The sequence below is a fragment of the Ictalurus furcatus genome, chromosome 7, assembly GCF_023375685.1.
Source record: "Ictalurus furcatus strain D&B chromosome 7, Billie_1.0, whole genome shotgun sequence".
NCBI classification, from domain to species: domain Eukaryota; kingdom Metazoa; phylum Chordata; class Actinopteri; order Siluriformes; family Ictaluridae; genus Ictalurus; species Ictalurus furcatus.
The window spans coordinates 24,745,888-25,034,245 of NC_071261.1; the positions used below are offsets into that span (position 1 = coordinate 24,745,888).

General features: G+C 39.9%; 3 protein-coding genes across 3 annotated transcripts; 2 read left to right on the top strand and 1 right to left on the bottom strand.

Annotated features, from left to right (window-relative positions):
* Window positions 1–89,892: 89,892 nt before the first annotated feature.
* On the top strand, window positions 89,893–217,847 carry htr2cl1 (5-hydroxytryptamine (serotonin) receptor 2C, G protein-coupled-like 1). Its single transcript, XM_053629408.1, has 5 exons — window positions 89,893–90,860; window positions 123,959–124,126; window positions 197,874–198,483; window positions 210,570–210,770; window positions 215,400–217,847. The coding sequence occupies exons 3-5, from the start codon at window positions 198,096–198,098 to the stop codon at window positions 216,323–216,325; spliced, it is 1,515 nt and encodes a 504-aa protein (XP_053485383.1). The 5' UTR covers window positions 89,893–90,860; window positions 123,959–124,126; window positions 197,874–198,095; the 3' UTR covers window positions 216,326–217,847.
* Window positions 217,848–233,082: 15,235 nt separating this feature from the next.
* zgc:109889 (uncharacterized protein LOC553542 homolog) lies at window positions 233,083–250,199 on the top strand. Its single transcript, XM_053629409.1, has 10 exons — window positions 233,083–233,995; window positions 237,081–237,222; window positions 239,841–239,975; window positions 244,057–244,210; window positions 246,008–246,125; window positions 247,274–247,357; window positions 247,667–247,845; window positions 248,204–248,482; window positions 248,623–248,972; window positions 249,401–250,199. Exons 2-10 carry the CDS (start codon window positions 237,090–237,092, stop codon window positions 249,556–249,558), a joined length of 1,590 nt encoding a protein of 529 aa, XP_053485384.1. The 5' UTR covers window positions 233,083–233,995; window positions 237,081–237,089; the 3' UTR covers window positions 249,559–250,199.
* A 17,173-nt stretch (window positions 250,200–267,372) lies between these two features.
* Window positions 267,373–269,458, bottom strand: gpr185b (G protein-coupled receptor 185 b). The gene is made up of 2 exons (XM_053629410.1): window positions 269,212–269,458; window positions 267,373–268,451 (listed from the first exon to the last, which is right to left on the bottom strand). Exon 2 carries the CDS (start codon window positions 268,447–268,449, stop codon window positions 267,451–267,453), a length of 999 nt encoding a protein of 332 aa, XP_053485385.1. The 5' UTR covers window positions 268,450–268,451; window positions 269,212–269,458; the 3' UTR covers window positions 267,373–267,450.
* Window positions 269,459–288,358: the final 18,900 nt, after the last annotated feature.

A 288,358-nucleotide genomic window follows, 5' to 3' on the forward strand; every position in this document is an offset into this window, starting at 1 on the left:
TAGACCTTCAGCATGGAGTCTACTTTTGGAAAATTATACCCTGATTCGGGATGAAATTTTGTGGGGCTCAAGAGTGAGGCCTCATCAAGCTGCTTTATGAGAATGACAGCCGGGGTCTGTAAAGGCATAGTGCCTGATAGACCAATCTGATCTCATTTTCCATCAACTGGTAAAAAGTACTACTCACTCGTGTGCGTGTGTGTGTGTGTGTGTGTGTGTTCTTTGTGGTGTGTGCTCCAGGGGAAGCTGTTGAATCATTAGTATGTCTGAGGATTCAATATTAATTCAGGGATAAATCTATAGTGTATAGTTTCTCTCTCTCTCTCTCTCTCTCTCTCTCTCTCTCTCTGGGAAACCCTCATCCTTTTCCTATAGTCCTGTTCCCTTTGTTTAGACCACTTCCTCTACTCCCTTTTTTTTTTTCCAGGCATGAATTCTTTTTCCTATTGACTCAGTTCACTTTTATCTTTTATTTCCTTCTTCTCCCTCTGAGAAATGGCATCACCATGCCAGGTTTCTGACTCGAACACACACACACACACACACACACACACACACACACACACACACACACAGAGCCTGACCTCTCCCCAGACTAATGCCATGCTCTGAAGCTGAGAAACGCAGCTGATGTCAGAGGCTACAGCAAGAGATTTCGGTGATATATCTGGCAGCCTGCGCAGTGTGAGAGAGTTAACCTGTTAGGAGGTTGTGTGTGTGTGTGTGTGTGTGTGTGTGTGTGTGTGTGCATGCTGTGCTGGGTGTTTCAGTAATACCTGAACAGTGGGGATGAATATAATGACAGCCTCAGCATGCAGCTGTCCCCCAGTGGCTCTCAAAACCATTTCTAACATAGTCTCAAAACCGAGCCCTCAGCACTCCTGGTGTTCTCCTGGAGCCATGCTGCGTGCAAATGGAGGCCAGCTCATAACAATGACAAGCCAATTTCTCTGTCTGTATTGCTCTCTCCCTCTCATTCTCGTGGTGTGACTCATCTGTACGACTGCTAGCTCACCTGGGAAATCACAAAATTGGGCAAAAGGAGTTGAAGGACATGAAAAATATATTCTTATGATATTCACAGCCTGTCTGACTGGCAGTTATGGCTGACTCGATTTCATGGAGCCCGTTGCTTTGCATATCTCGCATAAGCTGAAACACACCGGAGTCATAGGCATTTTTTGGCCCACCTCATCTGAGCCCTGAGCATTCTAGATTAGAAATGTATTTTATGAAATTGAGGTTTGTGTGCATTTTGAGTCATTAGTGTAATAGAATAAAAACAAATTGCACATCTCCTAACCTCAAAATCGACTTGAGAGTAAGTTGTTCATACTTTCTTCAGCGATAATAATAAAAAAAAAAAATCAATTTTGGAGATTAGAGCACGAATAGGAATAACAACACAAACTGCTGTGTGGTCTCTTGTGGTGTCTTGTTGATGTTCTTTCTGAAAAAAAAAAGACATGATGATTTGAATCTGATTCACATAAACACAGACTACACTGCTGTCTGATGCTTTCAGACAACCTTTGGTTCTGAATTTGTTAAATACAATTTGAAATTGTTCAGAGAGCAACCACTGAATTCCTCTGTTATCCATCCATCCATCCATTTTCTTATCCTACACGGGGTTGTGGGGTAGCCTGGAGACTATCCCAGGAGAAAGTAGGAGTACCGGAGGAAACCCCCAAAGTACGGGGAGAACATGCAAACTAAGTACACACCGAATGGAGGCAGGATTCGAACCATGGAGGTGCGAGGCAAACATGCTAACCACTAGTCCACCTTGCCCCCCTTCCTTCTTTATTTAATATATAATTATTTATTTAGCATATTTATTTTCTTTAAAATGGTTATTTGTATTACATTTATTTAAAAAAACAAACAAACAACAACTTCCATTTGTATCAGTGAAAATGTGAAGAAACTAAATTTGTGGGAAACATTCAAATGTTAATTATTGATTTTGTGCACTGAAATTGACAATAAAATATTAAATTATTATATATATGTATACTTTTTGGATGAAAGGAATTCCTTTTTTGGACAAAATTTACCTTAGATCCACAAATACACTTCATACACTATGAAGTGTACTGTCTTTACTACTCTCTCTAGTCACTTAGTGCTACAATATGCTCATTTTATCTGCGCAGCGTATTTACTGTTTAGAAAATGAATTTTGTGACTGACAAGAACTTGGTGCTTTGTGATGGACATAATGCATTGCATGACGCAAAATTCATGTTGCGACTCACAAAACTTATTTTGTGAGTAAATGCATTAGACAGACAAAATGAGCACGTAGTAGCACCAAATGACATTATGTGTTATTTGTGGACCTAAAACTGTCACAAAATGAGTTTCATGCATCCACAAAAGGAAAAATTACAAAATGAAAGGTATGGTAAAAAAAAATTAATAATGTTCTTTTGTGCACTAAATGATATTTGCGGTTTATATTTTGTGGTCTAATATATTCCGTAACCTAACTAAGTTGCTGCTGGCAAACTGCAGATGAGCATTATCTGCTGTTGTCATTAAAATAATGCATTTTGTGGCAGCCAGTGGAACCCTATAATAATAATAATGTAATTAATGACACATAATGTCATGCGTTCTTTGTTGTTAAGCAATGCCTGGATCCCTGAAGGGATGAACTGACTGACTGAAAGACAAAACAAAACGATGCAATAATCATAAAAATTCTAACTGAAATTTGATTTTATGTATACAGTGCTTTTAACAGTAGACATTGCTACGAAGAAGCTTTACAGAAATCTGGATGTGGATTTAGCTCCTTAATGAGCAAGCCAGAGGTGACAGTGGCAAGAAGAACTCCCCTAAGGGAGAAACCTTGAGAGGAATCAGACTCAAAGGGAACCCATCCTCTTCTGGCTGAGACCTGATAGTGGGATTATAAATCATTACAGTATACAGGTGTCAAAGAGTCAAAGCAGACAGCACTGTAGTTGTGTTGAAAGGATGTTCAGTATGAGCATACAGAGCTATATGTTTGTACTGAGGATTTAATACTAACAATGTGTACATTGGTATCCAGACCTCAGACATAAATATGGACTTAAGTGGTATTCAGGCAGTTGCATGAGATTCACATAAGCAGAGACAACTCTAATGCTGCTTGTAACTTGGAATTTCTGAACCTCTGACTAGGAAAAAAAACAAGAGGAAAATGGCACTTCAACTGGGAATTCCTCCTCAGGAAGTCAAGAAGGTCTCCTTAACCCAGAGTTCAGCACATGATGTCATGTCAACATGGATGCTCGCTTATCATGTCACTACTTTAAATGTATTTAACACTTTTAGTTGGATAAATCTAGAACATTGACCAGAGTTTGTGTTTGGGTTTTGGGAAATGAAATACATCATAACTTCATGATCACTAATGTGAGCTGGATAGATTATTGCTAACAAAACACATGGTTTCATGGAGATATCTATGTTTGGTCCCCAGTTTGTTGCTTCAATGCAACATCCGTTACGTATGATTCTGGCCTTGGACTTAAGCCCACAAAACTATAGAATTCCATTCAAGTGCAATTTACATGACACTATTAATTAATGAATGATATTGTCCTTTTGTTTGTTTGTTTTTCCCATTTTCTCACAAATTTGGTTATCTGCCAATTCCCACCTACCAGTCAGCTCTCCATTATCACACGTCAACATCCCACTATCACATGCGGAGTGCTTAGAATCCTGTCTCTGGCCTAATTGTGCCAAGTTTGCGTGTTCTCCCCATGCTTCAGGGGTTTCCTCCAGGTACTCCAGTTTCCTCCCCCAGTCCAAAGACATGCATTGTAGCCTGATTTGCATTTCCAAATTATCCATAATGTGTGAATGTGTGAGTGAATGTATGTGCGATTGTGCCTTGCAGTGGGTTGGCTTCCCCCAAGTCCCCTATGCCCCACGACCCTGTGTAGTAATATGGATGGATGGACATACTTCCTCTGAGTCACATTAAGACTACTACTAAAGGAAAAGCTACTAATACTACATCACAGGTTGACATATATATATATATATATATATATATATATATATATATATATATATATATATATATATACACACACACACACAACATTGACACAACCAATGTGGTTCATGGAATGACCACAGGAATGCCTTTAGAAGGTACAAGTTTACAGTATCTAGACAAGGGTCCACTGAAATAAGAGTGGTATAAACCTTTTTGGGATTTGCAACTCTTTGGGTATTCATGTGGGACCATCCAGTGCAGCAGAAGATGAGTCACAGTTTCATTATTATGATGAAACTGTTTTGAAAGCACTCTGTGACTTCTGACAAAGATTAAAATGAAGTAAATGGGAAAACATAGGAAGTGGGCAAAATTGAAGAAGCACTGATATTAACTGAGAGGAGACACACATGCACAAATACACAGAGAATGCGAAGAGATGTTCATATAGAAGGTGGAAAAGTGGTCACTTGTACATATGGATACACAAAAAGGAGAGTTGTCCACACACACACAGATGTTAGACATTTGATGTGATGGTAGGCTGAAAGGACTGTCCATTTGCTCATCGGCATGAGGAGATTTTTGTGTGCCTAAAATGAACAAACATGACAGGAGGGAGTGTGTGTGTGTGTGTGTGTGTGTGTGTGTGTGTATGATTAGAAGAGATGATAACAGAACTTTGAGATCTTGTCTCATTTCTCCAAGCAGGAAACAGCACACGTGCTAAATGTTGCCACTTTATTTATTACATATGAATATTTATTACATATTCAAAATGTTTTTCTATTTTCTATCATGCAATATTAATAAAGACCTGCTTCAGAAAGAGTTATTTTATCCTGAATTTACAGAGCATCTATCTACACCAAAAAAATCATGAGTAGATTCCAGTCATTGTCCTGCGATGGACTGGCACCCTGTCCAGGGTGTACCCCACCTTGTGCCCGATGCTCCCTGGGATAGGCTCCAGGTTTCCCCGTGACCCTGAAAAGGATTAAGTGGGATAGTAGATGGATGGATGGATGGAGATTCCAGTCATAGGTGAAACGGAGTCAGATGTTGGGAATCAAAGCATGGGTGAAGGCAGCAAGATCCTGTATAAAGCAATATCGGCTCCTTTGGCCTCAATATATCACAGCTGACCCATCAACTTTGCACTTCTTTCTCTCTCTCGCTCTTTTTTCTCTCTCTCTCACGCTGTCTCACAAACCCAAAGATGAAGGAAGCACTCTAAGTGACCTGATTAGCTCTAAATTCCTGCTCTCCCAAGTTTCATCAGTTATGCATGAATTTGATCCTTCTGTAGAAGTGTGAATTTTAGGATCTTTCACCCTGAACAAGAGGATAGAATCTCCTACACCTAAGGGGATGTTTACATGACAACATTTCCAACTAAAAACGGAAAACGTTTTATACATTTTGGCTGTTCGTTTACACGACAATGGCGTTTTGGAGCCTGAAAACGCAAACCGTTATCGTCTCCGTGTACACATATAAATTCACAAATTTGTGAATACAATGACGTCATGCGCACATGTATTACTTGTTCGATCTATAGGCATGTACGTGAGTACTTCAGCTGAGATGCATTTGTTACATACAGCAAATTATCAAACACACATCTACGCCGACGAAGGCTATTCAAAAGGTGCGTTTGGGTAAGACCTGGGAGGACAAGCAGTTGTGGGAAAACCTTATCAGTGGCGTTGTTGACGAACGTGAATGGGAGGAAAACTTCTGCATGTCAATAGCCTCAGTGCCCTCAGTGAAGAACTTTGTCCTTACAACCAGGGTGAACAGACCAACATGAGATCACCAGTTGGAGTCCTTAAAAAGGTGGTGTGAGGGGAAATGTAAATAATTAAACTAAATAAACTAATTGGAAACCCATATTGTTCAATCAGGAATGTATAAATGATCCAACTGTTGTATAAATGGCAGTAATGACCAAACTTACTTGAAGAAGATTTATTTGGGACATGACAGTCGCTGGCAGTGGCATTGCACTCTAGACAGCCGTGTCATCATTGGAACTTTGTGAATCAAAGGAAACAGAAGCATCCGAAGCCAGAGTTGAATACCGAGTGCTCGAGGCCAGGGAGTCTTCAGCACTGATATCGGCTGTTTCAATGCTGGATTCTATAGCGAGTGTTGTGAGCCACCCAGCCAACTCATAGAACATGAATACAGCCCGTCTGTGGCCACTCCGCCGTCCAGAGTCCACCACCTGTCTATATTTCCCCCGGATGGCTTTCAGCTTAGATGTTGTGTGAGCCGACTCTTTCTTTTGAAGGAAATCCTGTATTTTCCTGTCCCGTATATTCACTTGTTGGATAGTGGGTTAAATATGCCTCCAAGAATATTTTCCTGACATTTTGCTGCTTTATAGTCCAGGGTAGTAAAAAAACAACCTCATCGTCCATCCAAACAAAGTTGCTCAATGCTTTCGCCATCTTGTTTGTTTGTATTTACCGCTCTGTGGAAGAATGCTTATGTGTGCAGGCATGTAGTGTTTCTTTAAAAAGTGACATCACCCACTACTGTCCCGGCATGAATAATACAGCGTTTTTAGTTGTTTTCACAACTAAAAAATCCCTAGTGTTGAGTTAACACCCAGAGTGCTCATTTGTGTCCAATGGACTTAATATATACACTGTAGGGTGTAAATTCAACACTCTGGGTGTTAAATTAACACTGGTGATTTTGCTGTGTAATGGGGATCATTTTGACAACGTTGTAATCTGTACGCGAAACTTTTCAAAAACACAAAGGAAACACTTTTCCATTTTTAGTACATCATTGTCGTGTAAACATAAGACCTAAAACAGAAATAACACTCCATTAAAAATTCGAAACAAGACTGATGGTTAACACATCAATGTGTAACATGTCTGTGACAGTAGAGCCACTATAGTCAACTTCAATGCAATGCAATTATTAGATCACACTATGGTCAGGTTATCATGGTGTGCTCTTCAGCCAACAATAAAGATCTTTAAATTGGCACATTTTTTTTTACTTTTTAAAAAGTTTTCACTTTTGATGCAACATTTTCCTTCTGTTTTTTAATCATTAATCGTGACAAATGGAAGAAAATGAATATTTCACTCAACTATTTCATTTGGTGTGTGTTCTTCCAACTGTTCAAACTTGCTTTGGAATTGAATTTAGACAGGTGCTGGAGCAAGTCAGACCAGACAGAAAAGGCCATATTCATTATTCAAATCCATCCAACCTACGTTTAAATATTCAAATATTCACCCAAGAACAGCTCTGGCAGGACTGTCACGGAGCTCAACACAAATTTACATGCTTGCCCTTTCACACTGCTGTAAGACCAACTAGCTTATCTACATATTACCCGTTAATCCATAATCAGGATTTGTAGAGCCTCAGTGTCATAGTTTATTCTTTATGATTCTTTATGGAAGCATGTTTTAGTGCCTCATTTACCAAGACCGGTTATATGAGTGCTTAACTGTAATGTTTAACAGCAATAAAACTCAACAAACCAAGGTATTATTGTCTCTTGCAACATGGAGGGTGATGAGAGCTGAGCCTGTAAATCATTGGAAGGAGGATGGAGCGTAAAGAGAGAAGTGAAGTGAAGAACTTTATCATTTTAAGATTCTAAATACAGAGTACTAATTTGCATGTATAATTGTACGCACAGTTAGTGTGCGTTCTGTGGGTAATATACAGTACAAAGGAGAACTGGGTGAGTGACATGATTTGCAAAGAGAAAGGAACCCATACATGAATGAGTTATTATTATTTTATTTTTTTGCATGTGCTAAATGTTCTAAACAGGCACAGTGTGTTTGGATGGAGTGGCACAGTGATGCAGCATGTAGTAGTTTAACCCTGTGCTTGGGTTATTATTTGTGTGTCAGTGTGGGTTTTCTCTGGCTTCTCAGCTTTCTTCCCAATAACATGAAATTTGGTGGATAGACTCTAAATTGCCCCTAGGTGTGTGTGTGTGTGTGTGTGTGTGTGTGTGTGTGTGTGTTTTCGCATAGTTTCCTGCGATGGACTGGTGTCTCATCCATGGTGTATTCCCTCCTCACGCCCAGTGTTCCTGGGTTAGGCTCCGGATCCACTCTGACCCTGTCCATAAAAAAACACTTGCTGAAGATAAATGAATCAATGAAAAAAATTCTGTATGTAGTTAGGGACCTGTTGTGGGTTATTTACAAACCAGAAATGGGTGCATGACATTGTGTGCAGAAGGAAACAATATGTAAATGAGCTTTTTGTTTTGTTTCATTTTGTATGTGCTAAATGTTCTCAATAACTACAGTCTCAAAAAGCCTCTGGGGAAAGTAAACGAAAAATGAAGTATAACACATGTTAAAGATGATGAGATGTGCTGACAAACTGTTCAAAATATGATATGACATGTCTAAACATGAGTCTGCTTTATGTTAATAACTTTTTCAAAGATTCGGTTGTCATATCCCAGTGCAGCCACGACTCAGTTTCCCAAGAAGCAACACACACCTCCCACACACGCATGCGCTCACCTTCCCCGGAGTTCTAATCACACACACACCTGTCACCAATCTCACACACACACTCACACCACAGCATATAGAGACTCTTTCACCACAATGACTTTCCGAAGTAAACGTTCAGTAGACTTGTTCGCTGTCGTTTCCAAGTCGTTGTTTTGTAGTGTTTGATTGACCTTAGCTTCCGTTTCCGACTACGAATTCTGCCTTGCCCTCTATTGTTTTGTTCGCCGATCACCTGACCTCTGCCTGCCTTACGACCACGAACTTTGATCACCCCTTTGCCTACGCATTGATCCTGCCGCCTGCTTCTGCTTCCGTGCTCCCTACGGTACGTGACAGAATACTTCGCCTTCCTATGGAAGCAGCGGGTGATCCGCGTTGGCAGCAAGCCATCGACGGCCACGGCCGGCTTATCAGCGACCATGACCAAAGACTAGCCAACCTGACCGAGCAGGTAGCTAGGCTAAATTAAGCCACGCCGTTCGCTACAGCAGTGACTACGCGTTTACCCCCCACCCCGGCGCCGGAGATATACCACGGGGATCCGGCACACTGCCGGGTTTTCTACTAAAATGCTCCCTGTTCTTTTCTACCTACCCAGACATGACGGAGAGTCGGAAGATCATCCACTTTATGGAACTTTTGACCGGGAGAACTCTGCTCTGGGCCACAGCGGAGTAGGTGCAGGGAGATAGCACCATAACCACGTATGATGAAGCTGACAGAGCGATTCCGGGCCGTCTTTGATCACTCTCCAGACAACAGGGAGACTGGGGAGGAATTGTTAACCCTGAACCAAGGATCAAGCTGCATGGCGGATTATGCTCTCGAGCTTCGCACTGTAGCAGCGAGGAGCGGATGGAACCAACCTGCCCTCAAAACTATGTTTCGCCAGGGATTAAATCCTGACATCGTGACCAAACTGGCGTGTCCAGATGACTAACACTTGACTCGCTAATTAGCCTGGCGATTCGCCTGGACCGTCTGCTGCAAAGCCGCCGCCCCGTACGCCGCGAGGTGGAGGTGGCAGTGCAAGGTCCTCCCGTTGAACCTATGCAGCTGGGTCGGACACGGGTTAGCGTTGAGGAGAGAAAACAACGACGCCGCGTACGTCGCTGTTTCTACTGCGGCGAAAAAAGGCACTTTGTTCAACAATGCCCTTTTAAGCAACGCCATGCCCCAGGAGAGAGCAACCGCTAAGCAGCATCAGCCAGGGGTGAGTTTGGGTTTAGCAGCCCAGAGCTCGTTTCAATCTGCATTTGTTATGCCGGTCATATTAGAGTACTCAGGGTTGTCTTGTGTTTTAGAAGCGCTGATTGACTCGGGAGCGGCGGGGAATTTCATTGACCAAACCACCATACAGCAGCACAACATCCCCGTCCGTCCACTAATCACACCATGCCGGATTCAAGCTATCGATGGAGCCCCCATTGGAAGGGGGTTCATTACACACTGCACTGAACCAGTCAACCTCCGCACCAGCGCCCTCCGTCAAGAGAGTATGATTTTCCATGTCACTGTGTCTGCCCGACATCCAGTGGTCCTAGGCCTTCCTTGGCTAGAACACCATAGCCTGAGAATTTCTTGGACTCAAAAGGAGATAATACACTGGTCCCCTCATTGCATCAAACATTGTGTCCAGACACCTGTGATCATGTTAGCAACCATGTCCATAGAGAGCCCTAACAATACGACCACCGTCCATATTCCCATTGAATACCAGGACCTCAGCGAAGCGTTTAGTAAAGAAAAGGCTAGTGGATTACCACCTCATCGGCCCTACGACTGTGCCATCGATCTGCTTCCAGGCATGACATCACCCCGAGGAAGAGTTTACCCACTAACGCAGACTGAGCAGAAAGCTATGGAAGAATACATTCAAGAAACATTATGCCAGGGTTACATACGACCCTCTACACCCCCAGCATCTGCCGGATTTTTCTTTGTGGAGAAAAAAGGAGGAGGGTTACGACCATGCATAGGCTATCGGGGCTTAAACCAATGCTGCGTCAAGTATCGCTACCCACTACTGTTAGTACCCGTCGCTCTAGAACAGCTGCGCACTGCTACCATTTTCACCAAGTTGGATCTACGCAGCGCTTACAACTTAATCCGGATCAGAGAGGTGGACGAGTGGAAAATGGGGTTTAGCACCACATCCGGGCACTACGAATATTTGGTCATGCCCTATGGGCTTTCTAACGCTCCCTCAGTCTTCCAATGTCTCCTCAACGACGTCTTAAGGGACATGCTGGGATGTCATGTAAACACGTACATTAATGACATCTTGATCTACACTAATTCCAAGGAAGAACACATTCACCATGTCCGTTAGGTTCTGCAATGATTACTCCAACACCAGTTGTATGTCAAAGCTGAAAAGTGTGAATTTCATAAGGACACTATTTCATTTCTAGGATACATCATTAGCCCTGAAGGGGTTACCATGGATCACGAAAAAGTCAAAGCAGTGGTTAACTGGCCTACACCCACAACGGTGAAGGAGTTACAGAGGTTTCTGGGTTTTGCAAATTTTTACAGACGATTCATCTGGAATTTTAGTGCCATAGCCAATCCTTTGACGTCCTTGCTAAAAGGGAACCCAGCTGCCCAAGCCGCACTTGATCAGCTCAAGAAGGCCTTTACAACCGCCCCCATTATCAAACACCCAGACCCATCTAGACCATTCGTAGTGGAGGTCGACGCATTGGAGACAGGTGTAGGAGCGGTTCTCTCGCAACAGTTCGGAGAAAGGCTAAAACTCCATCCTGTGGCTTTTTCACGTAAGCTCTCACCCGCCGAAAGAAACTATGAACCGACCAGGATCCAAGAACACAAAAGCCGATGCCCTGTCACGTCTGGACCACACAGAGGTTGTGAATAACCACGAAGAGTACATCATTCCCCCCTTCATGTATCATCAGTGCCCTCGAGTGGGAACTTGATCAAGAATTAGAGAACGTTCCCCAGTCACAAGTTCCCGAAACATGTCCATCAGGAAGACCATTCGTGCCCGAACATTACCGACAGGAACTTGTTATCTGGGCCCACACGGTAGTCGGTACAGGTCACCCAGGGGCACAACGCACATACCATCTGCTACGGGGAAAGTACTGGTGGCCTAATATGGAAAGGGAAGTACACAGAGTGGTGGCATCCTGTTCCTCGTATGCAACAAGTAAGGTACCACGGACACTTCCTGCTGGCAAACTCAAGCCCTTACCCTTACCAGAACGCCCATGGTCACACATATCTGTGGCTTTTGTAACCGATCTACCCAAATCCCAGGGAAACACAACCATTCTTGTCACGGTGGACCGATTCTCAAAGTCAGTACACTTCATTCCACTACACGCCCTGCCCACCGCCTTTGACAGCTGTGCTACTATTTCAATATGTTTTCAGGTATTTCGGCATTCCGGAGGAGGTAGTCTGCGACAGGGGCCCTCAATTCACCTCCAGGGTATGGTCCAGCTTTATGGAAAAGATGGGAATCACCGTAAATCTCACATCAGGTTATCATCCACAAGCTAATGGCCAAGTGGAATGGGTCAACCACGAATTAGGCCGATTCCTCCGAACTTTCTGTGCCTCTAACCCCGAAGATTGGAGCAAGTTTCTGCCATGGGCCGAGTATGCCCAAAACTCTCTAACACTGCCACCAATCTCACCCCATTTCAGTGTGTACTTGGATACCAACCTCCACTATTTCCCTGGAATGCGACTCCCACAGAATCACCTGCAGTAGACCATTGGTTCCAGCGTAGTGAGCAAGTCTGGGCCGACACACACCAGCGCCTGAGACGGATCACACACATACAAGCGCAAAGCTGATCGCCACCGCAGTAAGCATCCATGTTACCGACCGGGCGATGTATGGTTATCCACCAAGGACTTAAGACAACCACATAGCTGTAAGAAACTCACCCCGAGATACTCTGGGCCCTTCAAGATCCTCAAACAAGTGAATGAGGTTACCTATCGTCTGGAACTACCACGACACAGCCACATCGCCCCCTCCTTCCACGCATCACGTCTCAAGCCAGTTGCCACCGGACCTCTAGCCACGGAAGTGCCCTCCGAAACCCCTCCGATTCCACTGGAGATCGATGGACAACCAGCTTACTTAATCAAGAATATCATCAACTCTAGGCACAGGAGGGGCAGGCTTGAATGTTTAGTTGAGTGGGAGGGTTATGGACCGGAGGAACAGTGCTGGATTCCAAAGCAGGACATATTGGATCCACAACTCATTAAGGACTTCCACGCAACTCATCCTGATCTTCCGGGTCCATGACCCCGGGGGAGACCCAGAAAGAACTTTGCTCCCGGAGTGAGCTCTTTGGGGTGGGGGTTCTGTCATATCCCAGTCCAGCCACGACTCAGTTTCCCAAGAAGCAACACACACCTCCCACACACGCATGCGCTCACCTTCCCCAGAGTTCTAATCACACACACTTGTCACCAATCTCACACACACTCACACCACAGCATATAGAGACTCTTTCACCACAATGACTTTGCGAAGTAAATGTTCAGTAGACTTGTTCTCAGTCGTTTCCAAGCCGTTGTTTTCTAGTGTTTGTTCACTTAGTTTCATTGACCTTAGCTTCCGTTTCCGACTACGAATTCTGCCTTGCCCTCTATTGTCTTGTTCGCCGATCGCCTGACCTCTGCCTGCCTTATGACCACGAACTTTGATCACCCCTTTGCCTACACATTGATCCTGCCGCCTGCTTCTGCTTCCGTGCTCCCTACGGTACGTGACATCGGTGAATTAAAAGTACAGTGAATATCTATGAAACCAATCTTACCCCAGTAATAACAAGTAAGCATCTTGAGAAACTCTCCGATTATATTACTAAGATTTAATTTCCATAAACCTTCTCATTATTAAGGCCACAGATCTCTTGAATTCTCAAATTTGATTAATCGGGAGGAATTAATTAATTTTATATAACAGAAGCAGTAGTTCTTGAAGTAGCCTAGTTCAGCTACAAGGCAAAGCACACATTCATATTAAGGCTCTCGTTCTAATACACAATCATTTCTATAGTAATCACTCATTCCCAGGGATTTGCTTGGCAGATGTTCCACATAAGCTAAGCCTAATAATAAACTGATTAAGAATGTGCTGGTATTTAACTTCGAGAGAGAGCGAGAGAGGCTGGCAAATGACCAATTGTTTATAGTTGTATAAAAATAAGTGATAACAGCACATATTGAGGTGTTTTATTCTTTACAAGGTAAAGCTGGTTTTATTTTGTCTTCAAGAAATGAAAACATCCTTCCACAAATTTAACACCTGCCCTCTGGTTGTACTAATTTGTGCATGATATTACCATTGACTTAGAAAATTGCTTTGTTCAGAGTTCAGAATTAATCAATTTGCACCGACTCTGCCATGCATGTATTCGGAGCCTTCAGGTCGAAACGAGGATATTTAAACCAAACATACAATACTGAAATGTGTTGTTTTGCTTATTTGCCCTGTTTGTGAATTGCTTGCATGTGTTTTTTTTTTTTTTTTGTCTGTGTTATCTTTAGCTTTACAGGTATTATTACACACACACGCAATTAGTAAATCAGGACCAATATGTGTGTGTACTCCATATCCTGTGTGTGTGTGTGTGTGTGTGTGTGTGTGTGTGTGTTCATTCATAGGTGATCATAAATTTCTGTACTGAAAACATGTTTGCTTGTTCCCTTATCTGAATATGGCTGACTAACAGCATCCTTCCAACTCCTTCACCAAAGTGCAAAATAACTACTATAAACAGAAGCCATATCAAATTATCCTCTGAATCATATTTAGAGCATTGCATTACCAAGGTTGCGTGTGAATGTCACAGCCACAGCAAAGCTATTTGTGCTGGAGCGTTTGTGTTCATTACGGTGGGATATTTGCACTGTCATGGTTAATAAGAGACTCTCTTATTCTCAGTTAACTACTCTCCACCGCCATTAATTCAAGTGGCTTTGGCTTTAGTGGGGAAACTCACTGAAGCAGTATGCTCTCTGCTAAGAATCTCTCAACCACGGATGAACTCTTGCTGTTGGTGACTCTAGTATTACTCCCTTACATCTTTAATAACCCTCCATCTCTTTCCATTTGCCCCTGTACTGCATCCTCCCATTTCGCTGCTGTCAGCATGCATCTGCAGGCTGCTTCTTAAAGTTTCATCTAACAGTAGCCCTAGTAATGGAAAAGTTACAGTGGCACCCTCGAGCAAAAATAATTCTTTCAAATTGTCCATTCAAACTATAGATGAAACTTGTCCTTGAAGTCGCAAAAATAATTCAGATTAGAACTACTTTAAAACAAAATTGTATTTTCTCTCAAGCGTATGTGCCAAAATTTAGGGCCGTTACTAATGATTATTTTCATAATCAATTAGTTGGCCGATTATTTTTTCGATTAATAAATTAATCAGATGGGGCGGGGCAAGCTTTCAGTACCATTTTTTTGTGTTTATTTAAAATAAAATCCACAAACTGAGTGTTACAAATATAAACTTCAGACTGTCCAAAACAGAAAAGTAAAGGTGTGCTATCTGATGAGAGCAGGTGTGCCGTGTAAAAATCCTTCAAACATTTCTAAAATGCTAAAATGTGTATAAAACATTTCATATATATGGTAAATATCTGATGTCTGAAATAACAACACAGACATGCATAACAATAATAATCAAATTTATATATATATAATTCCCTCCCCCTTGACCCCCCCTCGCTGACCTGTCAGCAGCACGTCAACATCAGTATAAGTAACGCATGCGTGTGTTTTATCCTAATAATTAGCGTATGATGATTCGTGTGTAGCGCAAAAGAATATGGACAGATTTCTTAAAAGAAAAGCTCCAGATGCTTCTGGACCGTCAACTTCATCCTCATGTAGTTAAAGCCTTGTTTATACTTCCGCCTGGGTCCGCAGCGCGAGACTCCACTGACTGTGCGCGCACCTCCGCCACACGGTCGAGGATTTTGTACTTGACGCGCTCGCGGTTGTAATATTCTTTGAAACGAAAGGGGGCGACTCTGAGTAATCGTCCTATAAACCAACAGGAAGTAGCTGACAGAAGAAGTAGTTTGTCGGAACAACCATAGCACGCTTACAAACATGGCGTTTTGCGTGGAGTTGCTGAATGCTGAGGAGGAATTGTTGTGTTTGTTGTTGACGATGTTTGTTTTCAGTAAACTTCACTAAAACCCACAGTATGAAAAAAAGAGCAAAGAATCATAGAAAAATCATATAAAACCGAGTAAACCTTGAGATTATCACTTGTCACATTACAACAAAATATAGGCCTAGCTATAAATATCAGAGCATTTATAAAATTAAATTGAACAACCTCGATTTATTTATTTATTTTTACATTTCATTCATTTCATTAAGATTTTTATTAAACATGGACTTATTATTTATTGTAGGCTCATTTTGTAAATGTTAGCAATTATTGTAGACATAAGAAAAACGTGGGAGCTTCCTGCAAATGTCATTTCTCACATTTGCAATATCAGGTGATTATGTTCATCCATCAATGTAAATGTCTCTTTATGTATAGAGACAAAATATAGATATTACAGAATGATCACTCTATGTTCACCCATCAATGTAAACGTCTCTATATAAAGACAAAAGAATGAGGTGTAATCACCGTCTGAAGGTTTAGTGCAGTTACTGTGTTTATTTGTGAAGATACTGATGAATGAAAACATGGTGCACCCCCAAAAAACTTTCAGCTTGGGCTTTATTCTTTCAACAGTATGTGCAAAGCAAATGGAAATCACTATTTTTAAAAAACCTTTCCATGAATTTTGTGCCATCTGGCTATTGCTATGGTCCCACATGGATGGATCATCTCTATCTCTATGGTCCCACATGGATGGATCATCTCTATCTCTATGGTCCAGCATGGATGGATCATAGAGATGCCTGTACAATCAGACCTTCCGGCAAGAGTCGCCTCGAAGTAATTCATTTCCGGATCCGGCGTGGTGCGGCAAGTTACAGAAAATGTCATGCACACCACCATGAGAAACGAGGCCTCGCACACACAACGCGCTCAACTGCCCACTTTGTGATGACGTAATTTTTGCGGCCCGCTCCCTCGTGCTATTGCGGATCCGTCGAGTATAAACCAGGCTTAACGCTGTCTGACACAGCATTTCCAAACCTTTTTTCAGTTACAACACCCTTAGAAAATTTAAAATAATTTGTGGCACCCTACACAAACACTAATGCTAGATGAGCAGGCATGCCTCTCATAGTGTGCAAAGCACACACAGAAGAGCTAATATTATCAACCGGGCTTGCCAGGTTAGACATAGATATTTAAAAAAATACAGTTATATATTTAAGAAATAACTGTGGGGCACAATTGTGCAGCATCATGGAAGGTGAGCAAGTAAATAAAACATCAACTTATATTTGTCAAATCACAGCAATTAAAAAAATATCATTGGTCACACTAAAGAGACACTTAGTATTTCAACTGAATTTCAAATGTATGGAGTTGTGAATTATATTTCCCCAATGTACAGTTTGCTCTCCTATTGCCACATCTATGGTATCTATGACTAGAGAGCAGATATGTTCCAGTAGTTCATTTCAATTTCTCTTTCTCCTTATATGCAAGTTTTATTATGGGTTCTGTTCAGAGTTCTGTTGACAGTCAGTGAGTCTTGTTACCTTTTATGTTGCTGGCATCCATGTAGGCTGCTATTATTACCTTAAAGAGACTAGACATTTTAGTCCAGAGAAAGGTCAAATCTATACTGTGGTATACAACATAAAGCTATGATGGATTTATGTTTAGTGCAATAATCTCTATAGTCTAAAATACACATTTACAGTAGATTTTACATATAAGCACATTTTACAAATAATATAATTTCTTCTTCTTATTGTTGTTGTTGTTAAAATTTACATTTATTTATTTCAATTTCTATTATTAAATTATTATTTTCTAAATGTTATTGGTGTGCTTTTCAGCATCCATTATATTCACAAATAATCAGATGTTAGCACAAAACATAAAGAAAAGCTTGGTCAGTGGTCAGTATATTGCATGGTAATATGTTGTGGGTTTCTGTGATTATTCTTTGTCTGTAAAGAGCCTGAGAGACAAAGATAACCTTTGCCTTAATAACTGTGGCCATTGAAAATATATCAGAAACATTTGCTCGTTGCTGTTTGGCAGTCTAAGTCAGCTACACAAAATGTAACCAAATGTAACTATGTCAGCCCAGTGTACAAATCTCGACAAATGTGGTATAAACATGTTCCGTTTATGAAAAACATGGCCTGTTGGCTTCAGGATGTAATTTTTCCAGATGTATTAATCCAAGCTAAATTGTCCTTGAATGAGTAATAAATCAAGATGATGGTTGTGCAACCCACCATGTGGCTCTTTTTGTCTGGTGTATTTTTATACTTTACTTTTTTTTGGTCTGTTTCTTCTTCCAGTACACCATTTGTCATTCATGGCCTAAGGACGTAGCTCAATACCTTGGTACAATGCTCATGATTTGGTTCCTGAAAGCAAGTAGAAGTTTGTAGATGTGAACGTTTTTTGTTGAAATGATGCAAGCTGGGTGAGATTGGATATTCATAGTCTTTTATAGAGAGACTCGTGATTTGAAAAAAGGAAGAGTGTAAGGATGAGTGTGTGTCCTAATCTTAGTACCACATCTGTGTAAGCAGATGGACTAAACAGAATGATGAGATTCTATTAAATTAACTTCTAATCCTGTCTCTTAGTCTGTAATCCTTATGATCCATATGAAACTATGAATCATTCAAGGAAGAATCTGGAAAAGAACTGACTAAACCCTGAAATAGCATTATTTTCTCAGACCTGCAGTGAGGATGGGTTTTTAAAAATAATCATAGAGATGCATAAGCCTCAAACACAGCTCTAAAAGAAGAATTTCTCAAGTTTAGATTAAGAAACACAGTACCTTGAGATTGTTATTCAGCTAATCTAAGTATGACAAATTTGTTCTCACTTGTTCTCACACCTCCATGGTTGGGGGTTCGACTGTGAGTTCGAGTGCCCTGTGTGTGTGGAGTTTGCATGTTCTCCCTGTACTGCGGTGGTTTCCTCCCCCAGTTCAAACACATCCATGGTAGGCTGATTGGCATGTCCAAATTGTCCGTAGTGTATGAATGGGTGTGTGAATGTGTGTGTGATTGTGCCCTGCAATGGCTTGGCACCCTGTCCAGGGTGTACCCCGCCTTGTCCCCGATGCTCCCTGGGATTGGCTCCAGGTTCCCCGTGACCCTGAAGGATAAGCAGTATAGAAAATGGATGGATGGATGGAAACCTTGTTCAGTGTTAGCATTTCCAGTTGAAACGTCTCGTTAAGCAGGAAGAAGGAATCCGCTTCTTCAAAGTGGTCCACAAGTGCACACTTTATTTAGGTATCAAATTATTTCCATCTTTAATGTTCTTTGATCCCAAAGGTAAATTTTCAGTAACACTTTATTTAAGCACTGGGCCTTCATAACATATTCACAAGCATTGAATAATTATTTTACAGTGCTGGGGAATTTATCAAAGGTACTAAAGTGGTAACAGTTATGAAGCACCAGGTAACCCTATTTTTTCATTACATTGTCACTGTTAATAAACAAACAAACAAACAAACAAAAAAAAACCCAAATTAATTATGAGATCAGAAAAAAATTAGCAGTAATAACGTTGATCGGTCTGCTCATGATGATAACTGAGGGTTGTTTTTGTTTGTTTATTTGATGTAGACAAAGACAAGGTTATTTGACAGGTTTTGTCACCTCACACAAGTTTTGAGCCTTTCATTAATTCTCTAGCATTGCTTTATAAATGATTTATGCAGTGCTTAGGAATGTGTTGTAAAGAACCAAGGTACACTATCTAACCAAAAGTTTGTGGACACCCAACCATCACACTCATATGTGCTTGTTGAATATCCCATTACAGATTTAATCCCACCTTTGCTGTTATAATAACCTCCACTCTTCTGGGAAGGCTTTCTACTAGATTTTGGCGTGTGTCTGTGCGGATTTGTGCTCATTCAGACACAAGAGCATTAATGAGATCAGGCACTGATGTTGGGTGAGGAGGCCTGGGGTGCAGTTGGCTTTCCAGTTCCTCCTAAAGGTGTTCAGTGGGGTTGAGGTCAAAGCTCTGGGCAGGACACTTGAGTTCTTCCACTCCTACCTTTTAGCAAATCATTTCTTCATGGAGCTCGCTTTGTGCACAGGAGCATTGTGATGCTGGAACAGGTTTGGGCCTCTTAGTTCCAGTGAAGGGAATCTGTAATGGTACAACATCCAAAGACATTCTATACAATTGTATGTTTTCAACTTTATAGAAGTATATAGATGATTTTGTCAGGTGTCCACAATCGTTTGGCCATATAATTTATCTACCTTTCAAATAACGTTCTGCCAAATAATGATACTCTATTAACTAATTAGATGACTCGAGTACTTGCTAATGGACAGAAATTCAGTCCAAAAATGTGCCATTATCTCACAGTTTATGGGAAAGTTCACTGGCACTGATTTTCACCCTGCTCCGTTAACAGAATTACAGTTGTCACATTTTTTCTCCAGTGGTATGAAGCTGATTGCTTTACTGCAGTGTTGGATAGTTTGTCTTGTTTGAAGTTTGTCAAGAGCACTTAGGACTTCTGAGCAGATACTTTTGGTCGTCCATCGAGCAAAACTGAAAAGTAGGGGTGACAGTGCTTTTAAAGTTGCAGCCCCAAAACTTTGGAATAATTTGCTTTTACATGTTAGGCAATCCCAGACACTTTCTGCTTTTAAATCTAGTCTTAAAACTCATTTTTACTCCTTGGCGTTTAACTCAGTATGAGAGCTGTTTTTATGATTTTGTTCTTGTTTTATGTTTTGTTGTATGTGTTTACTGTTTTATTCTGATTATGTTTGTACAGCACTTTGGTAAACACTAGTAGTTTTTAAAAGTGCTCATTAAATAAAATTTGACTTGACTTTGAGGCTAATTTCCCAACTTCATGTCTTGATTGTGCAGCTGAACGCACTTATTGAAACTTGCTACTGTAGCAGCTATGGTAGGGAAAAGGTAAAAAGGAAACCCTTACAAAATTGGCGTTAATAGTTTAGTCTAAACCCTAGTTTAGTCTTGGCAATTCTCACCCATTAGATAATTCTCACCTATCATACAACATGGGGAGGGTAGGACAAGCACATGCTACTTTAAGCACTGTTGTAGGAAAATTATCACTGACAGGGTAGCGTGATGAAGTCTGATGCAAAGCAGAGTTACTGTTGCCACATCAAAGTTGATTATTTTCCAATAAGAGCATGTCCAGGAGTGTTTTATTCCTCTTATACCACAGCAATGATACCATTTTTTAAATTATTAATTAAGAAATAATTTCATACTTTTCATCCACTTATAGCTTTTTGTCTAATAGACTTTTAATGTTTTGGAATGTCTGTGAAACAGGTAAATTGTAATATGATTACAAAATACGTTTGTAATATGATTCTGTCACAAGGAATTGCATAGTTAGAAAGGTTATTGTGTATTTTTTAAATGTATGATTCCACAATGCTTTGCAGACGTCTACCAGACTTTCTCTAGGCTTTATACTGCAACTAAAACACAATATTTATAGTAGTTATGTCAGTCTGTTAGGCATATATTAAACAGTGCCATTGAGAAAGTCACCAATAAAATGCACTGCTTTTAATTCTACAGGTCCACTGGGGACAAAACTTAATTGATAGCCTCATAGATCTATGGAGTCTGTTAACAACCAGCGGCAGCAGGTGGACAGGATCTGATTTCTGATCCGCGCTTACACTCTCGTTCATTCTCTCTAGATGTAGCCTGTGGTTGAAAAAAAAATGGAATTATGGGTGAAAAATTTAATGTGACACCGACTCATTTGGCTGCGTAAAGAAGCTCAGCTGTGTGTGTTCTGTAATGACATGAGTCTACCATACATTCTCCAAGGGGTATGGTGGCAGGCATCTCTTTCTCTTTTACTTGTACTTGTACACACACACACACACACACAGTGTCTACACCAGCTGTCCTCACAGACACGGGCACTAAAGGCATTAAAAATAGCATTAGAGCTGAAAATACTGTCCCTCATCTCATTTAGAGGGTGTCTGTGTATCAAGAGGAGCGAGCATGCAGGTCACGCACTGTGCGACACTCATGTTGCCCTATAGGGATGGCTTTAACCACAACAACCTCCAGCAAACCTTCAGTTAGTCACCTAGTGCTCTGCACGACAGGAAAGGAAAATAACCTGACAAAAGCACACAGACTGAAATCCAATATAGAAGCCATTAATAACTTTACCATGTGAATCCCTATGACTCATGCTGCGTAAAGCATGTTCTCTGATTTTTGCTTTTGTCTAGCACGGAGTCTGGACTAAATATAGATATTATATACACCTTGTCCTGTATTTTGAGCTAGTCTGTGAGTCATATCTGACAGAGGTGACTGTACATGAGGAAGATAGGAAAGGCTTATGAACTGTGACATGGAATATCAGGTTCTTATTATCTCCTTGACTCACTGTTCCACAGTATGACAGGGAGGTTTGGGAAAGGTGTGATTGTGGTCTTGTGGGGGGTGGTGGTGGTGGTGGGGGGCGGGGGGGGGGTTCTAAAAGGGCAAATTAATGAAAAAGAACAGTGATGGATTGATTGACCAGCCACTTTAGTTTAATTTATTACCCTTTCTAAAGTCAATAAAATTTTATTTGTATAGTGCTTCTAACAGGAGACATTATCACAAAGCAGCTTTACAAAAATTAGATTCAGATTGCTAATAAGAAAATCAGAGGTGAAAGTGGCAAGGACAAATTCCTTGAGATGGCTCGATTAAACTACAAAATCGTGCCATCTCAAGGAGTGCATGAACACATTGTACTTATTCATATGATTGTATAGATCAAAAGCTGCTTTTGGGAAGTAGAAATTTTTTTATGGTATTTATATGGGACCATCCATAGCAGCAGATGATGAGTGAGAAGTACAGATAGATCCAAGCTTTTTGTTGGATTCGATCATTTGTGTGCCTAAGAAAATGAGGACAAATGACATCTTGGTTATAATATCTTACAAACATGGTGTTCGATCCAATAACGGGTTTTCTCCTTCTTCCCCATGTCCTGCTTTTGTCAGTCTGTCCTTGAGCTGCTGTGATTCCAGAGAGATTTCTGTATTTGTCTAATGGAAAGTGCTCATCAGAAAGCACAGCATTCTCCACAAGTCAACACAAAGTCTCTCTAATATGAAAGGATCGGTAATGCAGGATGAAATGGTTGATGCAAGTGCAGAGAACAAACACAGTCCAAATAACTGATGAATAGAAGGACGATGCAGGTCATATACGATAGTCCACAGTGAAAACAATCAACCAAACACAGTCCAGAGAGAGTAAACCAGGCAACCAGAATGTGAAATAACTTATCTGAAATAATATCACCTTTCCATTCCTGCATTGGCTAAGTGCTCATACAGCACCTCACTACAGATGATCTAAACAAAACTACATTTTCAAGAATCTAAGAATTTCTTGAGAACCAGTAACCACCCCCATAACCCAATCTTAAACATCCATACCTTTTCATACTAGTTGGCCTAATGAGGTTGGTCCCAATGATCCGTCCTGCCTTCCTTATTCGTTTGTTCAGTCTGTTAGTATCTCCTGCTTTAATGCCACTGCTCCAGCATACCGTTACATAAAAGATGACACTCGCCACAAACAACTGATAGAACCTAGCATCCTGGTGCATAAATTGAAGGACATGAGCTTTCTTAAAAAGTAGTCTGTTCTAGCCTTTCTTGGAGACATGAAAGACCATGTATGGCCATCTAATGGTCATGTTTTTCTGTATTTACAATGGTGCGATCATGTTGTCACAACCAGCAAACTATCCCCATTGCCTTTTTAAAAACAATCCCATTTGAGCAACATCATTTTCCATTTGAACCTCACCCCCATTATCCTTTGATATATGTGTAGAATGTGGAACTAATGTCTGATTTGAGAAGGTCCACATACATGATGAATTCAGGAGAGCTGATCCAAGATTCATTAATGTGAGTAAAACATGTTCAAAGAGAAGCTACAGCTCCATTAACGATATTGATTAAACCCCATGTCCTCCAGAGACAATTTAGAGTAGCCAGTACACCTTCCAGCATGTTTTTGGGAGGTGCGAGGAAACAGGGAAGACACATGAAGAACATACAATTCCACACAGATAGTAACTGGAGCTCAGGAATGAATCTGGATGGTGGAGAGTTCTTGATTGGTTTATTGATTGATTGATTGATCGATCGATTGATTTGTTGATTCATTCATTCTCAGATCTCCAGATGCTACCAAACCAGCTGTGGGATATAATCTCTCTTGCATGTCCTGGGTATGGACTCGGTTTCCAACCAGTGGGGTATGTATGATACAGCTCTAGTGGAACCTGACCAGGGGACTATCTTATAAATGGCCCCTCCCACTGCTACTGGCTCCTTATGATTCAGAGTGGCTTTACTCCAAGGCTCTTCTGGATTGTCAATCCAGAAACCATTCACCCTGTCATGGAGAACCCAGCAACCCTATGGAAGAACCTCATTTCCTCTGCCTATATCTTATTCAGTTGTTTCTCCATCTTTGAACATATATATGCCATAAGCAACAAATCTGCAAACACAAAATCTGTAGGAATTTGGAAATTAAAGTGTTTATTTTTAATTTTTTATTTTACATTATAAAGTGGTATAAATGTTATGACCACACTCCCTACCCCATTGTTCCCATTTTATAGCAGTTTATAGCAGTTTGCTTGAGTTAATTTCTTTAATACAGTAAATTTGCAGTCCTGACACCATGGTGATGTAGAAGGGTGTATTAAATTGACCTGATCTTATTCTTTTGTTCACCTCTGTATTTGCATATTTATATGCTTTGTTTTGTTGTTTTGGATGATACCTCTAATCCCTGGCCAAGTATTTTTTATTGTAACCGCTTACATCCTGCCAAGATGAACTGAAGGCCAAATGCAGTCTCTGATTCAGTCTCTCTTTTTTGCATTGTATTTTTAACATAATGAAATGTGTGTGGGAGAATTAAAAATTGTCTAGGCTCAGAAATAAGGCAGTCAGGCAATCAGCTATATATAGAAACATTAAAGTCGCCCCTTAACAAGCCTAGTTTGAGAAATAAACCCTTAGACATTGAAGAATTGAAACAGAAGCCTGGCATGAAAACATGATATTGTGTCAATCTAAGAATATTAAAGTAACCCTTGCCTCTACACTGATGTCTAGTCCATACAAATGAGCTCATTGGCACTTAAACTGTGTTTGTATTATTTTTTTCCATAATTTCCCCAGATATTACTTTTGCGATGAAATCCATTGCGAATAACAGATAGAATACAGATAGGTTTCACTGATCTTATGTTAAGTGAAGTTAGGACCTGAGCTTTTTTAATCATTCATCTTCAGTAACTGCTTTATCCTAGTCAGGCATGCAGTGGATCCAGAGGCTATCCCGGAAATACTATGCGCAAGACAGGGACACACCATGGGTGGGACACTAGAGTAGCCAATCCACCTACAGGCATATTTTTTGAAGGAGGTGGGAGGAAACCCGAGAACACAGAAGAAACCCACACAGATATGGGGAGAATATGCACAGGGGTAGTATCCCAAGCTCGGGATCAAACCAGGGACCATGGAGGTGTGAGGAGACAGTGCAACCCCTGTTGCTGTGCCACCATACAGCTTTTGCTTAATCCATTAAGAAAAATCATAAACAAACCATGTTTAACCTGTATCAGCAATTTTTCATATACGTCCTATAACTAACTGTGGACTAGGTTGACTGACTACACTAAATATATTCCCACCTCGTGTCCAGTGTTCTTGTGTTCAGCACCAGAGTCAACACAACCCTGACTAGGATAAAGCAGTTATTGAAGATGGGTGCATGAATGAATGAGTCATTGAATGGATGTTACTGCCCTGAAATACATATTATGAATAAACTGAATCGAGATATGACACAGACTTTCAGTTGGCACTTTTGCTTGGATTGGGTTTGAAGGTTATTGAAATAAAAGCAGAAGGTCGTCCTTTCTGTGTTTCTCCCACATCAACTCAATTCACTCTTCAGTGCCACCAAGCACGTTGTACTTTTCAAATGTTTGACTTGTTTTTATAATTTTATTCATTTCAAGGAATAACTTCAAGTTAAGGGGCTAGCTGCATCTCGTTCTGCCAAATCCAATATGTAGTTTCTTGAATTAAAGGCATTCCTCTGCAAAAACATAAAATCACATTTCCTTACTGCTTCAATTATATATATATATATATATATATATATATATATATATATATATATATATGTGACGCCCACACTTTTTCTCTGTGTTCACTGTCTGTAAGAGATAAGAAGCTTTTTGGCTAACCGTGTGAGTAAAGATCTTTACACTGACAGCCAAAGACTGATGACCTCTACTTCACTGCTATTATAACATGGGAACTCTTGCCATTTCTCTTTCACCCTCTCAGAATTGATTTCAGCCGAAACCATTTTGTTGCCATCACTGTGTTGTGATGGCAAACTCTCACCAATTTGTTGTATAGATTTTAGTTGTTAATGAATAAAGTGAACAGATTCTAGAGCAAACACAATCCAAGGAATGCTAAGGTTAATTTCAGTTTCATCTTTAAGATTTCTTATTTATTAGAGTGATCAAGCTGATGCTCACTTGTTGGCTTTGTGCTACCAAATTTTGCAAGATATACAGTATATTGGGCAATGAGCCTTAAAATGGAGATAGAGAAGTTGAAATTCAGCTGGGTTTTCTTTAGAGAATTGGAATCTTTTTCCCTCAGGGGGACATAAACAGCAAAAAGGCCAAGCTTTGATAAGAGTCCCTAACAGACAATGCACATCATGCATTTGTTATGAACAGATAAGACAAATGTAAACCCACGTCACAGTGTATGAGAAGTAAGAACGGAAAAAGACAGAATGTCTATCATCTTATTTGTAAAATATGGTGGCAGTAATATGCCTAGTCATGCATGACAGCCTGTATTACAGACTTAGTCATTTTTATTAATGAACAAATTAAAGACGAAGGTCATTCTTAGAGAGAATTTCTCTCTTTATTACCAAACACTTTTGGAGGGCACAGAATAACACCAATGAGAATCTAATCAGAAACTCTAGATATGTGACAGTGTGTGCCCATGATGGTGAGGACCTCAAAAATCCTTAGAGATAAATCAACAGTGTTGCTCCTCAATGAAGGAAAGGAGTTTGTGAAGCAGACGATATGCTGCGTGTGTGGAATACCAACAAGTGTTTTGCTGTCTGATGGAGTCACCTCTCTTTCTCAGTGTAAAACATCAAAAACACATAATAGCTGATGAGAATCAATCAAGAGTGTCGTGTTAAATTTTAGTTATGCAGTTGAACCACAAAAAATAGTTTTGTTCTTAAAAGAAAAAGTCAGCAAACAAGGAACAAGTAATGTGATTATACGGCCTCCAAATTCATATGCACACAGGTTTCATAAAAAATGCTTTGTTATGAGATTCTAGAACGACATTTCTAGAGCCTAAGTTGTGTATAAATGTAATATAAAATGGATTTAAGTCATAACTATTACCCATAGGGTGTCTACTCTATAAGCACCATACAACTGTAAGTTATTGGATTTTATTCCTCACAATATATAAGAATGAGCTCTATATCCAAGGGCAATGGCCAGTGTTTCCTGCCATGCTGATTAAGCCATACCATGAGAATCCTTTAATAATACTGTAGCTCTCCTGACTGTTACTATAATTCTAAACGTCCTTTCAACCATTAATATCCACATGGGCCCAGAAACGCAGCCACTACTGTTTTTAATTAGCTTTGTTAAATTCTGATGATCAACATTAGAGTAATAATTAATGTTAACCAGTTAGCTTGTTGCTACTTGCTATTGTCCGCTGACTAGCTTGTTGCTAAGCCACTCGCTATTGTCCACTGTTATTGCTGTACTGTAATTTCAGTCCAAAATTTAGAACCGTACAAGTAGCCACTCAGGCTGTAACTGTAAAAGTGCGGTTAAAGTAGCTTTTGGTGAGCGTTACATGCTCTGACAGAGCAAAAAACACACATTCATGAAGGTGTACATTTAGTAAGATCTCAGACAAGGTCCTGAGACCATTGAGGGGCTGGAATGACAGGACAGTAGTTTTGAATTTTATATATCCATCCATTTTCTATACAGTTTATACTACAGGGTTATGGGGAATGTGGATCCTATCCCAGGGAGCATCGGGCACAAGGCGGGGTACACTCTGGACAGGGTGCCAATCCATCACAGGGCACAATCACATACACATTCACACACCCATTCATACACTACGGACACTTTGAACATGCCAATCAGCCTACCATGCATGTCTTTGGACTGGGGGAAAAACCGGAGTACCCGGAGGAAACCCCTGCAGCACGGAGAGAACATGCAAACTCCGCACACACATGGCTGCGGCAGGAATCGAACCCCCAACCCTGGAGGTGTAAGGCGAATGTGGCAATGCGGCAAGTGCTGCTTCTTGTCAGTTTTCTATGTGCATTTGTTATGGTTTGGTTTCATTTCACTGGTTTTTGTTCAGTCTATTATCTATGTTCCCTGTGTCTTTTTATTACTTATTCATAGTGTTTCTAGTTGATGATCTTGCTCATTACATGATATCTCTTGTCTCTTGTTTTATGTTTCTTGGTTCATTTTTTTTTAATTAATTTTTTTGTTTGTTTGTTTGTTTGCTTTTTTTTATACCATGTTTACCATGTTTGATATTTAGAGGAAACAAAACACCAATCCAGTAGAGCATTATAGCCTTAAACCTGGAAATCTTGAATGCAACTGCATATCTGTCTTTAACCATGTCTTATTGATAGATATTAGATTTAGCCTTCCATCTAATATCACAATATACCCGTTCTCTTTTGTTGATTTTCCATCTCAGGTGATGGGAGAAGCTGTGTTATGTGGACAACAAGAGCGGCCCTAGAGCTGACCTTTGTGGAACTCCTGTGGTCAGACTATGAGGCAATGAATCTGAAACTCTGCGGGCTATTGTGTTGAATTGATCCTAGATATGATGAAAACCAGGTCAGAGTGTATTTTCTCGTACCTACATTAGAAAGAGAGAAGATAAGTACCTAGTGATTCACAGTTCTTATTTTACAACTCTAGCCAAAGTGTGAAAAACATGTTAATGGAGAAAAGAAAAATAAATCCTTTATGAGTCCAGAGCTCCGTGTTCTAGCTGTCCCTTTCCTGATTTCTTGCTAGCTTTTATTTGTCTCCTCGTGTTGAGTCATTGCTTTGGAAAGCCAGCTGGAGAAGATGCAGCAAATAGATTTCTCTCTTGTCTATGTCTCTATTCTTTCTTCTTTTCTACTTCTCTTGTTCCATCTTTTCTGGGTTTTTCTCTCTCTTTCTTTTTCAAGAATGACTTGATACTGTCTTCTTTGTTGCATAAATATTAATGTTTGAAAAGACATCCCATTAATCACTTTTGCAGGCACGAATAAGGCTCGGTTTGATTAGTGTGTGAATCTTCTCCGAGAAGCAGCACGTCTAAGGTTACTGAGGTTGTATGTATCAAAGCAGTCAGAAAACGAATGCTGAGCTAGAACTGGATTTTACCTCTTATATCACAGTGAGTGATCATATACCAGCCCTCATCTCAGAGAAAAAAATGTTCACATACAACTTATTTGCAGCACCTTCATTGTGTATCAGGGTTTCATCATGTTGTGTAAAGGTCTATTTCATCCAACTGTAAAGAAGAAAATGAAGAAATGTAAAGGAAAAAAACTCCCTTACTGCATTACCACGTGACCTGCAAGCTCAATTATCAACTATTGCTGAGAAGAGGAGAAATTAGGCTTTCTAAGCAGGGGTGGACTTAGCACCAGGCAAAGGTAGGCAGCCACCTAGGAAGCCAAGGGCCCCCAAAAAATGCAAATTATATATATTTTTAATTACTAATGCTAAAAATATATGCTGAAAATCTAAATATTGGTGTTAAAACACTGAAATGATTAATATCACTGTTATTTCAGCCGCGTCAATGCAAGCCCCCACCCCCAACCCCAATTGAATAGGGCCCCATTCCTATATTTTGCCTAAGGCCCTCAAATCACCAAATCCATACCTGCTTCCAAGTCTAATCAAATGTCATTAACATCATTACATTACACATGAAGTGGGCTAGGGTCAGCTCCCTGCTCCCCCTCACACCTCAAGTTTTAATATTTTCCCTTCCCATTGATAATTCCCCTAACTCATTTAACATGAAGTCAGAATCGAGCTTTTGGCCAACCTGGAATAGAGATTTTTTTCCCTGGTGTGTCTTAATCTTAGGTTGTTAGTCTTCTCAGACACATGGAGGTTTCATTCTATGTCAGGACCTGACCTTTGCTCCATTTCTAATACACGAGTGCCCTTGGGCTTCAGGCTATATTGAATGTGCTTTGTCCACCAGTCCTCGTTTCTTGTTTCTTGGATGCATTGTTGGATTTGGAGAGAGCTGTGACCGCCTGTTGGGTATTGATATTCTGCCCCTGCCACAGAGGCACAACCGGGTCAATGCTTCTCAACTGCACCCCTTAACCTTTCAGCACTAAGCATGTTGCCTGGAGATGAGGTGGTGTCATCTCTTCTCTTCTCTTCTCTTAATTTATTTCCAATTCATACTACACTATGGATTAGTATGCTAAAGCCTCTGTTAACCCTTACAACCTGATGAACACAATTACATTTACAAGTATTTCTTTTAAACTATTTGAAAGCTCTTGGTTTCACAATTCAGGAACTATGTATTGCTCAGAAATAAACACACACACATCATTAGAAACAGATACACTTAGCCTTTCCAAACATCATACTTGTAGTATCAGCAGACAATCCAGTTTTGAAAATACTGAAAAGTACAGCATTATGTTCAAAACACACGCCTTACATTTCATATGTCTCTGTTTTTATTCACAGTAGAGAGGAAATAAAGTTTTTGTCTGTCAGAGCCATGGGCCAGCCCTTATTTCAATGATTTATGTCTGAGTATATCGACACTGTCAGTGTCACAGATTCAACGCAGGATCTGGGGAAAAACAGGGTTTTGTTGGATTACCTTCCAGTGTTTCTAAAAGTACATTGTGAAAATGTCAAATCGGACGTGTCTCACAGAACAAACTCAGATGATGAGGCATAGCTTTACAAGCTTTATAGTGCATAAAGATGCAGGAGACTTCAGTTATTCACCTGTAGGATGAAAAAAAATAACAGGAGTATATAAAATTTTCATAGTTATTTCTTATGTACTTAAATTATGCCACCAAGAAAGATATTTGTTCACACCTAAGCTAAATAATACTTTACTTATTATTTTTTTTACCTCATATGATTTCAAGTATTGTAGTTAATTCCCATCAGCAATCCCTATAAAAACAAGGGGAGACATAAAAATATTTCTGTCTCACACTAATTATATATTCTTTCACATTAATAAGTATTTCTTCACTAAAATCACAAGTTTGTGACATACACTATATGGCCAAAAGTTTGTGGACATCTGACCATCACACCGATATGTGCTTGTTGACAATCCCAAAACAACTGGTCATATAGTGCAAAAATACAGGCAAAAAACATGCTTGTATCAAAAATCTATTAGTGTCTACATATCAAATAATGATATAGGATATAAGATATAGCAGATATGAGATATAGACCAAGGTTCTAAGGGTTACCTGCTTACTTGGACGAAAGACCAAAGCTGCTGCTTCTGCAACATTCTGATAATCTGTAATCATATAAAATGCACCTGTCCAAGATCTTCAGGAGACTTTGATTGAACTACAGCACAAAAGAGAATTGTGATATGACACAGACCTACACTGACCTCTACAATGTTCTAGATGGTTTTCTGATTCTGCTTGCCCTCCAGGTCAATTGATTACTATATTCAGCTCTGAGCACATTTTTTGCTATCTGTCTTCTAATGCTGCTGATCGTCAGGACTGTGTGGTGCAAAGTGTCGCTAAAGCCCAAAGCAAAAATAAAAACTCAGTGCAGCTTTTTATAGCATATAGCAGATGATTTATTGAGATTGAGAAGTTTCTCCTTTGGGATTTATTGATTCTAAGCTGGCTTAATTCTCCAGGCTGTGCTAGCTTGATCTGCTATCATCTGAGAGCGGAACAGATTAAGGCAACCAATAAATGGATCGGTGTGAAACATGGCCTTCATCTAACCTTTCAGTTAGAATATTAGTGTGGCTCCCACGCTTCCCATCTGCTGCCAGCTAGTATGGCTTATTCTTGGCTCTGATGAGCAAATCTGTCTTAATTGTTTTGGATGTTAGATTGAAGACAAATATTAAGTAAGGGAATTTGAAAAGTGGTGCTATACAGTGCTCTCTAGAGTGCTATCTAACTACTAACTTCCTTCAAGTCTTTTTTTATTCCTTCCCCTTTCTTTCTCAACCCTGCCCTCATTCTTCTTTTTCTTTACCCCAGCTGCTTACACTACAAGTCTGTTTCGATTCTACTCCAATTTATTGCTTTGCTATTTTCCCCTCAACGACCCACATTCGGTTGCCAGCAAAATAAATATACGAATGAGTCAGCTTCTTCTCACCTTAATTAGACAAGTAAACTTCCTTGCAAAGCGTGTCCTCTTTCACAGCAATTACAGCTGTACAACATAAAGGTGGACTTCAGTTCAGGGAGAAGTCAAACATTTTTCACAATTACAAGCGCTGTGCGGCTGCTGTGTCCTGTTTCACCTTTCGGCACCTGCCTTGAGGTGCACCCTTGAGGGATTAGAGTTGCATTTCCATTGGAATCCTAGCCATGATTTACTAACCTAATAGCTCCCTTGATGGAGCTCAGAATTCAGCTCATGCCTTCCGGTACTGCTTTAATCTGATATTTTAAATGTAGAGATACCATGAGTTGAATGTGGAGAAGTGGCAGTGAATAAGCTTATATCTGTGTTTGTCACATGGATCAGAAGGATTTTAATTGAATCCTACTGGAATGAAGAACATGCTAATTGTTGATAGCGTGATACGTTTATAAGGCATGACATTGGCTTCATATGCAAGGACAAGGATTAATGAAAGTCTGATGTCTTTCATGACATTTTCTGCGTCTCTCTTTAATACTTCTCTTAATATCAAATTCTTTGAAGATGATCTACAGACTGTATGCCGGCCTGAACAATCCAAGACATTTTTCCTTAAAGTGGTTTATTTTCCCTTTATTATTTGATCTTACCAACCATATGATACATCTTCATTACAAGTAAAATGTTCTGTTAACAATTCATGAATCATGTACCAAAAAAGTTCCACTCTCTCCACTGTGGTCCTGTTGATCTTTAAGGGTGTTAGCTCCTCTCCTACTTCGTGCTGAAGTCCACTATCAACTGCTTTGTTTTGCTGATGTTGAGGAACAGGTTGTTCACCAGTTCTCCAGGCTTTTAATATCCTGCAGGTAGGCCTTCTCATAGTTATGATAAATTAGGCCCACCACAACAATGTCATGAGCAAACTTGACAATGGTGGTACAGTAATGAGTACAGTAGGGGGCTCAGGACACAACCCTGGGGGGCTCCAGTGCTAAGGGGGAGGCAGGGTAAGACAGGACATCAGTGTGGGTGCGTTTGTGTCCTTTATTTAGGGCTAACCAAGAATCGTTCGCCATAGTGGGACTCGGAATACATGTAGGCATTTTTTATGTTACATGCAGACATGTACTTTGAGAATCCCATAATGCTCCTATTATGATAATCAATATTCAGCAATATTCAGATTTAAACAGAGAAAGGGCAAAATCAATACAATGAAAATGGGACTCAACAGGGTATACATAGACAACCGAATCATATATAATGGTATATGCATTGTATATTGCCTATCTTGGCCAGGACACTACTGTAAAAGAGATCCAGGATCCCCGCAGCCATGTGTAGGATAAGCGGTACAGAAAAAGGATGGCTGGATGGATGGATGGTTGTATATTCCCAATATTCGCAATACTGTCATAGACCTAGTCACAGTACTGATAGAGACACAATCTTAATATGTTAATTTTTACTCAAAGAAGAAGTAATAAAAATTGCAATGAGAAGTGTAATCATTTTGAACTCATAATAATTTTTTTTTACAAAGATTTTTTATGGATACTATACATTATATGCTATACTTTTTATGCTATACATTCTATAGTATAAAATCTATGCTTCTATTCTGTTTCCTCAAAATGTTGCTGCTGAAATTCGTTTTTGTTAACTAATTACCATAACTTTCTGGAAATTATTTCTTATTTGGTTTCCGAGTCTGACAACATGACTCGTAATAATCACAATCGTTACTTCAAGTCGTGTAATCCTGTTCACACAGAATGAAGTTAGGAAGAAGTTTTAGAAGAGAAACATCCCATAACTTATATTACACTTCATCTTGTCCTTCTTCATCTTATTACTTGCTTTGATCTCTGAAGAGTTACTCACACACCAGGCAATGTCTTGGACCTGATCCAGGATCAGTCTATTTTCAGCACTGCTGGACAGCCAGACTGTGGCCAGCTCTACTTAATTAACTAAAAAGTAGGGGCTAATACTTGATTTGATGGTTTCACTGATCATCACAGCATTTCCTGCTTATTCTGCTTTCACAAACTCAACAATGGTTTTTAGAAAACAGGAAATGTCCCCTAAAACCATTGTTCCCCAGGGGTCAGAATATCAGCCAATTCATCAAAGATATTTATGAATAAATTACATCACATCCTAAATCAATCTAAACTCAACAATTTACTCTTCCAGAAAGACTGTTTTTTATATCCTGCACGATCTGGAAAAAAAATTATAGGGGTTTTTACAGCTATCTCAATGTCCCCACATGTCTTTAAATAGCTGTTTCTAAATAACCAGGCTGTGGCTCCATTTAAGTGGAGTGCAGATTAAATCTCACCCGAGTGTGAGGCTTGACAAGCCAGTGCTAATGCTGATCCAATCCGTCAGTGCTCCTTCAGCCATGTCATCCAGCAAGCCAAAAGCCAAAGCAGCCCATGCCAGCAGACAGCACACTGGCTGCATATTTACTGCAAAACTCAGTTCTCCATTTCACAAACGCTGATGCAGATATAATCATTTGGTCTTCATAACCTGATAGAATATTAAAATGCACACTTATTTCTCCTATTCAATCTGCGAACCGGGGAATAGCTCTCAAATTGTGGATTGAACATGTCACCTTTTGTAGAAAGGCATATATCCTTCTCCTATATACAGTATCCTGTATGCCTGATGAGCTGACATGCAATTACATTACAGTCTAGTCTTTCAAGTGCAATAAGAGATTGCACCTGAGAAAGGAAGTAAGAAAACTACTCCTATAAAACTTGGCAACATACCTTATTTAAGACTGGTATTGACGGATAATCCTGTGGTGTAAAAATGCAGATAGTGAAGAGTTTGTCTTAATTAAAATAAAGAGTGGAACAAAATAACACAGGGGACAGAGATAATGCTGTTGCAGTAAGATCCTATGATCAATAATCAGTGTTTATTTATATATTTTGCTTTGAGCTCTTCTAGCATCCTGTCAGTGTACAAAGGGCAGCTGAGGTAGAGCCCAGATTAAGTGATGTTTATGATACACTCAGCTATTCTGTCATCCCATTACAAAAGTCTTAAAGCTTGGTGTCACACTTTGGCATGCACAGCAGTGTTCTACAGATACTGTATGATAGTCAGCACCTTGTCTATAAACCCTCTCTGCTCTATTTCTCTATAGCAGGAGCATTCAACTAAACTTTGTAAAGGTCCAGTCACATAAACGTCTTTGCTTATAAATGTCCAGATATCTATCATGACTGAATGGTGGCAAGAGTTACCTTTTTATGCTTATTAATGCTTCATTTATGGTTATAAATAATATAGTTAGAAGTAGAATGTTTTATTTTGCGTGTTACCACTTTTTACTAGCGTCATGGACACTGATTTTGAATTTGGAGTGGGGAGAATAAACGCATTCAGTCCATTTGTCTTTCAACTTTTCTTATTTATTTTAACAAACCATGTCCACCCATGCATTTTCCACACCACTTATCCTACATACCTGGGACCCTGAACCTTACCCAAGGAACTCAAGGCACATGCGGGGGACACCCTGGACGAGGTGCCAACCCATTGCACACATATTCACACACCCATTCACAATATGGACAATTTGGAAACACCAATCAGCATACGACACATTTCTATGGACTGGTGGGGAGCTGAATCAGCTGGTTCATGTGTAGAGCCACGAAGCAATGGCCATTGTTAAAAATATGTTTATCAACTGTGCTGCAGTATTTTTTGAAGTTCCATTCATGGAAATGCTATGTTCTCATCATGAGCAAAAAAATAAATAAAAAAATGCATGGCAACTAACACCTACTTGATTGCTCACCTACTAATATCAAAGTTTGAGATGTAATCTCACAAATATTGACTTGAGACATATAGTCTTTTTTCATGAAAGTAAAAAAAAAACCAACCCAATTCAGATAATTTCTCAGATGCATGATTTGCTCATCTTCTTCTTATTATTATTAAAAACAGTAATCCTGCACACTAATATGCATGTGAATTACAGGAAGTCAGTGAATGAAATGCATCTTCAGTTTTTATATCACTCTGACACAAAAAACTCCACATGTAATTTGTTATAATGATCTCCCTAGGAATGAGATGTGTTATTATATTTTATTATATTACACTGATAATGGCCTTAATATTTGCAGTTGTCTTGTGCCCTGTGAAGCTGAGCTGAGTTTGCTGTGTGCTCAGATAAAACGAAATGTTTCCAATATGTTGGATCTGGACAATTAAATTATGGTCAATGATGAGCTGGGCAGTATTCCATGAAGTGAGTTTATTTTAACAAGACTGGCTTATTTCTGTCAATCTTAATCCCCACTCAGTTATTATTCTAACATATGCTTTTGGAGAAACCTGCTTAGCTTTGCTTGCTTAATTCTATTGGACAAGCTCCAAGACATCTTGGTTCCATTGAATTAAACTAGATATATAAAACAATAGATACTCAGGAATGTTCTACTATGGCAACATTTAATAAATTGTACATACAATACACTGACCAGCCATTTTAACAGAAACTCCTATTAGCCTACACAGAAAACAAATGTCCCAAATGATCCAAATTGCTCTCCCTAAATGTGCTTCTTCACCAGTGGTGCATTTCTCGAATAGTATGACAATATATGATGTGAAAGGCACTCAAGCATGTTCAACTTCTTCTATTTCTTATTCTTCTTCTTCTTCCTTCTCCTCCTCCACCTCCTATTATTATTATTATTATTATTATTATTATTATTATTATTATTTAGAATTACCCTTGACCTGCTGGCATGTCCGTTTCTTTACTCATATTGCTCCTAAATGCAGACTTTCAAAAGAACAACCGATGAACACCGATGAAACAACCGATGAAAGAGTGCCTCCTTGAATTATTTGGTTTAATTATAAATAATTTCCTTTGTTCTTGGCTTAATCATAGGCTATGCAATAATGTAGTGTGTAAGTATATATATAAGTGTTTTAAATAGCCTAATGTTTTCTAATGCATTGTGTGAGCTATTTTCCTGCCAGGCTATGACTTAATTATTACTCCTTTTTTTTGTAATTATGCGTTGTAGAATTTAATAAACAATTTCTGCTTGACAAGGGAGAAAAAAATCTTTCCTTGTGAATTTAGATTTCAAATAAGCTTGGATTTTACGAGCTTGCTTTGTGGAATAACCCCCTGGGTGTTTAGTCACTAAGGAAATAAGTCTCTGATTCTGTTTATGAACAAATGAATGGGATGGCTTTGATAATTTTTCCAAAATGTGTTCTGAACACATTTTTTTAATCCACTCAGTTTTACCCCTTTTTCTGTCATCCTCTTGCCCATTTCACTTTCTCTGTGGCTTGAAGTCAATCAAAAGACATTAATTTACATTCTTTCATTACCTTAATAATTCTGATCTCAGGTGATGTTGAATTGACTGAATTCTATTACTTTCCTTTCTCTCCATTTCTAAAACATTGTTTTCACATTATCTGAATGTATCCGATTAATAATAATGCAATTTGTGAAACAGTTGTATGTCAGATGTATTCTAGATTGTGGTTTTATTTAGTCACTTGAAATAGTATAACTAATTGTCACTTACAGATGTCATGTTGTTAAAAAAAAAAACCAACTCCATCCTGAATGACTTGAATATTAATCTTTATCATGTGATCATTATTCAATTCATTTATTTTGGAATGAAATTCTTGAGTTGACTTTTTTTGGTTTAAACTTAATTCACTGACATGTTGGTCTATTGTCATTTCAGTTAATAGTTTCCTACTTTACCCACAATGCCGTTCAACTACCAAGTGATATTGGTGCCAGTGGGATTTAACCCTCACTTCATCTCTACCTAAAGAGATTGATGCAGCTGCATTTTAGTCCAGCTCTCTCACTTCCGCACTTGTACTTTGTTCAAACAGAACAGTTTCCAAAACTCCAACTTTCATGCCAATAATACCATTACCAGCACTGTGCTTGTCATCTCATAGATTGTTAGCTGAGTCTCCGTACCTCAGCATAAATGCATCGTATAGCTGCAATATGCATTCTCAAACTTTGAGTCCAACATTTGCTATATGCACTAATTCTACATTGAATTTCTCCTTAATAAAACACTGAACCTTGCTAATAAAACCTGATAATGAAAATACAGCACCAACAAACACATTAGCACCAGAATCACTAAACACAACCAAAATATTTTAATATAAACATATTTAATGTGTTTCAGGGTGGAGTTTTCCCTTAAGTCTGTTGACTATGTGACTCATTCAGTTGCCTCCTCCACATGGCTCTCAATCTGCTGATTTGAATATGGATATTTGTATTGATTTAAAACACTCATGCTTCCGGGGCAATTAAGCATGACAGAAAAGAAGGATCTCTCAAGCAATGACATCTGTTTTATGTAGCAGCCCATAGGCTGAAAAGCTTTACATTGGGGAGATTCTCCCATTAAAAGATTTATGAATCTGCAAGGGGGTTAGCTCTTTCCAGCATTACTGCTCCACACAGACACATCTGATGTTCTCTAGACCCAAGTTGTTGTTGGGTTGTGCATTATTTAGCATGTTAAATATTCCAATTATCTAGTCATTGAAGGAAAGAGCATTTTCTACTAATGTTTTCAGACCTATAATTGGCTGTGGACAGCTTTTCAAGATCCCACTTACATGAATGTCTATGAAGTTAAGTTGCTGGAAGAGGTCACTCCATCAATGAAAAATAAGAGAACGAGAAATTCGAGAAAATAAAATAAAAGAACTTAGAAATATTTCTTCAGGGTACAATATAATTCCGTTCAAAGCACTGAAATGGAGTATGGTTTACTCAAATGAATATGGTTAACATGTTTTTTGTGTGCTATTATCATACCAATTTGCCATTATAGCATTCCTGATTATAATAATTAAGCTAGTGTTGACATTTCAAATGTTTGGTGTTTCACTGTGTCTCTATGGATAGCAGGCATATTTTATATCCAATTCATTACTAAAAGCAGAAGCCTCATATTTTCAAACGTGGATATAGATTTCAACTAATAACAGCAGGAACCGTTTGCATTGCAGACATAACTGTTTGGATACACAACATATTCTACTGCTGAAGTCTCAAATGCATTTTTTCCCCACAACTATAAAGACGTTACACTGTATAACTTGCAATTCAAGTGCAATTCTTTTTGCTAAACTCCTCACACAGCTCACAGGCACATTTCCTATTGTGAAATACACCTGACCCATTTTTATGCATATTTGAGAATCAAATCTCAAAGTGCTAATGAATGAAAACATGTTATATGTAAACATAAATTCATCATCATTATCCACTCAGATCTTCTTACTGTTTTAATTATTTAATGTCACATATCAGCTAAGGAACAAAAACAAAACAGAAAAAAAAATCACTTAAGACACATGGAGCCATCATTCTAGACACTATTTATGCTGCCTGGCAGGAAATACACTGGTTGAGATGTATGTAGGTGAAATTTTGAGGCCAGATTTACTGTATGAAATTCAAAAAATAACACAGTTCATTGTTGCAGACTGACACACATTTCCAGATGATTGTGATATTAGATGAGAAGGATGAAATCTAATATGTATTAGTAGCTTGACAAAAAACTTATTATTATTGGGGCAGATAGAAACATGCATTTGTGATTTTAAAAAAAGTGCTTCAAGTCTGTAATGTCGGACTGGCTTCATGCCGTGTTTCCTTTTTTATACCAAACATTGTAAACAGAAAAGTTGTAAATCTTCCATTGATATCGAAAACACTTAACAAAAAGAAATGTATTATTCTGTTGTCTGTCCTTTTGTATGATTTGTACTTTGACTGAAAAATATGTATCTAGTTTATCTACCTTAGTGTTTCAGATGTATCACAGTAAAGCAGGCTTAAAAATATTAGCCACAGTGCACATGAAATCTAGAAGGTATTTCACTTCATGGTAGGCTGCAGTCTGGCCTAGAAAGACCTGAGCCCCATCCTCTCTTCTTCATAGAATTCTGTGTATATTTCATATGACCATTGGTGGTGCATTTGTACTTGGTACCTCAAAAGTTTATTTATTTATTTATTTTTAAATTTATTTATTAAAAGTAGGCATTTAATACTTTAAGGTATTTAATACCAACAAATACTGGTATACTATATTGATGTAGTATACCAGTATACTAGAATACTATATTTATATTGATCTTTTTATCTTTGAAGAAGATAAAAGCCCATTTATACCAGGTTTCCCTGCTTGTTTCTCAGCTATCTTTTGCCTGGGCAGTCACCACATTTTCCAGGAGTTCACTTTTTATGATTTCTTACATATTGTTATTGCACACTGGAACATTTCATAAGAACTATATCTCAGTAAATAATACGGTAAATTAATAATAGGTGCCACTGGTGAAGCTGGTTTGATACTGAGCTTGGATTACTGTCTATGTGACGTTTTTCATGGTCAGTTCTGAAGCATGCACAGTGCTGAAATTTGCTTAGTTTTGTGGATGATCAATACAGTATGATTTTAGAATATAAATATTATGCAGTGTTGTGTGAATTTTGACCAACATGCATTATGATTTGTGACATGCTTCAGTGGTGTAACATTCCAACTGGACTATTCCAGTTGATGGAACACACTATAAAAGGTGTGTGTATGTGTTGCATGGTTTTTAGCAAACACATAAATTTTTCCCAATAGGTTTAAGCTTGTGGAATAGGAAACATGATAATGGAAATATTTTTAAAATGTTTTAAGAAATATTATAAATGTTTGTTGGGAAATACATTGAAAAATTAAATTGGGAAAAGCTGTATATATGTTTCAGTACACATAATGGCCCGCCATGGATGATAACTATCATATCACAAGGACTTCAATTCCCAGAATACATCACAGCCTAAAAATATGGCCACCATGGACTACAACTCCCAACCCAACACACAGGCACATTCATAAGTTAGGAAAGTTATAACTATGGATCTGTGAGACCTAAGGATGACCATAACTATGGTCTAAATAGGATGATAACCTTCATTCGGCCCTCTCTCAAGACCTTATGTAAATAAAGTCATGCCCATGACCCTGGAAGCAGAACATAAGACACTTAAAAAAGCGGGTTAAACGTCTAGCTCATTCTCTTACCTTCAATGCCCCAGTGTTCAGAGCGACAAGGATAGTGATGGTCATCCTACTGTCTCATAGCTCCATAGTTATATTCATAACTTAAGATCTGTTTTGACCTCACTCTGATCATCACTACGGTCTAAATAGGATGACTCATGTCAACAGGATTGTGAGGAACTATAGAATCCGAACTATTCCCACCTCGCTGGGCAACAGACCTTAAAACTGCAGTGCTGACATGTGTTGCAATAGTTACGTCAACTCTGTAAAATTTTGCAAACATACATGGTGTAGACCTGGTGCACAAATTTCCCTCACAGGAACTCCTTTTAGGGCAGCCCATGAAGTAGCTACACTTCTGGTTAAGTGGGCCCATATTTCCATTAGAACTGGCAACCCTCTTTCCATATAAGCATAGGAAATAACATCAACCAACAAACCAATGTGATGAACATTGCTTAGAAAGTGACAATCCTAGTCTGGCCTTTCCATAGCAAACAAAAAGCCGAGAATGAGACTTCCCCAAAGTTTGATTAAAATTTACATAGGTGCGTAATTCCCTTACTGGACATATGGTGAACAAACTCTGCTGTTCTGCCTGTGAAGAAGAAGGGGGTTCAAATTGAGCTACCTCCAGAACTTGATTTCTGGACTTAGGATTAAGTACTTTTGGTAAAAAGGCAGGGTTGGGCCAGGGTTGGGCCAGGGTGTCACCCTTGTGCCATCTGGCCTCCAACGTAAACAATCATCACTAATGGATAGAGAACACAATTCTCCTACCCTTTTAGCAGATAAAGCACATAGCCAAGAGAAAAGCTGTCTTGAGAATCAAAGCTTTTAAGTCTGCATCAGCCATAGGCTCATATGCGGGCTTAATGAGAGAGTCTGGTATGAAAGGCAAAACTCAATTTTTTACCCGCAAAGTGCGATTTGGACACAATTCACTAGTTCCCTTCAAAAACTGACATACCAAGGGATGTTGGACTATTGACTGGCCATCAACTCCCCCATGAGATGCTGAAATAAAGCGTAAACCTTGATTGTACTGGATGCTTTGCCCTGATCCAGTTGAGACTGCAGGAATCTAAGGACAAGTGGCACAGAGCAGGTTCTTGGATCCACATTCATGCCTAAACAGCATTATGAAAAAATTCTCCACTTTATGGAATAATTAACATGAGTAGATGCGGCTTTGGCATTATCCAATGTCTCACGTACAGTTTCATCTAGCTTTTGAGGGACTTTTGAGGGACAGGTCTTCCTCTGGAAGACCTGTGAAATCAGAGGAAAGGGGGGGAAAGCATATAATAAGCCTGTCTGCCACTCCTGTGACATCCAGGCCTAAGCTGCCTTCTTGTACTGTAAGGGAGTACCATCCCAGGCAATGGATCATCTCCCTGGAGGCAAAAATATCTCCCTGAGCTGTCCCGTATAGGGCTCAAATTTGGGCTACTACCCATGTGTGTAACAAAATGTCGGCTGCTCTGTTTGTCACCCCCAGGATGTGGATTGCTCTCAGTGAGGACAGCTGTGGCCATGTCCATGTCGGCAGATCCGTTGCCACCTGGAGACAGCTTAGTGATTTCGTCCCACCCTGGTAATTTATGTGGTAAACTGCCAAGGTACTTTCTGTTCTCACAGCCTGTCAGTGATCTGTTATTGTCACTGATCTTCTGTGAAGAAGATTGGCTAGTGGGGTTCCCCTGTGGAGGAAATCCTTTTCCCTCCAATGGAGTAAGGTCTGTATGCAGCATGCAGGCCTATTAGGATGAAGATGAAAAGGATTTAACCATCTCTGTATCGGGCGTGTCCTCAGCAGGCCTAAGGGAATCACCACTGACGCTGCCGCCATCAGTTCTACCAGTTTCTGAACCCTGTGAGCTGTCACAAGCTTCCCCTTCTGGAAGTGACTTAATGCCTTCTCTAGGCTGTCTATTCTCTGGGGAATGAGACATGCTTCAATTGTTATGGAATTGAAATATAACACCATTAATTTAACCTGCTGTTGCAGCTGGAGACTGCTCTTCTTCCAGTTTACCATGAACCCCAGGAACAGAATATGAGCTAGTACCTCCTACATGTTCCTGATAACCTGCTCTACAGAAAGACCACAAATGAACCAGTCATCCAGATATGCAGGATTTTGATACCCTGCAACTGAAGGGGAGCTAAGGCAGCTGAGATCATCCGAATAAAAACTCTCTATGCCAAAGACAGGCCAAATGGTAGAATCCAATACTGAAAAGCATGGCCTTGAAAAGCAAAGTGGAGAAAAGGCCTATGTTATGGACAAATTGGAATGTGGAAATATGTGTCTTTTAAGTCCAGGGATGTGAACCATTCTCCTTCCCATATGGAATGCATTGCCATCTTTGCATGAATCATTTTGAATGGAAGAATTTTTAAGTACTGGTTGAGGAACCTGAGATCAAGAATGGGACGATGGCCATCATCTTTTTTTTTTTGGAACTATGAAATAGGTTTAATAAGGTTTTATAGAATGCTATCCATTGAAGGGCACCTTTGTGTTTGCTCCTTTTTTGTAAAAGAGCTTCACCTCTTCCATCTATAATGTCTCAAACAGTGGGTCCTTGACAATAGTCATTTCATTAGTTTGCTTCTTATGGCCACTGGCAAAGAGATTTGTGCCAGCCATATCTGACTACGACATAAAACAGCCGAAGACATAGCCTCCCTCACATCGCATGTCAATTGTGTGTGAACTGCCAGAACAAAAACAACAAGATTCTTAGAATCCTGGTCATCCACACCTACTATTTTCCTTAGAGCTGCTAAGAGGATAGCCAAAGTATTGCCTGTTTGAGCTAAAATGATAAATGGCGCACTTATATAGCGCTTTTATCCAAAGTGCTTTACACTGCGTCTCATTCACCCATTCACACACACACACTCATACACCAATGGTAGCAGAGCTGCCATGCAAGGCACTAACTTGCCATCAGGAGCAGCTTGGGGTTCAGTGTCTTGCCCAAGGACACTTCAGCATGTGCAGACATGCGGGCCAGGCATCGAACTACGATTAGTAAAGAACCCACTCAACCAACTGAGCCACAGCCGCCCCCACCCCGCACATGCAGCAGCATTAAAAGATTGTGAGATCAGATGGTCAGTTTTTGCACACTCCTTCCTGGGACAGCGAGGGTTAGCAGATGCACAGGCAAGTCCCAGAGCAGTCCATGATGCTATGGCTTGTTCTACTGGTGGCATGTCCCTCAGTTTCTGTTGGGAAACGGGCATTGGCCATCCGTGTACAGCCTGCATTGAATTGAGGCTTCTGAGATGGTTTCTACAATGCTGTATTATTATCTGTATTATATCTTTGCTGCATTAATACTCGAATAACAAGAGTATTCACTGGAAAATCCTCCTTCACTGCCGATTCCTCATCCACTTCAGCGGAATCCGAATGGGGTTCCTCCCATTGGGTCCCTCCTTTTGACAGGTGTGTATTATCGAACAGAGAGTGGGGAGCAAGAAGAGATAATACATCAACATCTTCTGCCCAGGTGGAGGAATGCATTCCTGACCAGGAAGTAGTGATGTTGAGAATGAATGAAGCGCTTCAACTCTGTCCATCCTCTGCAATAAACCGTGAATAGCTGCCAGGATCTCTAGTTGAGTGTCTGTGATGCCACCGTTTGCTGGTGGAGCAGAAGTTGTGTATTTAGGTACTTTAACCACCCTCTCACGGCTGGATCTGTGCGTGGCATCATGACGATCATGTGAGCGCTTGTGAGAACGTTTCTTGTGAGAATGTCCATAGCTGATTGACAAAATCTGCAGCACTGAGAGGCCATGATACCCTGTCACACCAGGTAAGGCCCACACAATCCCACTGACTGCGGACAGCAGTGAAGTTTAATCAAGCCCACACAAAGCAATAGGCCCGCACCAGTACACAAATGTACCTAGCAGGCCTCTATCAAACCCCAATGGCTGCGAACAGTGATATGGAGCACAAAAAGGGCAACAATACTCATGAAGATTTTGCAATGAAGTATATTCACTAGGTTTAACTGATGGATACTCTGAAAGAAGGCTGAAATGAACCATAATATTGCATGGCTAGTATGTTACAAACTAGCCTCAGAATATCAGAATAATGCAATAAAACTCATCACAATTTACAGGCACATACAGCATGAATTGAGTGAGGTACCGAATAATAATACGAAAAATATGCAAGAAAAGACCACAATTCATAGGGACACAAGGCACCTGCACTACCTGGATGATGAATTGAATGGTGACTAAACAATATTGATTCAGTTCCTACCTGTACCAGGTCTCTGAGGTGAGAACGGTAAAGAGAACAAAGTGTACTTTAACCCTCTTTTATAAGTGTGTGATGTTCCGCTTCATGGCATGACTTTGTTTACATAAGGTCTCAAGAGAAGGCGGAACAAAGGTTATCATCCTATTTAGACCATAGTGACGGTCAGAGTGAGGTCGAAACAGATCAAATCTTTGGAGTTCTAATCACACACACCTGTTGCCTATTACACACACACACACACACACACACACACACATACACACACACACACACACTCTCCACCCGTTTTTAAGAGACTTTTCATATACAAATGCTCAGTAGTTTTTGTCTTTGTCGTTATCAAGCCATTGTCTGTTATTGCTTCTTTGGTTTTTGATTCTGTGTGTTCTTGATTCCGATTTTCTGCCAATCGTTTTTTAATCTGTTTGTTGATCGCCTGACCCTTGCCTGATTACTGTTTACGATTTTGCTCTATGATTTGGCTTTTTGAAGTTTCATTAAAGCTGCCTTACCTGCAATTGCTTCACTCTGATCCTCCATTACATGACAATAACCCATTGGGAATGTCCATTACTAAACCTTCTCCAAGATGGAGATAGAGTTTGCTACCTTATAAAACCACAGCAATTTCATCGATCTCAACACTACAGCAAGTTGAAATTTTCAAGCTACTCCTCTGTAATTAGATGAATACATGGATGGATAGATGGATGGATGGATGAATGGATGGATGCAAATTTTGCCACTATAATAGACACAAAATATTAAACACAGAAAATAAAGACACCTAATCATGTTTGCACAGTGCAGAGGCATCAATATACAGGTAAGACAAATTGCAAAATATTTGTAGGATGTAAAGTTATGGGTTTAGTGTGAAGGTAGATTCATATTTGTACAAAAACCTAAATGGGTGCAAGAATTAGACAAAAATTAAGCAAGTTGGTAATTAGTTCATGATGACATTTTCCCCACACATTACGACAGCCTTGGGGCACGGGTGGCCCAGTGGTAAAGGCTCTGGGCTACTGCTCTGAAGGTAATGAGTTCAAGCCCTGGCACTGCCAAGATTCCTCTATCAGGCTCTTGAGCAAGGTTCTTGACATGCTTTGCTCCATGGGAGCTTAATCATGGATGACCTTATATTCTGACCCCAGCTTCCTAACAAGCTCTATGCAAAGCAAAGAATTTCACTCTGCTGTACTTGTTTATGTGAGATTACAGGCTATTTTCCTGCTATCTTCTTCATTGTTTGGTCTGAAAAACAGGAGCAGGATATGAGGCATTCCTATACTGCTTGGAGAAAGCATTCTGAAGTATGCAGAAATTATCCCCAATGCTTCCTTAAACACCTTGGTGCAATGGGCAGAAATTTTCAGAATTGACTACCTTCCTCTTCTCTGTTCCTGCCTTCACTGAGTTTAGACTCAGTCCTGTGATGTGCTAGCCTTCCTGACAAGTTTATTAAAGCACTTGCCATCCCCTGCAGTGATGCTGCCCCTTCAACTGACCACAGAATAGAAAAAGATGCTTGCCACAATAGACTGACAAAATTGCCCCAGTAGGTGCTTCACACACTGAACTGAGCCTCCTTGGAAATAAAAGCTTGGGCTTGCCTTCCTTGTACAGTGCTAATTAATCATTTGAAGTGTGGAAAGATGTTCTTGTATAGTGGTTAGTATTTGTTATGGCTGCAGAAGTACCTGTTTGATTTTGAGTCAATTTGGGGGACATGGTGGCTCAATGGTTATGGCTTTGTGCTACTGATTAGAAGGTTGTAAATCCAAATCCTAGCACCACCAAGCTGCTACTGTTGGGTTCTTGAGCAAAGCCCTTAACCCTCAAATTACTCAGTTGTATCCTGTCTCAATTCTAAGTCACTTTGGATAAAATGAGGATGCTCAGGACCTCATTTTGCCTGGTGGGAATAAAGATTTGGATTCTGTGAGACCAAGGGGATGATGATTACCAGTGTTGTATAATGAAGGAAGGCTGGGGAATAAGGGAGAGAGAATAGCCATGAACTTTGCAGGAATCAGCTACTCCAGAGGTCTATTTATCATAAAACTCTGTCTGCGTTACCTTGAAAGGTTAGACACAAACAGAGGTAGGCTTTGTCCTTTATTTTAGATTTGTTGTTCTAGTTGAAAGGAAGCAGGTATAATCAGCAGCTTTATTATGACAAAATGTCAAAGACAATCCTGTTCTCTTGTGCAAGAAGAGGAGCAAGATAATATATTCAAATAGGATTGCTTATTTTCAGTTTATCCATTATAGCATTCACTATTTTAAGTTTCATTTTCTCTCTGATGTCTTTACTCAGAGTCTAGGTATTAGAGCAGACATAAATAACTGGAGGCAACAATATCTGTTATGTTATATATAATGGATTCTGTTTCCCGGTTTAGAAATAATAATTCAAGGTGACTTGAATTATGTCCAGTCTTGATGTCTTAATATTAAACAATTCCATGACCAGGATGCCTGAAATGACCAGTCATAACCTTTGCTGCCTAGTAGTAGACGAATTACTGTCACATGGGGCAGTGGTCAAGATGGACAAGAGTGGATTACTCTCACAGATAAATTCCTTGATTGTATTGCCTAGATCTGTGATGGATTGCTTTTATATTGGGTAAATAACTCTCAGAAATAGATTCCATGCTTCTGAAGGATTGCCTGGTGGTTTGCGCTCAGAAGCGTTACTCCATGACTGGTGTTGCTTGCTCGCTCTCCGTCTGAGATGTGGCTTGAATGGCTTTAGCTCACAGCATTATGATGTCTGGGAACTTTTCCAGGTGGCAGTACAGATTACTGTATAATAAAATCCTTATATAGCCATGAATTATGGCTATATCTACAGTTCATGCCTGTAAGTTATTGGACAGTGACATAAGGTTTTTATTTGTTTTACCCTGCACATTGGATTGTAAATGAAAATATTATGGTTATATTAATGATATACACCTAAAAATAAAAAAAGGTGCTTTAATCAATGATCCATATACGAATCACAATACTGTATAACACTGTACAAGCAAACAGAAATTTTGTTTAATACTGTTTATGCCAAAAAGTGCAGGTTGTCATGTTACTAAAAAAGTGCAAAGACTTCTGTCCTGAAGACTTTCTTTCATGTCAGAAATTTTAAGTTACATCTCTGACAAAGTACTGACACCGGAGACTCCTTACATAACACTAAATAACTGTTTCCTCACAGAACCTTACCATATAATTTATACACCATAGAGGTCCCTCTATAAATTGTTTTGTTAAAAATGATAACATATTAGAATGAGCACATTAATATAAACCTTGCAGTCAGAGTTACTGTCCAAAATAAATTGATTCATGGTATAACACAGTATGTTGTAATTTCCCAGGTCAGTATAAAACAGAGGCTACTACATGTTCCACTGTTTTCATCCTGTTTACTTTAGGAATCTGCAACGGGTTTGAAGAGACAGTTGTGTACCTGCAACAAGTCGTTTTTTGTCATCTTTCATTTTAAATTACAATGTCTGTATTTAATACTTCAACAGGATATTATGCATTTATGCCCCTGAGTGTAAATAAATGGTAATACTGTCAGAAATTCATAAAAATGGTAAGAGATTAAACTGGGGGAAAAAAAAAAAAAAAAATCCATTTTAAAATTTGGGTGGTTAATAGTGCAGGAAGTAGGAATGCTGTACAGTAAAACTGATATATTGCATCATTACATCTTTTTTATGGATTCTATATTGTACCATGATAAAGTCAAGACTGACATTCCTCTTGCTGCTTTATTCTACATTCAGTATGAAATTCTGAATACAGTTAACTTTCCAAAACACACATTTTTACACAGATCTGCCTATAACTCTTGGCTTTCATCACCCTATTCTCATGCTGTTTGTGTAACTAGGACCTGCTCAGTAGCAAGCTCAGGTTCTTAGCTGTGATTCGTTTCAGCTGAGCTCTGGCTCGGCTTTCACGCATAACTGTAGCATTACTTAGGTATTTGGCCTTCCTCACTAAGTTGGTGTGGTTTTGCACCAGCTTCCAAGTGTAGAAATATGCATGGACCATTTGTAGGTGGTGTGCTGTATTTTGAGCTCCTTTCAGTATTTAGAGTTCATAAATGTTGATTTAGAAACGGTGTGGGATTTTTAATAGTTCACTCTGCCTTTATCCAGACCACTCTTTTCCTTTATATAATTTCCGTCACACAGTGTAAAAAAAATGAAAAGTAAAAGGCTGCCTCGATCAATTTCAGTCCTTGTTGTCTGCACTTTATAAATGGATGTTTACAAAAAACAATGGCAGACTGACCTAGTTTCTCTTGCCTGAATTTGAGACATGGGGGAAAAAAAACATGCCTCCCTGGGAGATTTGTTGGAGTTGTTTCAGAAGTGCTATTCAGTAAATCTGGGGGATTGGTTTGCCTGTCAGGTTTACACTCTGTACAGATCCCATTCAGCAAATCAGTGAGCTTCACTAAGCTGTCATTCATGTCTGTTACAATGTTACTGCCAGCTGAAATAACAGAGATTAGTGAAGCCATTTTCACTTAGCCCACCATTAAAACTGTCTGATGAAAGTCGGAAGAACTTTCTAATTTTTTGATAATTGGTAGATCACTGACGTGCGTGTGGATGTTGATGAATTATGATTTCCAAGGCACAGCATACAGTAGCCTTCATATGACTGCTGTTGACACAGAGTAGCCTTCATATGACTGCTGCCCCATGGGAGTCAGAAAAACGTCTGGGTTACGCATGTAACCCTGTTCCCTGAGAAGGGAACGAGACGTTGCATTTAGCATAACACTATGGGAGCGCCTCTCGCGCATGACCGGCATCTGAAGCTTGTGTAAAATCATGCCTATTTATAGGCCTGCCATGATCAGGTGACGTGGCAATTAAGCGCGTCGCATGATATAAATATGGCACCTGTGAATCGCGCCATCAGCCTCTATTATCTGAAGTGAAGACGCAATTCACAGGCCTGCCCTGGTATGAAAAAGCTACGCAACGCCTCATTCCCTTCTCAGGGAACAGGGTTACATGCGTAACCCAGATGTTCCCTTTTTAAAGGGAACTCCAACGTTGCGTTTAGCATAACACTATGGGAACAAGAATACCCACTCTGTCATACCGAGGGTACGGCCTGTTCAAAAAGACCCAAGCCCGAGGGTCACTGCAAGACACTCGAGCCTGGGGTGGAATGAATATCCAGGCTGTAATAACGAATGAATGTGTGTGGCGTCGACCACCCTGCAGCAGCACACACATCCTGTAAGGATACCCCTTTGGACAAAGCCTTCGCGGAGGCAACCGCCCTAGTGGACTGAGCCCTTATGCCCAGAGGCGTAGCGAGACCACGCGCCTCATAAGCAATAGAGATTGCTTCCACTATCCAATTAGAGATGCGCTGCTTTGACACAGCATCACCCCTACTGTCGCCGCCAAAGCAGACCAGCAGCTGCTCCAACTTACGCCACTGGCCGGAGCGGTGGACATAAGTACAGAGAGCCCTTACTGGACACAGCAGGTGCATTCTCTCTTGTTCCGGTGTGGGGAATGGAGGAGGGCAGAAAGGCTGCAACACCACAAGGTGGTGGGCATAGGATACAGGAAGGCATTGGCTAATCCAGGGGCAAAGTCAAGGCAGGAAGGGTCAACAGAGAGAGCTTGTAGATCTCCTACTCGCTTGAGAGATGTCAGGGCCAGCAGAAGAGCTACATTTAGAGTCAGAAGCTTCTCAGAGGCTGACTCTAAGGGCTCAAATGGGGCCCCTGACAGACCTTCCAGGACCACAGAAAGGTCCCAGGAAGGAATGCGCGGCCTGCAGATCGGCCTCAGCCGCCTGACATCACGCATGAACCTCGAAGTTGTGTTGCCCCACAGAGGCTCCATCAACAGGGGCATGGCTGGCCAAAATGGCGGCCATGTAAACCCTGATTGTAGAAGGCGCCCAGCCCGCTGAGAAATGTTCTTGTAAGAACTCCAGGACTGTAGCTATTGCGCAGTTCACTGGGTCTACAGAGGATCCCTGCGGTTGGGAATCTCCCAAGGAGTGCCATCTAGCAGGGATATTATCTCTGAGAACCATATTCAAGCTGGCCAATAAGGTGCTACTAGCAGCATACATAGACTGTCTTGGCAAATTCTCGCTAGAACTTGTGGGAGCAGAGCGATGGGGGGGAAAGCGTACAGATGTGATCTCGGCCACATGTGCACCATGGCGTCCAGCCCTAATTGTGCAGGAGGAGTGAGGGCGAACCACAGCGGGCCGTGTGTTGTCTCCTCGGAGGCGAACACATGCAGTCCCACTTGGCCAAACCTCGTCATATGGACTCCACCACTTGTGGATGGAGCCATCAATTCCTGGGCCTCAGCCCCTGCCTCAACAGGATGTCTGCCCCCATATTCCCAGAATGTACATTGCACTCAATGACAAACTTTCCTTCTGCCCAGAGAAGAATTAGTCGTGCCTGCCTGAACAGGGGGCACGGACATAATCCTCCCTGGTGGTTAATATATGAGACCACCAGTGTGTTGTCTGTAAACACATGGTGACTTTCAGTGGAATTTCAGTGATAGAAATATGGCCCACATTTCTAGGCAATTTATATGCCGCTCCAGATAAGGGCCGCACCAGAGACCGTGAGCCGGACAGCTGTCTAAGACCGCGCTTCAGCCCGTGAGGGCGGTGTCTGTCATTACCGTCTTGCGCTAAGGAGACACCCCTAGAGTGTGAACCAAGGCTAGAAACCGGGGACACTCAAATTCCCAGAGCACGAAGGCATCACCGTGTCACACTGATTATTCTCAGAGGTTTCGTCCTTGGATGAAACCCCCAACTTCTCAGCCACATCTGAACGGTCTCCTGTGCAATAAGCCCATAAGTGCCAATAGTCTCCCAAGATCCAGCTTTATCTTGTTCAGTGTTGATAGGATTGACCCTACGCATGTTGGGGATAGAAACGCCCTCATCATAGTAGAATCCTTATAACCCCTAGAAAAGTTGTCCATGCACTGGGGAAAGCATACTTTTCTGAGATTCAACCTGAGCCCCAAGCTCTTCATGTGGGCGAGAACATCTCGATGTTGAACCGCCAGTTCCCTGGATCGTGCTAGAATTAACCAGTCATCCAGGTAGTTTAGTACACGGATGCCCTGGAGTCACAATGGAGCCAGAGTGACATCCATGCACTTTGTGAAAGTGTGAGGGGATAAAGCTAGCGATATTTCTGTGTGGAAATATGCACCTTTTAGATCTATCGTCACAAACCAGTCTTTAAACTGAATCCATGGAACGATAAGTTTGGGCATCAGCATCTTGAACCTGTATGTCCGAAGAGTACAGTTCAGATGACGCAGATCTAAAATTGGCCGCATACTCCTATTTTTTGCGGACCAGGAAATAACGGCTGTAAAACCCCCCTCCCTTAGGGAACGGGGTACATGTTCTATGGCCCCTTTGTCCAAGAGGGATCTTATTTCCTACGCTAACATCGGGCTCTTGTCTATGCTGACTACTGTGGTGAGCACACCTCTGAACCGGGGGGGTCGAGCTATAAACTGGACCCGGTAACCCTTTTCTACGGTAGACAGAACCCATGGAGACACATTTGGCAGTAGTTTCCACACTGCCAGATGGTCTTTTAGTGATGTTAACTATTCCACATTCTATTGGAGGGAATGCATCAGATTTTCATTGCCCTGTGACAGCTTGCTGACCAGAGAACACTGAAAACTTGGGACCACCTTAGCTAGGGGAGGCCCTACAGTAGCACTAACTGCCCTAACAACCGCATGTCCCCTGATACGTCCCTCCACGGTCCCTCAGGACCGCTCTTCTTTGCCTGCTTGGCCTTTATGACCCTTCTCAGATCAGGCCTAGTAGTAGGCCGCAACTATGGCCACCCGGTTCCCCTGGCTGTCTGCAGGGGCTGGCGGGCTGCCATACTCGACTTCTGGGTCTCCCTCGCACTCGTGAACTCGGGACAACAGGGAAGGAACTGGCTGAATGCCGCCATATGTCGAGCTCACTCAGCAGGTCTGCTTGGTAGGCCTGCAACACTGTCATTGTCTGCAGTGACCCATATGCAAGACTACTACCGCATAGGCCTTACCCACCAATGCCATGGTGGCCTTATACGGTGGCTTGGATGGCAAAACAGGCCCCCCCTAATTACCTGCCTTCGATGGAGAGAGGTATCTCACAAGTGCCGCCTCCTCCTTCAGCATAGCTAAATAGCCATGCCGTTCATTTCCCACAATGGCCGAATAATCCAACATCATGGGGTTATAATTATGGCTTATGCATAGTTTTCCCCCAGAAGCCTGATATTTTTTCATTCACTTCTGGAAGAAAGGGGAGTTTCTGTAGTGTGATGGATTTAGTTTCACTGGGGAGAAAAAGATTCATCCAGCCTTAGTAATCACTTCAAGCAGCTTTTTATATGCTGCTCTCAGTTTTTAGCACATCCTTCTGGCTACTCGGAGTCAGAGAGGAATTATTACTATTATTTTTGTGGGGTCCCCCCCCGCCCCCCCTTTTGGCTTTCCATAGCGGAAGGAGGAGTCGCGACGCGAGCTCCAAAATCCAGCGGAGAGCCGAACCCGGAAGACAGAGCAAGAGATAGAGCAGTACTCATCTCCGGCTCCTCTTCCGGATCCATAAGAGATCCCCCGAACCTGAGACGGCTAGCTGCCTCGGCAGCAGCCGGCCCAGATCCGCGAAGCTCTGAAACCCAACTCAATTCGGCTTCCGAGAAGAGCACGAGTCGTGAGCCGAGCTGCTTAATGTAGGCATTACCATGCACAGCCATCTCGAGGCTGCCATCGCATGCTACATCCCTAGACACTTCACCCAGAAAGTGTGCACTACTCCCCATGATGAAACGGGAGCAAGCCGTAACACACTTCCTGAATTCTCTCACTCATATTTTTCTCTCTCGCTCATTCCTTTTTTTTTTATCTTTTTTAAAGGGATAGAAAAGTTCTGAGATTTTGAGAAAAGATAGCGATGAAATTAAGCATCTTTTTGTTTCTTTACACAAACAACTGACATGCAGTCTTTCACTGAAGATAATAAAGGCTGATGGCGCGGATCACAGGTGCCATATTTATATCACACGACGCGCTTAACTGCCACATCAACTGATCATGGCAGGCCTACAAATAGGCATGAGTTTACACAAGCTTTAGATGCCGGTCGCGCGTGAGAGGCGCTCCCATAGTGTTATGCTAAACGCAGCGTCGAGGTTCCCTTTGAAAGGGAACTCTATTTTTCACCTTGATGAACTTTATTTCTCTCTCTCTCTCTCTCTTTCACACTCTTTCTGTCCTTTTTTACTGCCTCTCTGTCTGTCTCTTGGTCTGACTCTCTCATTCTCTGACTCTCTCTCTGCTTCTGTCTTGTTCTTTCTGTCGGTCTCTCATTCACTCTGTCTCTTTCACTCTTTTTCTCTGTGTGTGTGTGTGTGTGTGTGTGTGTGTGTGTGTGTGTGTGTGTGTGATTTCCGTGGTCAATTTCAAAAAGCCAGTGAAATATCTCTTTAGCTTGCATCATCATTAGAGATGCTCAGCTATATGGTGGCATTACACTTCAAAGCAAAGCTGATCTTTTGAAGGAAGCGTTTTGCCTCTGGTATTGTATAGCAGGTAAGGATATTTCAACTTGTGAGAGTTCAGCACACGGATGTGGTTTTCTCACTTTCTCTTTATTGGAACTACAAAGAGACACTCAGGTACATTATTATTATTATAGTTGTTATTATTATTATTATCAGGTGTACTAATATTACAACTGATTTTCCACAACTCTACACATTTCATGTTACCATACATTTCCTGTGTCAAGTCAATTAGGGTATCTACTTTATTTTCATACGAGGTAATTTCAAAATAATAGAATAAAAGACAGATTCCTTATAGCGTTTATTTACTATATCAGATTTACAGTGGGTCAGAAGTTTACACACACTTTGTTAGGATTTAGTGGGATTCCCTTTTAGTTGCTTGAACTTGAATCAAATGCTTGGGGTAGCCTTCCATAGGCTTCTCGTGATACTTTCCCAGAATTTTTGCTCATCCCTCCTGACAACAATGTTTTAACTTTCTGGCTGATGTCTTGAGGTGTTGCTTCAGTAATTTTAAATAATCCTCCTTCATCATGATGCCATCTATTTTCTGAAGTGCACCCTTCCTGAAGTCCCTCTCCAGAGAAACACCCCACAGTATGTTGCTGCCATCCCCATGTTTCATAATTGGGATGGTGTTCTTTGGATTAAAATCTTCACTCATACATACGTAGCACTGAACATTATGTTCAAACAGTTCAGTTACTGTTTAATCTGACCAGAGAACACTCTTCCAAAAGGCTAAGTATCTTTCCTGGTGATCACCTGCGACATCTTTCAGGCTATAGTGATGTAGAACCTCTTAATTGTGGTTATATGTACTTTGGTACCTGATGTCTCCAACTCCTTCACCGGTTCCTTTGTTGTTGTCTTGGGGTTCAGTTGAACCTTTTGGACCAAAGTTCATCCTACCTGAATGATGAAGTGTCTGTGCGCACCCAAGATTTTTATATTTGCATACAATTGTTCATGCAGATGCTTGCAGATGCTTTCATTTTTTTGGTCATTACTTCTAAAGTGGAAGATCCACAATTTATTTAGGTCTTGGCTGAGTTGCTTGGATTTTTTCATGGTATTAAGGGCAAAAAGGCACTGGCCGTAATGGGAAGCCATTTTACAGCAACAGGTGTGCTCCCAATTAACTCCTGACTATGACAGAAGCTGTTAAAAGTCATTGCATCAATTTTCTGGAATCTTCCAGACTGTTTAAAAAGACAGTCAACTTGGTGTATGTAAACTTCTGACTCGCAAGAATTTTGACCTAGTGAATTAAAGCAGAAATAAATTTCTCTCTAAAATCACCTCTGATGTGAACAAAGTAGATACCATAATTGATTTGCTAAAAGAAATATATAGCAAATGTGAAATGTATGAAGATGTGAAAAGCTTATTTGATATCTTTAGCCTAGGTGTATGTAAACTTTTGGACTCAAATGTAAATGCTTTGAATCATATGAATTTTTACGATTCAAACTAAAAAAATCCTTTCAGGGCCTTTAGTAGCTCGGATACAGCTGCTGGGAACATCTGCCAAGGCTTGGCGGCATTTCTGGGCTCTTGGCTCTGAAAGCTCATTGTCTCTGAGAGCTCAGTGGAGCTGAAAGTGATGGGAGGGACATAGTGTGAAAGAGCTGCTGACTTCACATCTGTTACTATCCCTCGTCCCTCTCAGTCTGCTCCCTCCGGTGCGGCCTTGTCTGACAGCACACAACCTCTGTGCTTTCCACCTTTTGAGTACAACCTTTGAACTCCTATTGTTTGGATTTTGGGGTCATTACATAAATTCTCAGACCATGTGTGTGTCTCTGTGTGTTTAAGTAAAGAAAACAACATGATGACACATGCTGTTATAGGAAAATAATCAACAGGTGGGTGATGTGATGCTATCCAATGCAAAGCGGAGTTACTGATACCTCCCCATAGATGATTATTTTCCAATAACAGCGCATCCTGAAGTGTTTTATTTTTCTTATAGCACAGTAATTTGCCAACAGTTACACATTTTAATTTATTAATGAACAACATGCCATGTTTTTTAAACAGTTAATAAGACTACAAAAATAAACACTTATTTGGAAAATCTGCCGTACAAGTCCCTGTGTGAGCACTCACTATAGAAACAATAATGTATTAGAATGAGAGCATTAATATAAACCTGTGATTTGAATTACAGCCAGCAGTATTGTAGAGCTGCTTTTATAGAAAATGAATTAACACCTTCTGACCAATCAGACTAAATCTTCTGTTTGTAATTATAAGATCTGCTGCTAACAACCCTGTTGTCATGCCAAATTTTTAAGGAATCCTCCTTTACACCACCTATTAAGCCTGTATAAATTTCTAGTACACTTCATCTCAACCATGTCAGTGTAAGACACAACATATAGACAGTGACTAACTACAACTCAAATACTTTCCTCACCTGATTAATGACTTCCAGTATAGCAAGAGTATTTTGCTGGCGTCAATATTTCCCAGCACTTCTGAGATGTCCTTCTGACGTGGCGGTTTATGCATCATGCTGAATTTTGACTTGAGTGTGTTAGATAGTGATTACATCATTTGCTGCCCAAAGAGTCAGTGCTTACTGAGCCAGGAGCCGTTTGCTTGTGTTGCCACAATCAGACTGCAGGGAAATCAGCTGCAATAGCCTTGCCTTTAAGGAAATCAGGTGTGTGTTTCATCTGATCTCTAGCATTAATATAAGTACAATTTTTTTGCATTGAGTATCCTCACTTGTGAAACACGTGGGCTTATCAGCTGTACAGCTCCAGCTAATACTGTAAATGTAAAAGCAGTGGTATTCTTTCTTTTTTTCTTGCTTGTGTTTTTGCTTCTCGCCATCACTGTGCCCTTCAGTCAAGTCTTCACTCATTATAGTGAGCTGATACTAGTTTAAAAACAGAGGGGGCTTATGGGAAACTGACCACATGGACTCCCATGAATACCTGATCCGGGACTGTATTAAAGTTAAAGATTGACATCTTCACAAAGATATATTACAGAATAAAATCTTAATTTAGGAATAATATCTACAAAATCTTACAGCATCTTATAGATAATCAATTGTCATATATAGTACAATTTGTTACCTAGCAACCAATGGTGCATACACAACTATTAAATTGAACACGACAAATTAAAATTTATGGGTGATCTGAAATGCCTCTCCATTTCATATATAGTGCACTATAAAGGAGGGGGAAAAGCAATTATTTCAAGCCACATCTAGTGCACTGTATAGGGAGTAGAGCCCTATTTCATGTTCAGCCATAGTTATTACACAGCTACTGTTGTAAAAACAGAAAATCTATCTCTATCTAGCTGTCTTCTTAAGGACTTGTGGAGACTGGAGTGACCAGTGAGTGTTTTGTCATATAAAGACATAGCATACTTTTAGTCAGCTTTTACAAGTGTCTATTTTTAATGGTTTTCATTATACATAATATAACACCATTAAGCTAGTTGATGTTAGTTAGAAGAAGGTAAGGTATCATTAGTGTTATCCTAAAGTTAGGACACTTTTTAGGGGACTTTGATGGGTCATAAGGCTGCTGTAACATGGTGTAACATCCTACCTAGAGTTACAGGGAAAAAAAATAGGAAAGACTATTCTGTTATAACTATTGTCCTAAATGAGATCCCAGCTGCAGTTGTCATGGTTACTAAATAGATAAGAATATGAGTTTACAGTTAGGATGTTTCTCTAGTACAACCTCAGGGTTACAAGTGTATCTTGGTCTCTCCTCTATTTTCCTCTATATTTATTTCTAAGTGAATAAAGCAAATATAGGCAATGCTAATACAGCTAGGTAGAAAGACGATGTATAAGGACAGAGTTTTGGCGTAACCAGACATTAGCTTGCTTGCTGAACACCTACCCCATTAAATCTTACTTTATTTTGTCAATCCACAAATGAATTTGTGTAAAATCCAGGGTTACTTTTAAAGTAAGGTGACTTGAGTTCTGAGGTCACCCAGGGCTGTTGCAAATAGTTGGACATTTTCAAGAAGAGGATGCTGCTGAAGGTAAAATATTAAATCATGGATTCATACATTCCAGCATGCCTGATAATAAGAAACATGGCACATGGCTGGCACTGTCAGACTGTGAATTATAGAAAGGGGAAAGAGTTTGCTTTTAAAATGGATGCCTGCCACTCATACCTCTCTTTTAAAAATCTGATAGTATTTCTAGAACATTGGGTGCTTGCTGGAGTTTTCATCTCGCTATCATCCGGCATGTCTGAAATGATACTCAAGCTTTAACACAGTCTCACACTTGCAAGTTCATAACACATCACGTGACTCAGGTTATTAAAAAAAAGATAGAAAGGTTCATCCATCCATTCATTTTCTGTACCGCTTATCCTACACAGGGGACTCGGGATACAAGGCGGGGGATGGGATGCCAACCCATCGCATGGTACAATTGCATACACACTCACACACCCATTCACACACTATGGACTATTTAGAGATATGTTCCTACATCACTTGTATGAAATTAAATAAATTGAACAGATTGAATTTATACATATTACTTGTGTTATTAGGCTATTACCGTGGTTTTCAAAGTGGGGGCCGCGGCTCCCTTGGGGTCCGCCAGGGGGCACCCGGGGGGCCTCAACAATTTGGTGTGAAAAATAAATTCTCACTCTCAGACAACCACACACACACAATCAATTCCTAATGTAATGTAATGTAAAGATGTAAGATGTAATTATTAATAAAAAAAAAAAGGGGGATATATTCAGAAGTCTGTATTTTTAATGTGTTTTAAAGACATCTTGCAAAAGGGGGGCCTCTGTCAAATGTTAATGCCATTTGGGGGGCCTTGCCCTGGAAAAGTTTGGGAACCCCTGGGCTATTATACACTCAGGGAGACATGTGGAGTATTGAACTGAAGGCCTAAAAAATCTCCTGCCTATTAGTAACTTGGTGTTAATATTATGAAACATTATGAATAGCCATATGTGATCTCCTTACATGCATAAACCTATTACACACACAGGAACACACTCATTTCTGGTAGGCATTTTTTATTATAAGTCGTGTTTCAAGTCTTTAATGCTGTGTCTTTTCTGAATATGAAAACATGGTAAACAGATAAGCTGCACTTTTAATGCTGTTAACCAGCTCTTTCTTTAAACCACACAAAACATACAGTTCTGTCATTTGTCCCTTCACGTACTTTGAATGAGCAATGTTTCCTTAGACTTTTTACTTCTCTAAGGGCATTCTGAAAAATCAACAATCCATCTAATGTGTGTTTCATCAAGACTAATCACTTTGTATGACTGCCACTCATCAGCCTCTTCTGTTGATGATGCTGGTTGTTGGTTCCATAATAGTAAACAACTATTCCACTTTCAGCAATTTAAAAGCAAATACAATGCCATGGATTTCTTTGTAGAAAGCCATGGTTGTGCAGGATATAATCTTTTCAGCATTGTTTGTCAGAGACCAATGCTAACATCTTTAAACGACTATTGAACATTTATCTTTTATTGCTCCGATATAATTTCATAGAGATAAGCTGTTCAGTCAGGTCGCAGTTTCTGCAATGGATTTTTACAGAGTGTAGAGGCTGCCTCATTACAGACAAATGAAATTCAAACGGAAAACTGTAGATCAAATCTCAATGATTGTCACTTTATTTTTGTACGTTTTGAAATAGTACTCCAAAAGGTTTTTTTTTTGTTGTTTTTTTTTTTTTTCTGTAAATGAGAGAGCTTGTAGGGACGTTTTCAATTTCAAAATGAATTTCTCCTTCTTTTTCAGCAAAGATTTGATTGACGTAATTGCAGAAAGCAATCGAAGATGGGGATGGTGGGGGTGGGCACATGCGGATAGGGGATGTTTAGCCTCATTCAGAAGCACAGTAAGGCAAACCACAGGCATCCTTACCAAAGTCTTTAACTCCAAAGTAAATGGTGCGATTATGATGAAGTCGCCGCATGCCCAGGAGATCTGATTTAATCTCAGATATGTAATAACTTCTGCTTGCTACCCTTTTGTAAAGAGCTACTGGATCAAAAGAGAAAGTTGGGTAGGGTTATTTTCTGTTTAGGGTTTCAGTAGTGTGTGGGAAGGAGGAAAGGTTTTCCAAATCTCATCACACCTTTCATAGACATCTCACACCTCTGTGGGGAACAGACAGGAGACGGGTGGAAAAAAAAAACATACTGAAATATAAACACAGAGAAAGAGAAGCATGAGACAGACAGCAAGAAATAAAAGAGGTGTTCTAAAGAAAGGAAGACATGGACAGGCGACAACAAGGAGACGAAATGCTAAACAATAGCATCTACAATAAGGAAGGAGGCTATGGGACTTTGGTGTATGTACTGTGCTGGTGTGTGAATGCGATGATAAATAAAGCGTGTCAGAAACACATAGTGTGCCCTCTCTATAATCTTTTGTTCAGATGTGAAGCAAGCAGGCACCGTGTTTCCTGTAGCACTCAGTCAGGCTTGTGCTCCTTCTTATCTTTGCTGGGGCAGGAGCATCCTACTGAGAGCAGCATCTTGTTCCTCTGTGTGCCTTTAAGCTTTACCAAATGAGAGAGGTGAAGGGTTTTGTTATGTTTTTTTTATTTTATTTTGTAGAGTTCTTTTCAGTTTTTCTTTTAGATTTAAACTGACTCCTGGACATTTCATGTCTGCTGTTTTGAATAAGCCTAAATAGTCCTGCAAAAAAAAAAAAAAAGTGTTTGCGTTCCAGTTGACATGAATTCCCGGATCAAAACAAAGCGGGCGTAGTGTGGCTGGTGTGTGTGATTGTAGTTAGGCATACAGTAGGCAAAGCTTCTCTGATTGATGATGGTCTGAAGTTGTTGTGCCTGTGTTGTGGCTTGGACGAGGCTGCATCATGCTGCTGGAGTGATGCTGTTAAATCACAAACCACACATTTGTTGCGTTTAAGATGGTTGGTTTCTGGGTTTGTTTATGTAGACTCACTTGGAACGGATTGGGAATTCTTGTGGATTTGGATTCAAAGCATTATAAGCAGAGTATGAATGAGAGCAATGACATCAGGGAATGGGAAGATGTCTGCCCAGCCCAATGACACTACTTTCATGCATACATACCTGATCACGGGGCAGTGGTGGCTCGGCGGTTAAGGCTCTGGGTTACTGATCGGTAGGGCGTGGGTTCAAGCCACAGCACTGCCAAGCTGTCACTGTTGGGCCCTTCAGCAAGTCCCTTAACCCTCTCTGCTCCAGGGGCACCATATCATGGCTCTGACCCCAATCTCCTAACATGCTGGGTATTGTTAATAAAAAATTATTTCACTGTGTTGTAATGTATATGTGACCAATAAAGACTCATGAGCATGGGTGAGATTCATTCATAAGTCAGTGCTTAGTTTATGTACTGCAATAAAATCAGTTTATGTTCATCCTGCATTATGTCAAATGATTTTTCTAAAATTCACTTTATTCTTCACATGACCTTTGTTAAGAACATTGCTTAAGAGAAGTTAAACAATAGTAAACAGAAATGAACTGCACGTATACTTTGTTAGCTTGGCTTAACTGTCCCTCATAAAATGAAAACACACATTGTAAAAAGTTGTCCTTGTTTTCTTGCTTTGAGTTATCAATTTGACGCTTACATCCAAATACTGCACGGTGTTCTGGTAATTTTCATATTTCCTTGTGTGGTGTTTTCTGACATGACTGGGAAAACACAGAAAAATAATTTTCAAGGGCGTAGGTTTGATTTTGACATTGGTGGGGAAATAAAAGCAGTCCACAGAGACAACAACATGTACCTCTTCAAAGCTTTCATTTCAAATTCACATGAATGAACCAAACAATACTTCAGCCTAAAATTAGTCACAATACTGAATCTCAAGACTAACACATCACAATGTCAGTGTTCGACCTCACCTGTGACCCTGCCTCTCAACCTGCTTCTCTTCCTGTTCTGTCTGATATATTACCTGGCAGGACTTCTTCTGTCACAAGAGTTGGGTGTTATGCATTACAACGTAACGTGCTACTGTAATCTAATGACTTTTCCTGATAACACAGTAATGTAACGCATTACATTTTAAATTTATGTCATTTGATTACAGTTACTGATGTCAATAAAATTACGTTACTTGTGTTACAAATGTATTGTTAAGGAAACAATATTAAGTAAAATAAATAAATAAAAGAACTCATGTTTTGCCCCGAAGATTTTTTCTTTAGCCCCGAATAATTCTCCACTTGGAGCGGTTTGTCATTACGTAACTGAATGTCAGTAAAAGAAGACGGAGGTGGTGTAATTTTATATCTTCAGTGAACAGAGGCGAGACTAATCAGACAGGGTTTACAGGAAAATACGTGGAAATACTCAGGGGTTTTTTTTTGGCTGACAGTTCTCACTTCTGCCAAACACTAGCTAAAAAGGGATATACACTGGTTTTTTTTTTTTAACCAGTAAACGGGGTGAAACTGAAACACTAACATCCTCTCATTCTGAGCAGGAAGACAAGGTTTAAATTGTTTGATCAAAATTTTTGCTAGGGACAGTTCAATAGTCACTGTATATTGGTAGGGACATGGCCCTACTAAATTCATAGCCCCTACAGATGCCCCGTGGTCATTATCAGGCACGTCCCACTGGACAGAGACCCTGGGCAGATCCAGGACTCACTGAAGAGATTATGGTGGTTTTTACACTGGACAAGTCATCACAAACGCACAAGGAGAACACAATGCGATTCACCACATTTTTTAAAAAATTATTTTATGTCCCACGACGTTCCCCTCATTGTACACGTGTGTTGTGGAAACTAATGATGTCGTCATCGGCTAAAACACGTGCACAGCTTACTTTAATTCCTGAACAAATGTGGAACCAAGTACGAGTTGCGTTCACATTCATGGAAATCACAGCTCAGTTCTAGTGCAACCAAACCCAGACCTCCTACACGTAGTCTCAGGTTCGGAAGTGCCTCAATTCTGGTGCAACCAAACCCAGACCTCCTACAGGTAGTCTTGGCTTCCTGGGTTCGTGCTTCCTGGTCCGCATGACAGCTTTCACATTTCCATTTTTTCATGCAAACTGTTTTGGACTAAACTGCCAATGTGAAAGCTTCCTATATCTCACACTTGGCTTGGGAATATCTGCAGGAACATCTCTCAGGAGCACCTGGAATCTCTGGCTGGATAGTATGATCTAGCCTGTTGCAACCATGACCCTGACCAAGAACTGTGGAAGGAAAATGAATGAATGAATAGTTAACAATGCGCTAACCTTTTGTCTTGTATCACTGGGGGATTAAAGTCCTAATTAGAGTGGAACAGAGAGATTCTTTCTCTCAGCCCAATACTTTCTCCCTAAATGCAAGAATACACGCATCATGCACTCCTTGTATTTTCAGTATGTGCTACATATGAACAGCATGCTAATGTAAATGTGTACATGTGTGCATGCAGTACCATTATATGGTGACTCAAGCTCATAAACACACACATCACTATCTTTTAAATTGATAATTTTTAAATTTTTATTTCCACTGGCACTCTTGACCAGACTTTGTTTTTCTTTGTCAGGTGTGCATCAGACCAAGCATGAACCTCTGCGTGTCCATGTGTGCCTATAGATTAAGACTGTTGGAATTAAAGGTCATCCTGCCAAGCAGGCTCGTTTAATGTTGGATTGCTTTTACGCACTGCGTCTCTGACAAAGCCCAAGCCCCAGCTTGGAGAAAAGTGGCATTTTATATGAGAGCTGAATATGAGCCTGCATCATCACATTTAATAATTACATGCTATTTAATCATATTTCTCTGCCTGTACTGGTGCATCAACCCAAAGGGAGCAAACCAAATTACACCATGATTTGTCTGGAGATGATATGTTATTTACAGGCTTTCTCTCTCTCTCTCTGTCTCTCTCTGTCTCTCTCTCTCTCCCACACACACACACACACACCATTTTTCCTTATTCACAGAAAGTGTAAATGGGCCCTGTTGGCTGCAATAACTCGCAATTCAGGGCCCTATAGTGCTGTTGCTGTCATAGAAAGCCTTAAAAGAAGCACCGTATGTGGGCCAGCTCTCAGACAGGTCTGAGACGGTTCATTTTCCTTCGTATTTCAGTTTGCTCCATTGAATCATTGAATGGTAACTATAATGGGTTTATAGCAATGAAACTGTGAGCAATGCAGTAAAGCAGATTCAGGCACAGTTTGTATTTATATGTATATGTACAATGGCTGACCATTTTATTAGGAACACCTGCAGAACTGCATCTTCATATTCATGCAATTATCCATTCAGCCAATCATGTGGCAGAAACGGCTAATCTCTTGGGAATTTCCATGCACAGTGGTCTCTAGAGTTTACACAGACTGGTGCAAAAAAAAAAAAAAACATCCAGTGAGCAGTAGTTCCGCAGGCAAAAAGGTCTTGTTGATGAGAGACATCAGAGGAGAATGGCCACACTGATTTGAGCTCACAGGAAGGCTATAGTAACTCAAACAACCACTTTACAACAGTGGTGAACAGAAAGGCATCTCAGAACACACAACATGCTGAAGCTTGAGTAGGATGGGCTACAACAGTAGAAGATGATTGGCTGACTGCATGAATAAGCTGGTGTGAAGGTGTTCCTAATAAAGTGTCAGTGAGTGTGTATGTACATATTTATATGTATGCAATTTTGTACGTGGATGTGGAATATTTGGGTTCCTTTAAGGACATTGTTATAGTTTAAACATGGTGAGAGAAAACCTATTCAGGTGCACTTAACACGTGCCGTGTAAAAAAAAAAAACCACACACACACACACAAACACACACACACACACAGTATAGTACTATAGGCTACTGTTGGACCTTTGGGGTTAAGGACATCTCTGAATCGCTCTGCTGTGAAGATTAAGTTGAATGGTTTGTGTTGAGCCTCTTCTGCACTGTGATAATCTAATCCATGACCACTGCACTGCTGTTGGAATTGCTTATGGATTTAAAACAACAGAGTTACATATGAAACATACACTGTTCTCTTCAGACTTGAACTGAATAGGAAATCTTTCCACATTTAGACATGTTCACATGAGCAAATATTAGATTTGAGAATATAACAAATCTTTACCTCATGTAATATAGTCATTAAAAAACTTCATTTAAAGGCAAATGATTAATAATTAAACAACCATTAAATACCATGCTCTCCACATCAGTATGGGAGGGATTGTAGTTTCCATTAAAGCCCCTTTTGTAGCGTTTTCTTCTGTGAATTCCCTTTATTTCAGTCTCATCCTCTACTGAAACCTGGTTTATGTGCTTCTGAGAAGCGTCCTGAATCAAACTGATAGGGAATGTTCTGGAAAGTTAATGGTTGCTTAGAACAGTAAGACATTTTTAGCTATTAGAAAGTTGGCCAATAAATAAAGAGGTGGAAAACACATATTTTGTTGTTGCTGCTAAACTGGTGTCACACTTCACCAAAAGATGATATACTATTTTGTGATATCTGGGAAGCTGCTTTTAGAGTGTAGTTAGCTATTTTTTGGGTTACTCTACAAGAAATCTAGTTTAAGATACGTCGCAAAATACAGGTGTACGTTAAGAAAATGAAGGGATATAATGTGAAATAACATGAATAAAAAGTGATTGAAGTGATTTATCCCTCTTACAGTAATAAAATAATAATAATAATGATCATCATCATCATAATCATCATCATCATAATAATAATAAGCTTTAATTTATATACTGCCTTTAAAAGCCCCTCTCAAGGTGCTTTACATAAAAGCATTTACATTTACGTTTATTAATTTAGCAGACGCTTTTATCCAAAGTGACTTACAAATAAGGAAATACAAGCAAAGTGATATATCAAGCAGAGAACAATACAAGTAGTGATACCATACAAGATCTTTTAATTGAGTTCTAGAAGAAGCAAAGTGCACAGAGTAGAGGTGTAAGAGTCAGAGTAAGGTTTAAAAAAATTTTTTTTAGGGGTTAGTTAGGTGTTCATGGAAGAAGTGGGACTTTAGCTGTTTTTCGAAGATTGCAGATTGTGTGAGGGAACGTAAGGCTTCAGGAGAGTGTTGAGGTAGGGGGGTGCTGTTCCGGAAAAGATCTTGTACGTGAGCATCAAGGCCTTGAATTTGATACAGGCAGCTACAGGTAGCCAGTGGAGGGAGATGAAGAGGGGTGTGACATGGGTTCTTTTGGGCTGGTTGAAGACGAGGCGTGCTGCTGCATTCTGAATCATCTAAAGGGGTTTGATGGAGCTGGCTGGGAGGCCTGAGAGTAATGCATTGCAGTAGTCCATTAGTCCAGTCCAGTATATAGACATGTGTAAAAAAAAAAAACCCCAGCTAATAATAAAATACAATTCAATTATTAATAACATTAATAGTAATAATAATAATTAAATAGCAAAAAACATAGTCATCATCCATAGGACGTAAACAAGTCTGAGAGAGGTTAAGAGACCAGAATTGGAGCAGCGGAGATCACGTTTTGGGGTGTAATGGGCTAAAAGCTCAGCCAAATACTGGGGAGCCAAACCATGCAAAGCATTGTATGTAAGCATATGGAATTCAGTTAAAGGATTCCAAAATAGGAGTGATGTGCTCACTTGTCCTGGATCTAGTCAGGATTTTTACACCACAGCAACTATTACATTTTTAACTTACAAAAAAAATTTTTTTGTATCAATTTATAGTTTGATTTATTGTTGTGGAACAGCTATGACACTACTGCAGTGTGATCAGTCCATCAAATTAGAGCAAATGAACAATTCAATACATCAGTTTTCTTCAGTCCGTTTGACTGAACCCAGAATAATTGTAATTGTTTCATTTCACTGCATAATTACACTCGTATAGCAATGTAATGCTGCAAAAGGAGCATTCCTGTATTCCAGTCTCATCTTTTCCCAACAGTGGGAATGAATTTGCTTTCTTCTACCTATGCAATCCTAAACTGGCTTATACACACATCTAATTCCCCTGCAGTGGGCAGAAAGTACTGATTGTCACACTCTCAGATCTCACTGAGGAAAAGAAGCTCTTACCGATCTTATGCCAGGCCCTGATTCCTGTAGGTTCACCTCCTGGAGGAGTTCAGCCTTGATCAAAGGCTTTACCCTAACATTCACAGTGAAGCTCCTTCGGGAAACCTTTGACTCTGCTTCAGGTTGAGCAAAAACTTTGCCCTCTTTCAAAGAGAAGATCTGTGCACTCTGCTGTATGGCCTCGGAAAAAAAGTATATTAAATCAAGCACTAAGGTGAACCAGCAAGAAGTTGTTGCTAGAATCGTCTTTACAAATGGACTGTAAACCCTAAATATTTTGGATTGTCTTCCTATCCATGTACACATGCAAAGGAAGCTGATGTCTTGTAAGGATTTGAACAAGTGAAGGCAATTGGTTGCATTTGGATCCTAAACCTGAATCATCATCAATTTGAGTCACCTTAGGCGAGTCTTGCAAATTTGTAAGTGTGACCATGTTGGTATGCTGAGATTATAAAATGTTTTTTGTCCAATATACAAGAAAATAGTATTTCCAACATACATGGATTTTATTATATGTTTCTGTGGTGGTCCCAGCAAAACCTGTTGGATGTCTGTATCTTAGACATAGGTTCAAGAGATAAAACTGACAAGGATTTTGAATGTTCATTACAAAAAATCCAGTATCTCAAAATATTAGAATAAAGAAATTTTAATACAGCCTTCTAAAAAGTGTGTTAATTTATGCACTCAGTACTTGGTCGAGGCTCATTTTGCACAAATTACTTCATCAATGCAGCGTGGCATGGAGGCAGTCAGCCTGTGGCACTGCTGAGGTGTTCTGGAAGCCCAGGTTCCTTAGATAGCAGCCTTCAGCTCATCTGTATTTTGTTGGGACTGGTGTCTCTTACAGATTCTCTTTGGGGTTCAGATCAGGCAATTTGCTCGCCAATCAAGCACAGTAATACCATGGTCAGCAAACCAGTTACTAGTAGTTTTGGCACTGTGGGCAGGTGCCAAGTTCTGCTGGAGAAGGAAATCAGCATCTCCATAAAGTTTGTCAGTAGATGGAAGCATGAAGTGCTCTAAAATCTCCTGGTAGACAGCTGCATTGACTCTCGACTTGAGCTCTGAACTGGACCCGGTAAACCTTTTCTATGGTAGACTTAACCTATGGAGACACATTTGGCAGTAGTTTTCATGCTGCCAGATGATCTTTTAGTAATGTTAACTTTTACACATTCTGTCGGAGGTAAAGTATCAGATTATCATTCCCCTGTGACAGCTCACTGACCAGAGGGGACTGAAAACTTATTGTCTAGGGGAGGCCCTACAGTAATACTGGGGACTGACTACCCTAACAACCTCATGTCCCCTGATACTTCCCTGTATGGCCCATCAGGACCACTCCTTCTTTGCCTGCTTGGCATTAATGATCATTCTCAGATAGGGCCTACTAGCAGGCTGCGACTGTGGCTGTCTGGTCCTTCTGAGTCCTTTGCCAACCAAAGCCAGGGTGGATGGCAAAGCCAACTCCCCTAAATTCCCTGCCATCAATGCAGAGAGGTGGCTTGTAGCTCCTCCACCTTTGGCATAACCCCTTTCATTCTTCTAATACCTTTCATTCCCCACAGTGGCCGAATAATCTGATGTCACAGGGTTATAAATACAGCTGGTGTATGGTTTTCCCCAGAAGCGCGATATTTCATCATGCACTTCTGGAAAAAAAAGTAGGAATTTTCTGTGGTGTGAGGGAGTTTTAATTTCACTGGGGAGAAAGTGCTCCTACGGCCTACTACGAGCCACTTCCTCTTCCCTGGGCCAGTCTAAATTCAACTTTTCTACAGCCCTAGAGATCAGCTCAAGCAGCTCTATATGATTAAGAACTGCTCTCCATTTGTGGTGCACTGGCTCCCCCCTCTGACTCCTCAGAGTCAGAGAGGGTGGGTTGACTCTCCATACCGTAAGGAGAAGTCGCGATGTGAGCTCCAAAACCCGGAAATTGAGAGTTGGATCCAGAGGACAGAGCAAGAGATAGAGCAGCGCTCATCTCTGGTTCATCCTCAAGGTCCATACGGGATCCCCAAGACCTGAGCTAGCTGGCTGCCTTAGCAGAAGCCGCCCCAGAATCCCAAGGCTCTGAAACCCAACTCCCATTAGGACTGCCTAATTGTGAAGTGTTCACAATGTGCGCATTCAGCCCCCAAGCACCTCACACAGAAACGTGTCCGTCCGCCCCGAAATAAAACGGGAGCACAGAGTAACACACTTCCTGAATTCTCTCTGACTCATACTTGCAGAGAGGTGAGGCATAGAAAAGTAAGATATATATATTCTTTTCTGAAAAATAAAGAGTTTTTTTTTTTAGGATTGTTCACACAAACAACTGACATGATGATGAGGTTTACAGATACTGTTTTATAATCATGCGACCTGCGAAATTCCACATCGCGTGAACTTCTTGATTTGATGCGCCATAGTGAAAAGCCTAATCAATTCAGTTTTTAATCAGATACCAACTCAAAACAGAAAAAGCGCGCAGCCTACACACTCAGAACAGCGAACAATTTTTTTAATGTTTCAAATGACCTAATGAAAATATGGGAAATTCACAATGTTCACGTGCACTGTTGTTTAAAAACCGTAAGTGACTTTTACCTCAGTTGTGGAGACAGTGACTCATGTAGATGATGCTGATAATCAAAGTGAGAATTCATTTCCACGAGTAAATTTACAACTTTCAAGTGTGTTAGTAAAGTTGTAGATTAGGTGTGTTTTTCAGTGGAATTGAAATAAAATCTTTAAATGGGAATTTTCTCCATTTTCACTTTTGGGGTTAACCCAAGTTTAAAATGCTAGAACTGTACATGTGGTTGATATACAAATATGCAAGACACCAAATACAGTTCAGGAATGTGTGTAGTTTCCAGTAATGTATATAGTAGAAAATTTGGAAGTTTTTCCCATGCTACAGTACACACACCAGACAGTTTATTAGGAACACCTGCACACCTACTCATTCATGCAATTATATAATCAGCTAATTGTGTGGCAGTAGTAGAAACTGTGGTCTCTGTGAATTTGACCGTGGAATGATTGTTGGTGCCAGACAGGCTGGTTTGAGTATTTCTATACCTGCAGATCTCTTGGATCACCAATCTCTACAATTGTGTCGATCAGACAAGCATCTCAGTATGCACAACACAGCGAAACTTGAGGTGGATGCATTACAACAGCAGAAGACCACGTCGAGTTCCACTTCTGTCAGCCAAGAACAGAAAGCTGAGGCTGCAGTGGGCACAGGTTCACCAAAACTGACACCTGAAGACTGGAAAAACATAGCCGTGTATAATGGCTAATTCCAGCATGAAAATGCACCATGTCACAAAGCAAAAGTCTCAAACTGGTTTCATGAAATGAGTTCAGTGTTCTCCAGTGACCTTCCCTGTCAGTGAATCTGAATCCAATAAAACAACTTTGGGATGTGGTAGAACAGGAGATTCACAGCGTGAAAGTGCACCTGAAAAATCTGCAGGAATTGCGTGATGCAATCAACATGGACCAGAATCTCAAAAGAATGTTTCCAACATTTTGCAGAATCCAAGCCATGAAGAATTGAGGCTGTTTTGAGATGCAGTAGACTGTTTTGAGCACTATGTTTAAATAGTGCAAGAAATAATTTATGTATTTATACAATTTCTTTGTAAATGTTTGACTCATTACATTAACGTATCCTCAATATTAATATCTCATATGCTGATGTGCCGAAAGACCTTTGCTCAAGGATTTATATGGCTAAAAGAATCCACTGGCCTTGCACTGAGCAAACATCCTTACTTTTACAGGATTAAATATCTATTGTGGACATTCTTTGTTGACTTAGAAGTATTTTAAATATTAAACTTTGTTACCCTTTTCCAAACATTTTCTTGTGCATCAGAGCAGGCCCCAAAGTTTCAGCAGAACTCAATGATATCAAATTACTTGGTATTTATGAACTATATTTGCATCCTGGTCTTGATATTTCTATTTAAAGTGAACTGCTTTAAATGTCACAGTCTCCGGGGAAACTTGCACAAGGAAGTTAGGAGGTGAATATGCGTGAATGCTTTATACTGTGTATGCCAAAGGCGGTGTTGGAAAAAAAAAGCTGGAACAAAAACTCAGACTTGAGTAAAAGTAAAAGTATTGCGACTGTAAGAATAATTCACATGAGTAAACGTAAAAGTATTGATCAAGAAAAGTACTCAAATAAGAGTAAATAAGTCATACTTAACAAATAGCTTTTTCTTTCTTTCTTTTTTTAAAATAAAATAATAATCAAGACAAAAACGTAGCTAGCTGATGTGCAATGTTTCACTTAATTAATTATCTAGTATGTCCGAAAAATGTTAATTAACCAAGCTATGCTGAAGTGAACATCACCTCCATTATCAACAGTACATAAACAGCATCAACAGTACATAAAGAGTATCAACAGTACATAAAGAGTATCACTAGAATCCCAAGATACCATTGACCCTGACCCCTTCTGCTGTGCCTGATCCATCCTGATGCCCTACTTCTGGTTGGAGTTCTCATCACTTGGAAATCACTCAGTGTTGCTGAGAATGACAGCCTAAAGATACACTTAGAAGCCATGAAGATGGCTTTGGACTACATTCGATATAAACAGTGTTGCTAAAATGCCTTAGGACTACAATTGCCACAAAGAGTTTACCATTCAATTCTCCATCTTATGAACAGTTAATAACTTTAACAAAATAGACTTTATGTTAAAACTATAATGAATTCCCTGGTTACACAATTGCACTTTTTAATATACTGTATAGCACACAGTTATAGAAGAGAATTATTTATAATCACAGTATTTGTTGTCACCCAGAGGAGGATGTGTTCCCTTTTGAGCCTCAAGGTTTCTTCCTCATATCATCTCAGGAAGTTTTTCCTTGCCACTGTTGCCTCTGGCTTGCTCATTAGGGATACATTTAAAATTTGCACAGTGTCTATTGTGAAACGCTCTATCCAAATAAAATTTAATTGAATAAAGAAAAGTGACTAACCAACTTAGCCAAGTGTTATTGGAGCTTCAGGGGCTTACTAGGTTTGTTATCTAGCTAGCAAGCTCATGTTAATTCATACATGCTTCTAGGTACATACTGTAGGTAGTTATCTAACAAAGATGCCCCTTACACATGAGCCTGAGAGTTTAACACAATAAGCAAACACTATTGAACACTGAACAGCTTTAGTTTAATACAGAGATTTCATATTGTACCATAAAACATCAAAAGATCTGGCTAGCTATTCTAGCTCACTCAGTGAGTTAATGGCTTACTGGTACATTTCCACAGGTTGGAATATTAAACTGTGAAATGTTGATAATATCCACATGTTTTGACTTGCATAATTTGCAGATCATTATCACGCTGTTTCCTTTAAAGCATTTGCAAAATATATCAGAATATCTGATACATTGAGCCAGGTATGTTCATTTGTCTCCACTGTCTCACACATCACTGTTGCTGACTAAAGCATTAGTTGCCTGGAGTGTAGACTTTCAGTAGGAAACTGCTTTATTTTGATACTAGAACTGTAACTGGCTTACACTCTTTGGGGTTAAATGTATTCTTTTCTTTTTTTACTCGCCTAAGGTGATCAAAAATAAATGTAGCAAAGCTGAATATTTGAAATATATAAAAAAAAAAACCCCTCAAGTTAAAGTAAATAAAAAAGTATTGTGATTTAATTATATTAACAAAGTACCATTACAGTGAACCATGCACTCAAGTACTGTAATGAGAGTACATATTTGTACTAAGTTTATTACTTTCCACCCAAGGCTGTAATGAAAGTTGTATGTGGGAAGTATTTGGCACATGCCACTGATAGACTAAAAATGATGGATTGCATTACATCTCCAATTCTTGCTCAATTCTACTGAAAAGGTGTGTGAAACAGAGAAAACAGAGAGAGTGTGTTCATGCACAAAATAATTTGCATATACATTAATAGCTATTCCATGTCGGTACTCTCACTTTTTTCATGTTTCCCATCCTCCCTATGTTGTTATAATAACATTAAATGAACAGATACAGTATGCCTAATAACCTGGTTCAGCTTTCGGTATACGCTGGGGATTTGAAGATTATACATGTTAACTGAACATCAGTAATTTTGCTATTCAGTCAATCATACAATCTTTCACAATCACGAGCCCTCTCTTCATATTTAGTTTGTTATTTAAAAAAACCCATCAAAAACTGCTGTTACAGCTTTAGCATCTCTGTGACAGAGGATTTCATTCTGAAGCCTCTGCGTGGTTATCTGAGCTGTGTAGTAAAGGGTGATTTATGAACAAATTGCTCTTTTCGTAAGACTCTCTTAATTGAGTCAGGCAAATCAATTTGCAAGCAATGGATAATGGATTTTTTTTTTCCTTCTGCACATAAAACCAGTATAATCTTGATAAGAAAAAGTCTATTTGCCAGAGAAAGTATCATGCAGTCTTTCTCATCAGTTGACCAACATTTGTCGTCAGTTGGGTAGTTTGCAAACAAAATAGCAAATCTTGGAACAAGAAAGAAATTCAGCTACATTAGAACAATGTTCCAGCTTTGTTTATTTGAATTGCGTAATTATCATGAATTGTTTTTATTCTAGCATGTTTGACAATAAAGAAGTAAACAGTAAACAGTTCACTAGATTGTGAACCACAGGCGTCAAATTGAAGGCCTGTGGGTCAACCCTTGTAGCTTTGTTTCATTCACCCCATGCGAACTTGCAAAAAATAATAAATTAAATGTCCTATAGTACACTACTACGCAACATTTTAATGTTATTTAGAATTCACAGCAGAATCATAGTGTAGTGAGCATCCACATTACATACACATTACTGTGGAACACGCAGGAGCTAACATCTCACAGTGCTCAAACTCTGGTTAAAATCAATGCCTATGCGTTGTGTTTGATGCTACTGAAGTCATCTAAAAACGATTCGGAAACATTCTGGATGTTTGCCTTTACTGTGATTCAGTGGTTAATCACAAATCATGAAATATACTGTATCACCCAGCATAGAGACCTATAAATATGTTGAAAAAAGGTAGGCTGATGAAGTGAGAAGATAGAGGTGGGAGATTAAGGGCGTATATTGGACGTGCATGGGCAAAGATAAGCCAGTGTGAGTTATGGCAGAAAGTTTGTGGACTCCTGACCATCACACCCATATGTGGTTCTTCCCCAAAACTGTTGCCATGAAGTTGGAAACATACAATTGTATAGGATGTCTTTGTTTGCTGTAGCATTACAATTTCTCTTCACTGGAACTAAGAGGCCCAAACCTTTCCAGCATGACAATGCCCCCGTGCACAAAGTGAGCTCCATGAAGACATGGTTTATCAAGGTTGGAATGAAGAACCTGAGTGGCCTGCACAGAGCCCTGATCTCAACCCCACTGAATACCTCTGAGATCAACTGGAATGCATACTGCTCCCCAGGTCTCCTTGTCCGACATCAGTTCCTGACATCACTAATGCTCTTGTGACTGAATGAACACAAATACCCACAGCCATGCTCCAAAATCTAGTGGAAAGCCTTTCCAGAAGAGTGGAGGTTGTTATAAAAGCAAAGGGGGAACTAAATCTAGAATGGGATGTTCAATAAACACATATGAGTGTGATGGTCTTGGGTCCACAAACGTTTGGTTATATATAGTGTATATTTTTAAAACAACAACACAAAAAAATACTTTTATCAGTATGGTAAAAGTTGTCACCTAGGCCTTACAGTGTATACAATTGAATAGTTTCTGTTCCTCTTCTACTTGAACCTAACATCTCAGCAACAGCACTGAAACACATTAGTGCAGTATTTTTTGTGTCAAATGTTATGTCCATGACTAGAATTGGGTGGAAAATCAATGACATGCTCCAGGCAGGAGTGCTCAAAGGATTGCCCTTAAGTGCCAAGTGTTTATTTTAAATTAATTCAGAAGATACAGATGTTGTTTGCAATTTATATATACAAGCTTAAGGCAGCATGTATACATGCTTGCCATATCACAGCTCCAGGATATTTTGTTCGATCCTGAGTTCAGGTTACTGTTTGCATAATGTGTCACATTTCTCCACATGTCCATGTCTGGTTTCCTCCAACCTCGCAAAAACATTCCATAGTCAGATTAACTACAGTAAATTGCCCCTAGGTGTGAAGGAGTGTGTGAATGTGTGTATGGTGCTGTCTCATCCAAGTCTAACCTAGCCTAGTTTTTACATGAGAGGCTCCGGCTCCACCACAACTCTGACCAGGGAGTGGTTACTTCCAGTTACTTCCTATGAATGAATAGATACATGTTTAGTTAAGCACAGGAATTTACTCAGAAATTTATTAGAAAGAAGGGCTGGAAATTGGAGATGGCAGTTTAGCTGGAAAAATACACAGAGCAAAACCCTACAGGCAAGTTGTGTAATAAGAGCTGTCAAAAGAAATGCTTTAGAATAAGAAAGCAAAAATGAATTTGAGCACAGTTAAGTTTTTGAGATTGCAGTGCTTTTGGGAGGCAGGACTATTGTTAATAGGTGTGTAGTGGGACTATACACTACATTTTTATACTGCAAAACAAATTCAGCTGTAGTAATTTATCATATATCAAGGAGGGAACTTTGGAGTTCATTTCCCAGCAGCCATTGCACCATACTACATCATTGTCACATGACCACCTGCTCCTGTATCACGTTTCTGTTTAACAAGCACTCCTATGTATAGCCACTGTTTGTACTGCTTCCTTACGTATTGTCTATCTTGACCTGTGTCCCTGTACCATATTTTGTTTCATAGATTATGTTTAGCCTTAGCCACAGTATTTTGCCGATTTGTCTTAGTGTCTTTATTTTGTTGTTTGTTTGTTTATTAAACTGTTTGAAGATCTGCACTTGCTTCTGTATCCAACTTCGTAACGGGACAGAACGTAAGACCTACAACGGAAGCAGCGGATCATCATAAAATACCTGGGCTTCACATTGCCACCTATGTTCGTGGAGAACTATGCCACGCCAACAGAAGGAGGAGTACCAAGCTGCACTACATAAGCAGCAGGAGGACATGGAGGAGTCAGGGTACAAGTGGGAGCCTGTTAACTGGGCCAGTACCATCTCCCACCCTCCCTCCCCTATTATGGATCTAGCCCAGCAAACGGAGTCAGCGGAGAACGTAAGTCAGCCTCCCTGCTCATCTGAGGACGCCGCTCAGCCTTTTGGATCAGCTGAGGATGTCGCTCAGTCGCCCTGGTTGGCTGAAGACGTTGCTCCATCTCCCGACATACCCAAGTGCTCCCCTCTGTTCGCCAACCCCACACACAACGCCGCTGTGCTTGCCTGCTCCACTGAGGAACTCGACCTGCTTTTCTGCACCACTGAGGGCATCGCTAGGCTTTACCACTCCGCTGAGGAAGGCACTCCACTTTTCTGCCCGGCTGAGGACGTCGCTCTGCCTACCTGCTCAGCTGAGGACGTTGCTCTGCCTACCTGCTCGGCTGAGGACTTCACTCCGCTTTCCTGCTCGGCTGAGGACGTCGCTCTGCCTCCATGTTCCGCTGAAGACGTCGCTCTGAGCTCCAGCCCCACTGAAGACGTGTCTCTGCTTACCTGTTCCGCTGAGGACATCGCTCTGCTTACCTGTTCCGCTGCGCCCTTGGGGGGGGGGTTCTGTCATATATCAAGGAGGGAACTCTGGACTTCATTTCCCAGCAGCCACTGCATCATCCTACATCGCTGTCACATGACCACCTGCACCTGTATCATGTTTCTGTTTAACGAGTACTTCTATATAGCCACTGTTTGTGCTGCTTCCTCGTCTTACGTATTGTCTATCTTGACCTGTGTCCCTGTACCATGTTTTGTTTCATAGTTTAGCCTTAGCCACAGTATTTTGCCGAGTTGTCTTAGTGTCTTTCTTTTGTTGTTTGTTTGTTTATTAAACTGTTTGAAGATCTGCGCTTGCTTCCGTATCCAACTTCGTAACGTGACAGTAATTTGCCACCTGTTGTATTCATCTTTATTGTGTCAATTTGTAAAAACATTTGTGTTACATTTTAATTTGGAACCTCAGTTTCAGGAAATGAGCATGATTTCTTACACAAATTCAACAGTAATCACAAAAGCTCCTGGAGGCACAGTTAGAGTATGCCCGTTTGCCCTGCACCTACGGTTTTGGGGATTCGAATCCGCCTCTGCCCTGTGTGCACAGAGTTTGCATGTTCTCCACGTGCTTTGGGGGTTTCCTCTGGGTACTCCGGTTTCCTCCCCCGGTCCAAAGCATTGCGTTGTAGACTGACTGGCATTTCCAAATTGTCCACAGAGTCTGTGTGATTGTGCCCTGTGATGGGCTGGTACCCCGTCCAGGGTGTCCCCCGTCTTGTGCCCCGAGTCCCCCAGGCTGTGTAGGATAATGGTACGGAAAATTGATGGATGATGGAAAAACATATGAGTAAGACTCGTAAGAAGCTAACATCAGTGAGGGTGGGTTTAACTTTCTAGCTTTCTTCATAAGCTGCAGAGGAGGAAGTCCAACAAGCTGCCCTCTTGTAACAGATCTAACACCTACACTGGGTGACAGTACATGCTGTTGGCACTCATCACACTGATTTTAAATAGATTTTTGGTTATTTTCATCCTTTGTGGAAAAAAGCACTAGAGTTACATTGCCTAATGTGTTATTTTTTTGTCTGAGAGCACTTCAATTTAGGGAGTAGGGGTTCCAGTTCTTCATCTCATTGCTCACTAATCTTTAAATGTTTTCTCTGGCCAGCAGGAATTCAGTGATAGACTGTGAACATCATGTGCTTATGAGACTAATTTTCTTCTGCCGCAGTGCAAAGTCCAGCAGAGCAAACACAATTTATAAACAAAAACCCTGAGATAGGGAAACAATCCAATTATTACCACAGTTTTTGGATACGCCTGAATGTAATAGGTCAGACTTGTATATTTCACTAAGTAGGAGAAGTCCGGGGAGAAATTTGTTGTTCCTTGGCTCAAAACGGATGCTGTCTGGTGCTTTAATATATTTTACCATTATCCCTGAAGACTGCATCAATCATGTCTGTTGGTGTTGAAGGAGATAAAGGAGCATCTTTCTTTCAGTCATTTTGGTTATGCATGTGTATGTTTTGCATCTGTGTCCTCCAGGGTTCTATGTTTAGAGAGAAGGGATATGTATTTCCTGGAGGAATTAGAAACACTTTTTTTTAGCAGAAGCTGTGAAAGGGAGAGGGTTCAGAATAATTCAGGAGTTTGATAGAGGCCTGGAACGTGTCTTCAAGTGAGACGATATTAAGCCTCTCAGTAAGATTTTCTCAGGTGGCTCAGGATTTCTAGTTTTGCTTCTTGTCTTTGACATTGATTTTATTGCGGGAAATAAAACATTGTTTGGATTCCAGATGTATTCAGATTCTCAGTCATACATGCTGAGAGCAAGGAAAAGTGCAGACTTGCTGCTGGTTGGATGCTCTTTAAGCTTTCATGGATAGCACAGGTAGCAAGGCATATTTAAATGTAGACATGTTAAATTAGATATTCAAACTTTTGTAGTGAGATGCAAATGTTGCATATAGTATTTGCTGTTATTATCTTGTCTTATTGAACTGAATAACATGTTATCATGTATGCTGTGAGTGATGTACAGGCAGGGTAATTACTTAACAATGTTATTCTAAGGTAAGAGGGTGTGGTGTGTATGTGTGTGTGGTTACAACCGGTACAAACTCAACCTAATTCATTTAGCTTTCAGAATAAGATGTTAATGCTGCAACTACAACCCTGTGAGATGAGATATAACTACCTTGATGATTCTTGGCTATTCATTCATAATTTCCTTCATATAAAATCAAACAAAATCCAATCAAATTGCCCTCGCTCATTCCAGTTCCTATTTGAGATCTTATTCATACTGTATATAGTCCCAGTAACCTCAGTAATAAATGTTAAAGCATTAATTCACTATTGTTATTTTGATATTACATTAATTTCAATTTCCATCCATCCATTTTCCATACCGCTTATTCTACACAGTCACAGAGAACCTGGAGCCCATCCCTGGGGACTCAAGGAACAAGGCAGGGGACACCCTGGACGGGGCCAACCCATCACAGGGCACAAGCACACACACATTCGGACACTAAAGACAATTTGGAAATGACAATCAGACTACAATGCATGTCTTTGGACTAGGGGTGGAAACCCGTACGGAACCCCCAAAGCACAGGGAAAACATGCAAACTCCATTCACACAGGGAGGAAGTGGGAATCGAACCCCCAAGCCTGGATGTGTGAGGCATACATGCTAACTACTAATCCCCATGTAAATATGTTAAATATATTAACCCCCTCCATGTATTTCCCTTAAATTAAAAACATTCTTGCTTTACCCCAAATCTTAATGTCAAATATTACTGCTTTAACATAAGCAAGAGACAAACAAAGAATCTATAAGAACATTCAGTCTGGCAGATTATTATTCTACTTATGAGATCTACTAAGCCAGAATCTATGTGAGCATTCACCCCTTCTTAACCTCTGAAGAAAAAGGTCTTGTCAGTTGTCACATATAATCTGTCACCACTGAGAAGAGCTTTATCAGTGAGCATCTCAGTGATTCTGTGTAATTTAGCACAGCACTCAGCGCTGGGTCGATGCCATAATGTCTGAAATTTCAATCTCACTCCACATAAAGGCTAACGAGAGTTTCTCATCACCTTGAACTATCATCTACATTTTGGCCATATATTGTACTGTATAAATTAGCTCACAAAGCTGAACTGAAGTGCATATATCTTCACTTACACACACTTGTATAGCCAGTGCTATGTCAATTCAAACAATTCAAGGGAGCACTTTAGCAAGACAAAATGCCTTAATGGGCATGAACTTCATCTTAGTGTAAGCAAAACATGTCTTCTCCATATCCATAACTCATGTACAGAATTCACTAAAAATATATATATATATATAGCAAGGTCGGATGATAAATCTATGATATTGAATTGAGCTCCCCAAATTCTTTTTCCTGAAAATGTAATGTATATAGTTACACATATTGTAGTTACACATGTATGTAAATATGTTAACTAGCCATCACAAACCACTCTAAACTATCAAAACAGTACATCCAGAGACATGTTTTTGCAGTCAATTGAATTATAACAGAAATCACAACAAACCAAGATGCCCAATTCACAATCAGAATGAAAACTGTGCTTTATTGACATATAGGCTGTGTATATTTGCATACACAACAACTTTGACTCCATTATTAACCTATCACTGTGGGAATGATTCAATAAATCCACACTGAGAACTGCTGACAGATCTAAATGACTCGACAACAAAACACAAGCAGTTCCAGAAATGACACACTAATAGCTAATTAATCGCTACCACTATTAGCATGAATTCACTCTCATTCAGATGTATGTGTATTTGCTAAGCTTTAATGTGTAATGTACAAACATTAGCTTTATATAACATCTGATATTTGGCGTTGTGCTATTGGTACAGCTTTGTTTTTTATTATTTTAATATTATTTTTGTTTTTATTTTTTATATTTTTATATTGTCTTGGTTTATTTATTTATTTATTTATATTAAATAATCAACAATGAGGTGGTGTGGTGCAACCTGATGCTGATTAAAGATAATTATTTTCCAATATCATAAGGTCCAAAAATATTTTATTCCTCTTATATTACTGTCATTAAAATAAAAATCATATACAGGTGCATCTCAAAAAATTTGAATATCGTGGAAAATTCTTTTTTTTTCTGTAATTTAATTTACAAAATGGAACTTTCATATATTCTAGATTCATTACACATAAAGTGAAATATTTCAAGCCTTTTTTGTTTTAATATTGAAGATTACAGCTTACAGCTTATAGAAATCAAAAATCTAGTATCTCAGATACTGATGCCCCCCCCCCCCCGCGGTCAGGGACACGTTATTACATTTCTGTTCGTCAAATGTCTGTGAAACTTTTTCAGCTTATGTCTCAGTTGTTGAATGTTTTTATGTTAATACAAATATTTACACATGTTAAAAAATTTGCTAGAAATAAAAGCAGTTGGAGTACAGTGGTATAGTGGAGGAAATAAATATTGAACACGTCAACATTTTTTTTCAATAAACATATTTCCAATGAGGTTATTCACATGACATTTTCAAGAAAGCCACACATATAAAGAAATCCCAACATTAAAGTTCATAAATAAAGTTATGTGTAATAAAGTGGAATGACACAGGAAAAAAGTATTGAACACGCTAACTGAGATTTATTTAATACTTGGTGGAGAAGCCTTTGTTTGTAATGACAGCTTCAAGATGCTTCCTGTATGAAGAAATTATTCGGCCACAGTATTCAGGTGTGATTTTGGCCCATTCTTCTAAACATATTGTCTGTTAAATCATCTAGATTTTTTTTCTGAAATAAGTTGAGAGTTTCCGTTGTATGCTTTGGATCGTTGTCCTGCTGGAAGGTCCACCCATGTATTATCTTCATCTTCCTGGTGTATGGCAGCAGATTCTTCTCAAGAATCTCCCGGTAAAGGGCTCCATTCACCGTGCCTACAGTTATATGAAGTCTGCCAGTACCATGCAATGAAAAACAGCCCCACACCATGATGCTTCCACCTCCAAACGTCACTGTTGGTATAGTGTTTTTAGGGTGATGTGCAGTGCAATTTCCTCTCCAAACATGGTCTGTAGTATGACAGCCAAAAAGTTAAATTTTGCTCTCGTCTGACCAGACTACACTCTCCCAGTATTTCATAGGCTTGTCCAAATGAGTAGTAGCAAACTTTAAACAAGCTTCGACATGCATTTTCTTTAGTAATGGAGTCTTGCGGGGTGAGCATGAGCAGTGGCGTGCATTGCCTATTGTTTTCTCTGTGACGAAGGCACCTGCTGCCTTCAAGTGTTTCTGGAGCTCTTTCTGAGTGGTCCTTGGCTCTTGGGCTTCTCTTCTGTCTATTCTTCTGACTCCCTGCTCAGAAATCGTGCGAGGAGCTTCTGTGGCCAGTTGAATATGGAGTGATGTTGCTTCCACTTGCGGATAATAGCCCCAGTGTTGCTTACTGGAAGATTCAGAAATTTTGAAATACTTCTGTACCCGATTCCATCAATATGTTTCGCAACAATAAGGTTGCGAAGGTCTTGGGAGAGCTCTTTGCTGTTACTCATCATGAGCTGTTTCTTGTGTGACACCTTGATAACGAAAAGCCTTTTTATAGACCATCAATTTACTAACCCAGTTGATATTAAGTTGCACAGATAGGGGGTATAATTACTTACAGATTTCAGCTGGTTCCTTGCCTTACCTTGTCTTGGAGAACTGCTTTTTCTTAGTGTGTTCAATACTTTTTTCCTGTGTCATTCCACTTTATTACACATACCTTTATTTATGGACTTTAATGATGTGAATTCTTTATATATGCGGATTTTTTGAGTTAATACTGATGTCTATATAAAATTTCATGCAAATACTCTCTTTGGAAATGAAAAATATTTACTGAAAAACATGTTGACGCGTTCAATACTTACTTCCTCCACTGTACACATATTACAGTACTGTGTAAAGTCTTCGGCACATACAAAAAATGCTGTAAACAGTAATAAATTAAACAAAGTCAATATTTGGTATGATGACCCTTTGCTTAAGAAATATTTGTAGTATCAGCTACTAGTAATTTGCGCAGTTTTATAAGGCAATTAGTTGGTACGTTTTACTGACCATCTTGCAGAACTAGCCACAGTTCTTCTGGAGACATTGACTTAGAAGTCATAAAATAAAAATTCAGTGAAACAGTGTCTGAATACATGTGAAATCACGGCAGTCTGATTGGCCTGCCTCAGTCAGGTAACAAAGTAGAAACGTGTCACAAAGACTATATAAGGCACCCACAATCTACATAATTCAGCTTTTATTTGTTTGAAGAAAGACACAATTTGCAGGCATGACAAAGTATGGCCAACAAGATGCAATATTTTGTTCCCTTCTCAGGGAACAGGGTTACATACGTTCCCTTTCCAAGGGAACTCTACGTTGCATCACACTTAATGCTTTGGGAACGAGAATGCCCACTCTGCCTTACTGAAACATGTCTGTCAAAAAATGTCTGTGAAGTATATACGTACAAAAACACTTCTTGAACAAACATAGAATGTCTTGTCTTACAGCATATCCTCAGATAATGCCTTAGAGAAAGCCACACCCTCAAGTGTAACCATCTAATTCTGCTTGAGTGCGCCCCAGTAAAATCCCAGCACCTCAGTTACTGGTCCTACTGGCCATGTTTATTCCACAAAAAAATAGACACATAATAGAGCATACACTTCCTTGTGGATTAAACTCTAGTATTGTTAAACATTCTCCCAACCTCAGTTGAGAGACACCTAGGAGTTTTCTACCCCCTCAGGGGCCAGACTTATAGCCTACACTGCCACGACAGGGCTATGATGTCTGAAAACCATATTCGGAGTTGGTCAAAGCGGAGCTACCAGTAGTAGACTTTACTGGTTTTGATTAACCCCCTGTTCTGAAAACAAAGTTCTGAAAACTCAGCCCCTACCTCGGTAGGATGTCTGTCTTCAACAATATTCCCCCTTTAGATATGAGAAGAAATATTTCCTCAGAAAGACCCTGCGCTCATACCAGCCCTAAAAGACTCGACTGAAAGGAGGGGGGTGTATGCGAGAGTGTGCGACATTTAGATCTTACCATGACAAATCAGTACTCAATGTACAATATGGTAGAATGTGCGTAACATACTGAAACCGCACGTATGATGAGCCTGGTTTCAAGTAATGCAATCTAAGATCAGCTACACTCCAAAAGGCCCACCCAGAAACCTTGGGCTGGATGACCCCTCATGACCAATCCCACCTTTTATATTTAGGACTCCTCAGGCAACCTAAAATATGGCTTCCTGTGGTGGGGTCTTTCCCCCTAAATATGAGAAAAATGGGAATGTCAATGTGGAAAAAGCGACTTTATGTAACAGTTTCCAAACTGGATAAAACATCCAGAAACTACATGTAAGACTGCATGGTTTAAATAACAAAATCTAAGCCAGCTCCCTTTCCTCATCCCTTTTGCCCCTTAATGTGCATGTGACCATTTGAACAGCAACTAGTCAGCTGATAAGTAGCCACATCCCCAGTCTGCCAGTGAAAGGTCTCGTAGCCCTGCACCTCAGTGACAGTGTCTTACTGATGCTATCCTCACCCCAAAGTGAGGCGACAAGTATTTAGAACATACACTTCCCCCGTGGTTGAATTTGAAGCATTTGTAGAATAAACAGCACTATCCTGGTAGCCACTGGGTCCCACTATGCTACTGGAATCACAATGTGAAAGAGGCACGTAATAGACCGAACAACTTCCCCATGATAATAGATATCCCTTTTAGATATGAGAAGAAATATTTCCTTTGAAATATTCTGCATTCATAACAGATGCAACAGACTTGACTGAAGGTAGGGAACTATGAATGAGAGAATGTGTTATTTTTTAGAGCTTATCATAACAAATCCATACTAAATCAATTACCGAACAGGGACATAAGAACATGGGAGATCATCGAAAGATGATGCCCTACAGAAATACTGGGAGCAAGCACAATTTCAAAGTCCCCGATACCCCACTTGATCGGCCCCTTGGGACTAGTTCTTCCTTCTAGTGCTTAGAATGGTCCTGAGATCTATTCTTGCACCTCTGGAGAACTGGGATTGTGGCTGCCCGGACCCTACCTCTGCTAGCCACACTAGCTTTCTGCTCCTCCCTATCAGTGCTAGTCCCAGGCTGAGGACTACTCGAAGCCCCTGGGAGCTTGAAGTGGTGAGGGAGGAATTCACTGAATACCTCTGACTGTTTTTTCACTTCCTGAAACCTGTCCACGACAGTATTTACTGTATCGCCGAAAAAGCCAGCAGGAGAAACAGGGGCATTTAACAAAAACACTTTGCCTCTCTCTTTTATTGCTGACAAATTAAGTCACAGATGCCTCTCCGCAACCACCAAAGCAGCCGTAGGACGGCTGATGGCACCGGCTGTCTGCTTTGTGGCACAGAGAAACAAATCTGTGGCTTGGTGGAGCTCCGCAAAGGACTGCCTCAGGACCAGTACACTCGCCACTATCGAGCTCTTTCAGCAGGTCAGACTGATAAGCTTGATGCACAGCCATAGTATGCAATGCACCACCAGCCTGACCTGCTGCCGCATAAGCCTTGCTCACTAACTGTTAGGACACCCTGCATGGCTTCGTAGGCAAGGCTGGCCCCTCTAAATTTGCTACCTTGCCGGGAGAGAGTTAACTCGCAAGCTTCTCTTCAACCCACGGCAGCGCACTATAACTAAACATGGAGCTCAGGAAAAAAGGGAAGCCTTTTGCACCTCTTCCTCAGCTGACCACTGTATTTTTAATTCCACAGGCCTAGTTACAACCTCTAGCAGCTTTTTATTGGATTCAGAGAGCCGTATGGGTTGTGCTTCCTCCTAAAATTCCTCAGAGTTACCAGTCCCAGGGGAGAAATCGCACTGTGAGCTCCCACTGGGACTGGAGTCTCGGAACCGGAGGAAAAAGCAAGCAAAGGGGACTTGCCTGTCTCTTGCTCTTCCTCCAGATCCTTCTGGGACCCCCATGATTTGAGTCGGTAGGCTACCTCGACAGTGGCTGGTCCCGAACCACGAGTTGCAGCTGCCCAGCTCCCTTCCCTCGAGAAGAGAGCCAGCCAAGCCTGGAGTATTTTAGGGAGAATTTCTCACAGTGCATGCAGACAGCCCCCTCAAGGACCTGCCTATTGTGCTCTGCCCCCAAATATTTAACACTGAAAGTGCGCACATCCTCTGTGAGAAAACAGGAGCATGACAGGACACAACCTCTGAAACCTCTATTGCTCAAAGTTCCTACTTTTTTTTCTTTTTTGGACAAACAATAGTACAGACAATAAGAAAAACAATCGCCCATAGTACACAGACACGAACTTGCTGAAAACAAAGAAGCTGAATGACATAGTTTGTGGATGCCTGATATAGTCTTCATGATGCGTTTCTACTTTGTCACCTGACTGAGGCAGGCCAATCACATTGGTGTGATTTCACATGTATTCAAACACCATTTCTGCCAAGGGGCATTTCCAAAGCATCAAGCGTGACGCAATGTAGAGTTCCCTTGGAAAGGTAACATGATAGGTGGACTGACTACAATAAATCGCTCCTACACTTTTAAAAATATAGGTTCTTTAATTGTTCTTTACAGCATCATACATTCTGCAATGAACCTTCTTCTTGTCAAGAACCATTTTCATTGTATGGGGTGCATGAGTTGTACTGTATGGTTATTTATAGATTAAATAAGTTCTTTATGTCTCATTATAAGTTCTTCAGAGCAGTGTATTGGTTCTTCAAGGTACATCCCTTAACAGGTTTACGTGAACCCTACAAGGTTCTTTGTAGGACTGGAAAAGGTTCGCCTGGCATCACTCTTAAGAACCTTACTTTGGTTCCTTAAAACACTAAGTGTTTTTTTAGAGAACTTATGATAACATGGTTCCTTGTGGCACTGCTGTGAAGAACCATTTGTGAGTTCTTTAAAGCACCAGTTAATAGAAAGTTCTCTAAAGAACTTCAGAGTAAAAGGTTCTTTGTGCAATTTAAAAGGGTTCTCATATGGCACCAGGCTTAAAAGATACTTTTTTGGTTCTAATTGGGACCTTTATTTTAAGAGTGTAGGTGTGAATGAGCATATAAATGTGTGTGCAAGTACTGGTGTGCCGTCCAGGGTACACTGTCAGAAAAGATGTGTTACACACTTTTTGTGTTATTACTATTTCAACACATGTTGTGTTCAATTATCCAGTATATGTGTTAAAAAAGAGAAAAAAATTCACACGAGTGACCAGTACAATGTGTTAAATTATTCAATCATGTTACGGACTGTGCTGCCAACGTCATCATACAACTCTGAACTTGCCTCAAAGTGAATGTTTGTTGCTTTGACCTTTTGATTGTGACCTTGGAGTCGGAGTCCTGAGGCGAAGAAATGAAATGACCACCAGTAAGATAGCTTTTATCACTATTTAGCATTAATGCTGCTGCAAATGCCTGGCCGAGTTTGTGATATTTAGGCAGGGAGCTCTTGAAAATGTATTCACTGGAAAGCAACTCAGCGGGTGATAATTAACTTTACCTATCGCGACGGCTTCAAAAGTGCATATAATGTACTGGTTGTAGTAGTACTGGTAGTAGTGTTGGCGGTACACTACTAGTGTCATGTGTTTATGTTGGCTGTGAAATATGGACTGAGGTTATTATATAATTCTCTGGGTCTGCATCTTATCTGAGGCTCTGAGTTAGGGTTAGCTAGTTGGATGCTGTCACCAGTAGGGATGAGTGAAGCTAACCTAGACGAATGTTAGACATTCCCATTCCCTTTTTGAGAGTCAACAATAACGTAGCATTACAGCTGTTCACCATGATGTAATACATAGAAGGGGTTAACGTTAACTACATTTACCAAGTGTTTTGGACAAGGCAAGCTGAAGTAATTAGCATTTAGCGGATGGGATAGGGCCGTGTTTCTTCATGAATTCGGTGAATGTTAATGCTGGTTAACAGGTGCAGACAGTCAGTGGCTAACGGAACTTAGGTAGCTCAGTAATGTCAAGGCCACAAGTTCTTCACAAAGTTGACGTGACAAAAAGAGAGGATGGGGTTTAGGTTGTATTGCTTTCCATTATCTCTGTATGTTGGTAACTCCCTATGTTGGTTGACTAATTAGGTTGTGCAAAAAAAATTGGTGGTGAGGTGCTAAAGGCAGAAAAATAAATATTCAGAAGTCAGCTAGATTTTCCTGGTGAGGCTACAGCACCATTTTGTCCAGTAGGAGAGAGGAGGTCACATTTCCAAAATTACACAATTTAGGATTCTGTAACACAATTTCTCAGTTGAAGCCCAAAGGCATTTGTCCATATTTTGTAGCTAACAACCAACCAACACTCTTTTTGCTCTTTTACAGCTTTTCAAATGGAAGGGAGTGGGACTCTTGTCTTCCCAGATGGCAGAGAGATTTGTAAGAAGTTGCATCAACTCCAATTCTCCAACTGACGTCCGTCAAATGTTTAAATGATTTTAATAATTTTGCTTGTATCTTTCTCATTTGTAAGTCGCTTTGGATAAAAGCGTCTGCTAAGTGAATAAATGTAAATGTAATGTAATAAATGTTACCTGAATTTCATGCAATTGTTTGTTCATTTTGTGAGCATTTTAGAATTTTAACATACAAACAAATTGCATTTTAGGATAATTGTAGGGGAAAAAAAGTATAAACAACACATCTGTATTATTTTGTGTTATTTTTAGCACAAAAACCGGACGCACACAAGAAGACTCGTACGGAGTAGGAGAAACCGCACTACAGGACTGCGCCTCAAATCTTCTGACAATGCCAGAATTTAATCGGAGGAAAAATGTGATCGCAACGGCTATTAATCGGCTGTTGGGGAACACGTCAAATTAGTGATCAAATACTACAGATTTTGGCCTAGGAATCTTATAGGATTCTCAAAATTTGTCTCAGACGACCAAACTGTGGTCCAAATCGTACAATGTCAACCCGGCTTAACTAAAGATGAACAAATGAAAAACATAATGAATACAATACTAATATGAGAATACATTTCAGACATAGGAGAACAGTAAGCTTTTCTGGATTTGATTACAAAACAAGACCTTCTATAGCCTAAATAAGACCTAATGTTTATACACTAAATGATCGATATGGCTTGCTGTTTTGAAGGGACCTCATATGGAGCTAAGCTTTCCTCGGGCTCCTTTTTAAACCCCAGCATTGAAGTTGATGTTATTCGACCTTGCCACATGCTGTGCTTTGGTGAATTGATTCCACTGCAGTAATGTGCATTGAATTAATACCGTTACTTATAGTGAGTGTTTTAAACGCAGGATGGGAAGGTTAATTGAAACAGAACAACGTGATTGCATTCCTTTCACACAGCCATATCCATCTGCCATACCTCGACACGTCTTAACGTGCCTTAGGCGAAACGACAATGTTGCAGAGAACAAGCAAGCCACAATAAGCTAATAGGCTGTATAATTAACGGCGGGAACCGACTAGTATTTCTTTTCTTTTCTTTTTTTTTTTTTAGTTCTAGCTCTTGTGCTGGGAGAGTGGACTCACAACCACCACAGAACCACCTCCGCTCTCTTCTACACCGCATCTGGCCGCGCGCCACGAAAAGAACTGGTTTAGCGCTGCACGCGCTGGGTTTCGGAAAAGGCGCGCGCGCGCGCTCACCCAGTGACGTCGCTCTCCGGGGCGCGCGCTCCGCTCCTGCTTCAGTCTCCGGTCCCGGAGTCCGGTGTGTGAGAGGAAGAGAGTCTGTCTTTCAGCGTCCCGCCGCGACCTGTGAAGGAATCCGTGAATGAACAGCTGAGGCTGGGAGCAGAACGGGTTGGACATGAACCATGAAATGAAGAAGTGGACACCGAGACAAAGCGAGGTCATGTTAATGGGTGAGTTTATTTTGAAACAATATCACACACCTGGAACACATCCGACATCACACACTAGCTGCAGTTCTCAATGCATTAGTTCTAATCTAGTTTTATTTCTACACCTTAAACTATAGGCTACTTAAGTATAGTGTTTGTGTGTGTGTGTGTGTGTGTGTGTGTTTGGTTTTGTTTTATTTAAGAAAAACCCAAACAAACACTTTGGAGTGTTTTCTAGTGAACACACCTCTCCAGGCAGTGTTTAAGTTGTTATTATTTCAAAACATACAACACATTTATTGACATGGTTTCCTATGTGTGTACCCCGCGCGCTCCAGGAGGACAATATGAGACAAAAAAGTCATACAAACCACAATGCGACCGGGTGCTTGTTGCATCTCTCGGATTGTTAAAACACACGGAAACACTTTCTTTCAGTAAACTGCGACAAAACCACGAGAGCACGAGCGCCTCAGACCGTTAAAGGTAAGCACATATTGCGCGCGCGCGCGTTTATTGTCAGCGCGTCTTGTCTAATTAGGAAATAACCATGCGAAGGCAGCTGATTATTATTTTGTGTGTGTGTGAGTTTTGTGTACTAGAAAAGAAATGAACCGGTTTTTCACTCAGTAGCCTATCAGTGTTGAAGTATTGATCTGAAACACAGCGTCACAATTACTGCGTAATTTCCTAAAAACATATCATATCAAATTGCTGAGCCCGTGGTAAAGCCTGGGACCTGATTAAAGATTTGTGTTTGGTGCGTCGTCTGCATGCAGTGATTCATCAGATTCAGATAACACACACACACACACACCCACACACACACACACACACACACACAGACAGAAAGAGTCATCAGCAGCGACAGGATGTTCAGGTCAGCATGTTCTCATGCATCCCACAAAAAATATATATATATTGATTAGTATGACATGTTATTAGATTGCATCCTTATTCTATAACTATTATGGGAACTATGAACAAATGATATATTAGGTCCTGCTTATTAAATAGGATATTTGCAATAAATGATACTGAGGCAAAGCTACTAAAGCGCTTCAGCTTGGTGCATATACCCACCACTGCACTGCAAGCACGTCCACATGTTATCGCTGGCTGTGCCAAGTGTAATGAGAATCAGGATCACCTGATTAACTTCCCTTTCATCTGCCCAAAATATTGAAGTGGAGTTGTCTTTAAGTTGTATCGTCACTGCCAAAGTCTAGCAGGATTAATGTGAGTATGTGCTGACATTTTGCCAGTGACCGTTCTTGGAGTGGGCTGTATGAAATGTTTCATCTACCTGAGAGAGAGAGAGAGAGAGAGAGAGAGAGAGAGAGAGAGAGATGAAGAACTGGAGGATAATGGAGAGGCGAGTCCTTGGTGTGATTTAGGGAATCTGGGATAAATAGATAGAGAAAGAAACATGAAGGTGGTGCAAATGGTGGATGATGCAAATAACCAGGTGCAGAGTTGTATATGATCAGGCTTTTTTTTCCCTTTTCAGTAGGAAGATGTTATCCAGGATTAACCCGTTTTCTCTGCCGGTTCTCACGGAGTCACATTGTTCTTCTCCGTGTCACGCTTTAAATTTAAATTCTGTTTCCTGGCAAAAAAGCGTCTTTGACCCAATTTAAATGTATTAAAGTTCTTATTAAAAAAAGTGTGTATATATATATATAGGGAAATAAAATATTATCCTGTTTTATCACAGGGATCATTTGCACGTACTGTATGTGTGTGCTTGATTTTGTATATTGGATTTTTTTAGTGCTCTCATCAGGCAATTAAGGCTAGAAGGTCACACAGAATCCTTTGTTAATCTAGGTTTTCAGTGCTCAGGTAACATTTACAAAATCCAATATTTGACAGTACACACACACACACACGAACACACTGCAGCTTTGACACTACAGGACATCATCATGTGATTTGAGCTCATAATATCATTCCTCTGTGGGTAAGTAGTTGTTGTTTTTTTCAGGATACAGAAATTGCAGTTCATATATTAAAGGTGGAGTCAGTAGAAGCTTTGTAATATGTAGAAATCTTTGTTCATAAACTAAAATATCTTGCCCTGTGATGAGTTGGCACCCCATCCATGGTGTCCCTCATCGTGTGCCCCGAGTCCACTGGGATAGGCTCCAGGCTACCCCGCAACCCTGTGTAGGATAATGTATGTAAAGTATGGAAAATGGATGGATGGATGGATGCATATTAAAACATCTGCTTGGAGGAAAACTCTTTGAGTTTCAAAATGTCAGCTAACTTCTGAAAAATGCGGATGCTACCTTTAAACCAAACTGGTGGTAAAACAGACAACAGCTGCAATTCCTAATGTTCTCCCTGTAGTCCTGTATGTTTCATCTGGGATCTCTGGCTTCCTCTGACTGGCCAAAAAACATGCCGGTAGGTGACTGACGTTCCATCACGGCTGTATTCCAGCCTCAGGTCCAGTGTTCTCAGGTTAGTCTCCGGATTTCCAGTGACCGTGACCAGGATTAAGCGGTTTCTGAAGATGAATGAATGAATGATCCGCACAGTCACTGAAAGATGAGTATTTATTTCATGTTTCAGTTCAGCTGCTTCATCAGGAACATCGTCCTGCTCTGGTAATGTTTCCGTTCTCTTCGGCTCTATCAGAGACTTTGACTGCGTACCTGAGAGCTTGACTCTCTGTTGGGTCTCTCATAAATATTAATGGACAGCTTATTGTGAGCATTAGAGCTTGTCAGTGGCTCAGGGGTGAGCCCACTCGCTGATCTGTCAGGACTGATTTGACTTGTCACTGCAAATGAAAGGAGGCTTCAAAATAGCTTTCTTGTAGTTGTCACTGCTTGTTCAATCATAAACCCTTGCTTTTGTCTGAGTGTGTGTGATTGCTGACAACAAAACGAGATAGAGTGTGGTCCTTTCTTGTAGTGGTGCATTTACTAGTATTGTAGTGATGTTTTTTGTAGTGGATTGTTTGATATGAAACACCCTTTCAAATTGGATATCAAGTGCCTGATTTGTTTAAGATAGCACATCGGGATTTCCAGCATGTGTACATGGATTAATCGATACACCGCCCCGGAATTGCATACAGGATGCGTCTGCAGTTGGATACAAATGTCAATAAACCGCTGCTGGTCAGGCTCATTTGAATTGTAAGCTTGTTTGTACACTAACAACCCCTCATCTGCATGGTTAAGACTGCCAGTTATGTCTGTACTGGCTTGACTAAATGTCTCAATCCAGCAACCATTCTTGTTCAAACACACACCAGCACGAATATTTATGCATGCACCGCCTCCAAATGTGTAAGTAAATATTTGTTTTGTATGCACCAGGGAGCTCTTTCGCGTTCTCTCCCATCAGTTTCTATCTGGTTGTGTGGCTGTGACCTGGCAGCTCCTCTCTTTAACATAGCTGCAGAGGTAAGCCGCGGAAAACAGCCAACCTGTCATGGTGGCCCGTCTCCGGGGAGCAGAGCTGCACTCTGTCTTATGTGCGAGTACTCAGGGAAGTCTCTTTGGTCTTTGACTCCCAACCTGCTGGTGAAGGAAAACACACACTATCCTGTATGCCTGATCCCCGCCCACATCAATGTTGTTTTGGTTTAACACATGACAGCTAACGTGGGCTCGGACAAATAATGGAACGGTGCCAGAAATTTCTCAGCAAAACAAGAGGAAGCGTGTCTGTGTCCATATTAGAGATTACCTATGGCAGGCTTTGCAGGTGTGTGTAAAATCTGTAGCCATCATGTTTCCAGAGCTGTGAAACGTGCTGAGATTATTCGACCCCCCCTGGGTTGTGTTTATAGCTCTGCATAAGGGATTTAGTCCATTAGGAAATTAAATAACAGCATGTGCTAACTAGCGTGCAGTGTTTAATTGTTGTTTAAGCTGATGGCATACTGCACTGCTGGCTTCCGTCTCTTTTCTCACTTTGCCTTTATCCATTTCATTCACTCATTTCACACATACACATGGATGCACACTCACACACACTCACGGGGAGTGCACATACCATGTTTGACTGCTTTTCTGTCCTAATTCATTGCACATTAAACTTACATAAACATCACCGCAGTGTTTTAGTTCTTGCTTTCCACCTGTGTTAGAGGAGAACGTAAACAGCAACACAATACATCGATATTATTCTAATTTTATAGCTTGTAAAAATGTAATGGAACAGCATTTGGAATTGTCTTGTTCTGTGGTTAGTGCATGAGTTACTGTTTCTTTGGACTACTGCTACAAACCCTGAACATTCCAGCTTCGCTCTTTGCAACGTTCCATAAAAAAACATTTCCATACAGCGGCCTGGAAATACACTACACCGAATCGCAGGTCGCTGACCCGTCATGACTCATGCCTGCTTTCTGTCTATCCATCACACATGTTCCGATGGGAAACTGGGAAAAGAGTGGCAACCTTGAACTGACTGTACGGTATATAAATACATTATGTGCTTGCATTCCAGTAACCGTTTCATCACCTGTAAAACATATGCACTGTCTGAACCACCAATAAGCTGTTATGCAGTATAAATAAGGAATAAAACGTGACAGGGTGTGTTGTTATAGGAGGTACTGTGTGTACTGTTACCACCCTGAAGTTGATTGAAGTTATAATAAATCTGTGATTTGCTTTACAGATGGCACTACTGTCAGGGTTGCTGTTATAGAAAATTAATCAACACTTTCCAGCTAATCAGAATTGAGTATTCAACAGTGCTAAAGCAGTGGCGGCTCATCCATGGGAACAATCCCACCATATATATAAGCCGTTCTGATAAGACCTTATTCTCAACCCTATATATTTCAAATTCTTTTGAAATAGTAATGGCCTCTTTTGAGTGGCTAATGATTTAAATATTGTTACTCTTTTACAGAAATAAGCTGATGTTCAATTGATTTGCTCACCTTTTTAGATGTTGCACAATCTTGTGGCAGTGCGCTCATTGCCCCATTTGGCGCCATAGAGATGCACCTAGTGGTGAAAATGGGAATCACAACAAGTTATAATAGAGACCAATTGGGGCAGTAATCACACTAAATCTAATACATTTCCGCAATCAAAGGCAATGTGAAAGTGCGGACAGTGTGTCTGATGTACAGAACCATTTTTTATTGTAAGAGACACTATATTGCAAAGATTGGGAGAGGGAAGAGGGGAGTCGTATTCTTACATCAGAAAAGCATGTGCACCATGGTGACCTTGTTTCCCATACAAACAAAAGCTGAGAAAAAGATGAAAAATGTCTCCTTTTCCAATGTAAACTTTTGAGTGTATTTTGAGATATAGTTGGGAATGGAACTTTGCTGAATCTTGTCCACCCTGGTTAATGATATTGCCTCTACAGTACTGTGTACATGACGGAAAACACACCTGTTGTACTGAACACAGTTGAACAAAGTTACATCAAAAATGCTCAAAAATAGCCGCTAGACTCTATAACTGTATATTGTTAAATATCAACTGCCTATTACGTGGTTACTCTAAAAATTAGATTGTAGCCTGTAGCATAAGTTAAATGTGATAGCCTCTTGATTTAATTTTGTTTGAGGCTATGTCATTTTTAATGTCGTCCTTCCCCACCAAAATCTATGGTCATGAGCTGCTGCTGCATTGTGATATAAGAGAGTTTAATCACTGCTAGTTTTGTGTGTATGTTTAAGACTTATTGGATTTATAGGTCAGTGGTGAATGTATTGAATGTGCAGGACTGCTAGGATTTTCTTGGCTTATCATGTGTGACAGGGGATTAAAGTGTGGTAGAAAAGGGTAGACTATTGACTCAAGGGTTGGATGATGATGATGATGATGGTGTGTGTCGGTGTGTACTCCACCTGTGAGTGGTTTGTCTCAGGTGTAACAACACAGGCATAATTTATGATTTGCTAAATGAATACCAAGCATCATCATTAGATGTGGGTCATTGAAGAACATACTAGAGATTCTTTAGTTCGCCTCACCAGGAGAGGGTCAATTAAGCACTGTTAACATTCAAGCTTTAGTCCATAAGTGCATAACCTGCTCTGAGGTGTTTTCCTATGATTCATGAAGCATACTTTTCTGGGTCAAACTGTAAACAGCATGTGGCTGTAATGAAATTTTTAAACTGCATTTCAGGTATGTAACTGGCTGTGTATTTTAGGATCTGTAGCTGTGGTTGAATTCTTTCCCTCGTTGTCATACAGTGCACTACTTCAAATGACAGCGATTTAGTGGTGTCGTCCAACTCTCAACGAAGCATTTATCCATAATACACTATAAATCAGATACAGTTGAGTCTCACATAATGATTTCTTTCATTTAGAATTTTGCTTGAGGAATATTGCCAAATGCTAGACTGACCTCAAAATCTTTATAAATATAAATCTTTAAGTGATCTGGTCTGGTTATTTCATATAGTATACTTAGTGGGGAAAACCCGTTGTATATCACTGTGGCTGATGGATTCTAGAAAACAGCCAAAAATGATGAAATATATGGTTTGACCAAAATTGAGTTCTGCTAAAAATGTACTATGATATCTCTACTTTAAGACACAATAAATGGATTTTTATCAGAAGTATGTATAAATTTGGCTAGATTCTAACCTCGCTTTGGCTGTGAAAACCATGTTGGGTTAGGCAGTCATCTTGTCTAAACAAGTCTAAAACCTTTCAAGCTAAGCGTGATTTCCTCTCTAATAAGATAATGACTGTCAAAATGTCCGCAATCATAATAAATAAATGAATCAGCAATTATTTCCATGTGAACAGAGATCAGTCGAGTGAGGAGATGGTGATGAGGCTCATGTTTAAATTCAGAGTCACTTTTACCTCAGGTGATGAGACAGAGACTGATGAGAATGACGCTGATAACAAAGCGAGAACACATTTCCCCATTGTAAACATGTTTACAATTTATCAGTAGTGTTGTTTTCCCGTCAGTCGATTAGTTTATAAAGTATATGTACATGGGGTGACTTTCAGTCTAATTGGAATTAAAGCTTCAATTGTAAATTTCTCTGTTTTCACTTTTGAGGGTTATCAAATTTTAAATTGCTAGATCTTCTCATTGAGAGACACTGTCCCCTCCGAAACTATTGGAACGGCGAGGCCAATTCATTTGTTGGTGCTATACACCAAAGACACTTGGGTTTGAGATCAAAAGATGTATATGAGACAAGAGTTTTGGATTTCAGCTTTTATTTCCTGGTATTTACATCTGGATGTGTTAAACAACATAAAACATAGAACCTTTCGTGTCAGACCACGCTGTCTGACACGCAGTGTACAACACACTGACATCACCAAAATGTTGGTTTCTTCTTTTGTGATGCTTTTCCTGGGTTTTACCACAGCCTCTTTTAGTTGTTTGTTTCTGGAGTGAAATGCTACTCAGTTGGGTTATTGGTGATTGGTTTGGCCAGTCTAAAACCTTTCAGTTTTTCCACCTGATAAAGTTTTTGTTTAGTTGGCAGTGTGTTTTGGATCATTGCCTTGCTGCGTGATACAAATTCTCCTAATTAATTTGGATGCATTTCTCTGTAAATTGGCAGAGAAAATGTTCCTGTAAACTTTTGAATTAATTCTGCTGATACCATCATGAGTTACACCATCAATAAAGATTAGTGAGCCTGTTCCGGAAGCAGGCATGCAAGCTCAAGCCATGACACTACCTTCACCATGTTTTACAGATGAGCTTGTATGTTTTGGATCAGTCTTCAGTCTACAGCAAAAAAAAAAAAGAGAAAAGAATTGGCCTTGCCGTTCCAATCGTGACGGATTGGACTGTATGCAAAAGAGAAGCGCATTTCAGTTCAGGAAAACCTGAACTGAACTTTCAGAACTTGTGAAGGGCCACCACATGTATAAATACATACATATACATTATACATACATTATACATATGTATAAATATATTTATTATATGGCTGCCGCACATATAATAACATGAGGTCATTTTAAGACCTCGGTGAAAGAACTATAAAGGATCACTTTATACACCACTTCATTACAAGTGTATTGTATGAATTTAAAAGCTGTGTATAGCGATTTGAAGGAGCAGGTTTTGAGTTATTGCATTAACCTGCTGTTATTGGCCATTAGGGTGCCTTTGTCAAAAAGACCTGCCAGCCCTGGACACCGGAGCAGCCATAAATGCAAGTTCAATTCAATTTTCAATTCAGTTTCATTTGTATAGCAGTTTTAACATTTGACATTGTCACGAAGGAGCTCTACAGAAACTAGATTTAGATCCCTAATGAAAGCCAGAGGAGACAGTGACCAGGTAAAACTCCCTGAAAGGACATGAGGAAGAAGCCTAGAGAGGAAGCAGACTCAAAAATGAACTCATTCTCTTCTGGGTGAGACCGGAGAGTGAGATTAAGAAATCATTACAGTATACAGGTGTAGAAGAGTAAAGGATGTTCAGTGTGCACACAATGTGAGTCAGAGTCCTGTGATGAGCACAGGACAGTCTTTATGATTACAGCAGCAGTTCGTTCTTAGTCAGAAATCTACAGTATCCAAGGTTATTTTGAACAGGCAAAATAACCAAAATTTGACTATTGTGGATTTTCATAGCTTCAGTTTACATATTTGACATTCTTATGCTTATGCAATGGCAGGTCATGATGTGTTTTTGTGGCACTCTGAAGTAAACTTTATACAGAACAGTCTATATAGTGGTACAATTTTTCGATATAGTGTAGCGTGTTTTTAGAAGAGGTGGTGGTGAATAAGCACTTCTGTCTATTTAAATATGTGTAGATCTTAAAGTGTGTTTGTATTTGCTGAGAGTTGGTAATGTTGACAGTGAGGCAGCCCGAGTACATCCACAGCTCTTGGCTTTTTACATGAAAGAAAAAAAAGCCCCCTAGTGACAGCGGCAGACAGCGTTTTTCAAAAAATTCTGTTCCACTGTGGGATTTTCTTGCTGCTGTAACACATGCTGATGCAGAGAGATGTAAGATATGGGGACATACATTTATCACCCCAATCGCTAGTACCATCCCATTCTTTCCTCCTTTCTCTCCCTCATTGTCTGTCTCAGTATTGACCCACGTGTAAATCCCTGTACTTCTTTTTTTTTATCTCTCTCTCTCTTTCCATCCCTGTTTAACTCTTTCTCTATCCCTCCTTCCATCATTCTCTCTCGCTCTCTCTCTCTCTCTCTCTCTCTCTCTCTCTCTCTCTCTCTCTTTGTGTGTCCCTCACAATACAACAGGCATTATGGTGTCAGGCCTGTGCCGCTTTCTCCCGGGCGATCTCAGCGGGGGATGAGCAGAGTGATGCCTTACAGCCACTAAATGCTCTTGCTGACATCACTAACAGCCTGGGCTGGAGCTAAGTGGCCAGAGTTACGTGCTTTGGCATCGTGAAACATGACACTGAGAAGTAAACATTGCCGAATGTGAAATTAGCATTGTCAAGAGCAGTATTGTGTGTTTTCCTCTGGGCTTGTGAATGAGACACAAGGATGTGAGTCAAGCTGACTTCATGATCATAGAAAATGGAGAGAGAATGAAAGAGAGAGGGAGAGCGAAGGCTCCAAAAGTCAGAGAAATCATAGAAAAGGTCATGCGTTTCATTTCTTTCCATCTGTTCCGTACGTAAGTCAGCATGCTGATTGCCATCTCTCCAATTGGACACCTTTTCTTTCTAAACTCCAGGTAGAAGCAGTTCATGACTCTTTATCATGCACTCAAAGCCTGAATCCTGCAGTTTCACTCTGGACATAATTTGAATTATAGTTTACTTTTTTCCTTGCTCTGGGTCAACACCTCGAAGCCACTTGTTTTTTTATTTTTTATTTTTTAATTTATTTATTTTTATGTTCCAGTTAATTCTTTATTTATGTGAAGTCTACTGTTGTGACTGAGTCTGAAATGGTGTAAATATTCAGAAGTTTAATTGCAGATTTGATAATGTTGTTGGAACTGCCATATAATTATGCATTTCTATGTGTGGTAGTCTGAGAAAACCTGTCAGATGTTGCTGTGGTTGTGATGTTTTATTGGCAAAATGTGGGTTTCTCTGCTTATACCATCCTTTGTCACACCAACCACAAATTTAAAAGAAACCACTGTAAAAAAACAAAAAACAAACAAAAAAAACACCTGGCAGCTGTGCTTGCCAGAACTTTGTAGCACCGTTTATTATGATATGGTTAAATAGTTTCCTGCCTGTATATTTTATGGTGAAAGACTGTGTTTTTATTTACAGTAATGTGCAATTAAAAAAAAAAAAAACAGCACTAATGTAAATTGGAGGTCAGAGTTTTGCTGTAAAATTAACAGCCAAACCTTGTGTTTTCTTTTATAGTATTTCCATTAGAATATTTTTCCCATGCATTTTCTGGTAAAATGCTGACAGCTATGGCTGCTAGAGATGTACTGTAGAGATGTACTGTAGAGATGTACTATAGCTGCTAGAGATGTACTGTAAGAAACGGTATTGCCCTACCCTATACATCAGCATTATTTTATAACTACACCCACTGTACCCTGAAACAGTAAAAGTATTTTCTATAAATAAACAGCAGTTTAAAACCAACAAATTACTACAATGGCATTAACTCTAGTCAAAACACAAATTACATAGATCTACAGTAAACTATTTTACAAATGTAACTCACACATGTCAATGAAAAAGAAACTCCTTCAACAGAAATAAGAATGGAGATTTTAGTTTCTTTAAAAACCATGGAATATGCTAAAATAATACAGTTTATGGTCCAGCAGCTTCAGATAATGAGAGGTCAACAGAGAAAGAAAGGCTACAGTAACTCAGATAATCACTTTGTACAATTATGGTGAGCAGAAAAGCATCTCGGAATGCACAACACGGCAAACCTTGAGGCAGTTGGGCTACAATAGCAGAAGATCACGTTGGGTTCCACTTCTGTCAGCCAAGAAAGCTGAGGCTGCAGTGGGCACTGTCTCACCAATACTGGACAGTTGAAGGCTGGAAAAACGTAACCTGGTCTGATGCATCTCAGGCACACAGATGGTAGGGTCAGAATTTGGCACCAACAGCATGAATCCATGGGCCCAATCTTCCTTGTATCAACAGTCCAGGCTGGTGGAAGTAGTGTAATGGTGTTTTCTAGGCACACTTTGGTAAATGGTAAATGGCGCACCTATATAGTGCTTTTATCCAAAGCGCTTTGTACTATGTCTCATTCACCCATTCACACACACACACACCCACACCCCAGTGGTAGCAGAGCTGCCATGCAAGGTGCTAACTTGCCCTTCGGGAGCAATTTGGGGTTCAGTGTCTTGTCCAAGGACACTTCGGCATGTGGAGTCATGTGGGCCAGGAATCGAACCGCCAACCCTACAATCAGTGGAGAACCCGCTCTACCGCCTGAGCCACATCCGCCCCCTTTGGAATCATTAATACCAATAAATAATCACTGGAATGTCACAGCCTGTTTGAGTATTGTTGCTGACCATGTGTATCCCTTCATGGCCACAATTTACCCATCTTCTAATGGCTACTTCCAGCATGAAATCAGGCATCTCAAACTGGTTTCATGAACATGACAGTGAGTTCAGTGTTCTTCAGTGGCATTCCCAGTCACTGTATCTGAATCCATAGAACACCTTTGTGTTAATAAAGTGCTCCATGAGTGCAGATAGAGAGGGTGGATGGCTTCAAGTGCTTACAACATCATGTCCCAAAGCAGGTAGATCACTTTCTGTTGCCAGGAATTAGTCATTACTACACCACAGCGATAGAGTACAAAGAGAAAAAAGGCAAAATTTGAGGCAAAAAAAGATGAAAAACCCTCCAAAAACACTCAAAATGGCCTGCAGTAGTGGGGGGCACAGTGGCATAGTTTTTGGCACATATTCCTTGCACTTCCAGGGTTGGGGGTTTGATTCCCACCTCCACCCTGTGTCCATGGAGCTTGAATGTTCTCCCCATGCTTCAGGGGCTTCCTCCAGGTAGTCCGGTCCAGTCCAAAGACTGCTTTGTAAGCACAAATTGTCCGTAGTGTGTGGGTCTGTCAGTGTGTGTAAGATGTCCCGTGCCTTGTGCCCTGAATCCCATGAGAGAGACTCCAGACTCCTCTGGATGGATGGATGGATGGATGGATGGCCTGCAGGAGTCACATGTGATAGTTCCTTAAAATAAAAGATTAGCTGTTTAAACAGGTGGAATCAGGTGTGACTCCTGCTGGGTTGGAATGGAAACCTGCACCCACACCGCTCCACTGAGGATTGGATTGTGGGTAACACACACACAAACACACACAGCTCTGATGGGCCTTTGCACCTTTAAACTTTTAAAGAAATCAAATAGACAAAAAAGACATTACAAAATAAAATCAATTTTGTTGTTTACATAGCAGTACATTTTAAGGTGGGCAACACAGGGGAAAAAAATCTACTTTAATATGGGATTATGTAACTAACAAATGTCAAATTTGTTAGGTTTCCAAATTTTTATCGTAAATAACAGTGAATAACAGGATGGGTTTACATTAATATTTGTGGTGTTTTGCAGTTTTGGAAACCTTTTCCCCTCCATTTTTTTCATTCACAGTTTTTTTTTTTTGTTTGTTTGTTTTTACTGTTGTTATTTAACAGTATTTTACCATAAATTACACTGACATTTGTATTTATTTACTTTTTAATCTAGCATAGGCTACCTTCCTGCAAATGTCACATTTGATAAGCAGCCCATTTAACAAGTGCAGTGGTAAACACAGTCAGCCTAAAGATGTGTAAAACCTTGCTAAGTAAGCGTGATTTTCTCACACAGTGAATGTCACACTTTGATCAAATTGCTGCGTGTCATAGTGAAATGGACATAAGCCAAAACAGTTCAGTTGGTAATCAGATAACGGCTGTCAAAATGTCAGTGATGCTGCGGCGCTGTAGCCAGAGTAAAATCCTTAAATTCAGTTTTCTCACTTTTTCACTTTTAGGGGTAAACTGACTTTAAACTGCTAGAGCATTTGGTTGCAATACCTGCAAAAGGGAAACATATTCAGTTCAGGAAAACTTGCAGAACTATGTAGTAGAAAATCTCAAACGTTCACCATGTGAAGAGTTTTCCCAGGCTGCCACACATATTGAAATGAATATAACTTATACTGTAACTGCAGTTATACAGTAATATGAAGGCACAAATGGATTTTTTCAGACACAGACATTAGAGACTTATTCAAGAGCTTATACACATTGTACCGGTGGGGAACAGGAACAATTTGCAGTCCTCTAATGCTTCTACTCATTTTCCACTAGTCAGTAGGCCTAGAGTACAGCACCGTATAGCTACTAATACGTGTCCAGAACTATTAATACCCTAGTCGAGTAGCTGTGTCTGTTTTCTATCATGCAACAGCATCTGTGAAAGGAGGAGAAGTTCTCAATTGGATAAAGGGTGATTGAATCTAATTGAATTGTGCTTCATTGGCCAACAACCCAAAGAATGCAAGGAATTTTTTGCTGAATCAGTTGTTAAGCGCTCATTGTTGAGTGCTCATAGACATTAAATATTACAATTTAAAAAAAAAACAATGCCATCATTTTGACACTTAACAGTAAACACTACTAACAACAGCAGTAAAAATGGCAGAGCTTTAAGGTCTGATTTACCTTTTACTTGCCATTTGGAAAATCTGAAAAGTTCCATTTGGTCGGCTGCTTTAAGTCTTTTTAAATAAACAGAACTTTCCGGATTTTTCATTGTACTCAGTGAGAATGTTATCAGACACTACTGCTGAAATGCACTGCGCCAATAGAAAGCCAATTGTAGCTAGCTATTTGCCCTACTTCCCAAGTGGTATTCCTCTGTATAGAGTAAAAGATTGCAGTGTACTATTTATTAGAGATATATTATGCATTTAGGATGTAGCCCTTACAGTGTGTGTGTGTGTGTGTGTGTGTGTGTGTGTGTGCGCATGTTTTTTTCAAAATGTCTGGTATCTCAGACATCCCACCCTGCACAAACTCAATTCAGGGAAGTAGCTCCACCACCCCCATCACACAGCGCCCCCCAGGGAAACCCCATCTCACCCAACCACCAGCACCCACCTAACTGCAACCACCAACAACCCAAGCCCCCCAAATCGACCTCCAAGGATGTGTGAATACAGGACATTGGATTATGAAAGAAGACAATAATTTAACTGATCATACTGCAAATAATTTACAAACACAGGGACTTGAACAACGAAGCCTCCACATGAACAGATTTTAAAAAATGTGTTTAATTGTTGACATGTGTCAAGATTTCCCCTCGCGTTAAGCGCTAAGCACGCAGCGTGCGCTGAAACCCGAAGCTCGAATTGCGAGTGTGCGTTTCCAGGTTTTACAGTTACATTGACTTTGTTTACTTTTGACACATGTACATTTGGTATGATTTCTCTCCTGTCTCTGTCCCCGTGTTCTCAGTGGTTGTTTCCCCGTACGTGTCATCATTGTTCTCAGCTGTTTTGTGTTTCACCCCTGAATACATTTAGTATTAACCTCGTGTCTCATTGTTCATTGCAAAGTATTATGTGTGTTTTTCGTATTTGCTCCTCGTTTCATGACTATATTATATTAAATTATATTATATTATATCATTCAACTTATGGAGTTATTTTTCTATTCTATTACAACTTTAAGCAAGTCTACAGGGAGTTTTGCCTCATCACTTAGGACATCAGTAGAGTAGCTCCTTAGCAGCTAGTCAGCTAGTTTAAATAACGTTAGCTACGCTAATGAATGCATGGCACCTGTTAAACTCAGGTCAACATGTCTTTTAATCATTTAATTTGCAAACAGTGCAGTGAGCAGGGGTACATTTTAGTGTAGTCTGGGATGAAGTGCGTTTTGTATTTTCTGATTTTTTTGACACTACAGTGTTACTGAACTACAGTAGTACACTGAACTGAGAGAGGTTGACTGTAAAGCCCATCCTCAGACAAAACTGATAGGTCTTGATAGCAGAAAGGTAGAAAATCAGGATATGCTCTCTGTCACTCTCGCTACGTCGTGTCACTCGCTCTCTCTGTCTCTCCAGAGCCCGTCTACTATTAGAAATCTTCTGGACTCTCTCTCGCTCGCTTGCTTGCTCTCAAACAAATACATTTTCAGGATATTGTATATAATTTGCATCAGGGAGCCACTATCGATATGCGGGAGACTCCTGGAACGTCCAGGAGAGGTGGGATGTCTGGTATCTGACTTGAGTGATGACTTATGATGATATTGTGACATTTGCTTTTGGCTGGTCACTGTTCTGCATGATTTCTAGCTCCACCTGTATGTCTGTGTTTGGTATACTTAGTACCCTGGCAAAAAGAGTAACAACGTCCAGCACAGTTATTACGTTACATGGCACAATTAAATAACACAATGGGGGACTGTCCCCTGGAAATGCACTATGAAGATATGAAGATGTGTGTGAGAATTTGAACCTGATCGTTATGGTGTTTCGCCACATACTAGTGCCTCCCAAACTGCTGTTATTCAGTTAGAATGGAATTCTGGAAACTTATTCCGGAATTCTGGTCTGTGTGTGTCTGAAATGAGATCCTGGCTTATCTACCTGCTTTCCAGCTACTCCACACTTTGTGCTACTTCCCTAATACATAGACACATAATTTTGTAAACAAATGTAGATTTGTGTGTGTGTGTGTGTGTGTGTGTGTGTGTGCATTCTGCCTTGTGAAGTGGAATGATGTAGATAAGTGTGAGAAAGGGTGTAACTGGGATACTGCAGACACACACACTCACACAAACAAACACCCCCCCACACACAATTGATGCTCATCCCAGCACACTGTCCCACTCAGACACTCATTCACATTCTGTCCTGCCTTTTCTCTCCTTGCTTGTCTTCCTTCTGCTGTCCCTATCTCAGTGGTTTGCACCTCCTCCATTCTGCTCTTTTTGCCACTCTTGCTCTCTATTCCCGTCTCTCTGTCTGTCTGTTTGTCCCCTGCAGAGGTTGTGTTGTGATGGACTTTAGGTAAATGCTGTAAAGAGAAATAGCCCCTGTCTGTGTAGCACTCATGAATGTGTGCAGCTGCTGTATAATGGAGTCCCCTAAAGTCTAGAGCAGCATGACTCATAGAGTCTTCTGTTAACTGAGCACTGTGTCACACTGTACTATGTGAGTATGGTATACTCAACCCATCTCAATCCATTCATTCACACACACACACACACACACACACACACACACACTCGCCTGGCCACCGTTCCTGAGTAATGATCACATTCTGCCCACCTTGTCCACTGAGAATTGCAGGACACAGTTCAGTAACAATCCACCATTTTCTTGTCAAGTTTGCAGATGAGCATTACCGACTCTAACTACGAAGCTCAGAAGCTGTGATAGAGAGTGAGAGAGAGAGGAGAAAAGGAGGGAGATATGAGCAGCTTGTTCTGCTGCTTTGTGAGGCACGCTGGTCCCAGAACATTTGTGTCTTGGGAGGTGTGTCCGGTAGTCATACACCACGTCAATATCCTGTTTTACAATGTGAGAAACTGTGAAGTGTGAAAAACTGAAAATGGTGTAAACAATAGAAACTGCGTTGAACACAGACCTGCTGTTGAACATTACCCAAGCATTCTATTTCATATAAAGTTGAATATATGATGTTAAGTGGCTGACACTCATTTTCATGATTGTATATTCATTATGGTGTTTAGTTACAGTGTCCGACACTAATATTGGCACCCTTGGTAAATATGAGCAAAGAAGGCTGTGAAAAATTGTCTTTAGTGTTTAACCTTTTGATCGTTTGTTCAGAAAATTCACAAAAATACTCTGCTGTCATGGATATCAAACAATTGCAAATAAAACAAAAAAGGCTTTGTTAAATATAGGTGTGCAACAATTATTGGCACCCTTTTACTTAATACTTCCTTCTACCTCCCTTTGCCAAGATAACTGCTCTGAGTCTTCTCCTATAATGCCTGATGAGGTTGAATAATACATGGTAAGGGATCTGAGACCATTCCTCCACACGTCCAATTCCAGGTTGATTCATAACATTTCCAGTTGAACTGGAACTTATTAATTATTGCCCTGATGGTGGAAATGGGCATTTTCAATGCTTGTGCTATTTTCTTATAGACACTTCTCATATTGTGAAGCTCAACAACCTTTTGCCACACATCATAGCTATATTCCTTGGCCTTACCCATTGTTATGAATGACTAAGGGAATTTGGCCTATGTGTTGCCACATATATATACAGTATCTCACAAAAGTGAGTACACCCTTCACATTTTTGTGAATATTTGATTATATCTTTTCATGTGACAACACTGAAGAAATGACATTTTGCTACAATGTACAGTAGTTTAGTGTACAGCTTGTGTAACAGTGTAAATTTGCTGTCCCCTCAAAATAACTCAACACAACCATTAATGTCTAAACTGCTGGCAACAAAAGTGAGTACACTCCTAAGTGAAAATGTCCAAATTGGGCCCAATTAGCCATTTTCCCTCCCCGGTGTCATATGACTTGTTAGTGTTACAAGGTCTCAGGTGTGAATGGGGAGCAGGTGTGTTAGATTTGGTGTCATCGCTCTCACACTCCCTCATACTGGTCACTGGAAATTCAACGTGGCACCTCATGGCAAAGAACTCTCTAAGGATCTGAAAAAAAGAATTGTTGCTCTACATAAAGATGGCCTAGGCTATATGAAGATTGCCAAGACCCTGACACTGAGCTGCAGCACGGTGGCCAAGACCATACAGCGGTTTAACAGGACAGGTTCCACTCAGAACAGGCCTTGCCATGGTCGACCAAAGAAGTTGAGTGCACGTGCTCAGCGTCATATCCAGAGGTTGTGTTTGGGAAATAGACGTATGAGTGCTGCCAGCATTGCTGCAGAGGTTGAAGGGGTGGGGGGTCAGCCTGTCAGTGCTCAGACCATACGCCGCACACTGCATCAAATTGGTCTGCATGGCTGTCGTCCCAGAAGGAAGCCTCTTCTAAAGATGATGCACAAGAAAACCCGCAAACAGTCTGCTGAAGACAAGCAGACTAAGGACATGGATTACTGGAACCATGTCCTGTGGTCTGATGAGACCAAGATAAACTTATTTGGTTCAGATGGTGTCAAGCGTGTGTGGCGGCAACCAGGTGAGGAGTACAAAGACAAGTGTGTCTTGCCTACAGTCAAGCATGGTCGTGGGAGTGTCATGGTCTGGGGCTGCATGAGTGCTGCCGGCACTGGGGAGCTACAGTTCATTGAGGGAATCATGAATGCCAACATGTACTGTGACATACTGAAGCAGAGCATGATCCCCTCCCTTTGGAGACTGGGCCGCAGGGCAGTATTCCAGCATGATAATGACCCCAAACACACCTCCAAGACGACCACTGCCTTGCTAAAGAAGCTGAGGGTGAAGGTGATGGACTGGCCAAGCATGTCTCCAGACCTAAACCCTGTTGAGCATCTGTGGGGCATCCTCAAACGGAAGGTGGAAGAGCACAAGGTCTCTAACATCCACCAGCTCCGTGATGTCTTCATGGAGGAGTGGAAGAGGACTCCAGTATCAACCTGTGAAGCTCTGGTGAACTCCATGCCCAAGAGGGTTAAGGCAGTGCTCGAAAATAATGGTGGCCACACAAAATATTGACACTTTGGGCCCAATTTGGACATTTTCACTCAGGGGTGTTCTCACTTTTGGTGCCAGCGGTTTAGACATTAATTGCTGTGTGTTTAGTTATTTTTTGAGGGGACAGCAAATTTACACTGTTACACAAGCTGTACACTCACTACTTTACATTGTAGCAAAGTGTCATTTCTTCAGTGTGGTCACATGAAAAGATATAATCAAATATTTACAAAAATGTGAGAGGTGTAATCCCTTTTGTGAGATACTGTGTATATGTGTGTATATATATATATATATATATATATATATATATATATATATATATATATATATATATACCCTTGTGAAAAAGGAAGTCATGGCTGAACAATTTCCTGTTCCTAGTCACCCAGGTGTATTAAAAAAAAAATTAAATATCAATGAGACTTTGGATAAACCTGTGTTTTGTTTACAATTGTTTGATATCCATGAGAGCAGAGTAGTTTTTGAATTTTTGAACAAAAAGATCAAAATGTTAAACAATAAAGACAAATTTTCACAGCCTTCTTAGCTCATATTTACCAAGTGTGCCAATATTAGTGGAGGGCACTGGAAATAGATAGATAGGTAGATAGATAGATACATACATTCATACATACATACATAGGGCTGTTATATGTAATGCCATTAACTGTTTAGTGCTAGAAATATTAAAAATATCTATAATCAAATTTAAAACCGGAATGTGCTTAAAACTGTAAGGTGTAATACTGTAATACCCATTACATTACATTCTTCTTCAGTAAGTGCTTTATCCTGGTCAGGGTTGCAATGGATCCAGAGCCTATCCCAGGAACACTTGACACAGAGTGGGAATACATGCTGGATGCATGGAGACAAAATTGCTAGAGACTGTGACTTGCAATATGCAGATTATATTATTAGTTTCTTTGTTTAAGACTTTCCTTCCCATAAATTAGAGCCATGTCTCAATTGGCACAGAGCGAGCATTTTAGGCTGTTGGTTTTAGGACAGACTGCATTGGAGCACTGTAAATGTGAATGATGTCTTTCCTGAAAGCAAAATCAACTGGTGGAAAATCTCCTGATGGTTTCTTACTTTAATAGACTTGTTTTTGTATCACATACCTTGACGGTTCATTGATGGCTCTGTTGTGTGTGTGTGTGTGTGTGTGTGTGTGTTGGGGAAGGGTATGTATGGGTAGCCGGCTGTACATGGAACATGAAAATATTTTTAAAAATTTAAAAAGAGATGTGTTGACATTGTGAAGTTTAACTCAAGCGACTATTTTCAAAAACCTTGACAGTGAAATATGAATCACGCCTCCAGATGTGGTATATATCAGATCATTATTATGATTTATTTCAGCTCCTGGATGAGAAGTTCTATTTGCTCTAGCACAAATTATTCCTAGACCAAAAAGGAACCATAGATGGAAAATCAGCGGTTTAGGCCATGATTAGATTTAATTTAGTGTGAGTCTGGGAACATACATTCAGGCTGTAAATCTTCATCTCCCAGATGTTGGTGGAATAAGACCTGTACGGATTAAACCTGTCAACATGCTAAATGTGCCCCTGCTCTCATGACTAAAGGAACACGTTCTGTGCATAGTTAATCCTGAAGTATGTGTTTTACAGGAGTAGTTAGGTTCTTAATGTGTGACTATTGAATGCTTATGGTATTAAATAATATTCATGAATTTATTTTGAGGCTGAGTGGAAAGAATGTGGCAGAATAAAAGAGTTTATCAGAACTTTTTTGGAAAATGGTATTGATAAATGTACCAATTTTAAGATTTTGGCTACACATTACTCATTTTTAATTAATTAATGTTTTTTTTTTAAACACTGATAGAACTTGCATTGATAGGGGGAAGGTTGTTGAATCACAGCACTGATTCACTGATTTCACAGCACTGAAAACTATGAGGAAGAAAACTATGATATGCATTTTGTGTGGAATAAAATAGGCCGTGTGTGTAGTTTTAGGAAAATAATCAACTAGTATGATGTGGCCAAGTGGCCAAACGCCAAGTGGATGGCCAAAGTTTTTGTATTTTTTCCCTCTTATACCTCAGCACTAACAATTATTTTTATTAATGAACAACACATTGCACTTTTTATCAATTTATAGTCACATTTAATGTTGTGGAACATCTGCAAAACAAGTTAGTTCCTGTTATTATATTATAGCATCGATAAACAACCATTTTCTCTCTCTTGAAGTTAATAAAAAGGAAAAATGCAGCTTGTCATGTTACTGAGATACCACCCAGTGCAAAGACCTCCATTCTGAAGACTTTCATGTGTTGGAAAACTTAAAGTTACAGGTTCACCTATAACTGTTGCAAAGCCCTGCAATGGAGACGCTCCAAAATTGATAAATCGACATCTGTTCACAGAAAACTATACAAGTCTGTATATCTGCCATACAAGTCCCTGTATAAGTTACTGTAGAAATGGATAATGTATTGGACCAAGCTTGTTATTACAAAATTAATTAATTTACCATACAACTGAAACTACTGTCAGAGCTGCTGTTACAGAAAATCAACCAACACCACCTGACTAATCAGAATCAAAAATCAAACTATGCCATAAATTATGAAATGAGCAGCTTGTGTTACTTGGCTCTTGATGTAATTTCATCTCAGATCTTTGAAGCCAAGTTAAATCTGCTCTAATAAGATCATGGGAATTGTTAATCCACCTGTCAGTTAACATCTATTTAGCTTCCAGAATCCTTTTCTTCTTTCCTTTCAAGATCCAAATCTGACAGGTCTTATGCTAGACTCTCAGAGCATGAGGAATATGGGCTCTTGTAATATTTAGTATTAGCCTAAAGCTATTTCAAATCCCAGGATCCTAATTATGATACAGCTGTTTTCCAGTCTTAGTCCTGGCATGCCACCGTGTTGCACATCAATCTAACATGCACGGTTGTGCAAATGACCAAAGTTTTCATGAAGTAAATCATATGTGTTAGAGTAGGGTCTTGGTAAAGGCTTCCTAGTTACGTATGGAAGATTAAAATAAGTATGTAAAGCTCAAATCTGACTGCAATCTATTATCAGCTTACTCCAAATTCACCAGCTCCTGAATCTAGAGTGCATTCAAATCAACAGCATTCATAAGCAAAATGACACTGCAATCAGCACATCACACCGGAAGCACATCTGCGTTCCCTTTCAAATGGATGTCACTGACTACGTTTACATGGACAGCAGTAATCTAATTATTGACCTTACTCTGATTAAGATAATAATGTGATTAAGGTGTTTACATGAGTCGCTTTTAGAAAACTCCTTGTACCCGTTTTACATGTTATAGAACATAATTAGATTAACGGCACACGTCATTACGTCACCGCGTCGCGCCGTCCGACGTCCCTGCAGAATTTCACGTATCAACATACAGTTTGTCTTCGTTATGGTACCGTATACAGTTTTGGGTGTTTTTATTTAATTTTTTTACGAACGCTTTAAGTGCAGTTAATTATTTGTCATGCTGTACGTGCAAATAGACAACTGCTTGAAGCCATGGGCTGCGTCCCAAACTGCGTACTTACCTTCTATATAGTAGCCGAGATACATGTATTTTTCCCCACTACAGGCCTATAGTAGGCAAGTATGCAGTTTGGGACACAGCTGTACTCTCTTGTTCGCCGTAAAATGTTGAGCACTGCCGTGTGTGATCATGTCCTGTCGCAAAATGCGGTGAAAACTCTCACACGACGTTAATAATGTGATTAAGGTGTTTACATGTCTGTAATACACGTCCATAATGCGACTGAAACAGGAGTACTCCACATGTCTTAATTTGATTAGAGCTTACTTCGAGTATGACCTTAATCAGATTAAGGTAATTAAAAATTGCTGTTTACATTTTTCTTAATCAAACTATCGTCTTAATTGGGTTAAGAGTGGATTATTGTTGTCCATGTAAACGCACTGATTGTTGCATGAGCTTCACGCTGTGCGAAGCGCCCTCAGGCATGACCATTATCTGAAGTCTGTGTGAAATCCACGGTCAGGTGGTGTGGCATTTTGCACGTCACGTGATTATAAAGTGGTATCTGTAAACCATGCCATCAGCCTTATTATTTTCAGTGAAAGGCTGATGTCGGTTCTTTGTGTGAACGCTCCTAAAAAAACTCTTCACTTCCTCTCTATTGTTCAAAAAAGAATATATATCTTACTTTTCTGTCCCTCACCTCTTTGCGAGTATGAGTCAGAGAGAATTCAGGAAGTGTGTTACTCCATGCTCTGTTTCTGTTTGAAGTGTTTGGGGGCTGACTGCATGCATTGTAAACGCATCACAATCTGGCAGTTAAGCTCTCGGCTTGCTCTTTTTTCAGCCAAAGGGTATTGGGTTTCGGAGCCTCGGGATTCTGGACTGGCTGGCTGCCTCAGCAGCAGGTCAGGTCCTGGGGATCCCATATGGATCTGGAGGAGGAACTGTAGACGAGCGCTGCTCTATCGCTTGCTCTGTCCTCTGGATCTGAGTCTCGGCTTCCGGGTTTTGGAGCTCGCATCGCGACTCCTCCTTCTGGAATGGAGATTCAACCCACCCTCTCTGACTCCGAGGAGCCAAAGTGGGGAGCCAGTGCACTACAAACGGAGAGCAGCTCTCAATCATATAAAGAAGTAATTTCACTTACTGTGTCCAGTAAGGGCTCTCTGTACTTATATCCACTGCTCTGGCCAGAGGCGTAAATTGGAGCAGTTGCTGGTCTGCTTTGGCGGTGACAGTAGAGGTGATGCTGTGTCAAAGTAGTGCATCTCCAATTGGATTGTGGAGGCAGTCTCTATCGCTTATGAGGCATTCCGCTGGGGGGTTACCACCTCGAAGGCGTTATCCAAAGGGATACAATTATAGGATGTGTGTGCTGCGGCAGGGTGGTCTACACTGCACACATTTGTTTGATATTACAGTTTGTATGTGGATTCCAGCCCCGGGCTTGAGTGTCTTGCAGTGACCCTCAGGCTCGGACCCTTTGAACAGGCCATACCTGACAGAGTGGGTATTTTCATTCCCACAGCGTGAAGCTCACGCAACGTTGAGTTCCCTTTGAAAGGGAATGTCTGGGTTACGAATGTAACCCTGTTTCCTGGGAAGGAAATAAGACGTTGCATAGTGTTGTCATACTGGGGCATGCCTGTGAATTGCATCTTTGCTTCAGATAATAGAGGCTGATGACGTGGTTTACAGGTGCCATTTTATGATCACTCGACACGTGAAATGCCAATTCAACTGACCATGGCAGGCCTATAAATAGGCATGATTTCACACAGACTTCAGATACCGGTCACGCGTTAGGGCGCTTCCCACAGCGTGAAGCTCATGCAACATCTCGTTCCCTTCTCAGGGAACAGGGTTACATGCATAACGCAGACTTTTTTGAGAAATAAGACCAGCTAATGACGTTTTATATCCAGTCTTGATCTAGGACTAAGACTTACAAATGATGTTAAATTGCACATGTTTATGGTGGAATTTATGTTTAACATTATGAGTGATTCAGAGTCAAGTTTTCAGTGAAGCCAAAGTGGTGTCTGTTTGCTGGTTCAGTGGCTATTTAATGCTATTTAACTGTATTCACGGTTTTAAAGTTGAAATATAGAAATTCGTCCATCCAGTTTCTTTACCGCTTATCCTGCACCACCTGGAGCGTATCCAAGGGAAATTGGGGCACACCCTGGATGGGCACAATCGCATACCAAATTTGTCCAGTTTGTAAATGCATGTGCAATGCATGTCTTTGGACTGCGGAGGAAACCCCCAAAGCATGGGGAGAACATGCGAACTCCACGCATGCAGCAGTGGGAATCAAACCTTGAGCCTGTAGGTGCGAGGCAGATGTGCTAACCACCATCCATCATCTGTACCGCTTATCCTAAACAGGGTCACGGGGAGCCTGGAGCCTACCCCAGGAGACTTGGGGCACAAGGCGGGGGACACCCTGGATGGGGTGCCAATCCATTGCAGGGCACAATTGCACACCCATTCACACAGAGGAAACTAGAATACCCAGAGGAAGCCCCAGAAGCACGGAGAGAACATGCAAACTCTACACCTGAAGAGCAGAGGTGGGAATCGAACCCTGGGAATCAGTGCTATTCTTCAGTAAAAGTTATGAAACAGTTGGCATTATAATGTGAAATAAGTACTTGAAAAGGTAAATAGTAACAGTGGCTTGCATACGTATTCCACACAACCTGGAACTGAAATGGATTTATTTGCCATTTTTACCACTTGATTCACACAATAGGTGGCACGAAGGTTAATGAGACAAAAAACAAAGCAGACATTTGTTGGTTGCATATGTATTCACTCCCAATACTTTGTAGAGACACCTTTAGCTGCATTAGCTCCCAGAATCTACATGTCTTCTGGGATGTGTATATCACCTTTCCACCTCTGAATTCTCATATCTGGGCCTATTGCTTGCCTGTTCACCCTATTTGTAACACTACAAAAATTAAGGGAGGGGTAAAAACTTTTGGAAGGCACTGTACATTCATTTTAACACTGATTTTTAAGGTGATGCTGATTCACAGAAAATCTTCCAATCTCTTTTTCTATGGTTGTACCAAGTGTGAAATACTTGTACTACTGTGGAAATTCGTTGGTTTTGCTCTGTGATTGTGTGCCTGTGCAGTATTGCGGATGGAAATCTGTGTGTATCTGTGTGTATGTGAATGTGTGTGTGTGTGTGTGTGTGTGTGTGTGTGTGCATTGGTGTATGGCTGTGAGGCTTCTCTCTCTCTCTCTCTCTCTCTCTCTCTCTCTCTCTCTCTCGTTCTCTCTTGTTCTCTCTTTCTCTCTGTCTGCCCCACTGCTGCAAATGGAAATTGTTCAGTAAAGGAGCGCTAAATGGGATATGAATATTTAAACAGGTGTGTTTGCTTCTGGATAACCCTTCAGTGTTTTTTTTTTTGGTTGAGTGTGTGTGTGTGCGTGTGTGTGTGAGTGTGTGAGTGTGTGTTTGAATGTGGAATTTGGAGAGTACCTGTACAATCTTTAATTTGGCAATAGACAAGTGTACAAGTCCAGCTTTGTTCTGAAGGCACAGTGCAGGTAAACTTCATAGGTAAAATTCAGTTTCATTCAGGCTGGTGTAGAGTTTCATTCTTTCTGCCCTTTCTTTCTCCCTATCTCTATTTTCGCCATCTTTCTGTCGTTGTCTCAGTCTATCTCTCCTCTATCATTTCCACAGTGCAATTATGTATGCTGCGCCTAGCAGTGTGGGCAGACCCTCTAGTGCTGTCGAGGTTGGTGTGCATTGCCAGATTTTATAGCCATCCATTTTTATTTATTTTTTTTTTGTGGGGGGGGATCACACATTTTTACATTTTATAATTTCACACTCCACTGCCCGAGGAGGAGCACACAAAAACCACCATTAAGGCCTATTTTGATTCTGAACTGTCATCTTGAACCTTGCCAGTGGCTCATGTTACTGTATGCTCTGAATGTAATCACACAACTTTTTTAACCTAAACAAACAAATCAAACACTTTCCACAGAAGATTTATTATAAGTTTATGATTCTATATCAGACCTGTACTTTCTATTTAAATATGGTCTGACTGTGATTTTATAATGCAGTGCTACGTGCCAGACACCAAAATCAGAACACAGGCCCTTCTCACTACTCGAAAAAAAACTTAACTCAAATCAACATGAGCTGTCCCCTTAGTCTGTTTAGTATGTAGTAAACTTCTTGCAGATCTGTCCTTTTCACCATCCTGGTAGATAGAGACAGGTGAGACAGGAAAGAGATTGGAGAGAATGTGTACAGAACGCACACAGACACACACAAATACATTAACACATAAACACAGGCATATACACACTTTGACCCCTGTCTGACAGGAGATAGATGGCTTCTGTGACAAGCCCTGAGTGCGTGCGTGTGTGTGTGTGTGTGTGTGTGTGTGTGTGTGTGTGTGTCTGTGTGAATATATAGTATTTGCCACCCAGGTAAGTTTGATGGATCAAGATTCTGGAGGACTTTTACCCTGTAAAACATAAACACACATCAAACGATTTTCAATGCCTGCTTCCACTCGGTCAATGAAAACACTCCAGAGAGTGAGAGAAATAGAGAAAGGGAAGAGGGAGAGATGAAAAGAGAGAGAGTGTGAGGTGTGTGTGTGTGGGGGGGTTCGGAGTAGGGTGGTGTCTTGTATAAAATGGAAGAAAATGCACCAGGAGATAAAAATACCTCAGGTTAGTCTCTCTCTTTCTTCGTTTCTCTGCTTGGTTCCAAACCACTCTCTACCCCTGACTGCCTTCTTCACACACAAACACACATACACACACACACACACACACACACAGCGCCATGCCCTCTTTGTGCTGCAGACAGACAGGTAGCCCAACAGGGGCTTTACTCATGATGTCCTCTTGACTGGGTTTGTGTGTGTGTGCTCCCAGCATGCATTGCTCATCCTCCCCAGGCCCTCCAGCAGCACAGTCACAGTAAGCCTGTGACAATTTCAAGTGATCCATAGAAAAGACATTGTGATAAGGAGTGGGCGACATGGCAAAAAATATCCTATCACAATAGAAGAAGATATTTTTACCTTAATATTTAGGTTTAAGACTGCAAGACAGTACAGACGAAAGCTACAGGGTCTGCTGTACCATCCTGAGCTTAGGGTACTTTCTGTCTCTCTGGAGTTTTGAATGTTCTTTCCATGTTCGCTTGAGCTTCCTCTGGGTTCTCCGGTTTCCTCCCACCTCCCAGAAACATGCTGGTATTTGAACTGGTTACACTACATTGTATTACACCAGTATTACAAAACTAGCAAAAGTTTAAATCCGCTCTGCTGAAAAGGCCAGCACAGCTGATAATTGAAGATGCAAATCATTTCATATTGTCCAAAGTGCAAAACATCACATCACTACCGCCTGAGCTTTTCTTTCCCAGGGTGTTTTCTGCGATTATGGTGCATTTTTTAATTATGGTCTTTTCTGAATTTGCTAGTCCATGTGCTTCTAAAAGACTTTTTAAAAGCTGGCTGTGAGTTTATTTTACGCAGCGTTAAGCTCAGCAGCTGCTTCTGAAGACAGCTTTCTGCTCCAGTGGCATCATAGGAAGTGGAACATTACAACACCTGGATGACACAACCAGCAGCCGAACTGAGAGCTGTTTTTAGGTGTGTGCGTGTGCATGTGTGTGCATGTGTGTGCGTGCCTGTGGCTTTTCAGCACAAGCAAACACAGACCTATTTAGCATGTGCACTATCCTGCTTTGTCTATTAATGGATTGGGTGTCACTGGGTCAGCAAAACCTAGCTAGGATGATAAAATGTTTGTTCTGCTTCACCTCATCCTTTTTCTTACTTCCTGTCTCTAACTAAAACCTTTTTTTATTACCTCTGTGAGATGGGTATAATGACTATGTGACCTGTTCCAATCATGCATCCACAAAATGTTGGGCTTTCCTTGTTTGACCTGCTTTTCCAGTATTATTAGGATCTGCTGTACACTACATCAAGTGCTGTTTTTTTTGTCTTGTGTGGATCCCAGAGTAGTAAAAGACAGAAGATTCAATCATAAGTATGAACAAATATGACAATAAACCCTTACTGTATATACAGTAGTTGTTATTAATATAGTGTATACATTTTAATCCTGGCATTCTTTTTATTAGGTCATTGAATTATTCAAGTTTTTAAAAACTTATGCTACGATTAAAATGTAATCTTAAAATGATTCATTTTATTATAATGGGAGTACTGTGGCTTAGTGGTTGGGGGTTCAAATCCCGCCTCCACCCTGTGTGCGATGGGGGGTGGTGCGACCCTGTGTGCGAGGCTCAGTGGTTTCCTCCAGGTACTCCAGTTTCCTCCCCCAGTTCAAAGACATGCATTATAGGCTGATTGGCATTTCCAGATTGTCCATACTGTGCAATTGTGGCCTGCAATGGGTTGGAACCCTGTCCAGTGTGTCCCCCAACTTGTGCCCCGAGTCCCCTGGGATAGGCTCCAGGCTCCCCGCCTGGACATTTTTAATCAATTTCTACCTTGCGGTGCGGAAAATAGATGGAATTTTATTATAATAATTAAAATTATTCTAGACATTTTTAAATCAATTTCTACCTTGTGTTCTTCCAGTTGCAGAGAATGTTGCAAATTTTAAGCATTTCTTTTTAGAATAAGAAATGTTTATGTTTGAAAAGAGTAAAGAAAATGCCTGTGAATAGGTTCAATAATCTTATATTTGGTATGTGGTAATCTTATAATGAGAAATTCGATACTTGCTAAATGTAATTTCTTATTACAATACAAGAACTTGTTACTTGTATTGATCTTGAACATTGGCTTTGCAGCTCTAATTCTATTACTTGTGGAATTTCTATGCTAATAAGCAAAATCAGCCTAATAAATACATGGAGTGCTTTTACCATCTAGCTTAAATTTCCTATTCCAGAGTCGAGGTGTAAGAGCCAGAGTAAGGGTTTACTTTTGTTTTTTTATGATAATGTGGGGTTGGAATTTTAGTTGTTAGTTAAGTGTTCACGGAAGAGGTGGGTCTTTAGCTGTTTTTTGAAGATAATGACAGATTCTGCGGTCCGGATTGAGGTTGGAAGTTCAATCCATCACTAAGGGACAGTTTTTGTTTATGTCACATGACCTGATTTCCCCATTCACAGTCTGCCTATTACTAATCACACATACCTGTTTCTAATCACACTAAACCCTTGAAGTACTGTTTAGTGTGCAGTCTCGCACCTGCTTTTCTCCAGTGATAAAGCCGAGCAGGTTTTTTGAGTTTGTCCTTGCTCTATTTGCTGATCAGTTGACCCTGCCTGCTTTTCACTTTTTCCTGATTAACTGCCTCTGCATCCAAACCCTGTGTGGTCTGACATTGACCTAGGTTTTTTTTAAAGGCAAAGGCAAAAGCACTATACTTAAAACATCTACTCCAGACCTGGCAGCCTCGAAGGTGTGAGCTGCATGCAGGTAATTTCAGTAATATGAACAATCCGCTCAGAAAATCAGCTCTAGTCTAAAAAAAAATCCTTTTCCTTTATTGACGTATCCTTTGAACCTAAATAGTTTAAATCTCCAACTCCTGAATACGGCCCAAATTGCACGGTGTGAAAAAGATCCTGATTATTCATTACTCTGAAATGGGGATTAACAAGCAGCATCATAGTCTCATGACCTGGAGGTGGGTGAAAAGGGAAAAAACGAAGTGAGTAGGATGAACCCAGAATGAAGCAACATTCTCACCTCCCATCTCTTCTTGTTTTCGTTATCCTCGGCCCGTCTCTCTCTCACTGGCCCTCTCTCACTCTCTAAGTGTGCAGTTCTTTTGCATAAAGCAGTTCATCAGACTGCTAGAAAGACTTTCATTTTTTTTCAAGACGGCATAGTTCCTTGCAGCCTCACATACAGACCTCGGAGGCTGAGATCAATCAGTTTCACATCAAGCCATTAATTCTGCCTGCCTCCAGTTCCACTCTATAATTAAACGTTTCACTTAAATGAGTAGGACAGATTCTACAATTGATGATTGTTGGGACTGTGTACATGAGTAGGACTGCTTGTTTCCATCCTAGGATGCCTTGAAAAGATGCCAGGGCTAAGAAATGATGAAATGTTTTGGGGTTTATTTTCTGTCTTTTTAAAAATCCTTTTTAAGTCTTTTTTCCATATTCATCTCCCTTTATGTTGTTTCTGTCCTTGTTCCTCCCGGATCCAAACAACCATTTCATCCCAAGCATCATAGAGTTATCCCCTGCCTGTCTCTCTCGCCATGTCTTTGGACTGGGGGAGGATACTGGAGTACCTGGAGGAAACCCCTGAAGCACGAGGAGAACATGCAAACCCTGCAGGTGCTGAGAGTGTGCTGTGAATTTCTGGAACGTAATACAAAGAAACAATGCTTTCTGGTTCCTTCTTTGACCTCTGTGGCTTGGCGGTTTTGCCAGTGTCTTAGCACCATGTTCAACTGTTCAGCAGAGCTTCTCAGTTTGTTAACACAAACAGAAACACAAATGTAAAAAGTCTGAGAGGAAGTGAAAGAGCAGAGATGCTTTTCTTAATCATGAAGAATGTTCAATTAAAGTATACTTCTATAACGCTTTTAAGAACAGACATCTTGCTCCCTAATTAGCAAGCTTGTGACAGTGGTGAACATGAAACATTTTCTTTGAGTACTCTAATGCTTGCTTATTTTGCTCCTTATCTGTCAGCTTTTACAGTGTAGCTTAACTTTTCTCCTCATGTTGTCTGGGCTTTTACATAATGGATGTGACCAGTGTTCAGCAAGCACAGCTTGACAAGACCAGATGTTTGAAGATATTCTCATTATTTTGAATTTGGTATAGAAAGATGAAATGTAAGCTATTCAATGAGAATGAGAAATCTATCAAAACATATCATCAGGCAGCTTCCTATAACAAAGATTATATGAGCCAGGTAGTACTAGTCCCATCTGCTTTTTAAAAGTCAGGCTTTAATGTTGCTGATAGTTTTCGGGGACGTTCTGCTGAAGTTTCCTGGCTGTGTTACGGCAAGATTGATTAAAGTTCGAGGAAAGAAGGAAAGAAAATTCATGCCTGATGAGCAGTAAAGGGGAACAGTGCCAGAGCTCCATCACATGTGCAGCGGAAGCCTAATTAATATCCCAGTGTCATATGGTGTGTGTGTGGTCGTTCTTGTTTGGTGATAGTCATGCCCTGATGATGTGATGCTGCAGATGCTTTGTATAAATGACATTGGTCATTTATAGGTGCACGTTGCACAGTACGAGTTTAATGACAACATTCTCATTTTCCCACCTGATTTAATAGATTGCACTTTGCTTAGATGATAATGAGTCTTTATTGATCACAATAAAGTACAGTGAAATTCTTTTCTTCACATACCCCAGCATGTCAAGAAGAGTGCAGGGTCAGCCATGATACAGCACCCCTGGAACAGAGGGGGTTAAGGGCCTTGCTCAAGGGCCCAACAGTGGCAGCCTGGCAGTGCTGGGGTTTGAACCCCTGACCGTCTGATCAGTAACCCAGAGCCTTAACCACCAAGCCACCACTGCCAGATGCACTTGCATTTCTCTTCTCTTCTCTTCTCTTCTCAACATGTGGATATGAAATTTCTCCTTGTTTTTCTCTTCTCTTCTTTCTCATTTTTTATGCCTCTACCACTTGAGTAGGTGAGGCATTATGTTTTCAGGTTTTCCGTCCTGATTACAACTGGTTAGTAGGGATGTCACAAGAACCGATACTCGGTACCAGGTCGGTACCAACATTCTTAAAACGTGACGGTACTTGTTTTTCTGCACTAGCGTTGGAACCGGTTCTAATGGCGGTACCGAGGTTGCAATTCTTCCGGACCTGATGGGAGCAGCAAATACGCGCAAGTGTTTTAGTCGGTCCACAAGTGGTGAAGAAGAAGAAGAACGCCTACAAGCACACGGGAAAAACTACAGAAGAATAGCTTAGCTTAACAAGTTTAGCTCCACCCCGGCTCGTTGAGAGGAAAAGAGAGGAAAGCTAGTATCGGTTTCCGGTGTGCAACCGACGCTATCGTTCATTTCAAACAAAGCGAGGAAACACCTGGAATTTGGCGAAGCACCTGAAAGACTCTCTATATTATGTTTGTTTGAGGCAGCTGGCATTGTGGCCATGAAACCAGCTGTTATGCTCCATGTAATGTTAGCGATAGCCTGTTATTTGTTAACGATGCTAACACATTGCAATGTTATAAACTACCTCCGAATGGGTCACCATGCATCTCCATTCAGCCCGTGTCCTGTCAGCTAAATGTAGCCTAATTTCACTAATAATTATTCAAATGTTAATGCTTTTAATAAATCTTTTTGGCCTGCCACCATATCAGTGAATTTAAACTAATGCTTGCATTCAGAGCATAAGGTGTGTGTGTGTGTGTGTGTGTGTGTGTGTGTGCACGTTTAGGAGTGCACCTCCACTCATTATCAGATAGTGTTTGATAACTAAAATACCCCCCCCCCCCCACTCTCTCTCTCTCCCTCTCTCTCTCTCTCTCTCTCTCTCTCTCTCTCTTTGCCAGTATCAGCCAGAGGAGGATGTCCTCCAGGAGAGTTTTTAATAAAAAAATTTTTATTTTATTTTTATACCACACCGTGGTATCGACTTTGGTATCGAGTATCGTGTACTTTTGGTGGTATCAGGTACGACTACTAGATTTTTGGTATTGTGACATCCGCACTGGTTAGATGTTGGAATTGATCCAAACAGGGTCATGGTCACAGCAAGGTCAAATATCTGAATATATTCAGTAGCTTGCTTTATGTTTGAAACATATTTCAAGGCTATTTCTGACATACAGTTTAGTAACAAGAAACAATTGGCCTGAATGTGTGTTTCTCTGCACACTGTATGTAGTCCTTGCCTTCAGGTCGCCTCACTGTGACAAGCGAGCACAGGGCACACACTGATTTTCCACCTATACCCTTCACTTGAAGCACAAGGCTAGACAGTGACCAAGATAGCAGCTGGTCTGTTTACTGATCAGTGTAAGTATTATATCTCTCTTTCTACAGGTTTGGAATTTGGTGAGTAATTGGTTTCTCCTTCACTCCTCTTCCATGACAAACCGGAACGCACCACCTCCACTGCATGCCAGCCGAATGTGCGAGAGAACGGTTCCACTTGGAGACGCCTCTTCACTACCTGGAGGTGCCGTGTATGGACAGATTCCTCCCAAATGAGTCAGTTTCCTCTCATACTATTACACACTTTCACAGGCTGTCGGATCTACGGGGAAAAGTCTATTATATCTGTCTGTATAAAAACTGCCACTTACATTAAACAGCAAAATGCATACTGAGAGAAAGAAAGAGAGAAACACTGACTTCCAGTTAAAATGCATGTATTTCCATATTAAGTTCATTTTCTTTCGAGAAACTTCTGTCATAGGGGATAAAGGGAAATACAGAGCATTCTGATTCAGCATAATCTTCTCCACTATTTTTAATACAGCTTTGACAGCAAAATTGTACACGTAATTTGACATTCAGTTTATATTTAAGGACCTTTATCGGAAGCAGTGACTTCTGACACAATAATTCCAGTAATTTCAGTGTTCAGACTCTGCCTACACTTGTTACACTTGAAGGACAGTTTTAACTCACATAGCCAGCAGTAATTCTCACTCAGTTTGAGTCTCTTGTCACCATTACATAGGCCATTGCAGTCATTTAATTCAACACAAGAGCCTTACTCATTAAATAACCATTTCATTACCTGAGATGAAATGTATATGCTTGTAGGTGCATGGAAAGCTTCAGTCAGAATGTGGTTCATTCTCTAAATAGTTTTCTTAGGAGTTTGAAGAACTTTTCATCTTGATTATTGCCCTTGGATGAACTGGAATGGTGTGTTGTAACTTTATAGTTAGTTGAAACAGTTAGACTCCCACAAATAGGACCATGGCTTGATGTACACTCTGTCTACCTACAAGATATGGATAAAATTTGGTGCTGGTGGGCAGCTAGCTACTTTAGCATGGATCTTACCAGTGTTTGGGACATTGTAACTGGTCAAGCTATAAGCTACTTGTGGTTTGAAATAGCTAAGCTACACTTTAGCTACTTTGGTTTCTTTTAACACAAAAGCTACAAGGGTGGGTCAAATGACAACCTTGAAAAGTGTGCCATAAATTAGAGAAAGACTATATTAAATTTTTGTTCTCAGTAGCCCCTTTTACTACTAAATTGAAACCTCATTGCAAAAACAATGCAAAATATAAAAACTTGGGTTTTTTTTTACTCATTCTTGTACTCCACTGTAGCTTTGACTCATTAAAGCTACTTTGTCACCCCCCCCCCCCTCCTTTTTTGTTATTTAATTTAATTTTATTACATTTTTTTACTGAAGCTACTTTGTCAAACTGAGGAAATGTAACAGTGATATTTTTTTTCCAGGCTACAGGTGTTGCAGAAAGTAAAATGTACTTGCTTTGTACACAGTAATCCATTATAAAGGTTTTGCATTTCTCTTTGTGAAACTATCTATTGCTTACTTAAATTTTACACAACAATCATCAGAAAAACAACAGGTACAGAGTGGGCTCACTGAATATTTTTGATTCGGTTTGTTTGTGTAAATATTCAGTTAGCTAGTTAATGTTAACATTAATGTGCATGCTGCAATCCGTATAACATTGTATTTAAATGGCTATTTGGATGTTTGCTGCATACTTCATATTGGTTGGTTCTCTGTATTAGGTTAAATACCAGAGCTCAACTGTCATGCTCCGTCGTTAGCTATAAAAGTCACATTTTGGTAATTCATCAACAAAAAATACTTAACACCTAATGATATCACTCTTTTAACTTAACCAGCTAGTTAATCAACAGTATAACAACAATAACAAAAAACAGGTAATGCCCACCTACATGAAGTTTTGGATATTGCCAGTATTTTCCTTTCCAACTTGCGTGGGTTATAAACAAGCACGCATTCATGGCCATGTGAATCCGTCCACTTCCATGGATGTTTTCTCCATTAGAAGAACACAGTCCTCAGGATGCATCCCGAGCTACTAAACATGTAGTTAAGCTTGGAGTGTTGTAACACTGAATCTTATTGAATTGAACAAAATCTTCCTTACAAAACTCTTATAACTCATCCTCTTGGAATTCATATGATGTGACATTAAATATGATCATATTTTAATTTCATGAGATTTACACATGATGTTGTTTGGTGCATCAGTAATTAATCAAACCAACATGTTCTACCTGATGGAAAGTTTCCATGAACCTGTTTAAGGAGGAGATTATGTAGAAAAGAAAGGTAATATGTTTTGTGTACTCTGTGAAGAGTATGCAGGTATGATGGCTTACGTTTATCATTAAGGATATCAGGAGTCATTATACTACTATAATATTGAGGCAGTGGTGTATTACTTGGTCTGCCTTTCCTTTATTTAAGCTAACTTGTTTCTATAACATACCAATAAACAGCAGACATCTGAAAACAAACAACAAACTATCCGGACATTCAGTTTTATCTTTATTTATTTTTTTTCAATAATCTCTTCTTTATATCATCATAATGAATAATGTAGCCAGTGTTTGGGTTTTCCAGCTTCCTCATTGTGCATGCTGTGTGTCTTCACTGTAGTTCTCACAGCGCCTGCAATGTGGAGGCCAGGAGACGCCAAGACAACGAGTTAACAATAACTACATCAGACTACTGACGGAGCGCTGTGCCAGTAGGATTGCACCATCAATGCATCATCAGCCATTTCCATAATACCTTTGTACTTCATTTGTGAAATGAAAAAGCTTTGCTCGAGCATTATAGAAGATTTACCGCTTCGAGTAAGTCAAAGCTGGGGAGTTTAAATGAAGTTTTGAACGAGGCTCCTTCATTTTATGTAATTAAACCACGCAGTAAGCTTTCTTTAGAAGGGAAGACGTGCCAGACCTCCACAAAGGAAGCAGATAATTATTACTGTAAACAGTAAAAAGGAGCCTTGATTTCAAACACTGAACTGTGTTTTGCAACACTATTCTTCTTTCATTAAAAGCAGTTCAGCCAAATTGAGAAAGAGGAACCAGGTTCGAAGAGGCTGTTTTCATGATCGTCTTTTAATTTCTCTTTTGTTTACACAAGTCTAAAGACGGCACTCAGATTAATATGGCATTCATTAGACAAAGCTGCTGTGGAGGCTGTGCTTAATGCTGCGCTTTTTTATTGAATTTTTTTTACTTTCAACCTCTGTTCATCCAAGAACTGATTTATTTTATCCCTTTGTTCAAAAAGGGATCCACATGCACATGACTTATTCAGCTACTTCAGGTTGTTTTTTTTTTTTTCCTAAAGATGAAAAAATGGTGGCCAAGACTGCACAGTCTTCCAAGTGACACGAAGAACAAACATACACTTTCATTCTCTCCCTCTCTCCTTGTGCCTTTGTAGTCATGTCCTTTTACCAGTGTCCAGCTCTCAGAACGAGCCCTTAAACTAAAACAATATAGTCTACTGTGGAGCAGTAGAAAAGAAAGAAAGAAAGAAAGAAAAGGAAAAAGTCACATGATGAAAGAGAAAGAAAGAAAGTCATGTGTGGAAAGAAAGTATCGTGATGAAAGAAAGTCACGTGATGAAAGATGCATGATGAAAGAAGAAAGAAAGAAAGAATGTCACATGAAAGAGAAAAAAGAATGTAAGAAAGATAGAAAAAAGTCATGTGCGGACAGAGAAAGAAAGAAAGTCACATGATAGAAAGAAAAAAGAAAAAGAATGTCACATGAAAAAGAAAGAAAGAAGGAAGGAAGGAAAGAATAGAAGAAACTCTGTGAGCTACACTTTGGATGTGTGTGCATATGTATGCCTGTGTGTGTGTGTGTGTGTGTGTGTGTGTGTGTGTGTGCGCGCGCCTGTGCGTGTGTGCACCTGCGTGTGCCTGTGTGTGTGTGTGTGTGTGTGTGTGTGTGTGTGTGTGCCTGTGTGTGTGTGTGTGTGTGTGTGTGTGTGTGCCTGTGTGTGTGTGTGTGTTTGTGTCTGTGTGTGTGCTTGTGTGTGTGCCTGTGTGTGTGTGTGTGTGTGTGTCACGGGCCAGTGAAGATGACAGGATTCTGCTCAGGCTGCTGTTGCATGACAAGCTCCCAGGGTCTCTGTCCACACACTAGACTGGTGGGGAAACTTTGTTGTATCTGTACTGTGTGTCAGTATGTGTGTGTGTGTGCACGTGTGTGTTAGTGTGTGTAAAAGAGAGAAAAATAAATTGTGTGTGTGTGTGTGTTCTTTAAATAACAAAAGTGGCATTTCCGCACACAGTGAGAGTGAGTTGTGCTGCGCAGCACTGAGACTTCATGTCTGTGGGTGTTTTATGTAATGGTGTTTTACTGCAGTAATCTGCACAGCTCCAGTGTGTGTTAAAGGCAGTACAGTTGGTCCTCACTGTGACTGAAGGCTGACTGGCGGTTACTGTTGATTTTATTTCTGCTTTACACACTCGACCTACACACGTTCCAGACCAAACAAAAAAAAAAAAGAGTGAGAGATGTTTTTGACAAGGTTGTCAGAAGAGTAAGGAAGAGACACTTTTGTTGTTTCTGCTTTTTTTCTCTCCAAGACTCACAAACATCTTAAGACTGGATGGAAAATCAGTTCCTATAGGTTAAGCAGTGGAGCTGAAAGTTTCCAAAGCTCTATTGTAAACTCCATTATAGAAATCAATAGAAAGGCTACTGTGGCTATGACTGTCTGTGATGAGATATTGCACTGACCTGCAGTCAGAATTGAGGTCCTGAAAAGCAGACACTTAAGGTCCTTTCACACTGAGCGCTACGCGATAAAGGAAAGCGAATCGCCGACGAACGTTGCTTTCACACCGAACGCGAAACAATTGATCGCCTTCAGCTAATTCACGCCTGCACGATAGGTGACGCTGACCGAGAATGTATTCTACATCTGCACACTAGGTGGCGCAACCCACTATTCAGCTGATCGGCCTATCATCTTTACCACTGAGAAGAAGAATCGCGTAAACGTTGGCATTAGTGTTCGGAAGTTCGGATCATTTTTCTGACTCGGATCTTTGAATCTCGTTCAGCAAAATGAACGAATCTTTTTTCGAGTCATTTCGTTCATTTCAGCAGAATATAATTAAAATGTTAGGTGTTAAATTCCCCAACACATCTAGTACTTAATAATCTATCAAATAAACTATAGGTTAATGCAGCCAAGTCCGAGTTATGAGAAACAGAAATGATTAATGAGTAGCGTAGTATTAGGTCTTCAGGCTATGCAGTCTGTTAGTTCACCTCACCTCCTGAGATTTGAGTCCTTCTTTCTTTTGTCACGTCACATTTGTCACGTCTGTTCCCCAAAAACAGAAATGATTAGTTCAGCTCTCGAGTTTTTTGTTCGAGTCGTACGTTCATCCCGTGACCGCCCCATAGGCTGAATGCAGTGGGGCTGTGACGTGATGAACGAACGACTTGAGCCCAAAGACTCGAGAGGTGAACAAATCATTTCTGTTTCCTGTACAGAACCTATGGGGATGATGCAGCGTATGTGCGGTCAACACAAAATGAACGAATCACTCTCTGAGACAACGTTGTTCCCGAGTCATATTAAAGATTCATTCTATCCAGAAAAGGAGGGAGAACGTTTTTTTGTGTGTGTTTTTTGAACAGCAGCATCGAGCTTTTTTAGTATGAATGAAATAATGTGAAATATAATGCAACAACACAACAGCGGGACAAAACCCGAATTTAATGCCCAAGACCATTCCTGTCTCAGCCTTATCATTTGCCTGTTTTTGAACACGTTATCGATTCACCTTTTGGATTTGTCTGCCTGTCTCTCTTCAATAAAGTTCTTATCTGCACTCGCATCTGTGCTAACCCACAACAACTCCTTATTTTGACTTAAAATCTCATTATGGTGACTTAATATCTTTGCTAATTTGACAAATGACTCATTATTTTGAGTTATCCCATTAGTTCAACTTTATATCTCATTGTTTCAACTTTATATCTTTTGATTTATATTTTATTTGGACTTAACTCATTATACTGACATAATAATTTAACTTGTTATTTCGACTTTATATCTCATTCTTATTTTGAGTTATCTTGTTATTTTGACATACTGTATTATCTCATTGTTAGATTTCCATGTCTCTCAGGAATCTCAGATTATGTCTTTCAGATCTTCCGTCATGCCTTCCAGCCTTCTTACTTCTATTAACTTTTAGTTCTATGCTGCTATGAGCTAGAAAGTGTGGTTTACTGCAGAGTTCAGGCGCCTGGAGAGTCCGAATGAACACACACACTGACACACATGAATGTTCACAGAGTTTATTCATGCAAAACAAGAGTATTTATACACATAGATAAGAAGCAGTGGTTTCTACTGGTGCAGGTGCCAGACTGATAGCCAAAACACACAGCACACTACGAAAATAAGTCTACATGTGTCAGCTATATGGCAGTTGATCAGCTTATTTCAAGAGGTAATTAAACGAATATTCATCATAGGTATTTGATAGCACCGAGACACACAAACAGAAACTATAACCCAGTATTCCCTGTATCTAAGGTGTCTTAATACATTTCATAATATGAGAGTACATGATATGAATTTCCTTTCACTCATTATGACTGAATATTCAACACCTCACAATCTATCAATAAGACTAATTTAAGAACATTTACTCATTATTCGTATTCCATATGCTTGTTGCCAGATATTAAATAAGCTTTAGTGGAATTCATTTGACATATATATGTCATAATGATGCATGATCCGCTTAAACTCAGGTATAGTACGTAAAAATTCAAACAGTCGAAATGACTGCTATGACCATTATGGAATTCTGTCAGTTTAAGTTAGGAGACAAAATAATATGTCAAAATAATGAGATAATAACATAATGACACAATATCTTGAAACAACGAGATATTATTATCGAAATAATGCCTTTTTTCACAACTTGGGTTCAGCACTTCTGTAAATTAGTATAGTTCGAGTCAGGCTTTTATAATCTTTAAATTGCTTTTGTGGATTTTGCTTTGTTTATGTTTTAGTCCTGAGGCTATGGGCAATATAAAGACGTTCAGTTCTTTGAACTCATTTGGCCTCATAAGCTACATGCAAGACTTTTAATTAGTCTAGGAGCTAGCATCAATAACGTGGCACTGCAGCATGCTGTGCTTCTGCTGTAATTGATTAAAGTGGGGTGGATTGTCTCTCCTCTGTAGTGCGATGGATTGTTGCAGACGTTTCATTGAATCAGTTATGATTCTCATACTCAGGGGTCAAGAACATTTTTTACAGGGCTCAGGAAGGTTTACAAATGCTTGATTATTAATCTTTTCAAGGTTTGAAATATGCTTATGCTGGAAGATGCTTGATTAGGGGTTCTCGTTTTTTTTAACGCTAGAGACTGTTTTTTTTTTTTTTTCCCAAATACAAATTTTGTTTATTTATTGGAGCCGTAGAGATTTCTATTCCCAAACTTTCCACTTATTGAACACATTAGAACAAGGCAACATTATTTATCGGCTGACTTGTTTTAGAGTTATTGAGGTTTGGATTAAACTCATTCAATCGAAGTGACAAGGCAAACAGGCTAATAGCTCCAAGACCTCAATAATAAACATTTTGTAATGATGTGCGGTGACTTCCAGCACTGTAACTAATTAAAAATCTGTGACTTCCTGGGACTCCCTGCCCACACCTTGACAATAACAAAAAAAAATTCAAATAAATGCAGTTTAGAGGTTATTTTCTTTAAACTGTGTAATTTGTTAATTGAAAATTAAGTGTTTTGTGGACGCTGATGATCGACTCACTGATGTCCAATCAAAATTAAGCTCTACGCTACAGACAGGCTGATTAAATCCATCACAGACAACACGGTTCTCAGCTATTTTGGTGGTGTAAATAATTTGAAATGTATTTAGTTTGAATATAAATCTCAACTAGGCTTATTCTTTGCAATAAATTATACAGTACTACAATTTTTTTAAGATCTGGCACCTCATTTGATACCCTTACTAAAATAAGTGTATCTACGCACCAGGTATACAGATCACATCAAACCTTTTGTGCAGCATTGAGCTTTCTGTAACTAACATTTAGTGGTGTACAAAAAATCAAAGTCTAGTATGCTGCGGTTTTCGATTTTTTAAATCTCTATTAACCTTGTGTCTGCTGTTGTGAACTGTACATGTCAGGTCCCACACTGAATGAGGATTTAGAAAGTAGTCTTTATTTAGCCAGCATTCATGCAGATTGTGCTCTTAGTGTGGATAACGGTAGCAATCGCGTTGTTTCTCTTGCGCAGGCGGATATAAGCTTCCCTAAAGTGCTCCACCTGGCAGCCACAGATATCCCTGCCACCTCTCAAACTCAGTCTGTGCATAAACCTCTGTGACTGATCTATCTGTAGAGGTGGGCTTCAATTTAACACCTCTCCTCTCAACCTCAATGCACTGACCTCTCCTTATTTAAACTCAGTTTGGAGAATAAATGACTTGATCGGCTTAGTGTACATAAATATAATTAAATCCTGTATGCAGGAGAATGGAAAAGAAACAATTCCTTTTTGTTATTAGAACGCTTCTTGTCGATTTTTTTTTTTAAATCAACTTTTGATTGAAAAATATCCTTCAACGCAAGCCAGACAGATTTGCATAGATTATCATTTTGACAAGCTCTTTTAGCATAAATCCTGTCAACATTTACTCTTATACTAAATAAGGAAAAGCAAACAGCCAAAGAAGATAAATAAAAGAGGTAGGAAAACGTCACTGCAGGGTAGTCAAATATGGAAGCTGGGAAATGTCACAGAAAGGCAATGCGATTAATCTTTAGAACAAATCATGGACCATCAAATAATTAAAGACTTAACAGGTTACTCACTGAGGCTGCTGTGATTCATCATGATTAATCAAACCTTCAGGTCAAATGAAATTCTAATTAAAGAGTTCCACAGTCAAAGCATCGGTGCGCTCAACAGTTATAAAGGTGTATTGACAAACAACAAGTCCGTTTTAAGCGGAACAATATTTTAAGACTAGGATTAGGATTTTTTACCATAGACCTTGTGATTCAGGTCTCAGTGAAATTTCCAGCCCAATTACATCTGCACACAAAGACCTGAAACTAAGCCGAAAAGTTTGGCCATGTCAGAAATGTCTTTCTTTGCAAGGGTCATCATGGTGCACACGCATTTCTGATTTGTCGTATATCTAATATAGATATTTATCATCCCCTGTTACAGCCATTATGCACTCCATAATTCCTCTTTGCCTCTGCAATATTTTCTTCCATATTCAGACCATTTACTTGGCATTCTGATAGTATATTAGAAGAAACACCTAGAATGAGTGAATGTTGCACTTTCATTTTGTTTACCATAGCCTATGCTCGATTAGTTTTCATTCGGAATATTTGCTTTAAAACAAGATGTTGGCGGTCGTGGACTATTTTTAAATTAACCCAGCAAACCTCCACCCACTGATGGGATTTAAAAAAAGCAAGGCAGTGGGTGGAGATTTTAAGGGCTTGTTGTTGTTGTTTTTCCTATGGGCTATTATTTATGTTCTAACTAGTCCCGTTTTGGTGTTAAAACAAACCAACATGATTGAGTTTGACCATGAGAGGTACAAAGGGCAGAGGAAAAGAGTTGTCCTACTTTCTGGCAAAGCAAATCACATGTGAAAACATGCCTTGCTCTGTTCAAATCAGCACAAACTAAACAAATTGCATGTAGTGGAAATTTAGTGCAAGATGTTATTATTTGATCAGCACAAACCCTCCAAACATAGCCTGCACATGCTTAGTAATAGAGCCAAAGACCAGAAGACGCACCAGATCGCTACTGTAGCTAGCAGATGTCCATGTAAGTGAACCATATGCTGAGTACAGAAACTGTGTAGAAGTGACATTCAGCCAATATTTAAACATGTGTACGTTATATAGACAATCTAATCTTGGTTTTATTTACAGATCTGTTGTGTAATGTGCTAAAAGTTTCACTTAAGCCCTCTCGGTGACTATCGATTTGTATCCTTAATTCTGTTAACATTCCCTGCAAAAGTAAAACAATGGGCACAAATGGCAGGAATTGAATGTCTGATTTAATGCATTAAATGTGTTAAGAACATTGATCCTGTAAATAACTTTAATTAAGCACTTAGACCTAATGCGTTAACCAAATGCACAGTGCTATTGAATGGCCTGCGTTGTGTTCTTAGTTAACGTTCACAGACTTTTAGCTCCTCGCGCAGGAAAATGTGCTTTACTTAAAGGAAAAATCCACCATGAATGACTTACATATTAATAGAATGATGCGGTTCTTTAGTCGTTTAGCCTGTCCAGGTCCCTCCTCAGCTGTACTCTACGTGTACTCAACACCGTCATGTCTGTCATCACTAATCAGCTGAGCCGAGTCTCTCCTGTAACTCAGCGTAACTGCGTCGTATAGCTGGATTGCATTCTGGAACTTTCTCCACGATGCTATTTATGGTGGATTTTCCCATTTAATGTCACAGGAAAATGAAGAGAAGTTTTTGTTGTTGTTGTTTTTAGTTTTTAGGAACTAACAGGGACATATCACTGTTATTGCTTGTATTTGAGCTTATTGAATTATTTTTTTTCACCTATTAAACTTAATTGTAACTGTGCTAGCAATGTTCCTGTGTGATGTCAGTGTGAATAATGAAAGTGCAGCACCAACCAACAAAGTATCACACATCACACATATTCCAATATAAACACATTTAACGTGTTTTAGGGTAGAACTATGTCAATAGAAGACGGCAGATAAGCCTAGCTCCTAGCATTTTGAATCAGAGCACGCTTCTTAATGCTTACACAGATAATTCATATTCATCAGCGCAGAGAAGGTAAGAAAGAGAAGAGGAGAAGACAGGAGAGGTGACAAGAGGACATGTGAGAGTTGACTGCTGTCCAAACAGTCCACAATCCACACCTCATATCTCCTACAGGGTGTAAAGCATGTCCTTCTCTCACCCTTACTTTGGCGACTGATTAGATAACACTAATGTCAGTCCGGGAGCTGTCATCTCTTCTTAGAGTATAAGCATGTGTCCTCTTGTATTCCAGCAGGACTGAAGACAGACAGAGAGAGAGAGAGAGAGAAAGAAATGAGATGCCATATTACAGGCCCATCAAGTATGTAGACTGCGGCCTTTTTGCCAGAGTAATTTAATGACATCGCCAGCCAATTTGGTGCCAGTCCTCTGTGGATGAGCCAATCATGCATGGCGAGATATCTGCTGGAACTCTACACTGCACGGCACCAGAGAAATAGAATTTCTGTTATCAGCTCCACTGTGCTATTTTATTTCTTTTTTGAACGGGTCTTGATCGGTCATTATTTTTTCAGTGGCATTTTGACATTTCAGGAACCGTAAAAGTCACCTGCTGGAGATATGTAGATTGTGTGTAGATTGTGAGGAGTCTTTTGTTTTGCAAGTACTTCTTTCTGACAAATGGATAGCAAACTATTAAATATTACCTTTGTAACATGACTGATTTTAAAGAGTCAACAGCCAAATGACATCACCTGTTTTATTTTGACGATCCTTCAAAACTGTTCTTTTGCAAACCCCTGGAAATCATCTTTAAATCATCATGGAATTTTTTTTTTTTTTTTTTTTTTTTAGAAGTTACAGCAAGTAGTGGGTCAGTATTTTGGCTGTGGAGCCCTTCCGGTTTTTGTTTGACCAGGTACAGCCTCCGGTATCTGTAAACATGTTGTAACGCTTCTCCTGGGTGGGCGACAAACGAGGAAGCTGGAGGCAGGCTTGGAACAACTCAAAAGGTGCCTTATTCTTTTTAACTTTACTTTTGCTTTTCAGCAAAGTCAATCATAGACACACACATGCACACACACGGCTCTCTGCTGGTTGGCTCATTCTCTCTCCTTCTGGCTTGTGACGGGAGGCACTGAAGGCACAAAAAGACACACACACACACACACACACACATATATATATACACACACATACATATATACACATACATATACACAGTGGGGGAAATAAATATTGAACTTATTGAAATATTTTTTTCAGTAAATATATTTTCAGTGAGATTATTCACATTAAATTTTCTCAAGAAATAACTCAAGAAATCCACAAATATAAAGAATTCACAACATTACAGTCCATAAATAATGTTATGTGTAATAAAGTGGAATGACACAGGGGAAAAAAGTATTGAACACACTAAGAAAAAGCTGTTCTCCAAGGCAGGGTAAGGCAAGGAACCAGCTGAAATCTGTAAGTAATTATACCCCCTATCCATGCAAATTAATATCAGCTGGGTTAGTAAATTGATGGTCTATAAAAAGGCTTTTCGTTATCAAGGTATCACACAAGAAACATCTCATGATGGGTAAAAACAAAGAGCTCTCCCAAGACCTTCACAACCTTAACCTTGTTGTGAAACATATTGATGGAATCGGATACAGAAGTATTTCAAAATTTCTGAATCCTCCAGTAAGCACCATTGGGACCATTATCCACAAGTGGAAGCAACATCACTCCGTCATCAACCAGCCACGCACAGGAGCTCCTCACAAGATTTCTGAGCAGGGAGTCAGAAGAATAGTCAGAAGAGAAGCCCAATAGCCAAGGACCACTCGGAAAGAGCTCCAGAAACACTTGGAGGCAGCAGGTACCATCGTCACAGAGAAAACAATAGGCAATACACTCCACTGCTCACGCTCACGCTCACCCCGCAAGACTCCATTGCTAAAGAAAAGGCATGTCGAAGCTTGTTTAAAGTTTGCTCATTGACAACTCTTCTGGACAAGCCTATGAAATACTTGGAGAGTGTAGTCTGCTCAGACGAGAGCAAAATTGAACTTTTTGGCTGTCATACTACACACCATGTTTGGAGAGGAAATTGCACTGCACATCACCCTATTAACACTATACCAACAGTGACGTTTGGAGGTGGAAGCATCATGGTGTGGGGCTGTTTTTCATCACATGGTACTGGCAGACTTCATATAATTGAAGGAACGATGAATGGAGCCCTTTACCGGGAGATACTTGAGAAGAATCTGCTGCCATCCACCAGGATGATGAAGATGAGACGTGGGTGCAGCTTCCTGCAGGACAACGATCCAAAGCATACAGCAAAGGAAACTCTCAATTGGTTTCAGAGAGAAAAAATCAAGGTGTTAGAATGGCCCAGTCAATCACCTGACCTGAATACAATTGAACAAGATTTAAAGACCATATGTTTAGAAGAATGGGCCAAAATCACACCTGAATACTGCGGCCAATTAATTTCTTCATACAGGAAGCGTCTTGAAGTTGTCATTACAAACAAAAACTTCTCCACTAAGTATTAAATAAATTTCAGTTAGCATGTTCAATACTTTTTTCCTGTGTCATTCCACTTTATTACACATAACTTTATTGATGAACTTTATTTTTTGGATTTCTTTATATGTGCGGATTTCTTGAGTCAATATCAAAGTCTGGTGAAAATTTCATGTGAATAACCTCATTGGAAATATATTTACTGAAAAAAGTTGACGCATTCAATACTTATTTCCGTCACTGTATATATCAAAGTAAACTCAGGCTTGACCACGCCCCCGCTGCCACATGCGTTTTACTCCAGTACTGTGTTTTATCTTTTGTTACTCTTTGCATTAATACTTAGATTGATTCTGATAAATGGATATTAAACTACTGTATGTTACCTTTCGGAAGAGTAACATGGACAGAATTGTCCATGTAGACAAAATTGTTCAGCACTAAAACAACAGCAGCTTTATCTTGTGTATGTCATATGTGCACACATTCCAAAAGTGCCTGCGAAGGAGATAAAGACTGATAGCATTTATGATTTATTATTTATTGTTTGTTTCAAACCTGTAATGTTCTACTGCGTGTTGTTGTGTTTCCTTCAAATGTCAAAACATTGCAAACAGAAAAGTCGTAGCCATTTTGTTCAAACCAAACACTCTTATAGTTCTGTTATCTGTCCTTTTGTATAATGTACTGTCACTTGACAGTGTGTGCTTAATCTATCTGCTTTAATTCTTCCTCCAAAAGCATTTTGAAAGGAAAAAAAAAAATGATGATCGAGTAAATTATCCATCTTGTTTGCATTATTACAACTTTGACTGTACTTCACATGTACTTTTTGACTTTTTTCATTCACTGCTGAAAAATCTACAGTCTGAGATGGAAAGAAAGCAGCCCCAGCATTGCTTATTCATACAATTCTGTGTATTTTTCCCCATTAGTGGTGCTGTTGCATTTTGGATCCGCAAAAAAAGCCAAAATAATCAGCCTTAAGGCATTTACAAAGAGCAAATAATCTGACTTGGACACCAAAAATAAAACCGTATATTGATGTCTTTTTATCCTTGAAAGACAAGGTAGCTTAGCTGCAACCCCAATTTCAAAAAAGTTGGGACACTGTGTAAAATGTAAATAAAAACAGAATGCAATGATTTGCAAATCTCATAAACCCATATGTTATTCACAACAGAACATAGAAAACATATCAAATGTTTAAACTGTTTTTAAGCCACACATTGTCTGATAAAGAATAATGATCTGATTTGAGCATTCTCATATCTTAGTAACGTCGTAAGCACGTCGTACACCACATCACAGATCACAAACATGATGGTAACATTCTTTAAGGAAATTTGTGTCCTAAGTGTATGTGCATTAACTGTTTAAAAATACATAAATTATAAATCACTGGATTGGACCAGAAAATTAATTTAAGGCCAGTGTCTTCCCTGATACCTATACTTGGAATCAGATCAGTGCATCCCTAATAATATTAGGTATGGTTATTAGGTAGGTGTTTGATATCATAGAAGGACAAAAGTGTTTAATATTTAAACAAGGAAGAGGGTTGTTATATATCGGACAGCTGCACAGACGAAGTGATCTTTCCTTGACAATCGCACCCCACACACCTTCCTCCTTTATGTGCTGCCTTTTCAGCAAATTGATGAGGAGGTGACTGGCCTCAGCTGTCCCTAATAAGCCTCCTACAGTCATGTTCCTTTCTGCAGCTTCGTCTCGCGGTCACACACGCTGTGTGGTGCTGAATGGAGCCGGAGGCATTTGGTTCAGTACCACGGAGAGCGGTTGGTTGTGTGAAGAATGTCAAGCCCCGGCATCACATCTACTAAGCATTTCCAGCTTGCCACGAGGGACTTGAAATGTGCCTCTCTAGATGGAAAAGGCAATTATGCTTTCTCTCGCTCTGTCTCTTTCTCTAATGAATGAGAAAGCCTAAGAAGAGCTTAAGAGGCAAAACGTTCATCTGTAACATTGCACAGAATAGCAATTGGAATTTTGTACTGGGCATGGGTAGAAAATGAGAGGGTCAGGATTTTGAAGATGACAGCAGATATAGTGATCTTTGGAGGTTAGAATTCATAACATCACTTTGGGTTATAGGTGGAGTGTTGTCCTCTCCTTGTGTGGGAGGTCTGGTGAGGGAAGGATGGAGGCAACAAGGTAATGAGTGGTTTGGTAGGCATGAGTAGGAGGTTTCAGCATGCTCATTTCTCATTGGGAAAGAATTTGTATTTTGTTATATCTGACTAAATCCTTGGCAGTATATGCTAGTATTTAATGGATCTTTAGTTTCAAATATATCTCTTGATTATATTGTATGAGCTGGAAATGAATGAGAATACAGTAATATATAATATTTTCAGTAAGCAGATGCTTACCGTGGATATCACAGTGGATGGATATCAAATAAATGAGCTTGACTAGAAAGAATAAATGGATATTAATGGCTATAATTTATTCCTAAATATTGGTATTCTGCATATCCACATATTAGGGATTCACTAATACCATTTTTTTCAGGCTGAGTGGAGTGAGCTTACATGTTATTTAGTACTAATCAATACCATTAATGATTATTAATCAATAGTACTATTCAATCATGGACATCACAGAACATTTTATTTAGCACTGTTTACATGTGTGTTCATGCCCTTAAGCCACTACATTCATCCTTTATGAGTGTACCTTAGTACACTTAGAGTGTACCTTAGTACACTTAGAGTGGCTACCTTAGTTACCATGGATCAAGTAGGGTTGCAATGGAGAGTGTTTTTTTTTGTTTGTTTGTTTGTTTTTTTTCATTTTGGATAAGCAAAGAAAAATATGTTTCATTGTCTTCATGGCATCAGAATCCTCATAGTGGCTGATCGTCATAAACAACATATTGGGTAAGGGCTGTTATTTTCACTCACCTTTAGCATCTTTCCTCCCCCAAACAGAGTTTGCTCTTAGCACAAAACTCCTTGTGCTGAGTCCTATGCACTTGAGGAAGCTAGGATTGTATGCAGCTGCTGTAGTATAGCAGCAATTAGATATTTTGCAGCATACAGTCCGTTTTGCTTCGATTGCCATCATTATTCATGAAATAGTATTTTCTGTCGTGTCATCTCTGGCTTACGCCACATATTATCACATGGTGTTGGGCATTTGTATCTGAGTGTGAATGAGCACAGTATCAGACCAGTAGTGAAAGCATTATCAGTATCGATGCATGACTATCCATCCATCCATCCATTTTTTTTGTGCCACTTATCCTACACAGGGTCGCTTGGAACCTATACCAGGGGACTCAGGGCACAAGGTGGGGGACACCCTGGATGAGTGGCCATCCCATTGCAGGGAACAATCGCACACATTCTCACACACCCGTTCACACACTACGAACAATTTGGAAATGATAATCAGCCTACAGGGCATATCTTTGAACTTGTGCAGTAAACCAGAGTACCCGGAGGAAACCCCTAAAGGACGTGAAGAATATTCAAGCTATACACATACAAGGCAAAGGCAGGAATTGAACCCTCTACCCTGGGGGTCCAAGGCATACATGCTAACCACTAAGCCTGCCCACCTGATGCATGACTGTGTTAATCTTAACATTGTCAATTGGGTTCAGTGGTTAAGTGATTATGAAAGTCACTCACGTAATCTATTAAATTAATAAATTGAGGTTATATGTTGAGTTGCAGTACATATGTTCAGATTTAAGAGTGTGTATTAGCATGTCAAGCGATCACTGTTAATGCATTACACACATGCATTACAAACATGATCGTTTAAGGCTTACCTGTATGTTTGCCACATGGTATGGCAAAGCTTGACGTCTAACTGAAAGTGTGGAGTAAGTGATTAACAGATCGGTCTTCTGAAAGGACAGGGTTTAACAAAGATAAATATATAGAACTGATTTAATCAGAATCTGCATTTCTGAGAAGGCTATACAGATGGTATCCTTGAAATTGTAGCATGACAATTGTACTTTGTATGCCTTCCTTCTGCTTTTTTCTTCTTCAGCAGAGTTGATTGGGAGGTGAGAGGCTCAGCTGTCCCTGAAGAGATGTCTCCAGCTGGGTCCCTCTTCTTCAACTGCACCCTGCATCTATGCAGCCTCAGACTTCTTCCGTTGTTGGCTCTGAGGTCAGATAGAAGTGATTCTGAATCTATAGAGCATTACAAGTTTTTGCAGCTATGTAGTCCATAGCTCTGAGATTGGCAGAGATGATATGCTGGAGCTCAGAGACTTGTGTCTTTATTTCTTTTGTGACTGGGCTCATTTGTCAGGTCGATATTATAATCATTTTCATTTTAAATACTGCCTCTGTCTTTCATTGTAGTGCACAGAGAAAGTGAGAGGTGTTGTTTGCTAGTCTTTATGATGACAGATTCAGGTCCTTCCTGTTCAGCAGCAGCCTGGTGCTTGGTACCTGGAGTGTCCCTAGCATACTAACACATAACGCGCACACACCATTAACATGAATAAAACATAGCAGAGTTCTGGGAGCTTAATGTCCCTGACTAACCAAAGCAGAATTGGCCTGGATGGAGCAGTTGGAGAGAGAGAGAGGATGGGGAAGTTGAGTAGAATGACCTGGGGTAAATCTCTTGGTCATTATTAGCAACTAGCTGAAGGCAGGCACAGTCACACTGACACACACCTACAGACACACAAACTTGTTTTCCTCAGACGTAGCCCACAGTCTGTGGATCACTCTTCATGATTGTATTCTATTGTTTCAGCTGTGTCATTTGTTCCAAGCGAAAGGGCTTTTTGAAACAGCCTCACAGTTTGAGGCTCTGTGTTGCCTCTGGAATGGCAAAATAAAAAGGAAACCCTACTACCACAGCTGCTGCAATTTGGGCTGAGTGTTGGTTCATGACAATAGAGTAGAGCTGTCAATCTTTTTCAGCCTCGTTTTCAGCCAAAGCACATTGCTGCTCAGAATAAAAATTTTACCCTCACCATTAACCAACAAGTGGAAACTATCTGTAAATAAGTCTAATGAAAAGTTTGTTGGTTTTGTAAGTATGCAAGGTGAGGGCCATGCTAGCCTTTTAAAGTAGATATGCTGTTTTGTTGCAGATATTCTGTCTTAGGAAAAAAGGCTAGTGTGCTCAAGTGGAGCAACAGAAAATCGTTCAGCCCATTTTCAGGAGAACATGAATGTACATGCTGTGGAGGTGGTGTGGTGGTATTAATCTGCCCCATGTTAATTAGAGCAGCACTAATCAATCGTGGGTGCCGGTGAGCTCATGTATGTGAAAAGGGCAGTTAGTTTAGCTGCCCTGATGTGTAGCATGCGCAGCAGTACAAAAAGATTAAGTGGCTAGATTCATGTGTCTGAGTGAGCATATGCTAGCTTTCCCTTGTTGATAGCTAAATGGTAAATGCCGCACTTATATAGCTCGTTTTTCCAAAGCGGTTGAAACTGTGTCTCATTCACCCATTCACACACACACACACACACACACCAATGGTAGCAGAGCTGCCATGCAAGGCGCTAACTTGCCATCGGGAGCAACTTGGGGTTCAGTGTCTTGCACAAGGACACTTCGGTATGTGGAGCCATGTGGGCCGGGAATCCAACCGCCAACCCTACAATTAGTGGACAACCCGCTCTACCGCCTGAGCCACAGCCGCCCATGTGATAGCTGCCATGTGATAGTAGAGAACTAGTGGGTGGGATATGGCAAATGACCATTTTGGGATTGAATTGGAAAAAACCATTAAGCATTCTTCAGCTGTGCTTTTGGAGGAACCTTATAGACCCAAAGTGCTGTATGTACAACCCTACAAGTGTTTCCCTTTCAGAAAAAGGTTTCAATTAGAATATTTTTTAATGTCTCCAACTATCCAAATCATCATCACCTAAACTAAGTTTTTTTTTTGTTAAGCAGTTAAGTTTTTCTTTTTTCGAAATGTGTTATCCTTTTGTGATTAGTATGCTAGCCTTTTTTGTAGGTATGCTAGCTGCGGGGTCTGAGGGAGAAGTGGTGGCTCAGCTGTTAATGCTTTGGGCTACTCAGGCTACTCCTGAGAACAAATATCAGCAATGATGTTGTTAAGACTTTATTGCAATAGATGCACTAGCCAAATTAGTAAATGTGTTCAGTTCTACTCAAAAGGATCAGTGTTGATAGAGATCTTTATTCTAACCAAGCAGGAGCCACATTTAATTCTACGTCTTTAATCAGTTGTTCATGGTTTTGAAAAGACTATTAGGTGCGGTCTGGCTCATTACAGACAAAATTGTTGATCGCTCAACCATATATGTATGTATGTATGTATGTGTATGTGTATGTATGTATATATATATATATATATATATATATATATATATATATATATATATATATAGATATATAGATAATATATATAGATAATATATATATATATAGATAGATAGATAGATAGATAGATAGATAGATAGGCTTATAATTTTAAGATAAGTCTTAAAATCCTCTTTCTTGTGACTAATGAAGGACAGATGTTTGGCTGCTGCTGTAACAAGGCAATTTTCTCCCATATGGGCATATGGGATCTCTATAGTACTTCTCCTAGAAGTCGAGGACAGATGAAGGATACACGATTATAACTGATTTGCTATTTGGTGTCAATTACTGTCATTGTGAAAGACTTTGAACACTAATGGATAAATCGTTGGTAGATATCCTTCCAACCAGTTAGCAATATACAGTATATACTTGGTGTGACTACTTCCAATTATGTTATATTAAGGAACACCGCAAGGTCCTTTCAGCTTCTTTTAAACTGTACCAATATTTGCCTGTGAACCTGAGCTTGAAGATAATAGATATGTTTGTATACTAAATCCTGACATCCTCCTGTGTGTGGATAATGAGGAACAGATGTTTGCCTGTTATAATATGGTATATTTGCTCTAAACTATGTCTATAAGTATCTCTTCATCTTCCATTACTTTGATCAAGCTATAATTGATACCACTAAAAGCCACTAAAAGCTAGCAGAACAGCTTCAGTGCTCCATGGCACATATTCTACAAATGTCTGACTGTACAGCATGCTGCCATTCTTCTGTCAATTATTGTTCTGGTGATGATGGGGTTGGAGAGCACTGTCTAGGACAGCCTTCCAAAAGCACCCATAAGGTTTCCGTTAGGATTGTGTTGACTACGAAGGCCATAGCATTCACTGAGCCCTTGTGCCCTGCAGATGGGGACAGGGACATCCTGGAAGATGATTTTATTTTTAAATAAATTCTAAAATCCTCTTTCTTGTGACTAATGAAGGACAGATAGATGTTTGGCTGCTGCTGTGACAAGGTAATTTCTCCAATATTGGATCTTTATGGTACCTCTCCTAGAGGTCTAGTACAGGAAAGATGGAGGACACAAGATCATGCCTGATTTGGTATATGCTGTCAGTTATTGTTATTGTGAAAGACTCTGAGTTTTGGTAGATCCAGTGAATTGTATGCCAATACATATAATATTCCTCAATCGATCAGTTAAATGAGCCTGAATGGAGAGCAATTTTCATACCAACGCCAGAATTGGCATCACACTACAACTCCCAGAACACATCGCAGCCTACAAATGTGGCCACCACAAACTACAATACCAACACACATTAACTCTGCCACATTCATGATCACCATCATACTGATCAGCCACACCTGTCAACAATCACATTCACAGCATTTAAGGACTTCCAAACCAAGTATACACTCTGTTTCAATAGCCATCTTTCCGTCCAAGTTGCAAATTTAACCTATACAAAACACTGGACTATTGCATAAAACATTTGCCAATAAAGCACCGTTTCCATCCCATGAGTTCAAGAGAACAAAATGGTCACTTCTTGGAAAATGTACAAAGTATCGATACAAATGGAAGTTGTTGCAACCAGGGAAGCCACTGTGGCTCTTTTCTCCCAATATAATAAATTACTTGCGCTTCAGAGAGCACAGATGAAACACTGTCACAAACCTCATGTTATTTTGCAATCGGAGGTGGATGCTTGATATTTGGGAAAGGAATTGTGTGAGACAGTTCTGGGAGGTAATTATACCACATCATTTCGATGACAGACTTTGGCTCAGGCAATTCCGAATGACAAAAACATTTGAGATGTCTTGCAATATGATGGGTGAACTGGTTAGTCCAGTTATGCTGACCCACCACACCCCAGTTCGACAGAAAAATGCATTGCTATTGCGTTGTAGAAGTTGGCCACATGCGCTGAATATCTAATCACATCAGCCAATTATCCAATCCCATGATTTGTTGAGGTAAAGTCACAAGACTTTTGATGCGCATTGAGGAATTTATTCAGTAAATGTATTTCCATTATAGTTTACTCGCATGTCTTCTTATCGAATAAAAAATTATCTGCCTCAATTGAACTTTTTTATGTACATTTTGGAGATTTTATTCATTTATTGTTTCCATCTGCCATTTTTTATACAATATCCCAAAATTTGCATAAAAATACATAGATGGAAACATAGCTATGGTTGCTAGTTGCTACCAAGCCTTTCTTGTTTTGCCCATTGCCAGTGTTTTGTTCCTGATAGTGTCTGATGAATTGGATTAATCTGCAAGCTTTTAAATAAAGCTTTTGTTTACCTGCATTTGCATCCTTCCCTGACAGCAATATACTTGGTGTGACTACTTCCAATTATGTTATAGTAAAGAATACCCCAAGGTCCTTTCAGCTTCTTTTAAGCTGTGTCAATACTTGACTGTGAACATGAGCTTGAAGATAATAGATATGTTTGTGTACTAAATCCTGACATCCTCCTCTGTGTGGATAATGAGGAACAGATGTTTGCCTGATGTAATATGGTATATTTGCTCTATACTATGTCTATAAGTATCTCTTCATCTTCCATTACTTTGATGAATTTAGCTGCTGTATAGAGATTTACTGTTACATTATCAATCATACACATCCTGTTCGGTATAAATTATCCAAATATTTGATGCAGAAAAATCGAAAGAATAATAATAACATGCATGCTGCATAACATTTTAACACCTCCAACTCAAAATATCTTAGCACATTCCTCAATCAGGCTAATTATTTTACGAATTTCATATCCACCAGGAGTAACACCTGTTACACCAGCACAATGTCAGAAAGGGTGAAAATGATCCCTGATACAGCAGATGCTGTAGTGTGGGTCAGGATGGGGTCGTGTCATAGCTGTGTAATGTCTCACTGATTCTCAACTGTGCTACAGTGAACAACGGTAAACAAGTTTCCCAGCCAAATGCAGGTTTAATTTACAGAAAAACGATAGATGATTGGTGTTACTGAAGCTAGAGTTTACATTTACATGTATGACATTTGGCAGATGCCCTTATCCAGAGCGACTTACATTTATCTCATTTATACAACTGTGCAGTTGAGGGTTAAGGGTCTTGCTCATGGGCCCAGCAGTGGCAGATTGACAGTCGTGATCTCATGACCTTCCGATCAGTAATCCAACGTATTAGCCACTGAGCCACCACTGCCCTGTTGCCACTACAGTGTAGTTTGTGTACACTGTAAATCTGACTCCATTCAATTCATGGACATTCATTTGGCTCTCTTTTTCCCTCTGTGTATGTCCTGATGGGCTTTTGTGGTCAGTTTTTACTTACAGTGCACCTGAAATCCATACAGCCATCTTCAGAGGAAATTAACTGTATAGAAGATGTCAGGAAATAAAAGCTAGATGATGTGAGTCCTCTTGTGTTAGGGATGGAAAAAGGCATGAATAATGGATGGTGTCCTGTCTCTTAAACTTTCCCTATGCGCTACACTACTATATACGCTCCTCTGACTTTCTGTTTTTGGTCGCTCTTGCTAAGTGAACTGAAGCCATGCGAGAAATCAATAGCAAGCACCTTATATTGAGTGGCCGCACTGTTTCCTGTTGATTTATTTCGTCTTCGGTTTTCTGCATGGAGACACATTGCTAGCTGTTGTGTTTTTTCTTTGTTTATCGGAGTTTTGTTCATTCATTTAATTCTGCCAGTGTGATATCTGTGATACACCCAGCTTTCATGGCATGTCTGTTTTGAAATTGATTAGTTGGATAGATGAGGCAATAAGAAAGACAATAAAGAAGCGTACATGGGTGCGTATGAGTGTATATTTGTGAGCTTTTCTTTGCCCAGCATTTAGCATTGAGTGACAGTCTTTATGCCACCTGTTAGTTAAATTAATAGCAGAGCACAGGAAGGTCTGTGTTTGCAAAGCACCCCCCCCTACACACACAAACACACACAGAGAAGACATTTACAAACAAACGTCATGATTTTTTTCTCTGCTGTATCTGCAAGGACTAATGTAAAAATGCAGAATTTGTCCTTTAGCACATATCACACTGCCCTCATATGTCAGCCGTAATCCTTACACACACTCACACCCACACACCCACAGACACACACAAACACTGACTGACTCATTTATATAAATATTTTATATTTTGCCAGAAATTAAAGGAATTGACACATTTTAAATAATTAGAGATGCACCGATGTATCGTCTGATAATCGGTATCGGCCGATAAAGGCTATTTTTCATGCTATGGGCCACCTCCCAAAGTTTAAAAACATCCGATGATCAGGGCCGATTACATCCTGTCAATCAAAAGAGGGCCGAGAAACACATGGATTTCGTGCTGTGTGTAAAGATGACATCTCTTGTGTGGAATGAGGACAAAACTGCAGTTTGTAATCTCTGTAATCTCTGCACTGATAAAATTTTATACCAGACGCTGCAGCAGTGAAGCAGGAGTTTCGGCGTCGAGTCTAATTTAATTATTTTGTTGCCGAGCTGCTCGAACTGCCCGAGCTGAATTAAAGCGCCAGTACACGGTTGAAAGATTTAAATGAAGATGAGTTGACAAAAGTATATATTGCACAGAAAAATATATTTGTAGAGTAGTGTATTTCATATCCAGTTAATGTTAATATATAAGAAGTTTATATTATATATGACCAGTTTGATGTTCAGTGATGAAGTAGAAATGCTTTTGTTAGTGGTGAGTGAATGTGAGACTAACAGGAGGTTTTTTTTAGAATTCAGTCAATGTTAATATGAATTAATAACATTCAATAAGTTAATAATCTTACTTTAATCTTCAGAATTTAGTTCATGTGTTAATGTTAATTAGAGTAATGTGTTTTATGTTTATGAGACCAGTTACTGTGAAACAACTTGCTGAATAGGAGGGAATAAAATTTTTATCTGCATTTCTTTCAGAATTGTGGAATTAATTATTATTAATTTAAAAGAAGGTATAAAAGGCAGAACTATCAGTATTGGTTATCGGTATCAACCGATATCACTCTGAATAATCGGTTATCGGTATCAGCTGAGAAATTTAGTATCGGTGCATCTCTAGAAATAATAAACATGGTTCTTTTGATTTCACTATTAAATTCTTATCATTCATCATTGTATTATTTTAAATAATCAGGAAACGTAGCTATTGTTCTTTCACAGTGTACTTTATAAGCCTCTTTTGCCTTAATTGCATAAAGTTTTGAATCAGAATATGACCTTGGCTTAAACCCATTAATTGAGTGCTATGTATACTTGGATATAAATGAATTAATATGCAAACACAGTATGCAGTTAAATAGTACAATAATCCATGTGAATGCATAGCTTGTCACGTAAAGCACTAAAGCCGATAGAAAAACATATGTAACAGTAGCATATTAGCTTTAGGTCAGCAATATTAGCTTTAGGTCAATAAAATCTTTTTCTCAGGTTTGTAGTTGTCGTGATCAATCATGTTCATGAAAACAATTGCTTTGCCTGGGTTTTGTTACTGAATGTTGTGTGTGATTGTCTGAATCAGCTATCCAGTTGAATCAAATGGCCTAATCTTCTTTCACTACTTCGGAGGTCAAAATTTTCCTGACGTAATCTTGTTGTTTCTTATTATAGCGGAATCTATTGACGTTCCATTCACGGTTGCTCACTGTTATGTTAAACATATAAGGTCTTTTCTTAGTAACATACCAACACAAATCTGAGGGAAATATTGCCATCCCTAACAATTGGGTCAACTCTGCTACTTACAGTAAGAGCTGCATCCTAGGTATCTAAACCTCAGTCATCAGCTAGCTCATGCGTAGCGTCCGTTTTTCAAAGTTGCCTGGTAACACTGCTCTCAACATAACCTAATAAATGAGAAACTTATTTAGTTCTTGCCTTCCTACATCGAGTTTAATGAATTCACAAGTTCCTTTTGAATGCACCATAAACTTCAAAGTTTGTAGTGATGCTGTAGTTGCTACAGGGTCTGGGTCTTGGTTTTGCTCGAAATGATGAGAATTTTGTGGTGAAAAGCAATCGAACAGACTGGATTTGATGAAGCACAAAAATAACTCAAATAACCCGTACAGAACAGGATAATGAGGCTTAGAAGATACAGTGAAAAAGGGCATAATAATAATAATAATAATAATAATAATAGTACATATATTCAAATATAGTATATCATTTATAGTTATAATATAATAATATAATTTATTATATATTAATAATATATTAATATAATATATAGTTAAATATATATTTTATTAAATAAATAAAAGACTTTTATATAGTGCCTTTCTCAGACCCAAGGTCACTTTACACAGTATATACACACATGCATACACATAAACACACAAATACATACATACGTGCACATACTTACATACATAGACATATAACAGAGTAGAACAAGGAGCTACTGAGAGCTGGCAGTGTGATAATGTAGTTTGAATAGGTGCGTCTTAATTGTAGATTTAAACAGTGAAAGAGTTGAACATTCACAGAGGTATTGAGTCAAGGCGTTCTTGAGTCAGAGCTTGGGATTAGCAGCACTAACAGAACAGTCACCCACAGAAGACATGGATGTGTGAGGAATAAAGAGAAGACCAGTATCAGAGGAACGGAGTGAGCGAGATAGGAGGTAGGGATGGAGAAGTTCAGGAAGATAAACAGGAGCAAGACCATGCACTGCTTTATACTGTATGGTAAAATGATAAGTTTAAACTGAATGCGAACAGATATGGGAAGCCAGTGCAAATGGTACAGAATTTTTAGTGTGAGTCAGTAACCGGGCTGCTGAGTTTTGCACGTACTGTAGCTTATTTAGCGAATGTGATGAAAGACCAGTGAACACAGAATTGCAGTACTCTAAACGTGAGGTAATGAAAGCATGAACAGCACAACCGTTTCAGCAGCATAAAAGTTAAGAAAAGAACAGAAGCGAGCAATATTACGGAGGTGAAAGAAGGCTGTTTTGGTTACAGATGAAATATGAGAGCTAAAGTTCAGTGATGAGTTCATGATAATGCCAAGGTTATAGACAGTGTCAGATGGAAAGATATCAGTGCCATCGATGATCAGACAGAGGTCATTAACCTTACTTGGAGCAGCCTTTGTTCCAGTGATGAGGATTTCGCTCTTTGCACTGTTTATGATGAAAATACTACAGCTAATACTGATGATGATGATGATGATGATGTCGGGATCATGATTATGACTGTTCAGGAAGCAATGGGTTGAGCAGTGAGTGAGTTGCAGAAATACAGATGAAATGGGAAAGTAGTGATGGACAGGCGATAAAACACCTGCCATTCACTCCTGGCACGTACGACTCTCTCCATCTCGCTTTTACTCTCAGGGCTACACCTGCCTGAATGACACGCACACACACACACACACACACACACACACACACAAGTGCACACATAACTACATCAGGGGATGCACTCAGTGTGTATGACATTAGCATTCAATTTACAAAGTCTGTAGCTCATCATGCTTGGGAATAAAGTGCAATAACTGAAACTGCAAAAAGAAAACGTGTTAATAAATGAAGTTCTTATTAAATAAAGGCTCTTGTGTTAGCAAGTAAACAGTGTGAAGGGCATTAATATGGCTAATATACCTTTTGATTGCTAAATGGTTTTAATGAAAAACAGAAAAAGGCTGCTGTGGACAGATTGAAGTAGCTACTTTATGTCAAAGTGTGCAGTTGAAATGTATTCTATTTACTTGTGGTCAACTATGGCTTTTGAAAAATTGTTAACGTCACGAAAGTGCTGTTTAATGTGTTGAATTTTTTACTAGATGCAAAGGAGAAGTGATATTAATTGTGCCTGCTGTATGACAAGGTTTTCCAGATCTGCACGACAAAAGCAACGCAGTTGACAATCATTATTAAAAGGCGTAATTTCCCTTAATGATACTTTGACCGAGTGCTTAGAATAGTCTCAAATTATAGACACACTGGCAGTTCTGCAGCGTAGGCCAATTCTGCAGGAAAGCACGCACCTGGCAACACTGCCTGTACAGTTCTGAGGACCACACATGGCACTAATTAATAAAATCAAACATCACATGCAAAACTGGATGTTGCTAATTGCCCAAAGTTCACTCAATGTTTAGCCTGAACAACAAAAAAATGGATGCAACATTTTGCATCAATCTTTTTAAATTATGAAAACTTCTAATGAAATTATGTTCAACCAGAAGGCTCTAGAAGGAGAGCGCTCCCTCACACAGCAGAAAACTCCACTTCAGAGCTCCATGAAGTGTCACGCTTCTGGGGAAAGCTGTGTTTATAACCCAGCAGTATAGCTCTTTTGCTATGCTAAAGGTGGAGCAGGCACTTTCCAGCCACCTCTCTCCAGTGACTGCAGCAAATTCAGGGGGGACGGCTTTGCCATCCAAGCCACGTAAGACCACCTCAGAGTTGGTTGGCGAAGCCTATGCGGCAGCGGGTCTTGCTTGTGGGTCTTGGCATACAATTGCAATGTGGCAGGCCTACCAGGCAGACCTGCTGAACTGTGAGTTAGGCACAGAAGGCAAGTGTGGCGGCCTGCCTCCCCCCACAGAAAGCCAAGGGGACCGGGTGGCCACAGTCGCAGCCTACGAATAGGCCTGATTTCAAATAATAATCAGTGCCGAAAAGGCAAAAAGAAGCAGTCTTGAGGGGCCGTGGAGGGCAGTATCAGGGGACGAGAGGTTGTTAGGGCAGTTATCCCCCAGTATTACTGTAGGGCTCCCCTAGTCAGTGTCATCCCAAGTTTTCAGTTTTCTCTGGTCAGCGAGCTGTCACAGGGCAACAAAAATTTGATGCTTTCCCTCCAACAAAATGTGGAAAGTTAATGTCACAAAAGACCATCTGGCGGTGTGGAAACTACTTTCAAATGTGTCTCCATGGGTTCTGTCCTCCATAGAAAAGGGTTCTGGGTCCAGTTCATAGCTCGATCTCTCCCCATGCTTACCACAGTAGTCAGCACAATGCAGAGCCCAACATTAGCCCAGGAAGTAGATATCCCCAACATGCTTAGGGCAATCCTATAAACATTGAGCGAGATAAAGTTAGATTTGGGCATCCCCTCCAGTCTCTATGGAGACTGTTGGGACTTATGGCAGCAGCAGCCAATGTCATTCCATTGGGCCCATTGCACATGAGATCGTTCAGTGGTGGCTGAAAGTCGGCGTTTCATCTGAGGACGAAACCCCTGAGAGTAATCAGTGTCATGTGGCGATGCCTCTGTGCTCTGAGAACCGGGTATCCCCGGTTTCTAGCCTCAGATCACACTCTAGGGGCATCTATTATTGCAAAATAGTAATGTCAGACGCCTCCTTCATGGTCTGTGGAGCAGCCCTCATCTAGTGTGGCATATAAATCACCTAGAAGTGTGGGCCATACTCCTAGCACTGAATTCCTTCTCCTCAGTTAAGAGGTCACCCTGTATTAGACAATACAGCGTTGGTCTCCTATATCAACCACTAGGGAGGATTATGTTCGTGCCCCCTGTTAAGGCAGGCTCAACTATTTTTCTCTGGCAGAGGGCAAGTTTTGTCAGTGAGTGCAATGTACATTCCACGCAACCAGGGATTGGAGGCTTCATCCACAAGTCCTTATGGCAGAGGTTTGGCCAAGTGGAAGTGGACGTGTTTGCCTCAGAGGAGACAACACACTGCCCACTGTGATTTGCCCTCATTCCTCCCGCACCCAAAAAAAAAAGGTCAAGGCTGGACGCCATGGTACACACATGTCCAAGGTCACATCTGTATACCTTTCCCCTGATTGCTCTGCTCCCATAGGCTCTAGTAAGAGTTTGCCAAGATTGAGCTACGTCTGGTGCTAGTAGCACCGGAGTGCCCAGCTCAAATTTGGTTCTCAGAGATAATACTTCTGCTGGACAACTCTCCCTGGGAGATTCCTGTTCGTAGGAATCTATTGTCTCAAGCCAGAGGGTTGATTTATCACCCTCCGCCTTAACAATGGAAACTGTGAGTCTGGCCCCTGAGTGACATCATCTCATAGATTCCGGTCTCTCAACCGAGGTAGAGACCATGTTAACTGCTAGAGCACCATCCACGAGAAAATCGTATCTATTCAAGTGTTATATTTTTTATCTTGGTGTGAGGAGCACCAGTGAGACCCAGTAACTCTGCAATAGCTACAATCCTGGAGTTCTTACAGGAACGTTTTTCAGCAGGGTTGGCTCCTTCTACAATTAGAGTCTAAGTGGCCGCTACTTCGGCCAGCCACACCCCTATTGATTGAGCCTCTGTGGGGCAACATCATCTAAGTTTGAGGTTTATGCGTGGTGTCAGATGGCTGAGGCCCATCTACAGACCACACATACCTTCCTGGGACCTTCTGTGGTCTATGAAGTTCTGTCAGGCACCCCATTTGAGCCGTTAGAGTCAGCTTCAGAGAAGCTTCTGACCCTAAAGGTAGCGCTTTTGGCTGGCCATGACATCTCTGTTGCCCCTTCCTGCCTTGAGTTTGCCCTGGATTAGCCAAGGCCTCCCTATATCCTCGATTGAATTATTCCTAAGTGCCTACGTCTGCTGCCAACAGAAAGGCGTTTGTCAGCATTTGTGAGGTTTTAGGTGAGTTTTCCACTATGCAATTTTTTTTAAAAAACAATAGTCAGTTATCATTATTTGCCATCTGTTCAAACTTGAAGTGCCTACTGTAATTCATTTGTTTTTTTGTTTGTTTGTTTGTTTGTTTTTTCTATCAACACAATTATGATACTTGGAGAAATTTGTAGGTGTACATAGTGCTTGCTAACAGTGTCATAGAAGCAAATTTGATTAGCACTTTAACTTGAGGGCATTAAAATAATTTGTTTAGTATCAGTAAGTGCAGGCATATTAGACTGATTCTGTGTAATAGGTTTGAATGCAGAGGGACTGCCGAAACACTTCAGTCAGAAAGCATTCATTTCTATGCTCCAATAAGGTAAATGCAATAAATACACATCCCAAAAGGTAAGATGACAGATGGAGGCTTTATAGATTTACTTCATGAATGTGCTGTTAGAAAAAACTAAATAATAATTTCCAAGGTAAGGTAAAAAACAAAAAAACATTATCGGTCTCAAACAACCCCTAATAATAGTAATAATAATAATAATAATAATAATAATAATAATAATAATAATAACTGAGGCTTCTTCTGTCTTCTCTGTTTCACGTAAAGACAAATCATACATTTCATAATATCTTTTCATGGGTTATGTACGGAGTTCCACCTGTGACATTGCTACGTGATAAAAATAATTCATAGCCATGACTTATTAACATGTGGGTACGAGATTCTAATTCATGGTCACAACTTAATGAAGAGTGAGAGTGAGATCATTAAGGGAATAATCATAGGAATGAGCTTGATAAGTCATAGCCATAACTTTGGGTTGTACAATATATGGGGGTAGACACTATAGATGTTTACACACACTCTTTATTATAAACTGCTGTACAAGTAAGTACAGTTTTTCCCTGAAGAGAATGCTCAGTTTGGTTAATTAAAATGAGCGAGTTTGATAATAATATAATAATGCCAAGATATCTTCTCTTTTGTTTTGTTTTTTAAACATGAAATCATATTTCAACTCAGTCTTTTATCAGCTTTAAACTTGACAACGTAACAGGGCACCAGGTGTCGGTTTGTTTTCCACTGAATGCAGACCAGATTCGTAGCGTTGCCTTTCTGTAGTGTGAGGCAGAGCTTCCTTGAGGCTTTCTCTTATATGAGAGAGGTTTTCCTTTCCTCCCATTGGGCACACACTCATACATTATTACATCTATGTACGGCAGTTCAAAGAAAGTAATTAAAAAATATTGTAAATGAAAGAAAATTTTGCCAAAGGTTTAAGGAAAAATCTTTTTAATGAAGTGAGCAATGCAGTGAGCAGATATGGAAGCACTGTTTACTGATACTGTAGGTGTGAAGGAGGTGACAAAGTGTAGTATTTAACCCAGCTGTGGAGTACTTCCCAGAGTCATTCAGAATAATGTGGAAAATTCATTAGAATGTGTATGAAAGACAACATTTGTATGAAATGGTTAGACCAAAGGGCAGGGTTAGTGGTAGTATTTTTTTTTCTTGCAACTTCATTCCTGATACTCAAAGTAATCACCTTCATTTGGTAGAATTCCTTGGTATTTCATGCAAATAAGGGCCAGATTTAAACAGTTTTGGCTAAATGCTGCATTAATGGCATATGGGATGGCTGCCATCCATCCAAGGTGATAAAATTGTAAAAGAATACGTTTCAGATTAGAAATATTGTAATTGTACTACCTCATTCATTACTGTTGGATAAAACATCTTGCAATACCATGAGAATTCCTTGTTGGATTAACAAAAACTACAACCACCAATTTTAATTTGCAAAGAAATAGATATGAATGAACAAATTTGAGTTTGAATATCAGTAACGATGGAATTAATTCCCAATTTCCCCCTTCCCCATGTGATGTGAAAGTTGCCAAAGAAATTCTGTTTTGGGAATAAGTGGAAGCACTGCTTACTGCTTAGTTAGTAAATGAAGTAATAAGCAAATGCATATACACTATATAGCCAAAAGCAAATGAACACTCAATTTATTAGATTTATGTATTGAACATCTCATTCCAAAACCATGAACAAAGTTGGTCTTTGCTGCAATAACATCCATTCTCCTGGGAAGGCTTTCCAAAATATTTTGGAGCCTGGCTGCATGGAATAATTTCCATTTGACCACAAGAACATTAGTGGGGTCAGTGATATTGGGGAGTAAAGCCTGCCTCACAGGCCACATTCCTGTTAATGCCAAATGCATTGGATTGAGTTGAGGTTAGGATTCTGTGCAGTCTGGTGAAACTCTGTGCAGTCTGGTGAAACTCAGCAAACCATTTCTTTATGGACCTGTCATGCTGAAACAGGAAAGGAGTTCTGACCAAACCATGAAATATAGCCCCAGACCACTGTTCCTCCTCCACCAAACTTTCCAGTTGGGACTATGTAGTCAGCCAGGTAACTTTCTCCTGCCTGATTCACTGCTCTAGAGTTATAAAGACGGCCATTACACAACTATAGTTGATACTTGACATTGTGTATGGTGATCATTGGTTTGTTTGTGGCTTCTTGGTCAAAGAATCCCAATCCATGAAATTACTAATTTATATAGCTACCAATATATGAAGCTTCATATGAACTGTTTGTGTCTTGGCATTCTCTGCCAGTGGCATTGAGTGACATCTTCACTCAATACTCCTGTTCTTTGATATTCCTGCTCCTGAATGTTTCCCCTTCCACACCTACAGTTCACTGGACAAGCTCTAACTGGGCCGAAGTCTATAACAAGCTGACATGCTGGAAAGCTGGTCTTCTACGACCGTGCCCCAAAGAAAAATCACTGAGCTATTCAGTATGCCCCATTCTGCTGTCTGTGTTTCCCTATAGAGACCGCATGGGTGCTTGATTTGATCAACCTGTTAGCACAGTGTGACGTGAATAGCCAAAGTGACAAATTAAAAAGGGTATCCATATACTTCTCACCATGTGGTGTATATAAAGTAGGTGAGACCCTAATGCCATCAGTTTGATTGACATAACATCTCTCGGAACACGTCCTTGCCAAATTACAACTGTGTATAACAAAATAGTCCCAGATAACACAATGAGTATATGCTATATGAGTATAAGGCAACAAGGGAGCACAAGTTACATTACAAGACGAATGAATGAATAAGTATGTGCTAGATTGTGCTTGTGCATATATGTTTAAAAAGAGTAAGTATGAAAGAAACGCTGGTAGAGATGCAATGTGTGAGAGAGAGAGTTTGTGTGCCACTTTATGATTGCAGATATTTCATGCAGTGGTGAGAATGCCATCTCTCTCTCGCTCTCTCGCTCTCTCTCTCTCTCTCTCTCTCTCGCCCTCACTCTCCACATACACATAACGATAAAAACAGAACAAGTCTTCAATATCAGAGGTCAGCATGTTGGCCCCTGATCCGTTAGACATCGAGCTGAAATGTAACTGAATGTCCGGTGGTTTTACTTTTGAGAGTTGTCTGATAATGAGCAGACACCAGCAGACGTGAACACAAGCGCAACATTTGTAAGATCCAACAGCATTAAAACAGACCTGTGTGTGTTCAGTCGAGGCTGAAAATAGGCCCATGAGCACTATGTGTAAAGGAACTTGTTAGCAGGAGTCTTCTCTTGATTTCCTCAGCCAAGAACAGCAGCTCAGTGATTTTCAGCAGATAATCAGGATGCATGCTTCACTCTGGCATGGGGAATGTGTGTGTGTGTGTGTGTGTGTGTGTGTGTGTCCATGTTTCCGGCTCTTGTCAGTTTGGCAGTTGTAGCAGGTCTGTAGAACTTTTTCGAGACAGGAGGGACATTACATTTTTTCAATAATAAAAAAAAAATCAATAAAAAGTTGACTTTTTTAAAACTCTTCACACGTCTTACCATCTTATCCTGCACCACAGTTCATTTCATGCTCAAAATGCATGTAAACATTTAAAATCTTTAAAAATTTTATTTTGATTTGCTTTCATTCAAGCTCGGATTTACCAAGATCCAAATCTGCTCAAACAAAATGTAGAGGTCTTGCAGATGATATACAAGTAAAAATAAATAACTGAGTGAATCGCATCAGACATCAGATGCAAAGCAAGGCTAGAAAACAATCTGGACATTATGCGTTTGCATGTTTTATTTGTTTTTGATAGCTCTCGCGAGAATCTCGAGAAGAGTCGAACTGAAACTAAACCTAGCCACACATCCACAGTTATGCTTCTAATATAACACTAACAAAAGGCTGGCAGTTGCATCGAAAAACAAAATACAAGGTGAGCACAACATAAGAGTGTATGTTCTGTTCGAAAGGTAGGCGCCGTGTGTATGAAAATGAGTGTCTGGAGTTAAATGTTGTCATCGGAAGCATGTAAACATGACGAAATTTTGCCGCAGTGATATTAAGAAACTTTTTGAAGCACTGAGGCATAATGTTGAAAGGTAAACCTTGTCACTATTAAAACAATGAATGGGATCATTTTGTTCATTTAATCCGGCGGATTGTTTTTTTTTGTCTGTTTTTTTTTTTAAACAAATTAGCACGCCTGCACACCAGACGTGTTAATTTGCTCATGCCGTTCCCAAAGGAACTTACTGGTTTGGTAAATCACATTGCAGGTGCTAAATTAATCTATTTGCATTGGCCTCTGCTGGTGTTTTTCACTGTCGAGCATATCAAACTCCTCGAACATCACGTTCATTAAGACAAGCACGCAGAAATCCGACAGCACGTGTCATTTTGCTCATTTGGATATCAACCCTCCGTCAATCCTGTTAGTAAATCAGCCTGCGCGTGTTTTGCAGGTGTTACCGTCTTTCCTCTTGTTTAACACAGAGAGTGTTTACTGCAAATTCACAGTATCACAGAGCTTCAATATTAATCTTTACTTGAACTGAGAAGCTGCCGGAAGCCACAAGAAACAAAAAAGAAAGAAGCATCTTTAAACATTTGCCGAAAAATATTTGAAATCGTTGTTTAAAAGATTTGGAGATGTTAAAGTTTACTTTAGCATGTAATATTATATTCCAAACAAGCATAAAAAAGTCTAATTCAAATTTGTTTTATTGACAAAATTATCACCACGTCTGTGTACCTTGTTGTTGTTGTTTCCTGGTCTGGATACCTAACAACCTTACCTAGGAATATATTTACTCGGCATGTTTCCTTTGACCTCAACATCTGGATATATAGTTTTTGATAAAACATTAATGTTAACAGTGACACAAGACAATTTAATAACAAAAATGTGGGATCACTTTAAACTTCTGAATCTCGTGACTGAACTGCAAATCACGAGCAAGAAATAATTCATCTAAACTTACAACAGTCATGGTGCTAATGATAAGTGTGACATAGCATGTCACATCTCAACGTGAAGTCGTTCAATTAAAAACCACCAACGCCAGTTTCTTCAAGCAAGAACACTTTGCCTGTTAAAATTCAGCAGGACTGCAGGATATGACCAAAAATAGAACATTGCAATTATAATGTTAAACTTTGGGATCACAACATGCCTTGCCGTTTATCAACACAAACCGGTAAAGCCGTGATGTGTCATTTATTTATTTGTTTGTTTATTTATTTATTTATTGTTCATGTTATTTTCATGATCGCAGTTCTCTGAGTTGCTAGTATTTCAGATTCATGGTGGATATTGCAATACTGATTTTTATTTTTTTTTAACCAAGCTCACTTTTTTGAAAAGCTCATAGCGCATGTCCTTACACACAATATGGAAGCTTATTCCACTGCATTCAGCCTATGGGGCGGTCACGGGATGAACGAACGACTCGAACCCGAAGACCCGAGAGCTGAACTAATCATTTCTGTTTCCGGGGAAAAGTTGTGACAAATGTGACGTGACAAAAGAAAGAATCGGGATGTGACTCAGATCGGGAGGTGAGGTGAACTAACAGACTGCATAGCCTGAAGACCTAATACTAAGCTATTAATGAAACATTTCTGTTTCTCATAACTCGGCCTTGGCTGCATTAACCTATAGTTTATTTGATAGATTATTAACTACTAGATGTGTTGGGGAATTTAACACCTAACATTTTAATTATATTCTGCTGAAATGAACGAAATGACTCGAAAAAAGATTCGTTCATTTGCTGAAGGAGATTCAAAGATCCGAGTCTGTAAAATGATCCAAACTTCCCATCGTGTGTGTGTGTGTGTGTGTGTGTGTGAGAGAGAGAGAGAGAGAGAGCGAGAGCGTGCACGCTGAGCCAAGCGACGTGAGAAAACGGCACTTTTTAATGCATAAGTAACTGATGCGCTGCTTTAAATACAAATGTAGTGTAATTCGTTACTTTAGTTATCAGTCACGGAATAATGTCACATGTTTATTTTATGAGCAGGCCACCGGGAGTTCTCCCGATTCTCCTGATGCTCCACTCTGGCTATGCCCATGGGCTTCAGCATGCTTGGAGCTCTATCAGACGAGCAGCTGCTCCATTCTGACCTTGTCCTCTGATATTTTGTACAACTGCAATTATTTGTGAAATTAAAATGAAAGTAATTGTCTGAGTACTTTCAACATTTTACAAAGATTTGAGGACATGCACCGACGCAAAAGATACACAAATTGCGATATACACAAAATTATGTATGGAAACGGCTCAAGGGCGGATTTCTTTTCCGGATTGCTTTTTTTCCGGTGTTTACACTGGTTTTCAAAACAGCTTTCTGTGCTATAGCGTCACCTATCTTGGCCTTTTGTGCAACAGCAGCGACTCCGGGCACGTGATCTAAAGCTCAAATCTAATTGTATGGCCCGTTTCATTGCGGAGCAACGGGGCAAAAATCGACACAAGGTGCGTTCACACATACAGCGACTCACAGCGACAAAGCGATCGGAGACCATTCATTTTCATTGAGAGCTGGCGACAGATGTGGGCGTGTCCAGCGACTTTGAAAGTTGAGAAAAGTTTAACTTTATGCACATTTGGAGCGACTTGGTGCAGCGACTACCAATGGGAGTGAAGACAGTAGAGCGCACGTGATCCGTAGCCTCCCGTGCTCACTAGCGGAAGCAGCGCCATTGTGGTAGTAGCCAATTATCTTAGCTTAGATGAGCTTAGGATCTTAGCAGGTTTAAAGCAAAAATAATAATAATAATAATAATAATAATAAAAGAAATAATAATGAAACACGCTCACTTTTTGTTGCAATCGAGTAAAATCCCAGTGTAGCTCCTATCTTGGGTGAAGTGTCCTTCACCCAGGAAGCACAGAGGCCACGCCCAAAGAGTTGCCGGCTCCCAGTCACCATCGAACATACAGTGAATGACACTCTGATGGTGACGCTCACTTACTGAGATAGGAGACAACGGGATTTCGCTCAGTTGCAACAAAAACTGAGTGTGTTTCATTATTATTATTTTGTTTTAAATGCGCTAAGCTCATAAGCTAAGCCAAGCTAATTGGAGCTTCTGCTTTTGCCGCAATGGCAAAGAGCTCACACTGCTTCTCCTCCGTCTCGTAGGATATGATGCATATATACACTGGTGAATTTTATATAAGATCGCTCTCCCTCCAGAATGTTTCATTTTAGCAGCAAGAACACTGGTTTGTTGTCAAAAGTGGAATGTTAGTTGCGCCACCCATGTTACCATGGCAACCAGTAGTAGGAACGCCTACTGGCGATTTCATAGTACAGCGCCTGGCGACTTGCAGCGGTAAAATCGCTGTATGTGTGAATCTAGCGGCACTGGTTGAAAAAACAAAATCTCACTTTGTCATGCCGCGAATGATCGCACCCGGTGTGAATAGCTAGATAGGGATCTGTTGTTTCGATTCAATTGTGTTGTACATTCGCGTACATTCGCAACGTGAAAGGCCTTTTAGTCTATCTCCTCTTCAATCTCAAGAGAAATTCATATGACTTTGTATTGAATGAACGCAGAAGATGTGGCAGAAGATGTCACTTTTCACACAGATTCAGTCATGTGAATTATTTTATCTGTCACCACGTGCCTCTTATTTATTATTTATTTGTTTGACTGCCTGCCATCGTTCTCTGTCTCTGATTTGTCTCGTTATTGACACTTACTGTTGCATTTGAATGGCTGTTATGTTGCGCTGAATTTCATCATGTATGTAGTTTTAGTTGATTTCTCACAGAGTTGTCTGCATGCCCAAAAGCAGCGCTGTCGAAAGCCCTCTCATTCTCGGCACTCCAGAGCTTTAGCTCAGCTAATCAAAACACTCACACCCGATCTTCTCCGAGATACGCCCAGCGCTGCTGCCTGATGAACATGCTTAATCTCTTATCAAACAGTAACGGTGGAGGATCTCATAAACCCTGCTGGTCTCTCACGTACACACAAACACAAAGCACACACACTAATTCTTGCTCTCATTCCCACTGAAATCTGTACAGGCGAAAATAAATGACTCCCCTTGGAATAATCAGACTGGTTTCCAATTATACAGATTTATTTCTGTTTAATTAAACGCATTAGGTTGCGCCAAATTAACATTTTGTAAAATGGAGAAGGCTTTTTTCAGAAGTTCATTGATTAGCTTTGTAAAGCTTTTGTCTCTCTTTTTTTAATGAAGTCGGTTTTCTGACTACTACAGTCTAGGAAGTGGTGATGAAGTCACGTGATCTAGTCACACACTAGTACGGCTCAGGATTTCCAGCTTAGTGTGGCTTTAGCTGCTACAGTTATCTCATAGCTATTTGTGAAGATTACTTTGCCAAATGTTAATCGATAAGAGATAAATGCACAGCAGAGAAGATTAGATGTATAAGCAATAAATATCAGCTCTTGAAAGGTCACTATATACATAGCAAGTTAGAGAACTACAGATAAAAGTTTGAAATTCTGCTAATCAGAGATGGAAACTCGAGTCTGCAACTTGCACTTAAGTCACAAAAAAATGACTTGTGACTTGACTTGGACTCGTGAACAGGTGCCAGGTACCACAGCACACTTTCAGAGGTCTTGTGAAGTCCGTGTCTCGACGAGTCAGAGTTGTTTTGGTGGCAGAAAGGTGACCTACACAATATTAGGCAGGTGGTTTTAATGTTATGGCTTCTCAGTGTCTGTGTGTGTATATGTATGTGTATATGTATATGTATATATATGTATATATATATGTATATATATATATATATATATATATATATATATATATATATATATATATATATATATGTCATTTTTCACGATATCAACCATCGGCCAATAGTTTAAAAACATCCGATGATCAGGGCCGATTATATCCTGTCAATCAAAAGAGGGCGGACATGTTAATTAGAGTAATGTGTTTTCTGTTTATGAGACCAGTTACTGTGAAACAACTTGCTGAATAGGAGAGAATAAAGTTTTTATCTGCATTTCTTTCAGAATTGTGGAATTAATTATTATTCATTTATAAGAAGGTATAAAAGGCAGAACTATTGGTTATCGGTATCAGCCGATAGCACTCTGAATAATCGGTTATTGGTATCTGCTGAGAAATTCAGTATCGGTGCATCTCTAATTAAATCAAATTCTGCTGACAAATGAAATACTGCTTTCTTTAGAAAAATTAAATATCGATCTCCACACTACAAACCAGACACCTTTTGATTCAGCAATTAAGCTGTAATCACACAGGTGCTCTAAATCTATAACGTATTTATCAGGCAGTGCCATAGCCCTATCATGTGAAGTTTTACTCCAGATCAATCTGGTTTTCTTTACTGCATCTAAAATAGCATTTGAAAAGTAATTGTTGATATACTTGAACTTATATGACTAAAAATAAACAGAAACAAGAAGCATTTATTGATACAAGTTTGCATAGTTTGCTTTTGGTTTCATTGAGCAAGACATTTTGACATTTTGTACCGTATATAGTTCTGAAACCTGGTTACTTTCCTGAACTGAAATATGTTTCCCACGTTATAGCATCTGGGAAGTGAAAAGGGAGGAATTTGCTTTGAAAGATTTGCATTGTGCCTGTGGAGCAGGAGCATCGCACACAGTCTTGCAGCCGGTGTATTAAGCTTATGTCCATTTCACTGTGTCACATATTTATCCAGCAACCTAATCAATGTGTGACATTCACTGTGATGAAATGACACTTAGCTAGTGAGATTTTAGACATTACTTGGCTCAAACATTTGTTTGTTTGGGGTTTTTTTGGCCACAGTTCAACCACAGTGATACTCAGTGGATATTCCCTGTCCACCACACATACAGTACCTTGGGGAACAAAAATGCACTGAGTGTTGGATCCATGCCTGGTCTCTATTTGTCTGAATTTCTCCACAAGAATCCTCCTAAGCTTGTAGAAGTGTTACTCTGCCATATGGGTTTCAGTCATCTACCTTTTATCTAAATAAATAGAAGAACTCTTCAGTGGAATTTAGAAATGGACAATATGATGGAGGAATTATGGATGCATTTCAAACCAATCACACAGCAGTGGTGAATGCTGGAATTGGACATCCATCTAAAGCACAACAAATTGCCCGAATTCCCATTGTTTCTGGCTTTGCTATTGTGGGAATGAGGTTGCCATTGAGGCGGCTGTGCTGTAGTGGTCCCAAGAGAGTACTGTGAGGTACTAGTCTATTTACTGATGTAGTTGCACAGATAGTAATGTCGCCTTGCGTTGACCTGGCATGCTAAACAATGACATGCTTTTGCGCAGATTTTTTGCTAACACAACCCGCAACGCAAGCAACTGTATAACAATCATCCCAAAACATCCATATGTTGTTTACTTGACGCTTTCTCTAAAAAGATGTCACATATTCTAGGAAAGAGTGTCTTTGCTCTTAAATGTCCTGAGATATTTCTCCAACATGTACACACATTGTGTAAAATCCAATATTGTCTTGTAGGATAATTAGCTTCTCCAACCTACATTGACCCTGCTAGCTCACAGATTCAAACTAGAAACTAATTAAAAGATCTATCTTACACTCTGGACGAATAAAACCGCCAAACTCACGAAGACTGGATTCAGACAAAGTATGTTTATTTAAGCAGTAAAGCAAGACAGCAGACAACCCGCTGGTACCAGGGTTGTACGTCACAGGAAATGTAACTTTCACCAAAGCTTCAGTGGCTTAAAATCTCTTTATATACATTTCATGCATATTTCTCTTATCCGGCTTTAACCAATCACACGTTTCCTCTTTCTGCACATCCAATCACAAGTCTCCACACGTATTCCCGTTACGTCTTGGGTTTTCTATTTTAATGCTGCCCTTATCTCTTGCCTCAGAACATTATTTACGCCATTATTTTTGACGGTTATACTGTAGGGTGTATTTCTGGCAGTTAGTTCCTTATCCACTTTTGATCTATTTCTACCTTGGATGAGAGATAGACTTTTCTCTTGTCATGGATGAGTGAGCGTTCTAACGCTTATCTTGCACGGTGCAGTTGTTCCTCTTTTAGTTGGCCATCTCCTCATTCTTTGCTCCTTGTCTGACCCTTAGTTGTGTCAGACTTGTGCTTGTAATTATTCTATATTTCATGTGTTCTTCTAACTTAGACATATGGTTAAACAGCAACCATGTGCCTTCCAAGGTGAACCCTGGACCTTACAAGATGGTTGATACACACAAACCCACTCTCACGTTTTTCCCAGACACCCTCAGTTTCAGTTGCACCTAAGTGCATTGCAAACTTCACAATGGCCTTTGTGTTAATAATAATAATAATAATAATAATAATAATAATAATAATAATAATAATAATAATAATGTGCCCAATACACATACTGTGAACCTTTATTCTGTAAAAGCAAAGAGTAATGTTTCTTTTTTGTTAATGTGAAATGTTTTTTGGATAAATTCGGTTAATAACCTAACTTTCCTTTATGTGTGTGAACTTTTCACCTGCGCCTGGCTGCTTCTCTCTTCAACAGTGCATCGGTCATAATGATAATAATAATGAGTCGGTATTGATCACATATGCATTACAGCACAGTGAAATTCTTTTCTTCGCATACCCCAGCATGCTAGGAAGTTCGGGTCAGAGCGCAGGGTCAGCCATGATACAGCGCCCCTGGAGCAGAGAGGGTTAAGAGCCTTGCTCAAGGGCCCAACAGTGGCAGCTTGACAGTGCTGTAGCTTGAACGCTCATGAGGCTCTTCTGCGTGTTTGTATCTTTAACAGTGCACCTGTCAGAACTTCTTTAGGTCTTAACCTTTCACTTGACTCTTCAATATTAATTATCTATATTTTATTCCTTAGTTTATATACTTTAAATCTTATTTTATCCAAATTTCCTACAGTCTCCAAACCCATCATGCTTTTGAAGAGCAACAACTCATTTTTACACACACTGCATTGATCAGTTGAGAACGTAGCTGTCACAGTGTGTGTATTACTGTTGCATACCAAAGAAAATTTCATAGACATGTAATGAATTATTTATTGAATTCTTTTTTTTCATGTGCCATTCAAGTGGCAACAAATTATACACCGCACGTTCATAAGATCAGTCACACAAAAACAATGAACAGACTATACTATGGTATTATACTGTACAGGATCCTCATTTTCTTTTCTGTTTGGTTAGATAATGATTTCTTTATCACTCGTGTCCTCTCAAACAATGATGGAAAAATCTTTCTCATGCCATTCTGGTTGCTGAAGTGGTCAGTGAGTGTAAGTGACTTTTCATTTGAGGCAGTGCCCTTCGTTGTCCTTGTACTTTATTTCTACTTTATTTAATATTCTCTTCTTCCTCCATCTTTCATTAGACAGCAGTTACTGGCACATGACTCTTCAGTTACTGCGTTTATGCATTTATTTGACATAAAACATACAATAATCCATTTTCTTTGACATTTAGGCTTATCTCTTTATTCCTTGCTTTGAAAGGGAGGCGTTTTATCATATCATTTATCATATAATTTGTGTGAAGTTATTAGCAAAATGTGGGAAGTAAAATGTTTTATAGTTTTGCAACAATGATGTAGAAAATAGACGACTGAGTTTTGTTTATTGAGAAAAGTGTTCTCGTAAAGGACCCAATGTTCCTCCTAAGAGAATACGAAAAATGCTTATGGGGTTGAACGATTCTCTGCAAGGTGTGTGTGTGTGTTATTATTTTCCCCATAATGGTAGGAATATGTGACTGTTTTGACCTTGTGGGGATGATTGAGGAAAATAGCTTTTTTTTTTTATTAATACTGCTGCTTTTATATTAAAAAGTTTTGGTTGCTGAGGTTAAGCTTGGGGTTAGGGTTTTTTTGCAGGCATAACATGATTTAGTCAGAAAGGTGTGTGTGTGTGTGTGTGTGTGTGTGTGTGTGTGTGTGTGTGTGCGTGTGTAATAATTCAGTACTACTCTCCCTTTATGAAATGCTTTTCAAGCACTCAAGGTTGCTGTACAAATAAAAAAGACTATTAGGAAGAAAGAAGTTAAAAGTGTTGGGGGAAGAGTTTTAAGGTAATTCTTAAAAAGGGAAGAAGTCAGTCCCTCCAGGATTTTGCGCCAAGCAAGTCATGCAAACTCCGCAATATTCTGAGGAGCTTGCAATTTTTTAAAACTACCGCAGATTTTCCACAGATTCGGGCCAAGACATGTCAGGTGACATCATGACAACACGCATTCCACCAAAGCCCTCTTGAATTCACGTGTGTCGAACACGAGTACAGCTGAAAGGTCTCATTTACCTGCAAACATCATGGTGAAAAACCGTGCAAAACAATTTTGTGCAATTGCAATTTCGACAATTCAAGCAGTTTCCCACAAAAAAACCTGCAGCAAAATCAACATTTGGCCACAACAATCACATGAAAAAACCTGGGACGTGCAGTCACGAAGCTCCTGGGTGATGTCGTTCCAAAGTTTTCAAGCTATTACAGTAAAATATCTGCCATCCAATGAGCCAGCCTTAGGTATCACGGATAAACAAGATAGAAGTAGGAGTTTTATTTGGTAACCTGTGTAACTGTTGGAGTGTGTGTGTGTGCAATGTGTGCTGAAGGTTTTTGTGTGTGTATCAGAAATCAATAAGTAGTTTATAATATTTGCAATATGATGGTAAAATGATGGGTTTTGTGCTTTCTGTCTCAGTGGGAAATACAGAAAGTGGGAATTACTGAGGGATCTGTGCTGTTAGAATGCAATGACAAGGAGATGGAAATGATAATGGGTGTGAGGAAAGGAATTAGGAGCGAACAATGGTCAATGGGATGCACTTATATAGTACATTTTAACCTTAGCGGTTCTACAAAGCAATGTACACTGTTTCTCATTCACCCATTCACACGCACTCGCACACCAGTGGGAGCAGAGCTACCATGCAGGGCACTAACCTGTCATTGGGAGCAGCTTGGGGTTGTCCAAAGACACTTCGGCATGCGGAGACACGTGAGCCGGGAATCGAGCCATCAACCCTATGATTAGTGGGCAACCCGCTCTACCACCCAAACCACAGCCGCCCTGAAGATAAGGAAAAGAAATTTTAAAAAAGGAGAAAATGAGAGAACTCTCCCAGCATCAGTGTTGGTTAAATATTAATGTTCATACAAGGCAAGAAAAAATGTGTAAGATAAGCCTTAGAGCTTGAGTGTTTATCTCTTAAGTCATCAGAACAGAAATCATCTGAAAATAGCTTCCATTCCAGGCGAATCTGTGTGAAACCCACACCGTCTAAGACACAGAACAATTTCTGCCTACGCTCTATGTATTAAAATGACAATAAGAAATAGCAACAAGAACATCATCTGACATGCATGTTTTTATTTGCGTATCAGGATTGCATTCTCTCCATGACCTTGTTGTGCTTTGCTAACATTGAAAACGATAGCTGATAATCAAAAGGGAAACTCATTTTGGCGGGGATTATCATCTCTTTACTTTTTCTTAATGGATTATTTCAGAAAATGGCACATTAAAAATGAGGCAGACAATTAAGCAAATCCCTCGAGTGCAAGAAGCTATGGGGAAAAAAGTCAAGCTAACTTTTCTGTTTGCCTGTAATTGCTTGCCTTTCATTACCCCATTCTCAATTTGCATGGCGTTACAATGCCTGGCTAATATTCTGCCTGGGATAGGGGTCATTGCTCGGCACCCATGCTGTAGCGTAGCCGTAATGAGCAATGAGAGAAAAGCTTCCTCTACAGTGCCTGTCTCCTGCTGTTGGCTGCCATCGTGTTACTGCTCGGAGATGCATTTTGTTTGACAGCTGACAGTGACTCTACGAGCCGTTCGCCTCCCAAGAGCATGCCTGCTCACTTAGCTCTCTGAATACACAGGAATAAACAAGCTGCCGAGCTCTTTATCACTCAGTGGTATTGAAGCTGACTGGCCGGTGGGTATGGCTGCTAATGAAGAATTAAGCAATTTAAGGAGGGCAGTGGTTGGGGGGATGCCTGAAAACTAGAGCACATAATCATAAAGCAAGAGTGTTAAGCTCAGGTTGTGGAGGACCAGAGATTTACAGAGATGAGTTCTAATTTGAGAATCTAATACGTCTTCTCACTAAATGTAGCCTAGAACAGTCCACTTTTCCAGGAAGAGGCCACTGGACTGACATTGAATACGACCTATTGTACAACAAACATGCAGACCTTCCTTCCAATCTTTATGTATTTTGCATAGGAGCTCCACATTTTAACACTGTTGTACATTGGTACAAGTTATCACTCAAATACTCTATATGACAAAAGATGCAGACGAGCCAATCGACATATGAATCTCAAATGATTGGCAGTTGTGTAGATGTTTTGAACTTTCTCACCCTGTGTAAGCTAAAAACGATATATATTAGACAAATATACTGTATAGAAACCATCAGTTAATGGCACTTTCTCATTAGTAGATGTACATAACATTTTTTCTCCCAGAATAGGAAGATATAAACATTCTATAATATAAATATAAACGTTTTAGTATCTTCATGTTAACTGAAACAGAAGTAAAACCTAGGACAAGTGATTTGTGAAAGGATTATATTGTAAATTTTCTGTGTTTATACCCACTCTGCAGGACTGTGCATTGCTCCTTTTCGTTTTGGCAGCTCTGAACATGGAATGAGAAAGGATATTTTCTTAACCTGTCACTAACTGCTTCAAATAAAACTCCGTAATAATAATTTTACAGACCTATTGCCATTCGTTATTTTCACTGCCTACTGATTCTAAGCTAATTGTGTCATGCTGTTCAAAAGATATTTTTTTCTGTTGGAAAATGAAATTGGCAAATGCAATTGCATATACACAGAAGTGCAGAAAGCCAATCAAAGCCTTCAAGATTTTTAAAGATTGTAGCCAGCTAAGTGTGAAAATGGTATCAGATGCTCTGAGAGCCATCTGAGGCTAAGATAAATCTGATATCATGCAACATTTGGAAGAATTTGCCAATGAGCAAGGACGATGTCAGGGATTTTATGCAAATAATGTTGGAATAAAAAGTACAGCCACAAGACGAGTCCATAATACCAATATCCCGTCAAGATTACCCCCCAAAAACTAATGGGCAACATTAAAAAAAAAATCCTAAAAACTCAAACTTTAACTTTCCAAACCCTATATTGTTCTCTAAAATCATGACTACCATTGTTAAATGCATTGTATTATTTACAAAGCAATGCCACATCGTACTTTATTTTTAATAAAAACAATATTAAAACCATGCAGACTTTTTAAACATCAAGGTCCAAAATGATCTTGTATTATTACATTGTATTATTACATTGTATTGTCTGTGAAAAAGAGTGGAATTATAAAGTGAAATTAGCATAATGTGTCTGTGTCTATCTGTAATAATATTCCACATTGCTACTATTCCACCATTTCATCTGTCAATTAACTATATTATTCATAAATATAGCCCACATACCTACTTACATGGCTTTTACTTCCTACAGCCTCAGAAGCACTTCACTTGCACGGCTGATTTTTCCGAAATGCCCTGTTTCTCTGGAAAAAGTATACATAAATATAAAACATCTGCTATATTTGCCTTGCAAAACATTTATATATTTGAAATAATGTATGTCAAATACCCAACAACGAACGCACAGACAAAAAATAATAATAATCTGCCATAATTCAACTGTGGGGAAATCCATTGACATGGCAACCCTGCCTTATTAAGCACAGACTCAAACACAGCTCTCCACTGCAGTCTGAAACCCTGAAGGTCCAGACTAGAGGGAGTGGGTGTTTGAAGTTAGCAATATTATGACAAATAACTGCAGTCAATATTGATTTTGTCATAAATCTCCCTTCCTTCTGTTCTTTCCCTCTCACTTTTCTCCTTGCATTCTAATTTCACAAGTTTCCCAGCTGGTCCTTCTTTGTCACCGAAGCGAAATAATAAGGTGGGGAGACAAGCTCTGTTCAAGTTCAGGATCTAATCAAATTGTTCTACCTAAGAAAGGCCATGTAGGCTGCTGGGGATCATCAAGCTGACTAATAAAAAACACAGAAAGTGTGAGGAGAGCAATCACGGTTCCATGTAGGAGGATCCACGTAGGAAGTTAACGCCTCACTGAGACGACCTGCAAAGAGAGATTTCAATGATTCTGGCTTTTTAAATTTGTTTCCAGATATGAACAGAAGGGAGAAAGGAAAGAAAGAATCTAGCTCTGGTTCTAGCATTCTTAAGTCTGTGAACCTGCGCTGAATATTGACCTGAGGTTTGTTGTGGCTTTGTAAATTTATTAGTGAGTGCATTGCAGTTGCTCAGCATCAGACACACTTTGTTTCAAAAGCAAAGCCTGCATTTTTGATTGAATACACTTCAAGGCCTCTTTTGTTATTCAGTGTGAAGACTGGTTATGTTCAGAGATGGAAACTCGAGTCGCATTTAAGTCGCAAAAAAAATGACTCGTGACTTGACTCGGACTCATGAACAACTGACTCGAGACTTGATTTTGACTTGAAGACAGAGACTTGTGAAAAACACAAGTCATTTTGGTTTGGCATTGATGATTATGTTCTCTCTTAACTACCTCACATGACCGCTATTCGCACCTCATTCATTCATTCCCTGTCAGCATGTGCTGCAGCAGCAAATATCACAGCAATTCATCTCTAAACACATCAAGCCAGCATTATTATATACAAGCATGACGCATCTGAAGGCGTCTGATGGGTGTTTATCACCCATTGGAAAAGTGCTGTTATGTAAATGAACAACAAACAATAACAATGTAGCCAGGTCTTACCATGTGAAATTCTTCATGTTATTTAATTTGAAAAGCAATCAGTTAATCCAAAAGGAAGCTACAGGCTTGCTTGATGTCCATTTTCAAGAAGTACAAATCCTTCCCTGTTCTTTTCATGTTTGCCCCCCCCAAGTATTAGCTATTTCATGCATATAATATCCAAGATTACCACGTTAAATACATTCTGTCACGTATCGAGGTTGAGCCAGAAGCAAGTGCAGATAATGACATTTATTGAAACAAACGTACTATGAAACAAAGACACTAAGACAACTTGGTATAACACTGTGGCATGACACAAAACACCGAGACATGAACAACAAGAGTCTAGGACAACGAAAGACAAGCAAACAGTGCAGACCAGGACCACACACACACACACACACACACACACACACACACACACACACACACACACACACACATTAACAAAATGTGAGTCAGGTGCAGGTGGTCATGTGACAGCTAGTGCAGTGCAGTGGCTGATGGGAAGTAGAGTGCAGAGCTTATTGATACATGACAGAACCCTCCCCCAAGGGCGCCACTCCCGGAGCGCCCAAAATCATACGTCCTCCATCTGGTGGTCCTGGCCCCCTGGGCAAAATGTCCCCAGCAGAACCAGGAGGCCGAGCGGCTTCCACAACGGCACAGGGAGGCAGAGATACTTCCTCGGCTGAACATGAAAGCGGGGCGACGTCCTCGGCAGAGCATGAAAGCGGGGCGACGTCCTCGGCAGAGCATGAAAGCGGGGCGACGACCTCGGCAGAGCATGAAAGCGGGGCGACGACCTCGGCAGAGCAGGGAGGCGGGGCGACGACCTCGGCAGAGCAGGGAGGCGGAGCGACGACCTCGGCCGAGCAGGGAGGCGGAGCGACGACCTCGGCCGAGCAGGGAGGCGGAGCGACGACCTCGGCCGAGCAGGGAGGCGGAGCGACGACCTCGGCCGAGCAGGGAGGCGGAGCGACGACCTCGGCAGAGCAGGGAGGCGGAGCGACGACCTCGGCCGAGCAGGGAGGCGGAGCGACGACCTCGGCCGAGCAGGGAGGCGGAGCGACGACCTCGGCCGAGCAGGGAGGCGGAGCGACTTTGAGGTAGCTGAACAGTGGGGAATCCTTGAGTCCGGTAGGAGATGGAGCGACGTCTCTCACGGAACGTGGAGGCAGAGCGACGTTCTCCACTGAACATGAAGGCTGAGCGAGAGCCATAATAGGGAAGAGAGGGTGGGAGTTGGTCTCCACCCTGACCACAGAGCGGCATGGCGTAGTCCTTTGTGAACAGTGGTGACCTGGTGCCTGGTCTGTCCCGCCGCGGCAGCCCGAGCATGCGGTCATTCTGAGCGAGTAGTTCATCTGTCCTTCTTCCCTGCTCCAATAGTCCTCTATACCACTCCTCATATGCTGCAAACCAGGCGTCCATCTTGGTGATCTGCTGCTTCTGATAAATGGTCTTTCGTTCTGTCACGTATCGAGGTTGAGCCAGAAGCAAGTGCAGATAATGACATTTATTGAAACAAACATACTATGAAACAAAGACACTAAGACAACTTGGTATAACACTGTGGCATGCCACAAAACACTGAGACATGAACAGCAAGAGTCTAGGACAACAAAAGACAAGCAAACAGTGCAGACCAGGACTATATATACACACGAGTGCTCATTAACAAAACGTGAGTCAGGTGCAGGTGGTCATGTGACAACTAGTGCAGTGCAGTGGCTGATGGGAAGTGGAGTCCAGAGCTTCTTGATACATGACACATTCTATGCACGATTGCTTCAGCGTTTTGTCCTACCCAGCTCAGTTACATCCGGTGTTAGCTGTTTTCGCTATTGGTGATAACTGTGTGAAGATGGCGCAGGAGAGTGAACACGGTTATGGTTACTTTTGCCTTATTTAAAAAAAAGGATCACTGGAAAAAGTATTGCAAAATCTAGAAATAATTTACTTTTAGATGTCACAGTTTGTTCTATACTGTTACACATGTAATTATGCATTATTGTTAACATAATGATACATAATGATAACGATACAGTTATTGTTACTCATGATATACAGTAGAAGTGTGCGTCAGGAGTGGGATCCAAAAAAAGTTCTTCAGTAGGCATGAACAGAAATGAGAATGGAAGCTGGCTGGACAAACAAAGATCACATTTATGAGAGTATATGCTGCTTAAGCAGCACTGCTTGACACTGTTACTGCTTTCTCTCATTCATTTTTAGCCTCCGATTTATCTTGGTCAGGTGAGATTTATCAAGAATATTTGCTTTTTCCCATAGACAGCTCTCTGGTCTTCATGTTGGTTTATCCTTTTGAACAACAAATGCAATCTTCGCAGGCAACCTAGCACTCAAAACAAAGTGTAGCTATTCAGAGCTATTCATTCTTCAAACAATCTTCTTAACAGGGCATACCTGGGCAGCAACAAATAACTGCTAGTCATGTGTTCCATTATTTTTGATCACTTCAAAAAATGTATGGGTTCAGACAAAAGGTGCCATGTTTTATGTTGTTTAACACATCTAGATTCAGATCTCATATTCATCTTTTCATCTCAAACTTAAGTGTCTTTAATATAAAAGGAAGAACATTAGAATTAGCCTTGCTGTTCCAGTACTTTCAGAGGAGATTGTATTTAGGAGCAGACGAGATTCCTTTGAAAGTAGGTGCTATTGGTGAGAATTCCTGCACGAACGGGTGGGAGTGGGATAACACAAACATCCGCATGCACACCTCTAAAGTCTAAAGTAAGTCTTTAGTAACTCCAGAGAACGTTGTCACTCTGCAGGTAACGACTGCGGAATAATTCAATCCAAGCATAGCCTCTAGATGGGCTTTTACTGCATCAGCAGGTAAATGCAAAGCATGTCCTTAGAACCAGACACCAATGCTAGCGTGATGGCTTTCTTCCCTGTAGTCAAAAACAACTTGAGGTATTGATCGGGTGGAAGCCATCTAACTGACATGACACAGGATCAATGTTGTTTCTTTTACTTAGTGCAGACGACTGGAGAAAGTCATCAACATGACTCATTTTATGTCACTGCTGGCATCAAATGTAGAACTGTTTGATATGGAACTGTCATTCACTCAAAGCTGGGCCTCTTTGATATCAGCGCTAGAGATTTACAGCCTATACTTGTGATTAGAAGGAGAGACAAGTTACAACCACATTATCATATCACAATGTAACAGACATACGGCAAATTTCTGAAGGTGCTTTTGCTTATTCAGGCATCATAAATAACCGGGCTTCATCATTATTCATTAAATATTGTTTGAATATTGAGATAAATCTCTCTGTCTCTCATTTCATCATCCAATTACTCCAGCAATAAATCAGAGAAGGAGGCAGCATATGCTTCTCAGTCCTGATGAGGGATGTGTGACTCAATCTCTTTCAGTTCACTGTCATTCTGTGTATTCTTTCTTTATAACATCCATCTTGTCTGGGGGTTCTTGGTTCGATTCTCATTGTCTCGTTCCCTCTGATTATTTCATCGGATCTGAGATGGAAGAAAACACAAAGCTCCTAACTAAAGAACTGGGTGCTGTTTGAGACTTCTTCCGATAACACTTTACAGTAAATGAATAATCATGCACTAATACGTGAATTAATACTTGCTTAAATATGAACTAATGATGAGTGAAGGCATGTACTAATCATGAACTAACGAAGAACTAACCTTAACGACGACATGAGTTTTAGCTTTAATGTAGTTTACAACATTTCAACAGTTGCACCAATAGATCTTCACTAAGGCAGTGTTGCCTAGTAAAATAGGCTAAAGCTAAGATTTTAAAGAAGAACGTAAAAGTCAGTCCTAACTACACACCAAACAAAATTACACATAGGTGGAACTGAGATGTCTCTGATAATTAAGGAATAAACACGTGGCTGTGTTAGAGGAATATATTCAATGCCAGTGCTGAGATGCATCCCAATGCAAAGCGGAGTTACTGTTAATACCCTGAAGCTACTTATTATCCGATAATGTTTCATGTCTGTTTTTCATGTCCTATTACGTTTAATGTCCATAAAACGAGCTAGTTTCCATTATCACGAATGTTTCCATTATCACAAATGCAGTTTGGTATTTTCAGAGAAACTGCAAAGCCCTCAAGACCATATCAGAAAACTTAAAGTTACTGTTTTACATCTGGCTGTTACAAAGCCCTGACACTGAAGACTCCTTTGGGAAACAAATCGTCTCTCAGAAAACATCATCGTATCAAAAACTATACACAATTTTTAACCTGTTCATGTGGCATGTCCTTCAATACGAATCAAAAATTCAGCAGCACTGTGGTATGAGTAATAATAATAATAATAGTCGTTAATCAGCCGGTGTTAGTTGCTTTGCACATACCAATACCACTGGATAGTCCATGGCTAAATTGCATATTCATGTTTCCAATTTTTAAAAGAAGAAAGACTTTTACACCAGCAAAATTTGAAATCTCGTTGATTACAGTCTGCATGCTATCGGCTATACACATCAATATCATCAAACAAATGTCATCCTGAGAAAACATAATTGGCTGTACAGATTCAGAAGAACAACGAATATATATGGGGTCCATTCCTACATGTATCCGTGATTATACTGATAGCACTGCTGATGTGGGTGACACAGTAGCATAGTAGGTAGTGATGGTGCATCACTGCTCCACGGTCCATGGTTTCACACTGAGTTTGGGTTCTGTCTTCACATGTTCTTGTTGTGTCCATTTGGGTTTCTCAGGGTTCTCTACTTTCCTCCAACCTCCCAAAAACATGCCAATAAGTAAATTGCCTACCCTATATATGCTGTTTTTGTGTGTGATGCAGAATGCCCTGTTATGGAGTGAACTTCCATCCAACTAATATCTAAAGTAGTTACCATAGAAACAGTCTTGACTTCTGACTAGGTATAAAATGTATACATTAGGTGTGATTTTAGTTTGTATGAATTTTGAGCCCAGTTGGTACAATAAGTCTTAAATTCATGGCCAGAAGTTATAGCCTGCCATGTCATATCGGAAAAGGACTAGAAACTACGTTTCCCATCAGCCACTGCACCAGGTCACATGTCTCAATTCACCTGTTTCACGTTTAGCTCATTAGCACTGGTGTGTGTATATATAGTCACGTTCAGCGCTGCACTGTTGTCTTGTGTTGCTTGTTCTGTCTCCATGTATCACGTTATGCTTGTCTAGTTCCACTTATGGCTTGTGTGGTACTTTATTTGATTATTAAATGTTTCACTGAGATTCTGCATTTGCATCTGCCTCTAAATCTGAATCGTGACACAGCCAAATTAAACTTACCACTGTCACTCTGTTAGTAAGTGGCCCAAGGACACTCTTCTTCTGTCATGCCATTCCTTCTGTGCATATAAACATGTATGTTTTTCTAAAACATTTTGTTAATAATAATAATAATAATAATAATAGGTTGATGGTGTATAATTTCCTGATAAATAAGTGCAAAGTGAAGTGAAACACTACACAGCTTGTGTGCCTGTATGTTTGAGGTGACCTTGAAGTAGCATCCAAAGGAGACACATCAACCAGTAAGTGCTTTTGAGATGGTAATGATGAGCAAAAACAAGTTATGAAAAGGCTTTGTTGTGTATTGGTTTAATAAAATATTCTATGTTGCTTAACCCTCCTATTACTGTATATTGTGGCTCAATTTGACCCAGTTCCATGTTTGAGATGTCTGAAATACTGCTCAATCTCTCTTTCTCTTTGAATGTTTTTTACTTTCCTCATTTATGGTCATGAACTTATATGCAAATATTTCTTCTTATTGTTTATTGTTTTAAGCTGTTCTTTGCTGTTTATGTGTATATTGAAACTGTGGAAGTCATTTTGAGCCATAACATAATGGATGTAACTTTTTTCCAAAATAATAGGAGGGTTAATAGAGCTTAATAGAGCAATTTCATTGCCATTAAAACAGTTATAAGGTTAAGAGCTCCTAAGTCTTTAGAAACTCTTGAGATTTTTCAGAAAAGGCTTGTTATAAAAGTATAGAAACTTTGAAAATTCCAGACAATACTCAAGTGAAATAAAACAAAAGTTGAGTTAATTTTCATAATCACATATCCACAAACCAAGGTTAAGATAGCTTATCATTTAGGTTTGTGCCTTTGGCATGGGACTCAATCAATAACTTTTTTCAAAACTTTTTTCCAGCTTGCTTGTCTCTTTCTGCTTTTCTCTCCTCACGGCCACACACACACACACACACATACCCGCTCATGACACTTCCCAGGGAGAAAGAAAGAAACAGAAAGATAGATTACATAAATATATGTCGGGCAACAGGGCTCAGGTGTGCCACATTACTCATTACCCCTCTACCTCGTGAACAAAAAAAACCCCCTACCATCGGTTGTAGCTGTTTTGGAGAGATGAGAGAAAGTCAGCCATTACCATCTGCGCCCCAGGCCTGTGGACCACTGTGAACTTAATAGGCTGTAACAGCAGATACCAACAAGCAAGCCACATATTGGCATCTTTCATGCTCCACCGCAGGGGGAAGAGAGCTACTTTAACACCCACAAAGACCCACTGGCACTGCTTCAACCACCGGAGCAGATCTGGAACTCCTTCTGTAGTGACATCAGACAGCAGGTTGCTGAGATCAGAATAATTAAACACAAATCTACTGTATCCCAACAGAAACAAGAATTGTCCCCTGTTATTGGTCTTGGGTCACAGGCAGGCCACAGTCACAGTGGTCTATCTGCCAACTGCCCAGGTGGAAGCCTAGATATTATACCTCCACCAGTATAATCACACTCTTCTCCGGGTTCTCCACGAGGCTGACAGGACCGCCCTCATCTGTTGCATATGCCAATCATTACTAAAGATTAAGCAGCCATGTATGAACTGTTGAACTATATCACCTGTCGCATTAGCAGTTGAAATATAGTTGGCACTTCAAAAACCCTGAATGGAAATGTGAGGAATTGCTGTAAAACGAACAGGGTGGAGAAAGTACAGTATTGTTTTTCTTATGATTTTGGTGATAAGGGAATCTGCCAATAGCCCTTGGTCAAATCCTGGGTCGGGGGGAAAAAGGGGGGGGGGGGGACAGTGCTTCAGCGACACATTTTGTGGAGCTCATCCGAGGCACTGAATAGGAATACCACATCACATAGTCCACAAGGAGAGCAATACCAATTCTAAATGGATAATGATGTGAAGAGAAAACAGCATGTTTGAGGTAGTCAGTGGATTCACCAGCTGACATTTGCAGCATGACATACATCAGTGTGAATGAGCAGCCACTGGAAACATGCCATATAGTGGTATAGTGATTTATATACCACTATGGAAAAGCATTTCCCTGTAGCTTTTGGTGACCAGCAAATGGTGTTTACAGTGTACAGTTTGTCATTAATAATGGAAAAGGTAGGCTCCCGAGTGGCACAACAGAAATGTGTTCAAACTATCATAGGGAGATTGCAAGTTCTATATCTGATGATGCCACAGCCATCCATGGCCGGGAGTCAGAGAGCAAAATCGTCCGTGCTTTCTGGTTGAGAGGGATGGCATTATGCTGTCCCCTGTCAATCAGAGCTATACTAGCCAATCATTTGCATCTGTGAGCTCATGTATGCAGAAGATGGCTGTTAGCTTTGTGATGTTGCTTCATGAGTCTCGGAGGAAACATATCCTAGCCTACACCCTCCCTTGTCATGTGATGAGATCTAGCTAGTAATTGGGAATTGAAATGACTAAATTGGGAGAACATGCGGGGGGTGGGGGGATAAAGTGGAAAAGAGAAACATGTTGACTATTAATCACAGCAATGTGGTCAAAAGCTTTCTTCAAAGTATCATTGTGCGACTGCTCCAGAGGGACATACGTAAAGGGGTCTTGGGGGGTTAAGAGTGAGTGAAAGATCATATATACATGGGACAACAGGGCTCAAGTGTGCCATGTTAAATATTTCTTGTCCACTTCATCCCAAACACCATTTTCCCAATCCAGACTAAACCACGCCCCACCTGCTACAGACCAATACTTATTCTGGGAAAAATTATTACGAAGTTTAAAACAGTTGTAGTTTTGATAAAGCTGCATGGAAGATGATGTATTTTATTTATTTATTTATTTATTTTTGCCTTGCACATTAAAGAAGAAGGCAATTGTTAGTTCTCCAAAATGAAAATATACTAGAAGGCTTAAAAGAACAAAGTCACTGTAATCATTAAAAAAACACTTGGACCCCTCTAGAACTTTCTGGCAAACAAAATGCAGAAAGGAACAGACTCCCCACTGTGTAGCATGGTGGTGGGTCTGAGATGTATAAAGCTGTTTTACTTCCAAAAACTCTGGGAAACTTGTTACAATACATGGCATCATAAATTACATCACATAGTCGCCTCTGCCAGGATGCTATAAGGCAGTGCTGTGGATCATCTAGCATACTTCCAAACCAACACAAAAATAGTTTGGGATGTACTGAAGAGAAGACAATATACATGAGGACTGAGGGTTGTTTTTTTTTGTACAGAGGAATGCTCTCAGAGCAGTTTATGAAATATTTTGCCTCATCCTGCATTGTAAGAAAAAACTCAGTGCTGCTTACTTGGCAAATGAACACTACATGTAGGCTTGCCAATAACTGTGACAAATGTTTAGCTTTTGTAAAGATGTTTGCTTTGAATAATTTCCTCTCACTAAAAGATTTCAGTCAGCCTGTTTTTTTTTTTGTTGTTTTGTTTTTTTTTTTAAAGGATGTCAATAATTTTGTGCATTCAGGGCTTCAAGGTTACTTCTATGAAATATTAGTGCCAGTGAAAATCTACTTTCAGTCCACAAGAAGCACAAGGTCAGACTCTCCCCCTTATTGATTCTTCAGTCTACTCTGAAGCAGCGGCTTGACTAGACTATAAGCTTGCTATCAGTTTAATGCAAAAAATTTTTGTTGTTGTTGTTGTTGTTGTTGTTTTTGCCATTTCACTTGAATAGTGCTTAGTACTTAAACTAGTTCAGTGTTTAAATAATGGCGGCTATATTCAGGGATTAAAGGTCCTGAGGTTTTGTCAAAAAAACAAAAAACAAAGGAAGTTTGGTAAGCTACCTAAAAGAGTGTTATGGAAAAAGTGGGATGACCATTTCACATTTCTCCTAAATGATGCAAAATGTGATGAATATTGGGGCATGTTAAGTAAGAATCAAACATACTGTATAGGACACTGTATTATTACAGTATCGTAATGGTTTTAAACCTTTCATGCGCAAGTTATTATAAAGCATAGTAAGATTTTAGTTGGATTCATTACTCACAAGATTTTATTCTGAAATTCACATATAATTACAAAATAACTGAAGTTAGCAGCCATCAGCTAAAAGTAAAATAGGGTTAAAACACTGCTGCTGAAAATATCTGCTATTTTTTTATTTTTGAGAAAATTTGTATTTGCATATAATTTTAATAGTATGTAATAATAAGTAAAGTAAATTTACTTATAAAACACATTTTCAAAGAATAAAAAAACACGACATATAAAATCCTGATCAAACGACAAATGCATATGTAAATAACTATAAAAAACTGTAAATCTCTGAATATAATAAAAACAGTACTAACTCAGTGATATGATGTTATTTGTTTTGAGTGAATAATGTTAAAGTCTGACATTTCTTTTTACTACCTTTTTGTGGGCACGGTGGCTTTGTGGTTAGCACATTTGCGTTGCACCTCCGGGGTTGGGGGCTCGAATGCCGCCTCCGCCGTGTGTGCAGAGTTTGCATGTTCTCCCCATGCTTCGGAGGTTTCCTCCCTCATTCCAAAGACATACGTTGTAGGCTGATTGACACTAATTGTCTATAGTGTGTGAATGGGTGTGCAATTGTGCCCTGTGCCTGGTTCTGAGAGTTGAAATCATTGAGACGCCCGTCTAGGGTGACCCCCGCCTTGTGCCCCAAGTCCCCTGGGATAGGCTACAGGCTTCCCCACGACCCTGTGTAGGAAGTAACGTAAATGGATGGATGTGCTGTATCTGTCACCGTCAGCCATATTGGATTGGGGTTGTATGGAGGTGATTATATATAAAGTCTAAAAACTTTGAATGAATATTTTATGAGTGTGGACATTACACATAAATAGCACAGGCAATTGTCTCTGGTGAAAATGCAATATTAATGTCTTTCCAATAAGCAGTGATAGCTGAGCTGAACTTATTTTCATCTGAAGTCACATTTGTTCTTTAGAAATTCTGCGAGATCCCAGGTTCTGATTGTCGGGATCATTGGTTGGGATTCACAAGCATGAAATTATGTGTGGTGTTTTTGTGTTTCTTTTTTTCCTTGCCAAATCTTGTAATGTGGGTGTTTGGTGTGGGTGTTTGATGACAGATCTGTGAAATCTGTCGTTATATCTGACCAACATTTTAACATCCGTTAGGATTTTGTAAATCCATGTGGCCCAAGCATAAGATTATAAATTGAAAAATAGTTGATATTAATAGTACTTGCTAATGCCCATACTTTTAGGGTATGTTTACATGATAACGATGTACTAAAAACAGAAAAGTTTTTCATTTGCGTTTTTGAAAAGTTTCGCGTACAAACGACAAAACGATTCCCGTTCACACGGATCCGTGAAAACGACATGCCTGCGCACATAAGCATTCACATCACCATGTCCACCGTATTTTTAAATACTGAAAAAAATCTAAATAGTGCATCTTTAAGTACTAATAATTGACCATTATTGTACCAAAATGGAATAAAATCGGCAAATACAAATCAATTTGGTGTGATAAAAAAATAAAAATAAAAATAGTAGTCTCTGGTACAATTAGTGCAGTTTTATAAGGAAATGAGCTGCAAGTTTTATTGAGCATCTTGCAGAACCAGTCACGGTTCTTCTGGAGACTTTGACTGTTGCACTCGCTTCTTATTTTTGTAGCAAAACCCTGCAGCCTTCATTATGTTTTTTTTTTCTGAAAAGTATCTCTTATGTAATCTGTTGCTTTCTTTACTGACAAAAAAAAAAAATAAATCTGTAACATTTACTTTTGTTCAAGGAATCTGATGTTTGGAAATCTAAAATGTTTTTCTACTGACTCCATAATGTAGATATCATAAAATAAAAATCTATAACAAAGTTTGTACTAAAAAAAAAAAAGCTTAAAACATTTGCACAGCACTGTGTATATATACAGTGTATATGTATATATAAAATATACTTTTATTAAAAATGTCACAAAAAATACTCTGCTCTCATGGATATCAAACAACTGCAAACACAACACAGGTTTATAAAAAAAATATATTTTTGTTAAATACAGGTGTGCAACAATTATTGGCACCCTTTTAGTCAATACTTTATGCTACCTCCCTTTGCTAAGATCACAGCTCTGAGTCTTCTATAATGCCTAATGAGGTTGGGGAATTCACGGCAAGGGATCTTTGACCATTCCTCCATCAGAATCTCTCCAGATCCTTCAAATTTCGAGGTCCATGCTGGTGGACTCTCCTCTTCAGTTCACCCCACATGTTTTCTATGGGTTTCAAGTCAGGGGACTGGGATGGCCATGGCAGGACTTTGATTTTGTGGTCTGTAAACCATTTTTGTGTTGATTTTGATGTATGTTTTGGATCATTGTCCTGCTGGAAGCTCCAACCACAGCCCATTTTAATCTTTCTGGCAGAGGCAGTCAGGTTTTCATTTAATATCTGTTGATATAATTGATAGTCCATGATGCCATGTATTCTAAAAAAAATGTCCAGGTCCTCTGGCAGAAAAACAGCCTCAAAACATTAAAGATCCACCACTATATTTAACCGTGGTCATGAGGTACTTTTCCATATGGCTACCTCTCTGTGTGCGTCAAAACCACCTCTGGTGTTTATTGCCAAAAAGCTCTATTTTGCTTTCAAAGCAAATTCTGTTAATTATCTTGTTATTAATAATCCCATTTATTGAATGATATGTTTAATGTGGAAAAAAGAACTGTTTTGCATGTAAACCCCAAAATATATACAGATAAGAATATTTGAAGGACTGGCATGGCATTAAACACAATAATTTGTGTGTGTTGTGGTAAATTAATCTTCCATAACTTTCAACTGCTTCGATAGTCATAAAGTAACTTTGAAATGACCTCCATCATGATAGATAAATATTTCTCCGCTTCATCCTGTCCATTTTTTTTCTCCAATGGGCCTTTGATTGATATAAAGCAAATAGGCTCAGTTCTCTTTCCCAGTGTGACGGAACAGTGGTTCATCTCCTGCAATCAGTTGTAAAGCAAGCACCCATGGACCAGCTCATCTGATGTGAGCTGCCCGTGAGTGCTGGAATGAAGGGGGAATGTTTGTCAGTTGGGTACAAATCTTTTCTCCATCAGCAGACACAGTGGGCACTCAACATCCACTTTAAGAATCCAATACCGCTTGTCACATGCACACCTGCACTGACTCATGGAAGATCAAGCAGTCACAACCGAATCACTCACCTCTCTGCAGGCTCTGGATCACTTTCTGAATTTCTTTCAGGAAAACTGGAGACTGTGAAGGTTGCTGTGTTCTTGTTATTTTCACTGATCCAGTTAGTCTTTCTGGGAAAAAGTAGCTGTCACCTCACTTTAGTCATTCGCATGCACCAAAATGTCTGCTATCCTCTTACACAGAGCAGATGATGGCCGGTTCTGTCAGGAAGCAGTCTTGGGTAAAAACTACTATTTTTATTCTGAGTTTCTTCTACCTTTTCTTTCCATCAATTGGGAGTTCATCCACCCACGAGTGAACAAATGACTGAGTGTGAGACGTTGTACTGATGCCCGAGGTGACTGATGTGTTCTTCAGGCCTGAGATCATGCTGTACGTGTTGGTACTGTTCGAGTCATGTCCAGAATTAGCCCGCACATATTTGCTTTCTCACTGAGACCATGCCCTGAAAATGGCCTTGAACAATCTTTTATTTATTAGCTATTATTTTATACAAGATTGATTGGTTGAATTCAAAACTTCCCACCCAGAACTTTACTTCCAAGCACTTCCAGTCAATAGTTTGGACAGTATCTATTTTCCGTTCCATTTGTATTGTATTTGTTTTCAAAGTCTTTACGATCAGTAACGCTCTACCTAAGGGCTGCTTGAAACCCATGAGGAGAAGGAAGGACAAAGCTGAGTGCGGACAATCACACGTACAGACCTACAGTATATACAGCACTAAAGCCTGTAATGCTCCATTGATTCTAATTCAGTGGAGATCAAGTGTCATTCACTCAGCAGCGAGGAGATGGGCTGAGAGCATGATTAATGTAAAGAGAGCCACACAGACCATAGTGCCACTCAATCTTTAGGCATCGAGCCAGGTAGAGAGAGAAAAAGAATGAGAGAGGGACTCAAGTACCTACTTAAGCATATTTTCCCCCAATTCCTCAGTCTTGCAGTAATTCCATTCGCACATCAGCCACTGATCTTTTATGCAATTGTTATGTCTGAGACAGGGTGCAAACAAATGGAATTATCCGAAAACAAAATCCTGCTCAATCCTAAATCAGTGGTGCATAAATAAAGGACAACCATTAATTGCTGTTAAACAGGTGACATATGTGGGTGAGGAATTAAAAGTTAAACTACTTGAATTTGTCATGAACTTCTAGAAAGAAGTTCATGACCAGCAGAACCATCACCATATGTACTGATATAGTCTGAGACTAGTGTTTCAAAATAGTCTGAACAGAAATAATTTATGAAGGCAATTAAATATAAATAAAACCAAATGTCTATAGAAGTTTCAGCATCAGAATATGAGGCATGAAGAAAAGCAGAAGGTGCTAATGAGAACTCAAGGGGATCAATTCTTCAAAAGAATCGAAATCAAAACTGTGATTTTAATGGTGAACTTGGATGGATGATTTCGATTATGTAGATTGATCCTGAGGTCAAATGTCGGTCAAACATAAATAAAAACAGATTTTCTGTTTACAATTTTCTCAGCGCAACTGTAAAAAGACACTGCTGTGTATGTGCGCCGTGCGTGAGTCTGTTTAAATCGGTCATGTCTGATTATTATATAATACTAATGATACATACAGTACAAAGCAGTGAAAATATTTCAAGTCAGGACTCTGATAATAACGTCGCACTCATGTCACAAATTTGCACTTGTTGACTAGCATCTAACTTTTGGGATGGAAGTGGGACATTTTCAAACGGCATATTCATACATATTCATAAACCCTTGCATTTGTATGAGCAAAAATAAACTACAGTATGCTTGTAAATGCTGATACTTTCCTGAACTCTGGTCTCCAGGTGGAAATTTTGGCTCTTGCTTCATCTTTAGTTCTGAATTTTGCCAGTTAACAACTGCAAACATGTTCATTAAGGTGTTTTGTGGGCTTAATTTGACTCATTCATGCAATGAACACTGTTTAAAGTGTTAGATACTTTGTTAAGAATTTGTCACTTATGGTGTATTATAGCTAAAGTTCATGGTTTGTTGGTGTTGACTAAAGTGTTAAATAACGTCAGTTAAGGAAGCCTTAATTTAAAGCATTACTGATTAGTTTAAATGGTTTAATTGGACATGTTCTGTGGTACTTTAAAAAGTTCTCAATCAGACTTGCTCGTAGTGACATAGAAACAGTCTGAGGTTAAATTAAAACACAGTATGTGTGCGTGTTGGGATGAGTGAGGCAGGTTGGCTTGCTGTGTATGTCAGAGGTCATAGCTGTCAGAATTGAAAAGGTGGGAAGGCAGTAGATTGAGAAAAATAGGAACAGAGGAAATGACTGACAGCAGTGCCCAGTGGGGGGTGAAGATAACCTCCCTACTAGGTGAAAGAGAGAGAGATAGAAAGATGGAAGTGTTTGTAAGAAAGAAAGAAGGGGGGGGGGGTGTCCAAGCACCCATTAGTCCAGTATCTGTCCATGAAGACTGGCACAAAAACTGGAAGAAACTGAGAAAGAGATGAAAATTTTTCGGTTGATACAGAGACAGGGTTATAGGAATATAAAAAAGCCAAATACCTATAAAGAATGTACAACCCCAATTCCAAAAAAAAAATTGGGACGCTGTGTAAAATGTAAATAAAAACAGAATGCAATGACTTGCAAAGCTCATGAACCCATATGTTATTCACAGTAGTACATAGAAAACGTATCAAATGTTTAAACTGAGGAAATGCATCATTTTATGAAAAACGTAAGGTAATTTTGAATTTGATGGCCACAACACGTCTCAAAAAAATTGGCATGGGAGCAACAAAAGGCTGGAAAAGTAAGCGTTACTAAAAGGAAACAGCTGGAGGAACATTTTCTAACTAATTATGTTAATTGGCAACAGGTCAGTAACATGATTGGGTATAAAAAGAGTATTTTAGAGAGGTAGAATCTCTCAGAAGTAAAGATGGGATGGAATCTGGATGGAAGCAAATGTTACTCTAAAACCTGTATATACCTTTCAGCATTGATGGTGCCTTTCCAGATGTGCAAGCTGCCCATTCAATAGGCACTAATGCAGCCCCATACCATCAGAGATGCAAGTGCTGATAAAAAGCCGGATGCTCCCTCTCCTCTTTAGTCCTCTTTATTTTAGAGGACACGGCGTCCATGGCCCGAAGATCACGGGCATACAATATTGATTTTCACCCTTGTCCCTTGCGCACAGAGATTTCTCCTGACTCTCGGAATCTTTTGATGATATTATGCACTGTAGATGATGAGATATTCATAGTCTTCGCACTTTTACGTTGAGGAACATTATTCTGAAATTATTCCACAAATTGTAGATGCAGTTTTTCGCAGATTGATGAACCTCTGCCCATCTTTTCTTCTGTGAGACTCTGCCTCTCTAAGATACTCTTTTTATACCCAATCATGTTACTGTCCTGTTGCCAATTAACCTCCAGCTGTTTCTTTTTAGTAACACTTACTCTTCCAGCCTTTGGTTGTCCCATCCCAAATTTTGTGATGTGTTGCACTCATCAAATTCGAAATGACCTTATTTTCCCCTTAAAATGGTACATTTCCTCTGTTTAAACATTTGATATGTTTTATATGTTCTGTTGTGAATAACATACGGGTTTATGAGATTTGCAAATCATTGCATTCTCTTTTTATTTACATTTTACACAGCGTCCCAACATTTTTTGAATTGGGGTTGTATACATAACACTGGGTGTTAAGAGACAGGCAGAGGTATACAGGGAGAGAAAGAGGAATTGAGAGAGAAAAGGACAGCAATAGGGCACTAGAGCGAGAGAGAAAAGCTGTAAAACTGACAGATGACCGAGGTTGTGAGAGATTGTGAGGCAGGGACAGACAGAGGGCTATAGGTGATAGAGCAGCGAGCAATGGCCTTACTTCACACGAAAGCCCTTAAAATGACCGAATGCCCTGTAATCCCCCACCTGAGTGGTCTCAGGTCTAAAACGAGGCCAAATCTACCATCACAGTGCTCTCCAGAATCAAAATAGCACACACATACACACAGAAAGAGAGAGAGAGAGAGATAAAGAAAGAAAAAGCATGTACATGGTATATACAAAGCAATCTCACACAGTCACACTGTGACACATGGTTTAGACATCTGTTAAGTAATTAGAAATTCTGATTACAAATCCCTTCCAAGGCAGCAGTAATTAAACTGGAAGAGAGATTTCCATACTCTGCTTCTCTTTATTCATTTTGGGCTGGGTGTGGGTTTGTATTAAAATATAATTCTTATGTTTATCTTTAAAAAAAAAAAAAACATTCTGCATGCTTCATGTTGTTTAAAATTGGATACATTCCCTTCTGAAACTATTGGAACAGCAAAGCCAATTCATTTGTTTTTGCTGTAGAGCAGCAGTCACTGCACCTGTTCCTGGTGATCCCCCCTGAAGACTTCAGCTCCAACCATAATTGTGCCCACCTGACCATCTAATCATTGTCTTAAGAAGTTCTTGATAAACTAAAACAGGTGTTAGATTTTGGTTGGAGATGAAACCTGCAGGAAAGTAGATCTCAATGAAGAGGTTTGGTGACCACTGCTGTGGACTGAAGAGATTTTCAGCTTTTATTTCCTGGTATTTATATGTAGTTAAATGACATAAAACATGGCAGATTTTGTATCAGACCACCCAATTTGTTGGTGAGCAAAAACATATTGGAATATTTGACTAACAGGTATTTCTTATTACCCAAGTGTGTCCTGTTAGATTGATTGTTTAAACAATAGCAGCTCTGAACACATCTACTCTTGGGTTAGTATTCAGTTTCACCTGTGAAGACTGCATTTGTTGTTAAAAAGGATAAGCCAACATGAAGATCAGAGAGGTGTCTATGGGAGAAATGGAAGCCATTTTGAAGCTGAGAAAAGAGGCAAAATCAATCAGAGCCATAGAACCAAAGTGTGGAGAAAGAATAGATCTCTTCTTGATTCAAAACATACAAGCTCATCAGTCAAGCATGGCTTGCATGGCTGCTTCTCGATTGGGCTCACTATTCTTTATTGATGATGTAACTCATGATGGTGGCAGCAGAATTCATTCATAATTCTACAGAAACAATCTGTCTTACAATTTACATAGAAATGCATCCAATCTAACTGGGAGGAACTTTATCATGTAGCAAGACAATGACCCAAAACGCAATGTTTTAGGAGCGTCATGGTTACTATGTGCCCTCCAGTTATTTGGCAAGAACAAGCAAAAAAAAAAAGAAAAGTCTATTAGATATGGGTAACCGGAGCTAAATATATATCTCTGTGATTATCTTGGCCACAGTGGCCTAATTCAGTTGATTTCTTGGTGTCCTACTCATTTAAAAATTAGTTTAATGTATTTATGGCCATAAGTTATTAAAAAAATAACCATCATATCACCTCAGTGGCTCTGTTAATGCTTTTATTAGCTATTTTTTGCATGGGGGGAGTGTGTGTAAGCCATTATCACAGCTTTAAACTCCACATAAGTGCAACCTACAAATCCCATAATGCCTTGCTCTTGGCCAGCTATGCGTCTCTGTCAGGAGCATGGTGCTGAGTAATGAATTTTGCAGCTAAAGCTTAATCTTATTCAGTCTTATGAGGCAACCTCTCACTGTAACAGAATTTGCGATACACATACAGTGTCATGAGCAGAAGTCTGCTGGTTCTTGAGATACATGGACTGCAGTTTTCTGCTTAACACACCAACCGTGTTCAACAATAGATTCACTGGAGCAAATAAAGGGAAATAAAGCAATTTAATAGAGCGCATCTTCCTCACTGGGACTTAGTTAGTATTGAGCATTCATGCACTTTACCATTTTATTCACTGCTGTTGGACCAATTTCCTCTTTCCAAATTGTACCTTTCACTCTTACAGGAGGAATCATTAAGCTCGTCTTTATAGCAAGACCCTTTTGTTATTATTCCTTTACGTGACATTGTGCGGAAAGTTAACGAGCTTCTATTTCAAGCGGGCTCATTTGTGAGCACTTACAGGTATATCCAGCTGATCTCTGAATATGCTGTGGTCATGAAATGCTAATGTGAGACTGCTGTGTGGAGAGGTGGAGAGTTCTCACTTCAACACCATCACCACTTCTCTGAACCTAATTTCACACCTCTTTTTCCTAGGCTCACTTTTGTCTGTTTTTGTGCTGAGATTAACTCAAGCTGAATACTTGGGCAAAGAGATTTTTTAAGAGTGCCCTAAGGTAACTACTGGGAATAAAAACCCAGCCTGCATTCCAATACAGTATTTAACACACTATTGCAGCCTTTGCCTTTTCTATCTTAAGGGCCATTCATTATTTCCAATAGTGGCCCACCGTAGGAGTCCAATAGTGAAGCCTGAAAGAGTCCAAATGAGTAAAAATGAGTATAGACTTTAGAAGCAGAAAATTAGAAAGCTTTGAGTTTTTGTGCAATTTCAGTTAAAGCCCACGTCACCTCTTTTCCATAATTACCTTCTTACTGGCGTCTATCGTGACTGTGATGCAAAAGAAAGAATTTTCATTTCAATTAAGAGATTTCTTTATTCCATTTTTTTCTTCTGGAGACTATATGTGTGGCTGGTAAAGCTCATTTTAATCTGTTTTATTAAACAGTATTCTAGTAGTAGAACGTCACAGGGTATTTTAACATTGCCAGGGAGATATTGTTGTCAATCATTCAATCTGATACAGCCATACAGTTCTGATCAGGCAAAAAGAGGACTAGCTTTTAGTTAGAATGAAATCATAGTTAGGACTATACAGTATATTTCTTGAATCTAGCATTGGTAAATATCTATTTAATGAGAGATGATTTGTATCACAAAGTTTTTTGTAATTTGTAACTGTGTTGCCAAGGGCTTTAAAATTTTACTTCAACCACGCATCATGAAGGCCAGTTCACACTGAATGGTTCTTGAAGATTTACTCGGTGGCAGCTTTTCAGTCTACACCAGCTGTATTTGAGACTCATATTACTTGTGTTGAATTTGTTTTATGCACCATCTCATTTTCTTTTTTTTTTTTTTTTTTTTTTTTTTTTTAAACTTGTAAATTAGTGAAGTGGAAACTCAACAGAGCTCAATTGAGATTACTCTACCACACTACATTGGGGAAAATAAGTATTGAATGTGTGAACATTTTTTTTAGTAAATCTGTTTCCAATGAAGTTATTCACAGGAAATTTTCACCAGGCTTTGGTATTAACTCAAGAAATCCACACATAAAAGAAATCCAAACATTAAAGGCCATAAATAAAGTTATGTGTAATAAAGCGGAATGACACAGGAAAAAAGTATTGAGCATGCTAACTGAAATTTATTTAATACTTAGTGGAGAAGCCTTTGTTTGTAATGACAGCTTCAAGACGATTCCTGTATGAAGAAATTAATCGGCCGCAGTATTCAGGTGTGATTTTGGCCCATTCTTCTAAACATATTGTCTTTAAATCTTGTTCAATTGGATTCAGGTCAGGTGATTGACTGGGCCATTCAAACACTTTGATTTTTTTTCTCTGAAACCAATTGAGAGTTTCCTTTGCTGTATGCTTTGGATCGTTGTCCTGCTGGAAGGTCCACCCACGTGCCATCTTCATCATCCTGGTGGATGGCAGCAGATTCTCCTCAAGAATCTCCCGGTAAAGGGCTCCATTCATCGTTCCTTCAATTATATGAAGTCTGCCAGTACCATGTGATGAAAAACAGCCCCACACCATGATGCTTCCACCTCCAAACTTCACTGTTGGTATAGTGTTTTTAGGATGATGTGCAGTGCCATTTCTTCTCCAAACATGGTGTGTAGTACGACAGCCAAAAAGTTCAATTTTGCTCTCGTCTGACCAGACTACACTCTCCCAGTATTTCATAGGCTTGACCAAATGAGTTGTCAATGAGCAAACTTTAAACGAGCTTCGACATGCCTTTTCTTTAGTAATGGAGTCTTGCGGGGTGAGCGCGAGCAGTGGAGTGCATTTCCTATTGTTTTCTCTGTGATGATGGTACCTGCTGCCTCCAAGTGTTTCTGGAGCGCTTTCCGAGTGGTCCTTGGCTCTTGGGCTACTCTTCTGACTATTCTTCTGACTCCCTGGTCAGAAATCTTGCGAGGAGCTCCTATGTGTGGCCGGCTAATGACGGAGTGATGTTGCTTCCACTTGTGGATAATGGCCCCAATGGTGCTTACTGGAGGATTCAGAAATTTTGAAATACTTCTGTATCCGATTCCGTCAATATGTTTCACAACAATAAGGTTGCGAAGGTCTTGGGAGAACTCTTTGCTGTTACCCATCATGAGATGTTTCTTGTGTGACATCTTGGAAACGAAAAGCCTTTTTATAGACCATCAATTTACTAACTCAGCTGATATTAATTTGCACAGATAGGGGGTATAATTACTTACGGATTTCAGCTGGTTCCTTGCCTTACCTTGCCTTGGAGAACAGCTTTTTCTTAGTGTGTTCAATACTTTTTTCCTGTGTCATTCCACTTTATTACACAACTTTATTTATGGATTTTTTGAATTCATGAATGTTGTGAATTCTTTATATTTCCAGTTTTCGTGAGTTAATACTGATGTCTGGTGAAAATTTCATGTGAATAACCTCACTGGAAATATATTTACTGAAAAAAATGTTGACGCGTTCAATACTTATTTCCCCCACTGTATATGCTGGGAGCTTTATTTTAAAATATTCAAAGATGTCAAGATTGTGTCCTACTGTTTTTATATCATGTGTTTATTGAGCTGTGTTGTAATTACAGCTGTCCTCATCCCCCATGTTTGATTGACACGGTTGTACTTTTTAATATTTATTTTCTTGGGGAAAAAACAAGCATGTTGTCGTGGTAGTGTGTGCAGAACCTGTGCGGTGTGGATTGAAGCGAAGGTTGTCATGACAGTTTAATGTCAAGCTCTAAATGTTTTCTCTTACATATCAAATGCTATAATTCACTAGTGCTGCTGTAGTTAGCATGTTAAGACAGGTGCTTCATGGTATAATAATATGAACTTATAACCATTTATGAGAAATGATCTATCAACAAATAGGTAATAAATATGTGTACACACTTTGCAAAAAATAGCAAGTGATGTAAGATACAATGACCTCAAACTTTATAGAGGCTATTATACTGGTATTGTTACATGTTTTAAATGAGAGGAGGATGCATATGTGTTTTATTAGGGCTAATACAATAATCATAATTGTACTCCATAGCTTTGGTCAAAGAACAAGCAGACAAGGTTAAACAAGAAATATATACACAACAATCAACAATGGAAACAAGTGAGTGTCAAAACCAGGAAACACAGAATACAGAAAACAATGATACAAAAAATGCATAATATGAATTTTAAAAAATGAGAGACAGAAACACAAAGGTATCAATAGACCAGGGCAAGACAAAGAACAGGTGAACACAATGAAGTAACACACCAGTGGCAGGACAGGTACGGAGACAGGACTAGAGCAGAAACAAAAGCTCATGTTGATGTAAACAAAAGCACAATGAATAAGCTCAAAACAAAACAATGTGGGAGGCGTTACACAATTTTCTTTTCCAAACAAAAAGTCACATGAAGCTGTTTACAATTCTAAGGAGTAATAAATTATTTCTTTTTTATGTCCTTTCATCCATTCATCCATTTTCTGTACCGTTTATCCTACACAAGCTGCGGGGAGCCTGGAGCCTGTCCCAGGGGACTCAGGGCTCAAGGTGGCGGATAGCCTGCACGGGGTGCCAATCACATAAACACCGTGTCGCCCTATTTATTTATTTATTTATTTATTTATTTAAATATAAGTATTTGAAGATGAAATATTTTATTAAATCTGGGGTTTAGGTAGGAAACTGGTCAATCTGTACTGATCTATAACTTACTTTATTGTGCTAGCTAGTTACAAAGTTAGCTACCGATCATACTAGGTCATTAGCAGACCAGCTAGTCAGAATGCTAGCTATTTAGTAAATCAGCAAGTTAGCAAGCTAGTAAAACTTGGAAGTAGACTGTTAAAACCGCTAAAGAAATTGCTTCAGCTGCTTGCTGCAAAGGGCATCTGCACTCTGTTCAGTAAATCTGTTCCCCTTTACACCACCCTCCCCTTGACAAAAGTGGCCACTCATGTGTCATAGATTATAAGCACTTCTGAGTCGTCAGAGCGTGGGAGTGGAAAAACGGTATTAAAGTGCAGGGCAGGATGCCGTACTATTAGAGCATGTGGGGAAATTTCAGTTATTTCCTATGTGAGGCAGTTTTTGATAGACCATCCTCATGTACCGTATATAAAAACACAAGGCTTCAGTGAGACACGGTTTTCATCGTGGAAGCGTTGAGTTTATGGTGTTCAATTTTGACTGTTTGTGATAAGAAGCTGTACTCATATGTCGACTTTTCACCAAACCAGCTTAAAGCCAAACCTGCAATCTGTTAATTGTAGTTCAGATGGATCATCTGTTGCTCTGGTGAGAATTTACAGCAACAATTTATGTGTATGTTTTGCAGTCTATAATCTGCCTGCTAGTCCCTAGGGCAGCGTCTCATTAAATTCACATTCAATGTGACAATTAGCAGAGAGCTGAATGGAAAGATGTTACTTTGAAAGAGCTTTAAATGGAAGAAAAACTACTCGCACAGTATAAACTGTTTAAGTTTAGACATATAGCATTGATTAAAAAAAGAAAAATAAATATTTAAAGCTGTTAATAATAAAGCATGTACATTTCTGATTAGTCTTGCTCTACACAGTAATGCCTGAGGTCATGCATGAACTTTTCTCTGCATTCTGTAAGCATTCATCCCAAGTCAGGGCAACTGTTCTTCCTCTTTTCTGGCTCCTCTATTTCATGCTAATTAGACTGGAGACTCGTTCTAAATGCCAGTAACTTGATTGGGGTTTGCTGAAGAAGCTAATTATCCTCAAATGGAATTCAGACTCACATTTATAAATATGGAAGTGCACTTTTGTTCCCTTTATTAATAGCAAAGAGATAAAGAGAAACTTTAAGGAGGAAAGAGAGACAGAAAGCACTTGTGATTCATATCACATATCAAGAAGGCGTCCTAATCAACTGTGTTTGCTGAAAGTTCAAAAAATTCACTTCTGTTTATTTCATATTTATAATGTACTTCTTATTATTGCTGTATCTGTGTGTGCGGATCAGAGACCAATAATGGTGATTAGCGATCAGTCATTTGGAACAACGGTGATTGGCAATCGGTCACTGGAATATCGACTCTCGTCAGCACAACTCAGTCAGACTTTACGCCTGCCTCTCAACTCGTATAAGTAGCAGCTGTGAGTTTGAGCACCATATAGACTGCAGGACAGTTGATAACATCTGCTAGGTTTGTTTCTAGACTCTTATTTGAGTCGCTAAAGAAGGATTAAAAAAAAGAGGGGGAGGGGGTGTATTTTTCACAAAATCCTTGGCTAGAACATAAACACGTTTAGTTGTAGCTTTGCTCCAGACCATTTTTAAGGCTATTTGAGGAACATGATTGGTGTTCACTACAAGTTACGTGAGCAAAATACCTAATTTGATACGAGATGTTATTTTTCTTCATATTGGGATTTATTAGCAGTGAGCCTGCTACTGAAGAGATAAATGGTCTCTTTTAAGCAGGCACTCTGGTGTTTTTTTAGATGCTCCCCCACTCGCACATTGTAATAAACTGAAGGTTATTCCAGGGCAGAAGAGAAGTTATCATGTAGTTATTTATTTATTCTTGAGCCACTGTGCATTGCCCTTTGTTGGCTTTATCTCTTCCGTCCACAACAACCACTCTGGGCAGAGAATAAGCAGGGAACTGGAACGGCCTTGTATCAGAAGTACATCAAAACATTTTGTGAGGTGTAGGATGTAGAAAACCACTTACAAAAACTGTATATCACAGCTGTGTAGTTCCCTTTTGAGGACAACAAACATTTAAGCTTTGGTTTGAACAGTCAATATAGACTTTCCAATATGCTTCAAAAACAGGATTGTTGTATTTTTGTCTCTGGACTTAGTTTTGCAGATAAATGTTTGAGTAAAACTGACCTGTGTGACATTGTGAAATTGATTTTTGTTTTTAATTCCCTCATCTGTCTGGTGTTCTCTGAGGCCCTGGGCATTTGTTTGCTCAGTACAGTAGCAGGAGATTTGTTCTTTGGGTAGAGGAAAGACTAGTGAAAGAAAGACAAAGAAATAATAAAAATGAGTGAAATGCCGGACATCCGGGTGCTTTGTAAAAATAGGAAAGCTAAAACCTTTTTAAGTGAACTGTTCTACGTTCTACAATGTAGCAATATTGACCATCATGCCCATCTTGGAGAATGTTCTGAATCAACCATTTGTCATGCATATATTATTTGTTATTATTATTATAATCATCATTATTGCAATAAACTGGTATAACAGTAGGCGTCAATAGGCAAATAGGACCTCCCATTACAACTTCACATTGTTGGTGTTGTGTGAACATCCTGACTAATCTCAGACACTCCAGATGAGAATTGTGGGTGTTTTAATGAATCACAGCAATCCAAAGATGTGTCAATTATTTTGTTAGTCCAACCCTTAACCCTGTCAGATCAGTGATGTCTAAATTCAATCCATGTATATTTCAGTGTAATCATCTTATAGGATTTTATAAATATCACAGAGTCTTACTATGGGTTTATTAAGACAAAGAACAGCAAGGCATTAGCAGATGCACATCATATTGTAATATCTTGATATATCAGTTAAGTGCAGGTATAATTAAATGATCAGGGAGCTTAATTAGATTATATATTGGCATAATAATGACCATTGGTGTATATTAACTTGTCCAATTAGCTTGTCCACCACTACATTGTGGCCTTTGACAGTCATCCTGAAGGATTGTATGGTAATTAAATGAATTGACCTGCATTTTTGCCTGAAATTAATACCCTGACCTGAGGTAATGGTGGCTTGTAAAGTGCTAAGCCACTTTGCAACATTTCGACCTCAAAGACTCAATTAACCTTCACTACTCTGGCGTAAATGGGCTCATTTTTTCAAAAAGATGATTTCACTGGCTCCCAATTTGAATTAAACTTCTTTCCTTTTACAAAAAGTCAGCGAATCTCTTCCATATTTATTGCGCTTTAAGCACTGAGCAAGCAACCCAATCAATGACTATGTTCTTATTACAGTTATATTTCTTTGTACTTTTCAGATATTGTCTCCAAGAACAAGTTTGTAACATTATGGTGAAACCACAATGGACATCCTTAACTCTATAGACTTCACCTTCACATAGCAACGCCAGTGGGTTGAACATCAAAAATAGGTTCATCACATGAGTTTCAGTCTCCAGCCCTCATACATGAGTGTGAGGATCTGTCCTGAGCACCTCACTACCAGCTAGTGACCAAGGCAGAAGTCCAGCTGTTTAAGGATGGGGGCTCTAGCAGGACCACTTATGGGTGGCTTCAGCTCTACCACTGCCTCTTTGGACATCAGTGGCTGGGTGACCTGGCCTGGGAACACCACCATAAGCCTGAACCAGAGCCTGTTTTGGACCGACCCCAGCGCCAACCTTTCCTCCGCCTCGTCTTCCAGTCAGGGAATAGCCAAGGAAGTGATCAAAGAGAAGAACTGGCCAGCGCTGCTCATACTCATCATCATCCTGCTGACCATAGGAGGGAACATTCTTGTTATTATGGCCGTGTCGCTGGAGAAGAAGCTGCAGAACGCAACTAATTTCTTCCTGCGGTCTTTGGCTGTGGCAGACATGTTGGTGGGCATCCTAGTAATGCCCATCTCGCTCATCAACATCCTGTATGGTGAGTAGCAGCATGCATGCTCTCAGATTAGCATTATTCTTATCGCTTGATATGTTCTGCCTGTCATACCATTATTTTTTTAGAGAGTGTTTTTAATCTTCTCTAATTACAAATCCGTAGACAATGTGTCCATGTCCTTGGTGGCATCCTTAGCGGTTTCTGCAACCGAATTCCTGCTGTTTTTGTTTTTTTTTCTACCTCCCATAGTTTTCAGGTTAATTCATTATAATCATGCTCCACAATATGCCACCAGAAAATGAAGCAAAATTATTTAATCAGAACAGGTTCCACTACATAAATTGCAAATCTCCCATGACTAATTAAATGGGTGATTTTAGAGGAGATCATGCGAGTTCAGATTAGTAACAAGACTGTGGACGTCAGGAGATTTAGTTTTCATCACAGTCCAGGAGGAAATGAATGGCAATGCCATATGGACGACGGTTGGTTTTCTTGTAATAAATCTCTGTGTGGGCATTTACGTGTGTGTGGTGGGTATTAATGTAGGAGAACTGTGAAATGTTTTTGTCACATTGCACAATACCCTAACAAAGACCGAATGCATTTGGTTTGTGTTCACAGATTATTTTGTTATTCGTAATTTGAGGAGATTTCCTGCCTTCTCAGTCAACGACGAGCCGTTTATGGGCCACGTGACTTGTCTTTATCCTCCGCATGAACACAGCGGCATCTTCTGTTCACCATATTGATCGACGAAGATCTATTTGCATTTGAATGAACCCAGTATTACTGCATCCACTGTAGTTTAGTCTGCATGATTAGGCTAGACATGGATGCAGAAGAAGAGGCCATTATTGATCTGTTTGCACAGTGGTGTAGATCACTAACAGATCATTTATGTTGTCAGTACAAACAGGGTAACAGAAATCAAAGGTGAACAGATATTACATATGCCGATTGATACACCCCATCAACTAACGGATAAATGAAGAAGGAAATAGGTTCTCACAGCCAGAAGTGGAGGGTTATTATTGAACGCTATGTATGCAGGACCATGTACGCAGTGGGACGTATTATCTCATGCCTGGCTATTAAAATGGGCTGGCAGTTTGTGATGGCTGGCAATCTGTCCAGAGAACATCCAAACATTATTAGCTGGAATAATCACATGCATACACACACACACACACACACACACGGATAGCCTGTGCTTATGACAGTCAATAATAGATTTTGACCTGCTTAGTCTTTTTTACCGTGCTTTGAAAGAAAGCTGGATAGCACCTTAGTGTGATAGGCAGTAAGTGTTCAAACGCCATCATCAGGGTGACATTGGAGGTCATTTCAATCAACTTTATCACTGACAATCTGTTTGTGTGAGCGTTTGTGTGTGTGTGCGTGTGTGTGTGTACCTGTCAATGAGCGAGCCATAGTTCAGCATATAATCTTTACCAGTCTTGGGTGAAAGTGGAATCCCAGGAATGATGACAAAGATTTATGGCCTGGCTGTAGACAAAATGAACAATGGCCATGATTTATGGCCTGAACAATAGATGAAATATGTGGCACATTGAATTAGTTGCTTGCCAACTGTATGGTTGTTCTTGAGTTTTTCCAATAGCCAGTTATTCATTCTCATTAATAAAGTATTCAGGGGAAATTTCAGTTTGTCAGTTTTCATTTATATCCGTGTATTTCTGTAAATTCGGTTCGTTTTTGTAGATTTGAATTGTGAATGAACACAATATTGTGTAGTATCGTGATACTTCCGCTGGTATAGTATAGTGAGATATGTTTATGGTATTGTGAAAGCCCTAAAAATAACATCATGTGAATGCCCTTGATCAAAATAAGCATGAATAAAAGCATGAGTAGATTCATATGGTCTTATATTTCCTTTTACTCTATACATCCTCCAGCTCACAGTTTTCTGTGGATTCCTGTAGCCAATCAGCAACGAGCATGCGATGTTCAATTACAATAAGACCTGCCCTTTCTGTTTTGATTTAATGTTGATGTGTTTCTCAATTTGCTGTTGTGCTTCCAATTTTGCTGTTGTGTTTTTGGTTTGTTAATGTGTTTTGCATTTAACACCGTCGTGAGAATCTTTTACAAGTAACAAACAGGACAAAATATAATTGGAGTGTGTTTAACGCCCTGCCAACATTCTTTAGTGAAAACGAGTAGGAATAAAATGTAAGATGGTGTAAGATGGCAGAAGGTTCAAGGACACGTCGGGCTTCCAGTCTTCTATACAATTTGTTATGCTGCTGCATAATCCCATTTTCATCCTTTGTCTTTTGTGTTAATTAAAGCATCTGTTTGTTTATCACAAGCTAGAACCTAGTTTTAAAAAAAAAGCCATCTCACATAAAAAGCTTCAGTCACATCATAGAAAAAGACTTTTTTATAGGTGTCATGTATGACAGTGTGTTGGCCTGTTAGAACAGAGAAAGGTGTGAAGAGGTGTTTCTTTCTTTCTCTCTCTCTCTCTCTCTCTCTCTCTCTCTCTCTCTGTCTCTGTCTCTCTCTCTCCCTCAGTTAAGCAGCTAAACACATGTTGCTGCAATAATAATAAAACACTTGTTCTTATTTTGCATTTAAACTGCAGATCAAGCATATGGTCACATCCAGATCATTAAAGATGTTTCAATTCAACTCTGAAAAGGATTCTGTTATCCTATGTTGTACAAACCATACACATTGAAGGTGTGTGCTGTTCACTTCTACAGTAGGTCATACCAAGTATAAAACATGGCTTTTTATCAATAATAAAATTTCCTCAGCCTGTTTGTTAGAACAATTGTCAGATATATCAATAATAAATGAATGCAATTTGTATTGGATAATTTTAGGTGTGTGGTCTAGGATATTTGTGCAAACATCTTTATTAACAGTGATAATTCATGTAATTATAGTTGGAACAGCACACACAGGTCAAAAGAGATCAGGGTGAAACCCTCAGAAAGTTAAAGGAGTTAAAGTTGGAACTAATTAAACAAGGAAACCCAATGAGCAAGACTAGATGTAACATGGCAGATGAATTAAAATTACAGATGAACATTTGTAACAGAGGATATACAGCTGTAAAATTATTCAACCGCCATTGCAAATCATGTTTATTGTCAAAATTATAGACTTTCAGCTGTTTGCAATGAGCAAATCAAACAAAAGCAACTGAAATAGTTGAACACAACGAACGCTTCAAGTGGTTTCCCCAAATTCAACTGAAAATGCAACTTATAATGACTTATCCAGTTTCAAAATTATTCAACCCCCTGAATAGAATCCCTCACAACAACACAAATATGCAAAGCAGGTGTTGTCTCAAGCACACCTGATGCAGCTAATCAAGGACTTCATTAGTTGTAGCAGGTGTGCTTGAGCTGGAACACATGAAATACCTGAACTGACTAGGGGCAGAAAATGTATGAAATACCTGGACAGGGCGGAAAACTAAGCTATCAACAGCTGCAAGCAGATTTCTGCGAAGGCAGGTTGTGAAAAACCTTCGAGTGACTGCAAAAGACCTGCAGCAAGACTTGGTGGTAACAGACACTGAGGTTTCAGTGAGCACAGTAAGGCACGTACTAAATGCAGAAGGTTTCCATGCCAGAACTCCAAGACGTACACCGCTACTGACCCAAAAGCACAAGAAGCATTCGTTGTGTTGAACTATTTCAATTGCTTTTGTTTGATTTGTTCATTGCAAACAGTTGAAAGTCTGTAAATTCTGACAATAAACCTGATTTGCAATGGGGGGTGAATAATTTTGACTGCAACTGTAAATACTAGAGATGCACCTATACTAAATTTCTCAGCCAATACTGATAACCAGTTATTCAGAGTGATATCGGCCGATGCTGATACAGATAGTTTGGTGGTTCTGCCTTTTATGCCTTCTTTTAAATTACTAATGCAGATAAAAACTTTATTCTCTCCATTTCAGCAAGTTGTTTCACAGTAACTGGTTTCATAAACAGAAAACACAAGTTAATGTTACTCAAATTAACATTAACACATGAACTAAGTTCTGAAGATTAAAGTAAGATTATTAACTTATTGAATGTTATTAATTCATATTAACATTGACTGAATTCTAAAAAACCTCCTGTTAGTCTCACATTCACTTTCCACAAACACAAGCATTTCTACTTCATCACTGAACATCAAACTGGTCATATATAATATAAACTTTTTTATATATTAACATTAACTGGATATGAAATATACTACACTACAAATATATTTTTCTGTGCAATATATACTTTTTTTGGTCAACTCATCTTCATTTAAATCTTTCAACAGTGTACTGGCGCTTTAATTCAGTTCGAGCAGCTCTTCAAAAACAAATTAGACTCGACGTCGAAACGCCCGCTTCACTGCTAATCACTTCCGGTGTAAAAGCACTCATTTGTAATATGCAGTGCAGAGCTAACAAACTGCAGTTTTGTCGTCATTGTCACCCAATTCAAAGTAATTCCCCACAAGAGACATCATCTTTACACACAGCACAAAGTCGATGTGTTTCCCGCCCTCTTTTGATTGACGGGATATAATCGGCCCTGATCATCGGATGTTTTTAAACTATCAGCTGATGGCCGATAGCAGGAAAAATAGCCTTGATCTGCCGATACCGATTATTGGCTGATACATCGGTGCATCTCTATTAAATACACAAAGTAAAAAAGTTGGCACCAAGTGGAAACAATCAGGAGAGGAATCAATCATCAGACTGAGAGAGTTAACACAAACAGGAAGTTCAAACAGAAAGTGAAAATATAATGAAAGCGAGAACGAGGGAACAAGTGTCTATTTGCATTTCCCTCCTTTTCAAGGATACAAGGTTGAGATGTGAGAACAGAGACATCAACATAATCAGACATCCTCATTCATTGAAGTGTCACTTTAAAGCCACGCTGCTTATTGATAAGATGTTGCCCGTCTGTAGTGCCTGTCACACCGCATAACAGGTCTACATATGAACAACAAAGTGCAACTCAACTGCAAACAATTGTGTGTGTGTATGTATATATATATATATATATATATATATATATATATATATATATATATATATATATATATTCATTTGTTTCATTAGAAAACTAACATTTTATTTTTAAATCGACGACTTGGAGCCAAATATTCCGAAAAGCAGCCGATAAATGTCCAGCGTAGGTTTGAACCAAGAATACATTTCTGGAAATTCTAGGCAAAAAAGGGGTCTACTTTGAAGATGCTAAAATACTAAATTATTTTGATTTAATTGGGATTTTTTTATCACAACATAATTCCCATAGTTCCAGTTGTGTTACTCCAGAGTTTTGATTAATTTATTATTATTATTCTAAAATGTGGGGGAAAAAAGAAAAATAAAGAATGAGGGTGTATAAACTTTTGACCGGTAGTGTATATATACATTTACTCATTTAGCAGACACTTTTTTTTTTTTTAATCCAAAGCACATGTGGTCTGGTGAGTGAGACTCACTGGTCTGCACTTATATAGCACTTTTTTAATCTTAGCGGTTCCAAAGCACTTTACACTGGCTCTCATTCACCCATTCACACACACACACACACACACACACACACACACACACACACACACACACACACATGGTAGCAGAGCTGCCATGCAAGGTGCTAACTTGCCATCGGGAGCAACTTTGGGTTCAGTGTCTTGCACAAGGACACTTCATCATGTGGAGTCATGTGGGCTGGGAATCGAACCACCAACCCTACGATTAGTGGACAACCCGCTCTATCACCTGAGCCACAGCCGCCCGTGCTTAATTCATCTACAGAAACCACTACATCATAGTCAGGTTCATGGTTAACACAGAGCCTATCTGGTCACTGGATGCGAGGCAGGAGAATTCACCCTGGATGTCCTTCGCAGTACACCATACACACTCACATTCACATACTCATACTCATACCCAGGGCGCAATAACCAATCTGCCTACCTTGTCTTATCTTATTTTTGGACTCATTAAAATAGACGTCCTTGTGGGAGGCATCTGCATATCCTTACTCAGGAAGTCTGCCTAATTCCTCCGAGCATGTATAAAGAATGGATTCATCCTTAATCAAGGCAAACTTTGATCAGTTTTCAGGTCACTTTCTGAAGGGCATATCATCGACTAGATTTTGGCCAGTGAGAGTGTTTAATATGTCTTTTGAGGATGTAGGAAGAATGACTACTGTGGTTGCAAATAAGACTTCAAACATAATATGGACCAAAATAGGGCATATATTTAGGAGCCAGATCAAAGCAGACCAGAAGCAAGATAAAATGGATCAATAACAATGTCTTTTTATGGACCAATTTAAGCCAGATCAGACTGGCCCAATAATTTATATCCATGGATGTGTCTGCTCACTGAGTTGGTGTTCACTGAACTTACACCAAACACACAAGTGAAATTTTATTGTACATTATCTAACCAAGAACAGTGCTGCACTCTTTAATTAACTAACTTTGGATTTATTGTAAGAGTATAAGTAAGGCAAGTGTGCCCTGTTTACTCTTATTCCAAGCTCTTCTTGTTGTATAATAAATGTGTTATGAAACATAGTCTCCCTACCTGCTGTTTAAATTAATTGATAAAAAAAATTGGCAGTGGCCAATATTACTAACAGATGGTCAACTACTACTTTTATCTGGCCCTATTGCAGACATATTTCAAAGATATTCCCCGCAGCAACAATGTCTGTCTCTCACACTTTTATTTTATTTATTTTTTTATCAGTTTCATCCATCATTCATAAGTCAACAGAATATAACGGTCTTGACTGGTTATTAATAATTCTGCTCACTGCTGTTTCAGAGCCTCAGAAAGTGAGGGAAATATTGGTGAGTTAGCTGTTTTTAAATAAGTCAGCATGGACAAAGAGCCATGCTGTTAGAACAGCCATAACATAATAAAAGACCATCACGCCATGAATCATTTTTCATTTGAGAACATTGGTAAATAACCATGCTGAATCATTACATCTGATGCATTCATACTCAGTGTCCCTGTCGTCCTGTTTGAATTGGCTTTCTGATTTATTTGCTGTCATGCGATTTTAGGACAGAGACATTTTTTCCCTAGAAAGAAATCTTTATCCACTGACCAATGAGCTGCAACTGAGAAATGAACCGTCTTCTAAGCGACATAGCGGGGACGCTGAAAATGACCATTTCTAAAGTTCTAAACATTCACTGCACAGTCAGACTTAGACATTTAAATTTGTTCTGTATTTATGTGAGGGATTACTGTGTCACTCCCGTCGTTTCTACATCCCCAGTTCTAAAAAAGTTGGGACGTTGTGTAAAATGTAAATACAAAACAGAATGCAATGATTTGCAAATCTCATAAGCCCATATGTTATTCACAAAGAAACAGAAAACATATCAAATGTTTAAACTAAGGAAATGTACCATTTTAAGAAAAAAAATAAGGTCATTTTGAATTTGATGGCCGCAACACATCTCAAAAAAGTTGGGGCAGGGGCAACAAAAGGCTGGAAAAGTAAGTGTTACTAAAAGGAAACCGCTGGAGGAACATTTTGTAACTAATTATGTTAATTGGCAACAGGTCAGTAACATGATTAGGTATAAAAAGCACATCTTAGAGAGGCAGAGTCTCTCAGAAGAAAAGATGGGAAGGAATCTGGATGGAAGCAGATGCTGCTCTAAAACCTGTATATACCTTTCAGCATTGATGGTGTCTTTCCAGATGTGCAAGCTGCCAATTCCATAGGCACTAATGCAGCCCCATACCATCAGAGATGCAGGCTTTTGAGTGCTGATAAAAAGCCGGATGGTCCCTCTCTTTTTTAGTCCTCTTTATTTTAGCGGTCCATGGTTTCCAAAAAGAATTTAAAATTTGGATTCATCTGACCATAGAACAGTTTTCCACTTTGCCGCAGTCCATTTTAAATGAGCTTTGGCCCAGAGAAGATCATGGATCTGGATCATGTTCACGTATGACTTCTTCTTTGCATGATAGAGCTTTACCCAGCATTTGTGGATGTTCACAGACACTGAGTTCTGGAGGTGTTTCTGAACCCATGTAGTGATTTCCATTACAGAATCAGGCCTGTTTTTAATGCAGTGCCGCCTGAGGGCCCGAAGATCATAGGCATGCAATATTGATTTTCACCCTTGACCTTTGTACACAGAGAATTTCTCCAGATTCTCAGAATCTTTTGATGATATTATGTACTGTAGATGATGAGACATGAGACATAGTCTTCGCAATTGTACATTGAGGAACATTATTCTGAAATTATTCCACAAATTGTAGATGCAGTTTTTCTTTAATTTTCTTTATCTTTATTTCTTTTTAGTAACACTTACTTCTCCAGCCTTTGGTTGCCTCGTCCCAACTTTTTGTGAGATGTTTTGCCACCATCAAATTCAAAATTACCTTTTTTTTTCTCGAAATGGTGCATTTACTCACTTTAAACATTTGAATAACATGGATTTATGAGATTTGCAAATCATTGCATTCTGTTTTATTTACATTTATTTACATTTTACACAGCATCCCAACTTTTTTGGAATCAGGGTTGTACACTAAGTTTAAAAGTGGTTTAAAATTACAGTAAGTGGAGTGTTAAATAACAATGTCAGTCATTTGCAGGTGGAAGGTGTGTTTATCATGACATTTTATTGGCTACCAGCTGCTATGGTGAGAAACAGGATTTAACCAATGAGGGTCATGCATTTTTCCCATCTCTGTTTAAAAGCCAGTTAGCTACACTCTGAGTTCAGAGATATTCAGGTGACAGCCAATGAAGTACTGGAGATCCACTTCAGGAGGAGAAAATAGAAAGGTAGTTCTGGTTTTATGAGATAAGATGTCTATTTCTGGCACGCTATTTAAATCATTTTTTCAGTGGAATTGTCATGAGGATATTTTATTTAAATGACAAATTCTGAATACCATCACCGCTTCCACTGCTGCTTGGCATCCACCCCAAATGCACGAATGCATCAAATTTATCAATTTAATTGTACCGATCACACAATGATTTGGCATATTTCCTTCTCACCCCCTTGAAATAAATCTCTGGTTACGCCAAACTGGGCAGCTTTCCAGCTTTATCATTGCTTTCTGCTTTGTTCTGCTCACGGCCACGTAAACACATGTTCAGATGTGTTCAGATGTGCCATATTAGTCATGTCTGTAACTCCTCCCCCAAACACCACCCTCAGGCTGTGGACTCCTGTTAAACCACACCCCCACCCGCTACAACACCTACCTTAGTGATGGACATTGAGCTCATTAAAATCTGCTAATAGACCGTGTGTAACTCTATCAGGCCACATTTACTTCAAGTTTCTTAACCGCCATATCATTGTTACTGGATTTCTACAGATAGTAAGGAGAAACCCCGCTCTAACACTAACCGTATGTAGAAGTCCACTCTGAAGGACTTGCGTATTAATGTTCAGATTTTACATGTGATCTTCAATGGAAACCAAGATGTAATTTCTATTCTTTCATCAACAAGTTGGTCTATTTTCACTTTGGTTAATCCTTACCCACAATGCCGTTCAGCTACCTGCTGCTAGTGGTGCCAGTGGGATTTAGCCCTCACTTCATCTCTATGTAAAAAGAGTGCTGCGTCAGTGCTTTAGTCTTTTTGTTTGTCCAGCTGTCTCAGCTCCTCATCTGTTCACTCTGCTCCAACAGATCAGCTTCCAAAGCTTCAACTTTCATGCGAATTCTGCCATCAACACCATCATGCTTATCATCCCTAACTAGCCAAGCCGAATCTCTGCTGTAGCTCAGTGCAACAGCGTTGTGTAGCTGTATTGCATTCTGGAATTTTGACTCTAACATTTAGAGTCTCCGCTACATATATGTTTGATTTCTCATTAATGTCGCTGGAAAATGGTGAGCGAAAGAAGAAGCTCTTGCTTTTTAGTTTTTACGAGCTAACAGTTAGACCGTAATGTTCGAAATCAGTGAATTTTTGCTTCTCTAAATTTTCTATTAATTATCCCAAATATTTCAGGATAAACATATTTAATGTTTTGGGTTTTTTTAGGGTGGAGTTTCTTTTTCATACAAAATGAGTCTTCTATACTGATTCCCGACACTGTCCACAGCCTTTTAGTGCATTTAATGTGAGTGAATCGTTTAACGAATTTTGTGTGTACGTGTGCATACTGTATATAAATCTGTCATAGTTTCAGTCACTCTTATGATATACATCATACTTAAGTATCCTCTCTCTGACTATGTGTAGAAATTACATGATAAAAAAAAGACAATACATACAACAGACTATAGACAAAAAGATCATCGTTATACCCTCTGTCTCCTTTTATTTCTCCAATCTCCTCTAATTCTCCTCAGCCAGACTCTCTCTTTAATCTTATAATTCATTCATGTCTTAGTAGCCTGGTGTGGAGCTGTAATGACACAGAACAGGGGAGACCCTGGAAAATTGTGAGTGAAATCTTGATCAGAGGGAAGAAAAATTGGAGCTGGAGGATATAATGCCTGTCTCATTGTCTATCTTGAGTGCTAAGACCTGTGCTGGCTGTATGAGCATCAATACCACAGACCTTGATGGGAATAAAGGGAAATTAATTGAAAGGACAGTTATGAAACAATCTCAGACAACGTGATGCTCTACTGCAGTGGTTTTCAATCTTTGCAGTTATGGTGGCACTGCAGTTGGCAATCATGTTTAACTGTCAAATAACCGCTAAATATAATGTTATTAGCAAGATTTCATTTCATTGGTCAGAGTTTGCATGTTCTCCCCATGCTTTAGGGGTTTCCTTGGGGTACTTTGGTTTCTTCCCTCAGTCCAAAGGCATATGTTGTAGGATGATTGGCATTACCAAATTGTCCATAGTGTGTGAGTGTATGCAGTTGTGCCCTGCAATGGGTTGGCCTCCTGTTCATGGTGTCCCCTGCCTTGTGCCCCGAGTTCCCTGGGATAGGCTCCAGGCTCCCCTGTGACCCTGTGTAGGATAAGTGGTATGGAAAATGGATTGAATGAATGGATGGTTTAAGCAAATAGTGTTGAGTGTTGAGAAATACTCACATATTCGTAAAAATATTTATAAAAAATTATAGTAAAATCTAGGCTTTGTTGTGTGAAAAGCTGATCCTCTAATCTATAATGTAAGGTGTTTGTGAAGATTTGCGTATCCATATTGATATCGTCGTTTATTAACAAATTCCATTATTGCTATAGCTGTAATTAAGTTTTAATTACAGTTTTACTGTAATATAGCTGTAATTATGTTTTAACTACAGTTTTAATTAATTTGTTGTGTGAAAAGCTGATTCTCTAATCTATAATGTAAGGTTTTTGTGAAGATTTGCGTATCCATATTGATATCGTCTCTTATTAACAAATTCCATTATTGCTATAGCTGTAATTAAGTTTTAATTAAGTTCCAGCTTTGATTTCTCTTCCAATACACTTGGCTTTTTCTTACTCATACACTTGGTATATATTTTGTTACATTAGTCTAATCCAGTAGACTGAGCACTTTGATCTTGCCAATCTACTAATTATCATGGCATAACCATGTCTTCACCTTTTCCCTTCTCGTTTTCCCAGATGCTTATGTTATCTGGCATCGTTTCAAAGTAGTGTGAACCTAGCTTTTTAATGCAGTGTAAAGGCTCAGATTACATTTCTTTTCCTTTCCTTCCTCTTATTCGCTCACACTCTCTTCTAATTTACAGATAAACATGCTCAAAGAAATAGATAACATTACAGTAAATGATTCTATAAGTCATGGGCTTTTGTGTTTACGTCTGGGTGGTTTAACGGGTGATATATAGCTGATTTGAGATGTATTTGATGGTTTTCTAATGAGATTTAAAAGTGTACAACATGAGCCTGATGGCTGATGATGTGTTTGTGGCAGTATTTATATGTGTAATTATCCTGCACTGCAGGATATCTACAAAGAACCAACAACAAGCGCTGGTATACAGCATTAACGGTAATCTAGATGCAATAAGTGGACTCTTGGAAAACATTAGATCTGAATGTTTAATTAAATTCATTAGGCTAATTAGAAAAAAGTAAAAGTAAGCTGTCTAAAATCTTTTTCATCACAACTCCTTGTGTGCATTCCCTTTGTTCTAGACTATGTGTGGCCACTTCCTGAAGCTCTGTGCCCAATCTGGATCTACTTAGATGTGCTTTTCTCCACGGCCTCAATCATGCACCTGTGTGCCATCTCTCTGGACCGCTACGTGGCTATCTGCAACCCCATCCAACACAGCCGCTTCAACTCGCGCACCAAAGCCATGCTGAAAATCGCTGCTGTCTGGACCATCTCTATAGGTCAGAGCTTACATTTCCTCTAGTCTGTGTCATGTGTTGATTAAATAGCGCACTTATATAGCACTTTTAGCCAAAGCACTTTGCACTGTGTCTCATTCACCCATTCACACACACGTTCACACACCAATGGTAGCAGAGCTGCCATGCAAGGCGCTAACTTGCCATCAGGAGCAATTCGAGGTTCAGTGTCTTGCCCAAGGACACTTCGGCATGTGGAGTCACGTGGGCCGGGAATCGAACTGCCAACCCTATGATTAGTGGACAACCCGCTCTACCGCCTGAGCCACAGCCGCCCGCATTGATTAAACTGCAGTTATGTATGACATCTTTTGAGGGGTTCGGCTTTTTTTCTTCTTCCCTTACTCATGCAAAAGCTTAAAGGGATAGTTCAGCCAAAATGAAAATTCTGTCATCAATTACTCACCCTCATGTCGTTCCAAGCCCATAAGACTTTCGTTCATCTTTGGAACACAAATGAAGACGTTTTTAATGAAACCTGGGAGATTTCTGTCTCTCCATTTGTAGTTCAAGTAACCAAAACACCAAAAAGTTCATAAAGGCATCTTAAAAGTAATCCATGTGACTCCAGTGGTTTAATCCCAATCTCATGAAGCGATACAAATGCTTTGTGTGTGCAAAAACACTAAAATTAAGTCTTTATTCACAAAATCCCACGTAGATTTCCAAAGTGCATTCATGAGAGAAACTTGACCCAAGGACGGAAAAAAAATGCAAGTCCTCCTCTATGTCAAAATCTGCAGATATCTTTGTTACAAAGATTGTTCTATGTGACCCAGTTTGTGTACAGCGTCCCACTTCCTCTGCTGTAAACAGTGCAGCGCTTCCGGGTCCCATTGTATCGCGACAGCGGACATGCTCACGAGAGCATCTTTTGGTTATTTCATAAAATTGGGATTAAAACCACTGGAGTCACATGGATTACTTTTACGGTGCCTTTTTGAACTTTTTTGAAGTTTTTGTTACTTGGACTATAAACGGAGGGACCGAAATCTCCCAGGTTTCATGAAAATGTCTTCATTTGTGTTCCTAAGATGAACGAAAGTCTTATGGGTTTGACATGAGGGTGAGTAACTGACGACAGAATTTTCATTTTTGGATGAACTATCCCTTTAAGATTATCCATAAGATGGAGTGGCATTTGTGGTGTAATAAAAAGAAGAAGAAAAAGAGCGCAACGATTGCAAAGTAAAACAAAATGACTTGAGTTAGCAATAGTAAATCTAAATGGATCATCACTCAGAGAATTCTTATGCAATCAGAAATAATAAAAATAACCCAGTCGGAGGCTTCACAGCTTGTAAAAAGTGATAAAAATGTATTAACACCTCCACAAGCTTAGTGCATCTTCATTGAGGAAGCCCACTGACAGCTGAAGCAGTACCACAACTGATGCAACATCAATCCTAAGGTACTTTCCCAAGAACGCACTGCTCAACATGGCCGAATGGGAAGATACAGATTGCTGCATTAGCTGTAAGATTTGTTATTTAAGAGAGGAGAAACCAATTTACACTAGGGACACTGGACAATATTCTTTTCCTCAAGAGCAGTCTAAAGCATGATTAGACTACAAACACAGAGAGCAGAGGGTGAAGCCTAATTATCCTGTTTAAAATAAATGAGCCTAGTAGAGTGAATGCAGAAATGATTTCTTTTTAATTTGGTTTACTTTGGTTGCTATCCATGCAGATTAACCGTTTGAGCTGATTTCAGATTATTGTCCGTTTTAATGGTGGAATTTATATGTCTAATGAGTTTAATGTTGTGCAGATTTATATAAATGTGTCCTTTTGGATTATGAAACTGATTTGTTGATATTTATGTACACAAGGTTGGGGGTTGTAGTGAGTATTGTGTGTTCAAGGCAGCTGGTTTCTAAAATTAGACTTTGAGTGGTGCTCAGAATCAATGACACACATCAATGTATCTTTGTTCAGTGCAGGAATTAAGATAAGAATCAGGTAAAAGATAGAGGCTGAAATCCAGAATGAAGTTGCTTGAGTGCAGAGAACTAAGTACTTTGTACTCCAATCAGCCAATCTTGTGACAGCAGCACAATGCATAAAATCATGCAGATACAGGTCAAGAGCTTCAATTAACGTCCACATCAAACATCAGAAGCGGCTAAACGCGGCATGGTTGTTGATGCCAGATGGGCTGGATTGAGTATTTCAGAAACTGCTGATCTCCTGGAAATTTCACGCACAGAAATCTCTATAGTTTACACAGAATGGTGCAAAAAACAAAACAAATACAACTGATACAAAGACTACGGTAACTCAAGTAACCACTCTGTGCATCCTTGGTGAGCAGAAAAGCATCTCAAAACACACAGCGCATCAAACATTGAGGCAGATGGACTACAGCAGCAGAAGACCACGTCAGGTTCCACTCCCGTCAGCCGAGAACAGGACTATGAGGCTACAGCAGGCGCAGGCACAAGTTGGAGCTTGGAAAAAGACCAGGTGTTAAGCAGGAGATCAACAGCTTCTGAAATACTCAAACCAGACCATCTGGCATCAACAACAATCTCCCGGATGTTTTTGATGTTTGATTTGAATGTTCCCTTAAGCTCTTGACTTGTATCTGCTACAGTATACGATCGGCTGATCGCATGACCGTGCATGTGTACAAGTGTTCCTGTGAAGTGCATGGTGAATATACAACAAATCATTCATATTTGTGCTTTACAATCTAAATATAAATATTTAGCTAATTGTAATGGCAGCGCATATATTTAGCGATTCAGAAAATTATGAACAGGCAGATCTGCTACTCTTACTAACAGATGCAGAATAATGACTAGCCTTATCAAGATGGATTTTTCCAGCCCAGCCTGTGAGCCTGTGAGAATAGTAATGTGGGGTGTTAACATATCAACTGTTCATTTTTGTGACTCACAGCCACAGAACAACAGAAATGAAGGATGGCACTTACAAATATATTGGCATACAAGCACAAACAAGGCAGTGCAAATGCAATTTAATTGTCCCTTAAACTACTTAATGTCTTCTAGACCAAATGGATGAACCTGGACCCTTACTGAATTGTAGAGGTCATAGTCTACTCTGACAAAAGACAGAAGGACATGCTAGACTGTAGCTGCATGTCAATCCTGTTACTTTCTTCTGAATGCTATGTAATGTTAATGTTTTATTCCATATATTTTTAAAAGTAAGACACCTCTGAGGTGGCATGGCGAATGTTTTGTTAACAAGGCGTGGCCATAAATGAATGCATTGAGACTATGTGTTAATATTTCAAAGCTATAAACTTCTCATGTCGCCATGAATTATTATGTTGTGGCCATGAGATACCAATTGAATTGCGTAACTTGAGCCCACAGATTAATATTTTGTGGGAACGTCACACTTAATACATGGCCTCCAGTTCATAAATTGGTGTGAATGTGCAAAAAAAAAACAAAAAAAAAACTCGATTTGCTGTGAGAAATCAAATGATTATATATACCTCTCTCATTTCAAAAATGATTTCATGGCCAAGAAATAGATCTCGAGAAACTCAACTCATGGCCGCAAGAATATTATCTCATGGCCTCAATATACTCATATGTGATCACACCGGACTTCAAAATAACCATTTCACACACCAGTGGTAGCAGAGGTGCCATCTTGCCATCAGGAGCAACTTGGGGTTCAGTGTCTTGCCCAAGGACACTTCGGTATGTGGAGTCACATGGGTTAGGAATCGAACCGCCAACCCTACAATTAGTGGACAACCCACTCTACCAACTGAGCCACAGCCACCCTGTTTTCTATATATTAGATATTAGATGTTAATGTTATCACAGAGCTATAATGTTCGTCCTTGTTGCTGTAGTTCCTGATCTGCATGTTAACTACAGTTTGAAAATGTCCACTCAACTAAGATTCCCCAGAACTCTTAATGTTCTCTCACTGGTCTCAAAGGTGTAGACTGCCCACTAGTGTCCAAAATACTTTATTGCACACTGGCGATACCAGACAATGTCTTTTGAGTGCATTAATCAAAAGCCCTTAACTCTAGCTTCTTTGCTTCTTTCCAGAACTGCATAAGCAAACAGTTTACAAGGCATGTATATCAACGACGCACACTTTCACAAGCTTGCAAGCACTTGCACCCATAAATATAAATGGGATGTCACAGCAGCATATTGCACTTGCTGTAAATGTAACACCTTTGCATTTCCATTTATGAATTCATACAAAGAAGAATCAAACAATATAATAATACATTTTATATTTATATAGCACCTTTATCAAACTCAAGGTCATTAACTAATTCACTTCACTGACTTCTAGTCCTAAAATTGAGTAGGCGACTGCTGTTATTTTTTTTTTACACTTATTTCTTCTTTATCTTGTAACCATCACAGTTGAAAATGCTTATGAATGTTCATAACTAACGGATGATCTGAATGATCGTCTACTACTCTACTACTTCACTCTACAACTTTTCATCAAAGTAAAAAATACTTGATGGGTTTCACAGACGCTCAAATAATAAGACAAAAATGGCTGAAAAATAATAAAATGTAGTGATAAGATATATATTGCACCTTTAATTTCATTATTACCAATTAATCCTCTCTCTGTTTCTCTGTCTCAGGTATCTCCATGCCTATTCCCGTGATTGGCCTCCGCAACACAGATAAAGTTTTTGTTGATGGAAGCTGCATGCTGAACGAGGAGCGTTTTGTGCTGGTCGGCTCCTTCGTGGCCTTCTTCATCCCTCTTGTCATTATGGTGGTCACATACTGCTTAACTGTCCAGGCCCTTCAGCGTCAAGCCTCTGTCTTCCTCTGTGAAGCTAAAGCCTCTTCCCAGCAGCCCTTGCAGCCGGCAGCCTCGTCCTCATCTCAGCTGGCTCCGCCCCCTGTGCCCTCCCGTCGTAGCAGCCTGAACTGTCTGCGGTTTGGAAACTCACTGAGTCCAGCGACACCCGACAGCATCTCCATGGCGGCTGGGTCAGAGGCGCCGTCTCAGCTTAGCTCTCCGGCTGTATCCCACGGCCGCCGTGGCATGATGCAGGCCATCAAAAACGAGCGGCGAGCATCCAAGGTCCTGGGCGTAGTATTCTTCCTCTTCCTGCTCATGTGGTGCCCATTTTTCATCACCAACGTGCTGTTTGTGCTGTGTCGTGGTGCATGCAATGAGCCCCTGCTCTCCGACCTGCTCAACGTGTTTGTGTGGGTGGGCTACATCTCGTCGGGTGTGAACCCTCTAGTATACACTCTCTTCAATAAGACCTACAGGCGTGCCTTCTCCAACTACATGCGCTGCCAGTATAGCGGAGTCCGGCTCAAGCCTGCGGCCATCCATGTACCATGCCCTTCACAAGCCGCTGTCACGCCGCTTCTAATTTGCGTAGATGTTGACCGGAACAGTAACTGCCGCAATGGAGACGGCAACGCGCTTCAGAAGCTAGAGCTACCTGACATTGACACTCATATTGGGATAGAGCTACAAACTAGAGTGTCAGCGCTATCCGTCAACAGCTGCCATAATCTGGCAGAACACACCAGCAGTGTTTGATTCACTATGGCTGAGCCATCTGCTGTAGCATGGCCACCAGGATCATCTATGTGTGTCTGAAAAAACTCCTTTTTACTCAAGGAAAGCGCCACCCCAATGGAACCCACACCAGCACTGGGGCTGGCTATCACCAAACTGTAGAATGTATGCTGGCAGAGCACGGGGGGATGATTTATTTCATCAGGGACTAAACCTGGTTCACATGCATTAGGACAATCCAGGACACTCTGCACTGTGTGGGAATTGAATCTGAAGTTTAAAAAAAAAAAATCTATAATATGATGATGTGTTTGAACAGGTTCAGATATCTGAATGCCATAATGTGTTGCATGGCTTAATCTAGTTTTTCAATAAAACAATACACAACAGTGTGAATAAGCAACAAGGCTTCCAAACAGAGAGCTCTAGCTCCCTCATGTGGTTCTTTACAAAAATTCAAGATGGCTTTTGAGATGCGAGAGAAAGGAGGCTGACCTACATTCACCACCAAAAACTGTCAGGCATTAAATTATCTACAACAAGCACATCAAAGCTTTGAATAAATGACGTTTCCATTGCATATGTTTGTTTCAATATACCTTTCAATCATTGGTAGGTAACAGCCTAAGTCTATCTATGCATAATAATCAATGCATTTTGGAATGGCAGGATCTGGAATGTTTTATTTCATCTAACCTGACAGATTGGAAGAGAAAAGCCTAAAGAAGTCCTCCGATCATCTCATAACCACAAACCCACCTGTAATTGCGCATCCTTGGCAAATTTCTAATCAAAGCATGCAGTGTTTTGGCTAGCTAAGGTATGGCACCAGAGCTATGCTTTAAATCATGACGTTGAGACGTGGTTAGATTTACGTAGAAAATGTTGCAACGTCATAAGTCAAAGAAATGTTACTCTCCCAAAAGCTACTTTCTCAATCAATGCCACAACTGTTGGAGAATTTTCTCTTGAATGTAAATGTCCGTTATCTAGTGGTGTTGCGATGAAGTCCGAACACACAAGAGAACTACACAGAATGCATGAAAAGCCACATCTCAAACAGCAAAACCTAATCTGTCAGATCCAAACCTTATGTTCAGAGGAGCTATAGTTGTGAGTTGTTGTGTAAAATGCTGTAAATGCTTGTTGTTTTGTGAGTGTGTAGAATTTTAGTACTCGGTAATATATTAAAGGCAATTCATTCAGACTGCCATTTTATACCAAAACCTGTGAATGCTTGTTCAAATCACTTCTCCTGTTTCAATCATTTACACATGACCTTTTTGTGATGCTGCTATTTATTTAATAAACTTCCATTATCATTCGTGTCAGTGTTTTTGCTCTATGACAGTATGTCGTTAAAGGAAAACTCCACCCTGAAGGACTTGCAATATGTATCATCAATATGTGTAGAATTGTGCAAAAGACTTATTTTATAATAAACGTTTACAATTTTGGTTGAAACTTCTTTCATCATCATTTCTATTTTCGTGTCATTCTATTTGGACTTTTTTCACATTACTTATAACGGACATCGATTGCCTACTAGTGCCGGTGATGCAAGACAGTGATGCAGCAGTGCTTTAATCCTTTAGTCTGTGCAGCTCGATCATCTATACACTGGTCAAACAGATCAGGTTTCAGGCTTCAACATTCAGGATAACAGCACCATCAACACCATCATGCTTGTCACCTAGTATGGGGTTCCCAAACTTTTCCAGGGCAAGGCCCCCCAAATGGCATTAACATTTGACCGAGGCCCCCCTTTTGTAAGATGTCTTTAAAACATATTAAAAATACAGATTTCTGAATATATCCCCCCTTTTTTTTATTAATAATTACATATTACATCTTTACATTACATTACATTAGGAATTGATTGTGTGTGTGTGTGTGTGTGTGTGGTTGTCTGAGAGTGAGAAAGAGAAAACATACTAGTGGGAGGCTTGGTGGCTCCAACCAAATTGTTGAGGCCCCCTGGGCGCCCCCTGGCGGCCCCCACTTATATAGCGGCGTTGCATTACTGTCTTGCAGTACACTGATGTTCCATTCCGCCAGTGCGTAGGAAATCGACTTATCGGACATTTTCGATCAGTATAAACAAATATATTATTTTACTGTTATAAGATGAGTCAGGACACTGTTGGGTTTCTGTGTGTAGAGTATCATGACTCTGTGTTTAGCTGCTGGTGAGAAGGGTGATGGGAAATTGGGAGGGGTGTGAGCCTCATGCTGGACAAACAATTCATACCTCTCATCAATAACATTGGTACAGAGATAAAACAGACAGCACTAAAGCTTTTTTGATAGTACAACACTGCATACAACTGCCACAATAATATTATAACATTTAAACCTCGAAGTCTAGGTAAAAAAGAAATACGTAGTGTCTACTTTCATATGTGAGGAATAATTGATGATGGTTGTGCATTATTTTCTAATAATTCAACAGACCAGACTCAAGCCATAGTTCAGATGTTTTATTTCAAGACATTTGTCCGCCTCGCCTTGTGGCCTCATTGCCACGTCAGGTGCTCATTATTTTTCTAATAATTCAGAAGTCCGATGTCAATTATTACTTACTTATTTCTGGAAAATCGATATTGTCTGTCATTTTGTTTGTTGCTAGCTCTGTGTGCTGTGATGGACAGTGGGCTAAGTTTTCCATTATTTCAGAAGTGAAACTTGGTGAAGTGATATGGAACTGTAATGCGGTTTAGACTTGACTGGAACTACTTTAGCTGTACATTTACTGAATTGCACACCTCAGAACATCTGTCAGCCAACCAGAATCGAGAATTCAACAGCGCAGTGGTATAAGAGCCATTAACCACTGCTGTGAAGTGTGATATCACAAATAAGTTCAGTGCTGAACACAGGCACCCTCAAAACAGGTGGAAATACCATTTTTTGCCTTCTGGTAAAAATAAAAAATAGAAAAAAAGAGTTAACATGATATTGAACATCGCTCTTGCGCTCTTTTTTTTCTTTTTTTTTTGGAGCTAAGAACAAAACCTGATGATCACCCATGTTTGAGATACTTAAATTTTTTTCTCCAGTTAAACATTACACGCAATGTCCTCCTGCACCATCAGAGCAGCACATAACTACTAACTTCCCACAGGAACTAAAGCACCAACCAACAAATTACTACGCATATTACATATTTAAATAAAAAAAATATTTATTGTGTTTCGTGGTGGAGGTTTCCTTTATTGAGATGATGAGCAGATGAAAACAATACACTGTGCAAACTGTGGAGCTCCATGTGTGGCTTTGAGTCATTGCTCTAGGCATACAACAATTGAGTGAAATGAAATTAATGTTTGCTTAGCTTCCTGAATTCACTTAAAATAAGCACGCCTGCTGTTCTCACTTATTGTTTTATTTGCCCCATTACAGGTCATTTTAGTTGAGGACTTGGTTAATAGCTACAGTTAAGTGCAAATTTTTCACTCAGTTGACAAGTACGAGTTACCTCTTTAAGGTGTCGATTGATGGTCGCCATACAAATACACATTTTGTTACTTACGAAGGAACATTTCACATTACATATCTTGTTTGTTTCCTCATTTCAAAGTAGGACTAAGAGAATAGCAGTAGGTGCAATGGGGTGATGCTAAAAGTGCAGTCACCAAGGGTTAATATTTTTCTAACATAAGGTTTTTTATATATTCTATGCACCTCCTGAAGGGTAGAGATAATCCAGGCTCAGTATTAGGCATTAGGCTGTAGCTAGAGCATAATACAATCTAGTATTATAGCATAAGTTATAGCTCAGTCATATATTGCACAAACGAACACCCTGCTAATCCTTCACCAAAAAGCTGACTGAAAAAAAACAAAAACAATCCTAAATCCTTAAATCAAATTAAAGCATCATCATGGGGCTGCGTTTCAGTGGTACAGCATGCAGCCTTACCACCTCACGGCTCCACAGACCCAGGTTCGATCCTGTGCTGAGGTTACTGTCTGTGCAGATTTTCACATATTCTCCAAGTGCCTATGTGGATTTCCTCCATGTTCTCCAGTTTCCTCCTGCCTCCCAAAAACATGCTGGTAACTACACTGGTGACTGTACATTGGCCCCTGCAGTGTATCAGCTTCCTATCCAGGGTGTATTTCCACCTTATGCCCAGTGCTCCCAAGATCCACTGCAACCCTGGTCACCAGTTAATGAAGGTGAGTGAATGAAAGTATGAATGAATGAAGGAATGAATAAATGTTGGGGGTCAGCTATGTTATCCCTTATATCTGCTCCAACCATATCTGGTATTGCAACAACTACAGCTCTTGTTAGAGATAATGATCTCTGCTTTTGGTTTCTTCTCCCCCCTCCATTTCTTCTTCTTATTCTACTTATAATACCAAACAAACAAACAAACAAACAAGCAAATAATAATAATAACAATAATAATAATAGTAGTAGTAGTAGTAGTAGTAGTAGTTGTTGTTGTTGTTATTATTATAATTATAATAATTGGCACCCTGTCCAGGGTGTACCCCGCCTTGTGCCCGATGCTCCCTGGGATAGGCTCCAGGTTTCCCCGTGACCCTGAAAAGGATTAAGCGGTATAGAAGATGGATGGATGGATAATAATAATAATGATTATTAATATTTTTCTAATAATTATTCTAATCATTCTAATTATTTTAATTACTATTATTATTATTATAATTATTATAATTACCATTGTTATTACTATTATTATAATAATTATTATTGTTATTATAATTACTATAATAATAATAATAATTATTATTATTATTAGTAGTAGTAGTAGTAGTAGTAGTAGTATAATTACCATTATTATTATTATTATTATTATTATTATTATTATTATTATTATTATAGCCACTTTGTAATATATAAAGTTTTGAGTTGGCTGTCTACCCCTAATGCCCCACATTACAGCTCCAGGTCTTTTTGTCCTGGAAATTCAGAATATAGTCCACCACCACCACATACCGTATTTTAAAATGAACTTTAGATGCATGTCTTTTGGAGTAGTCTTTCACACCGTGAGCAGCGTGTCTGTGTTGTCCGGACTGATGTGTGTCCACAGCGCGCATCTCCCCAGAGTACGGCTGGGTGGTGGTCTGGCGCTTTAGTGTTGCGCATGCGCAGAGCAGCACTCAGCTCGCGCTGAAGAGTCGACGCTGCCAAGGAAACACGCATGCAGATACAGTCGGCATCGGACACACATGCACAGAGCTCCAAGCCCCAAACACACTGTCAAATGACTGCTATTCACATCAGCTTAATGCGAAAACCGTGCAGCCGGGGACTGCAGGAAGCTATGTGAGGGGGGAAAAGATAATAAAAAGAAGAAGAAGAAGAAGAAGACCTAGCGAAAAGTGCGAGAGAAGTCAGCTTAACGTCTTCTGCGTGCAGGTAAATAAAATGGGCACTTAATCGGTTTTATTTCTTTGGGCTAAGCAGCCAATGCTAACCTCATACTCGTAATGCTCCTCTTGTCTGTCGATATGGAAAAGGGATGACTGTGAAATATGAGGACGTGCATCCAGTTTGTGTCTAAAATCTCTGACGGGGGGGGGCACACAGAGCTGTAATCTGTGGCATGTTAACTAGCATCGGGTTTGTCTGTGTTGTCATCTCACTTGACCTGTATCTGCTGTTTCTGTTCACTCGCGACAATTATTTAGTAATTATTCTGCACCTGTGTGTGCTAGCATTCATCACACACACATTCCGGATATAAATCGGTCAGATTTTGAATTGACATATAATTTCAAAGAGTCCATTGAGCTCATATACTGTTTGAATGTAAAGTGGCTCTGTCTGACATTCACTCAAATGATTTATTTGAAATGTCCTTATTTTGGAGCTAAGCGATTTTTTATTTATTTTTTTTGCTGTGTTTTGTACTGTAGATGTGCGCTCTCTCGCGCGCATGCGCACTTACGCTGTAGTAAATATTGTCACCTGCGCGCGCGATAGCTCAGCTCCTCGAGAGCAAAACAGCTAAGTGCTAAAGCGAAGGTGTGAAGTCTTTTCTCCTGTCACATCCACTCCACCACAAATGAGATTTTTATGCTACGGTTTATGAATGATTTAGCTGCCATACCTCTAACATTTGCTGCCTTGTCCTTTGGGACTTGCCTCAGGACAAAGGGACTGAATTAAGGCTACACTTGGGCTACTTTCTTAAGGCATTCTGTAGTGATGTTTAATATTGAGGAGGGCCATATAGTAAAACTCTCATAATCACAATGTCATATTTAGCAAGAAAGGTGCATGAGGTAGGCTTTGCCTTTAACACTTTACTTTAAAAACTCAAAGGTTACTTGTTTAAACAACGAATCTAACAGGGCACACTTGGGCAAGAAGAAACACCTGTCAGTCCATCCGTCCGTCCATCCATCCATCTGTCCATCCATCCGTCCGTCCATCTGTCCATCCATCCGTCTGTCCATCCATCCATACACCTGTCCATCCGTCCGTCCATCCATCCATCTGTCCATCCACCCGTCCGTCCATCTGTCCATCCATCCGTCCATCCATCCATCCATCCGTCCGTCCATCCATCCATACACCTGTCCATCCATCTGTCCGTCCATCCATCCATCTGTCCATCCGTCCATACACCTGTCATCCATCCATCTGTCCGTCCATCCATCCGTCCATACACCTGTCCATCCATCTATCTGTCCATCTATCCTTCTGTCCATCCATCCGTCCATCCATGCAACCATCTATCCATCCGTCCATCCATTTTCCATACCGCTTATCCCACACAGGGACATGGGGGAGCCTGAAGCCTATCCCAGGGAATTTGGGACACAAGGCGGGGGACACCCTGGATGGGGTGCCAGCCCATCATGAGACACAATCACACACACATTCACATGATTATTCACACACTACGGACAATTTGGAAATGCCAGTCGGCCTACAGTGCATGCCTTTGGTTTGGGGAGGGAAACCGGAGTACCCGGAGGAAACCCCCGAAGCACAGGGAGAAAATGCAAACTCCACACACACAGGGCGGTGGTGAGATTCGAACCCCCAACCCCAGAGGTGCGAGGCAAACATGCTAAGCACTAAGCACCTGCCAGTCACATGTTCTGATATTTTGATCACTTAAAAAATGGGTTGGATCAAATAAAAGTTGTTTAGCACATCTAAATGTAAATATCAGGAAATGAAAAGTGAAATTCTTTATTTGTCATCTCATTCAGATTTTGATCTCAAACCCAAATGTCTTCAGTGTATAACAAAAGCAAAAGAGTTGGCTTTGCCATTCCATTACTTTCAGGTGGGACTGTATATCTTTGTTTCCAGGTGAAAAATATATGTATATTAAGATACAAATGATGGACTCTTCAGGATACCATTGCAGTGAAAAGCAAAGGTATTAGTTTAGTTTAGTGCTATTTTATAACAATGGGTTGATGGTGGCATCGTATTGCTGTTCCTATGTCTGTTTCTCTTTGGGTTTTCAGTGAGTGAATGAAAAGTGAGTCAATGAGTGTTATTTTGAGGCTTCCAGGGCATCTCTGGAGAAATGGTCCTGTAATCATTGATATGACAGGAAGAGAAAGTCTATGAAGAATAGCATGCTGATCTTTCCAGGAATTCTGTTTTGTCCTTTGAGAGGATGTTACTGAGGAGGTCTGTGTTCTGCATCTGGAACAGGTCCTCATGTTGAGTCTTACTTTCTTTAAAAATAGGTCAGATGTAGAACTCTTTAACCTTCTTTGGCTTGTCCATCTGGGCTTGTAATTTCACAGTATGCGATACAGGGCAAAATCATGACTTATCTTGGTTCTTCAAACTAGAACCCTGTTTTGTTTGCTGTTTGAGCATTACATCCTGTTACATCAGTGTGTCTTTGACCACTTCTGGCCCATATTGTTGCTGAATGTGGTTGTAGGTAACGCAGCCATTTGCCATTCTTTCTCTGTGTGGGATAAACAGCTTTGTCTTTTAGCTTTAAGACCTTTTTTTGTTTGCAGCCCAAAATGCAAAGTGCAAGCATGACTGCTATTTTGAAAACAGCAACAGTTGAATAACATGGTGTAGAGTCAGCATGGTGCATAAAAGCTATATCCCATTATTGTCCTTTACCTAGCTGTCTGTCTCTCACACACACTTATACTGATGCACATACACTGTCATCACAGTGTCATGAGTACGACGTCCTCCAGAAAATATTGAGAGTTCATGAAACATGGAATTGTTCAGTCCTCACTGAGAGATTTTGCTGTTGAAATAAACACGCATGCAAATAGGGATTGTAATGTCTCTCTCTCTCTCTCACACACACACACACCCACACACACACACACACACACACATGCATATATATCCAGGCATGCTGAGTCGGCAACACTCGGCAGCAGCACATGATAAATACCCTTGTTGCTGTGTGAAGGAGTCTAAGCACTAGATCATAGGTGATCGTGGATGATGTCAATCAATCGATTCATGTCATCAGTCTTGGCTCAGAGCTTGATACAAGTCCCTCAGCATTTGTGTGCAGTGAACAGACACAAAAAAAGTCAAGCTGGACTGATGACCCATCCTTCTGCCTCAGCTATAAATGACAGTCATTTGAGTTTGGGATGATTAACATCAACAACAATGTGTGAAGCCATTTTCAGAGTTTCCAATTAGACCATGTCTATACAGAGGCTTGTGATTTTAGCACATCCATGTGACTTTCACACCATTGACATAAACTGCGCTGTATTTGGGGACTGGCTGCAGGACAAGAGGACGGGGGGGATTTCTACTCTGTTTACTCTCAAATAAGGTCAGTACACAATTACTTCTTTTTTTATTTTATTTAAACTGGACATACTGATGTCACCTGCTCATACGTGTTACTTTTCCAGTTGAAAAAGTCTAGATAGAGACTGTTTTACTCGAGTTTATATTTGATGTGTGGATATGTATCCATTCATTGTGTTAACAGCAAGCAATAGCATCAAGTACACCAGTCACAGTCCTGAACTGTAAGTGTCTGTATGATTAGATTTATTCATTTAGCAGACACTTCTATTCCAGTTGGCTTACAATTAAGCAATATCGCACAAGCAAGAGTATGATCATACTGAATACCGGCACAGCTGTGATTCAGCCATGATTAGGAACTACAGTCATGTGAAAAAGTAAGCACACCCCATGGAAATTGATGTTTTTTGTTTTGTTTTTGCAATATTTGGACAAGCAAACATTTGATCCACTTTGAAACAGTGCCTATTAATAAATTTGATACACTCGGATCAAATGACACATAAAATTGACATTTAGTAGTAATTTTCTCTATTTAAATTAACAAAAAAAAAACAACAGATCAGTCACATGGACAAAATATGTAAACCCCTACATTTATCACACCTTCAAATCCATAAAATTAGAATCAGGTGTTGAAGATTAGGTGCCAGTGATTGGAGCCTGCTTACAGGTGGAACCTGTCTTATTTATACCCCTCTCATATCTAGTGTCTGGTGTTGCCTTTGTTATTGAGGTGCGTAATGTCATCATGCCAAGATCTAAACAGTTCTGTAAGCCCTTCAGAAAAATGGTTGTGGATGCCTATGAGTCTGGCAAGGGATTTAAAAAGATCTCCAAATTATTTGAAATACATCATTCCACTGTAAGGAAAGTAATCTACAAATGGTTCTGCTATGGATCTGCTAGTAAGTCTTGGAACTGTTGATGTCAAAGTGTTTCTACAATCAGAAAGAGATTGCACAAGTTTGACCTGCATGGGAAGCTTGCCAGGAAAAAGCCTTTGTAAGACTACACTTTGCAAATGAGCATGTAGGCAAAAACCAGGTCTTCTGGAATAATGTGCTCTGGACAGACGAATCAAATGTAAAGTTGTTTGGCCACAGTAAGATCAGACATGTTCAGCGCAGACCAAAGACAGCTTTTCAGGAGAAGCACCTCATACCAACTGTGAAGCACAGTGGTGGAAATGTTATGGGTTGGGGTTGTTTCACTTCCTCAGGGACTGGACAGCTTGCATTCATTGATTCAACTATGAATTGTCATATCATATCATCGAAAAGTGCTTGAAGATAATGTGAGGCCATCTGTTTGAAAGTTGAAGTTGAACCAAAACTGGAACTTTCAACAGGATAATGGTACTAAGCACACTAGCAGATCCACCAATGAATGGCTCAAAAAGAAGAAATTGGGGGTTATGGAATGGCCTTGTCAAAGCCTGGATTTGAATCCCATTTAAATCTTGTGGGGGGATTTGAAACAGGCAGTACATGCAAGAAAACCCTCAAAAATCTTGCCAAAACCCTCAAAAATCTTGCACTCTTCCATGCAATGAATATTGCATGGAAGAGTGGTCAAAAATTCCAGCAAGCCTGGTGGATAATTATTCAAAACACCTACAAGAAGTTATTTCTGCTAAAGGAGGCAGTTATAGCCGCAATACTTCTGAGGCCTAAGGTTTACTTACTTTTTCCACAGAAGAATATCACACATTTCTGTTGAATAAATTATTTTTAAAAATACCATTTTCCTCATGGTTTTCTTCAAGTGTATCAACTTAACTATTAATAGGCACTGTTTCAAAGATGATCAAATGTTTGCTTGTCCAAATATGTCAAAAAAGCCAACCATTTCCATGGGGTGTATTTATTTTTTCACATTACTGTATATTTACATTTATGGCATTTGGCAGGTGCTCTTATCCAGACTGATTTACATTCATCTCATTTTATACAACTGAGCAGTTGAGGGTTAAGGAGCTTGCTCAAGGGCCCAGCAGTAACAGCTTGGCTTTGCTGGGAACTCTCAACTTTCCGATCAGAGGTCCAACGTCTTAACCACTGAGCTACCACTTCCCATTTGATACCGAAGAAACCACACTCACTAACAGCCTGTCAGCTAGCTGGCTATAGGGATGGGCGATATAGACTTAAAACTATATCACAATATTTAATGGTATTTTTTGCGGTGATGATATAAATGATGATATGAAAATAGTAACATTCAACAATATCTTTTTGGCCACAAGTCACACCAGTATACAATGGCCGGTGTTTCAGCTTGAGGTGGTGGAACAAATTTGATGTGTTTCCAACCTTATTGATAGGGGTTTTTGCCACGGTTTGCAAATCACAGACGTTTGGTTCGCATCTGATCTTCTGTATCCGAATCACTTCCATATTACATATAGGAAGCTCCTTTTTTGGGAATTGATTCATTCTTCAGCCCTCATCTAGGGTTGGAACACCGCCGTCTGCCATGCTTGTTCTCGTTCTACGTGTGGGATGCCCATGTAAATACGTCATTAACTATGTCGTCAATATCAGGGGATGATAAATTCTTATCATGGGGAGGAATTGTACCGGTATATCTTGGACGATAAGAAATAGCACAGCCTTAGCTGGCTATCTAGCTTACATTGATTTGGCCCAGCAGCGACTCTCTAATATTTCTGAGATTGACAGGGCTTCCATATCCCATATGGTCCATTAAAGTTGAACATTCATTCATTTATTTATCCATCTTCAGTAAGCGCTTTCTTCTGCTCAGGATTGCAGTGGATCCAGAGCCTATGCTGGTAACATTAGGTAACACACTCTATATGGGACACCAGTATATCTCAGACTTCCGTGGACACATTCATTAACGTATTCACACCCAGGGGCATTTTGACATAGCCAATCGGCCTTTTGTTATTTTTCTGGGAGGAACCTGAAGAACCCAGGACACAAGGAGAACAAGTAGAAATTCAAACTGAGAGCAACCTGAGTGCAGGATTGATAAAGATGAACAATAAATCTTATTTATTCTCATATCGGTCAGACCAAACGTAGCTGCAGAGCTACAGACTTGGCTGGTCTTATTTGAAAAAGAGCAGGCAAGGATTTTTTTTATTGTTTGGTCGTAGTGTAGCTATCATTTCTGACTTTTCTGTGTCCTTCACTGTCCTCAGCCATGTCCTCATTTCCTTTTTCACATTTATCAGACCTACCTTCCACCCAAACTTTTCCATCACTCTGATGCAACGCTGGTGGAAGATGTATGACTGCTTCTGTCATGCAGGGAAACAAAGTGATCATAGGTTGTTTTTTTTTTTCTAGTGCTATTGTGTTCTAGTACATATTTCCCTTCTGGGCTGATCTGGGATCAGGCTTAGCCACTCTCCCACTGACCAGAGTGGAGTTACTGCACTGTAAACCGTGTCATGTGAGGCAGGTGTGATCCTGCTTAACCAGAGTAAAAATGTAAACCATGAAAATGACACACTTTTATAAGTCCAAAATATATATATATGTATATATGTATATATGACTAAGCATAGAGACAGAAATTATAGAAATGATTTTGGACTAATAAAAGTGTGTCACAACTATTCTACCAAAGTGACTTTCATATTGGAGCCAAATCCAGTACAAGCGAATATATTTAATCTACAACTTCACAAAAGTCCACACTGGGTGAGTATTATGTTTCCCTGTTGCTAAAGTAAGTGTGTATTTTATGTAGTATTGATTTCAGACAAAACATCACAGTGTATTTGTCAGTAGATTGTGCACATACACAGATTTGTGCACATACCGACACTGCTGAAAGCCCTGCTGGATAAAGTGGATGCGTTCTCCAGATCTGACTGTAAGCTCTAGCTCAACCAGGACGGCATACAGAGGGGAATGGGGACACCGCAGCTCACGTGGGCTTTCACTAGTTTGTAATTGTGCTGAGGCCACTACATTTAATTGTGTGTGACAGGAGTGCATAGCAGTGGGAGGGATAGAGGGATTAGAACAAGATTTACAAGTTTGTGATTTGGTATAGAAGTTACAGAGAAACTCATAGATACGCGAGTCAAAATGAGATGGAATCATAGGCGTCCCCATTTTTTTTTTTATTGGGGACGCCTCCAGTTATGTACATAATGTTCTAATATGTCTAAATAAATCTTAATATCATCCATCCATCCATCTTCTATACCGCTTATCCTCTTCAGGGTCACGGGGAAACCTGGAGAATATCCCAGGGAGCATCGGGCACAAGGCGGGGTACACCCTGGACAGGGTGCCAATCCATCGCACAATCACATACACCTTCACACACCCATTCATACACTACGGACACTTTAGACATGCCAATCAGCCTACCACGGATGTCTTTGGACTGGGGGAGGAAACCGGAGCACCCGGAGGAAACCCCCACAGCACGGGGAGAACATGCAAACTCCGCACACACAGGGCCAGGGGAGTCAAACACCCGACCCTGGAGGTGTGAGGCAAACGTGCTAACCACTAAGCCACCGTGCACCCTCATAATATCATGCTAAATATATATTCAAATCCTCTGATAAATCTGAAAACAATGCATGCAGTAACAGCAATAATCCAATAAGAGCAGTGTCTAATCACACTAGCAGGCCACAATTTGACTGCTGCGGTTTACACTTGTGGGTGTGCACTGCCCTGTTTTTTGTTTTTTTTTTACCAGTAGTGTGAAACTATAGCAGCTGTGTATAGCCTACAGCGACATGTATGATTTCTATACATTACTATAGTGTAGTTTAATATATATTTAAGTGTTGATGTTACATGATCGACTTCCTGCTAGCTTCGTCAGCAGATTAGCAAAGCAAACTAACTGTTCTCGATACACTCACCAGAGGTACCGAGGAGCTCTGCTGTTTTTTGTTTTTCTTTTCTTTGTAAATGGTAAATGGTCTGCACTTATATAGCGCTTTTTTCCAAAGCGCTTTACACTGTGTCTCATTCACCCACACTCACACACCAATGGTAGCAGAGCTGCCATGCAAGGCGCTAACTTGCCATCAGGAGCAACTTCAGTGTCTTGCCCAAGGACACTTCGGTATGTGGAGTCACGTGGGCCAGGAATCGAAACGCAAACCCTACAATTAGTGGACAATCCGCTCTACCACCTGAGCCACAGTCACCCGCATGTCTTTGTATTGTTTACGTACACAGTGGGAAACTGAAGTAACGTTGGACCACATGTCCCATATGATTGGCCTGAGGAACTTTTTGTGCCAATCATTTGGACTCACTTAATTGCGTCATACTGTACGTAATGCGAAGAATTGATCAAATCCCAGTTCAGATGTTATTAGTCGTAATGTCGCTAGCCTCTGTCATTGAAATCATGGCTCTGTTTCAGGTATGTACGTAGAAAATGAACTCACTATTGTGAACCTAGTTTAAGACGTAGTTAATATCAAATACAAATACACCGATCCTAGATTTTTTTGAGATTAGGGATTCTGTCTACCATCGATTCTTCACCCAGATAGAAGATTATCATACATACTAAGGTCACAACTTTATTAAAGACCGGCACAGTGCGGTGCCAGGAAACACCATGCTGCACACCTTGAGTCCAAAAATGAGAAATGAGCATGTTTTGATATTACTCGTATTCAAGAGTGTCAATTCGAAGACTTCACGTCTTAACCTTGAAAATGGATGATCTGTCTTATTTGTCCATTTGTAGGCAGTGTGTATCCTCATGCAGTCTCCTGTCTGTGAGTTTGTGTGTGTTTAGGATAACCAATCTGTGTTTTCTCCTGCTGTGTGAGGCTGCTTCCTGCTCGCCATGTTTTATTCATAATCTCTCACCTTTTCATATCGTTCCCCATTGTAGCCCAGTGAGAGCCCCTCTTCCTCTCCCTGTCTCTCTCTCTCCCTTCCTCTGTCCCTGTCACTGTCTCTCTCTCGCTCACTTGGTCTGTCTCTTTCTGTCAGTCTCATTATGTTTCTCTCTCTCTCAGTACATAGTGGCCACTGTCTTTCTCTTGCTCTGCCCATGTGTTTCTCTCATCTGTATTCTACATATGTCTCTCTCTCTCTCTCTCTCTCTCTCTCTCTCTCTCTGTGTCAGTAATTTTGTCATCCTATTTTTGATCAAGCAAAAAAATTGACAGACATGAAAGGAAACCATGGTAACATTTTCTCTCGTCTGTCGTGAGGATTCGGGGCAGTTTTATGCGTACTGGATTAACAGCCGGAAAAACCCATCACATTTTTTGTTTGCATTTTGGCTGAGCTAGAAGAGCCTTCCAGAGAGAGCGGAGATTCACACATCAAAGGGCCTCTGCCAGGGCCATGGAAAAAGGGGATCAGGGGAAGGCGGGGGTTTGGGAGCAGTGCCATACAAATCCATTCGTCTATTCTTTGCCGCTCTGACTCAGTCGTTTCTATGTGCCACACAGTACACAGTATTAAAGGCAGCTTGCTGTGCAGAAGGGCAGAAAACACAAATATGACTGTCACACAGGAACTGTACTAGCTAGTAATGGTAATGGTCTTTAATGCCTAATATTTTGTATGCTTAATGAGTACAGACATGCACTTGTTTACGATACAGTCTCCTCTGCAAGTATTGAAACGCCAAGGCCAATTCTTTGGGGTTTTTTTTTCTATACACTGAAGACATTTGGGTTTAAGATCAAAAGATGAAGTTGAGACGCCTTTTGCTTCTACTATTTATTTATATCCATATTTATATCTATTCACACTAACCGTCCCTCAGTGGTGGATTGAAGTTCCAACCTCAATCTGGATTGCAGAATCCGTGACTATCTTCAAAAAACAGCTAAAGACCCAGCTCTTCCGTGAACTAACCCCTAAAACTCCAACCCTACATTATCCTTAAAAAAACAACAAAAAAAAAACACCTACTCTGGCTCTTACACCTCGACTCTGCACACTTTGCTTTTCTAGAACTCAATTAAAAGATCTTGGGCTGGTAGCACTACTTGTATTGTTCTCTGCTTGATATATAACTTTGCTTGTATTTCCTCATTTGTAAGTGGCTTTGGATAAAAGCGCCTGCTAAATGAATAAATGTAAATGTAAATATCTCGATGTGTTGCACAATTTGGAACAGGGCACCGTTGGTGGCAGACCACCCAATTTATAGGAGTAGATAGTTTTAAAATGAATAAAACGTAATACTTGGTTGCATATACCTTGCTTGCACTAACTGCATCAATCTAGCATCACTGCCCTCACCAAACTGTTGCATTCGTCCTTTGTGATGCTTTTCCAACCTTGTACTTTCAGTACTTGTTTGTTTTGAGGGGTTTTTCCTTTCAGTCTCCTCTTCAGGATGTGACCTGCTACTCAATCGGGATAAGGCCTGGTGACTGACATGGCCAGTCTAAAACCTTTCACTTTTCCCCCCGATGAAGCCCTTTGTTGTGTTTTGGATCATTGTCTTGCTGCATGATGAAGTTCCTCCCAATAAGATTGGATGCATTTCTCTGTAAACTGGCAGACAGAACGTTTCTGTAAACTTCTGAACTCATTCTGCTGCTACCGTCATGAGTTACATCATCAATAAAGGTTAGTGAGAATGTTCCAGAAGCAGCCATGCATGCCCAAGCCCTGGCACGACCTCCACCGTGTTTCACAGATGAACTTGTATGTTTTGGATCATGAGAAGATGTGTAGAGATATATTACAGCTAGCACTACGGCTCTGGTCGATTTTCCCTCTTTTCTCAGCTTCAAAATGACTTGCTTTTCTCCGATAGACAGCTCTCTGCTCTTCATGTTGGTTTATCCAACCAGGCCTCAAACCAAGAGTAGACATTCAGAGCTATTAATTGTTTAAACAATTAATCTAGCACAGCACACCTGGGCAACAAGAAACACCTATCAGTCACACGTTCCAATACTTTGTTCAAATAAAAGGCACCAGGGTCTAAGTTTTTTTTTTAACACATCTAGATGTAAATTTCAAGAAAGGAAAACTGAACTTCTGACCTATGTTCTCACGTTCACGTTTTGACAAAACTTTCAAGTGGACTATAAATGAGAGCTTTTCTGATGAGAGATATTATCACTCTGCATGATTCTCTCAAGATTGATCTCACAAACACAGCAGCATTTTACCTTTCTTAATTAAACCATCCTTCTGTTACTTATGCTCTACAGATCTCTGATCTCAAGGCAGTCAGGCTTGCACTGATCAGGCCTGTGCTCACATACACATCCTGGCTGCTTTATTTATGGAGTAACAGAGTGAAATAAAGAGAAGAAAGAACAGGAAGCAAAGGAGGATTGACAGAACACGCTGTGAATATTTTATTTCAGAAGACTGTATTTGGGCTTTCAAAGGCTACCTGGTGTGTGACTTGAATTAGACATCATGCATTGCTGTGGAGAGATGGTGAGATCAGATCAGTCGCTATCTGTTAGGGTGATGTGAGCTTATATTGAGGTGTCTAGTAACCTAAAGTGGGTGTGGCCTAAACCACTGTTCCCTCAGAAACGCTGGAAAAATCTGGGGACCCAGAGGTGAAATGCTAGCACTGTCTGTGAATTCTGACTCTGGCAGTTTCTCATGAGTTCCTCGTGTGCACTGACCTGTTTATTTATTTGTTTGTTTATTTTTATTAATCATGCTTGTACAGTAATCATTTTTGTTTGTACCTGACTGTGATATTTTCTAACCAATTCTAACCAATAGTTGATCGTACATCCCAACATATAAACAAATTGGTAGCCTAATTTATACCACTGTGGCCCTGACCAGGCAGTTACTAAGGATATGTAGAGCAGTGCCTTCATTTTTCTTTCTTTGTCCCATAAGATGATTATTTATCTCACTACTTTTTTGCTTATGCAGCTTTTTTGTTGCATCCTGCAGGATCCCAATCCCAGTGCACATCTTTAGTCTAAACCAGATGCCCCAAGAACCTTTCTGGTAAGCTTTCTGAAAAAACATCTGTATTTATATTCATTTACAACACATTCTCCATTAAATCTCCTGAATGTGTAATTCATGTACAAGCCCAATTCCGAAAAAGTTGGGACAGTATGGAAAATGTAAAAAAAAAAAAACAACAACAAAAAGAGTCATTTGAAACTTCAATTCACCCTGTACTATATTGAAAACACATTATTTGATATTTTACTTTGCGAAAATATGCCCTCATTTCTGATGACTACAACACACTACAAAAAAGTTGGGACAGTCGTCACATCGCTGTTAGTCCTAGATTGCCCCTGTCCCAACTTTTTTGGAACGTGTTGCATGCATCAGTTTCAAAATAAATGTTTATCTTCAAAAATCTGATTAAGTAAAACATCAAATACCTTGTCTTTATACGTTTTGTTTGTTTAAATACAAGTCAAAGTACATTTTTCAAATCACTCCTTTTTGTTTTAATTAGCAGTTTCCATGCTGTCCCAACTTTTTCGGAATTGGGGTTGTATATTTATTTATATATACATACCTAGAATACACACAACCTTATTCTCTCTTCTGATTTTGATGCCAAATCTGGATGCATGTCCCCCCACATATGAAGTCTGAGCAAAGTACAAGAAAAATAGAAAAATACAGAAAGCACTGATGTTACAGATGATTAGTTTGTGAGAGATTCAGTATTACTGTAGATGTTGATTTGTCTCAGATGCCAGAGGAGTGCCTTCACCAAAAATGGTGAATTGTAATCATCAACAACTGTGAGGTTTCTCTATTTAGATGACATCCTGGCTATTAAACACCCTGCCTCAAAACAACACTAGGAGGAAATTAGAGTCTAACAAATTGAGGACAACATGAAAGTGACCGTTTGTTGCACGTTGTTTTTTGTAATTGTGCAGCGTCCACACACACACACACACACACACACACACACACACACACACACACATACACACAAAGCTTACCAGAATACCAGAGTCATTCTCCTCATTTCTCATTGGTGTCTGGGTATCGACCCGCTCTGGTTGCTAAGCAGTGCAGTCTGTGTCCAAGTTAGTATGCTGCCTCTGTGTGTGTGTGTGTGTGTGTGTGTGTGTGTGTGTGTGTGTGTGTGTGTGTGTGTGTGACATGTTTACTTGTGCCACACCTACCATTCTTTCTTACTCTGACATGCTGATCATTATTCAATACTGATAATTCTGCTTAGCTGAATTAGACTCTTTAGGTGGCATTACAGAAAACAGTGTCTATTTGTGTATATGTATGTGTATATGTGTGTGTGTGTGTGTGTGTGTGTGTGTATATATATGTGTATGTGTAAGAGTGTGTGTGTGTGTGTGTGTGTGTGTGTGTGTGTGAGTCTGGACCAAAATCACTTGGTCATTACTATATGGCAGTACAGTGAGATTTCTGAAGTGTGTCAGACTGAGCAGGAAGAAGGCGGCGGTCTGTAGAGCACAATTTCCTTCACCTCATTACACCTGAACCAACTCATCAGTTATTCATACATTTTCCTCAGAAGGGCTTCGGTCCAGTTGGGATACATTGCGCTTAACGTGTGCTATGCTTTTGGAGAATGTTACACTATGCTAATAGAACGGTCTTCTGCCATTTATTACTGAACTCAGATTTAGATTATCCTTGTACAACCTACATGATGTGCTGTCTGTGTGTGTCTCGCGTGTATGGGGTTTAATGTATGTGTGGTCGTGTATCTGTGACTCATTAGATCTTTGTTCTGCGTTGTCTGCCACAGCACAAACAGCCTGGGTTGAGAATTGGCCCCAGGGGTAATTACACACACACACACACACACAACAGGCTTATAGCGGGGAGGCTTGCTCTAATGTGATGCTCTTAATGCCATCATTACACCCCAGCAGAAGGTCTAGACTGTGCAGGTCAGTTTAGAGTGTACATCAGATGGCTGCTTTATGATTCATCAGAGGTGCTTCTGAGAACTGCAAATGAAACTAACTTCTGAAAATCCACATCATCAGCTAAGTTCTAATCTATATTCATAACCAACTAGGTGAAATACTAAGAAAGGGTTAGGGTCTTCTTTCAGTCTTCTTTCAGGAATTGTTTTAGTTTCATAGCAATTTTGTAGTCACGGAAGATAAAATACAAACGTGTATAAAAAGATACTGCTAGATAACTGACCACAACTGACTGTTACTGGACATGTTTAATATAGAGAGTGACTTTTTCCAGACTGCCTTCTTCATGTAAAGTACTTTTCCAGTCTTCTACAGAAGGAAGCATGGACAGGTCTTTAGTTACTGAGTGTATTTCAATAGCTTCATTCTATCTTGACTGTCAGCTAACCCTAACCCCCAGATAACCCTAACCCTCAGCTAACCCTAACCCCCAGCTAACCCTAACCCCCAGCTAATCCCCAGCTAACCCTAACCCCCAGCTAACCCTAACCCCCAGCTAACCCTAACCCCCAGCTAACCGTAACCCCCAGCTAACCGTAACCCCCAGCTAACCCTAACCCCCAGATAACCCTAACCCTCAGCTAACCCTAACCCCCAGCTAACCCTAACCCCCAGCTAACCCCCAGCTAACCCTAACCCCCAGCTAACCCTAACCCCCAGCTAACCCTAACCCCCAGCTAACCGTAACCCCCAGCTAACCCTAATCTAATCCTAACTGCCAGCTAACCCTGACCTAACCCCCAGATAACCCTAACCCCCAGCTAACCGTAACCCCAAGCTAACCCTAACCCCCAGCTAACCCCCAGCTAACCCTAACCCCCAGCTAATCCCCAGCTAACCCTAATCCCCAGCTAACCCTAATCCCCAGCTAACCCTAACCTAACCCCCAGCTAACCCTAACCACCAGCTAACCCTAACCCCCAGTTAACCCTAACCCCCAGTTAACCCTAACCCCCAGCTAACCCTAACCCTAATCCCCAGCTAACCCTAACCCCCAGGTAACCCCCAGCTAACCCTGACCCCCAGCTAACCCTGACCCCCAGCTAACCTTAAACTTAACCCTGATTATATCAGTCATGATGATCCTCTCTCTCTCTCTCTCTCTCTCTCTCTCTCTCTCTGTGTGTGTGTGTGTGCAGTGTATCGCCATGCCGCTGGTAAAGAGGAGCATTGAGCCCAGGCACCTGTGCAGGGGAGCTCTCCCTGACCGAGTCTCCAGTGAGCTTGAGTGTGTCACCAACAGCACTCTAGCAGCCGTCATCAAGCAGCTTGGTAGCCTCAGTAAGTCAGTCCCTCCCAGCAACTCTTTTTCTGCGCTATATATATGAAAACATCTGCTCTTCCTGTCTGGTTTCTATCTGTACACTCATCTTTCAGTTAGTGCTGGGCACGAGTATTCGACTTATCATATACCTCCCAATCAATTAATAAAGTCTGGCATTAAAATACAACAAAAGTTTGATAGGCATGCTACAGTCAATCTAGATTCCACAACTGAAGAAAGACATATTGCTTAAAATGTTCATATCGGTCAACATTCAGCCTCACGTGAGAAGAAATGACAGTAGAAACTGACAGCTAAAATGATACTGAAGAATATGCTTCCTCTTAGCCTTGTTGATGAAGTGATTTATTGAGGGACGTTTAGTAAGGCAGTATTTGTTTATTTAAAGCAAATTTTGTTTTTGTTAAAGATGGGGAAAAAAACAAGACTGTTGAGTCAGGGGAGATAAAAAAAATACTGTAATACGTATAATATGATGTTCCTGAGCTGCAGTGAGTCACCCTGACAATCCTGTAATAGTGATTCACAATCAGCGCTGTGTCAGGGGTCTCAGGTCAGAATAAGCTGGAAATTTGTACATGTACGTCATACGCCAGCTCAGATCTGTCAAACGTCACCACATCCTAAACTGAGGTGTGAAAGAAGTGTGACTACAAGAGGAAAGGGCTCTGGTGTTGTATTATACTGCTGGACTGATGGAGTTTTAGCTATTGTCTTTTTGGACAGGTAAGCCATTTGTTTTTTCTCTAATTTGGTGGGAAGGTAGTGAACAACAGACGGTCTGATGATTTTATCCTCATTTGGGAACTTGTATCAGTACTAGAGCTGCAACAACTAATTGATAAAATCGATAATAATCGATTATGAAAATCGTTGTCAACGAATCTCATTATCGATTAGTTGGTCTGGGGTACGATTACTCACTTAGTTACTGCTGTTCCGAAAACACGCTTCGGAGAGTAAATACTAAAATTGTGTCTCAAATGACGTACTATACACTTGCACTATGCGTCTAGTGTATGAAGTTTAGAAAGATAATATCCTCTCAAAAGGAACACTAGCGGTTTTTTTACTAACCTGAAGTATAAGCCGCTTCCTAGTCGATGGTGCATGACATCATACGCACGCTTGGATTAGCCAAATACCCAGAGTCACCGACACTGACTTTCTTCAGTTATAAACTAAAGTCCTAAATGAATAATATCTATTCTGGTGTGTGTGTGTGTGTGTGTGTGTGTGTGTGTGTGTGTGTTGAGTTCTTTCCAGTCTTATGTAATTGGACAAACAGTTGTGTAAAGTTTTAGTCTGAAGTTTATATTTGTAACACTCAGTTTGTGGATTTAATTTTAAATAATAAAAAAAAGGTACTGAAAGTTTGCCCCCACCCCCCGTCCGATTAATCGAAAAAATAATCGGCCAACTAACCGATTATGAAGCAGCCCTAATCATTACCCAGTTGTTTTAGCTAGAGAACTCATGATAGTAGTTTACCGGTAGTGACTAACAGGATGTGTTTGTGTGTTCCTCTATCTTTTTGTATGTTAAACTTGGTTATAATAGGTGAGGTCTGCTCACTGTTACTGTAGTAATTATATTTGTTGCTCTGTGTTTTTAGATATCCGTCTCATGCCTCACATTTTTTTGCATGGTGGGAAACCATGCACAGATTAGAGAACACATATCGGGTAATAAAAATACACACGACAGAAGCGACCAGAGGTGATAGTTATGTTCTCTATGCTGTACTTTAGACCATTAGCTAGAGTTAGTGAGCTAGCTGTGTCGAAGATTGTGCTGAGCTTACTGAGATGTGTAACAGTGATTTGTCTCCTTCACCTGGTACTCAGGAACTGTGACAAATAAGCTGTATAATATTAAAGAAATCGGGGCAGATAATTATATCCTCAGAGTCGCCAGTGTCAGTACAATGTAGTCATCATTACTATTTAGGAATACTAGTTAGTGTGCATTATATATATGGTTAGGGTCGCAGTCTTTTCATTTTGTCTGTATGTGAATTGTCATGGCACTCCATGAGATTACTGAATGCAGTGGAGCAAGAGGCATGTAGCTAGTAGCTTTCAGTAGTAGTTTACTAATACATCCATCCATCCATCCATCCATCCATCTTCTACCGCTTACTCCTTTTCAGGGTCACGGGGAACCTGGAGCCTATCCCAGGGAGCATCGGGCACTAGGCGGGGTTAGTTTACTAATACAGAGGACAAAATTCCAAAGTCTTACATCCAGCAGCTTTTATTCAGTTAACTGCTTATTTTCTTGCTGCGTAGCCCAAAAAAAGAAAATGTTTCTGTTAAGTAAAACTAAACAAATCCATTGTAGTGGATTTGAAATGAAGCAAAATGACCAAATTTGTGCCCCTGTCCAAATACTTATGAACCTGACTGTGTCTAGTCACAAAACTTGTGGGGGGTTTTTTGTGTGTCTTCACTACTAGACTACAAAATAATTTAAATGCATATCACTAATATACAATTGTCTGTTTTTGTTTGGGTTTTTTTTTTTTTTTTAATTTTTACTATCCTCCTATTATTTGTGAGGTACTGAAGACTCTTTTGCTGCCGCGTTCTTAATGCAGCTGGCCCTTTTCCAGGTCGCCATGCAGAAGACGTCTTCGGAGAGCTGTTTAAAGAAGCGAACAGTTTCTGCTTGCGCATGAGTCACCTGCAGGAGCGCGTGGACCTGCTGGCTGTTAAAGTCACCCAGCTGGACTCCACCGTGGAAGAAGGTATGAGCCGATCCAGAGTTCCTATAAAACCGTGCCGTAAAGTGCATGTTATCAGCATGAGACGGAGCGAGTTCTCCTCTGAGCGCTGTCCCCTATTAAAATCTCCTTTGAGACTACAGTTGGTAAAGTGACCTAGCTTTTAAATAAGAACAAGAAGAAGAGCGAGTGAGTCTGATTGACAGAAATCATTTCCTCTTGCGCCGTACCCCTGCTCTCGCTCTCCTTTTATTACATTGTTTCACGTCCTCGTTCAGTGTGTGTGTGTGTGTGTGTGTGTGTGTGTGTGTGTGTGTGTCCGTGGGTGAATCCAGTTACCCTCCCTCAGTTTTCCCCCCTGCCCCCATCCGTGTGCAGTGATGCCCCAGTTTCTCACTGAGAGAGGTTGAGCTGAAGCTCTTATATCTGCTGTGTTTTGTGTTTTGTATTAAATCTCTTTATGCTGTTTCTTTGCCAGGCAGTTTTGCTTAATGAATCTATATGAGAGCATCAAAAATAAAAAATCATCCAGTAAACATAATGTATCAAATAGAATAAAATATTTTGATTTGTTTTCTATCCCTGTGCTGCGGTGAGTTTAAAAGCAGTTACAGTTAGGATTGAAGCAGAGAGGAGTTTGTCAGATTATTAGCAGTATTAGCTTTGGGGTTATTGTGGCCGTTTGTCTTATACTTGAAATTGACTGATAAACATTTCATCAGGCCGAAACCAATTGAAGGTTGTGTGGGAGAAAGATGGGGGCAGGGGATTTACTATCCAGACAAACACAAAAAAGATATTATACCAAGGCTGGGTTGTTGTTGTTTGTTTTTTTTTTTTTATTTTAAGAGCATGAAAAAAACCATTGGAATTTTCCCTGAAACAAATTTCCCCACTGATCTGAATGTTACACAGTAAAAACACTCCAACAACATGCTGACTAGATTGCTCATGTAAAGTAGGTGGCAGACTTATTTATTTGTTTGTTTGTTTGTTTGTTATTTAGAATGAATAATTAATGTCCCTTAAAAAGAGTGGTGGGAAATATCAGCCCCTTCATCCAATTAAACCTGACGCTGATGCTTCTGTGGGAGAAACACACACATGCCTCACACACACACACACTTTTAATGTCTGCACTGATTAAAGTCCATAGGGAATCCATTAGGTGATGTTTTGTGTACTGTATGTGACCGACCTGCAAATGACCACGTGACTGTATGCAGCACGGAGCGAGTCCGAGAGGGAACAATGCTACAGAAAAAGAGCAGTGACGAGTAAAGCAAAAAAAAAAAAACAGCCCCTGACTACTGATAAACCTGTGTGTGTGTGTGTGTGTGTGTGTGTGTGTGTGTGCGATCTTGGCCATCTTGTATGAGGGGTAAGTAGGGGTTCACTGTAGCCCATCCCCCAGTATGTATGCTGTGATTATTAATTCATAACCCGACCTCAGTTTCTGCTGCTCTTTTATTCCTTATGCGCGTGCACGCACACATAAAAGAGACGAAGAGAGTGATAAATGTTGTAGATAATAAGAGAGAAAGAAGCCTGGAATGAATTGTAGAGATACTAGTGTCGATGAGAGAGTCCTGCTGCATACCAATCAGTCTGAGCACTTTATAGGCACAGCCATGTTCAGATCAATAACATCTGCAGCCTGATTGGAAGATAAGTGCTTGTACTGAAATGTACTTAACAGTTAACAGCACATATTAACACTTTTCGAGTGGCCACGTTTTGGCCTCAACTCAAACGCATGATTGGAAATGGTTAAGCCCTGTCACTCAGTGCAACCTGTTATGTATAATACAGTGGTAAGTACACAGGACTATAAGCAGAAATGAAATGTAATGTAAATCTGCATGCTAAGGCTGATAGGCTAGCTTGCCTATAGGGTTGTGGTATATCCTGTTCTGTTCATATAGAGCAGTGGTTAAAACAGTGGACTCAACCTGCCACTGCTGGGCCCTTGAGCAAGGCCCTTAACCCTCAACTGTTCAGTTGTATAAAATGTAATAAAAAATGGATACGGGTGTCTGTCAAATGCTGTAAATGTAAATTTTGTCATTGTAAATATGGACAATTTAGACCAGATGCTGAAATCCTGCTCTGGTCTACCTGGAACAAATGTGACTATTTCACTACCAGCTATGGTTATATGGCATTAATGAATCTAAATCATTGTGTTGTTCCTAGGCTACTGTTTAGGTTTTTCTGTTTTTGTATTTGTTTGTTTGTTTGTTTGTTTGTTTGTTGGGGGTGGGCAATAAAAATGCATAAAAGAACTTGCTATTTGAATTCAATTTGAATGTTTTAAAATCACGTACATTAAAGGCTGAATTAGATTTAGCAGTAGATGAAGACTGCTTTTGTGTCCTATATACAACGCAGATTTGTATACACCAAGCTCACCAAGCTGAGGAATGTGCCTATGAAAACTGAACGCTGAACGAAACAACATGACCCACCCAAATAAACTCTGGAGCGTGATTCTTCTCCTAGGACGCAGACCTTTTTGCTTCAGCCTCAGCTGAAATCTCTAGACGTTTATCGTGACACAGATTTATTAGAAAGACTGCCCATTACACCGGTCTGTTTTAGATTAGCCCACATAAAGACATGCAGATTTGATTACAGTTTTCTCTCCCGTGTACAAAATCGCATCCTGTTTTTAATCTTTAATGTTGAGCCAGTCTGCGCCGTGGCCCTTAAGGCCTAATCAGAGTTTTATTGCGACTCAGCTCTGTGTAGCAGCTCATGAATAATTAACTAGTCACCGCATTTCCATTGGTCTGCTGTCTCACTGTTTTTATGTAATAATTATACGTGTTCAATCTGTGCCATGTAAATACCCATGTAGTGTATTTATCCTATTTATGCGTATTTCCCTGTACTGAGAGAAATTCACTTCGAATAAAAGTCTAAGCGCAGTTGTTAGATTCCACTAGTACACATTTAAAATGCATGAATATATCACAAACTTAAAACTACAGCAGTTACATGCTGTTTACGAAGGTCATAAGATGAGACCAACACAAAAGCTGTTTTCACCTCGAGTTTTATCCAACGTTAAAATGCAATTCCTCACACACTCCTGAGAGTTTGTTTTTTTTTTTTTTCCAGTCCCACACATCGACCTTTTTCTAATACATAACCACAAATTCTTCCATCTGAAAAAGTTCTCAGTTCAAGGAAATGTGTCCAAATTATTAATACTGTCTGTGTGGGTTTTCACATGTTCTCCTAGTCTGGTGTCCATGTGGGTTTCTCTGGTTTCCTCCCACCTCCCAGAAACATGCCAGTAGGTGGTTTGGTGTAGATGTGAACGGGTCTGTGAGTGTGTGAGTGCATGATGCCCTGAGTGAGATTACCCGGTGTATTCCGTCTCACACCCACCAGCGTTCCTGGTGTTGAATTTTACAGTGAACCTGGCCAGGATAAAGCAGTTCCTGAAAATGAATGAATGCTTTATATATACTTTTCTGTAACTTCTGGCTTTCCAGGGTGTTAGTTTTTTTCAGATAATGTGCAGTCATTATCAGATGAATATTATGGCGTGTGAATATGGTGGTGCTGTTTAGAGCAGCAGTAGGCCATATGGAGCTGAAGCACTCTGCCCACATGCAGCATAGCCACAAATGTGCTGCCATTTGATTTATTTGTAACAGAATCTGCTCAGCTGCATTTTCCCCCTCTGTGACTGTGACTGTGTGTGTGTGTGTGTGTGTGTGTGTGTGTCTCATTGCTCTAACCAGCCAGACTGTGTAGCCTTTTCTGCAGACAGAATGTGAGAAAGAGAGCATGTGAGAATGTCCATCTGTCAGGGCTGGGAGTGTTCAGTCTCTGTAGAGGAAAATCCTTTTGTTGTAAAGAGCTTTAGGATGCATTTAACCAGAGGAACTCCTGCAAACTGATCTAGGATCAGTTCCTCAATGCCATGACACATTTTCAGCGATTGAAGATAAACATACATATTATTATTATTATTATTATTATTATTATTATTATTATTATAACTCATGATGGTCTTCCATGATTTATTTAACGTGGCCGTACTACTTTGATTGATTTACGGGTCTGTTATTTCCTTTCTTCCCTTTTTCAGTCTCACTGCAGGACATCAACATGAGGAAGGCGTTTAAGAGCTCCACCATTCAGGATCAGCAGGTGGTGTCCCGCGCCTCCATCCCCAACCCTGTTATGGAGATTTATCAGTGTGGAGACAAGCCTCCACCACTCAATATCCTCACTCCATACAGGTGGAGCATCTTTACCATTCAGTTTCATTTCCTAATGCCCATTTAACCAGCGTTTGACAATTTATTTACACTACTACTAATCAGTGTATTTATATCTTGACCACAACTTCAGTCTTTAATAATTACTGATCACTGGTAATTATTTTATTAAATGAATTATCCAGTGTTTTGTTTTGTTTTTTCAATCTAATTTCTCTTTACTACATCAGTAGTGTATGTGATTAGCACCTCCATGTGTTTAGAAAAACCTACTTGAAGAAACTTACTTGAAACGCACTTGTAAGGGGAAGTCTAATGGCAGTTGGACTTTCTTATCCTTACTTTCTTATTTCTTATCCTTTAAGATAAGAAAGACTTTTTCACAGGGAAAAATTTGTGACTGTGCATTGCCGGAGTCGTTGCCTGGGTCTTCTTATGCACGTAAAACAGTCAGGAAAGTGTACTGTAAATAACCAGATGTACTTTTTACTATATTGCACCAGTAATGTGGAAATGTGAGCCAAACCCAATTAGAACAGTTTTGTTAAAACTTTCTCCCATGTCTGTCTCATCCTAAAACTTTTATTGTCTACAAGCATGTAGTTTTCAATTTGTCATATATAGTTGTGTATTTCAAACATTTATTGGCTGTCTTATACAACTGCCCTTAGACTTAGACTGCTGGAGTATTCTGGTAATTATTATTTATTTATTTTTTTGCTTTTAAATGTAATATACATATTTGTATTTTCCAGTCAATGACCAGATGTACAGTGAAGCAGCAAACATGCTTGGTAGGGTGTGGTGAGGGAGGAAGAAAGAGATGTGAAGAAGGAGTGATAAAGGGACAAAAATAGCGAGCGGCAGAGGGAAAGGTAGTGGCCGATCAGCCATTAGATTAAAACCATCTGCCCAATATTGTGTACGACCCCCTTATGCCGCCAAATCACACTGCATCCGCCAGCTTGCCTTCTTCCCATAATGCATCCTAGTGCCATGTCTTCCCCAGGTAAGCAACATACATGCACACGGACATCCACATGATCGGACCAGGCTAGCTTCTTCCACTGCTCCAAGGTCCAGTTCTGATGCCCATTGTAGGCACTTTCGGTGGTGAACAGGGGTCAGCATGGGCATTCTGACCGGTCTGCAGCTACGCAGCCCCAAACACAGCAAACTGTGATGCAGTGCGTGTTCTGACTCCTTTCTCTCATAGCCAGCATGAACTGTTTCAGCAATCTGTGCTGCAGTAGCTCTTCTGTGGGATCGGACCAGACGGGCTAGCCTTCACTCCCCACACACATCAGTGAGCCTTAGGCGCCCATGACCCTGTCGCCGGTTCACCGGTTGTCCTTTCTTGCACCACTTTTGGTAGGTACTAACCACAGCATACCGGGAACACCCCACAAAACCTGCCGCTTTAGAGATGCTCTGACCCAGTCATCCTGCCAAAGCTGTCAAAGTCACTCAGATCCTTACACTTGGCCATTTTTCACATCAACTTCGAGAACTGACTGTACTGTACAATTGCTGCCTAATATATCCTACTCGTTGACAGGTGCCATTGTAATGAGAAAGTCAATGTTATTCATGTCACCTGTCAGTGGATTTAATGTTATAGCTGATCGGTGTATGCTGATGTGATGTCGCAAGAGTATGTGTCCAGAAGATGCATGCAGTGACTACAGAATGACCTCCTGTAGCAAACCATTTTTTTTTTAGCACTTTTGGACAAATAAATAACGAGACAACACAAAATGAATAAATAATGCAATTCTCTCTCCCGATTATCTCTCTCTCTCTCTTTCTGTTCTTCAGAGATGATAAGAAGGATGCTCTGAAGTTTTACACAGACCCATCATACTTCTTCAATCTCTGGAAGGAGAAAATGCTGCAAGCCACAGAGGACAAGAGGAAAGAGAAGAGACGCCAGAAGGTGTGTGTGGGTGTGAGTTGAAGAGAAATATTTGATCAGCTTCAGTGTTTATCTTCAGTTGCTGCTTCCATTACTAATCATAATCATTACTTCACACACACACACACACACACACACACACACACACACACACACACACACAGCGCGTCAGTTTCACCTGTACAACCTCCTCTTCACCATGTACCAATTCCACCCCTTTGGATTACATTTGCTATGCAGTATCACTATTATAAATAGTTTCCTTGCACGTATCAGGGGATTGTATTAAACCAGTAAGTTATATTTGAGACGAAACACACATGTTAAGGAGGTGGTTCTTTAGAAATGCACACTTTTCACTGGTACATGTAATACACTGGAGTGTTTAACAATGCAGCACATCAGTTTTTACTCTTCACAGTGAATATTATGCTAAGATACTTGTTTTCTATGGGGGGGCGGGGGGGGGGTAGATTTTTTAACTTTCTTTGCTAGTCCTATCAATTTCGAATTTAGCTTATGTAGGCAATTGATACTTTTTTATGATATGTTATCGAAAGACAGATAAACATCAGCTAACTTTTGTTAAAAATCATGTGATGGATGGTTTGGAGAGTGTCACAGCAGACTAGTTTATTACATTCGTAGGGCTATCCTCTGCCATCATTTGAACCCAATTTGACCACGGTCCTTGGGAAGTAAAGTACTGGGTTTTCTCTCTACTCCTGCATTCGGATTTTTTGCGTTTAGAGATTTCTAGCAAGCAAGGGTAATAAACATTAGTCAACTTTGAATGTAACACAAGCTTAGGGAGAGAGTTCGCTAACACTGAGATGAGAATGTCAGCGAGGACCTAATGCAAACTGTAGACTTAATCTGGATTAAAATGACTACATCCTAGTAGTTTGCTCTAGCTCGTAAATGTTAATATTCATGAGGGGAGTGATATTTCATAGCTCATAGCTCATATCACAGCACCAGCAGCGCAATTTGCTATGTAGTCATGTCTTTTCCTATGAAACCTAAAATACCAGACCAGGATGCCAACACGTAAGCTCCATTTTCCACCCACATCACCACTCTGCCAGGCGTCTTCCCCTCTGTGTGTGTCTGTGAATGTGTGCGTGTGTCATTACTCTAACCAGAGAGACTATGCACCCTCTCTCCAGACGAGCGGTCCGGCCCAGGCTCACTCGGCCCAGTCTAAGTCCCTGTCCAGGCAGACCGCTCCCAGAAGCCCCCTCTTCTGCTCTGTAAGAGACCTGCCTTATTGCTGCTCTCGTTCCTCCCTCCTCTTCCTCGTTTCTTTCATCATCCATCTTTCTGTCCAGATAGCCTTATGTGATCTTATGATTTTTCACCAGCTTCTCTGATTTCTTAGTTTCTGAAATCTGTTTGTCTGTAGTTTGAAAACCATGTGTGTAGAATAGAAACTAATAGAGCACTTTGGAAATTGTTTTTCAGAGTCTTTTTTTTTTATTTAATGTATGTATCTTTGTGTGTGTCTTTGTGCATCTCTCTCTCTCTCTCTCTCTCTCTCTCTCTCTCTCTCTCTCTCTCAGGAGCAGCAGAAGCAGGTGGAGGAACCAGGTCGTGAGGTGAAGAAGGTTCGGAAAGCTCGGAACCGCAGGCAGGAATGGAACGTGCTGGCTTATGATAAAGAATTTCGCCCCGATGCCCGCTTTACACCCTCCCCATACCACGGCATGTCGTCAGAGGGCTCACTATCACCTGACAACAGGTAAGAAGCAGCCTTCATCCAGTATGAACCCAGTATGAACTCATTATTTTTGTCCTTTCTCTCTGCTGACCTCTAGTGGTCATTTGTTTTTTATAGTGGTCCATTAAAAACATTATAAATCTAGACAAAACATGGTCCGCCGCCAACCACAGGCCACAAGTGCTAACTGAATAGTTTAATGAGTTTGAAAATTATGTGTAGTTATCAGATCTAAACCCAGTTGCCCCAACGTTTTGGAGATTTTGGAGTAACCATCATCAAAGCAGTATCTGAGGGAATATAAGAAATAATCACCATGAGTCTAAGAGTTCCAGCTATATGAGATGGATTGTTGTGAATCTGAGTCTTGTCTTCTCAGGTCAGTGTTATCAGATGTGGGTGAGCACTCGTACCCTGGCAGCCCAAACCGGCCTGCACAACACACACCACCATGCAGCGCTCACTCCACCACAGACGGTAAAGAGCTCATCCTCACTCCTTCCCAGACCCAGTCACTGCAGCGAGGCTACCGGCCCACTGGCCCCCTGTCCACTCCGGCTGGGAGAGACACGCTGGGTAGAATCCAGCCCTCACACACAACCCCACCCACTGACCCCACCGTCAACGGCCCTCGCCCAGTTCAGGCTAAAGACTACAGGTGTGTGTATGTGTGTGTGTGAAATCACATTACTATTTCTTATCTTTATATATATTTTATCTTTATAAAGACAAAGGTATTTTATGATTTTTATCATTTCTGTAAGACTTCTATAAGGTTCCCTGCATTTCTTCCTACAGCATTCAACAATCCCAGCACTCTGAGTTCTTCATCCCTCCTGCTCCTCCTCCTCCACCTCCTCCTCTCATCCCCTCAGCTCAGACAGCCTTTGACAGCCCGACTGCTCCTTCTTCCTCCTCCTCTTCCTCCTCCCTTCCCGCCAGCACCATGGCCTCCCTGTCCCGCCCCTACGGCACTTCTCCTCCCGCAGCTCCTCCGCCACCTCCAGCCGGACCCCCGGCACACGCACACCCACTCACACACAGCCTGCCACCAGCCCTTGCTGAGACTGCGGCCCCCAGGAAGGCTCAGGTGCCCCTGGTCCCCATGAGTGACGCCAGGAGTGACCTGCTAGCTGCCATACGCCGAGGTGAGAGACAAAGCCAGAGAAACGTGTGGCTCGAAATGTCAAAAAATCTTTACACCAATTCATTGCATTGTTTTTCTCAGTCCCAGGAGTCATGCTCTTTTCAGTTTGGAATTTACAATGCTAACTGATCACCAAATTATCAAGTACAGTCAAGACATACTCCAGGGCTTGTGCCCTCTTCTGCATACATGAGCTCACAGATGCCCCAGATTCACTGTGATTGACGAGGTGAAGAGAGTATGCCATTGCTCGCATCTAGAGCACAGCAAATTTTGCTCTCTTGGCTCCCAGCCCTGGATGCATGGATCATTATATTTCTCTTTGTCTGGCTATTTTAATATAAAACATGTAATGTGATGCAAAAACAGTGAGTGATAATTAGTATACGTCTAACTGGTTTATCTACATCTCTTTTTCCTCCTCCTCAGGAATCCAGTTAAGAAAAGTGCAGGAGCAGAGGGAGCTGGAGGCTAAGAAGGAGCCTGTAGGCAATGATGTAGCCACAATTCTGTCACGCCGCATCGCTGTAGAGTACAGCGAATCCGACGAGGACTCTGAGCTGGACGAAAACGAGTGGTCTGATTGAAGAAGAGAGTAGGATCCGAGACGAGAAGACCGCATAAGGCAAACAGAGACGAGATGTTCAGGCGAGCACAAGTAATTCTGCTGAGGGCTACTTTTCTAAAAGCCTGACTGAAGCCCCGATTCTGTGTCCTCAAAGACCCGAGGCTGGAGAAACTGATAGCTGTACAGGTTTCGCATGTTTATAGGTTTATAACTTGCAGTTTAAAAGTTTATTTCATATCTGAGGGCAAGGTGTTCCGAGAGTTGGCGAGACACAGGGCTGTAAGCACAAAATTGCATAAATGAAATGAAGTTTTTAAAATCTGTTGGCTCACAAGCCAGATATGGCTGTTTTGTGGAATCCTTATTAATATCAGACAACAAAACAAGCTGAAGACATTAAAAATCTTATACAATTTTAAATAGTTTCAACATGACTTTAAGTAAATAGGTCTAACAATATGGTTAAAAACATTTCTATCATCAAATACTTAGAGTAGCATTTACTCATGTTAAGGTTAAGGCTTAACTTCATCTCCGTAGTCTCTAAATTCTATTGGACAGTATTGCTGAGTTTGGGTTACTTCCAGTTCAAATAGTTAAAGCAATACAAAGACTACAATAGCTAACGTTACACTGTAAAATTGGATAAGTTCATTTAACTCCAAAAATTTGAGGAAACTAATTACCTCAAAATTTTTAAGTTGATAAATCAATTTGTTTAAGCCAAATACACTTAAATAGAACAAAAATTGAGCTCAAACTTTGTAATTTAAAATACATTTTTGTTCTATTTAAGTGTATTTGGCTTAAACAAATTGATTTATCAACTTAAAAATTTTAAGGTAATTAGTTTCCTCAAATATTTTGAGTTAAATTAACTTATCTGGTTTTACATTGTAGGTACAATTGGCAAAAAAAAAAAAAAAAAAAAAAAGGCAATGTACATCATTATTTCCAGCCTTTACTGAAAAATCAGGGTCCGTTATATACTTGATTTGCAAACGTGAAGCATCACTTATTTATTCTTGTTTACTGCATTTGTGGCTAATTGATCACTATGTGGTGTGGTGTGTGTAACTGTTAACGGTGTGCATGCAGACTGAGATTCCATGGGAGCCAGCAAAAAAGTGTAGAAGAGCTACAGGCAGTCAGATATGAAGCTCGCAGGACACAGGAAGTCGAAGGAATGTTCGTTAACATGGCGAGGTATCGGACGTGGCAGGTTGATTGTGCAGCATTGTGCAACGTGTGTAAAACTTCTCATCCATCTTCTGTAAATTCTTCATTCTGTTTAATATAAACTAACTTGTTTATATAAGAGTACACAGAACCAAGGGAATAGAACCAGGTTCATTAGAAAGTATTGAAGCAGGTACAAATAACTATAAGAACTGTGGACGTGGGCAGGATTGGTCAGAATTCCTTCGTAAATGGGATTTCATAAATAATCCAACAGAACTTGTAGCTGTTTTAAAGAACAAAATATCAAATGCGGCTATCCTAATGTCACGTAATGGACGTTGGTAGTACCGATCAACCTATAATTTTTAAAATGTTTTATTTGTTTCTTTTCGTGGCTCTACTAACTGGTAACGAGTCCCTGCTCTGGCTAGAAATAGATTATTCAGGGGTTTTTTTTTGCCACAGTTTACACTACTGTGTGTCCAGCAGGATGAAGCCCACACACTATGACTCTTTTGCTATAAATCGCACTTCATGTGTTCCTGCCATCTGCCAAATTCACAGCCTCTCATACTCAGTTTCTTTCTCATTCTCGAGCACTTTTTTTTCCTTGCTCATTGGTCGTGTTTGTTAGAAGGGACAGCTGTTAGCCAGTTGTCCACGGTGTGACTTCAGATGGTTACAAGCTCAAACCTGGACACATTCTCACAGACAGAAAACGTGAGTTGTTCAAATCACAACTATTCTTCACTACGTACAGAGCGTAGTGCAAGTGCAGCGATATGAAGGATATAAATGTATATATGGTATATTTTACTGTGTTCATTTAGTAAGATGTAGTAATATAATGATCTTTCTTTCTGCCAACAAAGGAAAAGACATTCATCTGGATTACTCATTTCTTAAGATGCTGCCTTGAAAATGTCGTTTATTTTCTGATATAACACATTGTAGCATATTTGATTTACAACCCCCATTCCAAAAAAAGTTGGGACACTGTGTAACATGCAAATAAAAACAGGATGCAATGATTTACAAATCTCATAAGCTCATATGTTATTCACAATAGAACATGGAAAACATATAAAATGTTTCAACTGAGGAAATGTACCATTTTAAGGGAAAAATAAGGTCATTTTGAATTTGATGGCCACAGCACATCTCAAAAAGTTGGGGCAGGGGCAACAAAAGGCTGGAAAAGTAAGTGTTACTAAAAGGAAACTGCTGGAGGTACATTTTGCAACTAATTAGGTTAATTGGCAACAGGTCAGTAACATGATTAGGTATAAAAAGAGTATCTCAGAGAGGCAGAGTCTCTCAGAAGAAAAGATGGGAAGGAATCTGGATGGAAGCAGATGCTGCTCTAAAACCTGTATATACCTTTCAGCATTGATGGTGTGTTTCCAGATGTGCAAGCTGCCCATTCCATAGACATTAATGTACCCCCATACCATCAGAGATGCAGGCTTTTGAACTGAGCGCTGATAAAAAGCCGAATAGTCCCTCTCCTCTTTAGTCCTGTTTAGTTTAGAGGACGTGATCCATGGTTTCCAAAAAGAATTTAACATTAGGATTGGTCTATGAGATTTGCAAATCATTGCATTCTGTTTTTATTTGCATTTGACACAGCGTCCCAACTTTTGTGAATAGTGTGTTAGTTTAATAATCTCTCTTCACACAGAAGAGTTCATCCTGAAAGTTGTTAATTCCACTGTCACTAGTAACATAAGAAGAAAGAAGGATATGACAGTTTTATTAAATATTAAACCAGACTCACAAATATAAATAAGTCAGAAATGCATTTGGATTGGGAGAGTTTTCCTTTTTTTTTTTATTTATTTTTTTTTATTATTTTTTTTTTTTTTTTAGACTTTTTATGTTTTAGCCAGTAATGTGTCCAAAGTAAAAGCACTTAAATATTTTAGCTTTTTTAAATGATTATTATTCAAAAGCTTACTTGCGTCACTGATAGCTGCACAAAAAGGAAGGCTCTCTGGATTTTTTTTTTTTTTGCTGTTGTATATACTGTCATATAAAATTTCTCTAAGCCTGCTTGTAAAGTAATCCGAGTACGAAATTGGAGTGTCTAAGTAAAAAAAAAAAAAAAAAAAAAAAAAACTGTTCAGTGTGTGTATAAGAAGAAGCTGTAGGCCAGTACATGCATGTCCCAATGGCCAATAAAAGCCCACTGATAGAAACACCAGTGTGGTTAGTGTTGCATATACACTGTTGTGTTAACTGATGTGTATATTATAAGTTATATTTTAATAGATTATTCTAATAACCAGCAACATTTGTGTGTCTCTCGAAATTTTAAACAGGTAGTGACACCGAAAACGGCATTTATTTGTTCGTTTGTTTATTTGTTTGTTTATTTTGAGGGGGTAAAACTGTATTTGTGAAATAAAGTACTTAAAAGGTGAGAATATTAAATGAACAGATACAGTTTGTGTTTATAAATGTAAAAACTGTGACTTTAACGTGAAAAGAACCTACTTTTTAGTTTCCTTCATGTTTCCAGTGTATCACTATTTACACACACACACACACACAGAGACAGAGTGTGTAGACGTTGCAGCTAGCACTGAACAGAGATCCCACATTCCCACCAGTGTATGAGCTCTCTTTCATTTGAATGGGGTTGTTTATTCAAGCTGAGTTACAGTTTAAAGACGCGAGTTCTTCTTTCCTCTCTCTGTCCCTCCCCTGAGACAGTTCTTTTCAAGCTGACAAGAGAACGCACTGTGACTCAGCTCAAAAACCTTGTTTGTTTTTTTGTTTGTTTGTTTTTATTGTTATTATACCATCCTCAGCCTCTCGCGCACACATCAGTGACTAGAAAAAACATGTTGGTCCAGGCCTTGTTCTGTCCAACTTGACTTGTCTGTCATCGTCCTCTTTGGATTCAAAACTAACACTGACTACCTTTACATGGACAGCGGTAATCTAATTATTGACCTTATTCTGAGTAAGACAATATTGTGATTAAGGTGTTTACATGAGCTGCTTTTAGAATATTCCTTTCATGTTCTGGTTTTACATGTTCTAGAACATAGAGCGATTAACGGCACACGTCATTACGTCCGCACGTCACACCGTCCGACGTTCCCTCCAGAATTTCACGTATAAACATACAGTTCTTCTTCGTTATGGTACTGTGTACAGTTTTGGGTGTTACATTTTTAATTTTACGTAAGTTTCAAGTGCAGTTAATTATTTGTCATGACATACGTGCAAATAGTCGACTGCTTGAAGCCGTGGGCTGCGTCCGAAACCACATATTTAACGTCTATATAGTAGCTGAGACACATGTATTTCACCTACTATATAGTAGGTAAGTATGCGGTTTGGGACGCAGCCGTGCTCTCTTGTTTGCCATCAAACGGTTGAGCGCTGCCGTGTGTGATCGTGTCCTGTCACAAAACACTCTGAAAACTCCCACACGACGTTAATAGTGTGATTAAGGTGTGTACATGTCTGTAATACACATCGATAATGCGACTAAAACAGGAATACTCCACACGTCTTAATTCCATTTGTGTTTACTTCGAGTATGACTTTAGTCAGATTAAGGTCATCAATGATCGCTGTTTACATGCTAGTTTCTTAATCAGAGTATCGTCGTAATCGGGTTAATATCTGATTATTGTTGTCCATGTAAACGTACTAACGGTCCATTAGGGATGCACCGAAAATTCGGCCTTTGGCATTTTCGGTTTTTGGCCGAAAGAGAAACAAAGGCCGAAAATATATGCCGCCCTGCCCCGCCCTGCCCCACAGCGCTCTGCACTTATCATTGCATTGCAACGTTATTAGATCCACGATTTACAGAGCATTACTTCGACACGGAGAAAAAGCGGCGTGCACGGGATAGATGCAGGCAGAGCTGGAGGTGATGGAAGCGTCTGCTGAAGGATCGACACGCAGCACTGAGCAAAGTGTACCAGAGAAACAGGTGCGTACGAGTGATGAGGCAAAAACTCCCTCAGTTTCTGACATGTTTGATGAGATTCTACAGGAAAGTGCCTCGACCCACAGCGGCACCACAAGTAGCGCAGCTATGCTTTCCACTGCTTACACGCATTGCACGCAGTATTTATCCGCCCCGAGCACCAGCGCAGAGAGTGACTGACTACTCAGTGCAGCACCTCATGTTCTTGATGAGAAGAGGAACCGTCTCTCCTGCCAGAAAGATGAGTAACTTTTGTTCTTGAAGAGAAACCTGTTACTTTTGCTTAAATAGAAAGCAGTCCAATTGGCTATGTGTGCAGCAATTACATTCAAATTCGTGTAATCCTACAAAACTTTCTTCTTGACATCTGTTGTTTACAGTTTCAGGTTGGTTTTAGTTCTATTGCTGCACAATAATGTTTCATTCATGTGGACATACGTTCACATCAACAGAATAGAGGCCGAGTTCATTACTTAGTTCATTACTGCTGCTTTGCATGTCATAATAGTTTTCTAGAACTTTACATTATTTGGATAATTGGATAAAGAAAATCTGTTAAAGTTGCTTGTTACAGAACTGAATGAAGAATTCTTGTTTTTGTTTTGGTGTGTTCATTTCAATAAAAGTGTGAACTTTTTTTGGTTTGTAGTTTTTCAATTCAGATTCATTAAATTCATGAAATGAATTAAAATTCTAATATCAATACAATTCTACAAAAAAATATATATATATTTTAAAAATGGGTTTTTAAATAATTAAGTTTCAGCCAAGTGCATCCTGAAATTTCAGTTTCGGACAGGAATTTTCCTTTCGGTGCATCACTAATGTCCATTTTCTGATTGTCCACCATGCTAATCCCTGTGAATGAACTGTTACTATAGAAACAAAACATATTAGAACAAGCACATTAATATACACTTATCATTTGATTTAATGAAATCACACCTTCAGACCAATCAGATTAGAGAGTTCAAGAGTAATTGCTCTGTAGCATTTTGAGTATTGTGAGTTCTGCCTCACATGAACAGTGGAGTATAAATAATATATTATTTGGAGATCGGCTTGACAACTTGGTCATTACAGAATGACGTCGCCTTGTCATTGATTATTTTACTGTAACAGTACTCCCCATCGTGATTTTCTTACATGTGCTATTGGCCAGTGGGGATGGGGACAGTGTTGAGGATAGTACGCCATCCAAAAAGTACATTATATGGCTAAGGTATGTAGAAACCAGATCATGTGCCCATATGTACCCTGTCCAAAACCATGGGCACTAATTTAAATGATTAAATCTCTTTTGCTGTTGTACTGTAATAACCTCCACTCCTCTGGGAAGGCGTTCCTCTAGATTTTGGAGCATGGATGAGGGGATTTCTGCTCATTCAACCACTGATATTTGGTGAGGAGGTCTGGGGTGCGGTCAGTGTTCAGTTCATCCCAAAGGTGTTCAGTGGGGTTGAGGTCAGGGCTTTGGGCAGGACACTCGAGTTCTTCCACTCCAACCTTGGTACACCATGTCTTCATGGAGCTCACTTTGTGCACCTGGGCATTGTCATGCTGGAACATGTTTGGGCCTCTTAGTTCCAGTGAAGGGAAATAATAATGCTACAGCATACAAGACTTTCCAGAAAACTTTGTGGTAACAGTTTCGAGAAGGCCCACATATGGGTGTGATGGTCAGGTGTCCACAAATATTTAGTGTATCAAGTATCTGTGGTCTTGTAGTGGTCTCCATCAATGGATGAGGTCAAAGACAGCTGACAAGCTGCGATTAAAGGCCTTCATGGTGGGTTTACCTGATGAAATGAATACTTCGTTTAGGCGCTGGTGCCACAGCTGTCTCAGCAGAAAGCAGCTGTATATGTTGCAGCGATGAGTACCGCTCCCATGTTCTATATTTCTCTCCGTCAGTGCCTGTTCTGAGTGATTCTCTGACGCTTGTCGCTCTTCAATGTTCGTCATACACCGCTGTCATTCTTGAGCCTTCCTGCATTTTGTTTTTCTGCCTTCTTCAGCTGTCTAATTAGAGATGCTGGTGCTCGCACTTTTCATTGTGGCTACAGGTTTTCGAAAAGATCTGCAGGGGCTGATGGGATGTGCCTCTGTAGGACTCCCCAGTGGCATATGGAGTAATTAGAGTTGAATCACAGTAAAGCGGCACAAGCATAAACAGACAGCAGAACTGATTAAATCCATTTCCTTCTCTCGAGTCCTCAAAATGAAATGGTGTGTGTGTGTGTGTGTGTGTGTGTGTGTGTGTGTGTGTGTGTGTGTGTGTGTGTCAGAGCCAGGCAGGATATACAGAGAGCACTGAGTCAGCTAATGATTAAATAACAATGTGTGATTTCATACCTGCAAAAAAACAGATGGTTCAAATAATTAAATAAAAAGTCTACTTATAAAATCACTGTCATCCATCACCATGGGGGAAAAAAACTTTCACCAAAATGCACAGTCATAGAATTTTAAACTTGGAAACGTCAATGAGTGAAATGAATTGAGGCAGCAATCATAAATCTATTTATTGTTATTGAAAAAGGACAGACGTGTGTGTGTGTGTGTGTGTGTGTGTGTGTGTGTATTGTAACTGATGTCCTACAAACATGATTTGCCCGTAACTCTGATCCTTCTCTACATCATCATTATTCATGAATTAATGTTAGGTCTACGCAGATTCTGAGCAAATCTGGTCCCACATTAACCAGAGGGTGCGAAATTGAATCATATTGTAGCAGCTTACTGTTATCATCAAATATCGAATCATTGCATAATGAATCAACATCCGAATTGTATGTATACCCCTCAGTTTAAACACCACCTCCTTAACAAACATGACAGAAGCCCAGAATTCAACTTTTTGAATGTCCTTGGCATGTTTGAGGAAAAGCCGAGTTGTATGTTCAGGGGTTCAGGGGTTCTTGTGAACATCAGGAGTTCTGCCAACCCCGGTGCTGATCTTTTAACCTAAATCATCGTTGACTTAAGAGATTAGGACTTGACCGTAGATGGTGAGAACAAGCTCAAGACTCAAAACATCGAGCACAGGACACAAAAGCAAAGTTTTGCCATTGAATAGGATTTGAAAAGCTCTGGTCTAAACTAAAGCAGGAGACCCGCATGCACAAACCTGAGAACATAAAGCAGCTGGAAATGTTCTGCATGGAGACGTGCTCCAAAACCCTTCTACAAGTTTCTCCATCCTTTCTCCATCCTTCTTAAACGCTGTTAATCTCTCCGGAGCCGGCTTCACCACATATTAATTATGGGAGTGATGTGAGGGGGAAAACTGAAAAATAGCCTACTTTTAGTGTTTTTTAAATAAGGACATATATACTGTATAAAACATGTTTAAGCTAAAAAAAAATACTGCTCATTATGCATGTTATTCATTTTGCTCGTTTTCATGAAGGGAGTCAGTAATTCCTGTAGTGACTAAATAACCAAGAACGTAACCAGAGGTCACTGTGGAGCTTTACATACTGGTTTTGCCAGGGTGCGCTCTAACTGTGTAGCGCGCGCTTGGCACGGAGCCAACTGTCGCCTCGCGCGCGTTCATCGGTTTATCGCGTGTAGGAGGATCTCGCACCCGGTGAGTCATCAGTCCTGAGCGTGTGTGGGTGTTCGCGAGAGTGAGAGTGCGCGCGCGTGTGTGCATGTGTGCGTGTGTGTGTGTGTGTATACCTGTTCTGGGTTTTTTGCTGCTTTGTGGGGACGAAATTTCCACATGATTCATAATGATGAATATGTATGACAATTATGACCTTGTGTCGCCAAGAAAGAAATGCTTTCTGAATAAATGAATATAAGTAAAAGCAAATACTGCACAAAATCAAAAAGTTACTCTACCAGCAGGTGGTGCTCTCTCTCACTCTCTCACTATCTCTCTCACTCTCACTATCTATCTCACTCACTCTCACACTCTCTCTCTCTCTCTCTCTCTCTCTCACACACACACACACTATCTCTCTCACACTCTCTCACACACTCTCTCACTCACTCACTCTCTCTCACACACACTCTCTCTCTTTTTCTCCCACTATCTCTCTTACTCTCTCACACACTCTCACTATTGCTCTCACTCACACTCTCTCTTTCTCTCTCACTATCTCTCTCCCTCTCTCTTACTTTCTCTCTCTCTCTCTGACACACTCTCTCCCTCTCTCTCACTCACTCTCCCACTCTCCATCTCTCTCTCTCTCTCACTCACTATGCTCAGTGCAGTGCTCGTCTCTCTGTAGTCCTCTCTGAACTGATGATCCCTACATAGTGTACTTTAACAGGGGAAACGCCAGCGGCAGCCATTTTTATCATCGTTGCAAAATTGAAGTGATGAAACGAATTTACTTCAAAGGGCCAGTCAAAACAAGTCGTTTACAAAGGGAACACTGTCGTGGAATCTTCTTCAGCAAAAGTAAAAACTTCTGAGTCTCAAGGTTTTTGAAGGCGAAAAGAGATTAGACTTTATTACCATAGTAACAAGAGGCGAGTCGGTTTGCAAAGCGACTGCCGGATTCCATCTTGATACGCTATTTTATACACTTTCAAAACAAAGACTCCCTACAGCTCATCCGTCTGTTATTGGATACGAGTATAAAGGAAGTCTTTTAGCGAACTTTGCTCAGTGATTTCCCACACGCTGGAGTCACATCGATTTCTCCTAGTTTCACCTACTAATTCACTAATTCTCATATTATTTTCTGATTAATAAACTATTCCGTGTACTATTACAGCATAATCATGTTTAAATGCTGGTTTAATGTTAAGTCACTCTCTCTTCATGATTAAAATACATTTCAAAGTCATTATCAGACCTTTGATAGATTAAAACCTTTCTTAACACTCTGATTATTTGAACTATTGATTGGAGCTGATGGATTACATAATAATCATATTTAAATCATAGTGCGATCAAAGAAATTCCTCTACAACACCCGATGGACACTATGCTCCTAAGATTCTTTTAGCAGTTTTTGTGAAGCAGTAAAAAAAGAAATGGCCGTGCTAACAGACTGGCTAGCTGAAATGTTGGTCAAGTCCACTGACAAGCAAAATAAAACAGTTTATGCATTCGTTTGATGTAAGACGAGTTAATATCGTTTCCTGTTTTGTTTAATGGTTTGGTCTGCTGCGTTTTTGCGGTAAACACTGAACATCCACTGAAATGTTTGTGCCTAATTCGATCATTTCTTGTGTGTAGAGGGTCTCTAGCTAGTCACTTTCATTATTTTATCCTAACTCAATAAACCAGTGGAAAATAGTGCTGCAGTTAATGCACTCTTTGTTAGATTGGTTTGTAAGGAAAATCCCAGAGCTCGTGCGTTTGCGTCTGCAAATGTACAAAATCAGGCTAAGTGAACAACTAAATAAAACTAGTAGCAGAATGAAGAGTTTCTTGTTAATTAGCTCACTTATATCACATCTGTGTCAGTAATAGTGCGACTAAAAACATCCCAAATGGCAGTGAATTTGGCACTCACACGAGGGGACTCTTCAGAGTTGTGTAGTGTGGAGTCTCCGGAGGGAGTAGGGCATAGTCATGATGACTTCTGAATAGAGCCCAGCCTCTGTGTGCTGTGTGTGAGTCAGATCTAGAGGTGAAGCAATGACGCACGCGGGGTTTGCTGTCTACAACCGAACAACAAATAAACTTCAGGTAAACTCAGTAAAACGTCTAAAGTCTACATCTCCTCTGGTTGTCTCAGTGTAGTGGCTCTCAGAGTAGGGTGTGTGAAGCATAGCCAGAGGATCCGTGCTTTTTTATTACGTTTCTACACTGGTGGAGATGATAACCCACATGATCAAAGTGATTATCTTTAGGGGTCCCAGCACCAACATCGGTGGAGAAACCAGGAATAAAAGCTTTATGGCTCCATGAAATATTTTTTTGGGCAAATTTCAATATTGTTCATGAAATAAATGCATTCTGAGGGTGTTTGTGGAATTTATTTGACAGTTTACGGGGTCTCTGGCTACACAAAACTTGCAAACGTGTATCACTGTGTCTATACAGGGAAACTTTTAATATGAATTTCACATGCTTCAATGGTAAAGCGGTAATGTGAGCTGTCTCCAGGAGGTTAAAGCACAATTTGGACACAGGCTGAGGATTTGTTAGATGCGGAGGTCGTGAGCACTGACGCTGGAGTGTGTAGGAGTTTTGGTGAATTGCTACCCACATTGCAGGTTATGTAAACCGGAACACTTCAATTATTCATGTGTGGACCTTTTAAGATCAACCTGAGCTGGGGTGTGGATACATCTCTCTCTCTCTCTCTCTCTCTCTCTCTCTCTCTCTCATACACAGTCTTTTATTATTAACTTATACCAGAATGATCTTGAATTCTCTAATCTAATTAGAGAAGATGTAGATTCATTTTCTTTAACAGTATAGCTCTAACAACAGTGTCAGCACTACTTCAACTCACATCACAGGTTTATATTAATGCACTCATTCTACTACATTTCTATAGTAACAGCTCACTCACAGGGACTTGTATGCCAGATGCAGCACATAATCTACGCCTAATGATAAGTGGATTTAAAAAACAAACAAACAAACAAACACACACACACACAAAAAAAACATGTTTAACAAAGAAAAACAAATAATTATTGGTATGATGACATTTTCTATAAGGAGACATTTCTTTAACATTTCTGGAAGGAGTCTCCAGTGTCAGGGCTTGGAAACCGTCAGGAGTTTTAACCCCATGGGAAAATCCTTAAAACATGGGCATCTCTGATTTCTGGGTACTAGGACAAGTTGCATTATTTTGTCAGAGAGAGAGAGAGAGACAGAGAGAGACAGAGGGAGACAGAGAGACAGAGAGAGACAGAGAGACAGAGAGAGACAGACAGAGGCAGAGGCAGATGAGGGTTTATACGATTGTTTATAGCTGTTATAAGTGAACAGGAACAAGTTCACAGTTGTTGTTTTGATGCTGTTCCACAACATTAAATCCAATTAAATTGTTAAAAAGTGCTGTTCACTGATAAATTACACACTTTGTGATGTGTTGTTATAGGAAATTGATCAATTTCAGGGTTGTAACAGTAACTCTTCCTCCTCATTGATTGTTATCCTGTAGCAACACCCCCAAAGTGTTTTATTCTCTACTCTAATTAAGTATCGCTGTACATCATTTAAACTCGAACACTTAACCCTTAAGCCCTAAAATCTAACCCCTAATGCCCAACAGTAAAATCAGTACTTAACGTCCCATACTAAATAGGATAGAAATCGTATATCTCTCACAAATCCCCACACCCATGTCCTTTCTCATACTCAAGACACCATGAAACCCAGAGCTTGCAGGTTAGGTGGTTGTTGTGTTTTATTTCACAAAGTATTTTCTTCATGTACTTTTTTCTTTTTTTCATCATGTATGTATAGTATTAAAAAATAAATCATTTTAATTCGGGGGATACATTCCACATGTTCAGTACAATGTGGAGCATGTCCCGCTCATAAAGTGCATCGTACTTGTCATCAGATTTGAATTCACGATACAAAGAGAGAAACAAATAATAATAAAAAAAGAAAACAGACACTAACTGATAGTTTACATCACAGTATTGTTTAAACCAGTGATCGTTCTCAACCGGCTCACTTGTTTATCCTGTATAACATACAATTTCCATGATTTGTGCTGATATTTTTGCATTCACAAGGTTTCTATTTTCACCCCATGCATGTGGAAGAGTGAAAAGAAAAGGTTGCTGGCTGGAAATGGACATCGGTTGCTAACAGGACTAATGTGCGTATCTATGGAAGTAATAGTCACATTAGATCTATGTTTATTTCTAGTAGACTAATGATTCACTCTTTCTGGAAGTCTTCTTCCTCTAATGTCGCTCTCTGAAGAAAGAAGATGAGCTCTGCTTAATGGCCCAGAAAAGGGATTTCAAGTGCTCTGGGATAAATTTAACATTTCGCACATCACATTTTTAGACACTATTTTTAGGAAGGCCAGATATAGGCATAATAGAGCAACCGGGTGGCTGGGTGCTGTCTTTCAAACGTCCTCTCTTCCTGTTTGGAAATGCAAGCAGCAGCGTCACACAGGCAGACCACAAACCACAAGCCTGAGGTATACAAACCTCTTGCTATTTCTTTCCCTGCCCTCTTCCATCTTTAGTACAGACTGTAGTGCCTCAAATTTACACCGCCTTGTGAGATTGTAATGCTATCTGATTAGACAGGTCAATGCTGAGCAGGTGGCAGGAGGTGGACATCCATCTGTCCACTGTCTGACTCTGAGAGGACACTCCAGAGTGAGCCAGTAGGACACCATGTGGAAAGAAGGCGGCCAAAGCATGCACAAAGGCTATTCCCAGTTTCCTGAGGATGATCTGATCTATTAAATCAGAATGTGGATACATGGGACAACTCACTAATGATGAGAAAACATTAATGGTTCCAAATACAGTGACTGTCACAGAGTTAACAAAACAATCCATTATAGCAATTAATCACAATGTTGTTCATTTTACAGTTTAAGTGTAAAACCAAATTCTGGATTTTGGTGTTAGACTGATTAATGAATCAGGATTGATGGGAATCTGATGGAAGATCATCAAAGTTGAGCAAGTCTTTAAAATCTTAAGACTTACATTCTTTAGACTAATACTGGAACCATAAACGGATAATTGGCCAGACTTCCAGCTGTTATGAGACAGGCTGGTAGGTTTCATCACTCAACATGAGCAGGACTCTTACTTCCACAGTAAGAGGTAATTTGACCAAAAAGAATTTCTCTAATCTCTTATATCATGTCTAGAGCACACAAAAATGAGTTTCCTGGCTCTATGTAGAACCCAATTAACTTTTCAAGAACCCTTTTTTCAAGGAGCAAGATCATTTGAAATGCCCGATAGGATCTAGGTATTAAGGAGAAAAGAATTGCCAGAAATTTGAAGTTTGTACCGAAAGTCCAAAAGTCTGAGGCCACCAGTGAAAAATGCTTCTATTTTGCATTGTTTTTTGTTTTGTTTTTTTGTTTAATTTAATACAACAATTTTCATTACAAATTTTATCATTGACAACAGAGTTTCTTATTATTTGGTATGCACTCGAGCTGGCGTGGACTCCACAAGTCTGTGTGAAACCTTATGATCCATTTTAGATCAAGAAATCAACAACAGCGTGTCGTCTGAACACGTGCATCAATAGAAGAGAATAGCCGTGAGGAAAACCTGACCTTTTGTACAAAGCAGTTAACATGATCAATATCACACATTTGCTTCCATTTAAATAGGGACATTGAATATTAAATATTCAAGATATCGAACATGTCCTTTCTTTGTTTGAAATATTTCATTCTAAAATCTGTTTATTTCCAATTTTAAGTAAAAAAATAAAATAAAATTTTCAATGTGGTCTCAGACATTTGGACCTAACTCTATATGTACAAATTACACCATTAACTTAATAAAACATGGTTCCTGAACTGTTAATTGAATAATTAAGTATTCTTAGCTTCCAAAACAGGTATGTGGGACTCGATCCAGCAGGAGAAGGAGTCTACTGAAGGGTTTACTTTATATTTGACGAACATCCCGCCATGATAAAATCTGTGGAAGTTTCTCCATTATGTTATGTTCTACATAGTTGAGGTGAGGATAGAAATTATAATCCTTGTTTGTCTTCTTTTCTAACAAATACATGAAATCAATCAATAAATAAGTAAGACTACTAAAATTATGGCACTTTTGCATCAGCAACACTCATTTTGCTTGTTTTTTTTTTTTTAAGAAAACACTTACAAGAATACAGATATTATATACATACACACACACACACACACATTGACACCACCATGTTGTAAAACACATGCCCTGATGTGTATAAAAATAGAATGTATCTATACAGCATTGCATATGAAAAATAACCCTAGTGCCCCTGAAGAAACTGAATCGATGGCATCCCATTAAGTGTAGTTCTGTGGGAATATGATACCTAACAATACAGACTGGCATCAAAACATCAAGATTTAAAGTGGGCACACGTTTGGCCACTGACACCCACTCAGGATACAAGTGAGTGATATAAACAGCTCTTTTTCTTTCTCATACACACGCATACATTTCAAAAATAATAATAATAATAATCAAATGGAATATCTCTTGTTCAGAATGTAGCACAGTTCTGAAATAAAATCCATCAGATAAAGTCTAGGTCACTAATGTGGCTGAGGTTAGTGTGTGTGTGTGTGTGTGTGTGTGTGTGTGTGTGTGTGAGTGTGTTCACCAAACTTCAGACCTCTACACTTTCATAGCTCTGACTTTAAGAGCAGAACTTGTTCTCTGACCTGTTTGGCCTGTTCAAGTGTCAAGGTTAAATTAGCTCTGTTTGGGGTTCATTCAAGGTTAAATTAGCTCTAGGTGAATTCAGTACAAGGTTAAATTCACTCTGCTCAAGGTTAAATTAGCTCTGTTCATGGTCAGATCAATGTTGAATTAGCTCTATCGATGGCCTCCTTGAGATTAGCATTATCAATGGACAGCGCACATTGATAGATTATTGCAGTTAATAATAAAATAAGGCCCGAAACAAGATCATACATTTTAGACAAAGGGGTGAAAATGGATTACTCTTTCCAGAATGTTGTTACACCTATTTCCATGCAATTGGTTGACAACAAAGTGTACACTTCACTATTTGAAAAGAAAAAAAAAAACATCAAAAGTTAAAATGCACGACACAGATGTGTATGCTCTATTAAGAATTTATACATATGAATGACTGTTAGAACGGTTTGTGACTCCACCACCATCTTCATTTTTTTTTCTTATTTTCAGTAGTGTAATCTGGGATTGGGTGGCACAGCAGTTTGTCCCATATATTTTGAAGGACATATGACGCTTAAGGGGACAAATGTTCCGGTGCTCTATTTTTTTTTTTTTTTTTTTTAACATGGGACACCATTTTAAATGCCTGAATCTCCAGTTAGTCTACTACATAAGCAGTTATGGCTGGATTTAAGACATAGTCGCAGTTTTGAACGACAGCACATGGTGCATTTTCATTAACCTCAATTCAGGAACATTCAGTCCAGTGCCTGCTGCCCCAGTTACCTGATACCAATATAAGCTATTAATATATTTATATCTACACTATGCTCATGTTTTGTGCGTATCAGAGTTTCCATGGTTTCATAGGAAAGTTGTCTCATTTATTAATCTACACTTGCAGAACGTAATCTGGGTGGTCGGATTCGGTGCATAACTGTAAACTGATAAGGAGAAGCCAATTACTATAAAAAGTTTAGGTTAAAAGACAGGGCAGGTTTTAGTGTGTGTAGCTTCTTCCAGTTGAACAAAAATCGAAAAACATTGTTCATTATAATACTTGTGAATTGTGTGTCAGTTTGGATTAGACTGAGGTGAAAGAGAAGGTCTTTGCATGTTTTTACCAATCTAAATTAAGCCCACTTTTCAATTCCAATTCTAGAAATAATGTTGAGCTGAATGGAGTAGCTTATTAATTCTACTCTGGTGGTATCTACAAGGGTTTATCGGATTTGCGGTTAAACATTTTATTTAGTATCATGCGCTGCACTCTTGGAAAATAGATTAAGTCGAGAACCTTTAAGGGTTCCTCAGACTGAGTCCATATAAAACACTGCAGCATACGCTTTCTCTTTTCAGAGCGGGGACATCAAGGCTCAGTGGTTAAGGCTTTGGGCAACTGATTGGATGGTTGTGAATTCAAATCTCAGCACTACTGAGCTGCCATTGTTGGGTCCTTGTGTAAGACCCTTAACCCTCCATTGTATCTTGTCTCAATTTTGAGACGCTTTAGATAAAAGCATCAGCCAAATGAGCAAAGTGTAAATGTAAAAGTGTAAGTTGGAATTAAATAACCATTAACTATCCTGAGAACCTGTGAGGTTGCAGCTCAACCTGTCCTGTCTTTATCTGTGCCTAATAAAGTTATGAAATGAACATCTGGACTAAATTGCACAGTGCCTGTGGATTTTGCTCATACAGCCTTGTTTTTATGCCATTCCTACATTATAAAGGAACGTGGAGCTTCAGGAATGGCCTGGTCAGTGCCCTGGCTGCTCTCCATGGTGCTGAAGGCAGTGCATATAAACGTACTGCATCCATGGCAGTATGTTTGTACTACATCATACCAAGACATTTCCATGGATTTTAGACCGATGACCAAGGTTAACACACAAATAATACATTTCTGTCAGAACAGTTGCAAAGTTGGTCACAAATGCCAGGTTGTTTCATTTCCAGGGCTTTTCATGTCTCCATGAAGCTATTCTTTATATGAAGGCCATTTGAAGGCACAGTGACCAACTCTGATGTCAACTAATAAAGAAAGACATTCAGAAGAAGACTAATTTCCTTGGCACCATATGTGATTGATATATATGGCTAGGTGTGTGCGTTTTGGGTGCCAGAATTTAGGCCTTTGATTTATGATACAAAGGATTTGTCTTTTCATTGACACTTACCTATTCTGCTTCTCTATTAGTATTGTGCACATTTGTTGCCTATTGGCTAGATATGATAAAAATCACTGCAGCAAAAACACTGCTTTATACTACAGTTGACACTGATCCCCACATGTAGTACAGAGCTTGGAGATATTTTACCTCAGTAACCATATAGCATGCTCAAATGGGTGCTTTTTGTTTTTCTGTGTTTTTCTTGTTCTTTTTTTTTGTTTGGTTGGTTTTCAAGAGCAGAGAGATGGGTTGGACAAATTCCATCTCCCACTATGAACGTGAAAGCTCATTAAATCATATATTATCTGGCCTATACGTCACTTGATGTCCTTGGGCGTTGGGAGAAATTGGCTGGGACACATCCGCAGCAGGCTAGCCACAGAGATTTCTGAATGTCTGGGTTTCTGAAGGCGTAAATGATCGGGTTTATGACCGAGTTGCACGTCGCTGGCAGTACTGTGGCATATGTGTAGATCATTGGGTATCTAGAATCCGCAACAATTGAATACATGGCGAAGGGCATCCAGCATGCGGCGAAAGTGCACAAAATGGCAGAAAGTGTAGATACCCCTTTAGTGGTGGAAATAGCCATGAACTGGTGCTGTACAGCAATCTGCTGCGCGTGACGGAAGGCAATCTTACAAATCTGTAGGTAGAGCTGCATCATGAGCGCGAACACGAGTAGGAAAGTCACTGCAAGGACCACGGCGTTGTTCTTGGTGACCGGGCGACAAATACTGCAGTGGGCCTCGTCCTGGAGACAGTTCCACCCAAGCACAGGCAGCAGACCAAGCGTGATGCACACCAGCCAGATGAACACCACCATCACATATGTGAAAGTCACCGTACGTTCTGTGTTGTAGGTTAGTGCGTTGTAAAGAGACAGGTAGCGGTCTACTGTGATAGCCAGGATGTTGAGTACGGAGGCAGAGAATGCAGCAATGAGCAGCCCGACTGAGACCAGCGTCACAAACTCTGTGTTGAACATGTAGATGAAGATAAAGTTCAGAATCAAGCCGAGGCCTGCAAGCAGGTCCGCGAAAGCGAGGCTCCCTATCAGGACGAACATGGGCGCCCGCAGGGTGGGCGTGTAGAACAGGATGGCGATCACAATCGCATTCTCGCAGGAAATGAGTGTCCCCGTCACACACAGCGCAATGTCCCAAGGGCTAACGGTAAGGGGCTGCAGGTCTGCAGTGTGCACAGGTGACGAGTTGCGTGCGTCCTGGAAATTCCACACGCCAACCGTGTTCAGAGAGGAGGTGTTTTGAAGTTGGTTGCTCATTGCTGCTGCAAGAGAGTGAATCATAGCTGAGAGAGAAAAAGAAAGGTAGAGAGAGGATGAGAGCGAGAGAGAGAGAGAGAGAGAGAGAGAGAGAGAGAGAGAGAGAGAGAGAGAGGTGCGGTAGGTAGAGAAAATGAGACAAAAACGGGAGAACACATCAGAATGACCTGTTTAGGACAACCTCCAAAGATGACCAAAATAATGATCTCCTGCTAACAGATTTAGAAAGACTAGACCCACAGCTACTAATTGCATCATCATCGTGTGCTATAATTAACTAAAAGAATCAATTTTTTTATTTATTTTTTTTTTTAATTTTTATAAATCATCCCATCATGACCCATCAGTGGCACACAAAGCGACCTCCACCCTTCCCAAGCAAACACGTCGTCTTCACACAGTGTGGAAATGACATCACTTAGAGGTCAAAAGCGTTCTGTCTTGCTCTTAAATGTGCGTCAAGACCTTCAGCAGGTCTTTCAAATATGCACCGTTCACTTGGGTTCTATTTTTAGAAATAGTCTAAAAATAAACCGGGTCTCCTGTGCAGGCGTCGTGCATTGCGCCTCCACGATCTCGAACGGCGCGCGCCACAGAACTCGCTTCATTCATAAATTTTATTCCCACTGACCCGCGCGGTGTTGATCTAAAAATTTTTTTAAAAAATAGAGACAGGCAAGGACTGTCGGGAGGTCAAGCCTCAGGCATGACTGTTTACATCAGATAAAGGAGAGTCCTTAATAACGCCTGTGAAAAAGCACGCAAAGACCAAACATCACATCGTACCTTAGTGCCATGAAGCTGCAGTGTGTTTCCCTCTCAGCGCGCGCTTCCCATACGACAGAGAGATGGAGGTAGAGGACAGAGGACAGAGGACAGGCGGGGAGGACGGGGGAAAAATCATCAGGTCCTTATCCTGTTCTTTCCATATGTGTGGTAATCGTGGCAGTTCTCAGGCGGAATCCTCGGCAGAGACGCAGCAGCCGCTCCTCACTCAGCATTGCTCTCAGTGCGTGAAGCTGAGCCGCGGCGATGCCTGGCTTTGATAAGGCCCCGCCCCCTCTGCAGGCCACGCCCACGATTCTCCCGCTTTGACGTCAAGTGACTTCACTACAGTCATGATCGAGTTTGTGAATCAGCAGCAGACATAATATTTAATAATAAAACGCCATCAGGACAACACCAGGCAAATCCTTTACACTTAAAACAATCCCTTAAAAATATAATATCTACATCCAACATTATTATCTACAATAATAAATATCTACAATAATATACCCAGATCACACACACACACACACACACACACACACACACTCCCTCACTCTCTCTCTCTGTCAGTGCCAAGGTGCCCTCTCAGAGATGTGTTTAACATCTCCACATGGTGTGCCTTACGTTCCAGTAATTACACACCGATGTTTCATTTAGGTATGCTTGTCTCAAACCCAGATGTCTACACTTCCTGTGACATTTCATAAATCACTTCTCCATCCTGCTGTAGTGCGCCATGTCCTCAGCAACGACATTCATTTTCTCTTTCCCCGTCTGTTTCAGTCTTGGTGACTCCGCTTCTGTGTTTTATTACGCAGCAGCTTGGCTCGAGCGTAATGTGTCCATATGAGAACTTAACTGTCCTTGGTGAGAAGTGAGCAAGACCAGGTGTGTGTGTGTGTGTGTGTGTGTGTTTGTGTATGTCCACACACTCTGTTCTGAATTCTCTCACATTTCCCCCGTGGGTGTAGTTCACTCACTGCTACTCTAGTCTTGTTTATACATAAGTAAACTGTGTGTGTGTGTGTGTGTGTGTGTGTGTGTGTGTGTGTGTGATGCTAATTTGTCACGACTTTTAGTCTGTATCTTCTTAAGTAGAAAGGTGGATGTAGTGGTCCAATGTACCTTTTTTAAAGGTACACTGTATCCACATTTCCAGGAGGTACAAAAGATGTATCCCAGTGGTGTATATAGTGTAGAGTGACACAGAGTGGAGCGTTGGTGTCTCACAGCTTCAAGCTCCTCAGTTCAATGCTGAGCTCGCCTTATTGTCTATGTGGAGTTTCACATCTTCCTGTGTCTGTATGGGTTTATTCCACGTCCACCAGTTTCATCCAACCTACCAAAACCATGCCAGTAGGAGGATTGGTGACTTTAAATTGCCCCCAGATGTGAATGTGTGTGTGTGTGTGAGAGAGAGATGACCTGCAATGAACTGGTGTCCCATCCATAGTGTACTCGTACCTTTTACCCAGTATTCTCAGGATAGCGGACTCTGGCTAGGATAAAATGATCACATCAGATGACTGAATGAATTTTGAACATGTATGTACATACAGAGATTTGTAGATTTCCATCTTAATTGGCAAATTGTGAAATTCCACATAGGGACCAATCCTGCAGAGGGGGAGCCTAGAGTCTGTCCCGGGGAATTTATGGCACAAGGTAGGGGACACCCTGGATGGGGTAGTAATTCATCGCAGGGCACAATCACACACACATCCGCTCACACACTACGGACAATTTGGAAATCCTAATCAGCCTACAACGCATGTCTTTGGACTGGGGGAGGAAAACACCAGAGGAAACCCTGGAAGCACGGGGAGAGCAGGTAAACACCGCATACACGGGTCAGAGGCGGGTTCAAGCCCCCGACCCCAGAGGTGCAAGACAAACATGCTAACCACTAAGCCACTGTGCCCCCCTAAGGAGAAATCACAGGAGTTATTACTTGTTCCTAAGTTATTACTTATTCACTGATTCGAATACTGATAAACTCACTTAAAGAGGTCAGATTTTGTAGATCGTGGGAGACACATGGTGGGGGAGGGGTAGTGAAAGACTGAGAGAGAAAGTAGGAGGGTGGAAGAGATGCGGAATACAAAGAGATAGTTTGAGAGTGTTGGAGAGACATGGAAAGAGAACGTGAGCAAAAGTGAGTAGGAGAAAATGCAGATAGAAAGAATGAAGGTGGAAGAGGGAGAGAGGTATGAACAGAGGAAGAGTGCAAAAGAATGAGCAGATAAGGCAGGGAGGTAGAAAGAAAAAAAAATGGTGAGAGAGAGAGAGAGATAGAGAGAGAAGGAAAGATGAGAGAGCGTGAGAGGGAGAGAAAGAGAAAGGAGAGGTAGAGGAAGACAGGGACAGTGAGACATCGCATTGAGCTGTCTCCAGGCATGCTGTTTTATTGCTTTCTCCCTGGCGGCTGCTGTTATGAATCACACAACCTGATCAGAATGACAATGAGAACCGAGCGTCGGTTCATTGATGAAGCTCCCGCCAATCGCTCTGGCTCACACTCCTCCATTCATCTTCCCCGCATGGCACTGTGGGTAAACCTATTACATCACCTCCTATAACGTACATTCAAATATGCACGTGACTCCACAGTTATACAACACTAAAGCTGCACTCACACACACTCGCACATGGCACTGAGTGCTGCAGGAGCATATGTTGGATGTGAATACAAATAAAAATACATGCATACATACACATAGCACACCTTGTATTCGAGAATTCTCAAATATATCAATAAAGGCTGCTCTTATGTGTAGGCTGTATGTCATGCCCTGTATTTTGTCATTTCTACATGCACTGTAGTTCTGCACACTCACTTTCTATACTCCAGTGAACAGAGACTCTGTATCGTCACTTGCAGAGATTGTCACGCTTTTTGCAGACCCCTTTAACTGTGAACAAATTCCACAGACCCTTTAATACACATTTATTTTACGATCCAACTATTCAAATAACAGGTTCACTATTTAAATGTTCACAATAATATTTGGTCTATTTATTTGAGCAATGAAGCGTTTTATTCCTAAATTTCCACGCACACATTTTAATTAAAATGGTCACTATGTTTATAATGACTTGATTTATAATCTATGTTTATAATTTACTAAGCTTTGGAATAAACCCAATCAATAGTAACAGGTCAAACAGGCTAATAATATAGAAACGCAACGAGAAATAGAATAACTTTGATAATGGTGGGTTGGGATTTCTACCACTGTAACAAAATTGCAAAAAAAAAAACAAGAACAAAATAAACTGTCTATGATTCATAGACCCCTGTGTTTACTGTGACTCATGAGATCTGTGGATCTATTGTGTTGCACCGTGATCCTGGAGACATGATTTCCTCCCACCGTATTAAAGGATATGATATGAGATTGAGAGGTCAATAGAAATCTATTTCACTTTGTGTAGTCAATACATTGCCTTTACCTCAACTGCAGTATGCAATTTCTGTGATAGTTATTTGATATAGATTTTTTTTAAACTGCAGTGTGCAATTTTTTTATGTGTTCCTAGACTTATAATAATCTTATATTTTAAGTAAAACTCATCCAACTCATTGCCTTGTGCCCCATTTTACCAGAATGGGCTCCAGATCTACCACAACCCTGTCCAGGATAAAATGCATGTTTACTGAAAGTGCGTAAGTGAATAAAACTCATTCATTCATGTTCAGTAACTGCTTTCTGCTGGTCAGTGATGTGGTGGATCTGAAGCCTCTTCTGGAAGCATACAGTAGTGTGCATCAGGCAGGAATGCACCGTGGATGAGACGCCAGTCCATCATTTGTGCATAGGGGCAAGTTAGAGTTACTAATCCACCTACTGGCATGTTTTTGGAGGTGGGAGGAAAGCAGAGATGCAGAGAACATATGAAACTAATCCAAGAGCAGGATCGAATCTGCAACCCTCGAGATATAAGGCAGCAATTCTACCAGCTACACCAAGTAAAGTATATGATTTGTAATATCTAATATCCTCTAGATCTTCATTTTAAGTCTCTGTTTAAGTTTTTCTGGGCCATAAATTTGCTTCAGCCCTACTCAGATTTGTTAATTTCCTTTACTTTGTTTCCTGTCTTGTCCAATTCACTTTGCAGGCAGCAGAGCAACTTACAAACAGCTCCTTTAAACAATTAGGAACATTTTTAGTTGATAATGACATTTGCACTCCAGTTCCACATACATGTCTAACTCCGGGAGGCGTTGTGGCTTAGTGCCACACACACACACACACACACACACACACACGCATATATATATATATATATATATATATATATATATATATATATATATATATATATATATATATATATATATGTAATACAATGTACGTTAAACACAATTTGCAATATTTAAATAATACAAAGCAATATTTAGTATAACTTGCAAGTACAGAATCATAAAGTGCATATTAAGCAAGTTAAGAGCAAGAAGAGATAAAACCCATCAATTAGACAAAGGTCAGAAAAAAGAACAGCCTTGACATTATGTCCCCCCCACATCTGAAATGATGGCTACACCCCTGTCATGGCACCCCTGTGCGTGAATGAGGGCTGCAGCGAACAGTAACAAATATATATATATATATATATATATATATATATATATATATATATATATATATATATATATATATATGTATATATATATGTATATATATATATGTATATATATATATGTATATATATTTCATACAGTACTAAAGCCTTCCCAATTTAAGGGGAGCTCTGCTTCATTTTCTCCACTCTGTTTACGAAGAAAAATCCCACTGTTTATTATATGTATTTTGAATAATGCATACAGTTAGTTCCATTCTCATAAAAACATCATTAAAGCAGGAGCCCAGCTCTAAAGTGTTGCAATATTTTGCTTACAGAGACACTACAGCTTATATGCATTTATTAAAGGATCGTGTTTGTATTAGCATTTAAGCTTATCAAGTAGAATAATGTGGGAAATGGTTCAATATTTAAACATGCTTTATACAGACTACTTTAGAACTGCTTTATGTCTTTATGTTTTTCCAGTTGAAGATTGGTTCTAATCTTTAGCTGTCCAGTTAGGGTAGCCTCAGATTACTGTTCTTGGCTCGCAGGACCACCAATGTGGTCTTCTGCTGGTGTAGTCCATCTGCCTGAAGCATTCTGAGATGCTTTTCTGCTCGCCATAATGGTCATGAGTGGTTATTTGAGTTACGGAAGCCTTCCCGTCAGCTCGAACCTCTGGCCATTCTCCTCTGATCTCTCTCATCAACAAAGCGTTTCCACCACCACCCACTGGATGTTTTTTTGGTTTTCGCACCATTCTGTCTAAACTCTAGAGACAGTTGTGTATGAAAACCCAAGAGCTCAGCAGTTTCTGTCATTATGTCATGCTCAAAGTCACTGAGATCACTTTTTTCCTCTCCATTCTGATGTTTGATGTGAACATTGACTGAAGTTCTCGATCTGAATCTGCATGGTTTTATGCATTCATTTTAGGATCTGATTATAATTCATTTTTTACAGTGAACTGTACTTATGCAACATATATTTTAATGCTTTAGTCAGTTTGATACTGATGATCATTTTTAAAACCTGGTGTCATTCATGGACATTTAGTAAATTTTTATCCAAAGCGCTTTACACTGTGTCTGATTCACCCATTCACACACACACTCACACACTAATGACAGCAGAGCTGCCATGCAAGGTGCTAACTTGCCATCGGGAGCAACTTGGGGTTCAGTGTCTTGCCCAAGGACACTTCAGCATGTGGAGTCAAGTGGGCTGGGAATCGAACCTCCAACCCTACAATTAGTGGACAACCCGCTCTACCACCTGAGCCACAGCCGCCCTGTTTTAATAAATATTGAAATTTAATTTCAGCAACCTTGACATAACACTTAATCATCAGTGTCTAATTTCCCATTTAGCACTGTCATGTTGGGTTTTTTTGAGTACCCCTGAAGTGGACGCAAATGAGCTCAGCTCATACAGTAGATACAAATCTTTCTCTCAGAAATGGAGAATTCTCCTACCCCATGTGCCTATATGAGCTCCTTGTCTATCTTAACACTATAAAGCTTACATTTAATAAGGAGGTGCTGTTGCTGCTGTGTGTTGTGTGGGATCATGTGTTCCTGCTAACTAAGAGCTTGTCAGTTTCACTCTGATTGTCTGCATTGATTAATACACTGCATTTGTCCTTTCAGCCAAGAGAGCAAATTTACTTCCATAAATTCAACAGGCAAATCCTGCTGACACTATTCCAGCAGAGGAACTCTCTTGTCAGCAAATGTGTGTTGTAACTGTGCAGAGGCTTGTGAGTGTGTATGTGTGTGTGTGTGTGTGTGTGTGTGTGTGTGTGTGTGTGTGTGTCTTTAGATATATTTGTCTAATTGGAATGAGAATATGTATTTATATCAGCCAACTGCTTTACAGTGCTGGGTAGAAGTCCAGGACTATATGACTGTACAGTAAAATGATCCAGGCCTATTGGGTTTCTCTTCATTGCTTCTGTCTTTACAATATTACACAACATCAGCTCAAAGCAGTTCAGTGTAGGGACCCAGGATGACTGTCTCTAAACTGTTACTGATTATCAGGGGGATTTATGGTGATGGGTTTGTGAAATGTTTCACACACATTGTGTAGATTGAAGGGTAAGGGGTTTTTCCCCCCACACATTTGGGAACTTTAGCATGATTTTAGCTTCTTCTGTCTTATACACAATGAGACTGTCAGTAACGATGATATAATCTATCCTTATCAGAGCTGAATCCCTTAAGCTTATACTGAAAATCTGTGAGACATAAGACCAGCTTGTTAGTAGTCACATCCTAAAGATTTCCACGACATCAGTTTTCTTTCTGTGCTTCTTCACTATACACCACTCAGCCATAACATTAAAACCGCTGACAGGTGACGTGAAGAACATTGATTATCTCATTACAGTGGCAGCTGTCAAGGGGAGGGATATATTAGGTAGCAAGTGAACAGTCAGTTCTGAAAGTTGATGTGTTGGAAGCAGGAAAAATAGGCACGTGTAAGGATCTGTACGACTTTGACAAGCGGCAAATTGTGATGGCTAGATGACTGGGTCAGAGCATCTCCAAAATGGCAGTGTGGGGTGTTCCCTCACAAGCTAGGGGAGAAAGAAGGTGGTCTGGTCTGATGAATTACCTTTGCTTTTACATTATGCCGGGTGTGGGTGCGTCGCTTACCTGGGGAAGATATGACCCCAGGATGCACTATGGAAAGAATTCAAGCTGGCAGAGGCGGTGTGATGCTCTGGCCTTCATGTGGATGCTACTTTGACTTTGAAGTTGCTTTTAGGCGATTCTTGAGCAATTTAATAACATTTGGGATTTATTTTTTAAAAGAAAGACAGATAGAATGAAAGAAACCTTGCTATGCTAACTGGACCATTTTTCCCGATGTAAAACCCCCAGATATTTATGTCACCATCCCGTCTGATGTTTAAATCCACCTTCCCATCTTTACTCACAATGCAAATTGATGTGGCTACGAACAGCAAAAATGTACTGCACCATTTATCAAATGTTTTTTTTTATTCAGTGTTTATAAAAAATAAATAAAACTTATCCAAAAAGAGGAGAGAAATAAAAGTTAGTAACTTTTTTCTGTGAGTCACAGTTCAGTTTGTCAGCGTTATAGAAGTAATGTCGATATCCATAGTCCTTTAGGGAAAATGTATTTTGGCAGAATGTATTGCGATAATAATAACTAATATTATTGTATTATCACCCACTCTATCCTGCTAACAGCCCACAACTTCTCAGTTGACAAGTACATTAAGTAAGGAATAAAACACTTCAGGACATACTTGATGATTGTGTCCTGAAGTCCTTTTATTCAATTTATATCCATGTCCTGAAGTGTTTTTATTCCTCTTATACCACAGCAAATGGTCAACATTTCCATTGTTAAAATAACTAATTAATATATCATATTTTTTTTTATCCTTTTGTAGTTCAATGTAATGCTGTGAAACACTTACACAACAAGTTAGTTCCTGTTATCATGTAGTTTATATAAGCAACTGTTTCCACACCAGCCTGTGTTTTATTCCCTTTAGTGAAGTTAAGACAAAAAAAACAGCTTGTTACTGAAAACCCTGAAGACTTAACGAGAACTTTACCTCTGACTGTTACAAAGCACTGACACTATCCTACAAGTTTTATTACTGTCAGGTCAACTCGGTCAACAAACTCAACTTCCCAGAACACACCATGGCCTACAAACATGGCCGCCCAAGAACCCACTACCGCTAACTCGTTCCTGATCACTGGACTTCTGATCACACTTACCTGTTCCATATCACCTAACAGCATAATATCACACTCTCATATCACACTCGGGGCGAAGTAACGCTCAGTTTGTTTTGTGCATCTGACTTTAAGCCTGTTATTACTGTGATCACTATTCTGGTTTAGACTATGCAAGTTTCCTGGTTTTTAACATTTTCACATTGCCCTGTTTACACTGTGTGCCTGATCTAAGCCTGTTTCTCGACCTTGACTTTGCTTCACATTTTGGATTTGTCTGCATGCCTTTCATTTAAACGCTTAACTGCAATCGCATTCGTCTCAGCCTTCTCTTACTGTACATGACAATTACCTGATAATGTGGAGCATCTGACATTCAGGTCCCTGTGCAAGTTCTTACCATAGAAAAAAATACTGTATTACAATGAGTGCATTAATAGAAACCCTGCAGCTGGAACTGCTACACAAGCAGTGCTGTTAGGGAAAATTACTCAAAACATTGAGCATTCAACAGTGTTGTGGTATAAAACGTTATACAGTATGTGTGTCACAAAAAAGCATGAAAATGGTCATGTTTACTTTCGGATATTACATATTTAACCCTCCCTTCTCATATTAGTCACCAGTGGACCTCTAGGCTCTCATACTGATAGGACTTCAGTCCCTGTCTCCTCATGTATGATGTGCTGAGTTTCCGGGGATGGGCATGGCTGTCGTATGCTCAGCAGGAGCCTTGGTATTGCAGAGAAAGCCTTGAGGCGTTTCTATTAGTACTAGCTAAAGATTGTGACATGACCATGCTGCTTTAGCACGAAGGTCCTCCAAATGACGAGAGCACGTCATACCAGATTAGCCATCCGTGAGCGACAACAGGGCCATGGAGAGTAAAAATAGATGCAGTATATTTGTGGAGCAAGTGATGCGGAGAGAGATGGATAATAGCTATGTGGAAATATAAGGGCCAGACAAGGTGAGTGACGACAGGAGTGATGGGAAATGGGGAAAAAATAGAAAGTTGTTTTCTGTCAGTTTAGCCTCTCAGAATTTAAAGGTGTTGTTGTTATTGTTAGCAATGATAGCCAAAAGATACCAAAGAGCTGTGTGTGTGTGTGTGTGTGTGTGTGTGTGTGTGTGTGTGTGTGTGTGTGTGCAACAATACAATGGAAAGCTCCTTTTTATTCTCGATCACACTGCTCTTAAAGCCTTCAGTCCGACTGCACAATGAACAGCAGCTTCATGCCAAACCTTTCATCTAGAGCAGAGTCATGCTTTCTGTAGAGCAAAATCTGGCTTGTAGAAAATATAATGAGTTCATAATGCGATGGTTCGATTATTCTGTGAACCCAGCGGGGCTCCATTTAAAAGTCAACTGATTCTAGCTTTCCAGAGACACGCAGAGTAGCTAAAATACAAAATGCATCAGAGTCCTATTTTTTTTTTTTTAATAAACTGCATTCACATTTCCCTTGGGACTATTCCTGCCAGCATCTTAAAGGTGTAGTCAATGATTTATTGCTGTAAGAACACATGCCTGGGCAAGAAGTCCACTTTCTTTTTATTCACATTTGCTTCATTTATTTACTCACAGTAATCCACCATCTTTATGCTTGTCTTTGAGCCCCTCCAAAAGACAAGACAAATTAAAAATGGCTGCTTATTTTACTTTATGTGACCCTACATAGGCTAGAACTAAAGTGCTGTGAAAAAGTATTTGCCCCATCCTGACTGTTTTTTGTATCTCGCATACTAAATTGCTTAAGAAATTAAAACAAAAATCTAAGATCAAACAAAGGCAACCTGAGTAAACACAAAATACAGTTTTAAATGTTATTTGTACTGAAACAAAAAGTTATCCAATACCAACTGGGCCTGTGTGAAAATGTATTTGCCCTCATAGTTACTAATTCCCCAAGTCTATGAAATTGCATTCATAATGGGGTTCAGCTGGACTAGACACAACAAGACCTGATTACCGCAAACCCTGTTCAATCAAATCAACACTTAAATAGAAATTTGAAGTTGGTTAAAAGGTCTTACCCAGTAACACACTATACTAAAGTTGAAAGAAATTCCAGAAATGATGAGGAAGAAAGTGATTGAAATACATCAATACAAAGCTATTTCAAAAGCTCTGGGACTCCAAAGAACCACAGTGAGAGCCATTATCTCCAAATGGACAAACTTGGCACACTAGTGAACTTTCCCAGAAGTGGACAACATTCCAAAATTCCTTCAAGAACACAACAACTACTCATCCAGGAAGTCGCAAAAGAACCAAGGACAACATCAAAGGAACTACAGGCCTCTCTTGCATCAATAAAGGTTCACCAATACATTGATTATCACATTAATGTTGGATCAATACACTATACAGTACATCCAATCTTTCTCATTTCTAAGGCTGCAAATCATTTTGGTGCTGGGTGATTTCAAACACCTTTCAGTTTAAAACAACAACAACAACAACAACAACAATAAAAACAAGTGCATTGTATTTATGTTTACATGCATTTCATAGGCCTCCCTAGTGTTTTCCAAAACGTCCCCATGGCTTCGAAAGGAATCACTAGTCATTCAACGGCTGTGTCTCAGCAAGCATGTTCTCATGGTAACCAGCATCTCAATGACAGAATTATTCTTCTGCATAAATCATCTGATTGTGGATTGTGGGTGAAAGTGCCTGTTTATACATTTAATTGATTTGACATAATAAGGAGGCGACTGTAAAATGTTTATGATAATAACTTGTCCCATGATGAATAATATATCTTTGTAAAAAATGCAATATCCAAATGGCATTGTTGAGTTTATTAAAGGGCCTAGATTTTGACCTATTTAAAAATCATGGACGTTCTTTGTTGTATGTAGTATATAGACTATATATGTTGTATTTGGTCATACACATGCGCCTATGTTTCTGCTATTTATATAAAATAGGAGTGTTCATTTCTGCCTTCATATTCTATACACATAAACTATACTAGGATAAAGTCCCAGGAGCCATTCGGTCAGTCCAGACGTGTCATTCTCATAACTTCACACCTTTTCCTAATAGTCTCAATATAGTTACTGAATAAGTCATGGTAGTTCCTGAATAATTTCCTTTAAGATGAAGAACTGAATAATCTTTAATCTTTATAACATTACAGTAATTAAGCTTTCTTCATGTTCTTCAGCTGTTTAAACAAACTGGAAATTGTCAAGCATGAGTCCCAGAGCTGCATTCATCTGCAGGGTCTTTGTTGTACATCACAAGTCAGTCATTGCAAACAAGGGCAAATCCAAAAATGCAATCAAAACCAGATAAATGGTCAGGTAATCTTCAGACTAGACTAAACTAAGAAAATCTTAAAGAAAATCAACAGGCTGTGGTTGAAAGAATGTGAATAATGCTTGGAATCACATAAGCAAGCCTGCTTGAGCAAAATTTTGCAAAGTGTGTCCAGGTTATTTCAGGGAGACTGTGAATGAAGGATAAGCCTTTATTTGTCACATATACAGCAGAGCACAGTGAACCTGTTTTCTTCGCATATTCCAGCTTGTCAGGAAGTTGGGGTCAGAGCACAGGGCCTTCCATGATACAGCACCCCTGGAGCAGAGAGGGTTAAAAGCCTTGGTCAAGGACCCAACAGTGGCAGCTTGGCGGTGCTGGGAACTGAAACACCAGCCTTCCGATCAGTAACCCAGAGCAGTACATGGACTGAGATATGGAGTTTGTGGTTCTTTTCTATGCTGGCTGTGATGTGGCTTGCTAAGGATTCTAGGGATTTGAGATGTGAGCAGACACAAGTGTGACATAACCCCCCAAAAGATCACTCCTGGAGATGAATTTTGCATTTCTCATGGCCTGTTTCTGGCCTGTGGAGCAGGATGATCAGGACAGTGGGTGTGAAACTCACTGTGGAACATGAGATTGAAATCCAAGTGTCAACTTTCATAAAAATGGGAAGTCGGAAATCGGGATTTCTCAGAACTATGGCGGTGATGAACACCTCTTTCAGCCAGAGAAGGCCTCATTCTCTTGCGTGTATCAGGTGAGCTTGTATGTGCCCATTTTCAGCAAGGATGTGAGGGGGTGGCAACAGAGCTGAATCAAAGAATGAATTAGCTATCAAAGTTGGAAAAGGTTGTGGGGGTGTGGGGTGGGTAGTGGAGTATGATGTTTTTGGGCACTGGCAACCCAGTGAAGTCACTGACCTTGGACTTGAGTACCACATGAATGGGAATCACATAGAGCTTTAGGACACACTTGACATGACTAACAGGGGCTTCCATGAAAGAATGTTTTCAATATAAGCAATGATGTAGAATGTCATATATGAATGCCTAGGTAATAACAGAGGCATTGACCAGTTCATACAGAATTATTCAACATTGTGAGTTTTGTGTATCATAAAGCTGTTTCAGAGATCAAGGCAGCAGATAACAGAACATGACAGTGACCTGGTTTAGTCCTTTGTAATGAATACATGGCCTGAGAGGAACCTAGCTGATTCTTCTGGGATTCCAGTTTGAGACAAGAGTAGACAGAGACATGACATAAATGATATTGAACTACATAGTTATGTTCAACTTACTGTTGTTTTCCATTGCTTAGAGAAGTTTTGTCAGACATTTTGTGCCTAGAGAAATTTTCACTTTGTTGACCTGACATTTTTTTTGTTGAGAATTTGGAAAAATATACCTTTTGTTCGCCTACTTACAGTGGCATCGTTCTGGATTTCTGACACTTTGAAAACAGGACACAACTCTGAACACCTGTATAGCCAATGGTCTCATGTCACCAAACTCAGGGATGGGGTATACTCTAAATGTGTTTCCGAGTTCCAAAGGTGGGTATAAGTCATAATTACATATTTCAAGCTCAAAGCAAAGGTGTAGGTGTTAATTCAGCACTAAGAAGTTGTTATGCATGACTGCACGGAGGCCCTGTTTCATTATTGCTTAAAAAAAACTGGCTGACTTGCCCTAGTTTCTCCTCTTAAGGGAATACCTGATGCCATGTTAAGGGCTGTTCTATTAGCCCATTTTATACATTCCTGAGTCTCTAAATATTAGAAACTATAGAGCAACTACAACTATCTGTATCTGTATGTTTATATATATATATATATATATATATATATATATATATATATATATATATATATATATATATATATATATGCTCCAAATATCCACATCTGTATCTATATTCTGCTTTCAACCTGAAGTGGGTGTGGTCTGAAGGTGTTTGAAATCTGGTCCTCAACCTCAGCTACATCACTCAAGTTCATAATTAGTCTTAAATAGAGATGTGCATGAGATGTGCTTCTTAATCCTGCTCAGGTGGTTACTAGTTTTGTTTATAACTGCCCATGATATTCCCCATTATCTCCCCTATTCTGTCACTTGTCTATTCCCGACCACAAGCCAGCTTACTCCTATTATATGACAGCTACCAACTCTAGCATGTGCTTCCTCTGAAACATGTGAAGCCACCCAACTGCATTTTTCGAACTGCTGCTCAAAGGGCAACTCACTTAGTCACATGGTACTGTAACACACTCAGAGGAAAGCTCTGTCTACCCTCTTCTGCATACATGAGCTCACAGGTGCTGACGATTGGCTAGTATCACTCTGATTGTGTGGGGAAAACAGTATGTCGTCCCTCTCTTGAACATACTGTGGAATTAGCAGGATTTAAACTGGTGATCTCTGAACAACAGGATGAGCACTTTTCTCTTGCATCACTTGGGAGCCTATATATTTTTTTAAATGTATACATTTTTTTGGTTTCTTAAAATATTAACAATATATAGCCTAATTTAAACCCCCTCAACCCTGGTCAGGCAGTTACTAAGGATGAATGAATGAACGCAGTGCTGCACTTTCGTGTTAACGAACATGGCCGGTCTTTGTCCCGTGAGCTTCACATTTGACCACTTCATCGTTCCCGAGTGAAAATAGAGAACTCCTGTTGGCATAACTTTTTTGTTGCTTCCAGTGGGATCCTAGTCCCAGTACACATCTCAAGACTCCACCATATGCCATGTGAACCTTTCATCCTTCTAAAAAAAATCTTCCCTGTTCGTCATTGTGTGCCCGTTCTAAATAACGTATTTGTACTCTGTTACATCAATAATCTGTAAACGCAGCCTCGCCTTGTACATAATTGGGTGGTGTCACCACTTAGTGTGCTCTTGTCCAGCTTTTGCTATCCCAGTGGGTCTGCCTCATTTTGCACACGCGAACCAATTAATCAATTCAACTAACCATCACATTATAAAGCTGTTTGTGAATTGACTATTTTGTTTAGAAAAAAAAAATCCCAACTCTGCAGTCCTATTGCCCTCCATCTCCGTGCCTCTGCATGCGCGTGCACTGCCAACAGCAGCAGCGTGGGCTGAAGGGTGATGCCGGCGATGACGTCATCATCGAGTGACGCTGCATACCCGCGACAGCCGGACAGCATGGTGATTAACTATTCATCGCTTTCATCGTAGACGTGCATAAATTGTAATTAATTCAGAACGCAGTTTATTGAAAATGCATTCACATTGTGCGACTCATAACCCAGTGATGAAGCCCTGTGATAAATATGCAGAGCATTCGCTCTGTGTGTGAAAATGACCACGTGCACCATCATTAGGCTATTTCGTTACTAACGCGTTTGCAGTGATCATGCAGTTTGCAGTGTAGGGACACAATGTGAAGGGAGCATGACCGCTGGGTGGCAGCAGAGAGCTGTACGCTTCCACTGAACTCTGCGGATAACAAGTGAGGAGGCTGAAAATCCCGCCATGCTTTTCACCAGCCACAGGTGGTACATGTTATACAACTGAGGAATGAGTCACACACTAAGAAGTACAGTGAGCACATTAACAGGCCATGATTTTTCTTCCCATAAATCCACACTCATTTTAGTGACACCTGCTTCATCATCACATTATCAAGCCTTTACAACAACAACAAAAAGAAAGGAAAGGCTTAAACATGTGTTAGACCATGTGCAGGAAACACCAAGAGTGGAACTGAGAACCACTGGATTACTGGTCTTCTTTACTGAGCCCTTGTTTATCTATCTATATATGTGTGTGTGGGTGTGTGGGGGGATGTTTTTATATCTTGACGTGTACCAAATGTCCCTACAAGGACAGAAATATATACGACAGTATAGACCTTGTACAGACATTTGGCTGGTCTAAGGAAAAACTGCAGCTTTTATTTAAAAACTAGGGGGAAAAGTTGTTTTTTTTGTTACTGAGGTTAAGATTGTGGTTAGAGTTAGGTGTAGCACAACATTAAACGGCTAGATTGACAATGGAAGGTCCTCTCAAGGATAGTAAGACAATGTTGTGTGCATGCGTGTATTGGGAGCCAGCCACCAGGTGAGTGAGATTAATCGGTAAATAAATGCCATATTAAATATAGATCTGTGAGCTCAGCAGTCAATTTTCCAGCTCTTGGCGCACCTTCTAATAAGGCACATCAAGCATGAAAGCACACTGCAATTCGTTGCAATTTTGCTCTCTTCTGGCAGCATGGAATAATAACCGCTTACTGTCACAAAGCGAATATTGTGAAAGATCATTTGGATGGTAAAAGCCCACTGAGGTTATTAATGTGGACAATGTCTGCCAGTCCTTAATGCACCAGGATGAGTTGCAGTTTCAGAGAACGACTTGGCATTGAAAATGAGGCAAGGCATTCAAAGTGAGCTTAAAAGCCTCTGAAATAAAAATGTGGAGAGAGCGAGGAGCTAAAGCATGCAGTGGATATTTCTTTTAGATTGCAGCGTTGGGGAAGGTTATCATTATCACACTGCTGAGAGAGGAGATGTGCTTCAGCGCTGATCCAAATGCAGCGTCATCGGCCAACTGCCACTAGAACCAGTGGGAGAGGAAATGCACAAGATTCTTCCAGGTCAGTAAGAGAGGACCTGAACGACTTGTGCTTTTTTTTTAATAGCGTTTGGTGGGTGGAGAGGGGGGTGGGGGGATGCCTCCAGCCATCTGCAGTTAGTGCGTCGGAGGAAGAAGGGAGGAGAGGAGAAAGAACAACAGCAGAGCGGAAGGAAAATGGAAGAAATACTGCATCCGTTCACTTGCTTGTAATGAAAAGGCCTGGGGAAAGGAAGGCAGGTGAACTTGCCAGGGCTAAATTAACACCTACTGGGCTCAATTTAGTTCTGCACAGTTAAACAGCTTCCATTTAACTCAGTGGGAGTTCATTTAGTGCTGCTGATTTTGTTCTGCAAACCTGTGGCATGAGAGGACACAGGCTTAAAGACACACAACTGCATAGCATAATAATGACCGTGAAGCATCGGTCTTCTGACATATCAGCTGCACTGCTGTGTGCTCTAAGAACAAACACTGAAGTCCAAACACTTCAGATTAGAGCTCATACGGGTGATCTAAAGAATCACAATATTTCCAGCATCGAGTGGATGTTTTGATTCCGATAATGCAGGTCATCAAGGATTCATCATTGCATACAGCAAACATAACTGCAACGTAGCCAAAGGAGTAAACATAATAAATTATATAAAGATATGAAGCCAAGATCACACTGAAAAATGTTAATAGCCAGCGAACTGACACAATCGTTCCAGCATAACACATTAACACCCTTAGCTATACAAATACTGTATAGCTTAAATGCATGACTGATATAGCTAAATATATAACTAATGCTCCAACAGAAGCGTGTAAACAAACATGTGAAGCAAACTAGAGATTAGCATGCACATGCATGGCTATGATGCACACATATCATGTATAAATAATATGGTAGTTTTCCATACTGAACAGGCTCTAAAACAAATGGACTTGCACCAATGATGTCCGCTGTTGAAGCCACGATCAGGTTTTTATATTCCTGCTTCTGTTTAATGTTAAATCAGGATGCAAACTACAGGGGTGTTTGGGAGGGATGTAAGTTCTGAGATTTTAAAGCGCCAGCAAAGACAGAAAACTAATGTTCCAGTCTAATGTTGGAAACAGAGGTTCTTTTCACATTGTGTTAGCATTCCTAATCAAGTCCAAGTGGTGAACACAACGAATGCACTCAGACCACTCTTAAATGACCCACAAGTAAACCACACTCAGAGCACCTCTAGAGATGATCTCAGTCTGGTTTGTGTATGGTTCTTATGTGGTCTACCTGATTTGTGTCTTGTGAAAACAAAGTGGTCCCAGGCCACTTCACATTTTCACGCTTCATGCTTTAATGGTTTGAAAGCTTGAGGCTTTCTGACCACTCATAGCTGCAGTTTTCTAACAGTTATGCCACTGAGGTAAATTTATGCAGCAGTAATAATAATAATAATAATAATAATAATAATAATAATAATGTGTCAGGAATGCAAACAAGATACCTTAGTCTCAGACACTTGTTCTTGGCTGACAGGAGTGGAATCCAATGTGGTCTTCTGCTGTTGTAACCCACCCACCACAAGCTTTGATGCATTGTGTGATCTGAGATGCTTTTATGCTCACCATAGTAGTAAAAAGTGATTATTTGAGTTTCTTCTGGTCTCGCTTCTCAACAAGGCGTTTCCACCCACAGAACTGTCACTCACTTAATGCCCCCCTCCACCACCCCTCCCCCATTCTGTGTAAATTCTAGTGACTGTTGTGTGTGAAACTCCCATTTCTAAAATACTTAAAGCAGCCCTACTGGTACCAACACTCATGCTGTTGTTAAAGTCACAGAGATCACACTTTTCCCCCATTCTTATGTTTGATGTGAACATTAACTGAAGCTCTTGACCTGTATCTGTATGGACGCAGATGACAGCATAATCTGCACACCATTGGCTGATTAGATAACTGCATGAATGTGCAGTTGTGTAGGTGTACCTATTAAAGTGGACGGTGGGTGTATGTAGTGTATGTCTTTGTATGTATTACAGTACATGAGAGTCACAAGCAGATCTATATTATGAAGCAGGATTTGGTTTGATGACTCTACAGTAAAATTCCCTTTTCTTGTTGCGTTCTTTTTTCCTGTTATTTTATTTTACAGTTCTGCTTTTTTTCTGCTCTATTTTTCATCCATAACAAAATGACATCACGGTGTAAAATAACCACTATGATTGACATGAACTGTAACTCAGTGTTTACCCAGCTGGGTTCTGAGTTCTGAAGAAGTGATGGCGTGAAAAACTAGAAGTGGTCTTTGTCTTATCAATGGAATTAAAAAAAAAAAAAGTCCAGAAAGAGAACTGAATCCCCTTTTGTTTCCACTTGTATTGTGAACACCAAAAGCACTGAGTGCGTTTCCAGATATTTCCCTTTCGGGTCTAATTTAACACATTTGAGTATTTATTTATTTTATTTTTTTTATTAATATTGCACCAGTGCTGTGTGAGTTTATCCAAGTATAAGTGCTCTGGCACTGGTATGGATTCGGGATATGTACTGTGTACGATGTGACACAGTGGGTAGTGTTGTCACCTCACAGCACCAAAGTCCCAGGTTGGATCCTGTGCAGAGTTTAACATGTTCTCCTCCCACCTCCTAAAAACATGTCAGTATGTGAACTGGTGACTCTAACTTGCTCCCACATGTAGGTGTGTATGCATACGTGTGTGCATGGTGCCATGTGATGGACTGGTGACTCATCAAGATAATATTCCTGCCTCATGCCTAGTGTTCCCGGGACAGGCTCCGGATAACGGAACACAACCCTGACCAGGATAAAGCGCTTACTGAAGATCAATCACTGAATATATACAGTGTGTGCTTGACTTAATAGCAGATTTGATTGAATACTATGTTCAATTCAATTCAATTTTATTTGTATAGTGCTTTTTACAATTATCGTCTCAAAGCAGCTTTACAGAAATATATAAACACAGGATACAGATTTTAAGTGTG

What these genes read in the sequence shown, in the direction of transcription:
- htr2cl1 (XM_053629408.1), top strand. Translation starts at nt 198,096, where the DNA reads ATGGGGGCTCTAGCAGGACCACTTATGGGTGGCTTCAGCTCTACCACT. An exon ending in GCTCATCAACATCCTGTATG is followed by an intron (nt 198,484 to 210,569) that starts GTGAGTAGCAGC and finishes CCTTTGTTCTAG; the next exon opens with ACTATGTGTGGCCACTTCCT. An exon ending in TGTCTGGACCATCTCTATAG is followed by an intron (nt 210,771 to 215,399) that starts GTCAGAGCTTAC and finishes TCTCTGTCTCAG; the next exon opens with GTATCTCCATGCCTATTCCC.
- zgc:109889 (XM_053629409.1), top strand. Translation starts at nt 237,090, where the DNA reads ATGCCGCTGGTAAAGAGGAGCATTGAGCCCAGGCACCTGTGCAGGGGA. An exon ending in AATATCCTCACTCCATACAG is followed by an intron (nt 244,211 to 246,007) that starts GTGGAGCATCTT and finishes TCTGTTCTTCAG; the next exon opens with AGATGATAAGAAGGATGCTC. An exon ending in GCTAGCTGCCATACGCCGAG is followed by an intron (nt 248,973 to 249,400) that starts GTGAGAGACAAA and finishes CCTCCTCCTCAG; the next exon opens with GAATCCAGTTAAGAAAAGTG.
- gpr185b (XM_053629410.1), bottom strand. Translation starts at nt 268,449, where the DNA reads ATGATTCACTCTCTTGCAGCAGCAATGAGCAACCAACTTCAAAACACC.